Here is a 288,358-nt window from a genome sequence, read left to right on the forward strand (position 1 = left end):
ACAAAAAAAATTATGCTTCAAAAATGGGGCTGATCAGAGATGCGCAGATCCGAACATTAAAATTTGGTGTTCATACCGAACACAGACATTTAAAAAAAAAAAAAACAGTGTTCGAGTTTGGAGTTCGGGTGCTTTATGTATGATTGCAGACACTCAAGCAAGCATTGCTGGACTCAGGTACGCTCGGAGCTCTGCACAGTGCGAGCTGCTTGCAGTGTTTGAATGCCCCTCACTGTCGGTAAAAACAGCATTATCGGATATAGAGTGTACAAAAAAAAATGAAAAAAACTCCAAAAGTCCTCTCTCCCTCCCCCGAAAGAGTTCTGTTTATGGCTGTCTGTATGTGAGCGGAGAGCCGAGCTGTCCAATCAGTGTCTTCCAATGAAATTCGGATCAAGTCCGGGTCCAGAGTTGAACTTTATCTAAAGGTCAGCTGATCTCTAGTGCTGATGTAAAGTAGACATCTGGTAAATGTTATTTACTAACTATTTTGTGTGACATAACTCCTGGGTTTAAGGGTATAAAATTGACAGTTTGAAAACTGCAAAATGTTAAAAACTTACACCAAATTTCTGATATTTTCACAAATAAACACAAAAAATATCTTCCTAAATACCACCAAGATGAAGTACAATATGTTACGAATATACAGTCTCTGGGTTTCGTTAAAGCGTTCCAGAGTTATTAACTCATAAACTGACACTGGTCAGAAATGAACAATGTTGTCATCTTCATCTTAAGGCGACTTTATATGCAATGACATCGCTAACGAGATGTCGTTGGGGTCATGGAAGTCGTGACGCACATCCGGCCTCATTAGCGACGTTGTTGCATGTGAAATGTTGATCGTAGACACTTCGTTCAAATCCCAATTATCGTTGCTGGTGCAGGACGCAGATTGTTCGTCGTTCCTGAGGCAGCACACATCGCTACGTGTGACACCCCAAGATTGACGAACAACATCGTACCTGCGTCCTCCGGCAATGAGGTAGGCATGTCTTTCCTTCGGCTGCTCTCCGCCCCTCTGCTTCTATTGGCCGTTTGCCGTGTGACGTCGCTGTGACGCCGCACGAACCGCCCCCTTATAAAAGAGTCAGTTCGCCAGCCACAGTGACGTCACTGGGAAGGTAAGTATGTGTGACGGGTACTAACGATATTGTGCGCCATGGGCAGCGATTTGCCCGTGACGCACAAACGCCGGGGGTGGGTGCTTTCACGAGCGACATCGCTAGCGATATCGCTGCGTGTAAAGCAGCCTTTACATTTCCAGGAGATATAACAGAGGAATGATTCTCCTTTATGGTAATTTCATATAAAATACAAGAAATATGTAAAATTGAAATATCAGAAGACTCAAGGGTTGTCCTCAACCTCATGTAGTCACCTAGGACTCAGTTTTACTCTCATAGCTTTGATAATGGCTTTCCAACAACGTTTACTCAAAAAATATATAGCTAGTAGGGATGAGCGAACCAGAACTGCAAAGTTCGGGGTATGTACCAAACACCAAGTGTCCAGGTCCCAGACCCAATTATTGACTTTTACCGGTATGTCTGCTTCCTGTTCAGATTTGTCATCTGAATAAAGCTTGTTGAAGGGTTGGAGAGCAGCCAATTAGCAAGCTTTTACAGTGTGGGCACTTCCGTCCCCATCACAGCCATGTTTTATTTCTTTTCACTTACAGGATTAATAATGGGGGTGAACATAGACGGCTCACCTTACTAATCCAGGGCTTGATTGCAGCTGTAATTGTTTGACAAATCACAGCTGTCATTAACCCCTTAGATTACCCCAATTGCCACCACACCAGGGTAATGATGAGTCGGGAAAAGCACCAGGATTAGCACCTTCAATGTGATGTGCCAAGTCTGGGCAGCTGTGGGCTGGTATTTTCAGGCTGGAGGCCTATATCCATGGCTCTTGACATTCTGATAATACTCCTACCTGTCTGCTTTACTGTGTCTGGTTACAAAATAATGTTTAGGACCCGATGCCTTTTTTTATAATTATTTATTTAAATAATAATAATAATAATAATAATAATAATACGGCATAGGATCCCCTCTATTTTGATATCTATCCATGGTAAAGCTCACAGGTGGGGGCTGCAGCTGTAGCTGTTGTTTTACACACACTGGCTATCAAAATTTGGCAAAATATGGATGAAGCCCACGTCATTTCTTAAAATTATTTATTTCTTTTTACAGTACCATACAGCAAGCTGACTTCAACCAATCACAGAGGAGGACACAGGGTGGGAGGCGTGTATAGCAGTCTGCAACCAATCACAGACACTGGCACAGAGGGTGGAGGGGGAAGCAGTGAATATTGATGAATCTTAATAAGCATGCCTGTAAAAGAGTCTGACTGCGGCGTGATCTTCCGGGAAACACGGTATGTATTACAATCCTGCGCTTACTACCATGTAACTTCCATTTGTAGCCCCGTAGCACTTACTACGGCCATTTTACAGGGCAAAACTTCTTGTCCCTATTGACTTGTATGGAGTTCCTTGTTCAGGGTCAATTTTGGCTGCTGAACCTAATTTTTTTTTACCCTGTGATGAGTCGGTGAACACAAATTTCCACAGGTTTGCTCATCACTAATAGCCAGCTCACCTCATGCGGTTCACTTGATGTGGAGAATGGAAAACGGCTCTGATCAGTGTGAGTAGTCCAATTAATAAGTAAGAAAACCAGCTCCAAAACAATAAAATTGAACTTTATTGAAGAAGGATGAAGGATTGCGTCTGAAGCTTTTGCAGCATGCAGTTGTTACATATAATCATAGAAAACTTGGTCACTTATGCTATGATCTATATTTTTATAATCATGGAAATTGGATTGTAAATCTTCAATAAATTTCAAACAAGTTTTGGAGGCAGCTGGATTTCTATCTTACTCATTGAAATATCACCAATGTTTCTACTTAAAAATATAAAACATAGGGCTCAGGGGTGAATGGGTCATCTTAAGGATTGGTCTACATGATGAGTTTGGCTGCTTCAAACATCACACGACCAAAGATCACTGTGTCACTGTTATATAGCGGCACAATACAAGTGAATGGGGTCACATTACAAATCCCTCGGATACCACAGCAAGAAAGTAAAAAAAATCCAACTGGGTCCAAATATTTGTTTGTGACTTGTTTGTCATGGTCAAGGTATGCTAGTAGATGTAATGTGACCCAATTCACTTGTTTCTCTCTATAATGTAGCAGGGACACAACATCCAAAGTCTCCCTGTAGCCTCGGTCTTACAAATACTTAAAGCATAATTTCAGTGGATTTTTAAATGCACTGCTGCTTTAAATCTACGGTAAGTCCCCTGACCCTGTCTTATACTCACCCTTTGGTGGCTTCATCTTCTATCGCGGCTGCTTTGGTGTCACGCTGTACTTTAAGATGTACAATAGCAGTACAGTGCAGTAATGTGGGACAGAGAGGATTCCTGAAACTACCTGAGAAGAGAGTTAGCTGGTAAACCAATAGGGGGCGTTAGAGTGGAGAAAATGTATGAGCAGAGAATTCCCTAGCAGAGGTAATACCAGTCAAGCCCACCAGATGGCAGTAGAATCATCAGAAAGCCGTGTCACAACATGAGGTCTTGTAAATACACAGGGGAAAAGTCTAAAGCTGGTGTCACACATAACGACGACGACAACGACGTCGCTGCTACGTCACCATTTTCTGTGACGTTGCAGCGACGTCCCGTCGCTGTCGCTGTGTGTGACATCCAGCAACGACCTGGCCCCTGCTGTGAGGTCGCCGGTCGTTGCTGAATGTCCAGCTTCATTTTTTGGTCGTCACTCTCCCGCTGTGACACACACATCGCTGTGTGTGACAGCGAGAGAGCGACGAAATGAAGCGATCAGGAGCCGGCACTGGCAGCTGCGGTAAGCTGTAACCAGCGTAAACATCGGGTAACCAAGGGAAGACCTTTCCCTAGTTACCCGATGTTTACGCTGGTTACCGGCCTCCGCTCTTGCTGCCAGTGCCGGCTCCTGCACTGTGACATGTGGCTGCAGTATGCATCGGGTAATTAACCCGATGTATACTGTAGCAAGGAGAGCAAGGAGCCAGCGCTAAGCAGTGCGCGCGGCTCCTTGCTCTCTGCACTGTGACATGTAGCTGCAGCACACATCGGGTTAATTAACCCGATGTGTACTGTACCTAGGAGAGCAAGGAGCCAGCGCTAAGCGCTAAGCGCGGCTCCCTGCTCTCTGCACATGTAGCACAGCGACGTTATGATCGCTGCTTCTGCTGTGTTTGACAGCTAAGCAGCGATCATAAAAGCGACTTACAAGGTCGCTGTTACGTCACCGAAAATGGTGACGTAACAGCGACGTCGTTGTCGCTGTCGCTTAGTGTGACACCAGCTTAAATGTAGTCAGAGGGAAGCAAACAGTCAGTAGCCGGGAAATCAGAACTCAGAAGCGAAGGAGAATGGGAAGACAAGAACAGAATAAGTTAAACAGATAAGGAATGAACATGGAGACAGACGAGCAGGGAGCTGAAGGGAGAAAACGTGAGAGACGCTGACAAGATGGAAACAGAGAACAGAGGAAGTTAACAACAGGTCAGGTGAACACGGAGGTCAGGAGGGGGCAGGGCACACAACAGGTCCCTCATGAGCAAAACACAGCAGAGCCAGAAATATCACTGGCATAGTCCCAGAGAAACATTGCTGTTATGATCCGGAACCATGGAAGACCACCATAAATCATTGGTAAAAGGTGACAAGGTGACAAGAGCATTGGCAACTAATCTGGCTGTAATACTATTGTATGAACTGAGGATTTCGATTGCGTTAGGGCAATGACAACCAGAGATGGGTTCTTGGTGCAAAGACGTTTTATAATATGTAACCACAATATGTACACAGAACAGAACATATACACAGTAGAACATAAACACAGTAAATACCTGCCAGGTTCGGAGCGAAGGAGAATTCCCGGGGCCGCGCACCGGACTCCCCCAGGGAGACCACCAGGAGCGAACCCCTATACAGGGACTGTCTGGCGATCACCCCAGAAGGCCTAAATGCGCAGCAGCCGGGACACGAAAGGGCAACAGATTACAGTCCAAAAAATGTCCGTACTGGATGTGGAACACGGGTCCTATGGTAGAGATGTACCGGAAGTGACCGGGCACAAACGCCAACCAGAGACAGCAGATAGAGTCCGGGACCAGCGAGGGCACAGCTCGATGAGACCAGGTGAAGTCCAGGACCGGTATCAGGTGATTCACCAGGAACCAAAACAGCAACCAGGAAATGAGAGCAGCAGGGCAGGAGTACACAGGAAGCAGTATACTCAGGCAACTAGACTAAGCTTAGGGGCGGGCTTTTAAACAGATGAACAGGAAGTAGGGCAACAGAACAGAAAACTCCATGTTAACAAAGGGCAAGATCCTTCAGAAGAAAACTGGAAATCCCAGAACTCTGACACTGGCCGCCATCCCCTTACTAACCATCAACACTAGAAGTAGCCGAGGGGTGAACTAACATCCTGTGCACCATGAACCCAGCCGGAGAACTAGCTATCCTAAAGGAAAGAAAGATGAATAACTCTCTGCCTCAGAAAATAGATTAAGAATAGCAAGCCCCCCACATTCAAAGACTGCGGTGATATAGGAAAACACAATACAGAGATAGATGATAGGATTAGCAAAAGGTGAGGCCCTACTGACTAAATAGGACAGGATAGGAAAGGGGCTGATGGTGGCCAGAGAAAAACCCTGCAAAAGTCCAAATACCTGATAGTACAAAAAAGACCTCAGATCACTAGATCTGAACTCCGTCCTATACCAAGTGCTCTTGTCATACCAATGAACAGAAAGCAGGAATCATTACAATTTCAAGAAGCCACAAACACATGGACTTATAGGAGCAATACTCCAAACATAGCTGCAGGGAGCTACCCAGCTAAGCAACTGAGAGGGAAGATCCCTGCATGCAAATAAACTGAAAACAACCACAGCAAAAGACAAACTCAGATAAGAGCAAAAAGAATCAAGCAACAAATAAAGAGCAAAGCACTTATCTGAGGTAGATGTGGTCTGGAGCAGGATGAAGCAGGCTGGTGAACAAAGAACAACTAACATCCGGCAGATCAGGGTTTAAATAGGCAGAGAGTTAGCAATGGAAACGCCCATAGCTCAACACACCTGGTCTCTGACCAAACCATTCCTGGCCACAAGAGGGAGCCTCACAGCAGCCAAAGCATAACTGACATTCACAACAGTACCCCCCCTTGAGGAGGGGTCACCCAACCCTCACCAACGCCACCGGGTCGCTCAGGATGAGCATGATGGAAGGCGCGAACCAACCTGTCCGCATGAATGTCAGAAGCCACAACCCAAGAGTTATCCTCCTGCCCATAACCCTTCCATTTCACAAGGTATTGAAGCTTTCGCCTACTGCGACGAAATCCAGAATTTTTTCAACCTCATACTCCAGATCCCCCTGTACCAAAACAGGGTCAGGAGGCGCTGCTGCAGGAATTGTTGGCTCCACATGTCTCTTCAACAAGGACTTATGGAAGACATTGTGAATCTTAAATGACACAGGCAGAGTCAAACGGAAAGATACAGGGTTGATAATCTCCGAAATCTTATAAGGTACAATAAATCTGGGCTTAAATTTAGGAGATGGAACTCTCATAGGAATATTTTTAGAGGACAACCACACCATGTCCCCCACTTTAAACCGGTGACCAACAGTCCGACGCCGGTTGGCAAACTTCTGGGCAGATTCTTGGGATTGAAACAATTTATCCACTACCTGCCCCCAAATCTGCTGCATTCTGTTTACCACCGAATCCACCCCTGGACAATCAGACGCCTCAAGCTGCCCCGAGAGGAACCTGGAGTGATACCCAAAATTGCCGAAAAAGGGGGACACCAATGTGGTAAAGCTAGCTGTATTGTTAAGGGCAAATTCAGCCAAAGGCAAAAACGAAACCCAGTCATCCTGATTCGCAGAAACAAAACACCGTAAATAGGTCTCCAGGGTCTGGTTAGCTCTTTCAGTCTGACCCTTGGTCTGAGGATGAAACGCCGAGAAGAAAGACAGCTGAACACCCAATTTGAAATAAAATATCCTCCAAAATCTGGATATAAACTGCACCCCTCTGTCAGAAACAATGTTTTCGGGAATACCATGTAAATGAACAACATGTTGGAAAAACAAAGGCACCAACTCTGATGAAGACTGCAACTTAGATAGGGGAACCAAGTGGACCATTTTGGAAAATCTATCACAGATCACCCAAATCACAGTCATTTTCTGAGAGACGGGAAGCTCTGAAATAAAATCCATAGAGATGTGTGTCCAAGGTCTCTTAGGTATCGGCAAAGGCAATAATAGCCCACTAGAATGTGAACAACAGGGCTTGGACCTAGAACAAACTCCACACGACTGCAGAAAACTACGGACATCCCGGAACAGGGAAGGCCACCAAAAAGAGCAGCTCACAAGATCCCGAGTACCAAAAATGCCAGGATGACCCACCAAAACAGAACAATGAACCTCAGAGACAACTCGGTCTCTCCATTGGTCAGGGACAAACAGTTTCCCCGCAGGACATCTCTCAGGTTTATCCCCCTGAAATTCCGCCAGTGCCAACTGCAGATCAGGCGAAATGGCCGAGAGAACTACATCATCCTTCAGGATAGTAGATGGCTCGACAACCTCCAAAGAGTCAGCACAGAAACTCCTGGAAAGGCATCAGCCTTAACATTCTTGGTGCCTGGCAAAAAAGAGACCACAAAATTAAACCGGGTAAAAAACAAAGCCCACCTGGCCTGCCGAGGATTCAACTTCTTGGCAGATTCCAGATAGGTAAGATTCTTGTGGTCCGTAAGCACCACAACCTGATGTCTAGCCCCCTCCAACCAATGTCTCCACTCTTCAAATGCCCACTTCAAAGCCAATAATTCCCGATTCCCCACATCATAATTCCGTTCAGAAGGAGCAAACTTCCGAAAGAAAAAGGCACAGGGCATAAGTTTACCCGAAGTAGCGTCTCGTTGAGACAGAACAACTCCTGCTCCGGTCTCTGAGGCATCGATCTCAACCTGAAATGGCCGAGACACATCAGGTTGCTGCAGGACTGGGGCAGAATTGAATTGCCTCTTAAGCTCCTGGAAGGCCACAATCGCCTCTGGGGTCCAATGCTCAGCATCAGCTCCCTTCTTGGTCAAATCTGTCAGAGGTCTCACAATGGCAGAGAAATTGGCTATAAATTTACAGTAAAAATTAGCAAACCCCAAAAACCGCTGCAGGGATTTTAGAGAAGTTGGTTGCACCCAGTCATAAATAGCCTGAACCTTAACCGGGTCCATTTCGATAGCGGAGGGAGACAAGATGAAGCCCAAAAAGGAAATCCTTTGCTCCCCAAAGAGGCACTTTGACCCCTTAATGTACAGTGCATTATCCTTAAGTATCTGAAAAACAGCCCGTACCTGCCCAACATGAGAGTCCCAATCATCAGAAAAAATCAAGATGTTATCCAAATAGACAATCAAAAATTTACCAATAAGGTCCCGAAAAATATCATACATGAAGGCCTGGAAGACGGAGGGGGCATTAGGGAGCCCAAAAGACATCACTAGGTACTCAAAATGCCCCTCAGGAATATTAAAAGCCGTCTTCCATTCATCACCCTCCTTAATACGGATGAGATTATACGCACCCTTAAGATCCAGTTTGGTAAACCATTTGGCACTCTTCACTCTAGAGAAAAGATCAGGCAAAGGGTACTGATATTTGATCATAATTTTATTAAGAAGACGGTAATCAATACAAGGTCTCAACGACCCATCTTTCTTAGCAACAAAGAAAAAGCCAGCACCCAAAGGAGAAGAAGAGGGCCGAATGTGCCCCTTCTCAAATGAGTCCCTGATGTATGACCGCATGGCATCATGTTCGGGCACAGACAAGTTGAAGATCTGCCCCTTGGGAAATTTACAACCCGGCACCAGCTCAATGGCACAGTCACAGTCCCGGTGTGGGGGCAGAGAGTCAGATTCCTGGTCATTAAATACATCACGGAAATCAGACAAGAAGGCCGGAACATCAACTGCCTGAGCAGACGTGGACGACACGGAAAGGTCCTGATGCAAACCTTGACAACCCCAACTAGCTATCGACAAGGATCTCCAGTCAATAACCAGATTACGGGTCTGCAACCACGGAAATCCCAGTATCAAGGTATCCTGTAGATTATGCAATATTAAAAATCTACAAGTTTCCTGATGTGCTGGTGCAACTCGCATAGGCACCTGGGTCCAAAATTGGGGTTTATTTTCTGCCAAAGGGGTAGCATCAATGCCCCTTAAAGGAATAGGAGTTTGCAAAGGAACCATGAGGAAACCACAATCCCTAGCAAACCCAAAATCCATCAAATTGAGCGCTGCCCCTGAGTCCACAAAGGCCAATGCATAAAAGGAAGACAATTACCAAATCAATGTGACAGACAAAAGAAACTTTGGTTGCAAAGAACCCACAGTAACAGAAGTAGCCAATCTCCTTTGACGTTTAGGGCAGACCGAGATATTATGAGAAGCGTCTACACAATAGAAGCACAGTCTATTCTTCCGTCTGAACTCCTGCCGACTAGCATGAGAAAGGACCCTATCACACTCCATAGGTTCCAAAGGCTGTTCCACAGGCACAAAATCAGCAGGTATCTTCCGGCGCTCACGTAACCGCCTATCAATCTGAATGGCCAAAGTCATAAAGGCATCAAGACCAGAAGGGACGAGGAATCCCACCATTACATCCTTCACATTATCAGCAATACCCTTCCAAAAAATAGCTGCAAGTGCGTCATCATTCCATTTGGTAAGGACCGCCCACTTTTGAAATTTCTGACAAAAAGTTTCTGCAGAATCCAAACCCTGAGTTAAGGACAACAAGGCCTTTTCTGCTTGGTCCAAAATATTGGGTTCGTCTTATAATAATCCCAAGGCCTGAAAAAAGGAGTCCACATCACTGAGAATCGGATCATCAGACGCTAAAGAGAAGGCTCAGTCCTGAGGGTCACCACGCAGTAAGGAGATGACAATCTTGACCTGCTGTACGGGATCCCCTGAGGACTTAGGGCGCAGGTCAAAAAATAATTTACAATTATTTTTGAAGCTCAAAAACCTCGACCTATCTCCCGAAAAAAAATTCAGGAACGGGAAACTTAGGCTCTGCAAGGGGAGTATGTGCAAGATAAGACTCTATACGACGAACCTTAGCATCAAGATGAGCAACACGCTCACCCAATTCATCCATGATAGAAAAAAGAAAGCTTCCACAGAACCCAAAGAAGAAGAGGAAAAAAAATTCTCAGACTTTTTTTTTTTTCCTTCTTAAGAGTACCCTTTAAATTTGTTGGCCGGATGTACTGTTATGATACGGAACCATGGAAGACCACCATAAATCATTGGTAAAAGGTGACAAGGTGACAAGAGCATTGGCAACTAATCTGGCCGCCATCCCCTTACTAACCATCAACACTAGAAGTAGCCGAGGGGTGAACTAACATCCTGTGCACCGCGAACCCAGCCGGAGAACTAGCTATCCTAAAGGAAGGAAAGATGAATAACTCTCCGCCTCAGAAAATAGATAAAGAATAGCAAGCCCCCCACATTCAAAGACTGCGGGGATTTAGGAAAACACAATACACAGATAGATGATAGGATTAGCAAAAGGTGAGGCCCTACTGACTAAATAGGACAGGATAGGAAAGGGGCTGATGGTGGCCAGAGAAAAACCCTGCAAAAGTCCAAATATCTGATAGTAAAAAACAGCCCTCAGATCACTAGATCTGAACTCCGTCCTATACCAGGTGCTCTTGTCATACCAATGAACACAAAGCAGGAATCATTACAATTTTAAGAAGCAACAAACACATGGACCTATAGGAGCAATACTCCAAACATAGCTGCAGGGAGTTACCCAGCTAAGCAACTGAGAGGGAAGATCCCTGCATGCAAATAAACTGAAAACAGCAAAAGACAAACTCAGATAAGAGCAAAAAGAACCATGCCACAAATAAAGAGCAAAGCACTTATCTGAGGTAGATGTGGTCTGGAGCAGGATGAAGCAGGCTAGTGAACAAAGAACAACTGACATCCGGCATATCCTGCTATCAGATCAGGGCAGGGCCGGCATCAGCACCTGGCATACCCGAGCAAATGCCGGGGCCCTGGAGAGCTGGGGGGCCCAGTCGGCCTCGTCACTTCAGCTGCCCCCAGGCCCTGCCCACTCTCCTTCAGTTCTGCTGCCCCTGGGCCGAGTTCCGAGGACTGCAGTCCTCGGCAGCAAAATGTGGCTGCCGTCCCTTAGCTAGTTTCACACTTGCATTGCAAAAAGTGTAATAATAAAGGCCACGGATTCCAGTGAAATAACGCGTTGCGTTAAGTTTCCTTTAGCCGAGAGAGAGAGAGCCCTCATCACCACCGCACACATCCCGACATCACCGCACACATCCCGACATCACCGCACACATCCCGACATCACCGCACACATCCCGACATTATCGCACACATCCTGACATTACCGCACACATCTCAACATCACCGCACACATCCCGACATTACCGCACACATCCCGACATCACCGCACACATCCCGACTTAACCGCACACATCCCGACATCACCGTACACGTCCCGACATCACCGCACACATCCCAACATTACCGCACACATCCCGACATTACCACCCACATCTTCACCGCACACATCCCGACATTACCGCCCACATCTTCATGGCACACACACCGGCACTACCGCAACCATTATCACCGCACACACACATCGGCATTACCTCAGTGACGTCCCCGCTGACAGCGCGATTCACTTCAGTTGCTGCGTGGAGCTCACAGGAGCGGCAGTGTTCTACTGCCACTCCTGTCCGCTTCATGTAGCAGAGCTGGATGCAGGACCTCGTGTGGATTACGCTGGACCTGGAGGGGTATTTGGGGATTTTAATAAAGGGGTGAAAGAGGGTGTATTTTTTTGTCTTTTATTCCAAATAAAGGATTTTTTCGGGTGTATGTGTTTATTTACTTTCACTTACAGGTTAATCATGGAAGGTATCTCAAGGAGACGCCTGCCATGATTAACCTAGGACTTAGTGGCAGCTATGGGCTGCTGCCATTAACTGCTTATTACCTCGATTGCCACCGCACCAGGGTAATTCAGGATGAGCCGGGTTGAGTCCTGGGACTGTCGCATCTAATGGATGCGGCAATTCCGGGCGGCTGTTGGCTGATATTTTTTAGGCTGGGGGGCTCCCCATAACGTGGGGTTCCCCATCCTGAGAATACCAGCCTTCAGCCATGTGGCTTTACCTTGGCTGGTATCAAAATTGGGGGGGACTGCACGCCATTTTTTTTTAATTATTTATTTATTGCACTGCATGATATAGAACCGCCCACCAGCGGCTGTGATTGGTTGCAGTGAGACAGTTGTAACTCAGCATGGGGGCGGGTCTGACTACAACCAATCATAGGCGCCGGGGGGTGGGGGAAGCAGTGAATATGAGATTGAATAATGAGCGGCCGGCTTTTTCAAAAGAGGAAAAACTGCCGGAGCAGTGTGAGTGTGTCTGTATGTATGCAGCAGAGCAGTGTGTGTCCGTATGTATGCAGCAGAGCTGTGTGTGTGTCTGTATGTATGCAACAGAGCTGTGTGTGTCTACATATGCAGCAGAGCTGTGTCTGTATGTATGTATGCAGCAGAGCAGTATGTGTGTGTCTGTATGTATGTATGCAGCAGCAGTGTGTGTCTGTGTGTCTGTCCGTATGTATGCAGCAGAGCAGTGTGTGTGTCTCTGTATGTATGCAGCAGAGCAGTGTGTGTGTCTGTATGCAGCAGAGCTGTGTATGTCTGTCTGTAGGCATGTATGATGTGTATCTATGTATGTCAGTGTATATGACTGTATAGATTTGTCTGTTTATATGTATTTTGTGAGTTTGTCTTTAAATATGTATATGTACGTATCTGTGTATGTGTGTGTGTCTGCGTGTTTATGGGGCCCACTGGGACTCTTCCGCCCGGGGCCCACAAAAACCTGGAGCTGGCCCTGGATCAGGGTTTAAATAGGCAGAGAGTTAGCAATGGAAACGCCCATAGCTCAACACACCTGGTCTCTGACCAAACCATTCCTGGCCACAAGAGGGAGCCTCACAGCAGCCAAAGCATAACTGACATTCACAACACATTGCCCTAATAAAGTAGCCTGACCTCCAGAACAGGCAGGAAGGATTAAGCCCTAACGTGACCTGTATCAGAAGTGAAACTAAAAAAAGCCTCAGCTGTAGCTGAGCCAGGAGTAAATCATGACATTTCGTTGGTTTCGTTTGATCTGTGACCTATTGGCTGCAACAGTGTTTGCTGGCGCACCAGAGGTCACAACTCAATCCAACTCTATGTGGGCATCATTCTGGCCTCATTCTGGCTCTCATAGAGTTGTATTAAGCAAATGTGACATAATTTCTGACTTTCGAACAAGATGGCACAGCGGGACCAGAGCAGTGTCAGTAAATGATGAAGCCGCCAGAAGGTGAATATATGACAGGGGTCAGGGCACTTAGATTTAAAACACCATTACAAAAAAACTTTGGAGTGCTTCTTTAAAGGTACTAATAGACTATTAGTTATAATTAGCTATAACGATATAACTTCTGTATGTTCATTAGTGAAATTGGGGCTAAAAGGCATTGAGTACAATGAAACACAGTATGCTTCATATGTGACTTATGACTAAGAGCAATTTTTAAAAAATGCTACATTCTCTGGCATAAGAAATGTCAAATAATAATTCCCCACTTGTTTTCTTATACACGAGGGTCATAATGTTTCATTGGAAGTTGCAGTTTTGCATGTGAGTTGGCAGGGTCAGTTAACACATCACATATGCTTAAATAATGGGAGGATATGTGTGTGAGAGAAGAAAAGAGGAGTGTCTTTGGAGCCAGGCTGAAATGAATACCTCCTTTCAACACTGTATCCACATGCCTGGAGCAGCAGAGCGTTGATGTGCTCCCTCGCTTCTCAACTTTCTGAGGTTGCCTAAATAGTTGCATGCTTTAATCTCATTCCGCCTTTCATCCTCTCACCTGCGAAAGGAAAATTTCTTTATGATTTACAACCGGATCACTGACCTATTTTAAAAAGTAAGAAAATCAACCCTATATTTTCTTTATACACAAACTTTATATTTAATATTGCAGATTATACTGAAAATGCATGCGGCTTTCCAGATGAGCAATGAATCCTCACTGTTTGTTAGCTATTTGATAAGAGTATGTCGACTTTTTTTTGGCAGCGCCTTATCCTCAGCTGTTCATTATAACATTGCATACTTTCATGTTTTATTCATGGTATCAAAAGGCACTGAAATGGGAAAAACAGAGTTTTATGAGTCACTTCATTTCTTCATTGTCAGCATTGGATACATTCAAGGTTGGATAAGTAAAGTCATATACGGCTGACTCACAGTGACTATATCCAGGTGGGAGCTAACCCATTGAATGTGATAAGATACCTAGATATTATATAATTGTGCTTGGAATTGAGGGATAATTCACTTAATGTTTCCTACTCAATATATGATGAAGATGTAGTAAGCAAACTAATGAAAGTAATAAACTTCTATAAATATGCTTATAACTTGAGCAAACCTCCATATCCTTGAACCATTACTTATACTTTTCACATTGGGCAGTTAATAGCAAAAGATGTATTAAAAACTATGGAAAGTACAGTCTTGTGCAAACTGAATAATATTAGCCCTATGTACAATATTATTATTATGTATTATTAGGGAAGATCGAATACTTCGATTATCCGGCTTCGCAAATATTTTCCGAATACCTCACCGCTATTTGACAATTCGATGCGCAATGTAAGTCTATGGGAAACCCGAATAACAACTATTTGGAACTATTCGGGCTTTCCATAGACTTACATTGCGCATCAAATAGTCGAATAGCGGCGAGGTATTCGGAAAATATTCGCGAAGCCAGATAATCGAAGAATTCGATTATCCCTATTTATTATCTCAACATTAATTCCATGGTGCTTTAAATGTGAAAAGTGGCATACATGCTGAAAACTAGTACAATACAAGGCACTCTTCCATAATGGCCAAATTTGTGGAGTATACGAATAAATGTTGTCATGTGGACAGATTCTCCCACCTGAGCTGTGGATCTCTGCCGCTCAACCAAAGTGACCTTAGGCTTCTTGGTTACATCTCTAATTAGCGCTCTCCTTTCTTGATGTCAGTTTCGGTGATGGCCATGTCTTGATAGTTTTGCAGTTGTGCCATATTCCTTCCATTTTTAGATGATGGGCTGAACAGTGTTCTGTGAGATGGTCAGAGCTTGAGCTATTTTTTTTTATAACCCAACACTGCTTTACTCTTCCCCACAACTTTAATCATGACCTCTCTGGTGTCTCCATGTCATGATGCTGTTTAATTTTTAAGGTGCTCAAAAAAATCTCTGAGGTCCTCACAGTACAGCTGTAGTTATACTGAGAATACATTATATACAGGTCGACTCAATTTACTAATGAGGTGACTTTTAGAGGCAACTGGTCATTCAAGATTTTATTTAGGTGTATCAGACTATAGGATGCTGAATAACATCAAAAATTTCATATATACACTACCGTTAAAAAGTTTGGGGTCACCCAGACAATTTTGTCTTTTCCATGAAAAATCATACTTTTATTTATCAAATGAATTGCATAATGAATAGAAAATATAGTCCAGACATTGACGAGGTTACAAATAATGATTTTTACTTGAAATAATATTTTTTTCCTTCAAACTTTGCTTTCGTCACAGCAATTCCAGCTTTGCAGACCTTTGGCATTCTAGCTGTTAATCTGCTGAGGTAATCTAGAGATATTTCACCCCATGCTTCCAGAAGCCCCTCCCACAAGTTGGATTGGCTTGATGGGCACGTTTTGCGTACTATACGGTCAAGCTGCTCCTACAACAGCTCAATAGTGTCGAGATTTGGTGACTGGGCTGGCCACTCCATTTCAGATAGAATACCAGATGCCTGCTTCTTCCCTAAAAATTTATGCATATTTTGGAGGTGTGTTTTGGGTCATTGTGCTGTTGTAGGATGAAATTGGCTCCAATCAAGAGCTGTCCACAGGGTATAGCATGGCATTGCAAAATGGAGTGATAGCCTTCCTTATTCAAAATCCCTTTTACCTTGTACAAATCTCCCACTTTACCAGCACCAGAGCAACCCCAGACCATCACATTACCTCCACCATGCTTGACAGATGGCGTCAGGCACTCTTCCAGCATCTTTTCAGTTGTTCTGCATCTCACAAATGTTCTTCTGTTTAATCCAAACACCTCAAACTTTTATTCATCTGTCCATAACACTTTTTTCCAATCTTCCTCAGTCCAATGTCTGTGTTCTTTTGCCCATATTAATCTTTTCCTTTTATTAGCCAGTCTCAGATATGGCTTTTTCTTTGCCACTCTGCCCTGAAGGCCAGCATCCCAGAGTCGCCTCTTCACTGGTGACGTTGGCACTGGCATTTTGCGGGTACTATTTAATGAAGCTGCCAGTTGAGGACCTGTGAGGTGTTGATTTCTCAAACTAGAGACTCTAATGTACTTGTCTTGTTGCTCAGTTGTGCAGCGGGGCCTCCCACTTCTCTTTCTACTCTGCTTAGAGCCTGTGTGTGCTCTCCTCTGAAGGGAGTAGTACACACTGTTGTAGGAAATCTTTCTTGGATATTTCTCGCATGGAATATCCTTCATTTCTAAGAACAAGACTAGACTGTCGAGTTTCACATGAAAGTTCTCTTTTTCTGGCCATTTTGAGAGTTTAATGGAACCAACAAATGTAATGCTCCAGATTCTCAACTAGCTCAAAGGAAGGTCAGTTTTATAGCTTCTCTGATCAGCAAAACTGTTTTCAGCTGTGCTAACATACTTGCACAAGGGTTTTCAAGGGATTTCTAAACATCCATTAGCCTTCTAACACAGTTAGCAAACACAATGTACCATTAGAACACTGGAGTGGTGGTTGTTGGAAATGGACCTCTATACACCTATGTAGATATAGCATTAAAAAACAGATGTTTGCAGCTAGAATAGTCATTACCACATTAACAATGTAGAGTGTATTTCTGTTTAATTAATTTAATGTTAGCTTCATTGAAACAAAATTGGCTTTTCTTTCAAAAATAAGGAAATATCTAAGTGACCCCAAACTTTTGAATGGTAGTGTGTGTGTGTTTATATATATGTGTATGTATATATATATATATATATATATATATATATATATATTTTTTAATATTTATAAAAACATGTATCATTTACTTTCCACTTCACAAATACTTGCTATTTTGTGTTGGTATATCACTTAAAATTCCAATACAATACATTTCATTTTGTGGGTGTAATGTAAAAAAAGTGGAAGTGTTCAGGCAATGAATACTCTTTCAAAGCACTGTCTATATATAAATATATACATAAAGCGAGATGAGTATAATTGAGTGATTCGATTCATGTGACTCCAGTTCTTTAGCCAGATTAGTAGACTCAGGCCATTGGACTGAAGCCTACCGAATCTGCTACCTTCCGGGATTCCCAGCTGTTGGTTGGTGGAACATCATTATTGCAGCGTGATGCACAAATGACATCACTCAAGCCCCACTAATCAAGAACTGCATTGGGGATCCCAAAAAGTAAGAGATGTGTGACCCTTCTATCCAGTGCTCACAGACTACTGACTTGGCTGATGGACCGAAATCCTGCAAATCAATCCACCAAACTTCAAAGATGGATAAATCTTTTGACATTTAAATTCCTCAGTTTTAGCAAATTTTTTCAATATATTCAATTTTGCAGCACAATAAATAGCACTACAAAACATCTTTAAAGGGACCCTGTCAAGTGCAATATGCACCCAAAACCACTAGCAGTTCTGGGTGCATATTAGTAATCCCTGCCTAGCAGTCCCTATATACACTAGCATAGATAAAGAGAACTTTAGAAAATGTATTTCTAAAGATCATTTATAATATGCTAATGAGGCTAGGAACTAGTCGCAAGGGTGTGAGTTCTCTTGGCTAGTCAGACCCCTTAACATGTTAGCACGCCCCTGTGGGCGTATAAACAGGCTAATGAATGTGCAGCTTTGCTGCACATACCTCACTCTTCATGGCGGCCGGCAGAGGATGGATGCGCATTGCGCATGATCCAGAGACCCCGGGACTTCAGGTCATGCGCATTGTGCCTCACTGAAGCCAGGAAGCTTACACCTGGCATCAATTTTGTGCACATGATCGGAAGTCCCATGGAAACATACAATGTATTACGGGAAATCCAGAATGGTTGTGCTTGAGGTCATATGAGCCTTTTCTGGCTGATACAATCTTATGGACTATTTAAAATACTGGCGGCTATTTTAATCAATTTGAGTAAAGTAAATCACAATTTGTTCAAATTTTCAGGTTCTGAGAATTTCTAACAAATTGATACAAATTCAATTTGCATCAACTTCATTCACTCTAAGGCAGGTGTGGAAAAATAGAAGCGATAATAGTTTATTTTTATCAATTAAAAAAATGTTAAGTAAATGTACAAAGAGATATAAATCAAATTAGTTGTTGTGACTAACCGTATCCTTCAAAACTACATCAAAGCATCAAATAGTTTATGATGGAACTCAGCAAGGAGGTTGTTCCAAACATCTTGGAGAACTAAGCACAGATCTTCTGTGGGTGGTGGCTTGCTCAAATTATTTTGCCTCTTCATGTAATCCCACAAAGGATTGAGTACTTCTCTTTGAAACTGGAAGATGTCAGTAATTCCATGTCCAGCTACGCCTGTCTACTGTTCAGAGAAGTCTGGAGCAAACAGAGTTGTGAATTTCATCAAGATTAATGATTTTCTCAATGCTTTGAAATACAAGCAGTTACATATCCATGATTTAACATTCATGGAGGCAACTTATTTGCTCCAAATTTATTTTAATGCAGAACAAAGTCAATGGCAGAAAGAACTATCTTCAGTGCAAAGAAGAACAAGGAGTTCTGGACGTGATGTTATAGTCCCTCAGAGACCTGATCTCAACATCGTTGCGCCCGAGTGGGATTGCATGAAGAGACAGAAGGGTTTGTGCAAGTAACATCCACAGAAAGATCTGTGTTTACTTGATGTGTGGAACAAGATGTGTGGAACAACCTTCTTGGCAATTTTATTTCAAAATCTGTGCATGTACCTACATAAACTACTAATACATCAGTTTTTAAAGCATCCTTCCTTTGCAGCATTTTTTCCATACCTGCCTAAATTATTTGCGTAGTACGACATATATATATATATATATATGTATATATATATATATATATATACATATATATATATATATATGTACAGGTGCTTCTCAATAAATTAGAATATCATCAAAAAGTTAATTTATTTCAGTAATTCAATTAAAAAGGGAGAAAGGGTAACATATATTATATAGAGTCATTAGACACAGAGTGATCTATTTCAAGTGTTTATTTCTGTTAAAGTTGATGATTATGGCTTACAACCAATGAAAACCAAAAGTCATTATCTCAGAAAATTACAATATTATATAAGACCAACTGAAAAAATGATTTTAAATTCAGAAATGTTGGCGCCTACTGAAAAGCCTGTACAGTAAATGCACTCAATACTTGGTCAGAGCTCCTTTTGCATGAATTACTGCATCAATGCGGTGTGGCATGGAGGCGATCAGCCTGTGGCACTGCTGAGGTGTTATGGAAGCCCAGGCTGCTTTGATAGTGGCCTTCAGCTTGTCTGCATTGCTGGGTCTTCCTCTTGACAATAACCCATATATTCTCTATGGGGTTTAGGTCAGGTGAGTTTGCTGGCCAATTAAGTATAATGATACCGTGGTTATTAAACCAGGGATTGGTCCTTTTGGCAGTGTGGACAGGTGCCAAGTCCTGATGGATAATGAAACTTCCATCTCCAGAAAGCTTGTAGGCGGAGGAAAACTTTCCTGGTAGTCGGCTGCGCTGACTTTGGTCTTGATAAAACACAGTGGACCTACACCAACAGATGACATGGCTTCCCAAACCATCACTGATTGTGAAAACTTCCCACTAGACCTCAAGCAGCTTGGATTGTGGCCTCTCCACTCTTTCTCCAGACTCTGGGACCTTAATTTCCAAATGAAATGCAAACAGTCCAGTTCTTTTTCTCCTTGGCCCAGGTAAGAAACTTCTGGTGTTGTCTATTAGTGGTTTGACACAAGGAATGTGACAGTTGTAGCCCATGTTCTGGATACGTCTGTGTGTGGTGCCTCTTTAAGCACCTAATTCAGCAGCAGTCCTCTCCTTGTGAATATCCCCCAAATTTTTGAATGGCCTCTTCTTAACAATCCTAGCAAAGCTGCGATTATTCCGGTAGCTTGTTTTTTCTACCACACTTTTTCCTTCCACTCAACTTTCCATTAATATGCTTGGATACAGCACTCTGTTAACAGTCAGCTTCTTTAGCAATGACCTTTTGTAGCTTACTCTCCTTGTGGAGTGTGTCAATGACTGCTTTCTACACATCTGTGAAATCAGCAGTCTTCCCCATGATTGTGTAGCCTACTGAATCAGGGACCAATTTAAACATTTACGAAGCCTTTGCAGGTGTTTTGTAGTAATTATTCTAATTTTCTGAGATAATGACTTTTGGGTTTTCATTGGCTGCAAGCCATAATCATCAACATTAACAGAAATAATCACTTGAAATAGATCACTCTGTTTGTAATGACTCTATATAACATCTGTGTTTCCCTTTTTATATTGAATTACTGAAATAAATTAACTTTTTGATGATATTCTAAGTTATTGAGATGCACCTGTATACACAGTATATCACAAAAGTGAATACTTCCCTCACATTTTTGTAAATATTTTATTGTCTATTCATGGGACAATACTGAAGATATGACACTTTGATTAAATGTAAAGTAGTCAGTCTATAACTTTTATTACAGTGTAAATTTGGTGCCCGCTAAATATCTCAACAATCATTAATGTCTGAACCACTTGCAACAAAAGTGATTACACCCCTAAGTGAAGTGGCCAACTTGTACCCAAGTGTCAATATTTTGTGTGGTCAACATTATATTCAAGCATTGCCTTAACATTCTTGGGTATGGAGTTCACTAGAGCTTCACAGGAGCCACTGGAATCCTCTTCCATCCTCCATGATAAGATTACAAAGCTGGTGAATGTTAGACCTTACACTCCTCCACCTTCTATTTGATGATGCCCCACAGATGCCCAATAGGGTTTAGGTCTGGAGACATGCTTGGCCATTACAGAGCCTTTACCCTTAGATTACATAGCATGGCAGTGGTTGTCTTGGAGGCATGTTTGGGGTCATTATCATGTTGGAATATGAAGGGAGGGGATCATGCTCTGCTTTAGCATGTCACAATATATGTTGGCATTCATGGTTCTATCAATGAACTGTACCTCCACACACCTAGAAGTAAAAGATCTACTGCTGTTCAAGGTATATATATATATATATATATATATATATACAGGGTGGGCCATAAGTATGGATACACCCTGGGTTTGTGGCATATTAGTACATGGGAGGGGCAAAACATTTGAGGCCGGGTGACGCCCATGGTGGCCATTTGCATAGCCGCCATTTTGAATTCAACTTTACTCTTTTTTATCAGGGTATATGGTATATCCATACTTATGGCCCACCCTGTATATATATATATATATATATATATATGTATATATAATCTATATATAGTAGAAAACGGTAGTTTGCATATATTAAAAAGACACATATGCATGTTTTTCTCACTATCTGACATAAAATCAATTGGGAACCAAGATTATTTATACATACCAAATCGTAGAATAATGAGAGATGTTTTATATACAGTACATATATGCATATATATATATATATATATATATATATATATATATATATATATATGTATACACAGAGATAGAGAGAGAGAGAGAGAGGAAGATTTCATATACATATATACTAACACTCGAAAATATATGTTGAAAAGTGGTAGATCTACGTCCATTATCTTACCTATTGATCTATCTGTCTATTGTTTAGGGTGTGTGGTGTGTACATGCTAAATATTAGATGGATAGATAGATAGATAGATAGATAGATAGATAGATAGATGGACAGGTAGATAAGAAGTAAGATGTTTTTAGTATTAGTTCTTTTAGCCTACATATGAAGTCCACTAAAGACCTTGGTTCCTTATACATATGTCAAAAGTCTCATAACATAACAGATGGAAAACATTTTCTCTAACGTCAATGAAATCACTTACTTTTGGCTACTAACTCAATCTTTCCCTGATGGATAGTAAGCTTACAATATCAGCCAACAATCATTAGGTATAATGCCCTTGGTAGTAATACTTTGCTACGGGTAATCTGATTTATAACAGGTTGCTGCAATGCCACATAGAGAACAGATTATTTATGTAGTTTCTTTACTAAGAACTTGGCCAAGATTACGGTAGCCTCTCTTTAACCTTCTAAAAGCATTTTATCAATTTATAGAAAACATTCTAAAAATAATTTCTGCCTTTTTCTTGAGGGGGAGTTGTTTTTTTACACAACTCCTTAAACAACAATGTCCCCTACTGTTAGCAAAGAATGATGGAATACCATCAGCGTCCAAGTTATAGTGTACGCTATAGTTTTTTGTACTAAGCACTTGGCCAAGATTACAATGGCTTCTCCTTAATCTCCACTTACTATTTTCTCCTAAAAAAAGATGGCTAAAGAACTTGGGGCTTTTTTTAGGTGTTTATTATTTTACACACCTCTTTCTTAATTATCATTGTGGAACTGTTAGCTAATGGTGACTGATTACTATTAGCACACAAGTTTCAATGGTTGAATTAGGGCGTTACTTCTAACAACATAATTCTTTACAGAACATGGAGCTTCATTATTACGTCTATATATCCATCATATCCATGCAGATAAACGCTGTTAGGCTGAGTTCACATGTCCTGTACTCATTCATTAGAATGGATCCTGCAGAGATCTATTTGCAAAAAGTTCTGCAAACACAACTCTTTTGTCTGTTGTTGAACAACTGATGTCTGCCACATCTGGGGTTTTTCATAGGAGTCTATGGAGAATGGGTACGGGGTACGTTAACAGATTGCCATTTAGTCATTCATTTTTCTTGCATTTGTAACAGATCAATATTATTCTTACAGGATTCATTACAAATGGAAGAGTAATAGCAATCTTTTAACAGATCCTTCCTCCATAGACTCCCATATTAAAGAATGGATCCAACAGAAATCATTTTGCAAATGGATCTCTGCAGTACCTGTTCTAATAGATGAGTACAAGACATATGAACTTAGCCTAAATGACACATAGTGTAAAAGTTCATCAATATTGCTCCAATATTCCCACAATTGATAATGAAAAGAGAAGGTTCAGAATACTCGATTTTTTGTTCACACAGAAGATACTAGATTATTTCTCTCTCCTTACTAGTGATGGGTGGACTCACAGATAACAAGACTGGCGGACCTAACTGGATTAAAAAAAAACAAAAAACGGTTGCGGCCTGGGATTGATCCCGGTAATCTGGCTGGATGCTAGTCTGTTATGATTCAGGGACCAAGGAGGATCAAAAATGCGGAATCCCAAATAGTAACAGAGTGGCTGGAACCTTAACAGACTGCAGACCTAATCCTGACACACAACTAGAAGTAGCCTTGGGACGAGCCTACGATTACCTAGTCGTCTCGACACAGCCGGAGAACTAAATATTCTCACAGATAGAAATATAAGAAAAGCTAATCTGCAGCGGAGTAGTCCCCAAAGATAGATAGATAGCCCCCCACATGTAAAAACTATAGTGATATAGAAAAACACAATACAAAGCCAGAAAAGACAGATTCAGCAAAGGTGAGGCCCAAACTATCTATATAGAAAAGGATAGGAAGGAGCACTGTCTGCAACCGTAAAAAAAACCCTAATAAATGTCAGCACTTCTGATATGGAAAAATCCACACACACAACCTCTCCCCCACTGAATCAGCACTCAAATGTTACTGGGATCCAAAAACACTAATACAGATGAGGGACTGAATTAATACCAAGCATGACAAACACAATACCATGTAGAATCATGGAGCTAAGTATACAGACACTCCCAGCAGGAATGATCCTATTCCACCAAGAACTCCACACGGACAAAATAGGAATCAAGCATTACTATTAAAGCAGAAAAAAACAAGAAAGTGGAAAACAAACAGCAGAGGTACAAAGACCACTTATCTGAGAGGAGTTCTGGTTATGAGCAGGGCTGGTTACAGAATTTCCTTAACACACAGAAGACCATTGAGCACCGGCAAGAAACAAGAGAAAACTACTCAGTTACATAGTTCCAATCTGACCCTGATTGCCAGTGCTCTTCAGGTGTGAGACTTTCATGTCACAAATCAACTGTACCGCCAGCACTGACCACAAGAGGGAGCCCCAAACTGGAAAATGTATTCACAACACTAGTCCCCATATAAGTCTATGGGGACCCGAATCCAGCGATTAAAAATGGTGGTAGAAGGTATAGAGGGATAAGAGCAAGCGTGTTATACCTAAAAGTGTACTGCTATTAATAGGCTGGGGGGGCCCAATAAGCATGAGTCTCCCCAGTCTGAGAATACCAGACCTCAGCTGTCGGGCTTTATCATGGCTGGGTATCAAATTGGGGGAACACCGCACAGCATTTTTTAAAATATTTATTTAAATAATTTTTTTAAAAAGCCCCATGCAGTTCCTCTTACTTTGATACTCAGCCAAGATAAGCACATGGCTGGGGGCTGCAGCCTGTAGCCGTGGGCTTTATCTGTGCTGGGTATCATAATATGGGGGACCCTATGCCAATTTTTTTTATTTATTTATTTTTACTCTACGATATAGACCTGCAGACCAAGTCTGTGATTGGAAGCATCAGACATGCTGTCACTCAGCGTGGGAGCGCATCTGACTGCAACCAATCACAGACGCCAATGGGCGTGGAAAGTAGTGTATTTGCATGAAGGCTAATGCACTGCCTCGGAAGTGAATGAGCGGCCGCAGGAGTAGTTACAGCCGCACCAGAGCCTTGGTAAATATAGCACCATACTAGGGATGAATGAGCACCACCATGCTCAGGTCCTTGGTACTCTAAACGAGCAGGTCGGATACTGAAACAGGCTCGTATCAAGTGTAATGGAAATCAACGTGGAACTTGAGCATTTTTCCAGAAGATGCTCTGGAAAATTGCTTGAGTTCCCCCTTGACCTCCATTATACACAGGTACTTGAGGCGAGCCCATCTGAACATCCAAATTCTTGTTACAAGTACCAAGCACCCAAGCATGGTAGTTCCCACTCATCACTGCTATCTACCTATCCTGTAAAATAATCAATCTCTTCAATTGAAGTATGTAAACTTGTATGGTTCAAGCAAGAATAAAGATTCCAGATTTGACATAAAATATATAATAAATTCCTGACCTGACATCTTTTATCTAAAAAAAAAAATATGCATATTCTTGTTACTTTGAAATATATCTGCTGGAATTATACCATCCTACATTCCACACACTCTACTTCTCTTCAGTCATGTATTATAAACGTTTATAAACATGACATATTTCTAAAGACAAGAACATAAAAGTACCAATGTCTTCTACACAATAGGAATAAAAAGAATTAAAGACATTAGAAATTTCTGTTTGTTTTACTAATTCAACGCTTGTTCCTATCAATTATCCATATACTTAGAAATACAGTAGCGACCAAAAGTTTTGCATTTTTTTTTAAAAGTGTCATTACTTCTGTCTGGTTATTGTGATGCCATTTTCCTGGTGATGAATTGAAAGTGCATGAAGTTGTCATGCAAGAGCTTAATTTTAACCAAAATGCTTTTCAATCTAGGTATTGTCATTTAATTAAAGAAAACTGCCAAAAGTTTAGCATATAATATTTATTGATCACAACATAATGCCATAACTTATTATTTTGTAGCAATACTTCTTGCTTTAATTACTGCACCACACCTACGTGGCATTCAAGACATCTTGAGTAGTGATGGGTGGACTCGCAGATAACTGGGATCGATGGGTTTCACCGGATTTTAAAAAAAAGAAACAAAAAAAAAAACACGGTTCCAGCCCGGAATTGATCCCAGATATCTGGCCGTATGCCAGTCCCCATATGAGTCTACGGGGACCATAATCCAGCACTTAAAAGTGGTGGTAGAATTGATAGGAAGATTAAAGCAAGCACGCTATACTTAGTGAGTCTCTAGTGCAGTTGTAACTGCTTCCATGCCTCTCACTCTTCTTCTGGGGCCACTCATTATTGCTCATCCAGGTTCACTGCTTCCCTTGCCAATCGGCAGTCCTGGCATCTGTGATTGGTTGCATTCAGACACCCCTCCAGCCTCTGTGACAAAATGTCTGACTGCTTGCAATCACAGACCCTGTCTGCGGGTCCCTATAATGGTGTAAAACTAAGTAAAAAAAAAATGGAATAGGGTCCCTCCATATTATGATGCCCAGCACAGAAAAGGCATACAGCCACAGGCTATAGCCCCCAGCCGTGTGCTAATCTTGGCATCAAAATAAGAGGAACCATATGTGGCTTTTTGTCAAATTATTTAAATAAATAATTTTTTAAAAACACTGTGCTGTCCCCTCAATTTTAATACCCAGCCAAGATAAAGCCCAACGGTTGGAAGCTGGTATTTTCAGGCTTGGGGAGACCCATGGTTATTGGGCCACTCCATCCTAAAAATAGCACCCTGCTCATCCCAATTGCCCTGGTGCACTGCCAATCAGGGTAATAAGGGGTTAATAACAGCCCACAGCTGCCACCAAGCCCTAGATTAGTAATCTAGATTAGTAATGAGAGGTGTTTATGAGACCCCGATTACTAATCTGTAAGTGAAAAGAAATAAACACAAACAACCAAAAAATCCTTTATTTGAAATAAAATACAAAAAACACCCTCTTTCACCAATTTTGTAACCCCAAAAACACCCAGCTCTGATGCATTATATTTGATGTCCCATAACAATTCCAGCTCTGCTACATCTGAGCTAACAGTGAGCGGCCATAGAACATGACCACCTGCTGTAAGCTTCAGGCAGAGACTGAGCTGCGCAATGACCAGTGATGTCACAGCTGGAGGTTCCCATGGTCTTCCACCTGTGATCGTAGGTAACCTGACCTCAGGTGACCTCAGAAAACTCAGATACATCCCGTCGGAGTTCACAGACCTACATCTCCTGGCAGAAAACTCCACTCAATCTACACCTCCTGGCAAAAAATGCATCACTACCGCATCATGCTGCATGCAATATTGAAGTGTTTTTTTTTTCTAGGAGCTGTAAATTGGGTGCAGGAATATGCTGTTCAAATTTCAGCACCAAATATGCATTTCTCAGCAAAAAACTCTTGGTTTTCTGCCAGGAGATACAGGTCTGTGAACTCAGTGAGTTTACTGAAGTCACCTGAGGTCAGGTTAAGGACCATAGGAACCTCCAGCTGTAACCGCACACAGCTCACAGTAGGTGGTCACATTATATGGCCTCGCATTGTGTCTTCAGATTTAGCAGATCATCATGGGTCCTCAGGTGGATTACATTGGATCTGGGTGTTATGGGGGTAATAAATTGGTGAAAGAGGGGTTTTTGTATTTTATTTCAAATAAAGGATTTTTTTGGTGTTTGTGTTTATTTCTTTTCGCTTACAGGATTAGTAATGGGGGGTTTCATAGACACCTCCCACTACTAATCTAGTGGCAGCTGTGGGTTGCCATTAATCCCTTATTACACCAATTGCCACTGCACCAAAACAATCGGGAACAGTCGGGTAAAATTTTGGGACTGTTACATCTAATCCTGGGCAGCTGCAGGCTGCTATTTTTAGGCTGGGGGGGGGCAATAAGCATGGGCCTCCTCAGCCTGAGAAAAGCAGCCCCCAGGTGTCAGGCTTTATCATGGCTGGATATCAAAATTGGGGGGGGACTGCACACTAGTTTTTTAAATTATTTATTTAAATATTTTTTTTAAAAAGCTGCATGCGGTTCCTCTTATTTTGATACACACCTGAGATAAGCGCATGGCTGGGGGCTTCAGCCTGTAGCCGCATGCCTTATCTGTGCTGGGTATCATAATATGGGAGGACCCTATGACAATTTATTTATTTATTTTTATACCACGATAAAGACACGCAGACAGAGTCTGTGATTGCAAGCAGATAGACGCTGTCACATAGGCTGGGGGCATGTTTAACTGCAATCAGTCAAAAACGCCAGGACTGCCTGTGGGAGGGGGAATCAGTAAATATGGGTAAGCAATAATGAGCGGCCCGGAAGAAGAGTGAACGGCCTGGAAGCAGTTACAGCTGCATTGGAGACTCGGTACGTGTAACACGCTTCCTTGAATCTTATTTTCATTATTTTTCCTTTTTTTATCTTTTTTATTTCCCCAGTTTCCGGATAATTTTTGGGTCCGGCATTCATGTATGTTTGAAACTGCGCAGATTCAGACTCTTATTGTCTGGGTCCACCCATCACTAATCTTGAGGGATCTTGCTCCATTCCATTTGCAAATCTGCAAACAATTCATCTTTATTGTTATGGGTAAGGGCCTCAACTCATCACCCTAACTCATCTCAAAAGCGCTCTATAGTGTTTAAATCAGGTGATTTCTTGGCCATTGCAACAGGCGAAAATCTTTATTTGCAAGCAAATTTTTTACTAAATTGGATGTGTGCTTGAGCTCATTATTTTGCTAGATTTTCCAGCCTGTGCCTACTTTGGCTTTACCATGTGGCAGCATTACATTCTCCTGTTTATCCTTGCACATGGGAGCATTCATATTTCCATCATTCTATGCAGAGGTCCAATGGCAGATGCAGAAAAGCAGCCCTAGACCATGACATTGCCACTACCTTGGTGTCACTATTGTGGGGGGAGCTGGATGTCACATGAGGGAAGGCTCTCAATGTGGCTCGAGACATTCGCTCAGACCTGAATGTGACTTTCAAGATGGAGGAGGTTGGGAACCACTGCACTAGAGGATGTCAATTTTTATATATTTTATAGATAGATTTTTATAGATTTAAAATACATTTTATGGCCTGCACAATTATTTTCATGAATTGTGTCCTGTCTGAAATAAAAGGGATGTTATCTGACTGATAGATATGCTAAGGTTCCATTAAAGCAAAAGACAGAACTGTAACAGCTAGTGATGGGCAAACCCACAGATATTTGGGATCGGCGGGTCCAACCAGATTTTTAAAAAGAACTGTTTGGGACCAGAGTTAATTCTGAATATCTGCCCAGATGCTGATCGCCATATAAGTCTATGGGGACTTGAATATTGTGCTTTAAAATGATGGCAGAAAGGGCTAGGGAGATTAGAGCAGGAACGTTATACTTAACGACCCTCCCACGTCGCTGTAACACAACTTCTGTGGCCGCTCATTAACCCTCACATATACAGTTAGGTCCAGAAATATTTGGACAGTGACACAATTTTCGCGAGTTGGGCTCTGCATGCCACCACATTGGATTTGAAATGAAACCTCTACAACAGAATTCAAGTGCAGATTGTAACATTCAATTTGAAGGTTTGAACAAAAATATCTGATAGAAATTGTAGGAATTGTACACATTTCTTTACAAACACTCCACATTTTAGGAGGTCAAAAGTAATTGGACAAATAAACCAAACCCAAACAAAATATTTTTATTTTCAATATTTTGTTGCGAATCCTTTGGAGGCAATCACTGCCTTAAGTCTGGAACCCATGGACATCACCAAACGCTGGGTTTCCTCCTTCTTAATGCTTTGCCAGGCCTTTACAGCCGCAGCCTTCAGGTCTTGCTTGTTTGTGGGTCTTTCTGTCTTAAGTCTGTATTTGAGCAAGTGAAATGCATGCTCAATTGGGTTAAGATCTGGTGATTGACTTGGCCATTGCAGAATGTTCCACCTTTTTGCACTCATGAACTCCTGGGTACCTTTGGCTGTATGCTTGGGGTCATTGTCCATCTGTACTATGAAGCGCCGTCCAATCAACTTTGCGGCATTTGGCTGAATCTGGGCTGAAAGTATATCCCGGTACACTTCAGAATTCATCCGGCTACTCTTGTCTGCTGTTATGTCATCAATAAACACAAGTGACCCAGTGCCATTGAAAGCCATGCATGCCCATGCCATCACGTTGCCTCCACCATGTTTTACAGAGGATGTGGTGTGCCTTGGATCATGTGCCATTCCCTTTCTTCTCCAAACTTTTTTCTTCCCATCATTCTGGTACAGGTTGATCTTTGTCTCATCTGTCCATAGAATACTTTTCCAGAACTGAGCTGGCTTCATGAGGTGTTTTTCAGCAAATTTAACTCTGGCCTGTCTATTTTTGGAATTGATGAATGGTTTGCATCTAGATGTGAACCCTTTGTATTTACTTTCATGGAGTCTTCTCTTTACTGTTGACTTAGAGACAGATACACCTACTTCACTGAGAGTGTTCTGGACTTCAGTTGATGTTGTGAACGGGTTCTTCTTCACCAAAGAAAGTATGCGGCGATCATCCACCACTGTTGTCATCCGTGGACGCCCAGGCCTTTTTGAGTTCCCAAGCTCACCAGTCAATTCCTTTTTTCTCAGAATGTACCCGACTGTTGATTTTGCTACTCCAAGCATGTCTGCTATCTTTCTGATGGATTTTTTCTTTTTTTTCAGCCTCAGGATGTTCTGCTTCACCTCAATTGAGAGTTCCTTAGACCGCATGTTGTCTGGTCACAGCAACAGCTTCCAAATGCAAAACCACACACCTGTAATCAACCCCAGGCCTTTTAACTACTTCATTGATTACAGGTTAACGAGGGAGATGCCTTCAAAGTTAATTGCAGCCCTTAGAGTCTCTTGTCCAATTACTTTTGGTCCCTTGAAAAAGAGGAGGCTATGCATTACAGAGCTATGATTCCTAAACCCTTTCTCCGATTTGGATGTGAAAACTCTCATATTGCAGCTGGGAGTGTGCACTTTCAGCCCATATTATATATATAATTGTATTTCTGAACATGTTTTTGTAAACAGCTAAAATAACAAAACTTGTGTCACTGTCCAAATATTTCTGGCCCTGACTGTATTCACTGCTTCACCTGCCCACCAACAATACCAGCATCTCTGATAGGTTGCAGACAGACCACACCCTGACCCTTGGAATCATACATGCTGTCTTCACATCTATAGTGGTGTAAAAATAAAAAAGTGAAAAAATTTGTAATAGGGTCCCCCCATATCATGATACCCAGCACAGATAAAGCATTCAGCTACAGACTGCAGCCCCCAGCCATGTGCTTATCTTAGCTATGTATCAAAATAAGAGGAACCACATTTTAAAAAATAACTTCAAAAAATAATTTTAAAAAACAGCATGCGATCTCCCCCAATTTTAATACCCAGCCATGAAAAAGCCGACAGCTGGGGGCTGGTATTTTCAGGCTGGGGAAACCCATGGTTATTGGCCTCCCCCAGCCTAAAAATAGCAGCCTGCAGCCACCCAGAATTGTTGCATCCATTAGGTGGGCAAAATTTTCAACACTTTACTCATCCTTTCCCGATTGACCTGATGCGGTAGTTTGAAATAAAATACAAAAAAACACCCTATTTTTCCAATTTAGTAACCACCAACACCCCACTCTGACATAATCCACATAACACAGAACATGAGAAAAAAAGGAAAAAGGAAGCGATCAAGCAGTCCAAATTGTGTGAAAGAATTTTATTATCAAGTGAAGGGTTAAAACACCATAAAAAACCATAAAAAACTAATAGCCGGGTGACCAGGTGACAAATCTCTTGATAATGCCAAAATTGTTACAGGTAAATAATTGCGAACAAAATCAATCAGACTATTAAACAAAAGTGAGGTTTTGCAGCAATGTGTCTTAATATACTGCTGTCATCTGCTAGCTCTATCTAGATACTGACAGCCACATATTGTCCGAATATAGTAGCATGATCTAGATATCATTGAAATCAAAAAATTATTTAAATCCTCTTACCATGCACTTGATAGCCTGGCTGTGGCTGTCAGCTGTGATAGAGTTTTAGTATAGCGTTAATTGAATTTTCATGGATGCGGCTATAGTCCTTATAAAAAACTACTACCAAACTAATGTGTATATATGAGCGCACTAATTTAATGTGGGTGTGTATATAGAAAAGCCTGCACTCTTGTGGTAATTGTGTTCTTTAACGACATATCCGCATCACGGTATTCACTTTTCGCTGCTGCCAACATATGGATTGCAGCGATGTGTTTTAATATACTGCTATCATCTGCTAGCTCTATCTAGATACTGACAGCCATTTATTGTCTAAATATAGCAGCACGATCTAGATATTATTGAAATCAAAATCTATCCTCTTACCATGCATCTGATGGCCTGGTTGTGGCTGTCAGCCGTAACGGAGCTGCAGTGTAGCGTTAATTGAATTTTCATGGATGCGGCTATAGTCTTTTATAACAAATTGCCACCAAATTATAGGTCGCTTTATCAACCCCTAGCCACCCCATTATATATTACATCCTCTGCATAGCTATTTGTATATGGTAAAGCATAGATATTCTACATACATGTGCTAAATTATAGGTCGCTTTATCAACCTTTAGCCACCCCATTATATATTACATCCTCTGCATAGCTATTTGTATATGGTAAAGCATAGATATTCTACATACATGTGCTAAATTATAGGTCGCTTTATCAACCTTTAGCCACCCCATTATATATTACATCCTTTGCATAGCTATATATATATGGTAAAACATAGATATTCTACATACATGTGCTGGCCTACTTTAATCAAACTGGCTTGTAGTACGGTGTCTACAAAGAATATATATGGATTAATATATTCTTATATATCTCTACTATTTATGAATAGTTGCAGTTTTTGATAATATATGGATATATATTAGATATTCTAATCGGAGGCTGTTATGGTGCGGTTTCCAACATAAGATTTACTTTTGACTAATATATTAAAAATTGTGGGGTAATTTTGATATAATCAGCATATTATAGGAATACATCGTTTTTTTTCCTATGGTACAACCTCACTTTTGTTTAATAGTCTGATTGATTTTGTTCGCAATTATTTACCTGTAACAATTTTGGCATTATCAAGAGATTTGTCACCTGGTCACCCGGCTATTAGTTTTTTATGGTGTTTTAACCCTTCACTTGATAATAAAATACTTTCACACAATTTGGACTGCTTGATCGCTTCCTTTTTCCTTTTTTTCTCATTTATGTCTGCGATTGTCCTGATAATCCACATATTATGAATTTCTATGTAATAATAAGTTGATTGTGGGTATATATGATCAAATATGTGGATATTCAATATAGTCTTACTTTTTTCATAACACAGAACATGTCAGCATTCTGTGGCTTCAGGCAGAGACTGACTGAGTCGCAGCTGTGAGCGGTGATGTCACTCAGTTTATCTGCTGTCACAGCTGAAGGTTCCCACAGTACCCCACCTATGACCGCAGATAAAGTGATCTCAGGTAAGCTCATTAAACTCAGTGACCTCACTTCAGGTGAACTGAGTTCACAGACCTGCATCTACTGGTAAAAAAACACTTTTTTTTTGCAAAGAGGTGCAGATTTGGTGCTGAAATTTATGCACCATATACCTGCACCAAATTTGCATCTTCTGGCAAAAAAATGCATCAAAACACATTGCGGTTTTAATGCAGTATTGATGCAATTTTTTGCCAGGAGATGCAGATTGGTGCAGGAATATGGTGTATAAATTTCAGCACTAAATCTGCATCTGTTGGCAAAAAATACACAAAAATGGTTTTGATGCAGTTTTGGTGCAGATTTCTGCCAGGCGATGAAAATTTGGTGATGATTTATCTACACCAGATTTCTGCACCAAATTTGCATCTTGTGGCCGAAAACCATATTGAAACGGCATCAAAACTGTTTTTGTGCATTTTTTTTGCAAGAGATGTGCAGCTTTGGTGCTGAAATTTATATATCATATTCCTGCACCTAATCTGCATCTCCTGGCAAAAAAGTGCATCAATACCGCATTAAAACGCATTGTGTTTTGATGCATTTTTTTGCCAGAAGATGCAAATTTGGTGCAGGTATAGTACAGACCAAACGTTTGGACACACCTTCTCATTCAAAGAGTTTTCTTTATTTTCATGACTCTGAAAATTGTAGATTCACATTGAAGGCATCAAAACTATGAATTAACACATGTGGAATGAAATACTTAACAAAAAAGTGTGAAACAACTGAAAATGTGTCTTATATTCTAGGTTCTTCAAAGAAGCCACCTTTTGCTTTGATTACTGATTTGCACACTCTTGGCATTCTCTTGATGAGCTTCAAGAGGTAGTCACCGGAAGTAATCTTCCAACAGTCTTGAAGGAGTTCCCAGAAATGCTTAGCACTTGCTGGCCCTTTTGCCAGCACTTTGCGGTCCAGCTCACCCCAAACCATCTCGATTGGGTTCAGGTCTGGTGACTGTGGAGACCAGGTCATCTGGTGTAGCACCCCATCACTCTCTTTCTTAGTCAAGAAGCCCTTACACAGCCTGGAGGTGTGTTTGGGGTCATTGTCCTGTTGAAAAATAATTGATGGTCCAACTAAACGCAAACCAGATGGAATAGAATGCCGCTGCAAGATGCTGTGGTAGCCATGCTGGTTCAGTATGCCTTCAATTTTGAACAAATCCCCAACAGTGTCATCAGCAAAGCACCCCCACACCATCACACCTCCTCCTCCATGCTTCACGGTGGGAACCAGGCATGTAGAGTCCATCCGTTCACCTTTTCTGAGTCGCACAAAGACACGGTGGTTGGATCCAAAGATCTCAAATTTGGACTCATCAGACCAAAGCACAGATTTCCACTGGTCTAATGTCCATCCCTTGTGTTCTGTCGCCCAAAAAAGCCTCTTCAGCTTGTTGCCTGTCCTTAGCAGTAGTTTCCTAGCAGCTATTTTACCATGAAGGCCTGCTGCACAAAGTCTCCTTTTAACAGTTGTTCTAGAGATGTGTCTGCTGCTAGAACTCTGTGTGGCATTGACCTGGTCTCTAATCTGAGCTGCTGTTAAACTGCGATTTCTGAGGTTGTTGATTCGGATAAACTTATCTTCCATAGCAGAGGTGACTCTTGGTCTTCCTTTCCTGGAGCGGTCCTCATGTGAGCCAGTTTCTTTGTAGCGTTTGATGGTTTTTGCCACTGCACTTGAGGACACTTTCAAAGTTTTCCCAATTTTTCGGACTGACTAACCTTCATTTCTTAAAGTAATGATGGCCACTCGTTTTTTTTTACTTAGCTGCTTTTTTCTTGCCATAATACAAATTCTAACAGTCTATTCAGTAGGACTATCAGCTGTGTATCCACCAGACTTCTGAACAACAGAAATGATGGTCCCAACCCCATTTATAAGGCAAGAAATCCCACTTATTAAACCTGACAGGGCACACCTGTGAAGTGAAAACAGTTTCCGGTGACTACCTCTTGAAGCTCATCAAGAGAATGCCAAGTGTGTGCAAATCAGTAATCAAAGCAAAAGGTGGCTACTTTGAAGAGCCTAGAATATGACATATTTTCAGTTGTTTCAAACCTTTTTGTTAAGTATTTCATTCCACATGTGTTAATTCATAGTTTTGATGCCTTCAATGTGAATTTACAATTTTCAGAGTCATGAAAATAAAGAAAACTCTTTGAATGAGAAGGTGTGTCCAAACTTTTGGTCTGTACTGTATATGGTGTCTAAATTTCAGCACCAAATCTGTATTTCTTGGCAAAAAAAATGTGGTTTTCTGCAAGGAGAGGCAGGTTTGTGAACAGAGTTCACCTGAGGTGAGGTCCCTATGTTCAATGAGGTCACCTGAGGTTGGTTTACATTCAGTCACAGGTGGGGTACAATGGGAACCTCCAGCTGTGACTGCAGATAAACTGAGTGATGGCTCACAGCTACGGCTCAGTCTCTGCCTGAATCCACAGCATGCGGACATGTACTGTGCCTGCGCACTGTAACTTCAGTATGTAGCAGAGCCAGAATCGTCATGGGACCTCTTGTGGATTATGTCAGAACTGAGTGTTTGGGGTTAATAAATTGGAGAAAGAGGGTGGGGGTTTTTTTGTATTGTATTTCAAATAAAGGATTTTTCAGTCTTTGTGTTTATTTAGTTTCACTTACAGATTAGTAATGGGGGGTCTCATAGGCTCCTCCCATTACTAATCTAGGGCTTAGTGGCAGCTGTGAGCTGTCATTAACCTTTGATACTACCCCGATTGTCACTGCACCAGCACAATCGTAATGAGACGGGTAAAGTGCCAGGATTGTTGCAGCTAATGGATATGACAATTATCAGCAGCTGCAGGCTGCTATTTTTAGTCTGGAGGCCCAATAACCATGGGTCTCCCCCAGCCTGCGAATACCAGCCCCTAGCTGTCGGCTTTATCATGGCTGGGTATCAAAATTGGGGGACTGCACACTCTTTTTTTAAATTATTTATTTATTTAAATAATTAATAAAAAAGCTGCATGGGGTACCTTTTATTATGATATACAGCCAAGATAATCACACGGTTGGGGGCTTCAGCCTATAGACGTATACATTATCTGTGCTGGGTATCATAATATGGGAAGAGATTATGCTAATTATTTAATGTATTTATTTTTCCACCACCATAGATACGCAGACAGAGTGTATGATTCCAAGCAATCAGACATGCTGTCACACAGGGTGGGGGTGTGGTCTGACTGCAACCAATCAGAGATAACACGACTCCCGGTGGGCGAGGGAAGCAGTGAATATATATGAGGGGAATAAGCAGCCCCAGAAGTAGTGTTACAGCTGTGAGGGACACTCAGTATAATGCTCCTGATTTATTCCCTATTTTTATTTCCTTTATTTTTTTCTAAATTACCTTGGTAGCAGAATCCAGATAGGTACACACTGAGATCTCTGTGTCCATGGTTGGTGCATGGATACTAGATATCTAGCACGGATTCTGAATTTTACAGTCTTGGTATGCCCATCACTAGTGACAACCAGAGACCTGCATATTTGTCTTTATGGATACAATTTTCTAGGTATGTAATATTAATTACCTTATATAAAGATATTAAAAATCATAAAAGCAATGTTTCATTTACCATTGAATTGAGATCTACACTATGTTTATAACGACTCGAGCTGCAGTTAGCTGTCACTAGTCAGTGAAGTAAGAAAATGTTAATGTGTAAGGCTGAGTTATTGTCTTGTAAACTGTTCTGTTCTGTTAAAATGCATCCCACAAAGATCCATAGGCAAAAAAATTCTGCAAACAGAACTTTTTTGTCCATTATTAAATAAGTGATTTCTGTTGGATGCACTTTTTTAACAGTAGAGTCTATGGAGAACAGATCCATTAACGGATTGTTATGTAACCATCCGTTTTTCTTACAGGATCTATTTCAAATGTAAGATAAATAGCAATCAGTTCCCAGATACGTTCCCCGCAGAATCCAAGGTTTAAAAAAAACAAAACACGGATCTTGCAGAAATCAGTTATTTAACAAAGGGTTAATCATAATTAAAAGTGCGGTGCCATTTGAACCACGTCGCTGACGTCGGTCATGTTTTCATCTTGACTGCTATGTGCTGTTATAATTGTGCCAAAGGAATATAAAAGAAAGAAATGAACATATCTTTCTGTGAAGCTGGCTGGACTTCTTTCACTTGGCATATGTAATACTAGCTATTTCCAGCCAGCTAACGTTCGGCATGTCCATTATGATCAGCTCCTCAGTGTATGCAGGACTCTCCTGTGAGTATACAGCTCTCCCCCCAAGGGTATACAGCTCTTCTCCCCCAAAGGTTTACAGCTCACCTCCCTAATATATCGCTCCCCCCCAAAGGTATACAGCTGTCCCCCTCAAGGGTATACAGCTCTCCTCCCCCCAAGGGTATACAGCTCACCTCCCTGGTATGTAGCTCCTCCAAAGGAATACAGCTGTCCTCCTCCAAGGGTATACAACTCTCTTACCCCCAAGGGTATACAGCTCTCTTCCCCCAAGGGTATACAGCTCTCTTCCCCCCAAGGGTATACAGCTCCCCTCCCCCCAAGGGTATAAAGCTCCCCTCCCACCCAAGGGTATATATCTCCTCTCCCCCAAAGGGTATACAGCTCTTCTTTCTTTCCAAGGGTATACAGCTCTTTTCCCCAAGGGTATACAGCTCTTCTCCACAAAGGTATACAGCTCTCCTCCCCAAGGGTATACAGCTCTCATCTCCAAGGGTATACAGCTCCCCCTCCAAGGATATACAGCTCACCTCCCTGGTATATAGCTCCTCCTAAAGGTATATAGCTGTCCTCCCCCGCAAGGGTATACAGCTGCCCCTTCAAGGGTATACAGCTCCCCTTCCCCCAAGAGTATACAGCTGCCCCTTCAAGGGTATACAGCTACCCTTCCCCCAAGGGTATACAGCTCCCCTCCCTCCAAGAGTATACAGCTTTCCCCCCAAGGGTTTACAGGTCGCTCCCCTCCCACCCAAGGGTATACAGCTCTCTTCCCCAAGGGTATACAGCTCTCTTCCCTTCTAAGGGTATATAGCTCACCTCCCTGGAATACAGCTCTCCCCCAAGGGTATACAGCTCCCCTCCCCCCAAATGGTATACAGCTGTCCTTACCCCAAAGCGTATACAGCTCCCCCAAGGGTATACAGCCCCCTGATCTGTAAACAGCTAGCTGTATACAGCTGGGGGTGTAAGAGTTAATTACTATGGCACTACACTGCAGCGTTGAATATTGGCGCTTTCCCGGCGGGCTGGCGGTGTAAGGCTTAATCATTGTGACAGGTTAATCACTGTTACACTACACTGCACATGGAGGGGAGGAATCAGAGGGGTCACATGATCAGCTCCTCAGCGTATGCAGGACTCTGCTGTGTTGGTTGCATGGTGCTGGATAAGGTGAAGTTCATGTGTGGGGTCAGGAGGGGTTTAGAGTCTGGATGTAGCAGAGCTGTGTGTTTAATGTGTGGGTGGCGGAGCCGCGTGTGGTAATGGGCGGGGGGCAGAGCCGCATGTGGTAATGGAGCGGGGGGCGGAGCCGCACATGGTATTAATGGAATCAGCGGAGCCACGTGTGGTAATGGCCGTGGGGAGCAGAACCGTGTGTAATAATGTGCACGGGGGGCGGAATCGCGCGTGGTAATGTGTGGGAGGCGGGATTAGTAAGTAGTCACAGCGACTCTTTCATATATATATATATATATATATATATATAGATATAGATGTAGATATATATATAGATAGCATGACTTTAAACATTTGCCTCAGCTAAACTATAAGGACAAGAGCATAGATCTTATTATTAATGTGACAAATCTTCCATCGTAGATTGATACCAATAATTTTTGGGTTGCAGCACGTTTGAACTCAGGGAGCAGCATGAAAAGTTTTACTCCATGCTTCTTTGTGTCTAAACAGGAATTTTTCTTCATGTTATCTTTTTTCCTAAACAGTATACAGTTAGGTCCAGAAATATTTGGACAGTGACACAAGTTTTGTTATTTTAGCTGTTTACAAAAACATGTTCAGAAATACAATTATATATATAATATGGGCTGAAAGTGCACACTCCCAGCTGCAATATGAGAGTTTTCACATCCAAATTGGAGAAAGGGTTTAGGAATCATAGCTCTGTAATGCATAGCCTCCTCTTTTTCAAGGGACCAAAAGTAATTGGACAAGGGACTCTAAGGGCTGTAATTAACTCTGAAGGCGTCTCCCTCGTTAACCTGTAATCAATGAAGTAGTTAAAAGGTCTGGGGTTGATTACAGGTGTGTGGTTTTGCATTTGGAAGCTGTTGCTGTGACCAGACAACATGCGGTCTAAGGAACTCTCAATTGAGGTGAAGCAGAACATCCTGAGGCTGAAAAAAAAGAAAAAATCCATCAGAGAGATAGCAGACATGCTTGGAGTAGCAAAATCAACAGTCGGGTACATTCTGAGAAAAAGGAATTGACTGGTGAGCTTGTGAACTCAAAAAGGCCTGGGCGTCCACGGATGACAACAGTAGTGGATGATCGCCGCATACTTTCTTTGGTGAAGAAGAACCCGTTCACAACATCAACTGAAGTCCAGAACACTCTCAGTGAAGTAGGTGTATCTGTCTCTAAGTCAACAGTAAAGAGAAGACTCCATGAAAGTAAATACAAAGGGTTCACATCTAGATGCAAACCATTCTTCAATTCCAAATATAGACAGGCCAGAGTTAAATTTGCTGAAAAACACCTCATGAAGCCAGCTCAGTTCTGGAAAAGTATTCTATGGACAGATGAGACAAAGATCAACCTGTACCAGAATGATGGGAAGAAAAAAGTTTGCAGAAGAAAGGGAACGGCACATGATCCAAGGCACACCACATCCTCTGTAAAACATGGTGGAGGCAATGTGATGGCATGGGCATGCATGGCTTTCAATGGCACTGGTCACTTGTGTTTATTGATGACATAACAGCAGACAAGAGTAGCCGGATGAATTCTGAAGTGTACCGGGATATACTTTCAGCCCAGATTCAGCCAAATGCCACAAAGTTGATCGGACGGCGCTTCATAGTATAGATGGACAATGACCCCAAGCATACAGCCAAAGCTACCCAGGAGTTCATGAGTGCAAAAAAGTGGAACCTTCTGCAATGGCCAAGTCAATCACCAGATCTTAACCCAATTGAGCATGTATTTCACTTGCTCAAATCCAGACTTAAGACGGAAAGACCCACAAGCAAGCAAGACCTGAAGGCTGCGGCTGTAAAGGCCTGGCAAAGCATTAAGAAGGAGGAAACCCAGCGTTTGGTGATGTCCATGGGTTCCAGACTTAAGGCAGTGATTGCCTCCAAAGGATTCGCAACAAAATATTGAAAATAAAAATATTTTGCTTGGGTTTGGTTTATTTGTCCAATTACTTTTGACCTCCTAAAATGTGGAGTGTTTGTAAAGAAATGTGTACAATTCCTACAATTTCTATCAGATATTTTTGTTCAAACCTTCAAATTAAACGTTACAATCTGCACTTGAATTCTGTTGTAGAGATTTCATTTCAAATCCAATGTGGTGGCATGCAGAGCCCAACTCGCGAAAATTGTGTCACTGTCCAAATATTTCTGGACCTAACTGTAGGTACCTTATGTCACATTTAGGAGGAGGTCTTTTTAATTCTACTGAATAGTGAGAGGATGAGCAGTTACAGATCTAATCACCCTTTTCCCCTGCACCTAATCATTATATTTGTTATTTCAATGACTGAGATGTTTACTGGTATCTAGACTAGAGATGAGCGAACCTGAAGTTCGGTGTTCGATGTTCATACTAAACACAGACTTTACAAAAAAAAAAGTTTGGGATCGGAGTTCGGGTGCTTTACGTATGAACAGCACTCGTGCAAGCATCGCTGTGCTCGGCTACGCTTGGTGCTCAGCCCAGTGCGAGCTGGTTGCAGTGATTGAATGGCTCGCACTGGCAGTAACAACAGCGTGATCAGATATAGTGTGCACAAACAAAAAAAATGGAAAACACACCCCCCAGGACATGATCTATTTATGGCTCGTTGCCTATGGTCAGAGCCCCAAACTGCCCAATTAGTGACTTCCATTGGGGTTGAGGTCAAGTCTGGGTCCCAAACTGTACTTTATCTAAAGTCTGGCTGAACCCGCTGAACTGAACTTCCATGGGTCTGCTCATCTCTAATCTAGACATCATCAATTTTTTTTATACATTTAGTATGCAGATTTGCATGCATATATAGGCATAAGTAGCATGTATGAACTTTATATCTCTAAAACCTGTAGGTTTCCTATGAATCTAAGCTTGGTTCAGACTCTTAAGGCGGCGTCACACGCAACGACATATCTAACGATATATCGCCAGGGTCACGGATTCCGTGACGCACATACGGCATCGTTAGCGACGTCGTTGCATGTGACAGCAAGGAACAACCGTTAATTATGGAAAATACTCACCTTATCATCCATCGTTGACGCGTCATTCCTTTTTAAAATATCGTTGATTGTAGAGGACACAGGCTGTTCGTCGTTCCCGAGGCAACACACATCGCTACATGTGGCACCTCGGGAGCGACGAAGTACAACTTACCTGCGGCCTCCGCTTCTATTGGGCGGCCGCTTAGTGACGCCGCTGTGACGCCGCACAGACCGCCCCCTTAGAAAGGAGGCGGTTCGCCGGCAACAGCAACGTCGCTAGACAGGTAAGTCCCGTGTGACGGCTCCAAACAATTTTGTGCGCCACGGGCAGCGATTTGCCCATCACGCACAAACGACGGGGGCGGGTGCTTACACCTGCGATATCGCTAGTGATATCGCTGCGTGTAACACCCCCTTTTGTCATAAACATAATACCTTATATATATATTTTTTACAAAACAGCATATTTTGAATCAAAATTCACTAAAAGGAACATGTCAGAAGTTTTGGGGCCACCACCACCGGGCTCTTATATACAGCATTATAACATGTGTAGAATGTAAAAGTCACTTTATAATACTTACCTAAAACGGTCGCTGCGATGGAATTGGGTCATATGGGCGTCTCCGTTCTCCGGTGGCGGTGCCTCCTTTTTCGGCCATCTTTGTCCTCCTTCTGAATCCTGTGTGCATGATGCATCCTATGTCTTACACACTCGTTGGTCCCGTGCAGGAGCACTACAATACTTTGATCTGCCCTGCTCAGGGCAAATCAAACTGCACCTGCGCAGGACCTCAATGCTGGCAAATGTGGATGATGTAGGACGCGTCATGCACCCTGGCTTCAGAAGAAGGACAACAAAGATGGCCGAAAGAGGAGGCGCCGGCACCGAATAATGAAAACGCCCATCTGACCCAACTCCACCGCAGCGACCGTTTAGGTGAGTATTATATACAGAATGTTAGATTGCTGTATATAAGAGCCCACTGGTGGTGGCTGCAGCTTATAGGCCCCAAAACTGGTGACAGGTTCCCTTTAAGGTGCTCAGAATTATAGTATGCTGGGTGGTATTTACACAATAACATGTAATGGAAATCTATTGGCTAATGTCTCTAATATAAATCAGAATATGCTTTTCTAGCTTTGAAACCCAGACTACTTTAACTTGGTGCAGCAAAGCATCCCCAAGACTTGGGGACCTCAACCATTGCCACACCAAGACACCAATTTGTCTCCACCTCTCGGGTCGTCACAGGGTATTGTACAATCTGCCCTCCTGTGCAGTATTCCCCTCCTTGTTGGTTTTGGGTCCCTAACCATATGGTGTTGCCTACATCATCTAATCAAATCCTAGATACACCCTGCACCACACCCACCGAACACACCAGTGGATGGCTTGAGTGGAATAGAGTCACCCACCTGGGGGGTTGGAGAGGGGAGGTGAGGAGTTTCAAGAACAGAAGAGAGTATTCTGGAAGTGAAAGTGAGAGGAGGTCGGGAGCGGGGCTCCTGGGAAGCAATCTAGGTGGCAGACGGTGGTCTGGGCCTAGAGGAGTTGGACCTCCGGTCACAGTGGTTCGTGGCAAGGGGCACGGATCTGTCGAGGAGGACAGTCGGCGACCTTGCACCATCACCGGCCTGGGACCAAGGCACGACGGGATACGCGGACTCTAGGTCGGGGAGTAGCTTCAGGTAACCCAATAATTTACCCGCGGTGAACGGAGCCTTCAAGATTCGCTCTCCACCCACTCCAAAATCAGGGCACTAGCACAACGAGGGGGATAGGACTTTCCAATCCAAAATGGTCCAGAAAATCCCAAGCGTGAGCCCTGAGAGCAAGCTCCCACACTTAGCCATAGTGGGGAGCGGGACCCAACAAGTTTCACACTACCGGGACCACCAAAGAAGTAAACTTAGTGCCAGGAGGCAGGTCATCAGGCAGCACCATTGGGGACGGGACCCGAATTAAACTCCCCTCAGTGGCAGCGGTGTCCAGAGACTTGTTTTACCAGTTGTCGGTGTCTGCTTAATGGACTAAATGAGTACCAAAGTGACACCCTGCCTCCCACGGCACCCCTTATTGAGTCCTGGGGTATTCCCCTACCCGTGGAGAGTTCTAACACCTGACAGCCCCATTCCATCAGCCCCGGGTACTCCCAACTGCAGCGGTGGTACTCCTAATTACCACATACCACAGGTGGCGTCACGAACTCTAATAAATCCCTGGTAAATACCCCCTTCATTTGAGTGGCCGCACGACCCACGGGTCCGGGGACCCTCGAGCCACTGAGAACCCGGATCCGAGCAGCTCAGCTGCTGGCAAGGGGGCAGCACACCCTCAAATTCATGGCGTCACGAACAGGATATGAGCAGGACCCACTTACCTGGGTGACGTGCGCCTTAGAAGTCAAAACTGCGAGTCAAAAGTCCTGTTTCCCACCAATTCCGCGATCTACCGCCATCTTTTGGCGCCAAAACTCCATCTTCTCCACAAACGTGCGTGAAGTAAAAGCCCCACCCTTCATCCTGAGAGTGAGCCCAGAACCGGAAGTTCACAGAGGGCCACAGCACCAAAGTGAGTGGTGGGCGAAAACCGAGGGGGCGTGACGGCATGTAGCAGCGGAAGAGAAGCAGGGATGCCAGGACTCTGCCATAACGTTCCTGGACCTCGCAGAGGAAAGATGGCGGCTGAGCGGAGCTGGTCACCGGAGCGTGCTGTTCCCGGGACCGCGACCTGGATTGAGGAGGAGACGGAGCAGCCTTGCAGAAGGATGTGGACACAGTTCCTATTCATCCTAGACCACTGGAGGGAAGAGATGAGGAGCCTGGCAGTGGCGGTGCAAGCCTGTGAGATCGTAATCCCATGTGAAGAAAGAGTAATCGGTTACCCAGTCCCAGTTGATTACTCTAATCCGTCCAATGCGGCTGTGGGATCCGGACCACCCCAGCTCCCGGCAAGCACTCCGCCGCCACCAACCCCCGCCCTCGGCGGACGCCGAGCTGCCTATCCCCACCATGGCAGCAGAACCTTCAGCCCCCATTTGTGAAGAATTAGCTGCAGAACCCCAGGTTCCGTCACCCGACCAGGTCACGACAGCGTTCACCCCGACACCAGCCCGACCAGACCCGGCCGCATCACCGGGCCCATCCTTAGAGGCAGAGCACCTGGATTCTGCAACCCCAGCTGCGGAGCAGTCGGTTACCTTGCCTACAATGGCGGAGGTGGAGCCTGGAGAGCTGCCGGTTCAGCCAACGACAAGGCATACCTCTCTTTGTCGGGACCCTATCCTAATACGTCTCTATCCAGGTTAAAAAACCTACAAGTAATCAGCAAGCAGGATGCAGCTAAATTAAAACGCTCTGGGTGAAGGGCGGAGTGCTCAGTCAGAAAGGAATGGAATATTAATATAAAAAGACTGACCAGCACATCCACTAGGTGTGAACAGGTGCACACTGAAAATTCAACATATATCACCCATCCACGAGATTGGTAATAAATGTATGATCACAGGTGATTAATAGTGATGAGCGAGTACTAAAAAGCTCGGGTGCTCGAAGCTCGGGCCGAGCATCCCAAGATACTCGTGTACTCGGGCCGAGCAACGAGCCCAATGTTATCCTATGGGAGACCCGAGTATTTTTGTGAAATGACCCCCCGGCAGCATGGAGAAACCCTAAAATTGTCACAAAAGTCTCAGAAGAGTGCTCAAATGACATGGCAACAGCATGGGGAAGACCCCTTGAAGCATTTATCACTCAAAAGTCACAGCTGTGAACAATTTTGTCCGCGTTTCACGCCATTTTTACGGACTCACCAGAAAACCTTCCAAAATGACCCCAAAATGATTTTTCATGGCAGAAATGTTAAGGGCACATACCCAATAGTGAGATAGAGCTGGTGTATGTTACTTTTTGAGATTAATACATGAAAGATTTTACGTGAAAACATTGTGTGGCACTCCGATGTCCCTGAGAAGAGACGTACATGAAGGCCTCTTGCGTCTAATGTGCCCATTTTGAGGAAGTGAGTCTTTGTAGTATTTTCCTTTGCCAGGGCAGTCCAAAATTGTGAGGTTCACCAATGCCCCTGCATAGAGACGTGCATGAGGGCCTGTAAACCTGAAGTGCCCATTGTAAGGAAGTGGGTGTACTATAGTATAGCCCTTTAGCAGGGCAGCCAAAAATTGAGAGGCTCCACATTGTCCCTGGATAGAGACGTGCATGAGGGCCTGTAAACTTGAAGTGCCCATTGTAAGGAAGTGGGTCTATTGTAGTATAGCCCTTTGGCAGGGCAGGCAAAAATTGAGAGGCTCCACATTGTCCCTGGATAGAGACGTGCATGAGGGCCTGTAAACTTGAAGTGCCCATTGTAAGGAAGTGGGTCTATTGTAGTATAGCCCTTTGGCAGGGCAGCCAAAAATTGAGAGGCTCCACATTGTCCCTGGATAGAGACGTGCATGAGGGCCTGTAAACTTGAAGTGCCCATTGTAAGGAAGTGGGTGTATTATAGTATAGCCCTTTGGCAGGGCAGCCAAAAATTGGGAGGCTCCACGTTGTCCCTGGGTAGAGACGTGCATGAGGGCCTGTAAACTTGAAGTGCCCATTGTAAGGAAGTGGGTCTATTGTAGTATAGCCCTTTGGCAGGGCAGCCAAAAATTGAGAGGCTCCACATTGTCCCTGGATAGAGACGTGCATGAGGGCCTGTAAAATTGAAGTGCCCATTGTAAGGAAGTGGGTGTATTATAGTATAGCCCTTTGGCAGGGCAGCCAAAAATTGAGAGGCTCCACGTTGTCCCTGGGTAGAGACGTGCATGAGGGCCTCAAAACATTAAGTGTCCATTGTCAGGAAGTGGGTGTATTATAGTATAGCCCTTAGGCAGGGCAGCCAAAAATTGGGAGGCTCCACGTTGTCCCTGGGTAGAGACGTGCATGAGGGCCTCAAAACATTAAGTGTCCATTGTCAGGAAGTGGGTGTATTATAGTATAGCCCTTAGGCAGGGCAGCCAAAAATTGGGAGGCTCCACGTTGTCCCTGGGTAGAGACGTGCATGAGGGCCTCAAAACATTGTTCCCATTGCAAAGGAGCGGGTCTCCTGTCGTTGTAATGTCCATTCTGCAAAGAATGGGCGAAAAAATTTACCACTGGTGGTATACCTGAAACAAAGGCCTAAGTATTGCAATTTGTAACGGTCATCATGGTGGCGCATGAGGAGAAGGAGGAGCAGTCCAGCGATTATCCAAAGTCCAGAAGTGTGTACCCATGGGTGAGTGGAGGTACATGGCAAACTTTAAATTCCGCTCTCATTTGCTGGTGGTGTGGTGAAGTCTGGCCCAATCCAACCCTTGTTCATCTTGATCAGAGTCAGCCTGTCAGCATTTTCAGTTGACAGGCGGGTGCGTTTATCTGTAATGATTCCACCTGCGGCACTAAAAACACGCTCTGACAAAACGCTAGCGGCAGGGCAGGCCAGGACTTCCAAGGCGTAGAGAGCCAATTCATGCCACGTGTCCAGCTTGGATACCCAATGATTGTAAGGCACAGAGGAATGTCGGAGTACAGTTGTTCGATCTGCAAGGTACTCCTTCAGCATCTGGGCAAACGTAGGATTTCTTGTGGCACTACCCCGCACCTCAGGGGCTGTGGTACGTGAGGGGCTGAGAAAACTGTCCCACATCTTAAAGACTGTTCCCCTACCTCTGGCGGATTGGACTTGTGCCTCTCTCGGATGTACGCCTCGGTTGTCCACTGATTCCTGACCTATGCCGCTAGCGTTTTGTGAGGGGAATGCTTTGCCTACTTCCGTGACTATGGCCTTCCGGAACTGCTGCATTTTGGTTGACCTCTCCTCCACGGGAATAAGAGACAAAAAGTTCTCCTTGTAGCGTGGGTCTAACAGTGTTACCAACCAGTAATGATTGTCGGCCAAGATGTTCTTAACGCGAGGGTCACGAGACAGGCAGCTTACCATAAAGTCAGCCATGTGCGCCAGACTCTTAACAGCCAGGACTTCAGTAGCCTGACCAACAAGATGACTGAACATGCTGTCCTCCTCCTCCTCCTCCTCCTCCTCCTCATCTACCCTGTCCTCTGGCCAGCCACGCTGAACCGAGGATATGACTGGTGTGCATGTCATATCCTCAATTTGGCCGGAGAGTTGCTCCATGTCTTCATCCTCCTCCTCGTCATAGTCCTCCACTGCACGTTGTGATGAGACAAGGCTGGGCTGTGTGTTATCACCCACACCCACTACTGTTTCTTGCTGCAACTCATCGCGCTCCGCCTGCAATGCATCATGTTTGTTTTTCAGCAGAGACCGTTTTAGAAGGCAGAGTAGCGGTATGGTGACGCTAATAATGGCGTCATCACCACTCACCATCTTGGTGGAGTCCTCAAAGTTTTGGAGGATGGTACATAGGTCTGACATCCATCTCCACTCCTCAGGTGTTATGTGTGGAGTTTGACCCATTTCCCGACGGCTTAGGTGATGCAGGTACTCAACAACTGCCCTCTTCTGCTCACATATCCTGACCAACATGTGCAGAGTTGAATTCCAATGCGTGGGGACATCACACACCAGTCTGTAAGCCGGAAGATGCAAACGGCGCTGAAAGCCGGCAAGGCCGGCTGAAGCAGTAGGTGACTTTCGAAAATGTGCAGACAGGCGGCGAACTTTTACCAGCAGATCAGACAGCTCTGGGTATGACTTTAGAAACCGCTGAACCACGAGGTTGAGCACATGGGCCACGCATGGAACATGTGTCAGCTGGCCTCGCCTCAAAGCCGCCACCAGGTTCCGGCCATTGTCACACACGACCTTTCCTGGCTTTAGGTTCAGAGGTGTGAGCCAGTGATCTGCCTGCTGTTTCAGAGCTGTCCACACCTCTTCTGCATTGTGGGGTTTGTCACCGATGCAGATTAGCTTTAGCACAGCCTGTTGCCGCTTCGCCGAGGCAGTGCTGCAGTGCTTCCAGCTTGGGACTGGTGTGGAGGGTACAGTGGATGAGGATGCGCAGGAGGAGGAGGAGGCTGAAGAGCATGACATTCCTGAGCTGTAGAGTGTGGGTGAAACACTGACTGAGGTAGGGCCTGCAAACCTTGGTGTGGGAAGGACGTGTTCCGTCCCTCGCTCAGACTGGGTCCCAGCTTCCACAATATTAACCCAGTGTGCCGTCAACGAGATGTAGCGGCCTTGCCCACAAGCACTTGTCCACGTGTCTGTGGTTAGGTGGACTTTGGGTGAAACAGCGTTGTTCAGGGCACGTGTGATGTTTTGTGACACGTGGTTATGCAACGCGGGGACGGCACACCGGGAGAAATAGTGGCGGCTGGGGACCGAGTAACGTGGGACAGCTGCCGCCATCAGGTCGCGGAATGCTTCTGTCTCCACCAGCCTAAAAGGCAACATTTCCAGCGCAAGCAGTCGCGAAATGTTAGCATTTAGAACTGTGGCATGTGGGGTGTTGGCAGTGTATTTGCGCCTGCGTTCAAAGGTTTGCTGAATGGATAACTGAACGCTGCGCTGGGACAAGGACGTGCTTGATGATGGTGTTCTTTCTGCGTAGGCAACTGCAGGTGCAGGAGTGGAGGAGGCTTGTTCGCAGGCAGCATGGACAGGGGATTGGCTCGCATGCACAACCAGCGAAGACGTAGCAGTGACATCAGCAAGCACTGCTCCTCGACTCTGTTGTACTTCCCACAAAGTCGGGTGCTTGGCTGACATGTGCCTGATCATGCTGGTGGTGGTCAGGCTGCTAGTTTTGGTACCCCTGCTGATGCTGGCACGGCAGGTGTTGCAAATGGCCTTTTTAGAATCATCTGGAGCCAACTTAAAAAACTGCCAGACTCGGGAAGACCTAACATTTGTACAGGCACCTTGTGTCGTCGTGTTGTTCCGGGGAACGGTTGCCTGACTTCTGCCTGGGGCCACCACCCTGCTTCTTACTGCCTGTTGTGATGCTACGCCTCCCTCCCCCTGTGCACTGCTGTCCTCGCTCTGCATATCCTCCTGCCAGGTTGGGTCAGTTACTGGATCATCCACCACGTCGTCTTCCTCTTCCGCACCCTGCTCCTCCTCCTGACTTCCTGACAATTGTGTCTCATCATCGTCCACCACTTGTTGAGACACGTTGCCAATTTCGTGAGAACGTGGCTGCTCAAATATTTGGCCATCTGTACAGACGATCTCCTCATGACCCACTTCAATATGAGCTGGCGAGAGGCCAGAATGTGTGAATGGAAACGTGAACAGCTCTTCCGAGTGTCCAAGTGTGGGATCATTAATGTCCGAGGATGACGTGTACTCAGCCTGGTGGTAGGAAGGAGGATCAGGTTCAGAAATGTGCGGTGCAGTATCACGGCTACTGACACTTGACCGTGTGGAAGACAGAGTGTTTGTGGTGGTGCCAATCTGACTGGAAGCATTATCTGCTATCCAACTAACAACCTGTTGACACTGGTCTTGGTTCAAGAGCGGTGTACTGCTGCGGTCCCCAAGAATTTGGGACAGGACGTGCGAGCGACTAGATGTGGCCCTTTGTTGTGGCGAAATTAGAGCTTGCCCACGACCTCGGCCTCTGCCTGCACCACCATCACGTCCACTTCCTTGTTCCTTGCCAATGCCCTTGCGCATTTTGCAATGCTGTGCTGACGTGTATTCACTACTTGTGCGTTATATCAAAGTTTGTGGAAATTGCACACAAGTGCACCTGTACGCTGCCACCGACAGGCACACACGTGCGGTTTTAAAAACCAAGCACGGACGCACTAAGAACCTAACAGGTTTTTTTGGGGAGCGACAATTACAGACAAGTCAGACACTATCTGGACTGTTTTAGACTGTGTACACCAGCCCCAGATATGATGAAGGCTGGTATACGGTCACCACTAGGAATGGCTATATATACCCTGCCTGCCTGCCTGCCTGCCTGTATACTGGTACAATAGTCCTGACAAGGACTCTTCTGGTCACTAGCCTGTATTCAGACCTGGCTATACCCTGCCTGTATATAGCAACAATAGTCCTGAGAAGGACTCTGCTACTGTACTCCGACCTGGCTATACCCTGCCTGCCTGTATACAACTAGAATAGTCCTGAGAAGGACTTTTGGTCACACTGTTTGCAGCCCTGCAACTGAAAAAGCTATAAAGGGCCGCAAAGCTTTCCCTGAATCAGCGACACTCTCCCTGCACTGACTGTCTGGATAGCTGTGAGCAGAGCACAGCGCGCCGGCCGGTATAAAGGCTCGGTCACGCTGTGCAGGCCGGCCAATCACTGCAATTCCACAACTAACAGGGCTGTGGCATTGCAGTGGTCTGCCAGCCAATCCCTGCATGAGGGCTGGCTCTCAAAAGAGCGCCAACATGCAGGGATGAAGACCACGAGTACAGCACGAGTATCGCGAGATTACTCGGTCCCCGCCGAGCAGCCCGAGTACAGCGATACTCGTGCGAGTACCGAGTAGTTACAAGCATGCTCGCTCATCACTAGTGATTAACCAATGTACTGCCGCCAATCAGGAGGATGAAGGCCCCTGCGATATGATTTTTGGCAGGCTTTGGGACCTCTATTCTTCAGATTATTTGGAGCATCCATAGCAGCTCCTCCATTGATCAATTTCTCATCCAACTTGTGGATAGGTAATGAACGTTTATGGGACAGCTCATTTAATGAGACTATTATGCTCTAGGCATAGAGCATATCCCTGGATCATTTAAAGCCTAATATTCACAAAATGTGTCACTAGTTACCGGCTAGATTAAGTAGAAGTTTTAATCTGCGCTAGTTCTTCAAGCAAAACATGTTGAGATAATTATCAAATAGTAGTTTGGGTTTTCCGCTGTGGTTTCACCACAACAGCCAGATGTGCGGTTAGTGATTGGCAATATATCTTGTAGAATCCATAGTACAACTACTATTCCAACAATAAAAATATCTCTGAATTCTCAGCCAAAATTCCCAATGGGGCTTTTCATGAGAAATTCAATAGAGAATTCTACAGTTAAGAACACATCAGATAGAATTCTGAAGCTCTTTCCTAAGGCGGCTTTACATCTGCTGCTTTCTTTATTGAGTTGTAGCATTCCACAAGTGCTGAATGGGAAACACCTGCCTTTGATTTTCCTAGCTTTAGCAAAACCCTCAAATGTAAAAAATGAGCGCATTATATGAGAAGCTACAACCTTTAGTTAAGAAATGTGTTATGTGAGAGAAATAAAACTCTTATTCCTTCTTATCACACTTTAAAGTGTACTTTTCTTAGACCATCAAACAACAGAAAGTAAAGCCATGTGTTCCACGTGACTGGAAATATACGTCTGCTGGAGGGTTATGGAAGAGATTTTCTTTTTCTATTCCTATACACTGCTGAGTGGTCTGGTGCAATGTATCTTACAGGTAGATTTTCTGCAAATTTCTGTACATATTTAGACCAGTTACATGATAATTCAGGAAATAATCTGTGACGCCCTGGGCAAGCCAGGGGTCACAGGTCACAACACCACACACCCCCCCACCCCCAGCAGTTCACAGCAGACATCCCCAAAGTGACCTGCTTTCTGCCTCGGGCTCAGACTGACACACCAGGTGGGCGGAGTCAAGAGATGGAGACGCCCACCCTGGAGTGAGCTGGCCTGAGGCAGGAAACAAGTGAGGAGTGAAGTTCAGGAGTGAAGGAGAGAGGAAGTCTGCAGAGAGGCAGACGCAGACTGGGGCCTAGGTTGGAGCCTAGGGCCCCTGTGCAGAAAGTCAGGCAGACGGTAGTGGCCATCTGCAGGGAGCCGGGGAGCCAGTTGGTGGAACCGCAGGTAGCCGGTGCTGGGCGGTGGCCCCCGGTACTGAATCGGGGAGCCAGCTGGAAACCGGAGAGCAGGAAGAGTGTGCACGGAGGCAAAGGAAAGGACTTCCACCAACAACCTGGGGTCAGGGGAAAAACACCGCAGCCGCCTGTGGGACCCGTCCATCCAGCCGTTTGTTTCAGCAAAGACTCTGTGTGCTTCATTGGGCTGAGTGAGTACCACCGCAGCAGCCGCAGCGGCAGCCGGACCCGAGCAGTGGGAGAGCGCGGCGTCCCCTCCTCCGCCCGCGACAAATCCGCAACAGATAGGACAGGCTATTAGGGATGAGCGAACCCAAACTGTAAAGTTCGTGGTTCGTACTGGACACCTAGTGCCTGGTTCTCAAATCCGAACGTGGACTTTTCACAGAAGTCCATGTCCAAGTTCGTAGCTCGATGCTGAATAAAGCTTGTTGAAAGGCTGCAGCACAGCCAATCAACAAGCTTTTGGGCTGTAGGAGTTTCTGCAGCCATCACAGTCATGCTGAGTATTGGCGTGGCTGTGATTGACCAGCACATCACATTACTCATCTGTACCGCCCCGGAGGCTCGGCCGGCTGCCGAGCTGCTCGGATCCGTACTCGTACGGTGGGTGGCTCGAGCTTCTCACGGACCCGGGGTCACGTCGCTCTGAAAGGGGGTTGGCGCTACATGCAGGGACTTTGGTGGCGAGTTCCACGGCCGGGGCCATGGTGGTTTGTAAGGGATTTAAGTTCGTGACACCACCCACGGGTTGTGGTGAATAGATGGACACCACTGCTGCCGTTGACTAGGCCTCCCGGGGATGGTGTTGCGCAGCCTGGTGTTGACCCCCTCCGTGGGTAGGGGAGTGATGGTTCCGGGGGCCCGAGGGAGGTGCTGAGGTGGGGGAATAGATGGTGCTGGCGTGTCGGTGTGGTGCGGCACGGAGCGCGGCCCGAAGGCACTGGTGTACTCACTATGATACAACACACTGGAGTCTTTGGTAAACCAAATGGGATGATGAACGGTGCCCGCAGCTTCCCCTTAACAGGTTGGTGGTTTCCGCCTTTCTCCTGCACCTCTTTAATGTGAACATGATGACTCCTATGCCTAAGCAACGGTAGTTCGCTCCCCGGATTGCTGTGTGTCGGGAGAGCCCTGTTTGCCTGCAGACGCTGGCCCCTTGGGTCTCTATGCCTTGGCGGTGGCTTTACCCTAATGGTTGGGCTGTTGTCTTCAGTCGGGTCTTGTGTGGGAAAGGTCCTAAAGTCCAGTCCTCAATCAGTTGACTTAGCCTAGTGTTTTCTGGGCCTCGTACTGGGTCTGAGTACCCCTCCTGGTGCTCCGGTTTCCAATTGGTTCCCCGGTTCGGTACCGGCAGGCCACCACCCGACCCCCGGTCCCTATGGTTCCACCGGCTGTAATCCCAGCTCCTGCAGGCGGCCACTACCACCTGCCTCCTTGCCAGAGGTGACTGGGCTCCAACCCAGATACCTGGTAGACTATGGCAGGCCTGATCACAGGTCTGCCCTTGAACTTGACTTCTCTCCTCCACTGTCAAAGCTAATCTACTTTTACAACTCGTGTTTTTCCCGCCTCCAGGCCTGGGAACTCCTCGGTGGGCGGAGCCAACTGCCTGGATCTGCCCCCCTGGTGTGGACATCAAACCTGGAGGGTGGTGACAAGGGTTTGAAGTTTGGTTGCTGTCACCTTTTTAGGGGGGGGGTGTGCATGGAACTACCTGGGACGACCTGAATAGTCCAGGGCATCACACATCCTGTATAAACGCCGGATGACCGGTGGCACCGTCATTTTGCTCTGACTAGCATAGAGGCAGGACGCTGCTTGAAGAAGGGACCAGGTTAGGTTATAGTGGGATCCTCTTAAAAAATGCTCTGTATGTCCACTATTCACCAGGCTCTGTGGGGGTACCTATAAAAAAGGCTCTGTATGGCCACTCTGTAGTGGGCTCTGTGGGATTACTCTATTAAAATTCCCCCCACAGAGTCTTTTTTAAAAGTGTTTATGTGGCCACTCTGCACCAGACTCTGTTAAAGTACTCTTAAAAAAGTGTTTGTGAGGAGAATTTTAATTAAGGCTCCAATGGGGTATGTTAAAAAGGCTTTGAGGGGCTACTCACTCTTAACAAAGTGTCTGAGGGGGTAATTTTAATACAGGCTTTGTGGGGTACTCTTAAAAATTGGTTTGTGTGGTCATTCTGCATGTGGGGGTAATCTTAAAAAAGGGTTTGTGGGGGTACTTTTAAAATAGGGTCTGTGGGGGTACTCCTTAAAAAGGGTCTGTGTGGCCAAACAAGCAGTGTAATAATAGTAGTCCTCACTCATCACTAGTAGTTAGGTGTCAGAGGGTGTATTGCAGGCTATAAACATTCCTGGAAAAATGAGATTATAGGTTGAGTATGAGGGTTTCATATGTGAGAGACAATAGGACTTACTGAGGTATTGAATTCCAAAGGATGGGGTATGCTCGGGAAAAACCTTGGAAGCAGTTGGGTGAGGAACGTACAATAATGGAGGCAAGAAGGAGGTTGAATGAGGATCAGAGATAACACATAGGAAGGTATCCAGAGATCAGCTTGGAGTTGTATGGGGGAGAAAGATTGTGGACAGCCTTGTAAATCATTGTTAGTGATTTAACAGGATTTGCTCTGGAATTGAAAGTCAGTGAAGGGATTAGCAGAGGCAGAAGAGTAGCGAGGGGAGGGGTGTAGCAGAGCAAAGGATAGATCATAAAGGTGAAAGAGTGTTAGTTTGGAGGCCACAAAAGAATATACTGGAGCAGTTGAGATGATGAGGGGAAAAACTAACATTTTAGCTGACTCAGACTTGAGGAAAGGATGAATTCTGGAAATATTTTTAGTTGAAGGCATCAGAAGGTGGTAGGGGCTTAGACGTGACGTTTGAAGGACAGAGCAAAGTCAATGTCACACGGTGTTTGGCTCTAAACTTACCTACCAGGTGTCACGGTCTCTTCTGACACACTGCAGAATCTGATATGCCACCTGGTGCTCTTTGAGTTGCTCACTTAGAGCCAAACATTGACCAGTTGTGAATTTACTGGTGTTCAGTCTTGCAGGAGTTAATTTCTGCTGGCCTATGATTTGTGTTTGGTTTACGGGGTATCTGGAGGCCAATCACGGTTGCCTCCGCCTTTTAAAGGATGGTGTAACCTGCTCTTCCACGACAACAATAGCTTATGCGATTCTGGTTATTGTGCATGGTGATTCAGCCCCTGGTGAACTGCTGTACGCAAGTCTGATGTGTTGTGGACATACGTTGTCATTTATTATTTCCAAATTGTCTGTCATTACATGTCTCATACTGGTAACCTCTCCTTTCATTTAAAGTAAGCTCTGTAGGCAGATTCTCAGGGAGATCAATTTATTCAATTTCTATGGCCTACATACACATGTAGTCAATTTAGGAGGGTATATTCTACTGACAGATGCCCTTTAATAAAACAATTGACATAAAGGTATTATAAAACAGCACTAAGTGCCATAAAAATGCTGCAAAGGTTATTTTGATAGACCAAGAAATTATTCAGAAGCTAAACCCTTTGGTCTTTCAATAGTTGGAGAAACAACCTTTTTATATGTTTTTTTTTGTATGAAAGATGTCATCTAGATAAATTAGTACAGTAAATGAGTTTCTTTATCATGTGATCTAAAAAATGATAGAAACATGTAACATACTGTATACGCCAATGAGTTAAGTTTGTATGGTTTTGCTGCAGACCTTAGGCCATGTGCACACGATGAGCACTTGGTGAATTTTTTACCTCAGTATTTGTAAGCCAAAATTATGAATGGGATAATCAGAGGAAAAGTGTAATAGAAACATGGGCTCCACTTCTGCATTTTATACCCACTCCTGGTTTTGACTTACAAAACCTCACCAAATACTCAGAGTGTGCATGAGGTGTAAGTCCAAATGTGTAACAACAAAAAAAAAAAAAAATATCCCCAATTCAATATTGAAAGGTATAACTAGTGCAAAATCAGCCACAGGCACATTTACGGTTCTGTAGCTGGATAGTGAGACTTTCTTTGATCTTGCTAATATCTTGTTCTTAACTTTCAGCATGTTGGGCATTTTGTTTTTTGCAACATTGATTCCATCAATATCAACACAAGATACCGATGAGACCATAACATATACGGTAAGACATGGTAAAACTATACTTTTGATTTTTTATTTTTAGGTGCCTATAGCTACTATATTAAGATTTTATGATTAGATTAAGATTTTTTAGATTTCTAGAGACTTTAATATTGATGTTTCATCCTTCAGTCCGCTGATCGGTGGGGGTGCCTTAAGAGTGAACCCTACATATTCAATATTGATGGCTGGTGGAGGCCCCAAGGAGAAATATTTGATAGGAGCTTGAGAGGCTCTAGGCTTTACATAAACGCCCTTGGAATTCCAAATTGTCAGTTTCACACCTCTTGCTGTAATTACACATTTTTTGGGCTGGTAAAAGTTACCTGTCATTAGGAGGTTTGATGGTAAGGGCTCAGTAGATCTTTAAAAGGGTGGTCCACATTAAAGCATAGTGGCCACATCGGTGTAAAGCTGCGATAGAAAGCATTTTCTAAATACCTTTGGTTGTCCATTCTGCCTGTGAGCGGCGCTATCGATGTCCGCTCATCACCATCACATGACCTGGGCTGGATTGACCTCAAATGTCTCGTGATGTCACGTCAACTTCTGGAATTGGAAGTTGACCCAGCATCACCGAGGCAGGACCCAGTCTCTGTGAGTGATTGGGCTGTGGGTGGAGTTTCATCACACATCACAGTCCAGCATCGCTCGTGCTTGCAGCATTCTGTGGTGAAGAAGAAAGTACGCAAGATGATGGGCTATGATGTGCCATGAAACTCTGCCCACAGCCAAGTCACTCACGGAGACTGGGTCCTGCCTTGGTGATGCCGGGTCAATTTCCAATTCCAGAGGTTGATGTGACATCACCAGACATCAGAGGTCACTGCAGCCCCGGTTCACGTGATAGGGGATGAGCGGACAGCGATAGCGCCGCTCACAGGCAAACTGGACAACAGCAGGTATTTAGAAAAAGTCTTCTATCACAGCTTTACATCAATGTGGCCACTTTGCTTTGTAGTGGACCACCTCTTTAAGGTAGGGAAAAAGGCAGGACATATCCCCTTGTGCCCAGGCTATTGCCATATTGTATGCTTGGAAAGCTTTGGAAACACAATGTAGCCAATCTATTCCTAAGATGTAACCATTCTTAGCTATCACTAAAACATAAAATTGAAAGCAACTTCCAAAATATACAGTTTCTGCTAACACTGCTTTCATAAGTAATTTAAAGGTCATGGAAATGTATCAGAAGTAAACATGTAGGAGTTTTGGTATTCGTTAGTATTATTTCAATGACATTTTTCTGGGTTATGCAATAAGTAAGAAAAAGCAAAGGTATGCTACTTATAATAATAATAATAATAATAATAATAATAATAATAATAATACTATTGCTACTACTAAAAACAATAACAACTAAAAGCTGCCTCATTTTAGCAACATTTTGAAGCATTAATTAAATTTAATTCAGCAAGGCCATGTTAATATCCAATTACAGTTGCCAAAACCATCAACATTTGCCAGGGGGCTATTGCTATAAATTAGATGGGTGACTAGTATTCTGTTTATTTTATCCTACGTTATTGAAAAAAAATGTTTAAGCAAAGGTGAAATTGAAAAACGATCAAGATTCTACAATTTTCTGTAAAATTACACAAATATGGACATAGTCTCCCTGGGAGCATTCCACATACTCAAATCATGAACCCCCTGTATTTATTGATATAGGGGGACATTTATTGTAGTGCATCTTACTCCAGTGTAATTTGTACTAATACTAGGGTAATTTACACTAGTTTTAATAAAAAAAATATCTCTGATAGAAAAGCGCGAGCAGCAGATTTTGGGTTCGGAGGGTCTGGCTTCACCCAAACTTGACCCCAGATGCCAAACCCCATATAAGTCTAAGGGACCCGAACTTAAGTGTTATACAATGGTGTTAATTAGGGCTAGGGGGCTGCAAAAGGAAGCAAAATGGCTTCAGTATGGACCCTGAACTTTACAGTTGGGGTTCACCCATCACTATTCTCAGACAGTGCTCTCTGATATGCCTGATCCTTTATTTTCATAGTAGATTAGCTACCACCAATATCACAGCACACCTTAGGGTGTTAGAGTGGTTGTGAGGATTCTCTAGAGCCGGCAGCGAGACTGAGCAATCATGTGACCACAAAAATGCGCTATGCATACTCCCAGCCTAGTTCTGAATACATATGTAGTGACTGCAGACTTTTGTGAAAAACCTGGACAACCCCTTTAAATGAATGCTTGTTATTGTACTTTTCTTAAAACTTCTAAAAATCTGCCAAAAATTGGCAACATTTCCCAGCCATCAAATCTTAGCCCATTGCAAAAATTGATAAATAAATAGTTTTTCCTAATCAACTGATCGCTGCTTTTGTAACTGCTCTAACCCCAATAATTATCCGTTATCACCAGCAGAAGCTAAACATGACTTATCATGTATACTGCAGTGCTAGTAGATTGCAAGGCCCCTGCAATATTAGCTGATTGTCCATACCAGTTTCTTTCTGAGATTAAAACAGAACAGTACTTTCAACTAACTTTGCATATATCAATGCTACAGTTGAATATAGGTAACTTTGTATTATGTTTCATCTGAGAAATCTGCTTCTGTTTTAATTTGAGAGTGAGACATTACTTACACTTCACCCTGTCTTCTGAATTAATTAGACATACAAAAAAAACAGCTCAAAACCATCTTTTCAGACAAAATGGACTGTCATCTCACTTTGGTGTTGTGTTAAACAAGCCATTATACTCTAAAGAGAGGTTGGAAGAAAGGAGTAAGGAGCAGGGAGAGAAAACAAGCAGAAGGAATCACAGAAAGATCATGCCGAGCGTTCTAAAAAGTCTTTAACCTCCCCCTGAGCTTGATTTGCATCTGGATAGCTCAGGACTGCTGTATAATGTCCTCCTTGCTGCTGCAGCTTATCTCTGTGTGCTAAACAGGAAGGAATAACAGGGATATATCCCCATTTACTTTGCTGTATGTGGGAGAGATCAGAGGATGGTATATATGAAAGCCATAGCAAATAAAAGGGAACCTATCACCAGATTTGACCCCTATAAACTTTGGCCACCACCAGTTAGTCCTTATATACAGTATTCCAGAATGCTGTATATAAGTGCTAAGGCCAATCTGTATAACATAAAAAATATTTTTATAATACTCACCTGCAGCGCAGTCCAGACGAATAGATGTTTTAAGTCTCTGTCTAGCGCCTCCTATCTTCTTGCGATTGCTGCCCTCCTTCTTGCTTCATGTGGATGATGCATTGTATGTCATCTGCACAAAGTATGCCATTGCGATCCTGCACACGAGCACTTCTCTCTGCGCTGCTGCGGACAGAGCAGGTGCGGGGAAAGATCTAAGAGCGTCCACACATGTGCACTACAATACTTTGGGCTGTGCTCAGCAGGGCAGAGAAAAGTGTGCATGCACAGGAGTGCAATGGTGGACTCTGTGTGTTTACCGTCCCCGCGACAGCAGCTGAGCCGCTCGGATCCGGAGCCGTGATGGCTCAAGGGGTCTCCGGACCCGGGGGTCCACGCGAACACTCGAATGTCAAAAGAAAAAGGGGAGTATGTACAGGGGGATTGAAAGTTTGGGACGCCACCCACAGTGCGTGGTAATGTGAGAGACCACCGCTGCTGTTGGGTAGCCCGGTGATGATGTTGAAGCAGCTGGATGTTTAACCCCTCCGTGAGTAGGGGGTTTGGGTGTCCCGGGGCCCATTGGGTAGTTGACAAGTAGGGTGCCATTGGGGATAGGAGATGGGTTTCCAGTGTACTCACTCAGTCCAGAAATAATCACACCGACAGCTTGTAAACCAGAGTTCTGAACACCACTGCAGCTTCGAGGGAGCACTCTTGGGTCCGTGTCCTTGGTGTTGCGGTTAGTCTGTGGCCCTTTCCTTGGGACCTGTGTTTCTCTTTGGACCCTCGAGTCTGAAACTGTTCGGGTCCCGCTCACTTGTATGGCTAACGGAGTGAGCTTGCTCTCAAGGTTCGCAAAGGATTTCTGTGGACTGTATTTGGAAAGTCCTATCCCATCGGTGCGCTAGTACCCCAATTTTGTAGTGGGTTGGGGATGACACTTGAAGTCTTCACCCCATCGGGTAAATTACCAGGATGCGTGAAGCTACTTCCCGGCCTAGGGTCCATGTACCACGTCGTGCCCTGGCCCCCAATAGTGATAGCTCAAGGCCGCCAGCTGCCCTCCTCAGCAGTCTGTGCCCCTTGACACAATTCCCTGCGACCGGGGTTCCAGCTCCTACCAGGCCCAGACCAACGTCTGCCACCTAGTATCTACAGGAGCCCTGCTCCGTGACCTCTCCTCACGAGAGTCACCACTCCACAACCTCTCCTTTCACACTCCACTGCTCAACCATCACTTTTTTCACTTTCCCCCACCAACCCCCCATGTGGGCGGCCCTATTCCCTTCAGGCCCCCCAATGGTGTGTCTGGTGGGTAAAGTGTAAAGTGTTCCTAGGATTTTGATTGTCTCAGCTGTTAGCAACACCAAAGGACCATGACCCCTAACCAAGGAGGGTGGATACTGTGCAGAAAGGTGGATTGCACAATACCCTGTGACGACCTGATAGGCCAGGGCGTCACATGTGGATGACATAGGAGGCGTCATTCACATGGAGTAGAGAAGTAAGACGGCTATTGCAAGAAGATAGGAGGCACCAGACTGAGACCAACGACGCCCATCGCACCTGACCGCCCTGTCGGTGAGTATAATTAAAGCTTTTTTTTTGCATTATACAGAGTTACCTGGACACTTATATACAGTATTATAGAATGTTGTATATAAGAGCTCACTGGTGGTGGCCGCAGCTTATAGAGGACCAATCTGGTCACAGGTTCCCTTTAAAGATATCCAGTGCCCCTACTAGTGCATGTGGACATAGATCTATTTACTAATGTATGAAGTTTGGATTGTGAAATCTGCTGACAGATCCTTTTTTAGCTTGTGCAGAATTAGTGAATTAACACATTTCCCTTGATGCCATAACACATTAAAATTATACAGCAGAAACCAATGTAAAATGCTGAACTATAGCCAACGATTTGACATAACACATACAAGAAGATTAGAATTCTGACAGCAGATGAAGAAAATGAGTCTATCTAGTCTTTCCATTTAACTTGTTAGTGATTTCAATACACATCTGCATGGATTTTAGGCAACTTGTCAAATGTTTCCTGCTTTTTCCTACTAGTTCTTGATCTCAGAAAAAGCTAAAAGCAGCTGATTTAGTCTTCTAGCTATCAATTCTCTCAAATCTAGTGATGATCTCCATGCATTTTATTACTCATCTATCCTTCGGGATTGCAGGGTGAGGCCTGACAAGAGATTAAGCGAGATTTCTAAGGATACATGAGCTAGCAACTTTCTCAGAAAAGTGTGCAACGTAACTCAGCCATGCTGTCTGCTTTGAGGCTAATTACCATCGCCTTTGGCTTTATTGTGGTATTATATTTTATTGATATGTGAGAATCACTGAAATAATATTAGTAATCTGAGTCTAAATTTAATAATGTATGAATAAAATTGGATTGCAATACATGGCTTTCATACTTTCTTGTATTTACTTCATAAGTTTAATGTGAAAAGGAAAAAGGGGTTGATACTAATTCTGCATCAACTTAAAAAGAATCTGCCATCAGATTTCACAATGCAAACTGCAGATATTATTAAATAGATCTCTCAGAGCCGATGAGGCTGGTGTACTTACTTTAAATGAGACTCATAAAATGCTTACCATAGTGTCAGGAGGCTTAACTTACAAAAAACATTAAATAGCCATTTTGACATAGACTGGAGATCAAAATTAGAGAACAAAGTATGATTACTTGCTTTTTTCAGAAATAATGTATTCCACATTGATTAACATTTAATGGTTTTCTCGTAAGGGGTACACCATGCCACTAGAACAGTGTATTACAAAAGATCCAAAGTTTATCAACATAAAACCTTTAATTTGCCCAGAACATGATGATCATAATTAGAGAACAGCAATGACTGTAGCATAGAGAAAGATTGTAAGTAAATTTTCTGAAGGTAACAACAGTCACCAATCAGTAGGACGTGTACAGGCCTCTGCTTTGATGACGTCAGCACATCTGCGGCCACAGGACATCACTAGCCTCTCACACTGCTCTGGTGTGATTTTGGTCCACTCTTCTTCCAGTTTCTTCCACAGTTCTTTGACTGATGTGGGTTTCTTGGCCATAACTTTGTCCCCAATGATTTTCCAGAGGTTTTCTATTGGGTTTAGATCAGGACTCTGGGCTGGCCATTTCATTCTTTCAATGTTTTCTGTTTCAAGGAACTGCTTTACCCATTTTGCTGTATGACAGGGGGCAAGGAGGCATTGTCCTGCATGAAAATTGCTGGCTGATTGAGTGATGAACGCAAGTAAGGAACCACGTGTTGTTGAAGAAGGTTCTGATACACACTTGCATTCACTCTGCCATGTAGCTGTATGAGAGGTCCAACTCCTGGTGTAGAAAACATTCCCCAAACCATGACACTTCCTCCACCACCTTTCACTGACTTTTTAACACACTTTGAGTTCAGTATTCCCCCAGTTTGTCGATAAACATAATGTTTCCCATCAGACCCAAATAAATTAAACTTGCTTTCATCACTAAAATGAACTGTGGACCACTTCTCCTCTGTCTATGTGACGCCCTAGGGATGCTGAGCCTCTTCAGGGACGCCACAGGGTTTCTTCAATATGGCCACAGGTAATGTCAGTTTTTATTTATGTGTCGTGATGTCACTCACGGCTTGCGGTCAGGGATGTGAATGACTGCCGCTGCAGATTTTTATGAGCATCTGGGGCTGATGGGGTCTGCAGCCAGATGATGTAGCCTCCCATGAGTGAGGCAAGCCTCAGGGGCTTGGGTGAGCAGGGTAGCGAGTCCCGGAATAATTCAGGCTCAGTCCAAAAGTCTTTTAACTGATTTTTACTCACTTCAATTGTTATGGTGAGCTGACCCGGGCGATGCTGTAATAAACCAGGTAGAACCAGGGCTCCTTCGGGCCTTCCTAGCACGTCTTTATTCGGATAACCTCTGACTTGAAGTACCATGGGGATCTATCCAGGGAGTAGCAACTGCCTTTTCTCCCCTGTGTTTGGCCCGTTTGCCGGCAGCATGGACCAGGTGAGATGGCTCCAGGCTCTGTCTCCTTATGGGTCCTTGCATTGCTGGTGAGGCTTGGACTCTGAAAGGTTGGTGAGGTACCTGTAGTTCCCCTCACCGGCAGGTTTAGCAGATAGTTAAAACTGGAGTCTGCTCTAAGGACTTGTACCCCGTACGTGCCTAGTCACCCTGGACACTCCTCTTTGATTGACCAGGTGACCATTCTCCCCCGCTAATGGCCACTACCCTCGTGCAGGGTCTGACTAGTGGCTGCGCGCGTATCCCCTAGTGACCGCCACTCACCACTACCAGACTGGCTCGCTCGCCTCCTTTCCTGACAACCTCTGCACTTTAGCTCCCAGCCCATCCACTCCACCTCTTGAAAAGATTTGAAAGCTATCCCCCTGTGGAGACTACCCAAGGATCCCTTCTAAAGGTGTGGGAGACGTGGTTGCTATGTGTCTGTGCGTACACACCTCGTTCTGGCTCTTAGGATTACCTGGAAGTACTGTCCTAGCATGGGTGCAGTACTCAGTGGTGCCTGACCGGGTCAGGGGCGCCACATATACACAACATGTTCCTCACCAGAGGTGAGTCTAGCCTTTTGATTCTTTTCTGCTAATGAGAGGTTTGGTCACCGCAGATTGTGTTTTCAGTCCAAATGCACTTAATTGTCGTGATACTGTATGACAAGACAGTTCCTTACCCTGTTTAGTGCTGGACTGGCGAGTAATTCTAGCTGCAGTGTTGAAACAAATACTTATAGAGATTCTCTGCATTATCCTGTCCTCTCTTGCATTTGTCTTTCGAAGCCTTCTTGGGGGACATGAAAGAGTTTGTGATGTTGTAAAGATGCAATATTCTCAAAATCACAGACTTGGAATGACCAACTTCTCTTGCTGTGGCTGATATTGTCACCCCTTTGGTCTTTATATTGACAACCTGCTGCAGGATGGTTTCAGTCACTTTGGAATGGCACACCATGTTTGCAAACTCAGTGCCATATGGAAAGTTAGGCTGCCAGTTAAATAAGGTTTGGACGGAGATAAATAAAAAAACGTGTGTCACACCGCGCTTACCACCATTCAGACCGAATAAATTATTCCATGTCTTTATTGAAATTGCCAAGTACAGGTCAACGCGTTTCGGAGGTCTCTGCCCCCTTCCTCAGGACATATAGCAATAACAAGGTTTCCTTTATCTCCTTCTGAATACTTCGGAGCTGCAGCTGTTTCACCTTGATACTACGCGAATATAGGAGTTTACCTAATTTTATAATTTCGGTGTTTTATCTGATAAGACCCTATTGCTCTACTTTTCCACAGCTTTTATATTCCCGATCAGTTAAATAGGGTTTGTAAGTTAGTTAAGGAAATTAACACCAGGTGCCAGATTAACACCAATAACTTGCAAGTATCTGAAAGTGTTCTCTAATTTTGATCCATGTTCTTTTTCATTTATCTCATATACATTTTTATTATGTGCTTTTGAAAAAATTCAATTTATGAAATAAGCTTAAAATACTGCAAGTTTACTCATGTTAGGATGTAATCAAATAGGACTACACAATTACCTTAATATTTAGGAAATTGTGTGTTATTCTCTATTTTTGATCTCCAGTGTAGATTTTCAAATATTACACCAGGCTCAACAGGTCAAGGAAATCTAATTAATGTATTAATTTGCATTGTGAAATTTGTTGACAGATTTCTATTTATTTTTGAATGAACATGGCTTCCTTTAGTACCGAAATATTAAAATGATACAACAGAAACCCAATAAAAAATGCAGACTATAGGAAGCTAGTAAGAATGACACATATGCCTAATAACTACTATCTTACCTTTACAAAAAAAAACAAAAAAAAAAAACACAGACCAGCGCTGTCTTTACATAAAAAGAACTATTTTAGAATCTTTATATATACGATGTAACATGTAAGAATATCAGAGAATTACCTGATTAACCTGTAAAGCACACGTATTTTTCACCTTCACTTTTTTATCATATTTCAAAAACATTTATATTTTCTGGTCAATGTAGCAATATAAGTGCTTGTTTTTAGATCACAAGTAGTATCTTTGAAGACAGCTATTTTGGGTCCATTTAAACCTTTTTTATCAGCAAATGCAAAGATAGCCATATTTGCAGTCTATTTTTTAGATTTCGGTTCTATGGTATAAATGACATGTTAACTTTGTTCTGTATTTTAACTCAGTAAAGGTGATATAGGGTTTATTTTATTATATTAGTTTTGCCCAATAAAAAGTTTTTTTAAAAATCATTTGTTTTTGGGTTTCCATTTTCTGCGAGATAAAACTTTTTAATTGTTTTGCAGATTAACATTTTTATTGTTAGCATTTTTGGGTATATTCAACTTTTTGATTGCCTTTTATTTCATTTTTTGTTAAAGTGAGTGAACAACAATTATTTTGGCATTGTTTTTACAATATTTATTTTTACCGAGTTCAATGTACCAGTTAAATTTCATTACTAGGCTATAACTAAGATTGCTATTTACACAGCGATACCAATTATTTCTCCTTTTCTACTTTTTATTTTTATTAAATAAAAAACAATTTATATGGGTAAAATGTTTTTTTGAATTATTTTATTTCTTCTCTGGGACTTGAGCAAGAGCCTGACCTATTATGCCTCTGGCTGCCATAGCTGACTATTAGCAAGTTGCAATTGGGTGGCTCTTCTGTCTAGCTCCTATTGACAGTAGCATTTAATAGGTTTAACTGCCGGGATCAAAGCTTTCTTTGGTTTTGGCAGTTAGAGAAAAAGCAGGGATATACGTTACAACCACAATTTTGTCGTTGGTATCACAAGAGCACTGACAGCCACCATAAAGTCAACATTACAAAAATTTACATCATCGTGGAGGGACTAGCACTTAGCCCTGTGGTACAATTTTGTCATAGGTTGATAAGGGGTTAAATAACTTTTTCATATCTTGTATAAATGCTTTCACCAGGGGTCCTCAAACTGTGGCTCGTGAGCCACATGTGGCTCGCAGGCCCATGATGTGATGGTTACAGAGGTGTGCCTACTTGGTGCATTTGCACCAGGTCTGGTAGACAGTTATGAAGAGCAGGTATCCAGGTGGTGACTTTTGTGAGTAGAAGCACACAAAAAAACAGATCTGTATACGCATGTAATTGCTTTGGGAGTTTAGAGATATATTAAGTATGGTAAGCTGGAGATAGGATGGTATTACCTGTCAGAGGAGGGGCTTGAAGCTAAATACGACAGTGTCATGGTAGTGCATGATGCAACAATACTGAATGGGGTTAAAGTGGGAATCGTGGATATAAGTATACTGCATTGTTGTGATTTCTGTTGGTTTTGGCTGTCATTATACCAGTTCATGGGGCTCTGGGTACCACTATTGTTGGGGTGGGTCTAGATGTGGCTCGCGACCCTCTCCCAGTGCCAAACGTTTTTCTCAATGTCAAAAAAGAGGACCACTGACTTGAACATTCTGCCATCCTCATAATCTTGGGCTTCAGTCACATTAATATTAAGAATTCTGTTTGTCTGGTTCATTCTAGAAATAGAAAAACAAAATTCATGCCAGGAACGGTGGTAGTGTTGGATGACTGACACAAATGGCATGAGACAGACATGACTGACTTGGGGTTCACTACTTTTTCTCCACGGCGCCCATCATTTCACTGAAGAAAAAAATAACACAGCATGCTGTGCTTTGTTTTAAGAAAAGAAAAAAAATATTCAAGTCAGTATAAATTCAAATTTAAATAGATAGGTAGATAGATAGATAGATAGGAAGATGTCCCACTAATCCACCTCTCTCCTTGATACTCCTCCTCTGCTCCCCTCTGCAATTTTCCTTATTGGTTTCCAAGTCCCCAACGAATCCAGTGCAAACTACTAACATTGACTGTAATCTCCGATCCTCTCAAGACCTCCTTCTCTCTTACCCAGTTGTGTGTTAATCAGCCAGTCACCTCCAAGAGTTTTCATGAGTATCCTTCATCTTCTGAAATTCTGTGCCCCAATCACATTCAGAATTTTCAGATGTAACTTGAAAATTCATCCCTTCAAGAAATGTGCCACCTCCCCACCACTGGAGCTGAGCTATTGCAACCGGCCAACCTACTCTCTCCTTCCCCACTGCCCTGTAGTTAAGTAATACCCAACATTTCTTTCCTCAAGAGTTACATTTAGCTGTGAGAGAGGGTTGTGAGCCATGTCGAGAGCCCCCCCCAAATAGTGACCTCCAGCTCCTTCCTCCCCCAAAGTAGTTACACCCTGAACCCCATAATCAGTATAAAGACAGCCAAAACATTCCCACAGAATTCACACCATGGCAGTAAATTTTCATATTGGGTACTCACCTTACCTCGATTCGATATTCGATATTCTTGCATCAAGTGCTCCCACCTTACTGCATCAAGTACTCCCATCTATCGCATCCAGCTTCAAGAACCCCCCCCCCCCCCTATCTGGCAATACCATCCTATCTACACCTTAGCACTTACTGAATTTATCTCTCTAACCCCAAGGCCAGTAAAATGTACTTCTATCTGCTATTCTATGTAGGGCTACTCACAAAAGTCACCACCAGGAGACCTACTCCTCATAGCTATTTGCTTGATCTGGTGCTAATGTCGTGGGCGGGGAAGGACGCCGCTGCACTGCGCTCGCTAATGCTCGGGTCCGGCGCTGCTGCGATGGCTGCTCGGTGGCTTCAGCGGTGAGCCGGATTCGGGGACTCGAGCGGCGCTCCTCGCCCGTGAGTGAAAGGGGGGTAGTTTGGTTTGGAGATTTGGTCCGTGACGCCACCCACGGGTTGTGGTGAGGTTGGACACCACCGCTGCTGGTGACGGGGATCCCGGGAGCGATGGTAGGGAGCAGCTGGGATGTTGTTTCCCCCCTCCATGGGTAGGGGTTGGTGGTCCCGGGGCCCGGTGAGGGTTGGATGGGTGCAGGGTCGCCTGGACTGCGCAGCGCGGTGCCAGACGGCACGGTTGTACTCACTCAGCCACAAATGTACACAAAGTCTCTGGTAAACCAAACGGCTGGATGGATGGGTCCCGCAACCGGCTGCTGTGACTTCTACCGGACGGTTGGTGGTGGCTGCCTTGCCCTGCACCTTTGTGTATGTTCGGTCCCGATGGATTCCCACTGGTAACCCGCACCCCAGCGTGTATATGTGCCGGAGGAGCCCTTTTGCCCCCAGGCTCTGGCCCTTGGAACTCTAGCTGTGGCTAGCTTTATTGTGCGGTAGCTTTATTTCCTTTTGCTGGTCAGACGGTTGCCTTCAATCGGGTCTTGGCTGTTAGGAAACCCCTGGGGTTCCGGTCACTGACGGATTTGACCTCTAATGGTGACTCCAAGCCTGGTCGGGGTCCGCAGGCCCTGCCTGTGTGTGCTGGCTTCACTTCGCTCCCCGGTTCGGTACCGGCGGGCCACAGCCCATCCCCGGTCCTACGGTTCCGCGTTGATCTGCCTTTCCTGCAGACGGCCACCACCGTCTGCCAACCTTGCTCTTAGTGCCCGGGCCACACACCCGGACACGGTCAGTTTTCTCCTCACTTTTCACTTCACTCCTCTCTCTTCCACTTCCCTAACTGAACTCCCTTCCTTTTCCCGCATCCAGGACTGTGAACTCCTAAGTGGGTGGGGCCAACCACCTGGCTCCACCCCACCTGATGTGGACATCAGCCCCTGGAGGGAGACAACAAGGATTTTGTGTCTGGCTGATGTGCCTGTCTCAGAGTGGGTGTGTGTGTTGTAGTACCTGTGACGACCTGGCTAGTCCAGGGCGCCACACTAATGCACCAAGCTGGCAGACAGCCACAAGCTACATTTTATGGTCTTGCGAGCCACATGTGTCTCCCAAGCCACAGGTTGAAGATCCCTGCTGTACACTGTAAGCCCGCAAGGACCGGGTCCTTTCCCCTCTGTACCAGTCTGACATGGTTAGTCTGTTCATTGTGATTTACATTTGGAATTTTTTTTGTAGGCCCTTTTCAAATGTATGACATGGAATGAATGGTGCTCTAAAAATAAATTATAACAGTAGACAGACAGACAGACAGACAGACAGACAGACAGACAGACAGATAGATAGATAGATAGATAGATAGATAGATAGATAGATAGATAGGTAGATAAATAGCAGCACTCAAAATTGCAATGTGTTAAACAGTGAGATACTTTTTTCACCTGTTCCATATGAGACAATTCATTTCCCACACCTTACAGTTTGGAGTGTTGCCGATTTTTGTATCTACCACTTGGAAAAACAATGATTTAGGGTCCCAAAATTATAGAGAGATAATATCATTTTCATGTTAGCAAAAAATCTAACTCAAACCACAAAATCTGTAGAATTGGAGAACACACAAACAAACATGTAGTAATTTAGCAGCTGATCTACTGAACTCACTTTTACTCCCTTAAGTGCAATGAACCTTTAAACTGAGCAGTGACCAACATCTGTGTGCCAGATTCAGTGGATATTACTTTTCAACAAGAAAACACTGGAAAGCAACAGAAGTTTTAACTTGGACTCGAAAAATGTGCATCTAGTTTCAGAGAGCTTGGAAAATAGCTTTCTAAATTGAACTGTGTATAAATAAATCACTTCGCAGAGAAAAACATCATAATCTTGTAACCCGATGGTGCAGAATAATGAATTGTAGGATTGGTTTGATCCTAAAGATTTATACCGTAAGATCTTTCCTTGACAGTCAATTTTAACGCCTGAAATTGATGATTGTGATTCTGGAAAAATATTAACCATATTAATGTTCTGTTCTCATCCAGCAATGTACTGATGGTTATGAGTGGGACCCGATACGGCAGCAATGCAAAGGTAATAGATGATGGCTTTTTTATTCTTTATTAATACTGCAATATACATGGTACATAGAGGAATGCAGTCATATAGGAGTATAATCATAAATTAACCAAAGAGTACAGACAGGGTAGAATATATCTGCATAATTAATAAATGATTTATTATTAGGAAATCTGCATTTACTATACTTAAATGTTTGCTTGAAAATGCATGTATGAGATATCCTTTATATATAACCTAAATAATCAGATTTAAGTATGTGACAAACTAATCGCATGTCCTATGTTTGTCACATACTTGAGATAATAATGTCAGGGGATGCTACGCTGGCCCTGCGACTGTGGGCCCTGCGCTTGCCCTGACCCTGGAGGTACCCTTGAAAGTAAGGAGGTCCAGGTCACCACCTTAAGCCCTGTCTCCTGTCTGACTGTGTCCTTGTAACACCAACTCCAGGAAGGGCAGGAACCTAGGAAACAACCTTCCAAAGGTACAGACAAGTAGGTAATACTGAAACTCACTCACACTGCAAATTACCACAGATGAGAAACAAAACAACACCAGAGAGAATAAACCAAAAGTGGTAGGAGTAATTCACACTCTCAAACCGAGCAGAGAACGATTACGCTGGTTTCACATCAGCGTTTTCCTTCCGCACTCGCAGATCCGGCACAAGGACAGTACAGTACATTAAAGTTCAATGGCAAGCTCCAGGCACATGCGGTCATGTGACCGGAGCATGTGACAGCATCTGACCGGGGCTTGCCGCACTGTCTGTGAACTGTATTGTACTGTATTGCCCTTATACCGGATCCGGCAGTGCGGCAGAATACCGCTGATGTGTTTGTGCCCTTAGCTGGTCACCAAATAGAGGTATGCCATGGATGCCTGGATTTAAACACTGCAAACAGAGACTATCTTCGGCCGTCTCCTACTACACAGCTCAGTCTTTAATAGGAGGAAACCAGCTGTGGAAGGAAATTAGCAAAATCAGCAACCTCGCTCTCAGCACCCTGCTCCACAAGGATTAATTCCTGCATGAATGGGAGCAGTGAAACAACTGAGCCGACGCCCACCTGAGGTGAGCACTTAAAGGGGTGGTTCACCCATATTTTTTATTGTCTAGTTCGATATTATGTTGAGAAACAATGTTTCTCTCAAATACCTTGTGTTGGCAATAGTGCCTGTGAGAGGCGCTATTGCAGACCGCTGTTCCCCATCCAGTGACGTACCCGTCAAGTGCTGCACACGTCACATCTGTGCAGCCGGCTACATTCTTCCAGACTCTGAGCTGTGAGCGGTGTTTCACTGCTGTCACCGCCCATCTGCTCCCCCCTCCCTCCTCCCTCTTAGCACAGCGCGTCTGCTGCTCCCCCTCCCTCCTCCCTCCTCGCAGAACGCTGCAAGCAAGAGACGCGCTGTGCTGTGAGGGAAGAGGGAGGAGGAGCAGGGAGCAGATGGGCTCAGAATGTAGCCGGCTGCACGGATGTGACGTGGCAGCATTTGACGGGTACGTCACTGGACGGGGAACAGCGGTCTGTAATAGCGCCTCTCACAGGCACTATTGCCAACACAAGGTAATTGAGAGAAACATTGTTTCTCAATATAATGTCGATCTAGACAATAAAAAATATGGGTGAACCACCCCTTTAAGAAAGACCAGGTTGTCTGTTGGACTCTGCAATGTGAACAGAGTCCGATGCTGTAGTAGTAATCTGCGTGCGTCGAAATGGACAGCGCATGACAAGAATTCTATCAAACTGTAGAAACAAAATACAAAAAGTTGTTATATATTATTTTACCTAGAAGAATGGAAACAACCTTTTTTTAATTCTATGGACACTTTTGGGCACATTAAATCCTCTTTTATATCTTCTGTCTTCCATGCTATGGGGTGTCTGCTGCCCAGAAGATAAGCCTGCTCCAGCCTTCATTATAAAGGATTCCTCCTCCCCTTTTCTTCTATGGTGTCTCAGTGACGTCAGGTGTGTGGCAGGAAATCTCCCGCCTATGCATTATGCCTGCCATCCCTCCTTGCACTGTTCTGCCCTTCTGTGGGTGCAGACTTCAATTTTGCTGTGCGCAAGCACCGGGGAGGCACTGCTGCTTCACAGTGCAGGAGAGAGACAGCAGGCAGAATGTGCAAGTGTCAAATTTCCGGCCACGCACCTGACGTCACGAGCATACTAAAGAGAAGGGGAGGAGGAATCCCATATAATGAAGACTGGAGGCAGGCTTGTCTTCCGGGCAGCACACACCCCATAGACCGGAAAATTGAAGCTATAAAAGAAGATTTTTGCCAAACAACACATCATCCCGGAGGCAGACAGGTATGGCTAATTTCACCTTTAAGCCACCTGTATTCCCATGTTAATAACTAAAAAAATGCAAAAGGGTGACAGATTCCCTTTAACTTATTATTCAGTTTCCATTCTGCAGGGAGATAAAGAGCCTGTAAAAACCAAATATTTTAATTTGCAAAATTATTTTTATCTTAAAATACATGCATTTAATTAAAAAAAAAAAATGTGCCCCAAGGTATCCATATTTTAGTTATTAATATAAGAAAGACAAAATAGCAATATCTGAAACAAGGAAGCTGAGGCTCAGGAAGTGCTCTGTAATGTCCAGAGCAATTAACCCCTCATCAGCATATTAATTACAATGCTGAAGTCTCAGGAATGCAGCAACAGATAGAAGATATAAAGGTGTCAATTGATTTAGCTTTCAAAGACTTGCATGTCCATACATGTGGTTTGGGAGGGTTGATCTCCCTGACAGATTTCATTCAAACCCATTCTTCCCCTGTCTCTAAGGCCCCCTTCACACATACGTGTCTCCGGTACGTGTTTGGCAGTTTTCTCACGTACCGGAGACACGTACACACGTAAACCTAGGTATTCCTGTGGTCTTGGACACACGTAAGTATTTGCGCACGGAACGTGTGTCCGTTCCGTACTTATGTGTGTCCGTGTGTTTCTCACACCGACATGTCCGTTTTCTCTCCGGCATCACGTGCAAACATGTCACACGTAACACACACGGACCACATGGATGTGTTCCATGTGACACGCACAGGAGAGAAGACATGTGTCTGTGAGAGAAAAAAAACAAAATTTTACTCACCTTCTCCTGCCCTCCTGTCTCTGCCGCTGCTGTCACTTGCTGCCGACCATTATGCTCATTGAATATTCACTTCACTGCGGCCGGAAGCTGCAGCAGCGGGGAGTCGGCAGGACCGGAGACCGAAGATCAGCACCACGGACAGCGACGCCAGAGACAGGTGAGTTGAAAGTTTCCCTTCTTCGTGTGTTATCACGGATAACACACGGAGAACACACGTGAGCCATAGACAAGGCTCACGGAGGGCAAAATGCACCTTTGACACGTCCGTGAAAAACGTGCGTGGTTTTTAACGGACGTGTGAAAGAGGCCTTACAGTGTTTCCCCAAAAATATGACAGGGTCTTATTTTATTTTTTGCTATGAAAAAATGCTAGAGCTTATTTTTAGGGGATGTCTTACATCTTCCCTTAAACAACAATCCATATTTATTCTTGAACAAAAGAAAAAAAAAGTGAACATTTATTCAAATAAAATCCTGTCATCACATTCGGGAATATCAACATTTTGTGTTAATCCTATTACTGATTCAAATACAAATTTTCTTAACTGATCTTCTATTCTAGTGGTGGGTACTTACCATATTTACAAAGGTTTAAATTACCTGCTTAAATTTATTGTTCTCAATATAATACTATATTACTACTATACTACTACTATATTAGTTTACCCCCAAAAGAATGCAGGCACCCCCTAAAAAAAAATGGTACTTACCAAACCCCAAGCAATTAGAGTTGTGAAGTGAATGGGCTCTCACATACAAATCTGTGTCGCTGTCTACGTTCTACACGTTCTACAACGGTTGACTCCCGCTGGTGACTGGAAGTGGTATCATTTGCGCGGAGTGATACTAGTACCGATCTGTTTGTGAGAGCTGAAGTGCAATGCAGCTGGAAAGGTGAGGCACCTGACAGCGATGAAGATTTCTGGGTGAGAGCCCACCCAACAAGGATACTTGCAAACTGTAATTGTTTGGGGTCTGGAGTCTTTTTTCTTTGTTTTTGTATGGGGGTGTCTGCTTTCTTTTGGGGGTGTCTGCTTTTTTTGAAGAGTCGTGGTGTATTCCTTAACTTTTTCAGTGGCTTGGACACTTCCTTATGGAACCACGACTAGGGCTTATTTTTGGAGAAGGGCTTATATTTTATGCTTACTCCAAAAAGACCAGAAAATCTTACTAGGACTTATTTTCAGGGTAGGTCTTATTTTTTGAGGAAATAGGGTATTTGCTAATGTTGAACAAGGTGTATGGAGACCGGAGATTAAACATTTCATCTTTACAAAGTGATTAGTCGTCTAATAATGATTATAATGATGATAAATAAAAATAATATGAAACTGACATTTTCCCTATCAAAATTTGGCAGCAGGACACCTCCATTGTGATAAATGTTATCCTTACAAAGCACTTCTTTGTTTCCTTCTTACAGATATTGATGAGTGTGGAATAATGCAAGAACCTTGCAAGGGAGGAATGAAATGCGTTAACCATTATGGAGGATACCTTTGCCTACCAAGAACTGCACAGATTTTGTTAAATAATGGTCAGGAGGACACAGTCGTCTCACAAAATTCTGGATCTCAACAGACCAATACCCAGAATGCGTTTGTAGAAAGACCCAATAGCCCTCAAGATCCACAACGCAATCTGCCCAGCACAGTCCAGTTAATGCAGTGCTCCTCGGGATATGAACTAAATGCACAAAACATGTGCCAAGGTAAGAACAATTCTTTCTTAATCTGTCAATCATAGTTGTACAGCCACATAAACAATATACTTTTATACGGATCACTGAACAAGGCATCCGTCACAACCTTCTGTTATGCAATGCCTAGCAAAAGTATTCGGCCCCTTTGAATTTTTCAACCTTTTCCCACATTTCAGGCTTCAAACATAAAGATAAAAAATTTAAATTTTATGGTGACAAATCAACAACAAGTGGGATACAATTGTGAAGTTGAACGAAATTTATTGCTAATTTTAAACTTTTATAAAAAAATAATAAACTGAAAATTGGGGCGTGCAATATTATTTGGCCCCACAGATTCTTGATTGGATTCAGGTCTGGACTTTGACTTGGCCATTCTAACACCTGGATACAGTTATTTGTGAACCTTTCCACTGTAGATTTTGCTTTATGTTGAAGATCAGTGTCTTGTTGAAAGACAAATCTCCATCCTAGTCTCAGGTCTTTTGCAGATTCCAACAGGTTTTCTTCAAAAAATGGTCCTGTATTTGACTCCATCTATCTTTCATCAATTTTAACCATCTTCCCTGTCCCTGCTGAAGAAAAGCAGGCCAAAACCATGATGCTGCCACCACCATGTTTGACAGTGGGGATGGAGTGTTCAGGGGGGGAAGCTGTGTTGCTTTTACACCAAACATATAATTTGGCATTGTGCCCAAAAAGTTCGATTTTGGTTTCATCTGACCAGAGTACCTTCTTCCACATGTTTGGTGTGTCTCCCAGGTGGCTTGTGGCAAATTTTAAACATCACTTTTTATGGATATCTTTGAGAAATGGCTTTCTTCTTGCCACTCTTTCATGAAGTGTTTGAGGGACGACCGGGTCTTGGTAGATTTGAAGTGGTATGATACTCCTTACATTTCAATATGATTGCTTGCACGGTGCTTCTTGGGATGTTTAAAGTTGTGGAAATCTTTTTGTAATCAAATCCAACTTTAAACTTCTCTACAACAGTATCATGGACCTGCCTGTTGTGTTCCTTGGTCTTCATGATGCTATCTGCACTTTAAACAGAACATTGAGACTATCCACAGAGCTAATGTGACTACATGCAGTGTGGGGTTGGCCTTGCAGAGCCCCAGACAATCCTACACCCTTTCTTCTGTATGTTTGGAGCGGAGACACTTTGGCTAAAGTCTGAATCATCATATAAGGTAGTACTGGCATCTACCTTGAGTCCTGCAGCACAACTGTATGAAAACTCTCTGTGCCACTTTAACACTAGAGATGAGCGTACTTGTTCGAAAAAGTTCAGAAATCTCAAATTTAGCACGGGCTTTGCTCATTCAGATTCGGATTCCCAAACACTTCTCAGAATCGGCAAAATTCAGCATTTGTTCGGTACTGTTCATGTTGGCACTATTGATTTTCTTCTGCTTATGACCTTGGCTAGGATAAAGCACCACTATCCTAGCCAAAGTCATAAGTACAAGGTATGAAGAGCAAAGGGGGGTGTTTGATGGGTTTACTTACCAGTCTCCGTCCGCTCATTACATCTCATACATATTCACTGCTTCCCCTGCTCACCATCTGTGACAGCATCTGTGATTGGTTCCAGTCAGACTGTCGGCGTGCTGGTGTATCAGATTGGCTGCCCTCACAGAGGCTGTTTAGGTCTAATGCAGTGTAAATATAAATAAATAAATAAATAATGATGTAGGGTCCTTCGTATATTGATACCAAGTACAGATAAAGCATATGGCTACATCTTGGCTGTGTATCAAAATACAAGGCACTCCTTGCGACTTTTTTAAATTATTTTTTAAAAAAAATGTAAAATGGCATGCGGTCACTCCCGTCAATACTCAGCCAAGATAAAGCTGGCTGGGGGCTGATATTCTTAGGCTGGGAAGACCCATGATTATTGCCGCCCCCAGCCTAAAAATAGCAGACTGCAGCCACCCAGAATTCTCACATTCATTAGATGCAACAATTCCGGGGCTTTACTCTGGTGGTTTTCTGCCAGGAAATGCAGATTTGGCGCTGGAATTTATACACCAATTCATAAACCAAATCTGCATCTCCTGCAAAAAAAAAAAATCAAAACTGCATTGCGTTTTAATGCGATTTTTTTGTCAGAAGATGCAAATTTGATGCAGAAATTTGGTGTATAATTTTCAGCACCAAATCTGCATCTCCTGGCAAAAAATGCAGTTTAAGTGCATTTTTCTGCCAGGAGATGCACATTTGGTGCAGAAATGTCTGCACCAAATCCCTGCACTAAATCTGCATCTTCTGGCAAAAAACTGCATCAAAACTGCATTGCGTTTGGATGCATTGTTTTTTCTTGCCAGGAGATGCAGTATTGGTGCAGAAATTTGGTGTATAAATTCCAGCACCAATTCTGCATTTCTTGGCAAAAAAACACATGGTTTTCTGCCAGGAGATGCAGGACTCATTGAATTCAGAGTTTACCTTCACTCTTTATTAATGACCTTGTGGATGGGATTGATAGTAAAGTGTCAGTCTTTGCTGATAACACCAAACTATGTAGGATATTAAAAACTGACCTTGATAGTACAATATTACAAAAAAATCTGGATAAGGTGTCAGTATGGGAAACACTTCGCAAATGAGATTTAATATTGATAAATGTAAAGTAATACACCTAGGACTGAGTAATCTTATAGCAGCGTATACATTAAATAGCAGTAAACTCGGGACTGCAGAACAGGACAAAGATTTGGGTATTCTCATTACAAATAAGCTGAGCAGCAGTAATCAATGTCAGGCAGCAGCTGCTAAAGCAAACAAAATTTTAGGGTGTATAAAAGAGAGATTAGATCCCGTGATCCCAACGTATTGTTACTCCTCTATCAATCACTTGTAAGGCCACATCTGGAATATGGGATCCAGTTTTGGGCTCCACATTTTAAAAAGGACATTCAGAAGTTAGAGTCAGTTCAAAGACGGGTAACTAGATTATTGCAAGGAATGGAAGGCCTCCCATATGATGACAGGTTGGAAAAGTTAGATTTGTTTAGCTAAGAAAAAAAGTGTCTCAGAGGAGATCTCATTTATATGTATAAATACATGTGTGGTCAATATAAAGGAATGGCTTATAATTTGTTCCTTCCAAAGACAATACTAAAGACCAGGGGACACTGACTGCAAGTGGAAGAAAAGCAATTCTGGCAGCTAAATAGGAAAGGGTTCTTTACAGTTAGAGCAGTCAGACTGTGGAATGCCCTACCACAAGAGGTAGTAATGGCAGATACTATAACAGCTTTAAAAAAAGGGCTGGATGATTTCCTCAGTACACACAAAATTATCGGTTATAAATTACTTAATGATAAAATGTATAATTGATGGAGGAAGGTTGTACTAGATGGACTGGGGGCTTTTTTCAACCTAAGTAACTATGTAACTATGTAATCTGAGGTGAGTTTACTTGCAATCACAGGTGAGGTAACCATGGGGACTTCCTGCTGTGAAAGCAGATAAACTCAGTAACATCACTGCTCACAGCTGCAGATCAGTCAGTGTCTGCATGAAGCTGCAGTGGAGGGTTATGTTCTCTAATGTACCTGCGCGCTGCAACTTCACTATATAGCAGAGCTGTGATCGTCATGGAATGTCGAGGTGTGGAATGCATTGAACCTGGGTGTTTTGGGGGTTAATAAATTGGGAAAAAAGGGTGTGGGTTTTTTTGGTTTTAAATAAAGTAGTTTTCCGTGTATTGTGTTTATTTCTTTTTACTTACAGGATTAGTAATGGGGGATCACATATAACCATACACATTACTAATTAAGGGTTTAGTGGCAGCTGTGATTTTTGACAAATCACAGTTGTCATTAACCCCTTACGTTACCCCAATTGCCACTGCACCAGGGTAATCGGGATGTACTGGGTAAAGTGCCGTAATTGTTGCATCTAATCGATGCGACAATTCTGGGTGGCTGTGGGCTGCTATATTAAAGCTAAAAGGGCAATAACCATGGGCCTCCCCAGCCTGAGAATACCAGCCCCTAGCTGTCGGCTTTATCTTAGCTGAGTATTAAAATTGGGGGGACCAAATGTCATTTTTTATATTATTTATTTAAAGAGAAGGTGTCGTCCAAAAAAAAAAAAATCCAATAACTGAAAAAATATAAAGTATTAATGTTTTAATGTTTTGTTTAAATATTATTATTTGTTTTTAATTGAGCAAAAAATAAAACAAAAAATTAAAAGTTTGATATTTTCCACTCTTATACACTAGGGGGAGCAACTGCTGAAATCCTACTGTAGAACTAGACACATTACAACTGCAGTAAAAGTGGGTGGAATCTGCTCTCCTGTGTGTGATGTCACACTCCCCCTCTCAATCTAGGTGTTTCCAAAAGGATAAGGGAAGATGAAGTTTAGGATCACAGTGTGGAGCCATTTTTTTGGTGACCACAAAGTGATCCTAATGTCTAAAGTGTCACCGTGGACAGCTGCATAGTGCTCCCCACATAGCACTCTGCACGTCCCGTACGAGCAATGATCTGCCGCATATCCGCAATGCTCTGCCAAAATGCTCTGCCGCATACATGCCCGCAAGGCTCTGTTGCATGCATGCCCGCAATGCTCTGCTGCATGCCCGCAATGCTCTACCGCAATGCTTTGCTGCATGCACGCCCGCAATGCTCTGTCGCATGCACGCAATGCTCTGTCGCTCGCCTGCTCGCAATGCTCTGCGCACGCCCCCAATGCTCTGCCGCATGCACACCCTTCCAAATGCTGCGCCGCACACACGCCCCCCAAATGCTCTACTGCACGCACGCCCCCTAAATGCTCTTTCGCACGCACACCTCCAATGCCCTGCTGCATGCACGCCCCCAAATCTCTGCCGCACACGTGCCCCCCAATTCTCTGCCGCAAGCACGCCCATGTACACCACTCCTCAGTATACCATGCTCCGCTGAGCTGAGGAGCCGTGGCCAGAGGTGAGCACACAAGAGTGGGGGGAGCGGCGGCAGGGGGGAAGGGAGAGTGGCAGCAGAGGGGTGGCGGCGGCGAAGGGGGGACAGAGGGTAGCAGCGGCGGGGGAGGAAGAGGTTAGCGACTTACACATCCCAGCAGGTGACAGGGGGAAAGTGCAGCACACAGCATACACTGTGAGCTCCACATAGATGGCGGTGATCTTCTCCCTCTTCTGTGACCTGGACAGCCCAGGGGGCTTATCCAGGTCACAACAGGAAGTAGATACACTGCAAGATATAGGGTCAGAGAGCACCAACTGTCTTCTATGCGCAGGGGCTGCTGTATTTGAGGTGAGTAACTGTCGTTACACACAGCAAATCAAAGATGGCAACCCCCAGTGCTTCAGTACAACTAGAATTAAATAAACTTAATAAACAATAAATTTAATTTTGTATTAAAAATACTTAATTTCAGAATCACTATTATTAATTCAAAAATTAAAAAATGCGACACCTTACCTTTAAATAATTTAAAAAAAAAAAAGCCACATGGCAGTTCCTCGTATTTTGATACGCAGCCAAGATAATGCACATGGCTGGGGGCTGCAGCCTGTAGCCATCTGCTTTATTTGTACTGGGTATCACAATTAGAGTTGAGCGCGGTTCGTGGTTCGTGGTTCTCCAGTTCGCGGCTCGAGTGATTTTGGGGCATGTTCTAGATCGAACTAGAACTCGAGCTTTTTGCAAAAGCTCGATAGTTCTAGAAACGTTCGAGAACGGTTCTAGCAGCCAAAAAACAGCTAAATCCTAGCTTGGTTTCTGCTGTAATAGTGTAAGTCACTCTGTGAATCAAACTATTATCACATTTCAGTGTATAGTGTGCGTGAACAGCGCCTTCAGATCACTGCTGTTTCTATAATGGCGATCGCCATTTTTTTTTTTTTTTTCTTGTCTTCCTTCCCTAAGCGCGCGCGTCTTGTGGGGTGGGCCAGCATGTCAGCCAATCACAGACACACACACACCTAAGTGGACTTTGAGCCAGAGAAGCAACGGCATGTGTGATAGGATCTGCATGTCACATGTCCCTGCATTATAAAACCGGACATTTTCTTCACGAACGCCATTATCTGCCTTCTGCGTCTTTGGTGTCAGACATCAGTGTCGCAGCTCCGTCCTCCTGAGTCCTATAGCCGATACAGCTGTATGCGCTGCATACACAGCGTTAGACAGCTTAGGGAGAGCACATTCTAGCAGTCCTTTTAAGGGCTCAAAGCGGCAGGGTCAGAGAGCCATAAGTGACAGGTCCTGCAAACAGCAACAGCGTCTGTGTAGCCCAGGTCAGGGATTTCCTCCCTGCATTTCACCATTAGGAGGGAATAGAAAGGCAGGCTTCCATTCCTCTACCCAGAGCACCACAATCCTGCCACTGTACCCTCTTGTCCTCTGCACACTCCAACTCATTCTAAGTAAGCCATTATACTAGCAAACACTCAGTGTACCTAGTGGCATCCTAAACGTGGCTATTGGACTTTGCTATAGTCCCACTAGTGCCAAGACATTTGCAGAGCACGTCTGCCTGCATTGCACACTACAACTTTTTTAAACTAAGCAATTTTACTAGCAAACACTCAGTGTACCTAGTGGCATCCTATACGTGGCTATTGGACTTTGCTATAGTCCCACTAGTGCCAAGACATTTGCAGAGCGCATCTGCCTGCGTTGCACACTCCAACGAATTATAACTAAGCCATTATACTAGCACACACTCAGTGTACCTAGTGGCATCCTATACGTGGCTATTGGACTTTGCTATAGTCCCACTAGTGCAAAGACATTAGCAGAGCACATCTGCCTGCATTGCACACTCCAAGTTTTTTAAACTAAGCAATTTTACTAGCAAACACTCAGTGTACCTAGTGGCATCCTATACGTGGCTATTGGACTTTGCTATAGTCCCACTAGTGCCAAGACATTTGCAGAGCGCATCTGCCTGCGTTGCACACTCCAACTAATTATAACTAAGCCATTATACTTGCACACACTAAGTGTTTTTTAGTGGCATCCTATACGTGGCTATTGGACTTTGCTATAGTCCTACTAGTGCCAAGACATTTGCAGAGCGCATCTGCCTGCGTTGCACACTCCAACTAATTATAACTAAGCCATTATACTAGCACACACTCAGTGAACCTAGTGGCATCCTATACGTGGCTATTGGACTTTGCTATAGTCCCACTAGTGCCAAGACATTTGCAGCACGTCTGCCTGCGTTGCACACTCCAACTAATTATAACTAAGCCATTATACTAGCACACACTCAGTGTACCTAGTGGCATCCTATACGTGGCTATTGGACTTTGCTATAGTCCCACTAGTGCCAAGACATTTGCAGCACGTCTGCCTGCGTTGCACACTCCAACTAATTATAACTAAGCCATTATACTAGCACACACTCAGTGTACCTAGTGGCATCCTATACGTGGCTATTGGACTTTGCTATAGTCCCACTAGTGCCAAGACATTTGCAGCACGTCTGCCTGCGTTGCACACTCCAACTAATTATAACTAAGCCATTATACTAGCACACACTCAGTGTACCTAGTGGCATCCTATACGTGGCTATTGGACTTTGCTATAGTCCCACTAGTGCCAAGACATTTTCAGCACGTCTGCCTGCGTTGCACACTCCAACTAATTATAACTAAGCCATTATACTAGCACACACTCAGTGTACCTAGTGGCATCCTATACGTGGCTATTGGACTTTGCTATAGTCCCACTAGTGCCAAGACATTTGCAGCACGTCTGCCTGCGTTGCACACTCCAACTAATTATAACTAAGCCATTATACTAGCACACACTCAGTGTACCTAGTGGCATCCTATACGTGGCTATTGGACTTTGCTATAGTCCCACTAGTGCCAAGACATTTGCAGCACGTCTGCCTGCGTTGCACACTCCAACTAATTATAACTAAGCCATTATACTAGCACACACTCAGTGTACCTAGTGGCATCCTATACGTGGCTATTGGACTTTGCTATAGTCCCACTAGTGCCAAGACATTTGCAGCACGTCTGCCTGCGTTGCACACTCCAACTAATTATAACTAAGCCATTATACTAGCACACACTCAGTGTACCTAGTGGCATCCTATACGTGGCTATTGGACTTTGCTATAGTCCCACTAGTGCCAAGACATTTGCAGCACGTCTGCCTGCGTTGCACACTCCAACTAATTATAACTAAGCCATTATACTAGCACACACTCAGTGTACCTAGTGGCATCCTATACGTGGCTATTGGACTTTGCTATAGTCCCACTAGTGCCAAGACATTTGCAGCACGTCTGCCTGCGTTGCACACTCCAACTAATTATAACTAAGCCATTATACTAGCACACACTCAGTGTACCTAGTGGCATCCTATACGTGGCTATTGGACTTTGCTATAGTCCCACTAGTGCCAAGACATTTGCAGCACGTCTGCCTGCGTTGCACACTCCAACTAATTATAACTAAGCCATTATACTAGCACACACTCAGTGTACCTAGTGGCATCCTATACGTGGCTATTGGACTTTGCTATAGTCCCACTAGTGCCAAGACATTTGCAGCACGTCTGCCTGCGTTGCACACTCCAACTAATTATAACTAAGCCATTATACTAGCACACACTCAGTGTACCTAGTGGCATCCTATACGTGGCTATTGGACTTTGCTATAGTCCCACTAGTGCCAAGACATTTGCAGCACGTCTGCCTGCGTTGCACACTCCAACTAATTATAACTAAGCCATTATACTAGCACACACTCAGTGTACCTAGTGGCATCCTATACGTGGCTATTGGACTTTGCTATAGTCCCACTAGTGCCAAGACATTTGCAGCACGTCTGCCTGCGTTGCACACTCCAACTAATTATAACTAAGCCATTATACTAGCACACACTCAGTGTACCTAGTGGCATCCTATACGTGGCTATTGGACTTTGCTATAGTCCCACTAGTGCCAAGACATTTGCAGCACGTCTGCCTGCGTTGCACACTCCAACTAATTATAACTAAGCCATTATACTAGCACACACTCAGTGTACCTAGTGGCATCCTATACGTGGCTATTGGACTTTGCTATAGTCCCACTAGTGCCAAGACATTTGCAGCACGTCTGCCTGCGTTGCACACTCCAACTAATTATAACTAAGCCATTATACTAGCACACACTCAGTGTACCTAGTGGCATCCTATACGTGGCTATTGGACTTTGCTATAGTCCCACTAGTGCCAAGACATTTGCAGCACGTCTGCCTGCGTTGCACACTCCAACTAATTATAACTAAGCCATTATACTAGCACACACTCAGTGTACCTAGTGGCATCCTATACGTGGCTATTGGACTTTGCTATAGTCCCACTAGTGCCAAGACATTTGCAGCACGTCTGCCTGCGTTGCACACTCCAACTAATTATAACTAAGCCATTATACTAGCACACACTCAGTGTACCTAGTGGCATCCTATACGTGGCTATTGGACTTTGCTATAGTCCCACTAGTGCCAAGACATTTGCAGCACGTCTCCCTACGTTGCACACTCCAACTAATTATAACTAAGCCATTATACTAGCACACACTCAGCGTACCTAGTGGCATCCTATACGTGGCTATTGGACTTTGCTATAGTCCCACTAGTGCCAAGACATTTGCAGCACGTCTGCCTGCGTTGCACACTCCAACTAATTATAACTAAGCCATTATACTAGCACACACTCAGTGTACCTAGTGGCATCCTATACGTGGCTATTGGACTTTGCTATAGTCCCACTAGTGCCAAGACATTTGCAGCACGTCTGCCTGCGTTGCACACTCCAACTAATTATAACTAAGCCATTATACTAGCACACACTCAGTGTACCTAGTGGCATCCTATACGTGGCTATTGGACTTTGCTATAGTCCCACTAGTGCCAAGACATTTGCAGCACGTCTGCCTGCGTTGCACACTCCAACTAATTATAACTAAGCCATTATACTAGCACACACTCAGTGTACCTAGTGGCATCCTATACGTGGCTATTGGACTTTGCTATAGTCCCACTAGTGCCAAGACATTTGCAGCACGTCTGCCTGCGTTGCACACTCCAACTAATTATAACTAAGCCATTATACTAGCACACACTCAGTGTACCTAGTGGCATCCTATACGTGGCTATTGGACTTTGCTATAGTCCTACTAGTGCCAAGACATTTGCAGAGCGCATCTGCCTGCGTTGCACACTCCAACTAATTATAACTAAGCCATTATACTAGCACACACTCAGTGAACCTAGTGGCATCCTATACGTGGCTATTGGACTTTGCTATAGTCCCACTAGTGCCAAGACATTTGCAGCACGTCTGCCTGCGTTGCACACTCCAACTAATTATAACTAAGCCATTATACTAGCACACACTCAGTGTACCTAGTGGCATCCTATACGTGGCTATTGGACTTTGCTATAGTCCCACTAGTGCCAAGACATTTGCAGCACGTCTGCCTGCGTTGCACACTCCAACTAATTATAACTAAGCCATTATACTAGCACACACTCAGTGTACCTAGTGGCATCCTATACGTGGCTATTGGACTTTGCTATAGTCCCACTAGTGCCAAGACATTTGCAGCACGTCTGCCTGCGTTGCACACTCCAACTAATTATAACTAAGCCATTATACTAGCACACACTCAGTGTACCTAGTGGCATCCTATACGTGGCTATTGGACTTTGCTATAGTCCTACTAGTGCCAAGACATTTGCAGAGCGCATCTGCCTGCGTTGCACACTCCAACTAATTATAACTAAGCCATTATACTAGCACACACTCAGTGAACCTAGTGGCATCCTATACGTGGCTATTGGACTTTGCTATAGTCCCACTAGTGCCAAGACATTTGCAGCACGTCTGCCTGCGTTGCACACTCCAACGAATTATAACTAAGTTACATTGTCAGGGATATTTATTCTTTATTATTCTGCTGTTAATAAAGCTAGACCACCACTGCAATCTTCACCACCTCTCAATTTTTACTACCACATTTTCAGTCCACAATCTTGTCGCAATCAACATGAGTGGCAAAATGACAGATGCTGGTGGAAAGGGGAAGAGGCGTGGTGGAAAAGGCAAAAAAGGTTTTGTCAGTGGGGAAGGTGCCAAAGCTCCATTATCATCTGCTGAAGATAGACCATCTACTAGCAAAAGTAAGATGTCTACTACTTATTGTGGACAATCCGATGTGCTCCCTTTTTTACGGACACGAACAAGAGGAACAAAGGTAGATGATGGGCAAAAAAGGAAAATGCTTGAATGGATCTCAAGTGGTCCAACAAGTGCCCTCTCAGCCACTTCAAGTACCGCATCCAAAAAACACCATTCCTCTGAGTTGTCATCCCAATCACACTTGATTTCTCCCAGCTCTGAAGTCTCCATCAGCCCTGCACAGTATGGTGGAACTGAGATGGCTGAGTCTGCAGAGCTGTTCAGTCACACTATAGCCTGGGAATCAGAGGTCTGCTCCCAAGCTACAGTGAGTACAGAACAGGAAATGGTCTGCAGTGATGCCCAGAACCTTTGTGACTCAGATTCAGGCCGTGAGGACCAAGTTTCTGAGCATAATGTTGACCCTTTGTCACAAACTGTAACACCTGTGGTTATAGACAATGAGGAACATACTGATGAAGATGAGACGCAGATACCCGATTGGGATGACAACTTAAATATTCGGTCAGGGCAAGAAGAGGCTCGGTCTGAAGGGGAGGGGAGTGCGAACACAACAATTGATGATGACGTTCTAGATCCCACCTACTGTCAACCCCCAGTCAGGCACTCGAGGAGGTCAACAGAGGCGGTGGAGGAGGATGCAACCGACGACGAAGTTACCTTGCGCCTTCCTGGACAGAGTCGGAGCACTGGTAGCACGTCTACAACTGCATCCTCAGCCACCACTCTGCCTATGAGCATTATTCGGGGTGGATCAACAGGTCGCATGGCCTCTAAGCCTTGCCTAGCCTGGGCCTTTTTTCACATCGAAAAAGATCGCCCAACTCATGTGATATGTAACATTTGTCATGATTCTGTTAGTAAAGGTCAAAACCTCAGCAGTTTGACAACTTCTTCCATGAATCGTCACATGAATAAATATCATAAGTCCCGGTGGGAAGCTCACCGTGCTGCAATGCCGGCTAGCGGAGCGAACCATCCACCGCCCGCCCCTTCCAGTGCATCCGCGCGCTCTTCATCTTCTAGGACTGTGGGGACAGCTGTCACACCTGTTTTTCCACGCAAAACTTCCACCACTGTAACCGCAACAGGCAGTTTGCTTGTAAGGTCGTCAGTTGGTTTGGAAGGGGAAACAAGTGTGTGTGTACAGCTCTCTCAGACATCGATAGCACCAACGTTGGATGAAGGCAACATCATGTCTCCGCCTGCACTTTCCTCACAAACCTGCATTTTTCCAGGGACACCCTACTCAACACCGTCTACACACAGCAGCCAGATCTCTGTCCCTCAGATGTGGTCAAATAAAAGGCCACTTCCTCCGACCCATGACAAAGCTAAGAGGTTGACTCTATCCCTCTGTAAGCTGTTGGCTACCGAAATGCTGCCTTTCCGCCTAGTGGACACACAGGATTTTAGAGACCTTATGTCTGTCGCTGTGCCCCAGTACCAGATGCCTAGTCGCCACTACTTCTCTAAGAAAGGTGTGCCCGCGCTACACCAGCATGTCGCACACAACATCACCGCTTCCTTGAGAAACTCTGTGTGTGAACGGGTGCATTTCACCACCGATACTTGGACCAGTAAGCATGGACAGGGACGTTACATGTCGCTGACTGGGCACTGGGTAACTATGGTGATAGATGGTGAAGGGTCTGCTGCACAAGTCTTGCCGTCCCCACGACTTGTGTGTCAATCCTCTGTCTGTCCAAGTTCCGCCACAGCTTCTGCATCCTCCACCTCATCTGGGTCCTCCACCTCCGCCCCAAGCCTGCCTGGTCAGGCCACCAGCGTTCTCACTGCGCAGAAGGAATCACGCACGCCTCATTACTATGCTGGCAGCCGAGCGCAACGGCATCAGGCGGTCTTTAGCTTGACATGTCTTGGTAATAAGAGTCACACAGCTGAGGAGTTGTGGTCAGCTCTGCGGTCCGAGTTTAATAAATGGTTGTCTCCACTCAACCTGCAGCCTGGTAAGGCCGTGTGCGACAATGCTGCAAACCTGGGTGCGGCCCTTCGCCTGGGCAAGGTGACACACGTACCTTGTATGGCTCACGTGTTGAACCTTGTCGTGCAGCAATTTTTAACACACTATCCCGGCCTAGATGGCCTTCTGAACAGGGCACGAAAACTGTCTGCTCACTTCCGGCGTTCAAGCGCCGCAGCTGAGCGACTTGCTTCGCTACAGAAGTCCTGCCGGTTCATCGCCTGAAATGCGATGTGGCGACACGCTGGAATTCAACTCTCCACATGTTACAGCGACTGTGGCAGCACCGCAGAGCCCTGGTGCAATACGTCATGACGTATAGCCTGGGCCAACGAGATGCAGAGGTGGGGCAGATCACCCTGATGGAGTGGTCTCAGATCAAGGACCTATGCACCCTTCTGCACAGTTTCGACATGGCGACGAATATGTTTAGCTCTGACAATGCCATTATCAGCATGACGATTCCAGTCATTTACATGCTGGAGCACACGCTAAACACTATTCGGAGTCAGGGGGTGGGACAACATGAAGGGGAGGAACTACAGGAGGATTCATATGTGCAAGGGACAACAACATCACCAAGGTCCAGACGTTCATCATCACCAACGCAGCAGGCATGGGACCATGGGGAACAGGTATCGACAAGGGCGCATAGTAGCAGGCGAAATGTTGAGCAAGGTGCAGGAGAACATGAAGAAATGGAGGACGAACTGTCCATGGACATGGAAGACTCAGCGGATGAGGGAGACCTTGGTCAAATTTCAGTTGAAAGAGGTTGGGGGGAGATGTCAGAGGAAGAAAGAACGGGTAGCACCTCTATGCCACAAACACAGCGTGGACTTGGTCCGCATGGCTGCGCAAGACACATGAGTGCCTTTTTGTTGCACTACCTCCAACATGACAGTCGTATTGTCAAAATTAGAAGTGATGATGACTACTGGATTGCCACACTATTAGATCCCCGGTACAAGTCCAAATTTTGTGACATAATTCCAGCCATAGAAAGGGACGCACGTATGCAGGAGTATCAGCAGAAGCTGTTACTCGATCTTAGCTCGGCTTTTCCACCAAACAACCGTGCAGGTGAAGGGAGGGAATCTCCCAGTTGTAACTTGACAAACATGGGACGGTCTCGTCATCTTCACCAGTCTACCCGTACCAGTAGGACCGTATCTGGTGCCGGTAACAGCAATTTTATGGAATCTTTTCATAATTTTTTTAGACCCTCTTTTGCAAGGCCACCAGAGACAACAAGTCTGACACATACTCAACGGCTGGAGAGGATGATACAGGAGTATCTCCAAATGAACATCGATGCCATGACTGTGCAACTGGAGCCTTGCTCCTTTTGGGCTTCAAACATAGAAAAATGGCCAGAGCTCTCCAGTTACGCCTTGGAGATTTTGTCGTGTCCAGCTGCCAGCGTTGTCTCTGAACGTGTATTCAGTGCTGCTGGGTGTGTGCTGACAGATAAGCGCACGCGTCTGTCCAGTGACAATGTGGACAGACTGACGTTCATCAAAATGAACAAGTCATGGATCCAGAAGGAATTTACTACCCCTGTGTCATCCTGGGGAGAGTAAATGCTTGTGGATTTGGAATGTGCTTGATGCAAATCAAAACATCCTGTTTGCAACTAGGGCCCAAGTGCTGCCACTGATGGGGTGGGTGTCTGTGTGGCCCAATTTTTGGAAAAAAGGGAGACTCCGCTTGGAGTAACCCTTGCTTACATTGTTTTTAAAAGAAGCCAAGATGAACAAGTCATGGGTCAGCAAAGACTTTGCTACCTACCCCGGTGTCATCCTGGGGACGGTTAATTATGGGGTATTTTTGAATGTGATTGATGCAAATGTAGCTGTGAAGTGTACAACTAGGGCCCAAGTGCTGCCACTGATGGGGTGGGTGTCTGTGTGGCCCAATTTTTGGAAAAAAAAGGGAGACTCCGCTTGGAGTAACCCTTGCTTACATTGTTTTTAAAAGAAGCCAAGATGAACAAGTCATGGGTCAGCAAAGACTTTGCTACCTACCCCGGTGTCATCCTGGGGACGGTTAATTATGGGGTATTTTTGAATGTGATTGATGCAAATGTAGCTGTGAAGTGTACAACTAGGGCCCAAGTGCTGCCACTGATGGGGTGGGTGTCTGTGTGGCCCAATTTTTGGAAAAAAAGGGAGACTCCGCTTGGAGTAACCCTTGCTTGATGTGTTTTTAAAAGAAGCCAAGATGAACAGAGCTGGGATCAGCAAAGACTTTGCTACCTACCCCGGTGTCATCCTGGGGACGGATAAGAATGGCGTATTTTTGAATGTGCTTGATGCAAATCAAAACATCCTGTTTGCAACTAGGGCCCAAGTGCTGCCACTGATGGGGTGGGTGTCTGTGTGGCCCAATTTTTGGAAAAAAAGGGAGACTCCGCTTGGAGTAACCCTTGCTTGATGTGTTTTTAAAAGAAGCCAAGATGAACAGAGCTGGGATCAGGAAAGACTTTGCTACCTACCCCGGTGTCATCCTGGGGACGGATAAGAATGGCGTATTTTTGAATGTGCTTGATGCAAATCAAAACATCCTGTTTGCAACTAGGGCCCAAGTGCTGCCACTGATGGGGTGGGTGTCTGTGTGGCCCAATTTTTGGAAAAAAGGGAGACTCCGCTTGGAGTAACCCTTGCTTACATTGTTTTTAAAAGAAGCCAAGATGAACAAGTCATGGGTCAGCAAAGACTTTGCTACCTACCCCGGTGTCATCCTGGGGATGGATAAGAATGGCGTATTTTTGAATGTGCTTGATGCAAATGTAGCTGTGAAGTGTACAACTGGGGCACAACTGCTGCCACTGAAGGGGTGGGTGTGTGTGTGGCCCAATTTTTGGAAAAAATGGAGACTCCGCTTGGAGTCACCTTGCGGTGTTTTACATGATTTTAGAAGGGCGTGCCATGCCTATATCTGTGTGTCCTCCTCTTTTTCCTTGTCCAGCTGTTTTGTTTTCGCATGAGTATATGTCCTTGTCACTTTCCAATGTGTTTGAGTTGTTTGTCACCTTTAGGACACCTTTGAGGGTGTTTTCTAGGTGTTTTTCTGTGTTTGTGATTGCCTGCCATTGTTTCCTATGCAGTTCGAGTTCGGTTCGTCGAACGTTCGACGAACCGAACTCGAACGGGAGGTCCGTTCGGCGAACCAACCTCGAGCCGAACCGCGACCGGTTCGCTCATCTCTAATCACAATGTGGGGGACCGTAGAACATTTTTTCAATTTATTTATTTATTTTTACACCACTATATAGATGCAGACAGCATGTGTGATTCCCACCAATCACAGATTCTCTCACAGAGGGTGGAGGCACGGTCTGACTGCAACCAATCACAAATGCTGGGAAGGGTGGTGGGCAGGTGAAGCAATGAATACAGTCATATGATAAAGTTTGGGCACCCCTATTAATGTTAACCTTTTTTCTTTATAACAATTTGGGTTTTTGCAACAGCTTTTCAGTTTCATATATCTAATAACTGATGGACTGAGTAATATTTCTGGATTGAAATGAGGTTTATTGTACTAACAGAAAATGTGCAATCCGCATTTAAACAAAATTTGACCGGTGCAAAAGTATGGGCACCCTTGTCAATTTCTTGATTTGAACACTCCTAACTACTTTTTACTGACTTACTAAAGCACTAAATTGGTTTTGTAACCTCATTGAGCTTTGAACTTCATAGGCAAGTGTATCCAATCATGAGAAAATGTATTTAAGGTGGCCACTTGCAAGTTGTTTTCCTATTTGAATCTCCTATGAAGAGTGGCATCATGGGCTCCTCAAAACAACTCTCAAATGATCTGAAAACAAAGATTATTCAACATAGTTGTTCAGGGGAAGGATACAAAAAATTGTCTCAGAGATTTGAACTGTCAGTTTCCACTGTGAGGAACATAGTAAGGGAATGGAAGAACACAGGTACAGTACTTGTTAAGCCCAGAAGTGGCAGGCCATGAAAAATATCAAAAAGGCAGAGAAGAAGAATGGTGAGAACAGTCAAGGACAATCCACAGAATACCTCCAAAGACCTGCAGCATCATCTTGCTGCAGATGGTGTCAATGTGCATCGGTCAACAATACAGCGCACATTGCACAAGGAGAAGCTGTATGGGAGAGTGATGCGAAAGAAGCCATTTCTGCAAGCATGCCACACACAGAGTCGCCTGAGGTATTCAAAAGCACATTTGGACAAGACAGTTACATTTTGGAAGAAGGTCCTGTGGACTGATGAAACAAAGATTGAGTTGTTTGGTCATACAAAAAGGTGTTATGCATGGAGGCAAAAAAACATGGCATTCCAAGAAAAGCACTTGCTATCCACAGTAAAATTTGGTGGAGCATCATGCTCTGGGGCTGTGTGGCCAATGCCGGCATCGGGAATCTTGTTAAAGTTGAGGGTCGTATGGATTCAACTCAGTATCATCAGATTCTTGATAATAATGTGCAAGAATCAGTGACGAAGCTGAAGTTTTGCAGGGGATGGATATTTCAGCAAGACAATGATCCAAAACACCGTTCCAAATCTACTCAGGCATTCATGCAGAGGAACAATTACAATGTTCTGGAATAGCCATCCCAGTCCCCAGACCTGAATATCATTGAAAATCTGTGGGATGATTTGAAGCGTGCTGTCCATGCTCGGCGACCATCAAGCTTAACTGAACTGGAATTGTTTTGTAAACAGGAATGGTCAAATATACCTTCATCCAGGATCCAGGAACTCATTAAAAGCTACAGGAAGCGACTAGAGGCTGTTATTTTTTGCAAAAGGAGGATCTATAAATTATTAATGTCACTTTTATGTTGAGGTGGCCATACTTTTGCACCGGTCAAATTTTGTTTAAATGTGGATTGCACATTTTCTGTTAGTACATATAAACCTCATTTCAATCCAGAAATATTACTGAGTCCATCAGTTATTAGATATATGAAACTGAAATAGCTGTTGCAAAAACCCAAATTGTTATAAAGAAAAAGGTTAACATTAATAGGGGTGCCCAAACTTTTTCATATGACTGTATGTATGGGAGCTAATGATTAGACCTAGAAGCAATGTTACAGCTGCAGGGAGGGTCAGTTAAGTATAACTGTCTTGCTTTATTCCTTTTTATCTTTCTTTTGCAGCCACCCTAGCCCTTACTAACACCCTTTCATAACACATAAGTTTTGGTCCCTTAGACTTGTGTGGGGTTCGGCGTCCAAGGGGGCTGTTTGGGTCCAAGTTCAGCTGTCGAACCCAAACTTTTTTTAGTTTGTGCTGGTTCTTCAATCTCGAACATCTACTAGTTCGCTCATCACTACTTAATATAATACTTCATTCCTTCTTCTTCTTTGCTTTAAAGACAAATTGTTCCAGAAAATGAAGTATATCTTCCAGAAAATTACTGCAGTTACACATGTTTTGTTATACACACGTATTCTTCCTTTGTGTGTATTGGAACAACAGAAAAAAAAACAGAGAGAAAAGGCAAATTGGACATTATTTCAGACAAAATACCAAAAATGGACCAGACAAAATTGTTGGCACGTTTCCAAAATTGTTGGTAAATAACTTCTTTTCAAGTATGTGATGCACATTCAAATTCAACTGTGGCAAGTAACAGGTGTGGGCAAAATGAAAATCACACCTGAAACCAGGTAAAAAGTGGAGAAGTTGACTCAATCTTTGCATTGTGTTTGTGTGTACACTTATAAAGAAAAACAAAGAAGAGAAGAAAACTGTGTGAAGAGTTGAGAACCAAAATTGATTAAATATATCAACAATCTTAAGGTTACAAGTCCATCTCCAGAGATCTTGATGTTCCTTTGTCCACGATGCGCAACATAATCAAGAAGTTTACAACACATGACACTTTAGCGAATCTCCCTGAATGTGGATGGCAGAGAAAATTGATAAAAGGTTGCAACGCAGGATAGTCCGGATAGTGGATAAGCGGCCCAGTGACGTTGCAAAGAAATTCAAGCTATCCTGCAGGCAGAGGATGCTACAGTATCAGCACAAACTATCTGTCCACATTTGAGTTAAATGAAACACTTAGCAGGAGAACCAAGGGGACTCCACTGCTGATAAAGAGACATAAAAAGCTAGACTGCAGTTTTCCAAAATGTAAGTGAGTAAGCCAAGCTCTTTCTGGGAAAGCATCTTGTGGACAGATGAAACTATGATAGAGCTTTTTGGTAAAGTACATCATTCTGCTGTTTACCGAAAATGGTATGAGTAAAGAACACAGTACCTACAGTCAAATACAGTGGAAATTCAAAGATGTTTTGGGGTTGGTTTGCTTTCTCTGGCACTGGGTGTTTTGATTGTATGCAAGTCATAATAAAATCTGAAGATTACCAAAGAATTTGGGTTGCAACGTAATACCCAGTGTCAGAAAGCTAGGTTTGCTTTCCAGGTTATAGATCTTCCAGCAGGATAATTAACCCAAAGATACTTCAAAAATGGAAGGAAAAAAAGTGTTGGAGATTCTGAAATGACCAGCAATGAGTCCAGATCTAAATCCCATTCAACACCTGTGTAGAGATTTTAAAATTGTTGTTGGGAAAAGACGCCTTCACATATGAGAGACCTGGAGCAGTTTACAAAAGAAGAGAAGAGCGTTCCAAAATTCTAGGTGTGAGGTGTAAGAAGCTTGTGTATGGTTATAGGCAGCGATTGATTGCAGTTATTTGTTCCAAAGGGTGTGTAGCAAAATATCAAGTTGAGGGTGCCAACAATTTTGTCAGGCTAATTTTTTGAGTTTTGTGTGAAGTTATGTCCATTTTGCCTTTTTTTCCTGTTATTTTTTGTGTTGTTACAATACACACAAAGGAAAAAAACCTTGTGTAATTGCAATAATTTTCTGGAATAAATACTTCATTTTCTGGAACAATTTCAAGGCTGTCAACACTTTCAACCATGACTGTAGATCTCTCAGATCAGAAAAGGCTGGTGTGCTTACTTTAAAAAGTTGTCAGAATGGCTGTATATTCCTAATATGAAAATGAACTATGGAGCACAAACATATAACAAAGTACAAATATGTACACTCCTCAACATTGAAATTGCAACACCAAGAAGGACAAGGTGTGGAATTATACAAATCACAGGATCAATAGACTAAATAAATGAGTAAATAAAAATTACAAAAATAAGTTATTAATCTTACATAATTTGCATATAATTAACATGTATATCGATTTTATGATTTTTATGAAATATGATTTTTCCTTCTTGGTGCTGCAATTTCAATGAGTAGATAAAAATTATATATATTCACATGTAGACATGATTATATACACATAAAAACAATGGCATACATTTACACAGATACAGAACCATTCATATGCAGACAAATAAACACATAAATACAGAGACATAAAAAAAAACATTACCTTCCTCCTTCCCTACTCAGTGTTAGGTCCAAAACAAAAGATTACTCTCCCCTCTCTAGAACAGTACCCATTGTATAATACTGGACCATATATCACCCTGACAATTTTGGGTCACATATTAATATTACCCTTTACTTTTAGTCAGTTTGTCAGAATATAGATGCTCCTAACAGAACATAGGTACAGACTTTGATATGTAAAATTTATAGGGGCTCATACTATATATAGAGCTCTATGTGAAGGCTCATCCTGTATATAGGGAGCCATTTAGGGGCTCATGCTTCATTTAGGGTGCTATGTGGAGGGCTTAGGCTTATATAGGGGCTATGTGAGGGCTCATACTAGATATAGCTGGGGTTGTGGGTAGGCTCAGACTGTATATAGAGGGTGCTGTGTATGGGCTCATACTGTATATAGGTAAGGCTGTGTGTGGGCTCATACAGTATATATGGGGCTAAGGGAGGGTCAATACTGGATATAGGGGGCTATGTGAGGGCTCATACTATATATTTGGAGCTATGTAGGGGCTCATGCTGTATATACAGTAGGAAGCTATGTGAGGGCTCACACTACATATAGGCAGCTTTGTTAGTGCTCATACTATATATAGGGAGCTATGTGGGGGTTCATACTTTATATAGTGATCTATGTGACTGCTCATACTGTATATAGGGGTTATGTGAAGTTTCATATTGTTTATAGAGGGTCTGAGGGCTCATACTGTATTTAGAAAACTATCTGGGGGCTGATAATGTATATACTTGGTTATTAGAGGGCTTATACTGTGTAAAGAGTGTGATGTGAGGTAGATTCTGTATATAGAGGGCTATATGAGGGACCATACTGACTATTAGGGCTATGTGGGGGCTGACACTGTATATAGGTGACTATATGGCGGCTAATACTGTATATAGGGGATTATTTGAGGGCTCATACATTATGCTGGGGTTTCGTGTTGTATATAGAGGGGTTGTGTGTGGGCTCATATAGTATATAGGAAAGGTGTCAGCATACTTTGATCAATATTAATTGATAGAATGAATATTTATATAAAATAATATCTATAATAAATATGTTAATGTAAATATTGAGCAGAATTAATTTCAGCCTATTGGTTCGATCCTCCACAACAGTCATGGTCTCTCAAATGGCCCCTCGAGAAAGTTAATTGCTACCACTGCTTTATTATGTATAACACTGTATATAATGGAAAACTATACATGCCACCATCCCTGTGGTTTTGCATCTGCTGATTTGCACCATAGTGCTTGTGTATTCATCACTTGATGTGTCACATATTATCTATCTTGGGAATCATGTGACATGTCATGTCATACATCAGGTGTCGGGGGCCCACACCTTCGGGGACCTGGCTACTCTTAGGGGCACTTTGCACACTACAACATCGCAAGCCGATGCTTGCGATGCCGAGCGCGATAGTCCCCGCCCTCGTTGCAGCTGCGATATCATGGTGATAGCTGCCGTAGCGAACATTATCGCTATACACCGATGATACGATTACGACAATTTTGCGCTCGTTAATCGTATCAAAAAGGCTTTACACACTACTATATTGCCTGCGATGCCGGATGTGCGTCACTTTCAATTTGACCCCACCGACATCGCACCTACAATGTCTTAGTGTGCAAAGTGCCCCTTAATCTGCCCCAGAATGGGAGAGAGCAGAGAGAACAAAGAACAGGAGCTCTGAAGAATGAGACACATTCTTGCAGCGCACTTGCTAGATACAGAACTTACATACACCCTGCAACATTTTTAATAAATATTATTTAGAAAGTTGCCTAACCTTGTATTTAGGAAGCAATTTATCAATTAAAAAAAGCAATGGGAAGCTGCACACAACTTTAATGTCAATGGAACATGGAATGTTTTTTTTCCCAGAATCACATAGAATTTAACACTGAAAAACCCTGTATGAAGTTGGAGGCATGGAGAGCTCCACTTCTATATATGCCACATTACGGCTCCGTATATTTCAGCACAATACGGCTGTGTACACTGACAATATACAGATTATCCTTGGCTCTCATGTCTTTATTTTACTTGCTAGAAGTGTAATTCTTGGGGGGATGCACAGCACACATACATGCATCCAAAGTCACACTTTAGGTTGATTTTATTGTAAAGTTAATCAAAACATGATGTGCACCCTCGTGTAATTACCCACAGATGTATGACCTTTTTCTTCCACTCCAGCGGCACTAAATTATATTTTACGAGCAACGTGATGTTGTGGGACCCATTTTAAAAATAATAGTTGACTCGAGGGAGCTGTAATACTCTTACTGACATCATGCTGAACACTAAAGGACCTTCTGTTTAGATATAGTCGTCCACTCCCTTCTGAGCATTGCACGGCTTAAATCTGATCATGTAAGCAGAACGTTTTTCCTCTGATTTTTGGCTTAAAATAAATGGATACTTACTCATGACTCATGCGAAAAATGACTTTTAACTTTCTATTTACGTTTTTATTGGGAATAGAATATGCTAGTATTTTTATTGGAGTATGAGTATGAAAAAAAGGGTTGGCTCCATTAATGGTGTCCATAGAGAATCAGATGTTAAACTTGTCAAATAGGCGTCAAATCTAAAAAATGTAATTCTTTATGTGGTAAGTAGCTAGAATTGATGTCATTTTCACACATCCTTGTATCTTGATCTCAATACAAATCGTAATATACGGACTGGGGGGGTTTCCTAAGCCAGACTCAACAGCAACAGAGGCAAACATGAGGCTACTCAGTATGGGTATGAGTGGTGGGTCCATACACCATGATCCGTACTCAGATTGTGATGCAAGGATGTATGAAACCGGCCTTAAAAAGTAGTAGTGTGCATTTCTGTATATGTGAGTATGTGGATCTGTGTGGCTGTGTATGTCTGTAAGTGGGTGAAAGGCTTATACAGCTCAATGCATGATGGAGCCTAAGTAAACAAACACTGCCATCTAGTGATCAGAAGGTGTAAGAGTGGGAAGAAAAAGAAAGCAAGCAGGAGCTAAAAAGGAGGATGTGTGTTGCCTAATAGAAAGAAGTAAGAGATACCAGGTCATGTGATAAGCTGTGTCCCAGTGTGGAATTTTAAAAACCTCTGGAAGCCAGGACAAAGGAGGAGTTGACCACTGAACCTGTATCAGGACAGACGTATGGAAGCATCTGAGCTGGCTTATAGCTGCAATCATCAGCATGAGACAAATCAAGTGGGGGTCTAAGTCTTGAGTTTAGTAGGAGTGATTGGAAGAGGAGAGGCCTGCAGAGAGAGAGAGTGAGATGACTGGTTAACCAGAGGAATCGAGAGGACTGGATAAGCAGAGGAATTGAAAGGAGCAACTGACCAGAAGAATTTAGATGACTGACAGAAACACCATAGTAAATGGTAGTGCTTTATTCACTTGCATAATAGAAGTGTATTGTTGGAATTGTTATAATAACCTTGATATCCAGAATCAATACATGCATAGTGTAAAATATACTGTACCGCATTACTATAATTTGTTACCTTCCCAAAAACCGTTCCCTACCTACCTAAATTGTTTGTGTTAAGCAAATAAATAATATTTGGTTCAAGTTATCACTGAGTTGTCATCTTCTGTGCTGTTGCATCCAGGCTCCTGTTCATATGTCCATTAATCTGTGTATTTCATTGGGTGTATGTATATGAATGAGTGTAAATGTGTATGTATGTCTGTGCATATCTAGGTATGTCTATAAGTTTTACTTTGTAAAAAAAGATCTTTCATATTTAATCAGTCTCTATATTGTATTACTACACATAAATTAGTTACTGATCTTCTTTTGAATCAATACCTTGTTTGAAGTGGAAATTGCAGTTTATTCATGGTGCGGTATTGAAAGGGATCCTGTCATGGGAAAAAACCTATTAACCTGCAGATATGGGGTTAATCTGCAGGTTAACAGTGTTTTGAACCTGCTTTTGATGTTAAAAAAAAAATCAACTATGTCTCTATTATCAGGCTCCCTTCTGTTGTTTACGTAAGTTAAAGGCTTTATCACTTGGTGATTATCATTGCTAAGTCTAGCTAGTTCCTGCCATATTGTCCAGCAGGTCCCCTGCTGTGATTGACACCATGCTATCAATATACAATCTCTATAGCTAGCCTGGTGTGGGCAGGTGCAGGTCAGCTCCCAGGGCTCAGCTACATAACAAAATCTAAAAATTCAGATTATGTCAGAATGGCTGCAGCCAGTAATCTAAGTAATACATCATTGGAATCAGGATCTCTTTACCTACATTATGCTGCTCTCAGATGAGGTAGCAAAAAACTGCTGCCACATTCCCTTTAATAAATATAAATTGAAATAAATATTAACTGTATAACTGTGGAAGTTTAGTTAAAAAGATAAATTCACATATAGAAACTTTGTTGTGAAAATGTCCCATCAACTGCTTATGGCTTACAGATATCTATGTGTTTGCTGCCCAAACATGGAGCAGATAATGGTTACCAACTGCCCATAAATTTCTAGATAGTCTGTAAAAATAGTGCACTTTTTCCACTCTTTGTAGAAAAAAATATGATCTTCATTATTTTTTAAACTAGAGAAATAAGTGCAGCTAAATTTTTATTGCGATTATCAGCATTTTACAGTATATAGTAATCGCTGCTAATGTGTTCATGTCAGTATTCTAAGCTTTAGACGTGTATGACTGATAGTCTTAATGGATCATTATGGTTTGCCAATGTGTCCGTAAATTATATTGACTGTCTGTGATATTTGTTAAGCTGTACAGAAAAAAAATAAAAATTAAAGTTTGTAACAGATTTTCCATCACAGACATTTCTTTAACAAATCTTCAGCATGTGAATTCCTCCCAAGGGTCCATTCTAATCTAAGATGATTTCATTTTCCATTTTGTAAGTTAAAGCCAAAGAGGAGAATGAACTGCAGGTAGGATAGACGCATAGCAAATGAAGCAGTGGCCCCGGACCCCCTTACATGGTGGTGACCCGTCACTGTGATAGTCCAAGATTACAAGGGGTCATCTGAGTAGACCTGTGGATGTCCTGCTAATAGATTAAATGCTAAGTGCACAACCGCTCCCCCCCTACCGTACTTTCCCTTTTTGCTGTGCTGTTCATCCCGCTCCCTAGATCCACGTCTTACGTCATGATCTGGAGACTTGGTTATGGCCTGACGTGCGGCTACGGAGTCAGAAATGTCAGGTAGCAGGGCTCCACAGCTTAGGGCATGTAACCATGTTATATCCTTTTGTAATTATTCTGTGCTGGGTGGTAATTATACGGCAACTTACCTGCTCCTGTTCTCCACCATCATGTGCTCTAAACTGGGACTCTCTGTATGAAGTGTTACAATATATACAGATTGGTCCATTTGGCAAAAGATATCCCTATTTACCAGTAAACTACATCTTTATTTTAATAGGCAACTTTTATTACATTCATTAAAACTAAAGTACAGTGGTGTGAAAAAGTGTTTGCCGCTTTCCTGATTTCTTATTCCTATTCGTTTGTCACACTTAAATGTTTCAGATCACCAACAAAATTAAATATTAGACAAAGATAATACAAGTAAACACAAAATGCAGTTTATAAATAAAGGTCTTTATTATTAATTAGTCCAAATGTAGAGGGCCCTGTGTGAAAAAGTGATTGCCCCCTAAACCTTGGTTGGGCCACCCTAGTTAGCAGCAAAAAGTGCAATCAAGCGTTTGCAATAACTGGCAATGAGTCTTTGACAATGCTCTTGAAGAAATTCAGGATTCAGAATTTAAAAAAAAATATTACCAAATGTCACATCGAAGAAGCGTTTCCTAAAACTTTGTTGTTTTGATCACCCCAAAAGTACTTTGTGTGCACATACCCTTAGGGGTACTTTACACGCTGCGACATTGCTAGCATTTTCTAGCAATGTCGAGCGCGATTGCACCCGCCCCGTCGCACGGCCGATATGTGTTGATCGCTGCCGTAGCGAACATTATCGCTACGGCAGTGTCACACGCACAAACCTGCTCTGCGACGTCGCTGTGACCGGCGAACCGCCTCCTTTCTAAGGGGGAGGTGCGTTCGGCGTCATAGCGACGTCACAGCAGCGTCACTGAACTGACGCCCAATAGAAAAGGAGGGGAGGAGATGAGCGTCCGGAACATGCCGCCCACCTCTTTCCTTCCTCCTTTTCCGGTGGACGCAGGTAAGGAGATGTTTGTCGTTCCAGCGGCGTCACACATAGCTATGTGTGCTGCCGCAGGAATGACAAACAACACCGTACCTGCAGCAGCATTGATATTATGGAAATGAACGACGTGTCAATGAGCAACGATTTTGCACGTTTTTGTGCTCGTTGATCGTTGCTCATTTGTGTTACACGCTGCGATGTCGCTACCGGCGCCGGATGTGCGTCACTAACGACGTGACACCGACGATTTATCGGCAGCAATGTCGCAGCGTGTAAAGTACCTCTTAGGCTCCCTGCACATGTCCATGATTTGTCGGTATTACATATTACGTCCCTTTTCATAGGTATCGGAGACACGGACATACGCAGATCCATTAAAATCAATGGGTCTGCTCACATATCCATGTTTTGTTATGGACATGTGTCCGTATGGAGCACACGCTTGTCCGTGTGTTCTGCGGCAGCACTGATATCATACGGCCTGCACACTGATGTGATCCGTGTGACACGTACTAGAGAAAACTTGTGTCTTTAAAATAAAATGATTTTTTATTCTCAACTTTCTCCAGCGCTGCTGTCTTCGGCGCTGCTGTCACTTGCTTTCAGGCCCGCTCATTATGCTCAAGAATATTACCACGGACCCAGAAGCAGCAGTGCCAAAGGCAGCAGCATCAGGGACAGGTGAGTAAAAGGTTCCTGATGTTCATGTGCCATCACAGATAGCTCACAAAGAACACACGTGTACCAAAATCACGGCACACGGATGGGCATACGCACCTTCAACATAGATCATGAAAACCTTGCTTTTTTATCACAGACATGTGAAGGGGGCCTTAGAGAGAAATAATTAGGTGCTTTAAGATGAGGAAATAAGCACAGACATGCAATACAAAACAAGATCAACACGATAATGCCAAAAGAATTTTCACTGCTGGAAGTGGCTCAAGAATCCAGCTATTTGCTTAGAACCTTGTTACAGCAAGTGGACAGGGTAATCCTTGCTAACTTAGCAATGCTAAGTCAAAAATTATCTTTCCAAAGAAACCACATACCACTGATTAACATTTTATTCTAAATTAAATTTGCTCCAAAGCTTTCTCGTCAAAATCACATTACTCTACAAATTGTTTTGAATGCGTGAAAATCCGAAATGCATGTTGTATTAATTTTCTGAAGGCAACTTTGCCTGGACTGTTGACCCATGAATGTTAGAACTATTTGCTCCCTTTTATGTAAAGCAATAATCCACCAAGGTGTTTCTTCACCAGTTAAGTGACTTGCAGGCTTGACAGTTACCCCAACACCACAGACATAACTGAACGAGCAATTGGGGATGATGCTGAAGGCACCAAACATGTCAATTAAGTCTTGGTTAGAAAAGTTGCTTGCCGGGTACTTTAAGAGTAAAATGCACAGGACACAAGAAATATTATAACTTTTTTTTTATAATAAACACTACTCGCAAGAAATTGGGGATATTTGGTTTCAAATGAAATTTCTGTAAAACGTTCACGCAACAGTGATATTTTATTATGAAATGGAGATTTCCTCATCACAAACAATTTATAGAAACAAAAGACAACAACTGTGGTGTGTATACCACCCAAAAATGTCAATGTCTCAATTACTTGTCATATGGCCTTGAGCATCAATTACAGCTGACAACAATGTCTCCTGCTGTTCACAAGTGGAGTTATTGTCTGCTGAGGCATGGCATCCCATTGTTCTTAAAGGGCTGTCCCCAGGTCATTGAGGTTCTAAGGCACAGAGTTAGGAGCCTCTACACAGCGACTCAGCTGATCCCATACATTTTCTATGGGATTTAGGTTTGGAGAATGTGCAGCTTACTCCATTTGTACTACCCCAGTCTCCAGCAGCCATTCCCTAATGATGGGACCTCACTGAACTTGACTATTGTCATCCATGAAGATGAAATTAGCCTTCTGTTGTTCCTGCAGAGGCACAATGACTGGATTAATGATTTTATATAAGTAGTAGGGGCTTGTTACTTTAACATTTACAAACTGTAGGGCAATTCTGTATTGATTAGACACACCTGCCCACACTGTAACACCACCGCCACCAAAGGCTTGTCTGGTGGTGACAGTGGATGATGCATAGCGCTTTGCTTGATGCCTCCAACATCATTGGCGGCCGTCATTACTGAGATAGGAAATGGCAGTTGTTACTGATGAGATGCTATGAGGAGGGAGGAGCTAAGGCAGTGGGAGAAGCTAGAGGCAGATGAAGGACATAGAGAGAGCTTCGCACCTTTCCTCCTCTTCTATCTACATAGAATCTCCTCAGCAGCAGCTCTCCTCTCCTATCTCAGTAATGGGAAAGTCTTCACTGAATACAGATTTTACCTCAGAATTGAGAATTTTGATAATGACTGATCAATTCTGGCAGAGAAAGAAGAAAATTTGTCTGATAATATATTACAAAGTTGAGTATTATTGATTTATGAAATAAAAATGTAAACAACTGTTACGCTTTAAGCCTTGCAAAATGCTCTAGTTTAATTGGAAAAAATGCTATCCCATTAGCGCCAGCTATAAGTGGCTACCCTATAACTCAATACCTAACCGTTTAAACAGATTTGAAATATGACTCTGATTATCAACAAAACCAGGAATATTGATAGGCAGCTCTTTATCAGTAGAGAGTATTGGCCAAAACAGAGCTGTCTAGTGATAGTTGTGTCAGGTCCAAGCTCTTTAAAGGGGTTTGATATTGTCACACAAAGTAGTAGCTTTTAGATGGTTTACTTCTGGAAGAAAATTATTTTGTATAGCTCTTTCTAAGGATCATAATCATATATACCTTTGACAGTTATATATTTATTCTAAAATAGTTTTCAAACATGTGACGTTTCAGTCACTTAGGTGGTCTTCATCTGACAACTGAAATAAATAACAATTTACAAAAATTACTCAAATGAGTTAAATAAATAAAATATAAAGCACTCTTCTTGAATGTAAGAAAACAAGGAAAAACACAATTAAAAAGAAGAAAAAAAAGAAGAAAAAGGTATAGTGTATGAATGATATGAACAGCATAAACTGATTATGTTAATCGCACATGAGAGGGGTATGAACCAATATATGGAAACAGGAGGTGAAAGGAAGGTCAGTATAAGCAGTTTAAGCAGTAAGTATAAGTATAGAATAATGGATGAAAACGTTCAATGAAAGTTGATAAAACTCACCTAGTATCATTAGATAGCCAGAGTAGGATGTTAAGGCAGCGGTATCCACCACTATGCTGTGTGCAGTAAGTGTCAGGGCGCCATGTTTAAATACCTCCTCTAGCCAATAAGAGCGATAAGGGGGCAGAACCAACCTTTCATGTATTGCGCACTCGCGAGGTTAGCAACGTTACAGACAAAGAGGGAGTCCAATGGGAGGTGAGAGGTGTGATTTTTAGAAAGCACGGCGTCACCGCTGTGGGAGCCAATCCAAAAAGGGGTGTGTATTGTACAGCGTCACTAGCGTCGCTAGTAACCAAGGGGAAACTGGAGCATGCACACTACTGAGAGAAAGGAACTTAGAGCTGATGCAGAAATACCGCCATGTGAGCTATATAGATAAGAAAAGTTGATTAACGCTATGTGTGCAGCATCAGGTGAAACATGAGGCATGAATTTGGACGGATGAATGTATTAAAGAGTAGCATATAAGTATGAATATGTATAAAAAGAAAAAAGGGCAAAAGAAGGAGGTACCTTAAATTTTAAAGTTTGGTAATATAAAATATAATAAAGGATGTTTAATGAAGAGCACAATAGCAGGATCCGCAGAAGCAATTGAAGAGGTGCACATTGTAAATCAAGTGAAATCAAGAGCGATTCTGCTGGAAAAGAACATCTCTATTAGTGAAAAAATGTGCAAATATACAAGGATCAAAATCAATAAATTACATTAATTTCACATAAATGCCTGTAAATCATAATCTCTGTTGAGCCCTTTTGGCGATAGAGTTTTGAGCTCGTGGATCCAAAATGCCTCACGTTTTTGGAGTATTAATTTAATATTCCCGCCCCTGTGTGGGGTGGAAACCTGTTCAATTATCAGGAATTTTAATAGAGAGATATTATGTCCTATGGTATTAAAATGATATGGAAGTGGCAAAATGTTTTCCTCACACCTAATAGTCGACTTGTGCTTAGAGATTCTGTCCTTGATGCGTTGTGTAGTCTCATCTATATAGAATAGGCCACAGGGAGATATGATAACATCATGTATTACATTAGTACTGTCACGTAAAAAATCCATTGGCACTGTATCTTTTGCCTGAATGTGGATGAAAAAAGGACTCGCCCCTCTGGATATTACTACACTGTGGACAATGCAAACACGGGTATGTGCCGACTTTAGGAGTCCCTAGGAATCTCTGCATCGGCATGGATTTGGCTGAGCCAACATCAGCTCTAACCAAGCGATCCTTTAGATTATTTGCTCCATAAAACAGGGAAGATATTTATTCTGAAATTCAGAAATATTAGCATATCCATTGCTTAAGAGATGCCAGTGTTTACGTATTGCCCCGTGAGTTTGCACATAAATCGGTGATACGTATGCATGAATGGAATGCAGCCAGAATTATTACGAATGTTACGTAATGCCTGTCAGGCGCTTTCTAATACACTCTGAGGATATCCACGTTCAGCAAATTTATTATGCATCTCATCAAGTCTTTTCTCTAATGTATCTGGATCAGATTGGTACGTATTTTTTGTGGCTGTGGGATGGTGACTGGCGTAATGTAATAGAGTGTTGCGATCTGTGGATTTGATACACAGATCTGATGTTAAAAGATCGGATGACTCTTTCAGAATATAGGTATCCGAAAATTGATTTTCTCCTTATCAAATTGCATGGTGAAATGAAGTGAAGGCCAGGCATTGTTGATGTCAATAGTAAATTCCTGCAAGGACTCGAATGGCCCCGTCCATTTGCAAAAAATATAGTTGATAAAACGACACCATAGAGGGCAATGCAAAATGAATAACAGATGTCGGTATAGTACTGTTTCTTCGAAATCTGACATAAAACAATTTTTATATGGCGGGGCTACATTCGAGCCCATCGCAGTCCCTTGCATCTTCAAAAATAATGTGTCTTGAAACAAGAAGAAATTTTCCCTTAAAATTAGTTTTAACAAGTCCAGAAAGAGATCCACTACTGGAAATGGAATAGAAGCCATGTTAGTCAGAAGTTTATGAATAGCCAAAATGCCTTTATTGTGGGGGATGTTAGTGTAAAAGCTCTCTACATCATATGTAACTAAGTAAACAGATGGTGATGACTAGTCCGTTTGATGGTGTTCAGGAAATCAGAAGTGTCCAAGATGAATGCTCTGGTGTCTTTAATGAGTGGTGTGATAATTTTCTCCAAAAATCTGGATAATGGGGCTAATAGTGAGTTGCTATCATTCATTCACTATACCTTTTTCTTCTTTTTAAATGTGTTTTTTTACATTCAAGCTGAGTGCTTTATATTTTGTTTATTTAGCTCATTTTAGTAATTGTTGTAAATTGTTATTTATTTCAGTTGTCTGATGAAGGCCACCTAAGTGGCTGAAACATTACATGTTTGAAAAAGATTTTGGAATAAATATATAAAATTTAACCTTGAGAGTGCCTTGTACCTATTTGAAAACTATTATTAAGCTCTCACATGTGTACATATGGTAATAATTGCGTATGGACATGTGCAGTTTCAGTTTGGTGCTACTCCCTATACAAATATTATTATTTCAGCATTCAATGGGGTGAGTCGTTCTCCCTAATTATTATGTACACATGTGAGAGCTTAATAATGGTTTACACTGAAACACTAATGTAACAATGATGCACTTTACAGTATAAAAGAATGTATATGTACATGAAACTGTGAACACTATGGTATTGTAATAATAATAATTTATATATGAAATAACACAAAAGAATCTTTATATTTTTATATGAATTTGTTAATGAGAAACAATTGTGAAGTCAATGGACAATGATATATATATATATATATATATATATATATATATATATATATATATATATATATATACAGTTAGGTCCAGAAATATTTAGACAGTGACACAATTTTCGCGAGTTGGGCTCTGCATGCCACCACATTGGATTTGAAATGAAACCTCTACAACAGAATTCAAGTGCAGATTGTAACGTTTAATTTGAAGGTTTGAACAAAAATATCTGATAGAAATTGTAGGAATTGTACACATTTCTTTACAAACACTCCACATTTTAGGAGGTCAAAAGTAATTGGACAAATAAACCAAACCCAAACAAAATATTTTTATTTTCAATATTTTGTTGCGAATCCTTTGGAGGCAATCACTGCCTTAAGTCTGGAACCCATGGACATCACCAAACGCTGGGTTTCCTCCTTCTTAATGCTTTGCCAGGCCTTTACAGCCGCAGCCTTCAGGTCTTGCTTGCTTGTGGGTCTTTCCGTCTTAAGTCTGGATTTGAGCAAGTGAAATGCATGCTCAATTGGGTTAAGATCTGGTGATTGACTTGGCCATTGCAGAATGTTCCACTTTTTTGCACTCATGAACTCCTGGGTAGCTTTGGCTGTATGCTTGGGGTCATTGTCCATCTGTACTATGAAGCGCCGTCCGATCAACTTTGCGGCATTTGGCTGAATCTGGGCTGAAAGTATATCCCGGTACACTTCAGAATTCATCCGGCTACTCTTGTCTGCTGTTATGTCATCAATAAACACAAGTGACCCAGTGCCATTGAAAGCCATGCATGCCCATGCCATCACGTTGCCTCCACCATGTTTTACAGAGGATGTGGTGTGCCTTGAATCATGTGCCGTTCCCTTTCTTCTCCAAACTTTTTTCTTCCCATCATTCTGGTACAGGTTGATCTTTGTCTCATCTGTCCATAGAATACTTTTCCAGAACTGAGCTGGCTTCATGAGGTGTTTTTCAGCAAATTTAACTCTGGCCTGTCTATTTTTGGAATTGATGAATGGTTTGCATCTAGATGTGAACCCTTTGTATTTACTTTCATGGAGTCTTCTCTTTACTGTTGACTTAGAGACAGATACACCTACTTCACTGAGAGTGTTCTGGACTTCAGTTGATGTTGTGAACGGGTTCTTCTTCACCAAAGAAAGTATGCGGCGATCATCCACCACTGTTGTCATCCGTGGACGCCCAGGCTTTTTTGAGTTCCCAAGCTCACCAGTCAATTCCTTTTTTCTCGGAATGTACCCGACTGTTGATTTTGCTACTCCAAGCATGTCTGCTATCTCTCTGATGGATTTTTTCTTTTTTTTCAGCCTCAGGATGTTCTGCTTCACCTCAATTGAGAGTTCCTTAGACCGCATGTTGTCTGGTCACAGCAACAGCTTCCAAATGCAAAACCACACACCTGTAATCAACCCCAGACCTTTTAACTACTTTATTGATTACAGGTTAACGAGGGAGACGCCTTCAGAGTTAATTGCAGCCCTTAGAGTCCCTTGTCCAATTACTTTTGGTCCCTTGAAAAAGAGGAGGCTATGCATTACAGAGCTATGATTCCTAAACCCTTTCTCCGATTTGGATGTGAAAACTCTCATATTGCAGCTGGGAGTGTGCACTTTCAGCCCATATTATATATATAATTGTATTTCTGAACATGTTTTTGTAAACAGCTAAAATAACAAAACTTGTGTCACTGTCCAAATATTTCTGGCCCTGACTGTATATATATATATATATATATATATATATATATATATATATATATATTTTTATATATATCCTGTGGATACACGTGTAATTGCTTGCTAAACGTTCTCAGAAGCTGAGACGTTGCCACTGGGCTCAATAAAGTCCATATTTTCCACTTAAAAACTGGAATGCTACCAATGCTCTTTTTTCTTTTTTTCTGGATAGATAGATAGATAGATAGATAGATAGATAGATAGATAGATAGATAGATAGATAGATACACAGAGTTTGGAGAGTTATGTTTATGTTTAAGAATGCAATATTTGAATACATGTTGATTTTTTTGTTCAAGGAAAAATGTGGATTGTTGCTCAAAAATAAATATAAGACCATGTCTTATTTTCAGGGAAACACAGTATCATCAAGTATATAGAAAGGAGGAAATCTTAATCTATTTAAAAAATTAAGTCTGTGTAATTAAGAACAGTATAAAAGCCACTTTTGAGCTTTAAGCAACATTTTTACTTCTTGTGGTTCTATTTTCAGAGGCTTGGTTTGCAGAATTGCACAACCCAATGATTTTACATTCCACATTCACAAGACTGTGCATGAGATTGTTTCTTTTTTTTCTTATTTAAAAAAGCAGAATGCAGTTATTATGAATGGAGAATCTGCAGGGAAAATATAAACTTCCTTCTTATAAATGGATGAGAATAAACACTGTATAAATAAACAGGTCGTGTCTACTGAGTTTCCATATATACAGTAAAGAAATAAGAAAACAGCAAACATCCAAACTGAACAGTATGGTATAGAAAATGGAAATGGTTATCATAACAATCTACTCTATATGCAATAACTGAAAGAAGTAAATTATTATCAACATATTTACTATCAGAAAAGATGTCATACATAACTATTGGATATAAACTTCCTGATATATAGATAGATCACGCTCTGTATCTGTGGGTATCCATTCTCTTAACCACAATCAAGTCAACATAAACTTGTAAAGTATTACACAGCACATACGCTCACTAAGGGGTACTTTGCACACTATGACATCGCAGGTGCGATGTCGGTGGGGTCAAATCGAAAGTGACGCACATCCGGCATCGCTGTCGATATCGGAGTGTATAAATCGTTTTTGATACAATTAACGAGCACAAAAGCGTCGAAATCGTATCATCGGTGTAGCGTCGGTCACTTCCATAATTTCGGAAGGACCAATGTTACGATGTTGTTCCTCGTTCCTGCGGCAGCACACATCGCTGTGTATGAAGCCGCAGGAGCAAGGAACATCTCCTACCTGCGTCCTGCGGCTCACGCCAGCTATGCGGAAGGAAGGAGGTGGGCGGGATGTTTACGTCCCGCTCATCTCCGCCCCTCCGCTTCTATTGGCCGCCTGCCGTGTGACGTCGCTGTGACACCTCACGATCCGCCCCTTTAGGAAGGAGGCGGGTCGCCAGCCAGAGCGACGTCACAGGGCAGGTAAGTCCATGTGAAGCTGCCATAGAGATAATGTTCGCTACGGCAGCTATCACAAGAGATCGCAGCTGCGATGGGGGTGGGGACTATCGCGCTTGGCATCGCAGCGATCGGCTTGCGATGTTGTAGTGTGCAAAGTACCCCTAAGAGTAATAATAATGTCCAATATTTAACTGCAGTTCCTTTAAAAATAATATTTACATATGACAGACTAGGTGACGCGTTTACAATGCATAAAAAATCCTTAGTTGTAGAATGAACCATCACCAAATTTAGGATAAGCAATGCGGGAGAAGTCAGAAAAATGGCTCCCACAGTGTCATGCTTGGACTGGAGAATGTGTGAACACACAGCATGACAGATGAGCACAAACCAATGAGTGTTCGGCGCAGGACTAAATACACAGGTATTGACAGCGATGGTAAGAGAGAGAAAGGCCCTGACGATAAGGAGTGGGGATTGGGACACCTTCTGACACTAAGCTGTGTTTGTCCCCTAAGCTGACTTAACGTTCCTAAATGAGTCCTTCCCCTTTTAGCCGTCACGGGCCTAGTCACTTACTATCCCTCCACTGAACCCTGTATAGTGCTAATGCCGGTGAGTACACTAGATTTCACCACTATGGTAATATTACACAGGGGAAGGAGGACAGACAGGGGGATGTAGTCAACAAAGGATATACACCAACTTCACGGCAGTAGCCAGACACCAGGACTCCAGCCAATACCACTACCATCAGAAAGACTATAAGAACAGCAAGGCTCCAGTGATTACCAGATCTTCCTTTCTCCTCTGTGATAGAATTTCAATCATTTTTATTGTATTTTAAGTTTGAACAAATAAAACAGAATTAATTTAATTAATACATTTGTTTGACTACGTTATGAATAAGTATACTTACATTAACCATATAGTTGTCACGCTCCCCGGGTCCTCGGCTCCCCTTCCCGGGTCTCCTGTCCCGCTCCCCGGCTCACCTGCCACGCTCCCCGCGTCCCAGTCTCTTGTGCCCGTCCTTCCTAGGCTCCCTGGCCGCCGATCCCGGCGCCCGACGGCCTCCCAGGCCCTGGCCGGCTCCCCTGCGTCCTCCTCTCAGCCTCCTTCCCTGGCTTCTGGCACCCGGGCCGCGCGCATGCGCATTAGGGCGCGCGCGCGGTCACTGACCCTTTCTTAAAGGGCCAGCGCCCATTAACAGGAAATGAGGTTAGACAGGTACGGGGTATAAAGGGGGTTCTTGTCCAAGGGGGCGGGGCCTGATCTTCGTGTTTTCTGAGCTAGGAGTCAGGTCTCCTTGTGTTTTCCTGCCATACTTACATATCTCTCTTCTAGAGCTGATCCCGCCTCGCCATCCAGTCCTGCTGAATCCCGAGCCCCGCACGCTGTCCGTCTGCCATCTGACAGTCCGTACCATCTCGGATCCCTGCGGTGACCCGTCATCTCGCTCCAAAGGTTCCGGACCCCGCCTGACATCATCTTGGCTTCCGAACCTGAGCTACGTCACCCGGACTGCCATCTGTGACTCCGTGGTCCCAGGGACTCCTCCGCTACCTTCACTTGCACGGACTGTTCTGCTGCCCATCAGTGCTTCAGCTACCGGACTCCCTACCACCATCTTAGAAGTTCGGCCCAGTGGATCCACCTCCTGGGTCTGCCCGACCGCCCGGCCCTGACAGTAAGATCAGGCCATGGATCCCGCTGCAGCACTATTGGCCCTGCAAGAGGAACTCCAACGCCAGCGTGAAGTCCAGACCCGCATGCTGCAATTTATGACCTCCGTGGACACCCGCCTGTACACGTTACAAGCATCAATGACGCCTGCGGCAACCAGGTCCCCCACTAGGCAATCCACGGCTCCCGCACCAGTGGCAGCCGCGTCGGATGCCTCCCGACTCCGTTTGGCGTCACCACCTCGTTATGCTGGAGATCCCAAGACCTGCAGGGGCTTCATAAACCAATGTTCCCTTCATTTCACGCAGCTGCCACATCTGTTCGCCTCCGACCAAGCCAAGGTCGCCTTTATAATGTCTCACCTGGAGGGCGAGGCACTGGCGTGGATGAACCCCTTGTGGGAGAAGGAGGACCCCATGACCAAGGATCTTCAAGAGTTCCTGCAGGCCTTTCGTAGTACTTTTGACGAGCCGGGACGCGCCTCTGCGTCTGCTTCATCACTTCTCCGCCTACGTCAAGGAACACTGACGGTGGGCCAATACGCCATCCGTTTCCGCACTTTGGCTTCTGAACTCGGGTGGAATAATGAGGCCCTGACAGCCGCCTTCTGGGAAGGACTTTCGAGTCGCATCAAAGATGAGTTGGCGGGTCGTGACGTGCCCTCCACCCTAGATGCCCTGATTGCCCTAGCCACTCGAGTGGACATTCGTTTTCAGGAGCGCTCCAAAGAGCTGGTTCGTGAGCGACGTGCGGTACGGCACTCCTCCCCGCCACAGAAATCCTCTGTGCCACAGTCATCAACAGCTGGGATTCCTGTCCACGAACCCATGCAGGTTGACCGAGTACGACAGTCTGACCAACGTCGAGCAGAGCGGCTCGCCAAGGGCCTCTGCTTTTACTGCGGAGAGGGCACACATCTCCTACGCTCCTGTCCGGAAAGGCCGGGAAACTCCAAAGCCTAGGGTTGGTAGGAGAGGCCACCCTAGGTGCTGGGACTCTCTCAGACCCAGTTATGTGGACGGTACAAGTATCAACAGGAGAGACGCGCTTCACGGCTGAGGCATACCTCGACTCCGGAGCAGCCGGCAATTTTATCCAGCAGGCCACGGTGGACAAATACCAGCTGCCTGTTACTCTACTCGAGAAGCCCCTACTGATTGCCTCGGTGGATGGGAGACCCCTCTCTGATACCATCTCCTGGATCACCAAGCCGGTGGAACTGCGTATCGGTGCTCTGCACACCGAGAACATCGCTCTCTACGTCCTTCCACACATGTCCCATCAAATCCTGCTGGGACTTCCTTGGTTGCGAACACACGAACCATCAGTCAGCTGGGGTACTGGCGAAATCACCCGTTGGGGCTCTGCCTGTCATGAAAGATGTTTAAAGTCTATACAACCAGTCCGACGACCTCCGGTTCCTGAGTACCTACCGGGTCTGCCCTCGGCCTATTGGTCCTTCGCGGACGTTTTTGACAAGAAGGAGTCTGAGGTACTTCCGCCACACCGTCCCTACGATTGCGCCATCGACCTGCTCCCAGGAACAACACCACCTCGAGGACGGATATATCCGTTGTCTCCAGCCGAAACCAGGGCCATGTCCACCTACATCACGGAAAGCCTGGCAAAGGGATTCATCCGGAGATCCTCCTCTCCTGCGGGAGCAGGCTTCTTCTTCGTTAAGAAGAAAGAGGGTGACCTACGCCCATGCATTGACTACCGGGGCTTGAATCAGATTACCATAAAAAACAAGTACCCCCTACCGCTCATCCCCGAATTATTCGATCGGCTCAGAGGAGCCCGTGTGTTCACCAAACTGGATCTTCGGGGTGCCTACAACCTAGTTCGTATCCGCTCTGGAGACGAATGGAAGACCGCGTTTAATACTCGCGATGGGCACTATGAATACTGCGTGATGCCCTTCGGTCTGTGTAACGCTCCTGCCGTATTCCAAGAACTGGTGAACGACATTTTCCGGGACCTCCTCTACGTATGTGTAGTAGTTTATCTGGATGACATCCTTGTCTTCTCTCCTGACCTCCAGACCCACAGAGAGAACGTAAAGCTGGTTCTACAAAGACTGAGAGAGAATCGTCTCTACGCCAAATATGAGAAGTGCGTCTTTGAGCAGTCTTCTCTTCCTTTCCTGGGATACATCATCTCGGGTACTGGGCTGCAGATGGATCCAAAGAAGGTCTCCTCCATCCTCCACTGGCCTCCCCCTTCTGGACTGAAGGCAATCCAACGGTTCCTGGGATTTGCCAACTACTACCGCCAGTTTATCCCTCACTTCTCCGCCCTGACTGCTCCTCTCTCCGCTCTGACCAAAAAGGAGGCTAATCCAAAGGACTGGTCACCTGCGGCCGACGCCGCGTTTTGCTCCCTGAAGCGAGCATTCGCCTCCTCTCCTGTACTCCACCGACCGGAGTTAAACCGCCAGTTCACCTTAGAGGTGGATGCCTCCTCCTCAGGAGCCGGAGCAGTGCTCATGCAAAAATCCTCCTCCGGGAAGATGGTGACTTGCGGTTTCTTCTCTAAAAGCTTCTCAGCACCTGAACGTAATTACATCATCGGTGACCGAGAACTATTGGCGGTCAAACTGGCCCTGGAGGAGTGGCGCTACCTCCTGGAAGGAGCAGTGTACCCTGTGATTATCTACACGGACCACAAGAACCTGGAATACCTGCGGTCCGCTCAGCGACTGAACCCACGGCAAGCCAGGTGGTCCTTATTCTTTGCCAGGTTTGACTTCCAGCTTCACTTCCGACCCGCAGACAAGAATATACGCGCTGATGCCTTGTCTAGGTCTCTCATGCCCCTGGAGCAGGAGGAAGAGACTACCCAACCTATCATCTCTCCTAGCAAGATTGTTCCGGTGGCTCCTGTCACTCTGGCCCAGATACCACCCGGGAAGACCTATGTCTCTGAGACCGACAGGCAAAAAGTGTTACACTGGGGTCATGCCTCGAAAACAGCCGGCCATGCAGGCCAGAAGAGAACATGGGGTGCGATTGTACGCCATTACTGGTGGCCATCCCTTCGCACGGACGTTGCCGCCTTTGTCTCTGCCTGCCCCTCTTGTGCCAGGAACAAGACGCCCAAACACCTGCCCTATGGCCGTCTTCTGCCTCTGCCGATACCCTCAGTTCCATGGCAACACATAGCGATGGACTTTATTACGGACTTGCCAGTATCCTCCGGACACACAGTCATATGGGTCGTGGTGGATCGGTTCTCCAAAATGGCTCACTTCGTCCCTATGCCCGGACTGCCCTCTGCTCAGGAACTCGCGGAAGCCTATATACAACATATCTTCCGCTTGCATGGTTTTCCTTCCCACATCGTGTCCGACAGAGGAACTCAGTTCACCTCCCGCTTCTGGAGGGCTCTCTGCAAACATCTGGGAGTGACTCTGGACTTTTCTTCCGCTTACCATCCTCAGTCTAATGGCCAAGTGGAAAGGGTCAATCAAATCTTGACCTCCTTCTTACGTCACTATGTCAACGCCCATCACGACGACTGGTCCACGCTTCTGCCTTGGGCTGAATTCTCCCATAACCACCACGTCAGTGAGTCGTCCTCCAAATCTCCCTTCCATGTCGTTTACGGACTGCAGCCTTCCGTCCCGTTGCCTATATCCCCTTCTTCGGATGTCCCTGCTGCTGATACTGTAGCCCGTGACTTCGCTACCATTTGGGACTCTGTCAAGGCGTCCCTTGGGCGCGCTTCCCAGCGGATGAAGAAACACGCTGACAAAAGGCGTCTAGACCCTCCGTGTTTCTCTCCTGGTGACCTGGTCTGGCTTGCTTCCCAGTACATCCGACTGAAGATACCTTCCTACAAGCTGGGTCCTCGCTACATCGGGCCGTTTAAGGTCCTCAGCAAGATCAATGAGGTCTCCTACAAACTGAGGCTTCCGACCACGATGAAAATACCCAACTCCTTCCACGTCTCTCTACTCAAGCCGGTGTTCCTTGGTCCCTTCTCCGCTGCTGCCAGTCCGGCTCCTCCTCCTATTGCTGAGGACGACATCTATGCGGTAAGGGATATCGTGGCCATGAAGACTGTTCGTGGCCGGCAGTTCTTCCTGGTGGACTGGGAGGGGTATGGTCCTGAGGATAGATCCTGGGAACCCAGGGAGAACGTGGGCTCTCCTCTGATCCGTGCCTTCATGTCCCGGTTGCGGGGAGGGGGGCGTGGGGAGGGGGGTACTGTCACGCTCCCCGGGTCCTCGGCTCCCCTTCCCGCAACCGGGACATGAAGGCACGGATCAGAGGAGAGCCCACGTTCTCCCTGGGTTCCCAGGATCTATCCTCAGGACCATACCCCTCCCAGTCCACCAGGAAGAACTGCCGGCCACGAACAGTCTTCATGGCCACGATATCCCTTACCGCATAGATGTCGTCCTCAGCAATAGGAGGAGGAGCCGGACTGGCAGCAGCGGAGAAGGGACCAAGGAACACCGGCTTGAGTAGAGAGACGTGGAAGGAGTTGGGTATTGTCCTGAGGATAGATCCTGGGAACCCAGGGAGAACGTGGGCTCTCCTCTGATCCGTGCCTTCATGTCCCGGTTGCGGGGAGGGGGGCGTGGGGAGGGGGGTACTGTCACGCTCCCCGGGTCCTCGGCTCCCCTTCCCGGGTCTCCTGTCCCGCTCCCCGGCTCACCTGCCACGCTCCCCGCGTCCCAGTCTCTTGTGCCCGTCTTTCCTAGGCTCCCTGGCCGCCGATCCCGGCGCCCGACGGCCTCCCAGGCCCTGGCCGGCTCCCCTGCGTCCTCCTCTCAGCCTCCTTCCCTGGCTTCTGGCACCCGGGCCGCGCGCATGCGCATTAGGGCGCGCGCGCGGTCACTGACCCTTTCTTAAAGGGCCAGCGCCCATTAACAGGAAATGAGGTTAGACAGGTACGGGGTATAAAGGGGGTTCTTGTCCAAGGGGGCGGGGCCTGATCTTCGTGTTTTCTGAGCTAGGAGTCAGGTCTCCTTGTGTTTTCCTGCCATATTTACGTATCTCTCTTCTAGAGCTGATCCCGCCTCGCCATCCAGTCCTGCTGAATCCCGAGCCCCGCACGCTGTCCGTCTGCCATCTGACAGTCCGTACCATCTCGGATCCCTGCGGTGACCCGTCATCTCGCTCCAAAGGTTCCGGACCCCGCCTGACATCATCTTGGCTTCCGAACCTGAGCTACGTCACCCGGACTGCCATCTGTGACTCCGTGGTCCCAGGGACTCCTCCGCTACCTTCACTTGCACGGACTGTTCTGCTGCCCATCAGTGCTTCAGCTACCGGACTCCCTACCACCATCTTAGAAGTTCGGCCCAGTGGATCCACCTCCTGGGTCTGCCCGACCGCCCGGCCCTGACAATAGTATATATAGGGGGTAAGGAAGGAGGGGTTAGGGAGGATAAATTAGGGAAGAACAACTGTATTGGGGCAAACCTGGGAAAGATCAAGGAAAAAAGGTGGGAAGGGTAAGTAGTAAAAGGGAGAATTAACCTTACGTAAGGAAGAAGGGAAAAAAAATAAAAAATTATAAGAGGGAAGTAAAGAAGGAAAGGAGAAAGAGGGTTGGGTAGGGAGGAACAGAGGTTTTTGTATCTTTGAAGTACAGTGTCTTTGATAAAATCTATATATTTATAAGGTTGTCAGAGAGTAGTAGAAGTCAACCTATATATTTGGGATTCAATAATCATCTAGTATCTATTAAATTGTCTAACCATACTCCCCATCTTTTATGGTAAGAGCCGAATTAATTATTAAATATAGCATGTTTCCTTTCAAATTTGTGATGTAATATCAGCTTGTTGTTAATTTCCATTATATTTGGTATATTGTCACTATTCCAATTAGCTGCAATGGAATTTTTTATTATGAGGAGAATATGTATAATAATTGGAGCATGACATGGGTTAATGGATTCTAGGTCCATTGAGAGTAGAGCCATTTGTGGTGTAATTTTAATTTTAATTTTTTAATTTCCTCTGTGGTTAGTTCAGAATGACGATTCTATTACCGGCATCTTGTGAAGTAATATGTGACTATTTAAAGGAGGTGAGAGTGGTCACAAACCATCTGCACCTGAGAAAAACTAAAGCTGCCAGCAAAGATTACATTAACCCTTGCTGTACCAAAAATAAGCAAACATGTTTAAAATCTGAGAGTCTCCCAGGGCAATTTGAGACTCAGATCCCAGAGCTGTCACAAGTCTCCTAACGGCAGGAGACACTCATGAAATGCAATTACTTCATTGAAGAACACACAATTAGGGTAGATTTAACAAACATGTCTTGACCACAACTCACTGCATGTTGTAAAAGCTACAGGCTATAAGGGCAAATTTGGATTTCTATTTTTGTCTATAGGAATTGGTTTAGACAGGTAAAAATTAGTGATGAGCGAGTATGCTTGTTACTACTCGGTACTTGCACGAGTATCACTGTACTCGGGCTACTCAGCGGGGACCGAGTAATCTCGCGATACTCGTGCTGTACTCGTGGTCTTCATCCCTGCATGTTGGCGCTCTTTTGAGAGCCAGCCCTCATGCAGGGATTGGCTGGCAGACCACTGCAATGCCACAGCCCTGTTAGTTGTGGAATTGCAGTGATTGGCCGGCCTGCACATCGTGACCGAGCCTTTATACCGGCGGGCGCGCTGTGCTCTGCACACAGCCATCCAGACAGTGAGTGCAGGGAGAGTGTTGCTGCTTCAGGGAAAGGTTTGCGGCCCTTTATAGCTATTTCCGTAGCAGGGCTGCAAAGAGTGTGACCAGAAGTCCTTCTCAGGACTATTATAGTTGTATACAGGCAGGCAGGGTATAGCCAGGTCGGAGTACAGTAGCAGAGTCCTTCTCAGGACTATTGTTGCTGTATACAGGCAGGGTATAGCCAGGTCGAAATACAGGCTAGTGACCAGAAGAGTCCTTGTCATGACTGTTGTGGCAGTATACAGGCAGGCAGGCAGGCAGGGTATATAGCCATTCCTAGTGGTGACCGTATACCAGCCTTCATCATCATATCTGGGGCTGGTGTACACAGTCTAAAACAGTCCAGATAGTGTCAGACTTCTCAGTAATTGTCGCTCCTAAAAACCTGTTAGGTTCTTAGTGCGTCCGTGCTTGCATTTAAAAACCGCACATGTGTGCCTGTCGGTGGCAGCGTACAGGTGCACGATTTGCACAAACTATTATATAACGCACAAGTCTAGTGTATAATACACGTCAGTCAGCAGTGTCTGATAGTGTCAGACTTCTCAGTAATTGTCGCTCCTAAAAACCTGTTAGGTTCTTAGTGCGTCCGTGCTTGCATTTAAAAACCGCACGTGTGTGCCTGTCGGTGGCAGCGTACAGGTGCACGATTTGCACAAACTTGGATATAACGCACAAGTCTAGTGAATACACGTCAGCACAGCATTGCAAAATGCGCAAGGGCGTTGGCAAGGAACAAGGAAGTGGACGTGATGGTGGTGCAGGCAGAGGCCGAGGTCGTGGGCAAGCTCTAATTTCGCCACAACAAAGGGCCACATCTAGTCGCTCGCACGTCCTGTCCCAAATTCTTGGGGACCGCAGCAGTACACCGCTCTTGAACCAAGACCAGTGTCAACAGGTTGTTAGTTGGATAGCGGATAATGCTTCCAGTCAGGGGGAGGGAGGCGTAGCATCCCAACAGGCAGTAAGAAGCAGGGTGGTGGCTCCAGGCAGAAGTCAGGCAACCGTTCCCCGGAACAAGAACACGACACAAGGTGCCTGTACAAATGTTAGGTCTTCCCGAGTCTGGCAGTTTTTTAAGTTGGCTCCAGATGATTCTAAAAAGGCCATTTGCAACACCTGCCGTGCCAGCATCAGCAGGGGTACCAAAACTAGCAGCCTGACCACCACCAGCATGATCAGGCACATGTCAGCCAAGCACCCGACTTTGTGGGAAGTACAACAGAGTCGAGGAGCAGTGCTTGCTGATGTCACTGCTACGTCTTCGATTGTTGTGCATGCGAGCCAATCCCCTGTCCATGCTGCCTGCGAACAAGCCTCCTCCGGTCCTGCACCTGCAGTTGCCTACGCAGAAATAACACCATCATCAAGCACGTCCTTGTCCCAGCGCAGCGTTCAGTTATCCATTCAGCAAACCTTTGAACGCAGGTGCAAATACACTGCCAACGCCCCACATGCCACAGTTCTAAATGCTAACATTTCGCGACTGCTTGCGCTGGAAATGTTGCCTTTTAGGCTGGTGGAGACAGAAGCATTCCGCGACCTGATGGCGGCAGCTGTCCCACGTTACTCGGTCCCCAGCCGCCACTATTTCTCCCGGTGTGCCGTCCCCGCGTTGCATAACCACGTTTCACAAAACATCACACGTGCCCTGAACAACGCTGTTTCACCCAAAGTCCACCTAACCACAGACACGTGGACAAGTGCTTGTGGGCAAGGCCGCTACATCTCGTTGACGGCACACTGGGTTAATATTGTGGAAGCTGGGACCCAGTCTGAGCGATGGACGGAACACGTCCTTCCCACACCAAGGTTTGCAGGCCCTACCTCAGTCAAGGTTTCACCCACACTCTACAGCTCCGGAATGTCATGCTCTTCAGCCTCCTCCTGCGCATCCTCATCCACTTTACCCTCCACACCAGTCCCAAGCTGGAAGCACTGCAGCACTGCCTCGGCGAAGCGGCAACAGGCTGTGCTGAAGCTAATCTGCATAGGTGACAAACCCCACAATGCAGAAGAGGTGTGGACAGCTCTGAAACAGCAGGCAGATCACTGGCTCACACCTCTGAACCTAAAGCCAGGAAAGGTCGTGTGTGACAATGGCCGGAACCTGGTGGCGGCTTTGAGGCGAGGCCAGCTGACACATGTTCCATGCGTGGCCCATGTGCTCAACCTCGTGGTTCAGCGGTTTCTAAAGTCATACCCAGAGCTGTCTGATCTGCTGGTAAAAGTTCGCCGCCTGTCTGCACATTTTCGAAAGTCACCTACTGCTTCAGCCGGCCTTGCCGGCTTTCAGCGCTGTTTGCATCTTCCGGCTCACAGACTGGTGTGTGATGTCCCCACGCGTTGGAATTCAACTCTGCACATGTTGGTCAGGATATGTGAGCAGAAGAGGGCAGTTGTTGAGTACCTGCATCACCTAAGCCGTCGGGAAATGGGTCAAACTCCACACATAACACCTGAGGAGTGGAGATGGATGTCTGACCTATGTACCATCCTCCAAAACTTTGAGGACTCCACCAAGATGGTGAGTGGTGATGACGCCATTATTAGCGTCACCATACCACTTCTCTGCCTTCTAAAATGGTCTCTGCTCAAAAACAAACATGATGCATTGCAGGCGGAGCGCGATGAGTTGCAGCAAGAAACAGTAGTGGGTGTGGGTGATAACACACAGCCCAGCCTCGTCTCATCACAACGTGCAGTGAAGGACTATGACGAGGAGGAGGATGAAGACATGGAGCAACTCTCCGGCCAAATTGAGGATATGACATGCACACCAGTCATATCCTCGGTTCAGCGTGGCTGGCCAGAGGACAGGGTAGATGAGGAGGAGGAGGAGGAGGAGGACAGCATGTTCAGTCATCGTGTTGGTCAGGATACTGAAGTACTGGCTGTTAAGAGTCTGGCGCACATGGCTGACTTTATGGTAAGCTGCCTGTCTCGTGACCCTCGCGTTAAGAACATCTTGGCCGACAATCATTACTGGTTGGTAACACTGTTAGACCCACGCTACAAGGAGAACTTTATGTCTCTTATTCCCGAGGCGGAGAGGTCAACCAAAACGCAGCAGTTCCGGAAGGCCATAGTCACGGAAGTAGGCAAAGCATTCCCCTCACAAAACGCTAGCGGCATAGGTCAGGAATCAGTGGACAACCAAGGCGTACAGCCGAGAGAGGCACAAGTCCAATCCGCCAGAGGTAGGGGACCAGTCTTTAAGATGTGGGACAGTTTTCTCAGCCCCTCACGTACCACAGCCCCTGAGGTGCGGGGTAGTGCCACAAGAAATCCTAAGTTTGCCCAGATGCTCAAGGAGTACCTTGCAGATCGAACAACTGTACTCCGACATTCCTCTGTGCCTTACAATTATTGGGTATCCAAGGTGGACACGTGGCATGAATTGGCTCTCTACGCCTTGGAAGTCCTGGCCTGCCCTACCGCTAGCGTTTTGTCAGAGCGTGTTTTTAGTGCCGCAGGTGGAATCATTACAGATAAACGCACCCGCATGTCAACTGAAAATGCTGACAGGCTGACTCTGATCAAGATGAACAAGGGTTGGATTGGGCCAGACTTCACCACACCACCAGCAAATGAGAGCGGAATTTAAAGTTTGAAACGGGAATTTGCCATGTACCTCCACTCACCCATGGGTACACACTTCTGGACTTTGGATAATCGCTGGACTGCTCCTCCTTCTCCTCATGCGCCACCATGATGACCGTTACAATAGTTAGGCCTTTGTTTCAGGTATACCCCCAGTGGTAAATTTTTTCGCCCATTCTTTCAGAATGGACATTACAACGACAGGAGACCCGCTCCTTTGCAATGGGAACAATGTTTTGAGGCCCTCATGCACGTCTCTATCCAGGGACAATGTGGAGCCTCCCAATTTTTGGCTGCCCTGCCTAAGGGCTATACTACAATACACCCACTTCCTGACAATGGACACTTCAGGTTTACAGGCCCTCATGCACGTCTCTATCCAGGGACAACGTGGAGCCTCCCAATTTTTGGCTGCCCTGCCAAAGGGCTATACTACAATAGACCCACTTCCTTACAATGGGCACTTCAGGTTTACAGGCCCTCATGCACGTCTCTATCCAGGGACAACGTGGAGCCTCCAAATTTTTGGCTGCCCTGCCAAAGGGCTATACTACAATAGACCCACTTCCTTACAATGGGCACTTCAGGTTTACAGGCCCTCATGCACGTCTCTATCCAGGGACAACGTGGAGCCTCCCAATTTTTGGCTGCCCTGCCAAAGGGCTATACTACAATAGACCCACTTCCTTACAATGGGCACTTCAGGTTTACAGGCCCTCATGCACGTCTCTATCCAGGGACAACGTGGAGCCTCCCAATTTTTGGCTGCCCTGCCAAAGGGCTATACTACAATAGACCCACTTCCTTACAATGGGCACTTCAGGTTTACAGGCCCTCATGCACGTCTCTATCCAGGGACAACGTGGAGCCTCCCAATTTTTGGCTGCCCTGCCAAAGGGCTATACTACAATACACCCACTTCCTGACAATGGACACTTCAGGTTTACAGGCCCTCATGCACGTCTCTATCCAGGGACAACGTGGAGCCTCCCAATTTTTGGCTGCCCTGCCAAAGGGCTATACTACAATAGACCCACTTCCTGACAATGGGCACTTCAGGTTTACAGGCCCTCATGCACGTCTCTATCCAGGGACAACGTGGAGCCTCCCATTTTTTGGCTGCCCTGCCAAAGGGCTATACTATAATAGACCCACTTCCTTACAATGGGCACTTCAGGGTTACAGGCCCTCATGCACGTCTTTATCCAGGGACAATGTGGAGCCTCCCAATTTTTGGCTGCCCTGCCAAAGGGCTATACTACAATTGACCCACTTCCTCAAAATGGGCCCATTAGACTCAAGAGGCCTTCATGTACGTCTCTTCTCAGGGACATCGGAGTGCCACACAATGTTTTCACGTAAAATCTTTCATGTAATCTCCAAAAGTAACATACACCAGCTCTATCTCACTATTGGGTATGTGCCCTTAACATTTCCGCCATGAAAATTCATTTTGGTGTCATTTTGGAAGGTTTTCTGGTGAGTCCGTAAAAATGGCGTAAAACGCGGACAAAATTGTTCACAGCTGTGACTTTTGAGTGATAAATGCTTCAAGGGGTCTTCCCCATGCTGTTGCCATGTCATTTGAGCACTCTGAGACTTTTGTGACATTTTTAGGGTTTCTACATGCTGCCGGGGGTCATTTCATAAAAATACTCGGGTCTCCCATAGGATAACATTGGGCTCGGTGCTCGGGCAGAGTACACGAGTATCTTGGGATGCTCGGCCCGAGCCTCGAGCACCCGAGCTTTTTAGTACTCGCTCATCACTAGTAAAAATCCATCTTGCAAAATTCTTGTTTCCCTTGACCACAGATTAGGGGTTGACTGATTATGTGTGAAATGACAAACATTTCCATTAGTAAATTTATTATTATCACTTCTGCCAAAGGTTGACAATGGCACTTAATTGTTCCATGGATGCCCAAATAAGTTTTGTTGCCAGTTCCGGCCATCTTAACCAAAATAAGTAAGATCTGCATAAAGCTATCAAATCCACTGTTAATCATCCAAATCCTAGAACTAAAATCTTCTGGAGGTCTCTAAGAGGGAAGGCAGAAATGGTGCCATGCTTTCTGATCATAGTAAGTGGGCTGCAACAATGGTGAGATGGAGTTGAAAAAAAGACCAGAAAAATGGATAGTAAATGGGACCATAATTTCTATACTGGGTTAAACCCAATAATAATGCTAGCAAAAAACAGCCAAAAAAGTGCAGTCAGAAAATCATTATATAAATATATAAACTTTTATTAATATATCACAAGACAAATATTTTAAATTGATGAATAAGCATATCAGAAAGGAAAGTATGTATAGCAGGTACAAAGGACAGTAGCAGAAGATACAGACTATATGTGTCATAGGAATAATGTCCAGGTAAGATGGCCCCCACGCCCGGACACATCCACCATTCCTGCTCTGACATGTCGCAAGGTAACAGTGACTAATTATTCATGCCTTTTTGCCCTTTGGGACTTCTTAGGGGGTTTTACAGATCTCCTTCATATAATTCATTTCCTACACCGTCCCTTGTGACTTTGTATGGGCTATTTTTCACCTTGTATTGTCCCCTTTACATTGCTGCCTGTCAGCAGGCTGCCATCTGGTGGTGTGTCCTGGTATTGCTGTGGGTTGTTTCCTGGCAGGCTGTTTCCATCTAGCCTGCCTCCACTGTGTGTCCTGTATCACCTTTGTACAAATTATTAAATTTTGTATTTCACTTTGACTATTTGTGGTCCTCTCTTCTGTTGTATCCCCATCTCAATTCATTGAAAAATTGGGGCTACACAATTTTAGGTTTTATATTCTTGTGGACCTTTTCCGGTCATAGGAAAGGTTGTTTAGGTTATAAGATGGTAAGAAATGTATGTAGAATGGTCAATGGGGAAATATATATACATGAAATGACCACAAGATGTTTCAAAAACATCAAAATTTGACAAGACTCGTATGTAAGAAAATACCCCAAAAGATGTTATTTTTATACCTGAAGTAAAGCCCAAAGAACAAATAACAGGTGAAAATTACTCATGAAGGTGCTGTGTCTCTGCATACATCTGTGCGCCCCGTCGAAACGTTTCACAAATGCTTCTTAAGGGGGGAGGCGACCAATGGTGAGATAGATGTATAATATTGTATTTACGTATAGTATGATATATAGTATGATATGTTCAAACATTTAAAAAAGCCTTTCCAGGGCTTATCCTGTGACGGAGTTCTGCTCATCCGGTATACTGTCGGAGTGTTCTCCAGAGTTACTCCAGTCATGTGATATGGAATATAAAAGCCGGATAGTTTTCCCAGGAATGAGGAATGTGAAGGATGTTATCTTCCATTTAAAAATTCATATTTAAAAAAAAAAAAAAAGTTTTAAAATACAACACGTATCGGTTTATGCTAAGCCTTCCTCAGGTATACACAGATGTTTTTGACCTCTACATTCATCTTTTATATCATCCATTAGGCTACTTTCACACTTGCGTTCAGCGCAGTCCGTCACTATGGAGAATAGCGCAGTCCGTTAACGCACTGCGCTATTCTCCATAGACGTGTATGGACGACGCACTGTAACGCAAGTGTCAGTGTTGCATCCGCTGGACGACGCAGCGTAGTTATTTTGACGCTGCGCCGGGCGGATGTAACGCTGCATGTAACATTTTTTTGAGCAGCGGAAACCTTTATTTTTCACTGCGCATGCTCTCTTTTTTTTTTTTAAATCACAAACTTTATTTTATTTCTCGGTGGCCGAACGTTCAGCTGAGCGCTCGACCGCCGGCATGTCAGGGCACTCAGCTGAGCGCTCGGCAGCCGGCATGTCAGGGCACTCAGCTGAGCGCTCGGCCGCCGGCATGTCAGGGCACTCAGCTGAGCGCTCGGCCGCCGGCATGTCAGGGCACTCAGCTGAGCGCTCGGCCGCCGGCATGTCAGGGCACTCAGCTGAGCGCTCGGCCGCCGGCATGTCAGGGCACTCAGCTGAGCGCTCGGCCGCCGGCATGTCAGGGCACTCAGCTGAGCGCTCGGCCGCCGGCATGTCAGGGCACTCAGCTGAGCGCCCGGCCGCCGGCATGTTATAGCGCTCAGCTGAGCGCTCGGCCGCCGGCATGTGAGAGCGCTCGGCCGCCGGCTATTAAGAGCGATCAGCTGATCGTTCAGAATAGTCGGCTGCCAGTACTGTAAAGAAGAAAATAAATAAATAAATAAATACCACTTTCCGTTATTTTGTACGATCTGTAGCATTGCGTTGTGCCACTATATGCAACGCATCCGTTGCATCCGTCACACAACGCAATGCTACGGAAGCCGTCCAACGCAAGTGTGAAACTAGCCTTACTGAACAGAGGAGGACCAGAAGCAAGAGTGGAGCTCTAACCACCAGTAGATTCAGCTGTTCATTACTCATTTAAAATTAAAAAATCCTAAAAGGTTAAGAAAGATAATCCATATAGAATAAAACATCATTTCAAATACACTTTTTCACATTTAAATGTTCATACTTTATTTTGTATATCAGCCTTTTACAAGAAATCTGTTTTTTCCAAAGGGATTTTCACAAATCTAATATATAAAGCTGTATGTGTGTGTGTGTGTGTGTGTGTATGTCCGCTAAAGGAATATGCACAATCATAAAATTTTGCACAGACGCCTCATGTGGCTCAGGGAGCATCGTAGACTATGTTTTGAGGGGAAATTTTAACCCTACTCTTTTTACAGATATTGGTCAAAAAACTTGCTTCCATTAAAGTCAATGGAGCTGGGAGCTACAGGTCATTAATAGGAGCTGTGATTGGTTGCTATACGAACGAAGGCCATTCTTAGGCTATGTGCCCGCGTGTGTGCGCTCTGCACATCAGCGTAACGTCGCTGCATGTGCGCTTCAGAGCGCAGCTGAAAAGCTCCGTTCTGAAGCCTCAGTGACTGCAGAATTCGTGTGCTCTGGATGCTGCCTCTCCCTATAGACAGAATGGAGACAGCATGCAGAGCGCTCGAAAGAAGTGACATGTTGCTTTTTAGAACGCAGAGATTTGGCAGCATGCAAATCGCTGCGTTCTAAAATGCAACGTCAGCATGGATTATGCACAATCTTCATAGATTGTGCAGGGGACGCAGGACGCATGCAGTTACACTGCAGTGCAGATCGCAGCGTAACTGCATGCAATACTCACACATGGGCACAGAGCCTTAGTATAAGACAGCTTATGTGTGAGGTAATATGATATCGGGGAGAGACAGATAGAAAGAGAGAGACAGACATAGACAGACAGGCACAGACAGACAGAGAAAGAGGCAGAGAGGGAAAGAGACAGACAAACAGACAGAGGCAGACAGGGAAAGAAACAGAGACAGACAGTGAAAGAGACAGACAGAGGCAGAGAGACAGACAGTGAAAGAGACAGACTGAGGCAGAGAGACAGACAGTGAAAGAGACAGACAGAGGCAGAGAGACAGGGAAAGAGACAGACAGAGGCAGAGAGACAGACAGGGAAAGAGGCAGAGAGACTGACAGGGAAACAGACAGACAGGGAAAGAGACAGATAGTGAGAGACAGACAGAAATAGAGAGAGACAGACAGAGCGTGGGAGAGTGGGAGAGAGACACTTAGTTACTATCCCGGGCAATGCCAGGCACTACAGCTATTATACTACATATATATGAACAAGATCTTTTTCAAATTTTCTATCATTTTTAACATTTTAACATTTTAATTTTCATTGTTAGATGTCTAGTTACGATTTATTTTAAAAAGCCATTTTTTGTGTTGTGCTCTGATTGCAGAGTTTGCGTTGTACGACCAACATATTGCAAGCTGCAAATGCAATTGATAGCAAAAGTGACAGTCAGAATTACAGGGCAAATTTTGAAGTTTCATCTCTGATATTTGATTTTAGAAATTTAGTTCTATGATTGATAATTTTACAACAGCAGCATTTTTTGATACATTTTCTAACTCTGCATTTATTTCCATTTGTGTCACTGCTTTTGTTTTTCTTTTCCATTTTGTGTTTTTATTACTGTGATATTTTTCTTTAGTTAACTATTACTGCAATAATATTTTTTTATTCTAGTATCCCTACAAAAAGTGATCTTCGGTTCAGAAGGGGGAATTCCCTTCAATATCAGATCCTTTCTCAATAAATACCAATATGTCCTCAGAATTTTTCTGACGGCTTGGTTACCTCTGTTATAGGCTGTAATAAACTTGAAATTGCAGTTTTCACTCTTATTTTTAACATTATAATTCTTCGTTTTACTTTTCAAACAATCATTCTGTGTTAATTCTAGATTTTTTTTCAAAAGTTACCTCAATCGGCTTTCATAGAGCATTACAGGGAATCTGTCAGCAGGTTTTTGCTACCTCATCTGAGAGCAGCATGATGTAGGCAAAGAGATCCTGAATCCAATGATGTATCACTTAGATTACTGGGTGCAGCTGTTCTGACACAATCAGAATTTTTAGCTTTAGTCATGTAGCAGAGCTGAGAAAGCTGTCCTGCCCACCCTAGGCCCTCTATAGAGATTGTACATTGACTGTGAGGTGCCAGTCAGAGGAGGGGATGTGCCTGACTGCTTGTTTTTTGCAAGACGAGTTGGACTTTTGAATGAAACCGTTAATTTTATCTTATAGTGTACTGGAAAATGGGAAAAAAAAGTTCCAAGTACAGAGAAATTGCAAAAATGTGCAATTCCACAATGTTTTGGGGAAGGGGTTTACTTACCATATTCACTATATGGTTAAATTCATCAGACAATATCGTTCCCCAGGTCAGTACAAGTTCGTTGATCTCAAACATGTATAGTTTGAGGGGTTTTTTATTTAATTGGTGGAAAAAATTCAGAAATGTATCCCCCAAAAATGGTGCATTTTTTGAGAACTGTAAAGTTCTCATTTTTCGGGTTGGCTTATTTTTTTTGCCCTAAGCTGACATGTTTACAAATACCATTTTTGGGTAGAGGTGATGTTTTGATCGCCTCTTATTGCATTTTATTGCAAGATTGTGGAGGCCAAAAAAATTTAATTCTGTCTTTTTTAATTTTTTTTGTTAGGCTGTTTACCACTCAGATTAATTTATTTTATATTTTGATAGGTTGGACATTTTTGAACGCAGTGATACAAATGTGTATTTTTTTATTGTTTTATTTTCAATGGGGCAAAAGGGGTGTGATTTGAGCTTTTGAATTTTTGGGGGGTTTCCATATTTAAAAACAAATTTTTTAAAAAATTCCACTTTTTATTGTTTTTACTAGTTCCTTTAGGGGATTTGAAGCTGCGATCATCCGATTGCTTATGCTGTACAAAGCAGGACATCAGCATTGCTCTGTACAGCAGAAATGTTGACTTCCATCTCTAATTCTAATACTTTTCCAGTGTTTTTATTATCTTTTACTTTACCTAAAAAAATTCTGATAGCAAATGTATTTTGTTTTTCACAGATGTAGATGAATGTCTAACTGGAACACACAATTGCAGACCTGATCAAGTGTGCAATAATGTCAGAGGATCATTCACTTGTCTGTGTCCCAGAGGATACCAGAAACGAGGAGAGCAGTGTATTGGTGAGTAAATTTCCTTAACCAATTACTGTTGTTCTTGATATCACTTTAGAATACAGCATTTAAAGTTTATACATGTGAACAGGCACATAGAAAACTTCTGAGAACGTCTACAGCATTTGACTCTGAGGCACAATCAATGATAAAGCTCCATCTTGTGCGCGGTGTTACTACAGCACCCTTACTTATGGTGGCACATTAGGTTTTTGCAGACTGTCATGATGGCATCAGAATCTGGGGAAACTTTTGATTCCTGCACTCTGCTTGCTTTCATCTGTGATATCTGTGATCAGGCAGGGTGACTCGGCAGTTGACTCACAGACTTGTGGTTTAAGGGCAGGCTAGCAAGAGTTAATCACTGCTGGACTGCTTGTTAGTCTCCGTGTTCAAATGCTATTAGAGAGCCAGTCACATTCGCTGTCTTCCTATATATGCTGGCTGGACGTTTCCTTTAATGCCATCTATAGCTTATTTATACTGGTCTGGTGAGGTGTTGTGATCCATATTTACTGATGGTTGTAGTGCTTCTTGTTGTGTGAAGTTGTGGTGTTACCACTTGTTGTCCTTTTGTTGACGCATTACTTCACTGCTTTTTCCTTTAGTGTCTTACTGTTTATTCCTGTGAGTGTGCAGTGTGACTGAGTTTCTGCTATCCCTGTCTGTTTCATCTGTGTTTCCACCAGACTCCTGCCCTTTCCTTCCCTGGGGGGAGGGGTGGTAACAGATCAGCGTTGTTCAGAAGTATAGTAAGGCACAGGACTCTGGTGTCCCCACCATCAGGGGTAATCTGGAAGTGAGGGATAGCATGGGATTCCCTTGTGTGAGGGACAGTTTAGGAACCCCTGTCCCTTGCTATCCATAAGGCCCCTTTCACACATCAGTTTTTTGCCATCAGTCACAATCTGTTGATGCGTCGCAGATTGTGGAAAAACTGATGTGACAGATCTGTTGAAAAAAAACTGACCTGTCGCATCAGTTTTTTCAGCCCAACAGTGTTTTTACACCCCATCTGAGCATGCTCAGTTAAAAAAAATGGAATCTGTTGCCGTATTCCGTCATTTGATGGATTATGACAGATCCTATACCCATAGGCTTCCATTCTACCAAACGACAGACGGCGACGGATCCGTCGCTATCCGTTTCTTCGACGTAGACAAAAAACGTCATTTTGTCAGTTTTCTCCGTCCAAACAATTTCCGACGGATGAAACATGAGGCCATCCGTCACAATCTGTCGCTAATACAAGTCTATGAGAAAAAAACGGATCCAGCGGCATCAGTCTCTGAATCCGTTTTTTTTCAAAATTCAACGGATTGTGACTGATGGCAAAAAATTGATGTGTGAAAAGGGCCTAAGTCACATTGTTACATAGGGTCTATTATTGTATCCTTACCTGATGCATTTGATTTCACATGATGGCCTTGCTTCTAGTGGGGAATATTGAATTAATACAATTACATTAAAGCACTACATAGCTCCTCACAAAGTTTTCAGAGGCTCCATTCACACTTCCTTGTTATGTGTATGAGGTTTAAGCTGAAAGGCAAGGGAGCTGTGCATACTGAAAAATTACATTGATAAAAGCCGTTAACTTTGCATTTTATGGGTATCTATCATTTACTTTTTATTTAATATCCATTCTCAGTAAGTGGAAAAAAGTTCTTGCATGAGCAGAGTATGAGCTCAATACAAAGTTCATGAGCCCATGATAACGTGTACATACACTTTAATCATTTATGTTACGAAATATGACATATTACAAAAGTGCACCCGTTAGCATTTTTAACATGCCAGACATACCTGTATACCCCACAAAATACCAATCCTGATGTACCTTTATTTTACAACTCTGCATATTTTTTGCCGTTCCTATGTTATTCTTTTTATAAATTAATGAATAAATTGATAACTAAGTGTTATGATTTATCTTGCCGTACACAGCTGCATACTGTCATCACTGACTGGACAGTGACAGACAGTGCAGGGACATGACCCCTCCCGGTAACACCCCATTAAATTATAATTCCCATCTGCAAGATAATATCCAATATGTAATAGGTGTAATAATACTAATATTAGCAATTAGAAATGTTCTTCTGATATAGCCATGTCTCGTACCTCATGTGCAGGGCATTGCATCTTAGGTATCCATAGTTGCGACCACACGTGACTATCTAACTGTTATTATATGAGTGGTCGGAACCATCGATACTTAAGCTGCAATGCCCTGCACATGAGGTAAGCGACATAGCTAATCAGCAGAACTATACTACATTTAAAATTGGTGGTATTTGCTAATATCATTGTTATAACTACATATTGGGATAGGAACTTGGAGATGGTAATATCCCTTTAAATAGTTGAAACATCCTTTTTAAAGCCGGATTTCCATAGATCCAGCCCATGAGCATCATTTTTTTTGTACCTAAACTGTTGACAATTGATGTAAGAACGGCCTCTGTTATCTCCAGATTTTTTTCACCATTTATACTGCAAAATTGAAAAAAAAAAAAACTGATGCACTGGTGAATGTGAATGACCCCACATTGTAAACTGCCGGATATGTTTTCATATCAGTTTCCTCCCGGTATTTCACTGCCGTGTCGTAGGAGGTAAAAAATGGATCACTGGATATGTGGAAATGAAACCTTACTCTAACAATCACAATACTTACAGGAGCAGCTCAATAAATTAGAATATCATCAAAAAGTTGATTTATGTCAGTAATTCAATACAAAAAGGGAAACGCATATATTGGATAGAGTCATTACACACAGAGTGATCTATTTCAAGTGTTTATTTCTGTTAATATTGATGATTATGGCTTACAGCCAATGAAAACCCAAAAGTCATTATCTCAGAAAATTAGAATAATTACCACAAAACACCTGCAAAGTCTTCCTAAGCGTTTAAAATGGTCCCTTAGTCTGGTTCAGTAGGCTACATAATCATGGGGAAGATTGCTGACTTGACAGATGTCCAGAAGGCAGTTATTAACACACTCCACAAGGAGGGAAAGCCACAAAAGTTGAATGCTAAAGAAGCTGGCTGTTCACAGAGTGCTGTATCCAAGCATATTAATGGACAGTTGAGTGGAAGGAAAAAGAGTGGTAGAGAAAGGTGCACAAGCTACCTGGATAACCGCAGCCTTGAAAGGATTGTTAAGAAAAGGCCATTCAAAAATTTGGGGGCGATTCACAAGGAGTGGACTGCTGCTGGAGTCAGTGCTTCAAGAGCCACCACACAGGACATGGGCTACAACTGTCACATTCCTTGTGTCAAGTCACTCATGAACAATAGACAACAACAGAAGGGTCTTACTTGGGCCAAGGAGAAAAATAACTGGACTGTTGCTCAGTGGTCCAAGGTGTTGTTTTCAAGTGATAGTAAATTTTGAATTTTATTTGGAAATCAAGGTCGCAGAGTCTGGAGGAAGAGTGGAGAGGCCACAATCCAAGCTGCTTTAGGTATTGTGTGATGTCTCCACAATCAGTGATGGCTTAGGGAGCGATGTCATCTGCTGGTGTAGGCCACTGTGTTTTATCAACACCAAAGTCAGTGCAGCCGTCTAACAGGACATTTTAGAGCACTTCATGCTTCCTTCTGCCAACAAGCTTTTTGGAGATGGAAATTTCATTTTCCAGCAGGACTTGGCACCTGTCCAAAGTGACAAAATACCAATACCTGGTTTAATAACCACAGTATAACTGTGCTTGAATGGCCATTAAACTAGCCTGACCTAAACCCCACAGAGAATCTATATGGTATTGCCAAGAGGAAGATGAAATACACCAGACCCAACAATTCAGATGAGCTGAAGGCTGTTATCAAAGCAACCTGGGCTACCATAACACCTCAACAGTGACACAGGCTGATTGCCTTCATGCTACGCAGCATTGATGCAGTAATTTATGCAAAAAGAACCCAAAGTATTGAGTACATTAACTGTACAGACTTTTCAGTAGGCCAACATTTCTAAGTGTAAAATCATTTTTTCAGTTGGTCTTATATAATACTTGAAATAGGCCCGATGCTATCGCATCGGGAGTGCGGCGAAATGAACATGTCTATGGTTAGTGGTGCTGACAGGAGCAGTGGACATGTGTCACACTGTTTGCGCTTTCCAATATATCTGTTGTATGTCATCCCTCCGCATTTGTGTATTGTATGTGTTGTGTCATTTGACCTCTTTCACCACTGTGCACTGTCTCTTCCTTGTAGTGTGCTGTATATTGGTATTTGGTGTTCTGTTTCTTGAGCTGTGTTTACTATGTGGTGTCTCCTATGTGCTGTGTGTGTGTGTTTACACTTTAATGGTCTCTTGTAAGCTGTTGTAACTATAATTGAAGGTGGTACATTGTTTTGTGCAGTTTGATGTGTGTGTGATTGTCCGTTCCCAAAGTGGACCAAAAAACACAAATATACAATTTATTAACATGTCAAAAATAATGGCAAAGCTTCTTTCTTTTACATAACAGTAATAGAAAGACAATAAATTGAAATGTTATTATATTCTACTTCTATGTATTAGGTATATTATTGTAAATATATTATTTATGTATGTACTAGCTGTTGAACCCGGGCGTTGCCCGGGATAGTAACTGTCTCTCTGTCTCTCTCCCAGTCTCTGTATGTGTGTCACTGTCTGTCTGTCTCTCTGTCTGTCTCTTTCCTTGTCTGTCTGTTTCTATCTCTGTCTGTATTTGTATCAGTCTATCTGTCTCCATCTGTGTCTGTCTGTCTCTATCTCTGTGTCTGTCTCTATGTGTGTGTTTGTCTGTCTCTCTCTTTCCCCGTCTGTCTCTTTCCAGGGCTGTCTCTTTCCAGGGCTGTCTCTTTGCCCGTCTGTCTTTTTGCCCTGCTATCTTTTTTCCCGGCTGTCCTTTTGCCCGGCTGGCCCTTTCCAGGGCTGTTTCTTTCCAGGTCTGTCTCTTTCCCCGTCTGTCTCTTTCCAGGTCTGTCTCTTTCCAGGGCTTTCTCTTTCCAGGTCTGTCAATTTCCCCATCTTTCTCTTTCCCCATCTATCTCTTTCCCCATCTGTCTCTTTCCCCGTCTGTCTCTTTCCTGGTCTGTCTCTTTCCAGGTCTGTCTCTTTCCAGGTCTGTCTCTTTCCAGGTCTGTCTCTTTGCCCGTCTGTATCTTTCCCCGTCTGTCTCTTTCCTTGTCTGTCTCTTTCCAGGACTGTCTCTTTCTAGGTCTGTCTCTTTGCCCGTCTGTCTCTTTGCCCATCTGTCTCTTCTCCCGTCTGTCTCTTTCCAGGTCTGTCTCTTTCCCCGTCTGTCTCTTTCCAGGTCTGTCTCTTTCCAGGTCTGACTCTTTGCCCGTCTGTCTCTTTGCCCGGCTGTCTCTTTGACCGGCTGTCTCTTTCCAGGACTGTCTCTTTCCAGGGCTGTGTCTTTCCAGGTCTGTCTCTTTCCAGGTCTGTCTCTTTGCCCATCTGTCTTTTTCACCATCTGTCTCTGTCTGTCTCTATCTCTCTGTCTCTTTCCCCATCTGTCTCTGTCTGTATCTTTCCACATCTGTCTCTGTCTGTCTCTATGTCTCTATCTCTCTGTCTCTTTCCCCATCTGTCTCTGTCTGTGTCTGTCTGTCTGTCTTTTTTCTGTCTCTCTTTATCCATCTCCCCACCAATATCTTATTACCTCCCACATAAGCTTCTTATACTAACAGTTTATTTTGTTCCTATAGCAACCACTGACAGTTGCTATTGATAACCTATAGCTCCCACCTCCATTCAGTTTAATGGACGCAGGATTTTTGGAGAGTAACTGTAAAGTGCGGGGTTAAATTTTCCCACCCAAACATAGTCTATGATGTTCCCTGAGTCACAAGGAGTGTCTGTGCAAAATTTCGTGAATTTTGTAAATGCGACGGTGTGGATTCCATTAGCGGACATACATACATACATACACGTATACACACATACACTCAGCTTTATATATTAGATGGGTATTGGTTACCATGGCTATGATGTGGGAGCAAACTGCGGCTGCGCAACTGACAGTGCCGCAGTGTATTGTGGGATACAGTTACATCCGCAACTGGCAATTATGTATGTAGATTATAATTTTCTGAGATAATGGCTTTTGGGTTTTCATTGGCTGTAAGCCATAATCATCAACATTAACAGAAATAAACACTTGAAATAGATCCCTCTGTGTGTAATGACTCTATATAATATACCGTATGTGTTTCGCCTTTTGTATTGAATTACTGAAATAAATTAACATTTTGAGGATATTCTAATTTATTGAAATGTACCTGTATATTCATGTTTTGAGATTTTAGTCCTGTAAATCGGCCAAATTAAACTGTATACCTGTGTCTGCAACAAACTTACAAGAGATTCTAAAGAACAGAGATCGTAACATCATAGAACCCAATGGTGATTTAGGCCATGTGTCCAAGTAGCATGAAGGCTGCATTTTTTTCGGCAGTATTTCTTCTGTGTTCACTAATACCTAACATTTATAGTTACACTGTTCAGTTTTTAGTATGTCTTTTCTTTCTATATGCACCTATGGAGAACCTGAAAAAATACATAACAAACATGCAATTGCACCAAAAAAGACAACCTAATAGGAGACAAATCAGCAAAAATGCAATAATCAGTAAAAATCGCTATTGTATATTCTGATGAAAACAAATGCAACAGGAAAAAAAATCAGCATCTTCACACGTAGCGTTCATTCAATAGAGCTACTGACGGGAATGGATGCTGCATCATATAGTCACTAAAATTCAACCTTATTAAGGACGTATGAAATGTACTTATAAAAATAATATATGAGCTTTTTTTTCTTCCCACCATGTAGACATCGACGAATGTTCCATATCTTCATTTTGTCACCATCATTGTGTGAACACACTTGGTTCCTATTATTGCCAGTGTAACGCCGGCTTTCAGCTCGCTGCTAATAATTACAGCTGCGTAGGTAAGTTCTGTCGTCTAATTTCTTGCAAGTCTTTGTTCAAAAAATATATATAGAAACAATAATTCCAGCTCTACTGAAGTCTTAATATTCTGTATGCGCTGTTCAGTGTTTTTAATCAGTCGGGGTTCTTTGACTCCCACTGATCAATCAAGACACCGCTTTAAAGTCCAGCATGAGTTGGGCATATAGAGCAGTGTATACGGGCTGAATACAAAGTCAACGTGTTCATATATGCACTCTGAAGTAGCAGAAAAGAAGGGGCTGACGTAGTAAGTCCAAAAGCAGTGTAGGAACGTGACATTTATTCAGCCAACACATTTCAGAGATCAGGTGTCCTTCATCAGGACAGGAAATCATTCTGATTTCATTGTGATAACATGTTATGACTAAGGGCGTTTTTTGCTCAAAACGCGTCAAGTTTTGTAATCTTTTTCCATGGATTTGTATGTCTGATTTTTAATGATGGTCTAATAAAGAAGAATTTTTTTAAAACATCCATTACCTGGTCGGATGTGCGGAAACTCCACTTCTGTATGAGTAAAGATAGTTTATTAAGCCATTATACTTTTGCTACCTTACTTTAGAATTTTTGTATATCTATTAAAGCTGATCAATTTGTCATTAGATTTCACTCTTGAAGCTACATACAGTATTAAATCTCTTAACCTAATGAGGCTGGTGTACTTGTCTATACCAGAATGACTCTAGGCAGCATTCACACATTTCAGTCGTCAGGCATTTTTATTACCATAAATTATGAATGTATATGTATTAATTACACTCAGTAAGTTATTCCAAACTGGCTTTGTTGGTAAAATCAACATGGTTATTACCGTACATAGATTTGATTACGATGGCTGAGCAGCTAACCAAGCCTAAGATTATTATGTGCCATAGTTACAGTACCCCAAAGTTTACTACAAATGACTCAAGAAAAGTGGATCTGTGTTCTCTCTCAATTACACTCCACCATCTAGATACAGGTAAAATATATCTTTGTACCGTGTTAGCCAGTAGAGATAAAAAATTGTTTAAAAGAACTGAAGTCCTCAGTGGTTGATAGCTTTTAATGGCTAACTGAAAAGATGGTAATAATTGCAAGCTTTCGAGACTACTCAGGTCTCTTCATCAGGCTCAGTATAACACAAAATCTGAAGAGTCACATATTTATACACAACAGGACATAGAATAGTGCAGTAAGAAAAAAAACAAAAAAAAAACCAAGTTATATGAAACAGAACTATCTCTATGGCAGGGGGCAAACTGTTGTGGCCATAAATTTTTCTGCAGTTCAGTGTGAAAGTTTTATTGTCCTTTGATAAGGGTCTGGTCCGGGCTGTGACACGCTCGGATGGTCAGAGGAGCACATCTTTTAACTGATGTAACAAGACATGAATCCATGAGACACATTCATTCCTGCTCTGAATGTGTTAAAGGTCATCATAGGTTTGTACTCCCATAGTCTCCTATCTCTCTGGGACCTGAAATTCCCTTTCAATACCAGCAATTTCATGTCCATGATGCTGTGGTCGGGGTTACAAAAATGTTTGGCCACAGGTAGATCTATTCCTTTTTCCTTAATTGTGTGGCGGTGAGAATTCATCCTTGTCCTGAGCTGTTGTCCGGTCTCCCCTACATACAGACCCCCAGTTGGACATTTGGTACATATAATTAAGTACACCACATTGGTTGTGGTGCAGCTGAAGGTACCTGGGATCTTGTAGTCCTGATGTGATCTGGTCCATTGTCAATATAAATGGACAGGTCTTACATTTTTTCTGGTCGCAGGGAAATGTTCCTGTTGTTGTTGGAGAGGACAGGGAGCTTCTTACAATGATGCTTCTTAGATTTGGGGGCTGTCTAAAACACAGAAGTGGGGGGTCTGGAAAAATAGATTTTAACCGGGCATCTTTTTGCAGTAATGGTTGTAGTTTCCGTGCAGCTCCTCTAAACACCTCCAGATGTGGATTGTAGGTGACTACAAGAGGGACCCGGTTGTTTTCTTCTTTAGTTTTATAATGTAGGAGATGGTTTCTTGATATTCTGGTGGCTCTTATAATTTGGTTTTCAATTGTTCTTGGGTGGTAACCTTGATTCAAAAAGGTTTTTCTGAGGCCCTCAAGGTGATTGTCTCTATCTGTACTGTTGGAACATATCCGATTGTACCTGATAGCCTGGCTGTATACAGTAGAGTTTATTATGTGTTTTGGATGAAAACTGTCCAATTTCAGGTATGTTGGACGGTCTATTGGCTTCTTGTACAGAGATGTTTCTATTTCATTGTTCCGTAGTTTAATGATGGTGTCCAAGAAGTTGATTTCCGTGCAGGAGTAGTTGAGTGTTAGGTTGATGGTGGGATGAAACTGATTACAGTGTTCATGGCAGGTCTTCAGCTGCTCCTCAGACTCTGTCCAGATGATTAAAATATCATCAATGTAACGGTAGTAGGCCAGAGGCCTGATAGGACAAGAGGATAAAAAGTCACTTTCAAGCTTGGCCATGAAAAGATATGCATATTGTGGTGCCATTTTGCTTCCCATTGCAGTCCCAGTCTCCTGTAGATATATGTTATTGTCAAATGCAAAGTAATTATGGGTGAGGATGAATTTTGTAAGCTTCACTACAGAATCGACTATGGGAGTACAAACTTATGATGACCTTTAACACATTCAGAGCAGGAATGAATGTGTCTCATGGATTCATGTCTTTTTACATCAGTTAAGAGATGTGCTCCTCTCACCATTCGAGCGCATCACAGCCCTGGACCAGACCCTAATCAGAGGACAATAAAACTTTCACACTGAACTGCAGCAATATTTATGGCCACAACAGTTTGCCCCCCTGCCATAGTGAGAGTTCTGTTTCATATAACTTGTTGTTGTTTTTTTTTGTTTTTTTCTTACTGCACTATTCTATGTCCTGTTGTGTATAAATATGTGACTCTTCAGATTTTGTGTTATACCATGCCTGATGAAGAGACCAGAGTAGTCTCGAAAGCTTGCTATTATTATCATCTTTTCAGTTAGCCATTAAAAGGTATCAATCACTGAGGACTTCAGTTCTTTTAAACAATTTTTTAACTCCACCATCTAATAACCTGATGGATGAATCTGGTTTCTGGTGTTGACAAACGTAAGACTGTTCCTGGTAAATGAGGAGTAAAAATGTAAAATTTTGCCGAGGACGAAGACATTTTGAATTTTTTTGGGTTGCACTCCATATTTACATTGAAGCAAGATCTTCTACAGCTACAAGACAATGTCATTGTAGAAAACGGTAGTCCCAACTATTGTCATTGCAGGTCAAGGAAGGCTTTTTGAGTATTTCCATATAACAAAGATGGTAACAAGAAATATGTGTTTGTGGAGCTTCATGTGGAAGCTATGATGTATCCTTCAACATGAAATCAACCTTATTTCAAGGGTTTCAAGTATCTCCACATATCAGTTCCTCCAGTCTAAAGATGGCCAAACACAAAATAACTGTTGGTGAAAACACATCTGAAAGAGATAAGACTGGGGACCAAACAATCGGTCATCTAACATAATTCTCGTAATTTCGCCCAGCAGTTTCCAGCAGTGTGAACATTTGTTTCCCCGAAAATAAGCCCCAGCATAATTTTATAGGATTTTTGGAGTATACTTGAAGTATAAGCCTTACTCCAAAAATAAGCCCTAGTTACAGTAAGGGCCGACATTAGGGGGAGTAAAACTGTGCAATTTCTCAGGGACCCAACTCTCTTATGGACCCCAGAGGTTATATTCCAAGGTTAAGATTGTTTAAGGACCTTTGATGATTTCACAGTCATGTGACATGATTTAATCAAAGGTCTCTTAATTGCAGAAGTCTAAAAGTACTGAACAGGTAACACAGCTAGTATGCAGGACTGGCATTAAGGAGAACGTAGAGCAAACTGGGCAATTTCACAGGGCCTCCATTCTCATATCCTGATGATATTGTGATGCCCTGGCCTATCAGGTCGTCACAGGGTATTGTGCAATCTGCCCTTCTGCACAGTATCCATCTCCTCCTTAGTTATGGGTCCCTGACCTTTGGTGTTGCTAAGAATAGGCTAATCAAAATCCTAGGAACATTCTGCACCACACCCACCAGACGCACCAGTGGCTGACCTGAAGGGAATAGAGTCGCCCACTTGGGGGGTTGGTGAGGGGAGGTCAGGAGTGTCAGGAGTAGTTCAGTTGAGAAGTGACTCTCGAGAGGAGAGGTCAGGAGCTGGGCTCCTTAGTTTACTAGGTGGCAGACGTTGGTCTGGGCCTGGTAGGAGCTGGACCCTGGTCGCAGGGAAATCGTGACAAGGGGCACGGACTGTCAAGGAGGACAGCCGGCAGCCTTGTGCCATCACCGGGCAGGGGCCAGGGCACGACGGAGTACATGGACCCTAGATCGAGAAGGAGCTTCAAGCGTCTTGACAATTTACCCGACGAGGATGGAGTCTTCAAGATCCGTTCTCCACCCACTCCAAAATCGGGGTGCTAGCGTAATGAGGGGGATAGGACTTTCCCACTACATAGTCCAGAAAATCCCAAGCATGAACCCTGAGAGCAAGCTTACCCAGTTAGCCATACTGGTGAGCGGGACCCAATACTTCTATGCTAGAGGGACCATTTAGAAGTGAGGTGCCACGGAAAAGGCCACAGGCTAAAACGCAACACCAACTGGCACAGGATCCAAGCGTGCTCCCTCCTTGCTGCAGCGGTACTATGAACTTTGTTTTACCACGGTTGTCGGTGTCAGCGTTATTGGACTGAGTGAGTACTAAATTGATCCCAAACCGTTCCAATGGCACTCCCTGTCACCTACACCGAGTCCCGGGGCATTCCCCCTACCCGTGGAGGGGTTAAACATCTGGCTACCCACACCATCGCCCCCGGTACTCCCCATTGCAGCAGTGGTACTCCATCTTATCACGCACCACGGGTGGCGTCACAAACTGTCCATTCAATCCCCTGTAAATAACTCCCTTTATTTCCGAGTGGCCGCGCGACCCCGACCCCCTGGTCTGGAGACCCCTTGAACCACCGCGGATCCAGATCCGAGCAGCGGCGGTAGGCTGCTGACGCGGGGGCGGCACAATATGACTGCTTAAAGACCTTTGTGACATCACGTCATTTGACCAAAGGTCTCTTAATTGCAGGAGTCTAAAGTGGAAGAGGAGACAGGCTGGTATGTGTGTAGAAAGATAGATAGAGGATAAATTCATACACACGTTACTTACAGGGTTTGTAGAGTTATGTTGATGTTCCAGAATGCAATATGATTATACTTGAATAAATGTTGATTTTTTTGTTCAAGAATAAATGTGGATTGCTGTTAATGGAAAAAATATATAAGACATGCCCTAGAAATAAGCCCTAGTCCATATTTTGAAGCAAGAAATATTAGAAAACCCTGTTTTATTTTCGGGGAATCACAGGTATGTAATGAATGGCACCTAATGGACATGAAGTCCAAAGTTCTAAAACTTAAAGGAAACCTTTCTACAAATCATTGGACTATAGCATATAGGTGAAGATCAAGTACATCTGTGAAGGGTTCCTAAACTGTGTTCCACAAGAGCATATAAATGTTTGTGATCTGTAAATCACAAAATAATTCCTTGAGTTATGTTTCCTTCATCAGTTCGTACCCAATAGGCTCAATACATTATAGATTTCACAGTGAGAGGAACATCATAGACTGGTTCTATAGATATCTACGAAATGCTTCAAAATCATACAATGGTCACCTAGAGACAGGCTTTAATGTTTTAAAGGGAACCTGTCACTTGCTCAAAAAGTGTAGTTAAATATCCTGTTAAGTTCCCTGAGCTCTTTTGTTTTTGCTGCTTTTCTCCATTTTGCATTATTTTGCTTTACTGCAGAGATATTCACATTTCAGTTTGTAGTCCAACGGGGCGATTCTTCAGAGTCCTCTCTAGGGAGGGCACTTTTAACCCGCCCCCCCGATGCTGCCAATCACAATTCGACAGTGACCCAGTTTGCTAGTTCAGCCACTGAGCTGTGATTGGCAGAGTATCAGAGGGCGGGGTCAAAGGGCACATCCCCAGAGAAGACTCTGAAGAAATGCCCAGTTGAACAGCAAGCGGAAATGTCCCATACTGCTCTCCAGAAGAAACAAACAACTGCAATGGAGTGAAGAAGTGCAAAAAGGAAATGTGAAAGTATCAGGGAAGCTGGAGGATTTTTACAAATTATTTAACTCCATTTTTTTTGAGCAAGTGACAGGTTGTCTTTAAGAAAGTAACCCTATGATAATAAGACTGCCACCTAGAGACTAGGTATGGAACTAATGCTGAGCAGGGAATGTACTCAAGTACCTTTCCATCCCAAAATTAGTAAGGAAGAAATTTCAGAACTAAAAGGAATAAGATATATTGGGAAAGGTAATACTGTGAGTGCTAGATTTGGGAACAGATGAAAATTAGCTGTCAAAATAATTTATAATAAAAGTTGTGCTTGTACAGTAGGTATTATATATTGTCAATGATGGAATAAGTATGGCTTCTCTTTCCCTCTCTCTCTTTCATTCATCGATTTCTTGCACTGTATGTATTATATAAAATATCATGACTAATATTCATAGAAGTGTGCACTTAAATCTTCAGACGTTGATGAATGTAGCACGAGCAGCCCCTGCGCACAAGAATGCTATAATATGATTGGCTCGTACATGTGTCAATGTAATCCAGGATATGAGCTGAGCAGAGACAGAGTCAATTGTGAAGGTAAATATCTTCCATATCTACTTTCCATGTATTTCATAGCATCATTTTGTCTCTGTATGTGTATCTGAACAAGAAGTATATATATATATACTTACATATATTATATATATCTGTGTGTGTATGTACCATATTCTTCAGACTATAAGATGCTCCTTACCATAGGAAGCAGCCTAGGATTAGACAGCATAGCATAGGTAAAACATTTTTCAGATTAATTCATTTAATTGATATTTCCCTGGTGGTGTAAAGTAGAGGGGTAATTTATTAACACTAATTTTAATGTACAAGGGTAGAATAGGGAGGTAATAAATCTATTGTTTGTGTCTCCTTGCAGTGTGGATTATACGCACTCAACTATGCAACATGCACATATAGACACTTGCACCCCTGCTACATGCCATCTACATACACATATAGACACACAGCACTGCTACACTCACATATAGACAAACATACAGCTCTTTTACATGCAAACTACATTATTTATATTTGCCAAATGCCAGAATAATGAGAGAGAGAAAGTTTTAAGGCATTTTTATTACTTTCTGCAAAGTCAAAAGTTTACATACATTTCATTAGTATTTGGTACCATTGCCCTTAAACTGTATGACTTGGGTGAAACATTTTGGATTTCCTTTTACAAGCTTATCACAATAGTTGGTAGAAATTTGAGCCCATTCCTACTGACAAAACTGGTGTAACTGAGCCATGTTTGTAGGTTGCTTTGCTCGCACCTACCTTTCCAGTTTTGCCCATGAATGTTTAATAGGATTGAGATCAGGGCCTTGTGATGGCCACTCCAAAACATTGACTTTGTTATCCTTAAGCCACTTTGTAACCAGTTTGGCAGTATGCTTTGGACCATTGTCCATTTGGAAGATCCATTTCCACCCAAGCTCTAAGTTCCTGGCTGATGCCTTGAGATGTTGCTTCACTATTGACACATAATCTTCTTTCCTCATGATGACAACTATTTTGTGAAGTGCACCAGTCCCTCCTGCAGCAAAACAACCCCACAACATGATGGTGCCACCGCCGTGTTTCACAGTTGCAATGGTGTTCTTAGGCTTCCAAGTTTCTCCATTTTTCCTCCAAACGTAACGATGGTCAATATGGCCAAACAGTTTAATTTTAGTTTTGTCAGACCACAAGACATGTCTCCAAAAATTAAGGTCTTTTTTCCTGTGTGCATTTGCAAACATTAATCTGGCTTTTTTATATTTTTTTGAAGTAATGGCTTCTTCCTGGCAGAGTGGCCTTTCAGCTCATGTTGATACAGTGCTCGTTTCACTGTGGATAAAGACACAATCTTACCAGCTTCTGCCAGCATCTTCAAAAAGTCTTTTGCTTTTGTTCTTGGGTTGATATACACATGTCTGACCAAAGCACATTCATCTCTGGTTTACAGAACCGATTTCCTTCCTGAGCGGTATGATGACTGGACATTCTCATCTTGTTTGTACTTGTATGTAATTGTTTGAACAGATAAATGAGGCACCTTCAGGTATCTAGAATTTGCACCCAAGAATGAACCAGACTTGTGCAAGTCAACTATTCTCTTCCTGAGATCTTGCCTGATTTCTTTTGACTTTCCCATGATGCTGCACAAAGAAGCAGTGTGTTTCAGGTGTGCATTAAATACATCAACAGATGTGTCTCTAATTAACTCAAATATTGCCAATAAACTTAAAGAAAAAGACTGGCACTCCTTGTATTCTTTTTAATTTAAATCCTTTATTTGTTCAATTCCATGCACGGCAAGTGTCACAGTTACGCGTTTCCGCTTAAGCGCATTCCTTTCTCACACAGAACAACCTATCAGAAGCTTCCAAAGACATGACATCATCATATGGGCTGTCCCATATTGTTTAAAGGCATAGTACTCTTAGGGGTACTTTGCACACTACGACATCGCAGGTGCGATGTCGGTGGGGTCAAATAGAAAGTGACGCACATCCGGCTTCGCTGTCGACATTGCAGTATGTGAATCCTTTTACATACGATTAATGAGTGCAAAAGCGTCGTTATCATATGATCGGTGTAGGGTCCGACATTTCCATAATTTCACAGCAGCGACGGTACGATGTTGTTCCTCATTCCAGCAAGCAGCACACATCGCTGTGTGTGAAGCCGTAGGAGCGAGAAACAACTCCTACCTGCGTTCACCGGCTATGCGGAAGGAAGGAGGTGGGCGGGATGTTTACGTCCCGCTCATCTCCACCCCTCCGCTTCTATTGGACGCCTGCCGTGTGACGTCGCTGTGATGCCGCACGACCCGCCCCTTTAGGAAGGAGGCGGTTTGCCGGCCAGAGCGACGTCACAGGGCAGGTGAGTGCATGTGAAGCTGCCGTAGCGATAATGTTAGCTACAGCAGCAATCACAAGATATCGCTGCTGCGACGGGGGCGGGGACTATCGCGCACGGCATCGCAGCATCGGCTTGCGATGTCGTAGTGTGCAAAGTACCCCTTAGTGCATTTAAACTTTTGACTTTGCAAAAAGTAATAAAATGCCTTAATATATACTCTGTCTCATTATTCTAGCATTTGGTAAATCTAAATAATTTTGAATCCTAATTGACCTAAAAGGGAAAGGTTTATTTTGATTTAATGTCAGATAGTGAGAAAAACATGTATATGTGTCTTTTTAGATAATGTATGTAAACATCTGGTTTCAACTATATGTAGAACTGTACAGACCTCAAGATGACAGCTGCTACACCTTTCTGCAGTAGCTGAGGCACAGTACATTAGTGTGTCGCCCAGTTGTTGCTACTGAATCCGGAACTTCAAGATCAGTGAGGTCCTTGATGGTCCCCTCACTGTGCAGATTTTATCAGGTCTGCTTAGTGCGTTTGCCTGACCTAGGATTCTGTACCCCGTCGGTGCTACTCCACCGTACTCCACCGGCAACCAACCGCCTGGGCCCTCAAGTCCCTGTTTCACTCCTGTCAGTGTGTCTGCTCACTTCCTCTCTCTGTCACCGTCTCCTGCAGACTACAGTCTGACTGTCTACTGTCTGCCTCTCCCACCTGGTCGTCTAGTGGACTGGATCGGCTCCACCTCTAAGTGGCTATCCATTGGTCCAACCCTAGCTTGGTACCAGTCTATGGGGAATTTGGGGAAAAATAGGGATTACCGGGAATGTTTTTGTTGTTACCAGCACTGGTCTTCCAGGTTCCTGGGGGCAGGCCCTACATCCTCGTGGGGATGCAGTACCTTGTAGCTCCCTGATGGCCTCAGGGGTGCTACATTAGCAGTAGCTATCTATTTAATCATCATCACATCTGATGTCAGAACTTTATGATTAAATATTGATATTTTCCTACGTTAATAGATAATTTACACTGATATTACACCAAGAGGTGATCAGATCCCTGGAATATTTTACATGTAGGCTTAAGCCCGCTTTACACGCTGCAACGTATCTTACAATGTGTCGACGGGGTCACGTCGTAAGTGACGCACATCCGGCATTGTAAGGTACATTGCAGTGTGTGACAGGTACGTGCGATTGCGATTGAACGTTAAAACGTTCATCGCATACACATCGTACCTTTCTCTAGAATTGCACGTCAGGTTGTTCATCGTACCCGGGGTAGCACACATCGCAGTGTGTGACACCCCAGGAACGATGAACAGATCTTACCTACGTCCTGCGTCTCCCGGCCCACAATGCGGAAGGAAGGAGGTGGGCGGGATGTTTTGCGTCTCGCTCAGCTCCGCCCCTCCGCTTCTATTGGCCAGCTGCCGCGTGACGTCGATGTGACGCCGAACGTCCCTCCCACTCCAGGAAGTGGCCGTTCGCCGCCAACACCGAGGTCGTATGGACGGGTAAGTACGTGTGACGGGGGTTAATCGTTTGTGCGGCATGTTCAACAAATTGAACGTGCCGCACATACGATGGGGGCGGTTACGATCGCATACGATATCGTATCCGAAATTGCAACGTGTAAAGCAGGCTTTAGAATGCACATACACTTTATGGCTGTTTACATGGGCATATAAAAAAATTGTCTGATTTTGAACCAAAACAAATATACAATATTTCATCTGTATGCCATTTGTTTGGTTTTTTTTAATCAACTTTATTTTTATTGAAAGGTTGCAACTAATACAATTACAATTAAACAACAGGTTTCAAATAGTAGAGCCATGGAAAGAAGATACACAATTCAGCATTCAAAAACATTCCATAAGCATGAGCACAATATAATGAAGCCCAGGAGAAACAAAAGGGCGAAGGCTGGGGACAGACTAGTGCATAAAATATTGTCTGATTTTCCTATGGAAAACTCGGGCAATTTTTATCCATATTTATCTATACAAGCTGGCTGCAATATGGATGTTCCATATTGATTTTTGGGAAACTCGGAACAGAATAGTTCATGCTGCGAATCTTTTAGCATGAACCCTTAGTCCGTCTGAAAAACTGACCAAGCCCTTAAGTCAAAGAGATCTTAATCTTATTGCCCTTAGTCCAAATTCCTGCAAGGGAAAGTGCCAAAAGTAACTAATCATGCATTCAAATTGTAGTAGATAAATAATATGTATGAAATCCGCTGGTTGAACATGGATTAGTGAACATAGCGGAAAGGAAGGAATAGAAGCACCAATTACATTTGATTTCATACTTCAGCAATAAATAAATTTTACAAGACCAAAAACAATTTCCTATGTTAATAATGGCAATGTATCCATAAAAAACGGATTCTAAATGGTTGATCCGGATGGTATATGATTTTTTTTTTTTGCCCACTCATAAACTAGAATAGGTCAGTCTGATGCGAACCCAGCCATGAAAGAAACAAGGACCAAAAATACAGAACGTAGCCTAATGAAGCGATTATCAGCTGCTGAGGGAACGCCGCCTACTATGTGGCTGCAAACAAAATGTTATTATCAGCGGAAAGCACAGCAAAAATTGGCAGGGTGAAAATTATTTTCCTAATGTGTAAATATTTCCACATTTTAAACAAATTGTGTTGAATCATAATGAACTGCCGAGGCGTTTCACTTAATGTTGCATCTGTTTAGGAAATAAACAAAAATGATTAAGAGATAAACACATTTATGTTCCCAGTTTATTTCATTCAACAGATAACACATGTGATATTTTAAAGGCATGTGGATTAAAGGGGCAAAAGAAAACAAAAATGTCTGGCACAAAAGTCAGTCTTTCTAAAAATAATTGTATTTATTTGATATTTTATTAATCTTTATAGAGTTCTTATTAGCATTTTATGGTGCAATGAATTAGACCACAACAACACTTTATAAAAGAAAAAAGCTTTCATGATGATCTACTGTTGGAACCCCATCAATCAGCTAATTGAGATCTTCATTGAGTCATAAGGGGGCTTTTCAAGCAACGACATCGCTAACGAGATGTCGTTGGGGTCCCGGAATTCGTGATGCACATCCGGCCTCGTTAGCAACGTCGTTGCATGTGAAACGCAGGAACAACCGTTAATGATCAAAAATACTCACCATATCGTTGATCGTTGACACATCGTTCTAATCTCAAATATCGTTGTCGTTGCAGGACGCAGGTTATTTGTCGTTGCTATGTGTGACACCGCAGGAACGAGGAACAACATCGGACCTGCGGCCGCCTCCAATGAGGAAGGAAGGAGGTGGGCGGGATGTTACGGCCGCTCATCCCCGCCCCTCCGCTTCTATTGGGTGGGCAGCCGCTTAGCGACGCCGCTGTGACGCTGCACAAACCGCCCCCTTAGAAAGGAGGCGGTTCGCCGGCCACAGCGACGTTGCTAGGCAGGTAAGTCCGAGTGACGGGTCTGAGTGATGTTGTGCGCCACGGGCAGCGATTTGCCCGTGACGCACAACCGACGGGGGCTGGTGCTTTCACCAGCGACATCGCTAGCGATGTCGCTGCATGTAAAGCAGCCTGTAGAGTTGAGCAAAAAGGTGGCTATGCCGGTAGTGTATTAACAAAGCCCTGCTGACTAGAGATGAACGAACCCAAGGTTCGGTGTTCGGTATTTGTGCAGAACACAGGCTTTGCAAAAAAAAAACAGAGTTTGGATTCAGATTTTGGGTGCTTTACATATGCAAACCACTCATGCGAGCATCACTGTGCTTGGGTACACTCAGTGCTCAGCTCAGTGTGAGTCGCTTGTAGTGTTTGATCGGCTCGCACTGGGGGTAACAACAGCATTATCGGAAGTAGTGTGCACAAACCCAAAAAAATGGAAAAACTCTGCTCACCCTCCCACGGAAGTGATCTACTTATGGGTGACTCCATGTGGGCGGAGACCTTAACTGAGCAATCAGTGACTTCCATTGGGGTTCAGATTACGTCTGGGTCCCTAACCGAGCTTTAATTAAAGTCCGGCTGAACCCGCCAAACTGAATTTCCACAGATCCACTCATCTCTACTGCTAACCTCTTTCTGCTTATCTCTTCTAATTGGTTGTCCAGCTCAACATCATGTGTGATTGAAGTAGAGCTGCTAATCAGAAGAGACCTGGGATGGTGCACTGAGAGAAGGCTCTGGAATGGTGGCCAAGGACTACTAATGTAGCTACTTGACCAAAGTCCTTTAAATCTTTTTGCTCAACTTTAATCATTTAGTCAATTCCCTTTTTTAGTTTTGCATGGTGCTCATTTAAGGGCAAAGCTCATCATGATGTTCACAGCTTCCTACACTTCACTGCTCTTTACTGTCATCCTCTGCCCTCAACAGCGGACATCCTGCACGCCTTCATTAACGGATAATCTGCTGCGTTCTGTAGTGCCACCAGTGGAAGAGCAGTAAATACATTCTGTGGGAACGTAGCCCAACAGACTTGCATTTAATAAAGCTAAAATGAAATTCATGAGACTTTAGCGTTTATGGAACCAGTTTGCTGTATGGCTTTTTTCTTGTAATGAAGTTTATCGACACATGAGCACATTTATTGCCAGTGTTCCCACTGTAACTGTCTTATTTAATAGATATCGATGAATGCAGAACATCCAGTTACTTGTGCCAGTATCAATGTGTTAATGAACCTGGAAGATTCTCCTGTGTATGCCCAGAAGGATACCAACTTGTTGGAACACGGTCATGTCAAGGTTTGTGTGGGGGGTTTTTATCATTTTTGGCGTTTTTTTTATTTGACTATCCAATTTATAAAATATGATTTCTTCTACTTTTCCCACTTGGTCACTTCTGTTTTTCGCACTATACTTGTCAGCTTTGCTGTGTAAACAAGCAGAATGCGCAGAGTAGAGCTGAACCGATCGATCCGCGGAGGATGGACTTGAATTTACTGAAAATTTCAGGTCCCTGAGAATTGAGTCTGCAACATTATTCACGAGGGTCGTCAAAAAAAAACCAACCTTAGTGTTGTTTAACTGATAACCAAAGAGTATCAAAACACTGACAATGAGCAGCTATTGCATTAAATTTTCTAGTGCAGACAATTAGTGAGGCTTTCAAAGGGACCTCTAAAAAATGTCATCAAGCAGCATCATTTTAGGCTTTTACAGTGTAAAAAAAATCCCAAACAAATAATTATTATTTTTTTTCTCCCATTTTGCGAAATAAAAAAACTAGAACTTTTAAAATATATACTGTATATTTTTAAAAAATATCATATTGATGTACAAACACCATAATCTTACTAACCTGCAGAATAAAATAAACATTATTGAGCAAAATCTAAAAAAATAGCATTAAAAATTGTGAAATTGCTGTTTTTTTTCCATTCATGCTAAAAAAGAACTTTTCAGTACTATGTATGTACCCCAAGACGATGGCATTAGAAAAAATACAACTCATCTTACAAGAAAGCTTAAAAAATCTGCATCTTTAGAAGGTTAATAAAATACTTTGAAGCAAAATTTTTGTCCCAGTTATCAAAAAACTGCATTATATTATTTACTATATCTACAGACATAAATGAATGTGAAAGTAACACTCATGACTGTGGGGAAGATGCCACATGTTGGAATTATTATGGAGGTTTTCGATGCTACCCAGCGAACCCCTGCCAAGACCCTTATGTCCGTATGTCAGATAAGTAAGTACATGTAGGTCAAAAATTTTTATGTCAGCATATCCTAAGTTTAAAATATTTCTGTGTAGGTAACTGCATGGTGTGAACTAGCCAAATAATGTCGTGTATTATTTGCAAAAGGTATTAAAAACTAATTAATAAATGATAGCTTAGCATGGGGAGGATTGGTTGTAGTAGTCAGCACATTGCTGAGTTATGTATAAACAAGTTAAATTAAAAAGAAATAAAAATAGTTATTTTCAGACGTTTTTTTGTAGAAACTTACTTCCTTCTCTGGATGAAAGAAATCTTTCTTTAACTTCAAATGTTGCTTAGGGTCAGAAACATGTTATGGTATATACCAATGGGAAAGGCGTTCTCACAAAAGTCAGAAGCCTTCTGGTAGACATGTTTGTGTTTTTTCTAGAAATTGATAGTATAAGTCAAAAAAGTGACCAAATCAGGAGCTAAATCATGGTTTGGCTTAGCCTTCTGCCTCTGCAGGATCTGAAGAGCTTCTATGTCTTATCATATTAAAGGGAACCTGTCAGGTGCAATGTGCAGCCAGCACCACGAGCAGTTCTGGGTGTATATTGCTAATCCCTGCCTAACCGTCCCTGTATACACTAGCATAGATAAAGAGATCTTTAGAAAAAGTATTTCTAAAGATCTTTTATTGTATGCTAATGAGCGCAGAGACTAGTCCCAAGGGCGTTGCTTCCCTTGCTAGTCGGCCCCATTATCATGTTAGTACCCCCTGTGGGCGTACTATCATGCTAATGAATACGCAGTGTCACAGGATGATCTCACTCACCTCTCTGCTGCCATCGCCACCTGACGCTGGATTTCGGCTCAGTGCGCATGACCCTGGAGTTTGGGTCATGTGCACTATGAAGCCGTGTGTACGCGTCCTGGCTTCAAACTGAAGTAGTGTGCATGACCCAAACTCCAGGGTCATGCGCACTGAGCCGAAATCCAGCGTCAGGCGGCGATGGAAGTGGAGAGGTGAGTGAGATCATCCTCTGACGCTGTGCATTCATTAGCATGATAGCACACCCACAGGGGCGTACTAACATGCTAATGTGGCCGACTAGCAAGGGAAGCAACACCCTTGGGACTAGTCCACACGCTCATTAGCATACGATAAAAGATCCTTAGAAATACTTTTTCTAAAGATCTCTTTATCTATGCTACTAGATACAGGGACAGTTAGGCAGGGATTAGCAATATGCACCCAGAACTGCTCGTGGGTCTGGCTGCATATTGGATCTGACAGGTTCCCTTTAAGTCAAGGATGGGGTCACTGAAAGTCTATAAATTAAAAATGCTAGGTTCTCTACAGATTTGTTTCTGTGGGAACGAATAACTTTAATAACATTTTCAATATCACGATTTCAGCCATATCAGACAGAGCTACTGGATTTATTTTATTTATTTATTTATTTGTTTTGTCGAACTTGTATGCCGCCCCTCTCCAAAGACTCAGAGCGGCTCACAACATATATTGGAAATACTGTCCCTATTGGGGCTCACAATCTATTTAAGCAGAAACCCATCCATATTTTTTTTTAAAGAAATCCATATTTAAAGTGACCCAGCCAGATATAATAGCTAAGATCTTCTAAACAGACAATTATGATCACAAGTAGTAGTGGGCGGACCCCAGGATACCTGGGGTCGGTGGGTCCAACCGGGTTTAAAAAAAAAACTGGTTCCAGCCCAATCTATGGGAACCCGAAGCATGTGCATAGTGGTTGAAAGGCGCAAGGGGATTGGAGTAAGTGTGTTATACTTACCAGTCTCCGCGCAGCTGTAACACTGCTTTTGGGCCACTCATACTCCTTCTGCGGCTGCTCATTATCCTTCATATATATTCACTACTTCCCAAGCCCACCGGCAGTCCTGGTGTCTGTGATTGGTTGCAGTCAAACTGCGACCCCACCCTGTGTTATAGCGTCTGACTGCTTTCAATCACAGGTGCTGTGTATGTCCCTATATTGGTGTAAAAATAAATAAATAAAAAAAGTTGGCATATGGTCCCCCCATATTATAATACCCAGCACAGATAAAGCCTATGACTACAGGCTGGAGCCCCTAGTGAATGCGCCTATCTTGGCTGTGTATCAAAATAAGAGGAATAGCATGCGGCTTTATTTTTTTTTTTACTAGTCACAAGCTGACTGCTCCACACTAAAGAGGTTTAAGGGGTTATGCTGCACCTGGTAAATAATTTAAGTGGGTACAATGATCACTTCAAACAGCTGATGACAGGCATGCTTAGAGTCAAATTTCCAGTAATGGGGATGGTCTATTCAAAGGGTAGGCCATAAATTTTAAAGAAATGATGAACTCCTTTAAGATCGATATTAAGGCTTTTACCCCTGATGTATAAAAATCAGAGTTCAAAAATCTAAACTTGTAGCTAGAAACTCAAAGGACCCGATTTGTCAGAGCTTTTCCACCAGAATTCTGTCTTAAAATGCTTTGAAAATTCACCAAGTTTTCACGCAACTTGAAGCTGTATCAAAATTTAGTGACCTTTGGCGTTCTTACATCATTTTTTTCCAGCTTAGTCAAAGTGGGCAGAGCAGGGGTAGGTTGGGTCAGTGGCAACCACCAGTCATCAAATTCATGACCAGCAGCAGCATTCACTCTCCAACTGGAGTAAGATTTATGCCGAGGCACTCATGGACACGAATGACACTCCTCAGATGATCCTGGTTTATTAAGAAGCACGTTCCTCTTAATGAATCAGGAGCCTCACACTCCACCCTGACCCCTCATCAAGACCGGCATAGAGATCTCTGGTCTTGATCAATTGGGGCCAATGTGTGTAAATGTAGACTGTTGCATATTTAACCATTTCAATATGTTTTGTATGAAGACTTTTAGTTGTTCATATGGCGCCAATATATTACCATTTGCAAATAATGTTTTAAAAACTCTATATTTTTCTATTTACAGCCGCTGTGTATGCACTGTTACAAATCCCCTTTGTCGAGAACAACCATACAGCATTGTCCACAAATACATGAGTATCAGATCCAACAGAGCCGTACCTTCTGACATCTTCCAAGTTCAGGCTACACTGATCTACACTAATACAATTAACACTTTCAGGATTAAATCTGGAAATGAAAATGGAGACTTCTACTTACGGGTAAGTTCAGTTTTAGGGATGATCGAATACTTCGATTATCCGGCTTCACGAATATTTTCCGCATACCTCACCGCTATTCGACTATTTGATGAACAATAAGTAAGCCTATGGGAAGCCCGAATAGTTGTTATTCGGGTTTCCCATAGACTTACATTGCGCATCGAATATTTGCGAATAGTCGATTAGTGGCGAGGTATTCGGAAAATATTCACGAAGCCGGATAATCGAAGTATTCGACCATCCCTATTTAGTTTATCAAAATGTTTAGTTGTTTTTATTTAATTGAACATGTCACAATTTCCGTTCTAGATAATACCAAGAGCTGCTATTATTTAGTAGGGAGTCCTTCACATTTACTAAAGAAATAACTCTGCAAATGCTTTTCTAATGCAGATGCCAACAGAGTAGACCAGCATGGTCACTTTGTATACAACACATGGGAGCAGAGCCTTGTCAAGGTCACCTCTGATTGCTCTAATCTCCACCCAAACTTCGCCCTATGTCAGGATGAGCCATTTTATAAAATAGCTGTCAATCAGCTGATCCTTGTATGTCCTATCACACCTGGACAGATGATATTGGTAGAGGAACTTGTAACTGGTCATAGACTATCTGTGCAGTAGCTGCTGCAGGGCAGATTTAATATTACATGCTGGGAAATTTAAAATGTAAAAGATTAATGATGTAATACATTGCCAAGCCAGGTCTGGCAGAGCTCTTTTTTAGATTGTGTTCACATTTGCATTATGATACCTTAACCCCTTCAGCCCCAGGGCACTTTCCGTTTTTGCGTTTTTGTTTTCTACTCCCCTTCTTCCGAGAGCCGTAACTTTTTTATTTTTCCGTCAATCTTGCCATATGAGGGCTTGTTTTTTGTGGGACAAGTTGTACTTTTAAATTAAACCATAAGTTTTACCATATAGTGTACTGGAAAACAGCAAAAAAATTCCAAGTGTGGAAAAACTGCAAAAAAAAAGTGTGATGGCACAATAGTTTTTGGGATGTTTTATTCACGGTGTTCACTATATGATAAAACTGATGTATGGGTATGATGCCTGAGGTCGGTGCAAGTTTGTAGACACCAAACATGTATAGGTTTACTTGTATCTAAGGGGTTAAAAAAAATTCACAAGTTTTTCAAATAAAAGTGGCGCATGTTTTGAGCCATTTTCCGAAACACGTAGCGTTCTCATTTTTTGGGATCTATGGCTCTGTGATGGCTTATTTTTTGCGTCTCGAGCTGTCATTTCTAATGGTACCATTTTTGCGCAGATGCTACGTTTTGATCGCCTGTTATTGCATTTTGCGTAAAACTTGCGGCGACCAAAAAACGTAATTTTGGTGTTTGGAATTTTTTTGCCAATACGCCGTTTATCAATCAGATTAATTGATTTTATATTTTGATAGATCGGGCATTTCTGAACTCGGCGATACCAAATATGTGTATATTTATTTATTTTTTAACCCTTTAATTTTCAATGGGGGGAAAGGGGTGTGATTTGAACTTTTAGGTTTTTTTGTTTTTTTTTTATTTTTTAAAACTTTTTTTTTTTATTTTACTAGTCCCCCTAGGGGGCTATAGCAATCAGCAATCCGATCGCTCTTATCTATCTGCTGATCACAGCTATACAGCTGTAAACAGCAGATTCAGTCACTTTCTGTTTCTCTCTACTCGCGGCCGAGGGAAAATGAAAGTGAAACTTCATAGCTGCAGGTGTCATCACATGACCCTGTGCTACGATGGCAACCACCGAAAGTCACGTGATCACGCACGTGACTTCCGGTGGGGGCGGCGGAAAGTAAAAAACATGGCCGCGCGCACATAGATCTTGCTGCCAGACTTTGGCAGCGAGATTTAAGGGGTTAATGGCCGCAGGTGGAAGCGATTCCACCCGCGGCTAGCAGGCACACGTCAGCTGTTGAAAACAGCTGATATGTGTGCCAACCGCCGTCGCCTGCCTGCGGCAGGGGGCGGGGCTTAACGGGACACGCTCCATGACGGATATATCCGTCCATGGTCGTGAAGGGGTTAATATCTGTGATGCAATGTCTTATTCCAGAGAAGTCCACTTTTTTTCTTATATGTAAATGAGCTGTTAAAGACTATGGACCAGACACTAGTCTGCATGAGAATCTGCCTCCAATCTGCCTCCAGAGCTTAATTTAAAGGGAATCTTTCAGCAGGTTTTTGCTACCTCATCTAAGAGCAGCATGATGTAGGCAAAGAGATCCTGAATTAATTGATGTATCACTTAGATTACTGGGTGCAGCCGTTCTGACACAATCAGATTTTTTAGATTTAGCCATCCAGCAGAACTGAGTGAACTGCCCTACCTACATCAGGCTCTCAATGGAGGAGTCAATCAGAGGAGGGGGTGCCGGACTACAGCATGCATGTCATTGTAGTTCGAGCAATGATATGGGTCCTGCTGCTTAAACAAACATACCAAGTAAACAACAGGTTGGACCTTGACAACACAGGCATTCCTGAATTTTCTGTGTTAACCCTTGCAGCATGCTGGAATCAGATTACATATAGCAAAAATCTACTGACAGATTCCCTTTAAAGAAGCTCTATCAATATTTTTTTAATTAAATGTGTATATGTGCATGTAATGTAGTGTGAGTGTATTATTATATTCACCTACTGATGCTCCTTCCAGTGTCCAGCACCAATCTTCTCCTCTTCAAAATGACATCACCGCTTTGCAGTGTCTCCGGGTCATACTGCGCTCTGCGTGACCGGAAGTGACTTTTACAATGTGAGTCTATAGAGAACGAGTAACCATAGGTTTTCATAGTAAAAGAGACTGGAGTAAAGAATGAGCTGGCTAGTTGGAATTGAGCTTATGCCTGGAGTAAAGAATGAGCTGGCTAGTTGGAATTGCGTTGATGTCACTAAGAAGCAGAGAAGAATGGTGCTGGACACTGGAGAGAGCAGCAGTAGGCGAATATATTAATACGCTCACACTACGTTACCTGCATATATACAGATTTGTGATAAAAAATATACAGATAGGAATATGTCTTTAAATAAAAAGGGATGTTACCGTTGTGGGATGCAATGGTCGCTCTCTGCTCTCCTGATTTTGTTGCAGAGCTATCTATGTTTATAAACGGTAACAACGAAGGAGAAGGGGGATCCAGCACAAATTCCTTTAGTCAAAAATAATTTCATCCTTTATTTAATGTATTAAAAACATTCTGAGACCGAAGATTAAGACATATTATAACACATAGGTACTCTTTACGCGTTTCGGACTTAAAAATTAAAAACATCAAAGTCCTTAGTCATTGTTGTTTTTAATTTTTAAGTCCGAAACGCGTAAAGAGTACCTATGCGTTATAATATGTCTTCATCTTCGGTCTCAGAATGTTTTTAATACATTTAATAAAGGATGAAATTATTTTTAACTAAAGGAGTTTGTGCTGGATCCCCCTTCTCCTTCATTGTTACCGTTTACCTCAGGCTGGCCTGGACCTACCAGCGGATCCGTGCACCCTGAAGATCTGAGCAGTCTGGCTGGCAGGTGAGCTGAACATTTTTTCTTTTTCATTCACTATCTATGATTATAACTGACACATCTGCAGGTTCCTCTCAGGCTCCATCTCACAGGCAGCCAGTGTTACCATATTGTTGCAATACAGCAGAGCTGTGAGAGCTGCAGCAAATGTGTTTGTAATAAGACAAACCTACTTTTCTGTTTTAGTTACATGTCTCACACTAGTAACGGCCCATTTTACTAAAAATAAGCTCTGGAGTCAAATTCTCAGATCTGTGTCCCGCTCATAGCCTGGAACAGATCATTTACATGCAAGAAACTTGGATTTCTCTGAAGTAAGACAAAGGATCACAGTTATCAAGGTATAATTTTACTAAGCTTCCTATGATCTACAGGCCCAGATACAGGTGTGCTCAAAGGTTTACATACACCAGCAGATTTTTGGCTTTCTTGGTCTTTTTTCAAAGAATATGAATGATAATACACAATCTTTTTTCCACTCACGGTTAGTGGTTGGGTGAAGTCATTTATTGTCAAATTACTGTGTTTTCTCTTTTTAAATCATAATGATAACCCAAACCATCCAAATGACCCTGATCAAAAGTTCACATACCCTGGTGATTTTGGCCTGATAACAGGCACATAAGTTGACACAATTGGTGTGAATGGCTAATGAAGGTAACATCCTCACCTGTGACCTGTTTGCTTGTAATCAGTGTGTGTGCATAAAAGCTGAGTGAGTTTCTGGGATCCAGACAGACTCTTGCATCTTTCATCCAGCCACTTATGTTTCTGGATTGTGAGTCTGGGGAAAGTAAAAGACTTGTCTATGGATCTACGGGAAATGATAGTTGAACTGTATAAAACAGGAAAGGGATACAAAAAGATATCTGAGGAATTGTTAATGCCAGTCAGCAGTGTTCAAACTGTGATTTAAAAATGGAAAATCAGGGGCTCTGTAAAAACCTAACCACGATCAGGTACACCAACAAAAACTTCGGCCACAACTACCAGGAAAACTGTTCAGAATGCAAAGGAAAAAAACACTGTGACACCTGCCTGGAACCATAGTCTCAGAATGGCTGTTACGGAAAGGTTAGAGGAAAGCCGCTCACTAAGCAGAATCTCGAGAACCTAATAACCCTTTAATCCCTATACAGGGGTCTGGATTTACTACAGGGCCACGGAGATCATACATGTGGAAGGCTGAGTCCAAGAAGAGTAGTTGACAGGCAGGGTCAAACTAGGAGATACAGAAAAGAGACAAAATTGGCAGACAAGGGCGTAGTCAGGAAATCAGGCCAGAGGTCAAAACCAGAGAGGGCAGTGAGGTACAAAAACAGCATGCAGGTGAGTAGCCAGTAAGCAGGCAGGGGTCAAAACACAGGGATCAATAGTCAGACCAGAGTGGAAATCAGACACAAGCAGGAATACAAAACTATATCTGGCAGTGACCAGCAGACAAGAGGGTGAATTAGAAGGATGTGGTGTCTTCCCATTGGCTGTAACTGAATGGTAGTAACTTCAGCTGGAAGAAACATGCCACCTACAGTCAGCCAGTGGTACTGCAGGTCCCAGTGAAACCCAGCTTAGTGGATGAGAAGAGCCTGCACCCACCAGAGCCACTGGCACTGACTCCTCTCCTATTATCAGCGCAGTCCATGGCGGGAATATGGCGGCGCCTGGTTACTGAAGTCGCTGGAGCGGACTCCAGTGAAGACGCAACACCCACAAATAACATCAGCTGAAATACAAAACTCACTAAAAACTAGCGGTGTGGCTGTTTCAAGATACACAATAAGGAGGCACTTTAAGAAAAATGGGCTACATGGTCGAGTCGCCAGAAGAAAGCCCTTAGTGCTTTAAATGCCACAAAGTATCTTGCCTACAATATGCCAAACAGCACAGAGACAAGCCTCCAAACATCTGGAACAAGGTTATTTGGAGTGATGAGACCAAAATCGAACTTTAAACGTTATATTTGGATAGGTGTCAACAAGGACTATGATGAAAGGAACACCATTTCTACTGTAAAGCATGGAGGTGGATCGTTGATGATGTGGGGATGTGTGAGCTACGAAGGCACAGGAAACTTGGTCAGAGTTGAAGGAAAGATGAATGCATCACGCTTATCAGCAAATACTGAAGGTAAATTTGCCCTCATCAGCCTAGAAGCTGCGCATGGGACATACTTGGACGTTTAAACATGACAATGATTCAAAACACAAGGCCAAGTCAACCTGTCACTGGCTACAGCAAAACAAAGTGAAAGTTCTGGAGTAGTCATCTCAGTCTCCTGACCTCAATGTTATTCAGCCACTCTGGGGAGAATTCAAGCACGCAGTTCATGCAAAAAAATGCCAAGGAATTTACAGAAACTGGAGGCTTTTTGCCAAGAAAAATGGTATTGCTCTGATCAGGAGAAATGCAGCGTTCCTGTGAGAGTCGGCACTCTATCGGCTCTCACAGGAAGTGAATCATGGTAACGTCAGTGGTAATCAGATGACTCCCCGCTACCATGGCAACACCAAGGCACCCAGTGATCACATCACGGGGCCGCGGCAGGGAACAGTGCGATCCCCACCACGGCAATTTAAATTGTGTTGTCAGTTTTTGACAGCGCGATCTAAAGGATTAACAGGTGCAGGTGAGTCTCAGATCATATCAGCAGACGTGTGCAGAGATTACCGCGGGCTCGCCCCGGGAGCCCACAGTAGCCGCAGTGAGGCGACCAAGGACGTACAGTTACGTCCTTGGTCGTAAACGGGTTTCAATGGAAGTTTCCTTCAATGGAAGTCTTTACAAAGAGGTTGGATGGACATCTGTCTGGGATGATTTAGTGAATCCTGCTTTGAGCAGGGGGTTGGACTACATGACCCAGGAGGTCCATAGCAACTCTACCAGTCTATGATTCTATGATTCTAAGGCCTTTTTCACATGTTTCCAGTATGTGTGGACTTTTTCACAGATACCACATGTACCCATTATAACCTATGGTTATCTTCACATGACTGTGTCTTCACACCAACCTTGTGTCTGTGAACCACTTGGAGACCTGTCCATTTATTTGCAGCAGCAGAGATAATAAACGCCATTACAAGTCTACGGGTCCATGAAAAATATGTACAGAACACGGATGGTATCTGTTTGCCATCCATGTGCTGTGCATGTGCTGTACGTGTTCAACATTACAAAGTATTGTAGATGTTTCGTCATATCATTCTTTCATTATCCATACCGAAATAACATGGATGGCACACTGATGGGACACTAATGGCACAGTGATGGCACAGTGATGGCACATGGATGGCACACAGATAACACATTGATGGCACACGATGGCACACTGATGGCACATGGATGGCACATGGATAGCACACTGATGGCACATGGATAGCACACTGATGGCACATGGATAGCACACTAATGGCACACGGATAGCACACTGATAGCACACAATGGCACACTGATGGTACACGAATGGCACACTGATGGCACATGGATCGCACACAATGGCACACGGATGGCACACTGATGGAAAACACTGATGACATTGATACAGTTTTTCACATACGTGTTTTGTACACACGTGTGAAGGAGACCTAAGTTGAAACAAAATAAAAATGAATGATAAAATAAGGGAGTCACGAGTAAAGTCTTGATGACAAACCCTATTTAAACTAATATTTTAAGTACATTAGAAAAATACATTAAAATCATTAAAAATTAATAAAATAGTATAAAAATTACATTATTCTGACTTCATCAATAATTCTCATTTACTTTCCAGCATACAAGTGGAGTGAGTGCAATGCTTGTCCTGATCAGACCACTAACTGGACCAAGAGAATACATTGTGGACCTGGAAATGGTGACTGTGAATAGCCTCATGAACTACCGATCAAGCTCCATTTTACGGCTCACTATAATAGTTGGCCCATACCCATTCTAGTAACTTCACCATAACACTGGAAGCAGTTACATATTCCACTCTGCATACATTACCTTTTATTTATAGATAATTCTACTTTTAATCACATTGTATACATAGACCGCTCACATCTTTTTGTAATTACTTTCTGAATTCATTTTTTTCGGTCAAATTTAATCCATAGCTTACAGTTAGTGGAGTAAGACTTTCTGGTCAAAAGCAAGAATTAATAGGCTCATAGCTCCGAACATGTCTGTTTTAGTGAATATTAGGATTTCCTACCTCATCACAGGTCTAGAAACTTTTAGAAATCTACATTGTGCTTTTCCACTGTTATTCCTCTTGGAAATGTATAACATTTCAACACATTACAACAGATTGAAATATAGTTTTGTGGGAAAGGATTCAGAATAATTTTTTTTTCATTTATTGGAAATCCCTTCTCAATCTGGGACTATGAGTCCAGTAGGCGGTCCCAATCAGAGAGTGAAACCTTGCCTGTACATCTGCATATAGAGAGGGCTGTCAATCACTGATGAGGACCACCCCCTGAGTTATTTCACATTGAAATCTGCATGATAGCGAAAAGTCTGTTCCCTGTTCAAATTAATTTACATTTTTTAGAGGTCAATTTTTGTTGCCATAATGAAAAAAACGCCACTATAGAATTAAGTTATAATTATATGACTTGCATTTTGCATTTTTGTGTGTGTGTTCTGCCTTTTTCTCCCACAAGCTTCTCCACTCTCTACTCTCCATAAGCTTTTATGTAGGTATAATTTGATCTTTCACTGAAGACAGCTTTGTAGACTGATTTAAGCATATAAGGAGATTTTGAGGATGAATGAATGAGATGTAACTTGATTCTTCACTGAAGACAAATTTTAGACAGATTAAAGCATTTAAAGGGATCTGTCAGCAGGTTTTTGCTACTTCACCTGAGAGCAGCATGATGTAGGCAAAGAGATCCTAAATCCAACGATGTATCACTTAGATTACTGGTTACAGCCTTTTTAAAACAATCAGAATTTTTAGATTTTACAAGACAGCAAAGTTGAGTGAGCTTCCACACCCACACCCGGCTCTATTGATTGTACATTGACAGTAAGGGGTACTTCTCACATAGCGAGATCGCTAGCGAGATCACTGGTGAGTCACAGTTTTTGTGACGCAGCAGTGACCTCATTAGCGATCTCGCTCTGTGTGACACTGAGCAGCGACCTGGCCCCTGCTGTGAGATCGCTGCTCGTTACACACAGTGCTGGTTCATTTTTTTGACGTTGCTCTCCCGCTGTTAAGCACACATCGCTGTGTGTGACAGCGAGAGAGCAACGATCTGAACGTGCAGGGAGCCAGCTTCTGACAGCCTGCGGTAAGCTGTAACTAAGGTAAATATCGGGTAACCAAGGGAAGCCCTTTCTTGATTACCCGATATTTACATTAGTTACTAGCGTCCGCCGCTCTCACGCTGCCAGTGCCGGCTCCCTGCTCTCTGCACATGTAGCTGCAGTACAGATCAGGTAAATAAGCAAAGCGGTTTGCTTATTAACCCGATGTGTACTGTGGCTAGGAGTGCAGGGAGCCGCCGCAAGCGGTGTGCGCTGGTAACAAAGGTAAATATCGGGTAACAAGCGCTTGGTTACCCGATGTTTACCGTGGTTACCAGTGTCCGCAGCTTCCAGACGCCGGCTCCCTGCAAGCGCAGCATCGCTTCCACATCGCTGCTGGCTGGGGGCTGGTCACTGGTCGCTGGTGAGATCTGCCTGTTTGACAGCTCACCACCAACCATGTAGCGATGCAGCAGCGATCCTGACCAGGTCAGATCGCTGGTGGGATCGCTGCTGCATCGCTAAAGTGTGACGGTACCTTAAGATGGCAGAGGAGGGGCGTGCTGGACTGCCATGTGTGTGTTACATTGTAGTCAGAGCAATGATAATGGTCCTACTGCTTATACAAACATAGCAAATAAACAACAGATTGGACTTTGACAAGACAGGCATCCCTGAATTCTGTTTTAAGCCTTGCAGCATGCTGTTTTCAGATTACATAGCAAAAGCCTGCTGACAGATTCCCTTTAAACAGATTTTCAGAATGAATGAATTAATTAATGAATGAATGCATGATAAATGCTGGGAAATAAAAAGTGACTTCTAGAGGGTGAAAGAAGAATTTTTCTCTTTAAAAAAAGAAAGAGATAAAGATATATACTTGATACCAGAGTTTACATACATGACCTAAAAAGACAAACATACCAGTTTTTCTCACTATCTGACATCAAATCAGAATGAACCTTTCCTGTTTTAGGTCAATTAGGATCCAAAATTATTTATGTTTGCCAAATGCCAAAATAATAAGAGGGAGAGAATTTTTTAAGGAATTTTTATTACTTTCTGCAAAGTCAAAAGTTTACATACATTTCATTAGTATTTGGTACCATTGCCCTTAAACTATATGACTTGGCTCAAATGTTTTGGATATCCTTTGAAAAGATTCTTCAATAGGTGGTAGGAAGTTGGGCCAATTCCTCCTGACAGAACTGGTGTAACTGAGCCATGTTTGTAGGTCACCTTGCTCGCACCTGCCTTTTTAGCTTTTCCCATAAATTTTCAATAGGATTGAGATCAGGGTTTTGTGATAGCCACTCCAAAACATTGACTTTGGTATGTTTAAGCTACTTTGTAACCAGTTTGGCAGTATGCTTTGGGTCATTGTCCATTTGAAAAACCCATTTCTGCCCAAACTTTAGGTTCCTGGCTGATGTCTTGAGATGTTGCTTCAGTGTTGTAATATAATATTGTTTCATCATGATGTCATTTATTTTGTGATGTGCACCAGTCCATCCTGCAGCAAAACAACCCCACAACATGATGCTGCCACCCCCGTGTTTCACAGTTGGGATGGTGTTCTTAGGCCTCAAAGCTTCTCCCGTTTTCCTCCACACATAACGATGGCCATTATGGCAAAACAGTTCAATTTTAGTTTTGTCAGCCCACAGGACAGGACAATTAACTCAGATGTTGCCAATAAGCCTATCAGGAGCTTCCAAAGACATGACATCATATGGGCTGTCCCATATTGTTTAAAGGCATAGTACTCTAAAGGGGGCTTTACACCCTACGATATCGTTGTCGTCGGGGTCAAGTTGTTAGTGACGCACATCCGGTGTCATTAACGATATCGCAGCGTGTGACACTGACCAGCGACCTTAAGCAACCTCAAAAATGGTGAAAATCGTTCACCATGGAGAGGTCGCCCCAAACTCAAAAATCGGTAAGGGTTGTTTATCCAGGTGGTTCATCGCTCATGCGGCAGCACACATCGCTATGTGTGACACCGCAGGAGCGAGGAACGTCTCCTTACCTGCCGCTGGCCACAATGCGGGGGGGAAGGAGGTGGGCGGGATGTTACGTCCCGCTCATCTCTGCCCCTCCGCTTTGATTGGCTGGCCGCTTAGTAACGTTGCGGTGACGTCGCTGTGATGCCGAACGTCCCTCCCCCTTGAAGGAGGGATTGTTCGGCAGTCACAGCGACGCCGCCGACCAGGTAAGTATGTGTGACGCTGCCGTAGCGATAATGTTCGCTACGGCAGCGATCACAAACAATCGCATGCGCGACGGGGGCGGGTACTTACACGCTCGCTATCGCTACAAATTGCTAGCGATATCGCTACCGTGTAAAGCCCCCTTTAGTGTATGTAAACTTTTGACTTTGCAGAAAGTAATAAAAATGCCTTAAACATTCTCTCTCCCTCATTAGTTTGGAATTTGACAAATAGAAGTAACTTTGGTTCCTAATTGACCTAAAATGGGAAAAGGTTATTCTGATTTCACGTGAGATAGTGAGAAAAACATGCAGATGTGTCCTTTTAGGTAGTATATGTAAACTCTATTACACAGTTTCTTACCTTTTCTTGCACTGTTCAAAACTACCGAATCTTTACAAACTCCATGGCAGATTTGCCTATGGAAAATGTATGTGGTGTCAGCATGGCCTTATGGCACTACCTAGCTGTCAAAATAATTATACTTTTCCAGAAGGAATAAAACAAGAACAGTATAATGCAGAACTCTGATAAAGGATGCTCTAGAAATGCAATGTTATGGGTAATGCAAATATTTACCACAACAGACATAAAAGGAGAACTAAGAGCCTTTAATAAATTCTTTACTTCTACGTTCATATGGAGCATTCTTACAATGGAAAAATGTGACTGGTATGTTCCATGGCAGAAATCTGAGTATAACCTTTGGGCTTCTGCTCCTTTTTTTGTTTTAGCTTAACTGCTGTATGTTAATTTTTTGGGCAGAAACCGTATGGCTACCGTGTGATATGAAATCCATGGCTGAAAAATCTTTGGCCATTTGAATTTAACACAATATAATTGTGGGAGGATTTCACAGGGAGTTTAGCAGAATACACACAAAACTCCATGTGACCGCACCCGTAGAGTTCAATGTGCACCAAATAAATGGCTCCACTGTAAGTGATGATACAATAAACATTTCCTTCTATTATCCACATATACAAGAACTAAGCACTATAGCAATTATATTTTGTTCATACCATGTAAATATATTTCTAGTAGACACATGTTAAATTTATTTTTTCGGAATTGTGCTCCTTTCTTTGTCTTCTTTACCATATTATAAAAAATGTTTTCAATGACTTTCTATTGTAAAATGCCCTTTGTTATTGTAGATTTACATTCACTGTACTGTTACAATGTATCTCATCATAAATAAGCCTTGGTTTTCATTATGTATTATCTGTTTTCAATGAAATTCGACTTCAGTTCGAAATTAAGTTATACAAAGATGCAATGTCATTCTCATATGCAAGAAATAGAGCACAGGTGAGGAGAAGGAGAGATTAATTTCTCTACATTCTCCCTTGTCTGTCTTGGGTATATTGGACTGTACTCAGATGTCATACGAGTGCAGTCAAATGTTTCACATGCACCCATAAACTTGTATGGGTGCAACTGATCTGAAATACGTGGCATGCAAAGATTTTTTTTTGTACATACTGAATTGGCATGAGAAAAAAATTGTAGATCTGCTCTGTCTCATTGAATAACATTGGTCTGAGTGCAATGTGAGATTTTCTTGCATTATATTCATCCAATTCAAACACTAATGTCAGCGAGCCCTATTAGGTTGGTATCATCTATAGTACCAGTCACAGCTGTTTGTACAATGTAGTATGTCTCTTCTGCAGATAGGAGTCTCAGGGATCAGATCCCCACTAGCCACACATATAAATGCATCTCAAAAACTTAGAATATCATCAAAAAGTTAATTTATTTCAGTAATTTAATACAAAAAGGGTAACGCATATATTATATATAGAGTCATTACAAGCAGAGTGATCTATTTCAAGTGTTTATTTCTGTAGTGTTGATGATTATGGCTTACAGCCAATGAAAAAATGGATCACTGGATATGTGGAAATGAAACCTTACTCTAACAATCACAATACTTACAGGAGCAGCTCAATAAATTAGAATATCATCAAAAAGTTGATTTATGTCAGTAATTCAATACAAAAAGGGAAACGCATATATTGTATAGAGTCATTACACACAGAGTGATCTATTTCAAGTGTTTATTTCTGTTGATGTTGATGATTATGGCTTACAGCCAATGAAAACCCAAAAGTCATTATCTCAGAAAATTAGAATAATTACCACAAAACACCTGCAAAAGCTTCCTAAGCATTTAAAATGGTCCCTTAGTCTGGTTCAGTAGGCTACACAATCATGGGGAAGACTGCTGACTTGACAGATGTCCAAAAGGCAGTCATTGACACACTCCACAAGGAGGGTAAGACACAAAAGGTCATTGCTAAAGAAGCTGGCTGTTCACAGAGTGCTGTATCCAAGCATATTAATGGGAAGTTAAGTGGAAAGAAAAAGTGTGGTAGAAAAACATGCGCAAGCAACCAGGATAACCACAGCCTTGATAGGATTGTTAAGAAAAGGCCATTCAAAAATTTGGGGGAGATTCACAAGGAGCGGAGTCAGTGATTCAAGAGCCACCATACACAGACATATCCAGAACATGGGCGACAACGGTCACATTCCTTGTGTCAAGCCACTCATGACCAATAGACAATGCCAGAAGCGTCTTACCTGGGTCAATGAGAAAAAGAACTGGACTGTTGCTCAGTGGTCCAAGGTGTTGTTTTCAGATGAAAGTAAATTTTGCATTTCATTTGGAAATCAAGGTCCCAGAGTCTGGAGGAAGAGTGGAGAGGCCACAATCCAAGCTGCGGAGGTCTAGTGTGAAGTGTCCACAATCAGTGATGGTTTGGGGAGCCATGTCATCTGCTGGTGTAGGTCCACTGTGTTTTATCGAGACTAAAGTCATCACAGCCGTCTACCAGAAAATTATAAAGCACTTCATACATAATAACTCTATATAATATATGTTTTTCCCTTTTTGTATTGAGTTACTGGAATAAATTAACTTTTTTGATGATATTCTAATTTTTAGGATGCACTTGTATATGGCCATCTCTATAGGATATAAAGATAAATTCACTACAAAAAAAAATAGACAAATCTTCAAAATTAAATATTTCTAATCTGGAGGATCCTGCGTTAAGGGGGTTGATCAACCACATCAACTTATCATCTATCCACAGAATAGGTGATTAATAGCTAATAGCTGAGGGATCCACTGCTGAGATCCCCATGGATCATGGACATGTTGTCTAGAATTCGCATTTTAATAGCGGGATAGTCATGTCTGCACTCCACCACTCTATTCATCTATGGGACTGCCTGATATAGCAGAGCACAGAGCTTGGCTGTCTGTCAATCCCATAGCGGTGGAGGGCCTGTACTATTCAATCGGCTGGAATCCAGAGCATTTTTGCAGTAATATGGCCTATCAGTTGTCCATAAGACATAGTACATGGCGATCTGATCCGCAGATTTCTAACAAATATTTCTCACACAATGGCTAAATCCTATATGATTATATGTTTAGGAATGTACGAGTATAACAGTATATACTGAGCTAAGACATATTCTGAATATTAATAGAATTTACATTATAATAATGGGTAGTATTAGTAAAAATGATATGCACAGGTTCACCTGCAAAAACACTAGATACAATCAATAAATGTGGTAAAATATAATGTATTATGGCGGTACTGCATTGTAAAATTAAACAGAATTCTAATCTCACTTTCCTATATCAAATGTTATAAAGTATTTTTTGTGACCAATACGCGCAGACAGAAATATTTGTATTATATCGTTTGTGATTTTTATGATTCCATATTATTTCATTATTTTTTAGGTCATGTATTATTAGGCATTTTACATGTTTTAGTTATTTTCTTTAATGTACAAAGTTTTTATTAAAATAAATGAAACTAAAAACATTCATTATGTTATTGGTTGCCTTCATTTTGAAAAAAATGATATATATGGATCAAAATAATATAATAAAATGTGACCTAACATATATACATACAGTAAATAGTTTCAAAAACATTGTAGACCAGCTCACCTGTCAGAGCTCATGCCGAATAATACGCCTGGTTTTTCTTTGTTGCACGGATTCGGACTGGGACAGCATCCAGGGAATAGTGAAACAGATTAATGGATCCAGAAAATACGAGGAAACTCCAGGTGGCAGTAATAAATAGTGTCCAATTTTTTTAAGCATGACAGAGCTTATGACAGTAAGTAAGTGCAAGATACACGCAGTAGCAGACTACACGTTTCGGTGGTAGCAACCGCCTTCTTCACGGTCCCAACCCAAAACTCAGTACAGTAAATAGTATATAATTTTCTGTTCATTGCTAAATGCTGTGCTAAAAAAATTAAGTAATGGGAAAATAATTAGCAACTATAGAATTGTGACTACAGCCCTAAACTACCTATTCACTTCAGGTGTTCAGCAGACAGCCATTTCTTCTTTCGCTTCGTTTTTGTTTTTGTTTTTTTTAATGGCATTCAGCTCAATCTTGAGCCATGGTGACTTAATGGATGAACACTATAGGAAAATCGATCTTGTGCTGCCTAGATAGGTCCACCAAGGTCTTCTCCACCATTATCTTCATAGTATCAAGCCATCAGCCTCTTCGCCTTGTTTTTTCTATTCTTCCCACCATGATGTCTTACCTCATATACTGTATATGCATTCCTTGCCAACTGTCCATGTATTTTTAACTAGATGAGAGGAGATCTCAAGAACACTACAAGTACAAAGAATAGGGATAGGGCATATTTCAATACAACATGCCTGATCAGTCTTTTCCCTAATATGATATCGCCCTTGCAAACAAATCCAATGTAAACTGTTGCTATTCTTGTCCTCAGGTCCCCTCCTGGACATTGTGTCTTGAATAGTCAAGATCTTACCCTGCCATCTCTGTTTTATTTGATATCTTTTTACTTATGTTTGTGCATACTGTATATATATATATATATATATATATATATATATATATATATATATATATATATATATATATATATACATATATATATATATATACATACATACAGTGCCTACAAGTAGTATTCAACCCCCTGCAGATTTAGCAGGTTTGATAAGATGCAAATAAGTTAGAGCCTGCAAACGTCAAACAAGAGCAGGATTTATTAACAGATGCATAAATCTTACAAACCAACAAGTTATATTGCTCAGTTAAATTTTAATACATTTTCAACATAAAAGTGTGGGTCAATTATTATTCAACCCCTAGCTTTAATATTTTGTGGAATAACCCTTGTTTGCAATTACAGCTAATAATCGTCTTTTATAAGACCTGATCAGGCCGGCACAGGTCTCTGGAGTTATCTTGGCCCACTCATCCATGCAGATCTTCTCCAAGTTATCTAGGTTCTTTGGGTGTCTCATGTGGACTTTAATCTTGAGCTCCTTCCACAAGTTTTCAATTGGGTTAAGGTCAGGAGACTGACTAGGCCACTGCAACACCTTGATTTTTTCCCTCTTGAACCAGGCCTTGGTTTTCTTTGCTGTGTGCTTTGGGTTGTTGTCTTGTTGGAAGATGAAATGACGACCCATCTTAAGATCCTTGATGGAGGAGCGGAAGTTCTTGGCCAAAATCGCCAGGTAGGCCGTGCTATCCATCTTCCCATGGATGCGGACCAGATGGCCAGGCCCCTTGGCTGAGAAACAGCCCCACAGCATGATGCTGCCACCACCATGTTTGACTGTAGGGATGGTATTCTTGGGGTCGTATGCAGTGCCATCCAGTCTCCAAACGTCATGTGTGTGGTTGGCACCAAAGATCTCGATCTTGGTCTCATCAGACCAGAGAACCTTGAACCAGTCTGTCTCAGAGTCCTCCAAGTGATCATGAGCAAACTGTAGACAAGCCTTGACATGACGCTATGAAAGTAAAGGTACCTTACGGGCTCATCTGGAACGGAGACCATTGCGGTGGAGTACGTTACTTATGGTATTGACTGAAACCAATGTCCCCACTGCCATGAGATCTTCCCGGAGCTCCTTCCTTGTTGTCCTTGGGTTAGCCTTGACTCTTCGGACAAGCCTGGCCTCGGCACGGGTGGAAACTTTCAAAGGCTGTCCAGGCCGTGGAAGGCTAACAGTAGTTCCATAAGCCTTCCACTTCCGGATGATGCTCCCAACAGTGGAGACAGGTAGGCCCAACTCCTTGGAAAGGGTTTTGTACCCCTTGCCAGCCTTGTGACCCTCCACGATCTTGTCTCTGATGGCCTTGGAATGCTCCTTTGTCTTTCCCATGTTGACCAAGTATGAGTGCTGTTCACAAGTTTGGGGAGGGTCTTAATTAGTCAGAAAAGGCTGGAAAAAGAGATAATTAATCCAAACATGTGAAGCTCATTGTTCTTTGTGCCTGAAATACTTCTTAATACTTTAGGGGAACCAAACAGAATTCTTGTGGTTTGAGGGGTTGAATAATAAATGACCCTCTGAATAAACTTTTCACAATTTAAAAAAAAAAAATAAAAAAAGAAATAACATTCTTTTTTGCTGCAGTGCATTTCACACTTCCAGGCTGATCTACAGTCCAAATGTCACAATGCCAAGTTAATTCCGAATGTGTAAACCTGCTAAATCTGCAGGGGGTTGAATACTACTTGTAGGCACTGTATATATATATATATATATATATATATATACACACTGTGTGTATATATATATATATATATATATATATATATATATATATATCTATCTATAAATATATGTATATAAAACCAGAGTTGGCAACTCAATACTTTATTTTATTTCCTCTGGACAGGTTTTAAACAATTTTTGGACCCACAACATTTTTTGACAAACACTTTGGAGAAATATAATGCATCATTAAAGGGAAGCGATCATCAACAAAATATCTATTGTTTAAACCATGTTTTTGTGTTACATATAATGAAAAAAGCTTTTTTTTTTATGATGATGATGATTTTTACTAAACAAAAAAAATTGTAATCTTGCACTTTTCCAACTATTCATTGGAGCTCCTACTTCCTGTCCTTGGAGGAATAGTTTTCAGCAGGCTCTTTATCAGCAGAGGCAGGATTACAATTACAGGTTACATAGGTTGACAAAAAGACCTAGGTCCATTAAGTTAATCCTTAATAAACACCTTTATAGACAGCTGATAATGCAGGATCCACCAATTGCAATAGGTGATGGGATCCTGCTCCCTTTCCTTCACATTGACCTTTGCACAGGCTCACTAGACACTTTAATACAAACAATAGGGTGAGAAACCAAGTACTGGTGCTAATGTACATGTGTTGCTTCCTGATTTAAAGTCTTAAAAAGGCCCAGTGGCCAATGTGACAATTAACACCTAAACCCTATTTAATTAAAGGTCCTTTTCTGATGAAAGTCATATCTTTGCACAGCCAGTAATTTTGAATTAAAGACATAAGCTGCATGCATTGTGAACTGTAAAATGAGAATAATTACAGTTCGAAAAATCTGCACGAAAATCTCGCAACACGAGAGGGGAAAAAAGTGCCCTGATTTTTTGGGAATTCTCTAGGTATTTCAGATTGGTTGAGAACTCTGAATTTGACATCTAAGAGGTCATAAAAGACTTAAGGGTGCTTTACACGCTGCGACATCGCTTACGATATATCGTCGTGGTCACGTCATTAGTGACGCACATCCGGTGCCGTTAGCGACATCGCAGCGTGTGACACCAAGGAGCAACAATCAATGAGCACAAAAACGTGAAAAATCGTTGCTCGTTGACACGTTGCTCCTTTCCATAATATTGTTGCTGCTGCAGGTACGATGTTGTTCGACGTTCCTGTGGCAGCACACATCGCTATGTGTTACACCGCAGGAATGAGGAACATCTCCTTACCTGCGTCCACCGGCAATGAGGAAGGAAGGAGGTAGGTGACATGTTCCGGCCGCTCATCTCCGCCCCTCCTCTGCTATTGGACGGCTGCCGTGTGACGTCAATGTGACGCCGCACAAACCGCCCCCTTAGAAAGGAGGCAGATCGCCGGCCAGAGCAACGTCACAGGGAAGGTAAGTCTGTGTGACGGGTGTTAGCGATTTGCTCGTGACGCACAACCGACGGGGGCAGGTACGCTCGCTAGCGATCTCGGTACCGATATCGCAGCGTGTAAAGTACCCTATAGTGACATTCATACTTTATCATTGCCATGTCATTTTTTTTTCATTTTGTACTTTTTAAGTATAACTAGGGAATCTGTAGGTGCCCTAGTTATAGTGGAAACATGTCCCTTTTGGAACAATAGCCCAGAACTAATCTTGATTGCACTTATACAAAGGGAGTTATCATATGATCGCCAAGTTAAATAGTGGTAGCTGCAGTGTTATTGCTCTCTACCCACCATGTAGAGATCAATATGTGCTATGCAGAAGCCCAAAGGGTCTTCTCCTTAGGGTCTGTGGCTGGACATCCAAGGTCTTACTGTCACAATTCGTTTGTGCAGAACATTCTGTATTGTTCTGCCATGTTCTCCTGCAGAGCTGGTATATGTTGCCAGTGATGCAGAGCGTTTTGCAGGATGAATGCTCTGCTGGTTGTTTCACAGCACTGGGTTTCACGCTGGTCCTGGGAGATGCTCTCACAGATGCTTCTCCTTCCTGGTGATTGCTCTGCCTCATTAGGGAGTGTATTAGCTCAGGACGCCGCCAGTCGTACGTCCTGTTTACAGTTGTGCTGTTGGCTCCCATGTTCTCAGTGTTCAGATCGTGTTCTTTCAGCTCCGGACTTCTGCCTGTCCTCCCCAGTTTCTGTTGTGACTTCCCGGCTTCTGACCTCGGACTTCCCCCTCACCACGTCCTCCCCTGCTACCTGTATCTAGTATGTACTCCGCTGGAACCCTGACCTTCGGCTTGTATGCTGACCTCGTCACTGGTTTATGATCTCGGCCTGCCAGACTACCTCTCCATTTCCTGCATACAAGTAGTGTCTAGCGCCACCTTCTGGCAGTCATCACACTTAACCATTTAAAGCATGAATATAAGCTATATTCATTGTAAACACAATTATTTGGGTTACATCTTTAGTCCTTGGTCCCCGTAAAAAAAACACATTTTTTGCCTTGTGCTTTCTGTCTTAAGAGTGTACAAAAAACAGATGTTCTTTGTAGGAAAGTCCTTGTCAATAGCCACGTACACGGGGTCACACTTACAAGGCAAACAATGTCAACATGCATCAAACACTGTTTGCTACAATACAGCTGATACATAATAGAAACCGCCAAGCAACTCTACATTTCATGCCAAGACCTCCCAGGTTGGAGATTTTAATGCAATTTAGATAGTTCAGATATGGAACTAAATTATAGTAGTAAATTAAGGCTTTTTAATAATTGAATTTATTAGCAGAAAATCTCGATATAGCTGGGTACATGGCATTATATGTTATGAAAGCTTTCTTTTAAGAAAAAAGCTGGAGTAGAATTCTGGACTTATTTGTGTTATAAAGAATGGGAATTACACTAGTAATGTGTTGAAATTAGCCAAAAATGAGCAAATGAGGAAAGAAAGATTGCTCTCAGATGCACAGGCTTTTCGAATCTACTATCTTGGATGTGTGCCATCAATATGTCTATGCGTCCTCTGGCTATTTTCATTTAGAACTAAACTTTCATTTTATTCCTCAGTTTTCTCTCCAATATTGGATGAAGTTGACTCAGCATGTAGAGAGATCTGAGGGGAATCGATTTCTATAAATATCTCATGTTTGCCCATAATGATATAATCAAATGGAGTAAAAGTTCATGGGAACAACCATTTGTTCTAGTGCTATTGTATTTTCAATTGCTAAAGCAGCTATAGATAATCTCCACCAAAAAATGAATATTAGAATTTAGCATTTCCTTAGATTCAAAATCCTGTGTCATTTTAATAATGTATCTTTATAGTAGTGCCAGCTGTAGTACCCAGGATTGCCTGGGATAGTATCTAAGTGTCTCTCTCCCACTCTCCCCCTCTCACTCTCCCCCTCTCACTCTCCCCCTCTCACTCTCCCTGTATCTCTCTCTGTTTTTCTCTCTCTCTCTCTGTCTCTCTCTCTCTCTGTCTCTCTGCCTTCTCTCTCTGCATACTCTCTCTCTGTCTGTCTCTCTGTCTGTCTCTCTAAGTCTGTCTCCCTCTGCCTGTCTCCCTCTGCCTGTCTCTCTCTCTCTGTCTGCCTCGCTGTCTGTTTCTCTGTCTCCTGTCTGTCTCTCTCTCTTTGTCTTTTTCTCTATCTGTCTCTGTCTATGTCTGTCTGTCTCTGTGTCTTCTCGGTCTGTCTCTCCGTCTGTCTCTCTCTGTCTCTGTCTGGCTCTCTGTCTCTGTCTGTCTGTCTCTGTCTGTCTCTCTGTTTCTGTCTGGCTGTCTGTGTCTCTGTCTGTCTCTGTGTGTCTCTGTGTCTCTGTCTGTCTCTGTATCTGTCTCTCTGTTTCTGTCTGTCTGTGTCTCTGTCTGTCTCTGTGTCTGTCTCTGTCTCTCTGTTTCTGTCTGTCTGTCTGTGTCTGTCTCTGTGTGTCTCTGTGTCTCTGTCTGTCTTTGTGTCTGTGTCTGTTTGTCTGTCTCCACCAAAATCATATTACCTCACAAATGAGCTTCTTATACTAAGAATGTCCTTTGTTGCTTATAGCAACCAACCTGAGCCCCTATGAATGACCTGTAGCTCCCAGCTCCATTAGCTTTAATGTAAGCAGGTTTTTTGGCAAATACCTGTAAAGCGCGGGGTTAAATTTTCCCCTCAAAACATAGTCTGACATTCACTGAATCAAATAAGGTATCTGTGCAAAATTTTGTGATTGTAAATGCAACGGTGCAAATTCCTTTAGCGGACATACACACACACACACACACATACATACATGCATGTACACACACACACACATACATACACACACACACACACATTCATACATTACCTACATACACAAACACATACATATATGCATGTACACACACACACATACATATGTGGCGCCCCTGAGGCTCTGGTCAACACAGGGTACTGCAACTGAGTTAAGGAGTAATATCTATCTGGGATAAGTGACAGGTGGTTTGCCGATGCTCATACCATACACGTTTCACATGCACTTAGGTGCCTTCCCCATAGGGGGGTGGACTGGGGTGGGAAGGGAGAGTTAGCCATCCAGTAGTGTGGAACTTGCCGGTCACCAGGACAACCAATAAGGGGCGGGTGCCGCATGGGGTATAAGAGGAGGTAGCCATGACACAGAGAGCTTTCTGGAGGGATGTCCCATGAGACCAGACTGGGTGCAGGAGAGCACCAGTGCTGGTGGGATGACACACAGCTTATCTTTCCATTGTGGAGCCTGGAGCTTGTGAGCTGGAGCTCAGCCCAGGTACCTTCTGCTGAGCACTGGACAGCGAGGACAAAGAGGACATTTACACTGACACCGGAAACCACCTGGATCTTGCACCGGATAACCAGACTTACCAGCAGTGAACCAGTACGCTCTTGGGCAATCTCCTCCTAACCAGTGAGTAAAACACCTAAACCGGAGCTCTTGCCTCGTTTCCATTATTTACCGGCAACGCCGTCCCGCGCTTCGGTGACTACAACCACCATCATCTATCCCCTGGAGCCTGGCCCTACTTGCGGAGGGCCGCAACATCCAGTCTGCCATTAACATCAGCCCGAGTAGTGAGAGACTATGCAGCGGCGGCTCCATCTATATAGCCGCAACCCTCAAGTGGCATCACGACAAAAACTTTATTATCATTCCCATGTACATAACCACTTTTAAGCGATCCTCAGGGTCACGGAACCTGGCAACGGCCACCCAGTGAACTGTCCCAGTAAATATATTGCCCGGGACCGAGTACCCCAAAGCGCTGGGGTGCGTCACATACACACATACATACACACATACACACACATACATACACATACATACACACACACACACACACACACACATACATACACTCAGTTTCATATATTAGATTTCTATGGCGGAATTCCAATCCCCATGTTCTCGTTATGAACTTAAAGCATCACTCCAGCTGGAAGGTCACCTTCCAGTGGCTTCATCGCTTACTGATGCAGCTCCGGTGTCATGGCGCCATCTTGTGAGAGTAACTTTTGATTGGTGGGAAGTCAGAAGTTACATCACAAACTCTAAAGGCCGCTTTACATGCAACGACATTGCTAACGAGATATCTTTGGGGTCACGGAATTTGTGACGCACATCCGGCCTCGTTAGCGACATTGTTGCGTGTGACACCTACGAGTGACCACTAACGATCACAAATACTCATCAAATCGTTGATCGTTGACACGTCGTTCATTTCCCAAATATCGTTCCTCATTTTGGACGCAGATTGTTCGTCGTTCCTGAGGCAGCACACATCGCTACGTGTGACACCCCGGGAATGATGAACAACAGCGTTCCATCGTCCTCCGGCAACAAGGTGGGAGTGACGTGAATGCGGCTGCTCTCCGCCCCTCCGCTTCTATTGGTGGCCTGCTGATTGACGTCGCTGTGACACCGCAGGAACCGCCCCCTTAAAAAAGAGGTCGTTCGCCGCCCACAGCGACGTCGTTAGGAAGGTAAGTACGTGTGACGCGTCCAAGTGATATTGTTCGCCACGTGCAGCGATTTGCCCATGACGCACAAACGACGGGGGCGGGTGCGATCCTTAGCATGTAAAGCAGCCTTTAATGTATTTCTATGAGGGGGCGAGAATGAGGCTCTCATACAGATGTATTGAGTTGTCATCTCAAGCGCGCTCCATGAAACACTAGACCTGCCGTCAGGTGACAAATCACCTGAATCCGACAGAGCAGTGGCTGAAGCCGCCAGAAGGTGAGTATAAGACAGGGAACAGGGGGCTTGCATTTAAAGCACTACTCCAGAGGTGCAATGAAAAAAAAAACCGCTGGAGTGGTGCTTTAAGGAGGACTTGTCACTAGAGTTGAGCGCGGTTCGTGGTTCGTGGTTCTCCAGTTCTAGGCTCGAGTGATTTTGGGGCATGTTCTAGATCGAACTAGAACTCGAGCTTTTTGCAAAAGCTCGATAGTTCTAGAAACGTTCGAGAACGGTTCTAGCAGCCAAAAAACAGCTAAATCTTAGCTTGGTTTCTGCTGTAATAGTGTAAGTCACTCTGTGAATCAAACTATTATCACATTTCAGTGTATAGTGTGCGTGAACAGCGCCTTCAGATCACTGCTGTTTCTATAATGGCGATCGCCATTTTTTTTTTTTTTTTTTCTTGTCTTCCTTCCCTAAGCGCGCGCGTCTTGTGGGGCTGGCCAGCATGTCAGCCAATCACAGACACACACACACCTAAGTGGATTTTGAGGCAGAGAAGCAACGGCATGTGTGATAGGATCTGCATGTCACATGTCCCTGCATTATAAAACCGGACATTTTCTTCACGATCGCCATTATCTGCCTTCTGCGTCTTTGGTGTCAGACATCACTGTCGCAGTTCCGTCCTTTGTCCTATCGCCGATACAGCTGTATGCGCTGCATACACAGCGTTAGACAGCTTAGGGAGAGCACATTCTAGCAGTCCTTTTAAGGGCTCGTACCGGCAGGGTCAGAGAGCCATAGGTGACAGGTCCTGCAAACAGCAACAGCGTCTGTGTAGCCCAGGTCAGGGATTTCCTCCCTGCATTTCACCATTAGGAGGGAATAGAAAGGCAGGCTTCCATTCCTCTACCCAGAGCCCCACAATCCTGCCACTGTACCCTCTTGTCCTCTGCACACTCCAACTCATTCTAAGTAAGCCATTATACTAGCAAACACTCAGTGTACCTAGTGGCATCCTATCTGTGGCTATTGGACTTTGCTATAGTCCCACTAGTGCAAAGACATTTGCAGAGCACATCTGCCTGCATTGCACACTCCAAGTTTTTTAAACTAAGCAATTTTACTAGCAAACACTCAGTGTACCTAGTGGCATCCTATACGTGGCTATTGGACTTTGCTATAGTCCCACTAGTGCAAAGACATTAGCAGAGCACATCTGCCTGCATTGCACACTCCAAGTTTTTTAAACTCAGCCATTATACTAGCAAACACTCAGTGTACCTAGTGGCATCCTATACGTGGCTATTGGACTTTGCTATAGTCCCACTAGTGCCAAGACATTTGCAGAGCGCATCTGCCTGCGTTGCACACTCCAACTAATTATAACGAAGCCATTATACTAGCAAACACTCAGTGTACCTAGTGGCATCCTATACGTGGCTATTGGACTTTGCTATAGTCCCACTAGTGCCAAGACATTTGCAGAGCGCATCTGCCTGCGTTGCACACTCCAACAAATTATAACGAAGCCATTATACTAGCACACACTCAGTGTACCTAGTGGCATCCTATACGTGGCTATTGGACTTTGCTATAGTCCCACTAGTGCCAAGACATTTGCAGAGCACATCTGCCTGCATTGCACACTCCAAGTTTTTTAAACTCAGCCATTATACTAGCAAACAGTCAGTGTACCTAGTGGCATCCTAAACGTGGCTATTGTACTTTTGTCAATTCACAGTATTGGAACGTTATTTGCAGCACGTCTGCCTGCATTGCACACTCTAACTTTTTTAAACTCAGCCATTATACTAGCAAACAGTCAGTGTACCTAGTGGCATCCTAAACGTGGCTATTGTACTTTTGTCAATTCACAGTATTGGAACGTTATTTGCAGCACGTCTGCCTGCATTGCACACTCTAACTTTTTTAAACTCAGCCATTATACTAGCAAACACTCACTGTACCTAGTGGCATCCTAAACGTGGCTATTGTACTTTTGTCAATTCACAGTATTGGAACGTTATTTGCAGCACGTCTGCCTGCATTGCACACTCTAACTTTTTTAAACTCAGCCATTATACTAGCAAACACTCACTGTACCTAGTTGTATCCTAAACGTGGCTATTGTACTTTTGTCAATTCACAGTATTGGAACGTTATTTGCAGCACGTCTGCCTGCATTGCACACTCTAACTTTTTTAAACTCAGCCATTATACTAGCAAACACTCACTGTACCTAGTTGTATCCTAAACGTGGCTATTGTACTTTTGTCAATTCACAGTATTGGAACGTTATTTGCAGCACGTCTGCCTGCATTGCACACTCTAACTTTTTTAAACTCAGCCATTATACTACCAAACAGTCAGTGTACCTAGTGGCATCCTAAACGTGGCTATTGTACTTTTGTCAATTCACAGTATTGGAACGTTATTTGCAGCACGTCTGCCTGCATTGCACACTCTAACTTTTTTAAACTCAGCCATTATACTACCAAACAGTCAGTGTACCTAGTGGCATCCTAAACGTGGCTATTGTACTTTTGTCAATTCACAGTATTGGAACGTTATTTGCAGCACGTCTGCCTGCATTGCACACTCTAACTTTTTTAAACTCAGCCATTATACTAGCAAACAGTCAGTGTACCTAGTGGCATCCTAAACGTGGCTATTGTACTTTTGTCAATTCACAGTATTGGAACGTTATTTGCAGCACGTCTGCCTGCATTGCACACTCTAACTTTTTTAAACTCAGCCATTATACTAGCAAACAGTCAGTGTACCTAGTGGCATCCTATACGTGGCTATTGTACTTTTGTCAATTCACAGTATTGGAACGTTATTTGCAGCACGTCTGCCTGCATTGCACACTCTAACTTTTTTAAACTCAGCCATTATACTACCAAACAGTCAGTGTACCTAGTGGCATCCTATACGTGGCTATTGGACTTTGCTATAGTCCCACTAGTGCCAAGACATTTGCAGAGCGCATCTGCCTGCGTTGCACACTCCAACTAATTATAACGAAGCCATTATACTAGCAAACACTCACTGTACCTAGTTGTATCCTAAACGTGGCTATTGTACTTTTGTCAATTCACAGTATTGGAACGTTATTTGCAGCACGTCTGCCTGCATTGCACACTCTATCTTTTTTAAACTCATCCATTATACTAGCAAACACACAGTGTACCTAGTGGCATCCTATACGTGGCTATTGGACTTTGCTATAGTCCCACTAGTGCCAAGACATTTGCAGAGCGCATCTGCCTGCGTTGCACACTCCAACAAATTATAACGAAGCCATTATACTAGCACACACTCAGTGTACCTAGTGGCATCCTATACGTGGCTATTGGACTTTGCTATAGTCCCACTAGTGCAAAGACATTTGCATAGCACGTCTGCCTGCATTGCACACTACAACTTTTTTAAACTAAGCAATTTTACTAGCAAACACTCACTGTACCTAGTTGTATCCTAAACGTGGCTATTGTACTTTTGTCAATTCACACTACTGCAAATCTATGTGCAGCACCTCTGCATGACAACCTCGTGCTCTGTTTTTAATAAGCTATAATGATAGCACAAAATACTGCCATTTTGTGGCATCATAGAACTGGCTGTTGTATTCCATTAGTGCCCCACTGGTGACAAGCTATTTCTAGCACCTCTACATCACACCCTCATGCACATTTTGCTACGCTAATGTTATAGCAAACTCATGGAATTCATTGCTGCATTTCATAATTCGGAGGGATAGAAAGTCAGGCTTCCTTTAGCTTTTCCTTCTGTTCATAGACAGCATCTCCAAGACAAATTTCCCCTCCACGTCTAAGTGTGGAGAGGCAGCTAGTGCGCATGCGTGTGCCGATGTACCCCAGCTGCAGCATAATTACAGTGTTTCGCCTAGTGAGTATGCTCAGCCTGACTGTGCCATTCCTGACGCTAAGTTTTCATTTCGGGATACAGCGCATGCTCCCACACTAAGTGTGAAAAGCCTCTTTGCACAGGTGCTTGCATTCCGTGCCGGGTCTAAGTCCTGTTTTGGGCATAGACACCATGCTAAAGCTGATAGTCTTTTTTCAGAGACTGTATTTCATGCTACTGAGCATGCTCAGGCACTTCCTGCATCAGAGACTAGGTCCGGTAATGAACTCTTTGGCCCTGGCCCTGATGTGGGGGTCCCATATAGACCACAGGGCATCAGGTGTCCTCCCAAATGGCTTGCAGAGGCCCACACCTATGACTTGTCACCGCATTATTGATGCTCAGACGATGACTGGTGAGGTGTTTGGGTCATGGCAGCCATGAGGTCATCATTGAAGTTGCGTTTCCAAATAGGACGCTAGTTATGCCACTCATGACGTGTCACTCTACTTTTGTCTCCAGGAGGTGCATTGTGGTTCACCCTGGTTTGGGGCGGACCCAGGTTATAAAAGGGGCTGGAGCCAACAAGGAGGTGCGCAGTCTTCTATTATGCTCCGAAAGAGCACACCTCCATGTGTTGAACCCATTGCGGCTTTAGGCCAGAGGTAGGCAGGGATCGGGTGGTGGATGCAGGCCACCACCACAGTTGGTAACGCAGAACGGTTAAGACCAGCTCCTGTCCTAACAGTCCTGCTTGTGCAGCCCAGTGGCATTAACAGGCCTGCTGCTGCTGATGCGCCTGCTGTCCACAGGTGTGGCCCCTACGCACACGGTCAGCGTACTCAATGGCCCCTGTGTTGTTAACAGGGAGTTCCTGGGCTGGGTGGGCATGTGGACCCTGTGACGCTAACAGGGCTCACAGTCTCCAGATCCGAATGGCGTCTAACTCGGTTCAGGCTACTATTAGTTTCATAGCCACACAGCTCTGTATCCTCCACCAAACCTTCAAGTTGCCAACCTCTCCTTTTCCAACTGGGAGCACGGTGGACACTGACTGCTGATGGGGATATATACCTTTCTCTTTCTTTTCTTATTAATTTTCGTTATATAGCGGTCACAGATTATATACCACTTTATCCAAATCTGCCAGTCCCACTGTAACAGATGTTGTTTCTTCAGCAAATGTTACAGTTGCTTAACCACCAAATCCACGGACCAAAACTTTTTTCCCCTTTCCAACACACCTGTTCCCCTTTCCAACAGCATCTGTCCTTTTTCAACTCATTTTGGGATATGACCAAAAGTGCAACTGTGCAGGGACACCGTACTCAACGCCATCTCAGCACAGCAGCCATCCCTCGGTCCCTCCGATGTGGACAAGTAAAAGACCATTTCCTCCTATCCATGACAAAGCGTTGAGATTCACTCTGTGCAGCACTGGTGTTTAGTGGACAAGTAGATCTAAGATTGCGTACCACATTCTGCAGATACTCCTGTATACGTGCGTCTATTTCTATGGCAGGAATTAGTTCGCCAAATTTTGTCTTGTACCGGGGATCTAACAGTGTGGCAACCCAGTATTCAGGATTAGTTCAAATTCATACAATCCGAGGGTCATGTAGGTAGTGCAGCAAGAAGGCGCTCATGTGTCTTGTGCATCCAGGAGGACCAAGTCCTTGGTGTGTTGGTGGCAGAGAGGTGAGAATCGTGCATCCTTCCTCTGCCCTCTACCCACAACCTCGCACAACCGAAATGTGAGCAAGCTCTCACTCATCTGCTGAGTCTTCCATGCCCATCGCCAGTTCGTCCTCCATTTCTTCATGGGCTCCTGCACTTTCATCAACACTTTTTGCTGATACTATGCGCCCTTGTTAATCCCTCTCCCTCACCATGAATGCCGCATAGGTGCCGCTGACCATCTGGACCTCGTAGATCTTGTTATCCCTTCCGCATATGACTCCTCCTGTACTTCCTCCCCTTCCTCTTGTCCCAACACCTGACTCAGAATAATAATTACAGTGTGCTCCATCATGTAGATGACCAGAATTGTCACGCTGAGAATGACATTGCCAGTGCTAAACATCTTCGTCGACATTTCAAAACTGTGTAGCAGGGTGCATAGGTCCTTGATCTGACACCACTCCAGCAGCGTGATCTGCACCACCTCTGGATCAAGTTATCCCAGGCTATATGTCTTACCGTATTTCAGCAGGGCTCTGCGGTGCTGCCACACACGCTGCAACATGTGCAGATTCCAATTCCTGCGTGTCGAAACATCGCATTTACGGCGTTTAACTGCCAGACCCTAAGACTTCCGGAGTGATGAAAGTTGTTGAGCTGCTGTGTGCGCACGATGGAAGTGAGCACATAGCGAGCGTGCCCACTGCACAAGGCCATGTAGGCCGTGATGGTGTTTTAAAAATTGCTGGCGAATTCGGTTCAACACGTGAGCCCTAAAAGGCACGTGTGTCACATTGCCCTGAGGATGGCCCGCAGCCAGGTTTGCATCATTGCCGCACACGGCTGTTAAGTCACCAACGTAGTCCGCTCCGTCAATTTGTACTCCGGTTGCCAGGTGACAACGTGTTCCTTTCATGAATAGTGCTGATGATGTGAGAGTAGTCGATGCCAGCGGCGCAGGTGGACGCAGGTTATGCTCACCCACTGGGCTGCATTACCTTGACAGATGCAGAATCTCTGGCTGAATGTAGCTGGTGGGTATCTCACAGATGAAATACCATCATTCAGCTACAACCAATGGGAAGACACCACACCCTTTTTTATGCCCATCCTGTCTGCAGACCACTGCCAGACATAGCTATGAACCTCTGGTTAATTTTACCCCCAGTTCAGTTTTATGATTTTGTGTGCTTGTTACCTGACTACTTTTCCTGCTTGCTGTTTATGTACCTTGTTGGCCGATACGCATTTCAACTCTGCTTGTTTTCTGATTCTTTCCTGGCCGTCCCATTCTGTTCCTGTTCCTCAATTAATGTTTTGACCCTGCCTGACTACTATTCTCTGTAATAGCGGTGTGACTCACATTTCCCATACATTTCAAAGTAAAGCTTTGACCGCCTGATGGCATTGAGCTCTGCTGCCAGCATAGTAAGGAGGTGTGTGGTAGTCCTTGTGCGCAGTTGCAAGGAAGGGTGGCCTGACCACACAGGGTTTGCGCCAAGGTAGAGGACCCACACGAGGTTGAAGAGGCAGAAGCAGTGTATTAACTTCTACATACAGAACAAGGATTGAAACAACTCGTGGGGACGGCAAGACTTGTACAGCAGACCCTTCTCCATCTCTCACCATAGTTTGCCAGTGCCCAGTCAGTGACATGTAATGACCCTGTCTATGCTTACTGGTCCAAGTATCTGTGTTGAAATGCACCCTGTCGCACACAGATTTTCTCAAGGAAGTGGTGATGTTGTGTGCGACATGCTGGTGTAGCGCGGGCATGCTTTTCTTGGAGAAGCAGTGGTGATTGGGCATGTGGTACTGGGGCACAGCGACAGACATAAGGTCTGTAAAATCCTGTGTGTCCACTACGCGTAAAGGCAGCATTTCGGTAGCCAACAGCTTACAGAGGGATAGAGTCAACCACTTAGCTTTGTCATGGGTCGCAGTAAGTGGCCTTTTATTTGACCACATCTGAGGGAAAGAGATCTGGCTGCTGTCTGTAGACGGTGTTGAGTAGGGTGTCCCTGGAAAAATGCAGGTTTGTGAGAAAAGTGCAGGCGGAGACATGATGTTGCCTTCATCTTGCCTTCAGATCTGTTCATCTTGTATCATTTTTAAAAAACACATCAAGCAAGGGTTACTCCAAGCGGAGTCTACCTTTTTTCCCAACATTGGGCACACAGACACCCCATCAGTGGCAGCACTTGTGCCCTAGTTGCAAACAGGATGTTTTGATTTGCATCAAGCACATTCCAAATCCACAAGCATTTACTCTCCCCAGGATGACACAGGGGTAGTAAATTCCTTCTGGATCCATGACTTGTTCATTTTGATGAACGTCAGTGTGTCCACATTGTCACTGGACAGACGCGTGCGCTTATCTGTCAGCACACACCCAGCAGCACTGAAGAAGACACGTTCAGAGACAACGCTGGCAGCTGCACACGACAAAATCTCCAAGGCGTAACTGGAGAGCTCTGTCAATTTTTCTAGATTTGAAGCCCAAAAGGAGCAAGGCTCCATTTGCAAAGTCATTGCATCGATGTTCATTTGGAGATACTCCTGTATCATCCTCTCCATCCGTTGACTATGTGTCAGACTTGTTGTCTCTGGTGGCCTTGCAAAGGAGGGTCTAAAAAAATTATGAAAATATTCCATAAAATTGCTGTTACCAGCACCAGATACGGTCCTACTGGTACGGGTAGACTGTTGAAGATGACGATGCCGTCCCATGTTTGTCAAGTTACAACTGGGAGAATCACTCCCTTCACCTGCACGGTTGTTTGGTGTAAAAGCCGAGCTAAGATCGAGTAACAGCTTATGCTGATACTCCAGCATACGTGCGTCCCTTTCTATGGGTGGAATTATGTCACAAAATTTGGACTTGTCCCGGGGATCTAATAGTGTGGCAAGCCAGTAGTCATCATCACTTCTAATTTTGACAATCCGAGGGTCATGTTGGAGGTAGTGCAACAAGAAGGCACTCATGTGTCTTGCGCAGCCATGCGGACCAAGTCCACGCTGTGTTTGTGGCATAGAGGTGCTAACCGTTCTTTCTTCCTCTGACATCTCCCCCCAACCTCTTTCAACTGAATTTTGACCAAGGTCTCCCTCATCCGCTGAGTCTTCCATGTCCATGGACAGTTCGTCCTCCATATCTTCATGTCCTCCTGCACCTTCCTCAACATCTCGCCTGCTACCATGCGCCCTTGTTGATCCCTGTCCCCCATGGTCCCATGCCTGCCGCGTTGGTGATGATGAACGTCTGGACCTTGGTGATGTTGTTGTGTCTTGCGCATATGAATCCTCCTGTAGTTCCTCCCCTTCCTGTTGTCCCACCCCCTGACTCCGAATAGTGTTTAGCGTGTGCTCCAGCATGTAAATGACTGTAATCGTCATGCTGATAATGGCATTGTCAGCGCTAAACATATTCGTCGCCATGTCGAAACTGTGCAGAACGGTGCATAGGTCCTTGATCTGAGATCACTCCATCAGGGTGATCTGCCCCACTTCTGCATCTCGTTGGCCCAGGCTATACATCATGACGTATTGCACCAGGGCTCGCCGGTGCTGCCACAGTCGCTGTAACATGTGGAGAGTTGAATTCCAGCGTGTCGCCACATCGCATTTCAGGCGATGAACCGGCAGGCCGAAAGACTTCTGGAGCGATGCAAGTCGCTCAGCTGCGGCGGTTGAACGGCGGAAGTGAGCACTGCAGACAGTTTACGTGCCCTGGTCAGAAGGCCATCTAGGCCGGGATAGTGTGTTAAAAATTGCTGGACAACAAGGTTCAACACGTGAGCCATACAAGGCACGTGTGTCACCTTGCCCAGGCGAAGGGCCGCACCCAGGTTTGCAGCGTTGTCGCACACGGCCTTACCAGGCTGCAGGTTGAGTGGAGACAACCATTTATTAAACTCGGACCGCAGAGCTGACCACAACTCCTCAGCTTTGTGACTCTTATTCCCAAGACATGTCAAGCTAAAGACCGCCTGATGCCTTTGCGCTCTGCTGCCAGCATAGTAATGAGGGGTGCGTGATTCCTTCTGCGCAGTGAGAACGCTGGTGGCCTGACCAGGCAGGCTTGGGGCGGAGGTGGAGGACCCAGATGAGGTGGAGGATGCAGAAGCAGTGGCGGAACTTGGACAGACAGAGGATTGACACACAAGTCGTGGGGACGGCAAGACTTGTGCAGCAGACCCTTCACCATCTATCAACATAGTTACCCAGTGCCCAGTCAGCGACATGTAACGTCCCTGTCCATGCTTACTGGTCCAAGTATCGGTGGTGAAATGCACCCGTTCACACACAGAGTTTCTCAAGGAAGCGGTGATGTTGTGTGCGACATGCTGGTGTAGCGCGGGCACACCTTTCTTAGAGAAGTAGTGGCGACTAGGCATCTGGTACTGGGGCACAGCGACAGACATAAGGTCTCTAAAATCCTGTGTGTCCACTAGGCGGAAAGGCAGCATTTCGGTAGCCAACAGCTTACAGAGGGATAGAGTCAACCTCTTAGCTTTGTCATGGGTCGGAGGAAGTGGCCTTTTATTTGACCACATCTGAGGGACAGAGATCTGGCTGCTGTGTGTAGACGGTGTTGAGTAGGGTGTCCCTGGAAAAATGCAGGTTTGTGAGGAAAGTGCAGGCGGAGACATGATGTTGCCTTCATCCAACGTAGGTGCTATCGATGTCTGAGAGAGCTGTACACACTCACTTGTTTCCCCTTCCAAACCAACTGACGACCTACCAAGCAAACTGCCTGTTGCGGTTACAGTGGTGGAAGTTTTGCGTGGAAAAACAGGTGTGACAGCTGTCCCCACAGTCCTAGAAGATGAAGAGCGCGCGGATGCACTGGAAGGGGCGGGCGGTGGATGGTTCGCTCCGCTAGGCCGCATTGCAGCACAGTGAGCTTCCCACCGGGACCTATGATATTTATTCATGTGACGATTCATGGAAGAAGTTGTCAAACTGCTGAGGTTTTGACCTCTACTAAGAGAATCATGACAAATTTTACATATCACATGATTTGGGCGATCTTTTTCTATGTCAAAAAAGGAACAGGCTAGGCAAGGCTTAGAGGCCATGCGACCTATTGATGAACCCCGAATAATGCTCATAGGCAGAGTGGTGGCTGAGGATGCAGTTGTAGACGTGCTACCAGTGCTCCGACTCTGTCCAGGAAGGCGCAAGGTAATTTCGTCGTCGGTTGCATCCTCCTCCACCGCCTCTGTTGACCTCCTCGAGTGCCTGACTGGGGGTTGACAGTAGGTGGGATCTAGAACTTCATCATCAATTGTTGTGTTTGCACTCCCCTCCCCCTCAGACCGAGCCTCTTCTTGCCCTGACCGAATATTTAAGTTGTCATCCCAATCGGGTATCTGCGTCTCATCTTCATCAGTATGTTCCTCATTGCCTATAACCACAGTTGTTGGAAAGGCAGCATTTTGGTAGCCAACAGTTTGCATTTTATGAAAGTCAACCTCCAAGCCATGTCATGCCCTTCTAAAAGCATGTATAACACAGCGAGGGGACTCCAACCACAGTCTCCCTCGTTTCCACTCACTGGGCCACACACACCCCACTTGACTGGCATCGGTTGAGCTCCCTTTTGAAAAAGAAAAAGATGCTTTGCATGAAGCACTCTCAAAAATACGCGTGCCTTTCCCGTCCCCTGGCTGACCCAGGGGAAGAAAAGTCCTCTGAGAGCCATGACTTGTTCATCTTGGTTCTTTTAGAGACACAGCGAGGGGACTCCAACCACAGTCTCCCTCGTTTCCACTCACTGGGCCACACACACCCCACTTGACTGGCATCGGTTGAGCTCCCTTTTGAAAAAGAAAAAGATGCTTTGCATGAAGCACTCTCAAAAATACGCGTGCCTTTCCCGTCCCCTGGCTGACCCAGGGGAAGAAAAGTCCTCTGAGAGCCATGATTTGTTCATTTTGGGTCTTTTAGAAACACAGCGAGGGGACTCCAACCACAGTCTCCTTCGTTGCCACTCACTGGGCCACACACACCCCACTTGACTGGCATCGGTTGAGCTCCCTTTTGAAAAAGAAAAAGATGCTTTGCATGAAGCACTCTCAAAAATACGCGTGCCTTTCCCGTCCCCTGGCTGACCCAGGGGAAGAAAAGTCCTCTGAGAGCCATGACTTGTTCATCTTGGTTCTTTTAGAGACACAGCGAGGGGACTCCAACCACAGTCTCCCTCGTTGCCACTCACTGGGCCACACACACCCCACTTGACTGGCATCGGTTGAGCTCCCTTTTGAAAAAGAAAAAGATGCTTTGCATGAAGCACTCTCAAAAATACGCGTGCCTTTCCCGTCCCCTGGCTGACCCAGGGGAAGAAAAGTCCTCTGAGAGCCATGACTTGTTCATCTTGGTTCTTTTAGAGACACAGCGAGGGGACTCCAACCACAGTCTCCCTCGTTGCCACTCACTGGGCCACACACACCCCACTTGACTGGCATCGGTTGAGCTCCCTTTTGAAAAAGAAAAAGATGCTTTGCATGAAGCACTCTCAAAAATACGCGTGCCTTTCCCGTCCCCTGGCTGACCCAGGGGAAGAAAAGTCCTCTGAGAGCCATGACTTGTTCATCTTGGTTCTTTTAGAGACACAGCGAGGGGACTCCAACCACAGTCTCCCTCGTTGCCACTCACTGGGCCACACACACCCCACTTGACTGGCATCGGTTGAGCTCCCTTTTGAAAAAGAAAAAGATGCTTTGCATGAAGCACTCTCAAAAATACGCGTGCCTTTCCCGTCCCCTGGCTGACCCAGGGGAAGAAAAGTCCTCTGAGAGCCATGACTTGTTCATCTTGGTTCTTTTAGAGACACAGCGAGGGGACTCCAACCACAGTCTCCCTCGTTGCCACTCACTGGGCCACACACACCCCACTTGACTGGCATCGGTTGAGCTCCCTTTTGAAAAAGAAAAAGATGCTTTGCATGAAGCACTCTCAAAAATACGCGTGCCTTTCCCGTCCCCTGGCTGACCCAGGGGAAGAAAAGTCCTCTGAGAGCCATGACTTGTTCATCTTGGTTCTTTTAGAGACACAGCGAGGGGACTCCAACCACAGTCTCCCTCGTTTCCACTCACTGGGCCACACACACCCCACTTGACTGGCATCGGTTGAGCTCCCTTTTGAAAAAGAAAAAGATGCTTTGCATGAAGCACTCTCAAAAATACGCGTGCCTTTCCCGTCCCCTGGCTGACCCAGGGGAAGAAAAGTCCTCTGAGAGCCATGACTTGTTCATCTTGGTTCTTTTAGAGACACAGCGAGGGGACTCCAACCACAGTCTCCCTCGTTTCCACTCACTGGGCCACACACACCCCACTTGACTGGCATCGGTTGAGCTCCCTTTTGAAAAAGAAAAAGATGCTTTGCATGAAGCACTCTCAAAAATACGCGTGCCTTTCCCGTCCCCTGGCTGACCCAGGGGTAGAAAAGTCCTCTGAGAGCCATGATTTGTTCATTTTGGGTCTTTTAGAAACACAGCGAGGGGACTCCAACCACAGTCTCCTTCGTTGCCACTCACTGGGCCACACACACCCCACTTGACTGGCATCGGTTGAGCTCCCTTTTGAAAAAGAAAAAGATGCTTTGCATGAAGCACTCTCAAAAATACGCGTGCCTTTCCCGTCCCCTGGCTGACCCAGGGGAAGAAAAGTCCTCTGAGAGCCATGACTTGTTCATCTTGGTTCTTTTAGAGACACAGCGAGGGGACTCCAACCACAGTCTCCCTCGTTGCCACTCACTGGGCCACACACACCCCACTTGACTGGCATCGGTTGAGCTCCCTTTTGAAAAAGAAAAAGATGCTTTGCATGAAGCACTCTCAAAAATACGCGTGCCTTTCCCGTCCCCTGGCTGACCCAGGGGAAGAAAAGTCCTCTGAGAGCCATGATTTGTTCATTTTGGGTCTTTTAGAAACACAGCGAGGGGACTCCAACCACAGTCTCCTTCGTTGCCACTAACTGGGCCACACACACCCCACTTGACTGGCATCGGTTGAGCCCCCTTTTGAAAAAGAAAAAGATGCTTTGCATGAAGCACTCTCAAAAATACGCGTGCCTTTCCCGTCCCCTGGCTGACCCAGGGGAAGAAAAGTCCTCTGAGAGCCATGACTTGTTCATCTTGGTTCTTTTAGAGACACAGCGAGGGGACTCCAACCACAGTCTCCCTCGTTTCCACTCACTGGGCCACACACACCCCACTTGACTGGCATCGGTTGAGCTCCCTTTTGAAAAAGAAAAAGATGCTTTGCATGAAGCACTCTCAAAAATACGCGTGCCTTTCCCGTCCCCTGGCTGACCCAGGGGAAGAAAAGTCCTCTGAGAGCCATGTCCACATTGTCAGTGGACAGACACGTGTGCTTATCTGCCAGCAGACCCACAGCAGCACTGAAGACAGGTTCCGAGAGAACGCTGGCTGCAGGACACGACAAGATCCCCAAGACGTACGTGGCGAGCTCAGGCAATTTATCAAGATTGGAAGCCAAGAATGAGCAGGGCTCAAGTTGCACATTAATGGAATCGATGTTTCCTTGCATATACTCATATATCTGTGTGTCCTCCTCTTTTTCCTTGTCCAGCTCTTTTGTTTTCGCATGAGTATATGTCCTTGTCACTTTCCCATGTGTTGTGAGTTGTTTGTGACCTTTTGGACACCTTTGAGGGTGTTTTCTAGGTGTTTTTCTGTGTTTGTGATTGCCTGCCATTGTTTCCTATGCAGTTCGAGTTCGGTTCGTCGAACGTTCGACGAACCGAACTCGAACGGGAGGTCCGTTCGGCGAACCAACCTCGAGCCGAACCGCGACCGGTTCGCTCATCTCTACTTGTCACCACATCAAAAATGTCCAGTTTTTGCACACCGTATTTTTCAGACTATAAAACGCACTTTTCCTCCCAAAAATTTGGGAGGAAAATGAGGGGTGCATCTTAAAATCCCAGTGTAGTTTACTGGGGGGGTGATGAAGAGGGGTCAGAGGAAGCAGGGTTAATGTTATGCAGCGTGCTGCCCACGCTGGTCTGTGCAGCGTTGTTCTGTACACTGGGCAGCGTGCCTCTGCTCTGTGCGGGGCTGGTGACGTGGCTCTGCTCTGTGCAGGGCTGCTCTGCTTTGTTCTGCTCTGCGTGGAGCTGCTCTGTGTGGCGAGCAGTCATTCTGAAGATGTCGGCAGTCAGGGCTTCAAATAATGGTGCCTAGAGTCAGCGCGTGCGCAGATGTAGCTCTCAGCTCAAGCTCCCATCTGTGCACGTGCTAACTCTGGCCACCATTATTTGATGCCCTCACCGCCGACTGACGATATCTTCAGAATGGCCGGTTACTCACCGCCTCCTGTGCAGAGCAGAGTAGAGCCGCGTCACTAGCCCCGCATAGAGCAGCGTCGCATCACCAACCCTACATAGAGCAGTACCACGTCAACAGCCTTGCACAGAACAGTGCCGCGTCCCCAGCACCGCACAGAGCAGCGCTGCGTCACCAGCCCTGCACAGAGCAGCACCTCTTCACCAGCCCCGCCTAGAGCAGCACCGCGTCACAAGCCCTGCACAGAGCAGTGCCCGCAGTGAGTATCTGGGCCCCCCTCTGTACCACTGACAGCATTGCAATACTCCAGTACCACCCCTGCCTCCTATGACCCCCGCTCTGCTGCTGCCCACTCTACCTAATAAAACACCACTGAATTATAAAACGGATCCCATATTTTTTTTTTCCTCCAAATTTGGGGTGCGTTTTATAATCCGGTGCGTCTTATAAAATGAAAAAATACGGTAATTTATTCCCACTGCTCTCGAGTATACTGATTTTGTTTTGTTTTAAAATCATATATATGCATTTATAGATTTTGGGCTCATTTTATGGCCTTAAGGCCCGCTTCACACTTGCATATCAAAAATGTACGTGTAAAACTGAAATCGATGTCATCAGTGTTTTCCATCTGTGTGTCATCAATGTGTAATCTGTGTATTATCCATGTGTCATCTGTGTATAATCCATGTGTCATCTGTGTGTCATCCTTTTTTTTCTATTATGGCTAAAGAAAAAGATATTACAAAGCTTCTCCTATAGTTTCAATGTTTAATACGTCCATCACCAAGATGGCACATGGATGTGATCTGTGTGCTATACGTGTTTTTCACAAATCCATAGCCTTGTATTGGCAATTGTCATTTGTGCTGCTGGGAAAAAAAAGGACATGTTTCCGTTTGGTTCAAACGGACACATGGTCCATGTGAAACATGGCCATGTCAAGATCACCATAGGTTAAAATAGGTATGTGTGGTATCCGTAAAAAAAAACATGCCACACTTAACAGACACACGGACATGTAAAGGTGGCCTGTCTCATAGGTTGATAATACAGAGCAGCCTAAAGATATGACTAAATCCTGTGAGTATCGCCCCCTTAGTAAAGACCATAAAATTCAGCACTAAGGCAGGCTTTGCACGTTGCGACATCGCAAGCCGATGCTGCGATGTCGCACGCGATAGTCCCCGCCCCCGTCGCAGGTACGATATCTTGTGATAGCTGGCGTAGCGAAAATTATCGCTACGGCAGCTTCACATGCACTCACCTGCCCTGCGAACGTCGCTCTGGCCGGCAACCCGCCTCCTTCCTAAGGGGGCGGGTCGTGCGGCGTCATAGCGACGTCACACGGCAGGCGGACAATAGCGGCGGAGGGGCGGAGATGAGCAGGATGTAAACATCCCGCCCACCTCCTTCCTTCTCATTGCAGCCGGGAGGCAGGTAGGAGATGTTCCTCGCTCCTGCGGCTTTACACACAGCGATGTGTGCTGCAGCAGGAACGAGGAACTACATCGTACCTGTCTCTGCACCAGCATTATGGAAATGTTGGAGAATACACCAATGATACAATAACAACGCTTTTGCGCTCGTTAATCGTATCATCTAGGATTTACACACTACGATGTCGAAAGTGACGCCGGATGTGCGTCACTTTCGATTTGACCCCACCGACATCGCACGTGTGATGTTGCAACGTGCAAAGCCGCCCTAAGGCCCATACAGCTCGTGCCATGTAATGGATTTCAAAAAATGAACACCAGGGCTCTCCAGGACCAAGCACATAGAACAGGACACCAGCTTCCCTGGCAACAGTTCGCTCTGTCATCATCATCATCGCGGGCAGAGCAGAAAACATAGCTGCCCTCGCTCGCGTCGGTGACCTAAATGCGCAGGCGTGAGATTATGGGTGGCGCTGTGCATGACCTCACCAGCGCCATCCTCGTACCTGCCCATAATCTCGTGCCTGCGCATTTAGCTCACCGGCGCAAGCAAGGGCAGCTATGTTTTCCACGATATGGCAGAGCGAACTCTGCCTGCGCAAGCCGACAGGCGCGAGATTTGAAAATGCGACAAGAATGATGACGGAAGCATCATCACGTCAATCAAGAAAGGAGGATGGCGATCAGCGGCAGGAGGGGGGACAGGAGCAGAAAATGAGCCCGCCCATCTGGCCAACACAGGTAATTAGCAAACCTAATGGCCAGGTTTTATAAAGGTATTTTTGGGGTCTGGAAGGGGAGTCAGGGCCAAGGTGCACCTTCATAGAATGCAGCCCAGGAGCTGCAGAAGGTGATTCTTTTAGTTTAATAGGGAAAAATCTGGTGACAGCTTCCCTTTAAGATTTTAGTTAAAAATTACTAATGTTTAACCAATCCCAGTCTTTCTGTCAGGGAAGCATCAGTGTCACACTGCTTCTGGTTACAGTATTCCCTTACACACACAAACTCAAGATTTATATATCTTAGCTTGTATGTCGGACATACTATGAATAAGGACTGGGAGTCCGAAATGCGTAAAATGCCGGTCACCACAGATGTTTGTATGAAATTTTTATGAACTAAATAAATTTCTGATTTTATTCAATATTTTTCAAACGATGATGCTGGATATCAATTTATTTATTTGCTTCTGGTTAAAGTATTCCCTTATACAGACAAACTTAAGATTTATATATGTGTCGCCCAGGGAATGGGGTACTCGGTACCGGGCGGTTTGCACTTGGGGAAATTTCACTTTGGTGGTGGCTGTTGCCCGGTCCCGTGTCCTGGTTGCTTTTTAATGGGGAGTATTTACAGGGGAGATTATAGTCATTTGTGTGACGCCACCTGCGGGTTGCGGTTAAGCTGGTGGAACCGCCGCTGCTGAAGTGGTTACTCCTGGAGCTGGTGGTAATGGCAGCTGTGGTGGTAGGTCCTCTAGAGGTAGGGCTGAGCCTGGGAGATGTATGACGGAGAAATAAGGCAGACCACACCGGGGTGTAATTAACAGTCTCTACTCACTCGTGGACCCTTGGATGGCTGGTTCAGGTGTCTGTATTTCCAGTGCCAGTTGATGACTCGGTTGCTCTGTCCCCGGCACTCTCAGTGTGCTTGGGTCCCCGTAGCGTGGAGCGTTTGGGGCCCGACTGTCCCTTTGCGGTGGCAGTCTCCTTCTCAGTATGGTGGGCAGTGTACACCCTGTAGGGAGGTATGTCTCCAAACCCTGATCCTTGCTTTACTGCTGATGCCTCCGGATTTGAGGCCCGTGAAGGTCTTCTCACTGTGCAGGTATTTGCCAGGCCGTCCGAAACTGTCACCTAACCTAAGGCCCTGTGCCCCATGTGTGCTCTGTTCCCAGCGGTACTCGGGTGTACCTGCCCTGGCGACGACTTTCCTGTGCCCCCAGGTCACCTTTACACGACCCAGCTCTCAGGCACTTCCTCACTCTTCACTCTCTACTTCTTGTCTGCCTGCTGTCTCCTCCCACCAGGTTGTCTAGTCCCTCTGGTCTGGCTCCGCCCTCTAAGTGGCCATCCCCTTGTGTCTGACTAGCCAGTGATGCCTGATGTGGAGTGTTAACTAGGATTTTGGTGTGTGTGTGGGTGTTTCTGGCACTGGTGTTCCAGGTCCCAGAGGGTAGGACCTGCATCCCCGTGAGGATGCAGTTCCCTGTAGTGCCCTGAGTGTCTCAGGAGTGCTACATATATGAGCCACCCCCATGGGAGCAGTCGAGCTGCTCGGATCCAGGTTTGCTGTGGCTCGAGGGTCTCTGGACCTGGGGTCGAGCGGCAACTCAAATGAAGGGGGTATTTACAGGGGAGTTGATATATATAGTTGGTGACACCACCCGTGGTGTACGATAATTTGGGGAGTGTCGCTGCTGCCGTTGGGAGTACCCGGGGTGATGAAGTAGGGCAGCAAGGTGTCGTAGCCCTCCACGGGTAGGGGGAATACGCCGGGAATCAATGTGGGAAGATGCCGTGGGATGCAGTGGTCACTCTTGTGTGGCGCCCCTGAGGCTTCCGTCGCCACAGAGACATTGCACCCCAGTCAGAGGTGTGATGTCCCAGGATGAGGTAAGAAAAGGGGTACATGCCAGTTCACAGGTAAAACTGCACTACACCCATTGCTAGGCACACACTGGGACCAGGGACAGTGGCAGAAACCCTCCCATGCTGCATGCTGGGAGGAGACGTAAGACCCATCCCTGCTCCCATAGGGTGGTAGCTTAGCAACCGGGGGGTGGGAAGAGCCAGCCGAGGTTAGAGCAGAGAGGAAGGTCAGAGTTTTGAGTTTACCTCAGGGAGTGAGAGAGTGAGGAGCCAGCATGTAGCTGTGAAAGAGAAAGGAGCTCTGTGAGTTCAGAGTGTCCGCAACCGAGAAAGAAAGCAACAGAGAAGGAGAGAAACAGAGAGTAGAAGAAGAGCTCTAGTCAGGCAGGAGCTAAAGAAAGAAGAAAGAGACGCTTCCTGGTGAAGACCCTGGGACTCGGAGGGTCCAGGTGACACCAAGCAGGGAACGAAGGGATTCCAGGGCCACAGATAGCTTCAGAGCTGGTGGCCAGTGAAGTCAGCTGAGAAAGGACACAATTAGAGGGGTGCACTGGCATCAACCCCCAGATCTACCCGGGATCGGCGGAGGTCCCTGACGGTGGTCCCAGCAGTCCAAAGGCTCCTGCAGGCCTTGACAAGAACTGTGAGTAAAGACCTTGAAACTGCACCCCTGGTGTTGCCTCAGTTATTTCTCTGCATAGACACTAATAAGCACCAACTGTGCCCCGGGGTATTGCTCCACCTGTGGGGAGCAGTACCATCATTGCTGCCATTTCATCACCCCGGAGGCCTCATGCAGCAGCGGCGGCTTAATAGCTGCATACCACAGGTGGCGTCACGAACACAAACTTTATTCAAACCCTAAGTCACCAGCCATATTTTATTGACACCCACCAGGGCCACGGAGTCGGGCCCCGCCACCACTGACGATCCCCGATCCACTAGTCCGGCCCGGCACCGGGTGTCCCATAGCCCTGGGGTGGGCGAGTCAACTTTGGCGTCACGAACAGGATTTCGTGCCCGGACCCACCGGGTACTGTGCGCCTGAAAAGACTGTGAAAGAACTGTTTTACTGAAAAAACTGCCGCCATTAGCCTGGCTGAGCGCAGGAAGAAGAGGGGCGTGCCTGTAGAAAGAGCGCAAAAGTAATCCCCGCCCCCTTGGTCTTGCAAGGCAGAGTGCGAAGCTAAGCCTGCGATGCAGAGCAGGGATTGAAAAATGGCGCCCTGAAAAGAGAATTGGCTGTTCGGCTTGCTGCCTAAAGAAAGGAGAAGTCAACTTACCGGCCAGAGAAAGAGAATCCCGGAAACACCAAGGGGGAGCGGACGGAAGATGTCTGCGTTCAGCCGTGTCGGCAGCATGGCGAGACTCCGAAGAGAAAGACGCGGAGTGGCCTTTGATGTGGAGGATCGCTGCCCGAGTGAGCTCCCCGCGGGAACCGCTGCCTGGTTGGAGCGGGAGCTGGGTCGATTCTGCGTCCGGGTGAGAGCACAGACACTGCAGCAGGTGCTCGACTGGAAGGCGGAAGTCCGGAGGATGGTAGCCGCGGTGTGGGCCCAGGAACAGAGGGCCACCACAGCAGCTGTGTCGCGTGAAGATAAAGCCATGCAGACCCCCACGGCATCCCTCCTCAGCTGGGAGCCAGGACCCGACAGCACAGTGACGAGTGAGCCCTGTGAAGCACCACTCCGGGATCAAGAGGTACCGTGTACGCTGCCCCCGCTACCGTTCCCGTTGGAGGTTCAGAGCCCGGGGATGTATTGTGCCTGGAGAAGAAGTCCGGTGTCCCGTACGACATTGGCACAGTATGGTCCCCTGCAATGGTAACCGCATCCGTAAGTTAACCCTTGAAGTTAAACGTTCGAGTTGAAAGTTTTAAAGGACCTGCTCCAGAAATAATGCCTCCTGCCTTTGTTGAACGTCCCTAAGTTCTCCAGGAGACGCCACCCAGCACAAGAGGTGGAAGGAGGAGGACCTTGTCTGACTTGTTGACCGCCGCTGGGTCGGAGTCCCAGTGGGGCGCCATCAAGGGTCGGAGCCCCTGGTGGAGGACGACAAGGAGTTAATGGAGTCAGGACAGTACATAGCCCCTGAATGTCTGCCCATTGTTCTTTTCGAAGATGACACACTATTCCTGAATCCTTGTCCCCTGTTCTTTTTGAAGATAACCCCCCCCCCTGTTTATGTGTTACCGGACCACTGGACTGGAATGTGGTCCCCGGTGAATGTGTTATTTATGTGCCTCCCATAAAGGGATGTAATGTCCTAAAGTTTTAATGTTTTATGCATAACAAAATTTTCCAGTTTCTTCCATTGTTTTTGTTGCTTCAGCCCGAGGACGTGCTGGGATTCGCTGTGGGGGAGTGTGGCGCCCCTGAGGCTTCCGTCGCCACAGAGACATTGCACCCCAGTCAGAGGTGTGATGTCCCATCCTGGGTAAGAAAAGGGGTACATGCCAGTTCACAGGTAAAACTGCACTACACCCATTGCTAGGCACACACTGGGACCAGGGACAGTGGCAGAAACCCTCCCATGCTGCATGCTGGGAGGAGACGTAAGACCCATCCCTGCTCCCATAGGGTGGTAGCTTAGCAACCGGGGGGTGGGAAGAGCCAGCCGAGGTTAGAACAGAGAGGAAGGTCAGAGTTTGAGTTTACCTCAGAGAGTGAGAGAGTGAGGAGCCAGCATGTAGCTGTGAAAGAGAAAGGAGCTCTGTGAGTTCAGAGTGTCCGCAACCGAGAAAGAAAGCAACAGAGAAGGAGAGAAACAGAGAGTAGAAGAAGAGCTCTAGTCAGGCAGGAGCTAAAGAAAGAAGAAAGAGACGCTTCCTGGTGAAGACCCTGGGACTCGGAGGGTCCAGGTGACACCAAGCAGGGAACGAAGGGATTCCAGGGCCACAGATAGCTTCAGAGCTGGTGGCCAGTGAAGTCAGCTGAGAAAGGACACAATTAGAGGGGTGCACTGGCATCAACCCCCAGATCTACCCGGGATCGGCGGAGGTCCCTGACGGTGGTCCCAGCAGTCCAAAGGCTCCTGCAGGCCTTGACAAGAACTGTGAGTAAAGACCTTGAAACTGCACCCCTGGTGTTGCCTCAGTTATTTCTCTGCATAGACACTAATAAGCACCAACTGTGCCCCGGGGTATTGCTCCACCTCTGGGGAGCAGTACCATCATTGCTGCCATTTCATCACCCCGGAGGCCTCATGCAGCAGCGGCGGCTTAATAGCTGCATACCACAGGTGGCGTCACGAACACAAACTTTATTCAAACCCTAAGTCACCAGCCATATTTTATTGACACCCACCAGGGCCACGGAGTCGGGCCCCGCCACCACTGACGACCCCCGGACTAGTCCGGCCCGGCACCGGGTGTCCCATAGCCCTGAGGTGGGCGAGTCACTTGTACTCACAAAGTCAATAAGCAGACGCTGACAACCTGGTAAACCAACTCTCTGGGTGCCGCTGCCGCTGAGGGGAGCTTGTCCGGCTCCCGTCCCCCATAGTGTTGCCTGGTGATCCGTGACCTGCCTCCTGGCACTAAGTTTAACTTCAACGTGGTGACCCAGTAGTATGGAACATGCCGGGCCCCGCTCCCCACTGTGGCTAAGTGTGGGAGCTTACTCTCAGGGCTCACGCTTGGGATTTTCTGGACTGTTTTGGATTGGAAAGTCCTATCCTCCTCGTTGCGCTAATGCCCCAATTCTGGAGTGGGTGGGAACAGATCAAAAAGGCTCTGTTCTCCTCAGGTGAATTGTTGTGTTGCCTGAAGCTACTCCCTGACCTAGGGTCCAAGTACCCTGTCGTGCCTTTGGTCCCAGACCGGTGATAGTGCTAGGCTGCTGGTTGTCCTCCTCGACAGGTCCAGGCACCTTGCCACCATCCCCTGCGACCGGGGTCCAACTCCTCTAGGCCCAGACCACCGTCTGAAACCTAGACAGCTTCTCTAGGAGCCACCGCTCCCGACCTCCTCTCACTCTCCACACTGACTCCGACTGACAACTCTCCTCACCTCCCCTCCCTTACCCCCCCAGGTGGGTGACTCTATTCCCCTCAAGCCGTCCACTGGTGTGGCTGGTGGGTGTGGTGGCAGGGTGTATCTAGGATTTGATTTACTGTTGGAGGCAACACTATTTAGATAGGGACCCAGAACCATGAGGGACTTGGAATACTGCAAAGAAGTGCAGTTTGCGCAGTATCCTGTGACGACCTGATAGTGCAGGGACGTCACATATATCTTAGCTGTACACTGGAAGTCATGTAGCTGCAGCACCATTTACTACATCACTAGTCAAACTTCAGTATTTAGCTTTACTTTTTAAGTACCGTATATTAAGCCGAAAAGTAATGACTAGAGATGAGCCACCCCCCTAGAGTTCGAGTTTGGTTCAGTTCGCCGAACGGTGCCCCGTTCGACGAACCGTTCGTCGAACCGTTCATCGAACTCTCAAACCCCATAGGAAACAATAGGAGGCAATCACAAACACATAAAAACACATTATAAATGTACACATACAGTTAATAAACATTGCCATTACACTTACAGGCCCCCGCGATCTGTCCTGCACTCTGTCTCCCGAAGCTTTTCCATCGGATAATCGCTGCGTCCTCTTGGTAACCAGCAGTGATGACAAGACCTATCGTGACGTCAAAATAGCATGTGACCAGTCACGTGTCTATTATCTCATTGGCTACAGACTGGTCACATGGCTTGGACGTCATGCTAGGCCCTGTCATTGCATCTCTCCGGTACACGGTGCACGTTTGTGTATCGCCGTGTACTGGTGACATGCTCTGGCACACGGTCGACTCCCCGTTCTGCTTCCCCATTCCGTTATTGACTGGCTGACACAGCCGGTAAATAACGGAGCTCACTGTTGCCATAGCAACGCGCCTGTTAGCGGTGATGTCACCGCTAACAGCCGCAGCGGCATCGGGAATCACGTGATCGGAGCACCGTTGCTATGGCAACACGTCTGTCAGCGGTGACGTTACCACTAACAGCCAGCAGCACTGATCACTCATGGAGTGAAAAGCCTGCACAGGGAGCAGCGTCTTTCTCCCACGCAGTGCTGCTGATGGAGCAGAGCTGCATGTGTTGAAGGAGAAAGAAGACAGAATACCATGGATCGTGGAGGGATAAGAGCGAGTAATATACATGGAGTCTCTAAGTGTGTCTGTGTATTTATTTCTATTAAAGTATTTTTTCTCTGTGTGGTGTCTTTTTTTTAACCCTTTATTGGAGATTCTTAATGGCCAGGTCAAACTTGCCTGACATTAAGAATCTCTGGCTTAAAACTAGCTAGTAAAACAAAGCTAGTATTAAAGGGGGCTTTACACGCTACGATATCGTTAATGTTTGGTCGTCGGGGTCAAGTTGTTAGTGATGCACATCCGGCGTCATTAACGATATCGCAGCGTGTAATACTTACCAGCGACCTTAGGCGACCTCAAAAATGGTGAAAATCGTTCACCATGGAGAGGTCGTCCCAAAGTCAAAAATCGGTAAGGGTTGTTTAGCGTTGTGGTTCATCGCTCATGCGGCAGCACACATCGCTGTGTGTGACATCGCATGAGCGAGGAACGTCTCCTTACCTGCCGCCGGCCCCATTGCGGAAGGAAGAGGTGGGCGGGATGTTTACATCACGCTCAGCTCCGCCCCTCCACTTTGATTGGCCGGCCGCTTAGTGACGTTCCGGTGACGTCGCTATGATGCCGAACGTCCCTCCCCCTTGAAAGAGGGATTGTTCGGCAGTCACAGCGACGACGACGACCAGGTAAGTATGTGTGACGCTGCGTAGCGATAATGTTCGCTATGGCAGCGTTCACAAACAATCGTATGCGCGACGGGGGCGGGTACTTACACGGTCGTTATCGCTAGAAATTGCTAGCTGTATCGCTACCGTGTAAAGCCCCCTTAACTCATTATTACCCAGCAAGCCATCCGGCTTCAGGGCTGCTGGAAGAGTTGGATACAGTTCCAGATGATGGCGCTTCTATGAGAGCGCCATTTTCTGGGGCGGCTGCGGACTGCAATTCGCAGCAGAGGGGCCCAGAAATCTCGGGCTAACCTGCGCTGTGGATTCCAATCACCAGCTGCCTAGTTGTACCCGGCTGGACACAAAAATGGGGCGAAGCCCACCTGGTTTTTTTTTTTTAATCATTTCATGAAATTCATGAAATAATTAAAAAAAGGGCTTCCCTATATTTTTAGTTCCCAGCCGGGTACAAATAGGCAGCTGGGGGTTGGGGGCAGCCGTACCTGCCTGCTGTACCTGGCTAGCATACAAAAATATGGCGAAGCACACGTCATTTTTTTTGTAGTTTTTTGGCAAAAAAAATAAAAAATGCTTCCCTGGATTTTCCATTGCCAGTGAAGGTAACACCAAGCAGTGGGGGTTAGCATCCAGTAGCTGCTTGGATTACCCTTAGCTAGCAATGCAAAAAAATGCATCGAGAGCCCATTATTTATTTAAATAACTAAAAAACAAAAAAAAGGGCTTCCCTGTATTTTGATTGCCTGACATCACAGTGCTGTAAAAATAAATCTTTAAAAAAAAGACGCAGCGCTCCGCGGTATTTTTGATTCTCAGCGCAGATAAAGCAGACAGCTACGGGTTGCCACCCCCATCTGCCTGGCGTTACCTTGGCTGGCAATCAAAATACAGGGAACCCCATTAATTTTTTTTATTTAAAAAAATAGTTTAAAAAAAAAATGACGTTGGGTCCCCCCATTTTTGATAGCCAGCTAGGGTAAAGCAGACGACTGTAGCCTGAAAACACACTGGCAGCTTTACCGTGGTTGGGGATCCAATGTAGAGGTCACCCCAGGCTCTTTTTTATAATTATTTTATAATTATTAATAATTACAAAAAAAAGTAGGGTCCCCCCCAAATTGGATCACCAGCCAAGATAAAGCGGACAGCTGTGGTCTGGTATTCTCAGGGTGGGAAGGTCCATAGTTACTGGCCCTTCACAGCCTAAAAATAGCAGGCTGCAGGTGCCCCAGAAGTGGCGCATCCACTAGATGCGCCAATCCTGGCGCTTCACCCCAGCTCATCCCGTGCCCTGGTGCAGTGGCAAACGGGGTAATAAATGGGGTTGATACTAGCTGTAAGGTCACCTGACATCAAGGCCAGCAGTTTGTGATGTCATGGCATGTATCACATAACCGACATCACAAACTGTCAGTACTAACAAAACAAATAGACAAAAAAAAATGTATTTGAAATAACAATCCCCAAAACATTCCCTCTGTCACCAATTTATTGTAAGGAAAAAAAATAAGAGGGTCCCACGATGACTCTGGACCATCTAGAATATGGGGGGACACGCTCAGGGAACGTATCCCCTATTTTCTAGGAGTGCAGACCCTCCATGTGAGGAGTGTGGGTGCAATGAATCTGCACCCACTCTCCCCGGGTCCACAGCAGCAGAGTCCATGTCGTAACTGTTGCTATCAAAGCTGCAATGCCCTGCTCATGAGGTAAGGGCATGCCTAATCAGGAGAACTATTCTACATTTCCAAACATTGGTATTTGCTGATATTATTGCTATTCCACCTACTATATATTGGGGATAGGATCTTGGAGATGGAATACCCCTTTAAGTCCAGTTATCCAGATGAATGAATACTAAACAACAGAGCTCGCTATTTAGACATGTTTTCTTGTGGCATATAACGGACTCTCATGTTTGGTAGTCGTTCAGCAGGGCAACTATAAAATCAAATACCTCCATTTGGAAATGTAGTATAGCTCTCCTGATCAACTATGTTCCTTACCTCATGAGCAGTGCATTGCAGTAGCTTACAGATGCATGGCTACCACCACTCACTGTGTCTGAACACAGGAAGCTGAGCTGACAGCCGCTCTGTGCATGTGGCAGCGTCTATTGTGAAGGAGGGGGCCGCGGGGTATCAACACTGTACAGGTACCGTGGGACACCGGGGAACACCGGTGGGTTTATAGGGGGTGACCTGGCAGGGCCTGGGGAGGAGTTTTCTGTTGCATGTGTCATGGCACATGCGACAGAAATCAGAGGAGTAGGGTGAGTGCGGCCGGCACACTGCTGTGCGCGTGGCCATCTTGGATTTCCGGGAGGGGGTCGGGGGGGGGCACTTTGGCGACATCGGGGGATCGGGGAGGAGATTTATCTCCCATCTGAAATGTTTGTTCATGCCAGATGGGAGATAAATAATTTTTTACCGGCACTGTCATTTACTGTAATGTGATCATCGGTATACGGTGTATACCGGTGATCATGTTATCGGGGACCGGAAAAAACAGCCTGAATTATGATCTCCAGGGTCTCAGCTACCCCCTGAAACCTCAGAGATTTTCTGACGCTGGGGGGCGCTATTCACTTATTTCTGCCTGCTGTTTATAAACGGCAGATCAGAATAAGACTTCATTCACACGACCGATCCGTTTTTGTGGTCTGCAAAAAACGGTCCATTTTTTTCACGGGTGCATCCATGTGACATCCGTTTCCGTTCCGTATATGGTCCGTATGTCATCCGTTTGTCATTCGTGTGCCTTCCATTTTTTTTGCGTACTGCAAAAAAACTGAAGGAGGGAAAATACATAAATTTACCCAGGATCCATAGCTTCAACCTACATGAGGCGGTCACATGTTCACTCCAGTGCCATTTTCTACTGCTTTTCACAGCGTAGAGCGCTCTGGTGATTTTCTTGTGCTTGTACACTTCATATCAGTCTTTTCTGTCATTATAATGGCAGAAAGACACATAATGTCCCACTCTCCTGCATTTTGTAATTTTGCACCTTTTGGTGCCTTTCATGTGGCACTAAGGGGTGCTTAGCCTTGTATTTACCAAAAAAATAAATAAATTTAAAAAAAAAATGACGTAGGGTTCCCCCTATTTTTGTAGCTAGCTAGGGTAAAGCAGACAGCTGCAGCCTGCAGACCACAGCTGGTAGCTTCACCTTGGCTGGTAATCCAAAACTGAGGGCACCCCACGCTGTTATTTTAAATTAAAAAAATAATTTAAAAAAAAAAAACACGTGGGGGTCCCCCAAAATTGGATCACCAGCCAAAGTAAAACGGACAGCTGGGGTCTGATATTCTCAGACTAGGGAGGTCCATGGTTATTGGACTCTCCCCAGCCTAAAAATAGCAGGCCGCAGCTGCCCCAGAGGTGGCGCATCCATTAGATGCGCCACTCCTGGTGCTTTTCCCCAGCTCATCCCGTTGCCCTGGTGCGGTGGCAAACAGGGTAATATATGGGGTTAATACCAGATGTGTAATGTCACCTAGCATCAAGCCCTGGGGTTGGTGAGGTCAGGCGTCTATCAGATACCCGTCATCACCAACCCAGTCAGTAATAAAAAAAAATAGATGACAAACACATTTTTATTTGAAAAAACACTCCCCAACACATTCCCTCTTTCACCAATTTATTAGAAAGAAAAACAAATCCAGGTCTGCTGTAATCCAAGGGGTTCCCATGATGCTCCAAACCATAGTCACTGTCCCAGTCAATGAAGAACAGAATGTTCCCAATTAGCTGGGAGAGCCGCGCAGTGACCTGAGCTAACATCAATAGGTTAGCCCAGGTAACTGCAGGGCATGACGAGTGCTGCTGTCAGGAGCGAGGTACATTACCTGCGGTGACGATCTCCTGCACTGCTGATAGCAGAGCTGTCACTGACTTCAATGACCGCCACCTTCACAGCCAAGTATCGCGGGAGCCTGTGATGTCACCGCTAGTCACAGTCTCGGGTCGGCAGTGAGAGGAGGAGATGTGACAAGCGGCGGCCATGGAGGACAGTGACAGTGCTGAGGTCGGGATGGTGGGACTTCATCATCACAGGTAAGCCGAGCGGGGCCATGTGTGCGGAGTGCGAGGTGGGTGGAGCTAAGCGGGGTAATGTGTGCGAGGTGGGTGAAGCTAAGCGGGGTAATGTGTGCGGAGTGCGAGGTGAGTGGAGCTAAGCGGGGTAATGTGTGCGAAGTGCGAGGTGGGTGGAGCTAAGTGGGGTAATATGTGCGGAGTGCGAGGTGGGTGGAGCTAAGCGGGGTAATGTGTGCGAGGTGGGTGAAGCTAAGCGGGGTAATGTGTGCGGAGTGCGAGGTGAGTGGAGCTAAGCGGGGTAATGTGTGCGAAGTGCGAGGTGGGTGGAGCTAAGTGGGGTAATATGTGCGGAGTGCGAGGTGGGTGGAGCCAAGCGGGGTCATGTGTGCATAGTGCGAGGTGGGTGGAGCCTAGCGGGGCCATGTGTGCGGGCGGCGGAGTGCGAAGTGGGTGTAGCCTAGCAGGGCCATATGTACAGGCGGTTGAGTGCGAAGTGGGTGGAGCCTAGCGGGGCCATGTGGCGCTGAGGACGTCAGTGCCGGGGACTGCATGGCTGGGGACAGGTGAGTGTGAGTGTGAGTGTGTGTGTGTGTACATGCCGCGTGCAGGAGGGGGCGGAGCCCAGCGGGGAAGTGTCGGCTCCCTACACACATAACAAGGGTAAATATCGGGTTACCAAGCAAAGCGCTTTGCTTGGATACCCGATATTTCCATTGGTTACCAGCTTACCGCAGGCTGCCAGCGATGGCTCCCTGCATACTGTAGCTGTAAAAGCCCTGCTTTTCGTGATCGAGCCGTTTTTGAATGTAACTCGAACTGTCGAGCTTTTAGCAAAAAGCTCGACTTCGATCTCGAGCACCCCCCAAAATCACTCGAACATGAAATTGGCGAACCTCGAACATCGCTCATCTCTAGTAATGACTCAGCTCACTTGAAGGCTACACTAGAGTAAATGTTCTGTTCCCAATCTCCGATCTTCGGTATTCAGCCTTTGGTGTTTAACCACAAAGTCTGGTCTTCCTCTAAAATCGGTGGTTAGCGTTCAGTCTTTGGTGTTTGACCACAAAGTCTGGTCTTCCTCTGGTTATGGTATTCAGTCTTCTGCTTCCTCTGGGAATGGTATTGTTATTTTTTTTAGGTTCCCTTGGTGCAGTCAACAAGGGCCTGCTACTCTGTGTACAAACCGCGTGAGTGATTGTGATCAGTGCCAATGTTCTTGCACCCAGGTGTTCGGACTGGATCTGTGTAATCTTCTTCAGGATTGAGTTCCAGCTCGGTGAGCTCTTCACCACTCTGACCAAACAGCATAAAGGGTGTGTACCTCGTGGTAGTATTGGATCAGTTATCGTACACCAACACCAGTTTTGAGACAAATTCAGGCAACCTTATTTTCTGTTCCTTCTCCAATGTCCTTATCGTTTGAAACAATGTCTGATTAAAGCACTCACAGGTTCCCTTCCCTTGAAGATGGTAAGGCATTATCTGAGACTTTTTAATGCCATAGAGTTGATGCAAATCTTCCATGACTCTCCCCTGGAAATAGGCTCCTGATCAGAGGGGATTCTTTTTGGGCACCAGTACCCACTGATAAAGTCCCAGCAGATAGCCCTAGCTGATTAGTCAGCCATTTGGTCCCTGGCTGGGGTCACAACTGCAAACTTAGTGAAGTGATTGGTCATCACCATGCAGTAATCACCATTATGGGACATCCTAACCATGAATAGTTGACCATTAACACTTCTAGTGGCTCAGGCGTCTTAGTCACTTGGGTACAGGCCCTCTGTTCTGGAGGCTTAGTCAGCTCACTCTGTCGGCACCTTCAGCAGTCTTCTACCACCTGACACAGTTAGGGTTAATACACGAGACCGGCTGCAGCCACTGGTACATTTTCTCTGTTCCAAAGTGTGCGTCTCTTTCATGAGCCTCTTTTGCAAGATCAACACCATCACTATCATCATTTGCCATGTGGTCCCAAATTCTCTGGGCAGTGGCCAGTTGTATCCATCAAAAAAGTAACCGTTTCTCATGTGGAGCCACTACCACTAACCGAGAATCTGCAGAGCACTGTTCAATAAGGTTCCTCTCTGTTCTTTGTTAGGCTTATGACCAAGCTTCATCCATATTCATTGCTTGCCAGCTTGGGTTCAGACTAGTATAACTGCACCCATTTGTCTCTTGGGTGTCCCAGTACCTGAGTTGATTGGTGCTCTTTCTCTGATTCTTGAGTGGTCACCAAGGCTGTGGCAAAGTGCCTGAATTCTGGGGTCTCGTCTCCTCTCCCTCAAGCTCTTCATCCACATTACAAGATTGGTTGCTCTTGGGTTATCCTAGACAACGCATCAATATGCATATTTTTGGCCATCAGCCTGTACGGTATCTTGTACCGATATTTGAACATTCTTGAAACCCATCGTTGTTCCAATACTCCCAGCATCGCATACTCTAGATGACCCTGACAGGTACTCTACAAACTTCTCAGTCATGGACCACATCAGTGCTAGCATCATCAATTTAAAGGAGCTGTAGTTATCAGGATTTGTCTCTGAATCTCTTAGGGACTGGCTGGTGTGGACCAGTGTTTGACAACTCTAGTCCTGAATGCCCACCAACGAATAATGTTTTCAGGATTTCATTAGTATTGCACAGGTGATGGAATTATCGCCTGTGTAATACTAAGGAAATTCAGAAAACATGATCTGTTGGTGGGTCTTGATGAATGGAGTTGGGGAACACCGGTGTAGATGATAATTTGTTCTCGTCTGTCATGGACCTTTGCTAATACTGCTCCCAGACTGTAGAGGCTTCCAAAAAAGGGTTGAGATAAGTCTGCATACACCAGGATGGGGGCATCAATGAGTGCGATCTCAAGGGCCCAAAAGGCTTCTTCCTGCCTTGGGCCCCACTGAATTGACCGGCGCTTGGCATCGCCTGCTGTCAACCTCAATAGATCATGAAAGGTGTCTCAGTCCTGGCAAAGTCCTTAATGACCCATCAGTAGTATCCAGACAGATCCAAGAAGGTTTTCAACTCTCTCAGTGTGTTAGGTGTAGGCAATTTCTGCACAGCTGCCACCTTTTCTTTTGTGGGGTATACCCCTTTGCTAAAGATTGTATACCCCATGTCCTCAATCTCCTTCTGGAACAGATTATATTTCTGAGGTTTAATTTTCAACCCATGCTTTTGAAGCCATTCCAGCACCTGTCCAAGACTCTGAAAAGTTAAAAATGTCATCAAGGTATATTAACGTTGCCCAGACATTCAAATTCCCTAGACATCTTTTCATCAGGCGTTGCAATGTCCCTGGAGCACTGGTTAGCCCGAACAGCATCTGGTTAAATTTTAATAACCCCATGGGAAGGATGAAAGCTGTCTTCGGCTGATCTTGTTCAGCCATGGATACCTGCCAGTAGCCACAGGTCAGATCAAGAGAAGGGAAATATTTAGCTTTTCCCTAAGCAAACAATGATTCTTCCATTCTTGGCAAGGAATATGAGTCCTGAAAGGTGCAGGAGTTTAACCATTGGTAGTCTATGTAGAGTCTCAGTGTTCTTCCCTTCTTTTGGACGAGTACAATAGATGTGACCCAAGAATTCTGACTCCTGGTATATACTCTCCCCCTCCTGGTATCTACTAGCCCCCTCCTGGGGCCCTACTGGTATATACTGTCCCCCTCCTGGTATCTACTGACCCCCTGCTGGGGATCTCCCAATGTATACTGTTCTCCTGCTGGACCCCTCCTGGCATATACTGTCCCCTTCCTGGTACCTACTGTCCCCTTCCTGGTATATATGTCTCCCATCCTGGTAAATATGTCTCCATTCTGTCTAATGCAAAAAACAACAACATTGTACTCTGTCCTCCTGTGTAGCCAATGCACAGTGGCCAGCAGCTTTAATCAGTGTTGGTGCTATTGCAGCGCATGACATCATTTATATCATGACACAGATGAAAGCTGACGGCTTCTGTTTGGCCAGCAGCGTGTATTACAGTACAGGGACCCGACGGGTGTCTGCACCGCAGTGCATTTCAGCTGGATGTACGGACCTGGACACGGTTGCAATCCCTGCTACACCAATCCTTCCACCCCTGCATATACTATCACAATGACAGTTGCACTCAAGCAAGAGGGTAAAAAGGATGAAGAATGCAAACAATGGACACAGGAGTGTGAACATGCATTACTGCTTAGAAAAACAATAAAAACATGAAAAAAAAATGACATACCATAATTTTTGGATTATAAACACACTTTTCTCTCCAAAATTTGGGAGAAAAATGGGGGTGCATTTTATAAGCTGAATGTAGCTTACCAGGAGATGGTGGAGAGGGGTCAGAGGAGGCAGGAGCGATGCTGCGGCCTCTGCACTGGTCTGTGGGAGGTGCTGATGCTACAGGTGGTGCTGATGCTGATGTCATGATGTGCTCACTGCGGGGGGTGAGGCAGAGGCCATCCTCAAAATTACGGCTGTGCGGCCTTCAAATAATGGCGGCAGTGCTTGTGCAGATTGAGCTCTCAGCTCAACATCACATCTGCACACACGCCACCTCCAGTTCATTGATCTTCCAGCAATAGAATTAAAGAAAATGGCACACGGAAGTGGCACGTGAGCAGATGAGATCTCGGCTTGTCAGGGAGCCGATAGCTCAATCTCCGCATGCACCGACCCGGAGCGACTTCTTTGAAGCCTGCACCACCGACAGTTTCTGGATGCTCTTGCTTCACAGCGCCCGAAGCGAACATCTGGGACGCCCGAGGCTTTGCCCTACTTCAGCACCGCTCCTGCCTCCTGTGACCCCGCACTACCACCACTGCCGCCCCCACCCAGGTAAGACACCACCGTATTATAAGACGGACCCCATATATTTTTTTTTACCTTTTTTTCCCTCTAAATTTGGAGTGTGTCTTATAATCCGGTGCATCTTTTAAAACGAAAAGAATGGTACTTAGAAGACAAAAATGGCCAATTTTATTTGGGCCCAGTTACCATGTCATGGTGTACCTCTCAACTGGGTCCTAACATGTTATGCTCAGTTATGCACCAGTTCAGAACTTTTAAGGCACTGTATATGCAGCAATATGGTTACTATTATGATTATGTGCATTATCTTACATTTATCAATATTATACAGTATCTTAACTTATCTAGATCATATTGTATTGTTATACAGCCAAGTTCAGTTTTAACGATCCTACAAAGTTTTGTGTCATCAGCAAGGGATGACACAAGGTCATTAATAAAGTTCTACCATGTAGAAATATTTGTAGTTTTATAACATCCCTGCCCTCCAATTACAAAGCAAGTGGACAATTACGGATTTCCTAAGCCTGTGCTATAGAATATGTTGGAAAGATTTATGAAAGTGATTATGTAACAGCAAACACTTGAATTAAAATGACATATTTGTGATGATTTAAACATGTTCAATCTGATCTTTTGGGAGAGTCCTCCTACAGATCACAACCAGATGAAACCACTTACTGATGTTGTAAATTCCATTTTTAATGACAAAAGAATGGTGTGAATCTGCCATGGAGGTCATTTTCACGGGAGACTGCGAGTCTCTTTAGACTATTTATGTATGCTGTTTACTCCGAAACGGGCTTTACCAGAAGTAAACAAAATTGCAGTTTGGAACCTCGGATAAGTTTGATAAGCTGCAAGGATATTGTGTGTCACTAAGGAATAATTTAAGAATTGAGGCTTCATGAATAAGAGGATGTTATTGAATTCTGTTCTGTATAATTAGAAAGAATGTTCACTTTTCACTAATGGTGAATGTTTACCCCTCTAAAACAATCCTACAAATATAGAACAGATGTGGGCTTGATAACACAAATCTCTTACTCGGACCACAAGGAATAGGATCTGTTAGCAGCTCTAAAAGTTATTTTTACTTACAGATTTTAAGTAGTGCCCTTAAGTGAGGGTTCATTAGCCATAAATAGAAAAAATTAAGCTTTACTTTGGAGCTCTGTGACTTTGTCACGCAAGACTCGTGGCAAGTGCGTTCAGACAAACTGAGGTCTGACGCACAACGAAAAACATAAAAAAAGCACCACAGACAAGGGGGGAACACCGGGGACTCAATAACAACAGTGGGCACTGGGACTAGTGAGAGAGTAGGTGGGCACCTCCTAACCTCACCTGTAGCGGACCCTACTCTTCTAGCCAGTCCCTATACAGTGTCCGCAACTGTGGCCAAGCAGCACCTTGAGTCCCTAAGAAAGGCCTATAGATGCCCTGACTAGTGAGAGGCGGGTGATGTACACTAGACCCACCGCTGCACTAAAGAGACAAGAGGGAAACAAACAGGGGATAAATAATCAAAATAAAGAGGATATGATTTCAGGAGAAACCACAGCAACACCTTCCACCAAGGCAGCTTTCATACAAATGGCTTTGTATAGTCAGCAAAGCATGCTGAGAGACTTAGCCATTTAAACCCAAGGGGGTGTGGCTAATGAGCAGGTGCAGCTGACCTTAACTGCAGGAGAGCTGCTGGCAGAAAAACTGACATTTAATTACTTCAGTACCTAAAGCGGTCTTTATACGCTACAACAAATCTAACGATGTGTCGGCGGGGTCACGTCGTAAGTGACGCACATCCGGCATCGTTAGTGTTGTTGTAGCATGTGACAGCTACGTGCGATTGCGATTGAATGTAAAACCGTTCATCGCATACACATCGTTCATTTCCTTAAAATTGCACATCGGGTTGTTCAATGTTCCCGAGGTACCACACATCGCAGTGTGTGAAACCCCGGGAACGATGAACAGATTTACCTGCGTCCCGCGGCTCCCGCCGGCAATGCGGAAGGAAGGAGGTGGGCGGGATGTTTACGTCCCGCTCATCTCCGCCCCTCCGCTTCAATTGGCTGGCTGCCGCGTGACGTCGCTGTGACACCGAACGTCCCTCACACTCCAGGAAGTGGATGTTCGCCGCCCACATCGAGGTCGTATGGAAGGGTACGTGTGACGGAAAATAATCGTTTGTGCGACACGGTCAACAAACTGAATGTGCCGCACATACGATGGGGGCGGATATGATCGCATACGATATGGTATGTGATATCGTAAGGTGTAAAGCAGCCTTAAGGAAATTAAACAACATTTAAATGCAGAGTCCCAGATAGAGATAAGGGGCTCCAGTCTTCAAGCTACCACTAGTCTCCAAAAACAGGGAGACGACCTTGACAGACTTTTTGTTTTCAAAGCTATAACATTTGAGGGATTGTCCACTACCAGAAAACCTCAGCTTAATCATTTCAGGATCTGAATTAAACAAAAAAACAGTCCACACTCACCTGCTGCAGCAACACACTGTCACATCGGGTTTGGCTTATAACTCGCCAGATTTCAGGGTGGCATCAGACACTGTTCACATGACAGACTCTAAAGGGTGCTTTACACGCTACGACATCGCTAGCTATAGCTAGTGATGTCGAGCGCGATAGCACCCGCCCCGTCCTATGTGCGACATTTGGTGATTGCTGCCGTAGCGAACATTATCGCTACAGCAGCGTCACACACACATACCTGGTCAGCGACGTTGCTGTGACCGCCGAACAATCCTTGCCTGAAGAGAGAGGTGAATTCGGCGTCATATCGACGTCACTGCGGCATCACTAAGCGGCCGGCCAATAGAAGCAGAGGGCGGAGATGAGCGGGACGTAACATCCCGTCCACCTCCTTCCTTTCGGATTGCCGGTGGACGTAAGTAAGGAGATGTTCGTCGCTCCCGCGGTGTCACACATAGCGATGTGTGGTGCTGCAGGAATAACGAAGAACATCATACCAGTGGAAGCAGCGATATTAAGGAAATGAACGACGAGTCAACGATCACCGTTTTGGAACGATTTTGCGATCGTTGATCGTCGCTCATTAGTGTTACACGCTGCGATGTCGCTACCGGCGCCGGATGTGCGTCACTAATGACGTGATCCCGACGATATATCGGTAGCGATGTTGCAGCGTGTAAAGTACCCCTAACTCTCCACATTATGGTTTCTGTGGTACTTCTGAGTTACACAGTAGGCTTCGGCATTGACCTGCAGTGTGTGCATTTGTGATCAGGCTGGCAGGAGATAATTCCTTCTGGCCTGCTGCTTACCTCACATGTTGTGGGCAGACCTATCACATCTACTCCCTGACATTTTAAGATGGAGGAATCTGTCTTCCCATGCCAATGATAGCTTTTGCTACCCCGGTCCATGTGCTGTTGTATTCCAGTCCTGCTGGTGATTGTAGTGCTTAGTGCATGGAGTTGTTTTGGAGTTCTCTCATCATCTTGTTGTTTCTAGCCTGTTTTTATTGTCTTCCTTATCACTTGTTGTCTAATATTTCTGTGTGAGAGTACTGAGTGAACGAATTTTGGTTCCCCTGTTTGGATTCTACCACTCCTGTCACGGCCGTCCCCTGGGGTAAGGGAGAGGGGGTGTTAGATCAGGGCTGTACAAGAACAGGCCTAAGAAGGAGGAGCTCAGATAAGCGTTCGAAAAGAGAGAATCCTGCTGCCGGAAATATAAGGGAGGATCTACCTGCTCCCGCTGCTGAGGCTGTAGCACCAGTAGTGGCTCCGGTGATACCGTTTTCCATACTGTACCTCCCAGGAGCAGCTTGGCTACCCCAGTATTTGGGCGAGGCATATACTCTGACTAATTTCAAGTAGAAACTTTACAGCTTATTTCGGGTGTATCCAATGATGGAGGACCAAAAGACCAGCATCCCTATTGGCCAACTAACCGGGGCAGCTCAGCGTGAAGTTAAGTCCTGGTGAGAGACCGATAAGAGGGTGTTGAAAGATATTCTGACCAAACTCAAAGAAACCTTTGACACTCATACAGCAGCTGAGATTAAAATGAGATTTTATGGATGCAAGCAAAAGGTACGGGACAGTATCGGGGACTATGCTCTCGACCTTCAAGAGACAATGAAAGCGGTGCAACAGGTGCAACCGAGGGAGTTCGTGGATGAGAACCGACTGTTAATCGACCAATTTATTGAAGGACTGTTGTCTGATAACCATCGCACCCAGCTACGCATCTTGGCCCTGCAACATTCTGACCTCAGCTTTGCAGAGTTTAAAGATCGGGCCATCCGGGTGCTGCGTGAACCGGCTCATGACAACGTTGTACTTCAACAACCGGGGATGATATCAGCAACCCCGGTGTTGGTGGTGGTGGAGGCCAAAGAGCAGGTCTTGGGCAAAGATTCCATCAATGAGTTGTGGCTCCAGATCCTGGAACTGAGCAAAGGCATGGCTACTCTGACTAAGGTAATGCAGAACAAGACAGGAACCCAGCAAACGGTGACCATTTAACTGGCTTCCAGTGCTGATGATCTCCCCTGGCAGTGATGTGGGAAGAACCCACCACCCCCGGTGACTGACCGTTATGATGCTGACGGGCAGCCCATCTGCCGCCGTTGCAATCCTCTGGCAAGTCAGGACATTATGCCAGAGGATGTCCAGTGATTGTGCCAAACCAGGGGGTCAGGACCGGCCCTCTGGAAACACCAACAGCCAAGAAAGAATAATTGTTAATGTTTTTCATATGCAGAATGTTTTCTAATTGCTGATATTTGCTTGCTTTGAAATGTTTTGATGACCTGTGACTGGTATTGTTGAAAACGTTTGAAACGTTTTGAAATTATTGCTGCCTGCCATAAAACAAAGGATGTTTTCTTGTTAACCTGTTACATGCATATAAAAATTGCGGTATTAACTGTTTTTTTGCAGTCCAGGAGTGCTGCCATTTGCCATGGGGGAATGTGGTGCCCCTGAGGCTCTGGTCACCATAGGGTACTGCACCTCAATTAAGGTGCGGTATCCATCTCAGGTAAGGAGGGTTAATCACTGGTGTTCCAAATTTGCACACTACATACTGCTTAGGAGCCTTCTCACAGGGTGGGATGTCTCGGGATAGGCAGGGGGGTGGCCATCACAATTCATGGGACTTCCCCGGTTACTGAAGCCAGCCACCTGGGGCACGGGGTCCACTTGGGGGTAGAGGTGGGCGCAACACACTCATACACTCAGATCCGTCTGGACCATAGTTCTGACAAGACACCTCTGGAACTCTTGGACTTTACTGGGCCCGGGGCTTGGAGCGGGAGATCAGCCCGGTTACCTAACTGCTGAAGGGGAAATCCTAGGAAAAAGTACAATTTCTCTCTCTCTTTCTTCAAACACCGGTGGTGGCCCCCTTACTTGCTTCGCATTGACCAGAGCCCACAACGGCAGAGATCAGCACCTGGGTGCAGCTTTAAATCAGTGAGTAAAAAAACCTGGAGCCGCAGTTGCCGACTCAGACTCTGATTAGTGACGCCATCGCCCCGCGCTCCGGAGCTCCCAGGGGACTGCCAAACCCCTGTCATCCACCCGGGGCCCGCTCCGCCTGTGGGGAGTGACACCATTTCGGCTGCTATAACACCTGCCCCAGTGAGGAATTCTGCAGCAGCGACTACTCCCTGGCCACACACCATAGGTGGCATCACGACAAACTCTCCCAATATCCCCTTTTTCCCTTCATTTGCTGTACGCCTCGAGGCAATGGAGCCGGGCAAGGCCACCCATGACATTGCTTGACCCGACCCGAAGCTGCCCGGCAACGAGTAGGTTAACCACCTGCCCCGTGGGGCGCTACACTCCCTCTATTGTTTCTGCTGTCAGTATTCATTCTAATAGGTAGGTTTCCTGCTGGATTTTCATCTCACCCCCTTTTGGACTAAGCAGGAGCTCAACTTCCACCCAACCACTGATCATCAGTATTCTCTTGGTGCTTAAATACTCCCATCTTCCCTGGACTTGTGCTTGGGATATTATTCAGTTCATACAACCTCTGGTTGGAAGCAGGTGGCTTGTACTCATGTGTGGTATCGCTGAGGAAGCTTTGCTGAACTCCAGCCTGAGTGATCTAAGTAGTTCATGCTTTCCCCCATGTGTCCTCCTTGTGTCTTCCTTTACTGTTGGCAAATAGTTCATCTCATCTATTCCCTATTTAGGGTCCAATACTAGGGATTTCTAGGATCAGGTATCGGGCTCAGCGCATAGGTATGGAACATATCTAGGGTGGTGAGAGACCCCAGGGGCCAGCCTTAGGTTTGGAAAGGGGTCACCATCTTTTCCTTACCTAGACACAGTGGACCCCTTCCCTTACCTTTCAACACTCGCTTGGTACTTCCCTGTACCTGCTGTGACAAGGCCTTGAGGTGTAATCAGTGAGATCTGCCCCCTGGGATCTCCAGGAGCATCAGAGAGCCCTTACTGTGGTATCCGATACAGTACAGCTTTCGTTACTGTGTTGCATCTTTCACATGAATTGATTTAACCTGCAGTACCAGATTAACGGATGGTGCTATGTCAGGATAAGGCCGCATATCAAAAGGGACCCCAATATAGAGATATACCTTGACGAGGTTTTGGGGCTCGGTTACATCGATCAATACGATTGCTAAATATCTAATTTTTCCTAATATTCATGGCAGGTATGCATTTCATTATTCACACTTTCAAGTTAGCAAGTGGTATTTTTCACTGCATGCTTCAATATTTTTCGGTATGCTTATGGCATTATACTATTCTGCCGCCCCCACACCAGCAGCCAGGCTGCTCAGATCGGGATCAGCGGTGTGGCTCGAGGGATATCCGGACACTTCAAATAAAAAGGGGAATTGGTTGTATGTAGGATTTTCTATATACTGTAGTCCGTGATGCCACCCACGGTGTGTGGTAAGATGGGGTACCACCGATGCTATTAGGGAGCACCCGGGGGCGTTGGGATGGCAGCTAGTTGTTTTAACCCTCCGTGGGTAGGGGTGGATGCCCCAGGCCCAGTGTCACTGTGCTGAGGATGGCGGCTGCAGAGGCCGGCGCGCCCGGTTGGACTGGGGGATATTAGTGTATTCACAGTCAAAGAAATTACACAAGTCCAGCGGTAAACCAAGGTGCCAGTGGCCGGCCGCCGCGGCCGGGTGTATTCTGGTCCCTCACCCGGGGTGATGGTCTGTGTCACTTTCCTCTGCATGGTTTAGTTCTCTTTGGACTTCCCGGTGTGGAACACAGGAGTCCACTCCCAGAACTACAAGTGGGACCCTTGCCCGCAGGCGCTGACCCGTGGGATCTAAAGGGGCCATGGCGGATGCCCTATCCCCTGCGGTGGGCTGCTAGTCTGCTCTTTTGGGACTTTGGGTGGGACAGGACCTATAATCCTGTCCTCGACTGGTGAATTAACAAAGCCGGTGGTTCTGGTCCTTGCTTCAGGGTCCAAGTACCCCCTCTGTGCACGATTCCCAGGTCGGTTCTCCGGTGTCGGTACCGGCAGGCTCCTACCCTGTCCCGGTCCACCTTGGATCTCCGGCAGCCGTCTTCCCGTCTCCTGACAGACACGGAACACTGTCTACCACCTAGCCAGCACACCGGGGCTCCAACCCCGACGCCTTTCCTCTCTGGCTTCCACTTGAATTTTACTTCACTTTCTCCTCTCCTCTCCTCTCTCACTCCTACTCCGAATTCAGCACTCTGCACTCAGAACTCTCTTTTTCCCGCCCCGGATTCTCTAGACCCCTAGGTGGGCGTTTTCCTTCCGCCTGGTCCCGCCCACTGGTTTGCCTTTCCTACCCTGGGGGGGTGACTAGGGTTTTGTCGGCTCTGTGTAACCCTATGGGGGATGGTGTTGTGTGGGGGTCTACTTTGTGTGTGACCACCTGGCAGCGCCAGGGCGTCACACTATTATCTAAGTTTGATGTGCAGCCTTATCCTTATGTATTATGTATTTTTTTGGCTTGCACTCATAATATATATTAGTGCTCACTTCAGTTATCCTATTTAGTAATATGGTGCTATGTCAGAGCCATCTGTGAAGCAGACCTTTCATTCCTCTGATGGTTGAACACCTGTAGTTATTTAGGCATATGCAAGCTGAGAAACATGGCTATTCTCCTCACCTCTCAATCCTATGTTCCCACTGGTCACTTAAAAAAAACAATGTCTGATGACTGCTGCAGTCAATCAGAGGGCAATGACCAGCGGCAGCCTTCATTATTTGTCATGAGTAAGGCTGTTACCCAGGGACAGGGGACCACTCTTACCCTGTACGCTAAAGTTTCCTGACTTGCCCTCAAGCCACGGGTACGCTTGAAGGTAGCGAGGCGTTACCCTCCAACCTGTCCTTGGCTCCTACTCAAATCTTGGTCTAGAGACCCCCTACCTGTTCAGCAGGATGCCTCCAGGGGACAACACCAAAAATAAAATAGAAATAACAAAACTACAATCGCTTTTGCAAACTACTCCTTGTTTGCAGAAGACTACTGGAACTGGGATATGGTACGACCATACACACAGGTTGTCTCTGTAAACTGAGGTGAGAAAATAACCAGCACTGTGTGAAGGATGCTGGGACCTTTTAAAGGCCCAGCCTAATTAGTAACTTAGAGCACCTGAGGGAATGCCTCCAAGCAAACTTGCAAAAGAAGCATTAACCCCTCAGATGCTAAAAGTAAAAATCATCCGTTTAAATGAGGACGAGTCTCGATGGAAAGACCAGCGTGACAGTACCCCCCTATTAACGAGCGGTTACCGGATTCTCAAGATCAAGCACAACCACCCGACCAAGAAAGGAAGGATCAACGCGGACCGGAAAAAAAACGGAAACCCCGAAGAGGCAACATAAGGGAAATAGGAGTGCAGCAAAGCCCAGACAGATGTTAGTGGTAGGGGACTCTATAATTAAGCGGACAGACAAGGTCATATGTCGCCGAGACCGTGAATGCCGAACAGTGTGTTGTCTGCCGGGTGCTCGGGTTCGGCATATTGAGGATCGGATAGACAGATTGCTGGGTGGGGCTGGGGAAAACCCAGCGGTCATGGTGCACATTGGTACTAATGACAAAGTTAGAGGCAGGTGGAAGGTCCTTAAAAATGATTACAGGGAACTAGGAGAGAAGCTGAAGTCCAGGACCTCCAAGGTGGTGTTTTCAGAAATAGTACCGGTGCCACGAGGGTCACTAGAAAGACAGCGGGAGCTTAGGGAAATAAATACGTGGCTTAGAAATTGGTGCAGGAAGGAAGGGTTCGGGTTCATAGAGAACTGGGCTGACTTCTCAGTCGGCTATAGGCTCTACGGTTGGGACGGGCTGCACCTCAATGGGGAAGGTGCAGCTGTGCTGGGGGAGAAAATGGTCAGACGGATGGAGGAGCTTTTAAACTAGGATCTGGGGGGAGGGAGGGTAGTGGAGCAAAAAAGGGGATAGATAGAGCAGATAGAGACAGTGAGATGGTAGGGGTCAATGAAGGATTAGGGGGTGGATGGGACATGCAAGGAACGTAGGGAGGCTAGGAGTAATAAAGGTGTTAATAGGATTAAATGTCTACTGGCAAATGCAAGAAGTCTTGCAAACAAAATGAATGAATTGGAGACTCTTATGTCAACCATGGATTATGATGTGGTGGGCATTACGGAAACCTGGCTGGATGAAAGCCATGACTGGGTGACAAACATACAGGGTTATAGTACATTTAGGAGAGACAGGAAAGACAAAAAAGGTGGTCGGGTGTGTATATTTATCAAATCTAACCTAAAACCTGTGTTGAATGATGACATTGGGGGGAACTGCAACAATGTAGCGTCAGTATGGGTAAATGTACATGGGGAGGGGAATAATGGAAAAATGCTGATTGGGGTTTGCTATAAGCCTCCTAACATACCTGAACAAATAGAGGGTGAAACGCTGGAACAAATTGAAAAGGCAGTTAATAATAATAATCAGGTTCTTATTATGGGGGATTTCAACTATCCAAACATACAGTGGGACATAGAATCTTCTGGTTGTGCTAAAAGCTGTAAATTCTTATCTACCATTCAAGACCATTTCCTCTCTCAGATGGTAGATGAACCGACGAGGGGAGATAATTTGCTAGATCTGGTCCTGTCAAATAGACCGGATACAATTTCAGATCTACAGGTCCGGGAGCACTTGGGCACCAGCGATCATAATATGGTAAGCTTCAACGTAATATTTAATAGAACATTTCAAAGGGGAAATGCTAAAACCTGGAATTTTAGGAAAGCTGATTTCAACAAATTAAGGGAAGAGCTTAAATGTTTAGATTAGGACAAAGTCATGGTAACTGGGGATACTGAACATAAATGGGGAAAGTTTAAGGATATACTGCTAGAGTCCTGTAAAAAACTTATACCCTCTGGTAATAAAATGTCCCGGAATAAAAAGAAACCACTATGGATAAATAAGACTGTACAAAGTATAATAAAACAAAAACAAAGGGCGTTTAAAATCTTGAAGGCTGAGAATACAGAAATAGCATTTCAGGAGTATAAAGATATCAATAGGCAATGCAAAAAAGAAATCAAACAAGCAAAACTAGCTACTGAAACAAACATCGCCAATGACATTAAAATAAATCCCAAAATCTTTTATAAATACATTAATGCCAAAAGGAAAACAAAGGATAGTATTGGCCCCTTAAAATATAATAACAAGTTAGTTATAGAGGACAAACAAAAGACTGAGATATTAAATAGGCATTTCTCATCTGTGTTCACCAAGGAACTGACTGTACCAGGCATCATTCAACAAGTGAAAAATCAAAGTTCACCACCCGATATAATTAATGTAACACAAGAAGAAGTACGCCTACGTCTGAGTAAATTAAACATTGACAAATCCCCAGGGCCAGATGGCATTCATCCACGAATATTGAGGGAATTGAGCTCCGTAATTGACAGACCGCTGTATCTCATCTTTTTAGACTCGCTTGTAACAGGGTTGGTGCCTCAGGATTGGAGGATTGCTGATGTGGTACCAATATTTAAGAAAGGTAAGAGGGTAGATCCAGGCAAATACCATCCAGTAAGCCTGACATCAGTAGTATGCAAAGTTTTTGAGGGCATTTTAAGGGATGACATGCAAAAATATGTTGCAGAAAATAATATAATAACTGACAGACAGCATGGATTCATGAAAGATAAATCGTGTCTAACCAACCTGTTGGGGTTCTATGAGGGGGTAAGTGCAAACCTGGATATTGGTAATGCAGCTGATGTGATTTATTTGGACTTTGCAAAGGTATTTGATACTGTACCACATAATAGTCTTATACTAAAGCTCCAGAAGCAAGGACTAGGGGAAACTATATGCAACTGGGTAAGGAATTGGCTAAAAGATAGGAAACAAAGAGTAGTCATAAATGGAACATTCTCTAAATGGGCCATAGTCAGCAGTGGGGTGCCGCCGGGATCTGTGCTAGGGCCAATTCTTTTTAATCTCTTTATTAATGACCTTGTGTATGGGATTCATAGTAAAGTGTCAGTCTTTGCTGATGACACCAAACTATGTAGGATATTAAAAACTGACCTTGATAGTACAATATTACAAAAAGATCTGGATAAGATGTCAGAATGGGCAGATACTTGGCAAATGAGATTTAATGTTGATAAATGTAAATTAATCCACCTAGAACGGAGTAATCCTATAACTGCGTATACATTAAATGGAAGTAAACTCGGGACTACAGAACAGGAGAAGGACTTGGGTATTCTCATTACAAATAAGCTGAGCAGCAGCACTCAATGTCAAGCAGCAGCTGCAAAAGCAAACAAGATTCTAGTGTGTATAAAAAGAGAGATTAGATCCCGTGATCCCAACGTATTGTTACCCCTCTATAAATCACTTGTAAGGCCACATCTGGAATATGGGATTCAGTTTTGGGCTCCACATTTTAAAAAGGACATTCAGAAGTTAGAGTCAGTTCAAAGGAAGGCAATTAGACTACTACAAGGAATGGAAGGCCTCCCATATGATGACAGGTTGAAAAAGTTAGATATGTTTAGCTTAGAAAAAAGATGTCTCAGAGGAGATCTCATTTATATGTATAAATACATGTGTGGTCAATATAAAGGACTGGCACATGACTTATTTCTTCCGAAGACAATACTAAGGACCAGGGGGAATTCACTGCGAGTGGAAGAAAAGCGATTCCGACAGCTAAATAGGAAATGGTTCTTTACAGTTAGAGCAGTCAGACTGTGGAATGCCCTACCACAAGAGGTAGTAATGGCAGATACTATAACAGCTTTCAAAAAAGGGCTGCATGATTTCCTCAGTACACAAAACATTGTTGGTTATAAATGACTTTGTGACCAAATGTAGAACTGGTGGAGGAAGGTTGAACTAGATGGACCTAGGTCTTTTTTCAACCTTAGTAACTATGTAACTATGTAACTATGTAACAAACCTCCAGAGTCGGGAGACCAGAAAAAACGCATGAGCACCAAGCATGGGGGGAAACTCCAACTGGACTGTTGAGGGGCACAACACCTCAGCCACACAATATGGACCCAAAATCCCCAAGCCAACCACCCCAGCCTGACCCCACCACTGGATGGCACTTGCGGGCAGCCAAACGCAGTTACCCAAAACCAGGTCTGGACCTGTCCGTTAGTTCGGCCCCGCTGTCTGCGACGGCACATGCGACCCACAGACACGGCACTCACAGGGATCCCCACAAACCCACTACCCGGAAGTGCAGGAGCACCAGAGGAGACAGGTGCACTAAGGCCACCCTCCTCCCTGGGACCTGAGGGGAAGCAGCCGGGAGAGAGGGAAAGACTGAGGACAAACACACTTCTTGGAAGCAATCCTCCACATGACCAGGAGGGGGTGGTCTGCCAGCCAGGGGAACGCTGGGCAAAACCGGCCTGCGAACCACACTTTCAGGGAGGCTGATTTTACCCCGAGAAGTGGGACCACTAATCCTATTCCGCCCCAGTGGGGAATGAAGCAGGAGAGAGGGGAGCACGGAGCACAAATGGATGCTTTGGTCACTACCTCCCACACGACCAGGGGACACGGCTCTCTAGATGATAACAGGGTAGTGATGGCAGGACAGGACCCGATGTAATGCCCACTGCTCCCACAGAAGAAACAAACTCCCGACCCATGCTGGACTGCAGGTGGAGTACGATGAGAGGACATCCCCCCCTCAACTGCATGGGTTCGTCCTCCTCCACCTGCAGGGCCTCCTCCATAGGGAGTACGGGAAACAGGGAACAGGTCCGACACTCCCTAAAGCGCCTGTCGATCCGAATGACAAGCGACATGGCGGCATCCAATGACTCTAGGACAGAGTACTGCACCAAGGAGTCTTGAAGCCTACCAGACAACTCACAGCAGAAATGACTCCTAAACGCTGGGTCATTCCAGTGGATGTCTGTGGCCCATCTCCGGAACTCCGAGCAGTACTCCTCCGCTGGTCTTGTTCCCTGGTGGAGTTGTCGAAGCTTGGACTCCGCCAAAGACACGCCATCCGGATCGCCATACACAAACCTCAGAGCTGTGAAAATCTCCTCTACCGACAGCAAAGCCGGGGAATCGGCCTGCACAGAGAAAGTCCAGGCTTAGGGATCCCCTTGCAACAGGGAGATTATCACCCCAATCTGCTGTGCTTCACTCCCTGACGATTGGGTACGGAGTCTAAAATACAATTTGCAAGACTCTCGGAACATGAAAAATTTGTCCCGACCCCCCCGAAAACCTATCAGGGAGTGCCATCTTGGGCTCGACTACTAAGAGCCCCGAGATGTGCTGCATTTGCTGCACAAATTCTGTGCGCAGGGAGCTCACCACCCGTACAAGGTCAGCAAAGGCAGGTGCAGCAGGATCCATAATGGAACAGAGGAAAAAAAATGGTGGGCTGGTTATTATGTCACGAGTAAGGCTGCTACCCAGGGACAGGGGACTACTCTTACCCTATATGCTAGAGTTCCCTGACTTGCCTTCAAGCCTCGGTTATGCTTGAAGGTAACGAGGCGTGACCCTCCGACCTGTCCTTGGCTACTACTCGGACCCTGTCCTAGAGAAGCCCCTACCTGTTCAGCGGGACGCCTCCAGGGGACAACACCAAAAATAAAATTGAAATAACAAAACTACAATCGCTTCTGCAAACTACTCCTTGTTTGCAGAAGACTACGGGAACTGGGATATGGTTAAAGGTCCAGCCTAATTAGTAACTTAGAGCACCTGAGGTAATGCCTCCAAGCAAACTTGCAAAAGAAGCATTAACCCCTCAGATGCTAAAAGGAAAAAATGTCCATTTAAATGAGGACGAGTCTTGCTGGAAAGACCAGCGTGACATTATTCCTGTAGAGTAAAACATACATTGTTTTTTCTGCTCAGATGGAATAGTGAAGGCTGCAGATGATCAGAAGCCTCTGATTGTTTGCAGCACTCATCAGACATTGTTTATACTACTTAGTGAATTTGGCACATCATATCAGTGGTGTGCACCAAAATTAGTATAATTTCATGAGTTTGATGATGGACATAACCAAGCCCCGTTCCTCTTTGGTTCCTCCTCAGCTCTGCCCATTTTGACAGAGACACCTAAAACTACCATGAAAAGGCAAAAAGCATTTTGCATTGCCCAAAAAAGTTTCTACTTTTCAAAGTATTTTACACTAGTTTTCTGCCATAGGCTTTTTTATTTTAATGCGCCCCCACATTGGGAAAGAGAAAGGGTTGACCACTACTTGGACAACCCCTTTAATTAAATTGCCAAAAAGCTCTACGCTACTACCTCGCTACTTGGAAGAACATTACACGTAGATAATTGTGGCTACTCTAGGAATAATATATGAAGTGTAATTCTAGACTTTATTTGCAGCATCTGCATCTTCTCTAATTGTTTGATGGTAAAGAATATAAACATTGTGTTATGTGATACAGAATATTTCTCTTTTTGTAGCAAGTTAAAGAGAGACCAGGGAGCTGCTGGATGCTTGCAATAGTAATCAAGCTCAAATTTAACATTTTTGCACCCTAGGCTAGTTTTAATGACCTTCTCTCATCCATAATTATCACATAGCTCCATGTTTATAATCCCCAATTAAACCATCTGCATGTATGAAAAATATGTTCTATTTGTAGCTTCCGAGTTCTCACACTGAGGGCCTCTCATGGCTTCAATGATAATGATGGCGAAGAGGATACAGCCTGGTAAGAATAATATATTGAAGTCGTTTCATGCTAAATAAATACAATACTTTGTTATGTGACTATATTAAATTCTAGTCCTGAACAGGTGAAGGGTGCAGGTGTAGCACATATTTCTACTAAATTCAGAATATGGGAATTATCCAAAAACTGGTAAGTGCATTGTCCAAAAAAAGAGACCATTGAAATCATTTTTTCATCTCTTTAATGTTTGGTCTGGATTTCCTCCCAGAAACAGCGTGATTACAATGGGATATCACAGGATTAGATTTTCATAGCATGGCATGCGGTGCCTTAAGATGAAGTTACATGAATAAATACATTTTAAGATAAAAGTAATTAAGCCATTCAATCACAAAGTACAAGCAAAGTGAATGTACTAAAGTGAACGGACACATGTAAGTAATGTTGGAAAAGTTCATTTGGTTGGGAATTTTCTGCATTAGTAACAACCTAAAGTATAAAATTGCTCTGTTGAGCTAGAAGAAAGCTAAAACCTGATGGTAACTACGGTACTATTAGTATGATGAACCACAACTAGGGCTTATCTTTAGGGTAGGTCTTATTGTCAGTGTAATATAGTATTTCTTGTTTTAAGAAAATACTTCTTCATGATTGCAAATAACAGAGTAATCCTTGGATTCACTTTGTGACGCCCTGGCCTATCAGGTCGTTACAGGGTATTGTGCAATCTGCCCTCCTGTACAATATCCACCTCTTTCTTGGTTACGGGTCCCTGACCTTTGGTGTTGCCAAGAACAGGCTAATCAAAATCCTAGGAACACTCTGCACCACACCCACCAGACACACCAGTGGCCGACCTGAGTGGAATAGGGTCGCCCACTTGGGGGGTTGGTTAAGGGAGGGTCAGGAGTATCAGGAGTCAGTGAGTTGAGGAGTGACTCTCGAGAGGAGAGGTCAGGAGCTGGGCTCCTTGAGACTACTAGGTGGCAGACGTTGGTCTGGGCCTGGTAGAGCTGGACCCCGGTCGCAGGGGATGGTGACAAGGGGCACGGACTGTCGAGGAGGACAGCCGGCGGCCTTGTGCCATCACTGGGCAGGGGCCAGGGCATGATGGGGTACGTGGACTCTAGGTCAGGAAGAAGCTTCAGGTTTAAGGCTGAAGCTATTATCGGCAGCAAACAGACTCCTCAGCCTTAAGTAGGGAGGAGACAGGTGAATAGGTATTAGCAACCTGAGACTCCAACAGCCGCAAACCACTCCACAGGAATTAACTCCTGCAAAACTGGAAAGCAGTGGAGGAAAAGACTCAACCGACGCCCGGCTGAGGCCGAGCAACTAGGAGACCTCAAGTTGCCTGCCGGACTCTGCAATGTGAATAGAGTTAGATGCCGCTGCAGCACCCCATGAGTGTGGAACTGAACACCGCATGACAGATCCATCACTCAAGGCTTGGTTCCTCTTGCGCATAGCTTCCGATGTGATAGCATCGGAAGCAATATGCTAATGACCCTCTGCTGCGAGTGTGAGCCGAGGGTCATGCGACTGTGATCCGATCTTGCAATTGGATCACAGCTGCCGAGCAAAGGGAGCATTTTCTCCCTCTCATTCGTGGCTTGTCTTTGCATACATCGCACTGCAGTCGAATGACAGAGTGCAGTGCGATGTTTCACACGCACCCATAGACTTCTGAGCAGAGACTCGCTGCCAAATGCAGCATGCTGCGATTCATTTTTCATGCAGATATGGCATGAGAAATCAATCGCAGATGGACGCTGCCCTGTAGTTTTGCACTGGAGCGAGTGCAATCTGATATTTTATCGGACTACACTTGTCTGCGCAAAACGCAAGTAAACCGAGGCCTCAAAAAGATATTCTGAAAGAGTTTTTTAGAACAATAAATTTGGTTAATATATGAGCTATCTGTTGGACAGCTATCTCTTCTGATTCCCCCCAAAACATGTGCTCTTATATTAGCTTGATGTGCATGTTTCTTTTAAGGTGAGACACCTCTAACAGCATTTAGCTAATACCATTTTTATTATAAACATGTTACATTTTAATTTTGGTGCATTTTCTATTTTATTTTTCTATGATTAACCATAATATAATAGTACCCCTGACTTACAGAGGACTGAAAGATGTGAGAATAAATAGGTTAACTCCAAATGTCTAAATAAAATATTTTGATAAAACATATCAAACGATATAAAGGATAGTCGTTTGACAGTGCATACTGCTGTACGATATGTGTGTACATTGTACATTTGGAAGCCCAGGTACTGGAACTAAATGAACAGCTGACAACTGAGATCATTGACAATATGGAAAGGAGTTTGCTGCTCATTGAGCAGATGCTTGTTGGGTACATGTAGTGGAGGATTATAGCATTGAGCTGCAGTAAGCAGCTAGTTGCGTGACAGAAGGTGGGGTAGAGGGTAGAGGGGCAGGGAGGCAAGTCCTGATCCGGCACACACCAACAAGCTTGCTAAGTTGGCAGATGCGGGGGATGCCAGAACAGGAGTAGCACTGATGCAGCAATACATGTTTGTAAGCTAGAGGAGTATCTGCTTCAGTAAGGGGGGAATTAGGAGTGCAGGGCAGGCCAGACAGGTGTTGGTAATGGTGGACTACATTATTAGAGGAACAGACAGGACAATTTGTCACAAAGGCAGTGATCACGAAACAGTGTGTTGTCCTCCTGGTGCTCGAGTTAGGCACATCGCTGATCTTGTTGACTTATTACTGGTGAGGACCCATAAGTCATGGTGCACATCAGCACAAATGCCAAAGTTAGAGGAAGGTGGAAGCTTAAAGCAAGGTGGTATTTTCTGAAATACTGCCAGTACCACATGCCACACCAGAGAGGCAGCAAGAGATAAGGGAAGTAAATAAGTGGCTCAGGAATTCGTGTAGGAAGAAGGGTTTGAAGTTTCTGAAGAACCTGGGATGACTTCTCTGTTGCCTACAAGCTCTACACTAGGGATGGGCTGCACCTTATTGGGGAGAGTGTGGCTGTGCTGGGGGGAAAGATGGCTAGAAGGTTGGAGGAGTGTTTTAAACTAGGGACAAGGGGGAGGTATTTACTGTACAGGAGGGGAAGATAGTGCAGGTAGTGACCTGGGTATCTGGAATTAAAATGGGGGTGGTATGGAGGGAGGGATTATGACAGTCTATGAACTAAGCAAGAATAGATGTACAGAGAAATAGGTAACGTGCATGTATATGTACCGCCCCGGGGCTCGGCCGGCTGCCGAGCTGCTCGGATCCGTGCTCGTCGGTGGGTGGCTCGAGCCAGGGGGTCACGTCGCTCTGGTTTGTAGGGTATTTAAGTTCGTGACGCCACCCACGGGTTGTGGTGAATGGATGGACACCACCGCTGCAGTTGACTAAGCTCCTGGGGACGGTGCTGCACAGCTTGGTGTTGACCCCCTCCATGGTAGGGGGATGATGGTCCCGGGGGGCCCGAGGGAGGTGCTGAGGCGAGGGGATGAATGCTTGATGGGGTGTCGGTGCGGTGCGGTGCGCGGCCCAAAGGCACTGGTGTACTCACTATGATAAACACGCTGGAGTCTCTGGTAAACCAAACAAGATGGTGAACGGTGCCCACAGCCGGCTGTAGTTTCCCCTTAACAGGTTGGTGGTTTCTGCCTTTCTCCTGCACTTCACTTGTGTAGAAATCACGACTCCTATGCCTGAGCAACGGTAGTCTGCTCCCCAGCTTGTTATGTGTCGGGAGAGCCCTCTTTGCCCGCAGACGCTGGCCCTTCGGGTCTCTATGCCTGGGCGGTGGCTTTACCCCTATGGTTGGGCTGTTGTCTTCAGTCGGGTCTTATGTGGGAAAGGTCCTAAAGTCCAGTCCTCAATCAGTTGATTTGACTCAGTCCGGTTGTTTCTGGGCCTTGTACTGGGTCTGAGTATCCCTCCTGGTGCTCCGGTTTCGAATTGGTTGCCCAGATCGGTACCGGCGGTCCACCACCTGTCCCCGGTCCCTACGGTTCCACCGGCTGTAATCCCAGCTCCTGCAGATGGCCACCACCGTCTGCCTCTCTGCCAGAGGTGACTGGGCTCCAACCCAGACACCTGGTGTAGACTTTTGGCAGGCCTCTGCACAGGTCTAACCTTGAACTTGACTTCTTTCACTCCTCTGTCAAGACTCAACACTAACTACCTGTTTTCCCACCCCCGGGCCTGTGAACTCCTCGGTGGGTGGAGCCACCAACCTGGCTCTGCCCCCCTGGTGTGAACATCAAACCCAGAGGGTGGTGACAAGGGTTTTGTAGTGGCTTTTGTGTGGCTGCTGTCACCTTACTAAGGGGAGGGGGTGTGTGTGCATGGGACTACCTGGGACGACCTGGCTAGTCCAGGGTGTCACATATACTAAAGCCAGAAGCCTCACCAACAAGATGGAGGAACTAGAATTAATTAAAAAAAGATGATATAGTGTGGATAACGGAGACCTGGCTGAACAAGAGCTATGACTGGACTGTTCATTTATAGGACTATAGTTGTTCGGGAATGATGGTACAAATAAGCAAGGAGAAGGTGTTTCTTTATATGTAAAATTGTCGCTAAAACCCCTCCTGCATGATAATATCAGAGGCTAATGACAATGTAGAGTCATTATGGGTGGAGATAACGGGAGGGAAAAAGAATAATAAAATACTGATAGGGGTTTGTTATAAGTCTCCAAATATAATGAAAGTGACAGTGTGAAGCCCCACAGGTGCGGTGTAGCAGTGCATTACCTTCAGGGACTCCACGTGGCGGGACGGTCTGGTCACAGGTAGGGAATCTTCTCTTAGGATTGTCGTGATGCCACTCTCGGTATTGCGGTCAGTGGGGACCGTCACTGCAGATTAAGGGGTGCCTGGGGCTGATGGTGGGTGCAGTCAGTTGTAGTGGCCTCCCGAGAGTGAGGCAAGCTCCAGGGCCCGGTGTGAGTGTGTGGAATCACAAGTCACAGAATGACTCACACGCACAAGCAGAATGTCTTTCAGGGGTTTTACTCACATTAGGTGGCAGGGTGAGTAACCTGGGCATAGCTGGGATGAACCAGGCTGGAATCGGGTATCCTTCTGGCTGGCTGATGAGGGTGACTACCAACTCGCCTTCCTTAGCCCTTTTGTGTTTGTGGTGATCCCGACTTGAAGTCCCTACGGGGGTCACCCAGAGAAGTTGCTGCTGCCTGTTCTCCCCTCGTTTCGGCCCGTTTGCTTGTAGCCTGGACCAGGTCACTACGGCTGCTTGCCTCCTGTGAACTATGGGCCCTCTCTTCGCTACGTGGCTGCGGACTCTGTGGTGGTATGGTGTGGGCTTTAAGGGCCCCACACCGGCAGGTTTGGCAGAAGAAAGGTGAATCTATCTCTGCATTGGGACCTGTTACCCCTGCGGGCCTGGTACCTCCCTGGCAGTCCCCTTACTCCGCCACCCCTTGGCTCTCTCTAACCTTGGGTGGATTTTGGGTGGCACTACCAGGTGACCGATCTCCCCTGTCGGTAGTCACTGCGCGTATGCTGTCAGCTTGTAACAGCCTGCAGGGTCTGCTTCTCACGTCTGCTCTCCCTGAGCTGCACTTACTAACTGGCTCACTACTCCTCCTCTCCTGTTCTTGCCTACGCAACCTAGCAACCAGGCTCTCTACCACACCCCTTGAGTGGACATGGAGGCACACCCCCCCTCCTGGAATCTCTCAGGAGTCCTCCCAAAGGTAGATGTGTGAGACCTGATTACTATGCGCCTGTGTAGTCACACCTCGGTCAGCCTTCTGGATTACCTGTATTGCACTGCCCCCAGCATGGGTGCAGTACTCAGTGGTGCCTGACCAGGTCAGGGGCACCACAACAGAAAATATCTTCAAGCAGCGAATATATGAGGCAGCGAATCAGGGAAGACATTATTATGGGGGACTTCAACTACACTGATATAAATTGGGAAGCAAAAACCTGCAGGTCCAGCAAAGGAAAAGTTTTTGACAACAATGAAAGACAATTAATTTTGCAACAGGTTCAGGACCCAACAAGAAGGGGAGCACTGCTAGAATCAGAAGATACCGTATATATAGAATAAACATGAATTAAATATAGATCATATATATTATACTTTGCTTCCATAATTTTATCTGGGGAGCACCTTGTTGTATTACTTACAACACACTGTTTTCATCCAGTTGGGGTAGGCTTAACTTTACATATTTGGCCTTCCTCAGATGAAGTACCAGATCATGGGCAAAATATGGTGATAAAACCAGAAAATGAAACAGAATCCAGACCAGAAAACATCATATGAGACCATATGGTTCATAAATCAAAAGCTAGTGTGACAGGTAATATAGAATATCATAGAACAATGAAAGATTAGGCTAGACATAATTAACCCATTATTCAATTGCATTATTTGGTTGACAACTAATCAATTACAATTATAATCTTGGAAATAAAAAAACTGTGGATTTTTGCCACTATTGGTAAATAAATTAAAAAGCATCTGTCACAGCCCTGACTTGCGGTGTGGCTCTGCGTCAGGATCTTCTGTTAAGTTCTCCTGCGTTTGGTCACATGTTATTCTCTGCCATGTGACGGTCCCTTCCATGCACCGGGTTTTTTGCAGGCTGTGAGAGGGGCTTACTCACACGCACCGCTTCCAGGCTGTTGCTCTCCTTTATTTGGGGGAGTTCATACCCAGAGAAGTGCCAGTCGTATATTCTCTAAGTTGAGGCAAGCACCTGTCTCCTGGTTATAGTGACTGATCTTGGTACTTGACCCGGGACTAACCTCCTGACTTGCCTCTGTTTACTCGCCTCTGACATCACCCTTCCCCTCTGGCTCCTGACCTCAGCCTTCTCCCCTGACTTCCCTCGGTCTCTAGGTTTCCCCAGTGCCACCTAGTGTACTGCCTCATTACTGCATCTCTCTGTGAGAGGAACGTTATAGCATCCATTCTTTTTTATTGACCTGGAGAAACATGTACATATTATTGTTGGTGTAATTATTATCATTTTACAGTTCAGAGTACCTTTATCTTAATAACTTTATATCAGTATTCTACCCAATAGATGTTTGACTCTTATTACCTTTAGGATTCCTTATGGTTTTCTAACGTATCTATAGCAAATATCCACTGTCTGTGAATGATGGATACATTACTCATTAAAAAAGCTAAGGTTGGCAACCCTACTTGGTTTGCAATGACATTGCAGTATAACAGAGACAGGCCTGGCACTAAATCGAGCAGTTGAGTAACCTCTTGCCACGACTGGCACATGAATAAGACAAGATAGCACAGATATTACAGCCAAAGGTCTTCTATCACTTTTTGTACTGGCAGGCAGAAAGCCATATTGCAGTAATGATTATATATATTTCTTTAAAAACAAAGCATACGGGATGTTATATCCAGCTGCCTGTCAATGGAGTCTGTTTTACGTCAAGGATGAAAGCAGTTAAATAAAAAATATGCAATTCCCAATACTTGCTGGTAAAAATAGAAATTTGCAGATGTTGACTTTGGGTCATTTGTGTGATTTCAACACAAAGTACAAGAGACACTTTATTAACTGCTGTGATTGCCGTAGGAAAACATAGCCGGTATTGGACGTGACATTTAAGAAGAGAAATAGTTGTGCAATTATTCAGGTCGCAAACAAAAGCTAAGCATCTGATTAATAATTTCCACTAGCGCTGCCAATTAATCATTTGTTGGAAAGCTTTTTTTTACAGCTGGGAATTAGAAGGCTTTCTCAAAACACAGAGAGAATAAATGTTTATACAAATCTTACGAGATACATAGAGAAAGAGTTGATCGGTTGTATCACCATGTAAGCGATGAAGACAAGGTGAAGGTTGTAAGATGGTACAGATCCGGGATTCTACCATGTCTGGGCTCTAATCTTGCACCTTTTCATTCCTGGGGATGAGACTACACCATAGTACTATAAACTCAATATCTCACATACTAAGTCATGTACAGTGGAACCTTGGTTTAAATGTAAAGGCTACTTTACACGCTGCGATATCGGTATCGATATCGCTAGTGAGCGTACCCGCCCCCGTCGGTTGTGTGTCACGGGCAAATCGCTGCCCGTGGCACACAACATCGCTTACACCCGTCACATGGACTTACCTTCCCTGCGACGTCGCTCTGGCCTGCAAACCGCCTAAGGGGGCAGTTCGTGCGGCGTCACAGCGACGTCACACGGCAGCCGTCCAATAGAAGCGGAGGGGCAGAGATGAGCGTGCAGAAGATCCCGCCCACCTCCTTCCTTCCTTCTTTTCCGGTGGACGCAGGTAAGGAGATGTTCGTTGTTCCTGTGGTGTCACACGTAGCGATGTGTGGTGCCGCAGGAACGACGAACAACATCGTACCTGCAGCAGCAACGATTTTCGGTAAATAAACGAGCTCTCCAAAACCAACGATTTTGACCTCTTTTGCAATCGTTGAAGGTCGCTCGTACGTGTCACACGCTGCGATATCGTTAACGACGATAAAACACCGTGACCCCAACGATAAATAGTTAGCGATGTCAGAGCATGTAAAGCACACTTAACTTGGTTTGAGAGATTTTGCAAGACAAGCAAAGCTTTTTACAAATTTGTAATTTGGTTTAAGAGCAATGCTTTGCAATAAGAGCAAATCCTCACCGTGCACCCTTCCGGTTCTGTCCTTTCACCGCGTTCTGACCCACTCTGGAGGTAACTTTCTGTACATTTATACTGTACACTGTATGCAGTATACCATTGTACAGCACGGTATATACTATATAGCATGTCTATCAATTTGCATTTGTGGATATAGTATTGTACTTTCCTTCGGCTAACCAGTGCAGCACATTACTTATATGGTACCTCCTGCACAATAACAATTTTATTGTAAGCTAATGTGCAGTTTAATTTGGTTTATATGTTTTTCCTGTACTGTACAGCATTTTGTATTAGTGTACTGTAATTATATATGAATATAGGACATTATTTTGTATTACTGTAATAAGTTTTTATAAATACAGTAAATATTTTTGGGTTGTGGAATGAATTGTCTGCGTTTCAATTATTTCCTATGGGAAAATTTGCTTTAATATAAGAGTAACTTGGTTTAAGAGCTCACTCCCGGAACCAATTATGCTCGTAATCCAAGGTTCCACTGTATTCTTACCACACCTGCCAAGTGGCCAAATCACATTTCTTTCAAAGCAAGTTGAAAAAAAATGTCACAACTAGTTAAAACATTAATTGCATAAAATTGGAATTTTGACTCAGCCCGGAAGGTTAACACAGTAGTGTCTCCAGCTGGCCTCTGCGGGGGGATTATCTGTTAATAACGCTGCATCTGCAATGCATGTCTATTACTGTGGCCACATGCGAGATCTCCAAAATCCCCCCAAAAAGCTAGCGTTTTAATCATAGATTTTGCAGCAGTTTCGTGCCAAATGAGAAATTAGTGACAAAGTGGAAGAAACATATTATGGACTCCGGGGATTGATGAGTATAAGATGAACTAATGTTATTACGGGTTTACTGAAGATAGGAAGCATTGGCCGTATGTGACCTTGTATGACTCACAAAATTCACAGTATCGAGGCGCAAATTATTGTCAGATATACTGTATTTGTAGCATTCGTGTCGTGTAAAATCTGATAATTTCCACTTTCATATGTCGGGGAACTAGATAGGCTCAATTTATATAAAGAATATTGGTAGGATTTCATGTTAAATGTAAAGGGAATCTGTCACCTGGTTTTGCTCCCCCATCTGAGAGCAGCATAATGTAGAGACAGAGACCCTGATTCCAGCGGTGTCACTGACTGAGCTGTTTGCTGTCATTTTGATAAAATCAATGTTCTCTCTGCTGCAGATCTATCAGTTATACAGAGCTCATGAATATGCAGGACTATCTGGCAGCATGCCAAGTAGTCCTCTAATGATTATCTACTGCTGATTAAACAGGGATTTTATCAAAACTACACTAGTAAGGGACACATCGCTGGAATCAGGGCCTTCTGCCCCTATGTTATGCTGCTCTCAGATTAGGTGACACAAACTTGGTGACAGGTTCCCCTTAATAACGAATGGAAGTAGGCAATAGATTAGGAACAAGATTATAAAAAACAATGCTCTGCCTTCATGTGTATTTGGATGGTCAAAAACAATGTGTGAGAGGTGCGCAATTTATCCAAAAAGTGCTTCCTTATAAAAAAGAAAGACTTTGATGAGTCTGTTCATATGTGTATATCTAATATATAAAGCTGAATGTGTGTGTGTGTGTGTGTGTGTGTGTGTGTCCAGGATTGGCATCTGCACAGTCGCAGCTACAGGCACAAAATTTTGCACACTCACATGTCTGGACCCCGAGAGCGTCATAGGCTATGTTGTGAGGCGAAATTTTAACCCCGCGCGTTCCAATTTACCAATCAATTTTTCCCCTGTCTACATAATGGGGAAAAAGTGAAACGAAAAGTGTATCCGCACCATCGCATTTACAATCACGAAATTTTGCACAGACACCTCATGTGACCAGGGAACGTCGTAGACTATGTTTTGACAGGAAAATGTAACCCCGCGCTTTACAGTTACTCTCCAAAAAACATGCCTCCATTAAAGTAAATGGAGCCTTGAACTACAGGTTATTAGTAGGAGCTGTGATTGGTTGCTATAGGAACAAAAGACATTCATAGTATAAGAAGCTTATATGTGAGGTAATAAGATGTCAGTGGGGAGACGGATAGAGAGAGACAGACAGAGAGACAGACAGGGAAAGAGACAGAGAGATAGAGACAGACAGGGAAAGAGACAGACAGAGGTAGACGGTGAAAGAGACAGACAGACGGGGATAGAGACAGACAGAGACAGACCTGGAAAGAGACAGACCTAGAAAGAGACAGACCTGGAAAGAGACAGACCTGGAAAGAGACAGATGGGGAAAGAGACAGATGGGGAAAGAGACAGACAGACATGCAGACAGGGACAGAGACAGGCAGACAGAGAAGAAGGAGACAGCCAGAGAGACAGACAAAGATAGATGGGGAAAGACACAGACCTTGACAGAGACAGACGGGGAAAGAGACAGAGAAATAGAGACAGACAAGGAAAGAGACAGACAGAGACAGGCAGACAGGGAATGAGACAGACAGGAAAAGACACAGACAAAGAGACGGGGAGACAGGCGGGGAAAGAGACAGACCTGGGAAAGAGACAGACCTAGAAAGAGACAGATGGGGAAAGAAACAGAGAGATAGAGACAGACAAAAAAAGAGACAGACAGAGACAGGCAGACGGGGAAAGAGACAGACGGGGAAAGAGATAGACGGGGAAAGAGACAGACCTGGAAAGAGACAGACCTGGAAAGAGACAGACGGGGAAAGAGACAGACCTGGAAAGAGACAGACCTGGAAAGAGACAGACGGAGCACATTACTTGGCCAATTTAGTTAAATCTGTGTGGAATATCTGTGGAATATATATGCTTCTATTAGCTTAGTTTTTCCCTTTTAATAATTACATTTCTATCTATTTGTTTTGTGGTGTTTGTGTGCAGAATACATTTATGTTAATACATTCTATTTTGTTAACAACAGTTATTACCGAAGCCGGGTAGTACAGCTAGTGCCAGGGCCGTATTTACCATTAGGCACGCGTGGTCCCATGCCTAGGGCGGCAGGATGCAGGGGGTGGCACCTTCTAGCAGTAAAAAAAAATAAATTTTTTTTTACACATTCATTAAATCCGCTGTATTTTCGGAGGGGGGAGGGGGGAGAGGCGCACCTTTATTTATTTGTATCCGCGTCAATTAAGACGCGAATGCAGACAAACTGCGGCGGCCGGGCACAGAGAGCTGATTGACCCCGGAACTGCCGGCGCCTGCACTTCCGGGGTCACAGGCGCGCCAATCAGCTCCTTCCTCTGTGCTGCGTCCAATGCTGTGTGGATTTCACATGCAGAGCTCACAGCAGGACGCCGCGATCGAAGCCGGTGTCAGAAGAGGATACTCACGTGAGCCAGGAAGATGACGGCGGGCCCTGGAGCAGGTAAGTGCTCGCAGAGCTGAAGATTCATAAGGAGCGTGGGGGTGTCTCTAATGCAGACTGGAGATCTGCATATGAGGTGGGAGGAGAGAGGCTGATACTGGGGGAGACTTGGGGGAAGAGAAGCTGATACTGGGGAAGGCTGGGAGGAGAGAGTCTGATGCTGGGGGAGGCTGATGTTGCGGAAGGCTGGGATGGGGGGAGGCTGATGCTGGGGGAGGCTGGGAGGAGGGAGGCTGATGCTGAGGGAGGCTGATGCTGGGGGAGGCTGGGAGGAGAGAGGCTGATGCTGGGGGAGGCTGGGAGGAGAGAGGCTGATGCTGGGGGAGGCTGGGAGGAGAGAAGCTGATGCTGGGGGAGGCTGATGCTGGGGAGGCTGGGAGGAGGGAGGCTGATGCTGGGGGAGGCTGGGAGGAGAGAGGCTGATGCTGAGGGAGGCTGATGCTGGGGGAGGCTGGGAGGAGAGAGGGGGAGGCTGGGGGAGGCTGATGCTGGGAGAGTTTGGGAGGAGAGAGGCTGATGCTGGGGGAGGCTGGGAGGAGAGAGGCTGGTGCTGGGGGAGGCTGATGCTGGGGGAGGCTGGGAGGAGGGAGGCTGATGCTGAGGGAGGCTGATGCTGGGGGAGGCTGGGAGGAGAGAGGCTGATGCTGGGGGAGGCTGGGAGGAGAAAGGGGGAGGCTGGGAGGAGAGAGGCTGATACTGGGGGAGGCTGATGCTGGGAGAGTTTGGGAGGAGAGAGGCTGATGCTGGGGGAGGCTGGGAGGAGAGAGGCTGGTGCTGGGGGAGGCTGGGAGGAGGGAGGCTGATGCTGGGGGAGGCTGGGAGGAGGGAGGCTGATGCTGAGGGGGGCTAGGAGGGGGGAGGCTGGGAGGAGAGAGGCTGATGCTGGGGGAGGCTGGGAGGAGGGAGGCTGATGCTGAGGGAGGCTGATGCGGGGGGAGGCTGAGAGGAAAGAGGCTGATGCTGAGGGAGGCTGATGCTGGGAGAGGCTGATGCTGCGGGAGGCTCGGAGGAGAGAGGCTGATGCTGAGGGAGGCTGATGCTGGGGGAGGCTGGGAGGAGAGAGGCTGATGCTGGGGGAGGCTGATGCTGGGGGAGGCTGGGAGGGGGGAGGCTGATGCTGAGGGAGGCTGGGAGGGGGGAGGCTGGGAGGAGAGAGGCTAATGCTGGGGGAGGCTGGGAGGAGGGAGGCTGATGCTGAGGGAGGCTGATGCTGGGGGAGGCTGGGAGGAGAGAGGCTGATGCTGGGGGAGGCTGGGAGGAAAGAGGCTGATGTTGAGGGAGGTTGATGCTGGGAGAGGTTGATGCTGCGGGAAGCTCGGAGGAGAGAGGCTGATGCTGAGGGAGGCTGATGCTGGGGGAGTCTAGGAGGGGGGAGGCTTTTGCTGGGGGAGGCTGGGAGGGGGGAGGCTTATGCTGGGGGAGACTGGGAGGAGGGAGGCTGATGCTGAGGGAGGCTGATGCTGTCGGAGGCTGGGAGGAGAGAGGCTGATGCTGGGGGAGGCTGATGCTGGGGGAGGCTGGGAGGGGGAGGCTGATGCTGGGGGAGGCTGGGAGGAGAGAGGCTGATGCTGGGGGAGGCTGGGAGAAGAGAGGCTGATGCTGGGGGAGTCTGATGCTGGGGCATGCTGGGAGGAGAGAGGCTGATGCTGGGGGAGGCTGATACTGGGAGAGGCTGTGAGGGGGGAGGCTGGGAGGGGGGAGGGTGATGCTGGGGGAGGCTGATGCTGGGGGGGCTGATGCTGGGGGAGGCTGGGAGGAGTGAGGCTGATGCTGGGGGAGGCTGGGAGAAGAGAGGCTGATGCTGGGGGCAGAGAGGCTGATGCTGGGGGCAGAGAGGCTGATGCTGGGGGAAGCTGGGGGAGAGAGGCTGATGCTGTGATGCTGAGGGACGCTGGGGGAGAGAGGCTGATGCTGGGGGAAGCTGGGGGAGAGAGGCTGATGCTGGGGGAAGCTGGGGGAGAGAGGCTGATGCTGGGGGAAGCTGGGGGAGAGAGGCTGAAGCTGAGGGAGGCTGGGGGGAGAGAGGCTGAAGCTGGGGGACGCTGGGGGGAGAGAGGTTGATGCTGGGGGGGCTGGGGGGAGAGAGGCTGATGCTGGGGGAGAGGCTGCTGGTGAAGGTGGGGGAGAGCGGCTGCTTCTGGGGGAATGGGAAAGAGGGGCAAATCCTAGAGAGAGAGGACAAGGGTTGAGGGACAGTGCAATGACAAAATCGATGGGGGGGAGTGTAAGGACTCAGAATGAGAGGGGGGCAGCATTGGGAGCTCATTATGGAGAAGGGGCAGCATGTGTGGGCTCAGTATGGAGTGGAGCAATGTAGGGGAGTCAATATCAAGAGTGGGGTAGTGTGTGTGTGGGGGGGTGTCTCAGCATAAGCGTTAGTGTGGTGGTCTTAGTATGATAAATGGGGCAGCATGGAGGTGTCATTATGGAAAAGAGGAAGGCAGCATTAGGAGCTCATGGAGAGGAACAGCATGCATGGGACATTGTGAGGAGGGAACAGCATGCATGGGAAACTGTGAGGAGGGAGCAGCATACATGGGACATTGTGAGGAGGGGGCAGCATGCATGGGACATTGTGAGGACGGGGAAGCATGCATGGGACATTGTGAGGAGGGGGAAGCATGCATGGGACATTGTGAGGAGGGGGCAGCATGCATGGGACATTGTGAGGAGGGGGCAGCACGCATGGGAAACTGTGAGGAGGGAGCAGCATGCATGGGACATTGGGAGGAGGGGCAACATGCATGGGACATTGTGAGGGGGGACAGCATGCATGGGACATTGTGAGGAGGGGGCAGCATGCATGGGAAACTGTGAGGAGGGAGCAGCATGCATGGGACATTGGGAGGAGGGGCAACATGCATGGGACATTGTGAGGGGGGACAGCATGCATGGGACATTGTGAGGAGGGAGCAGCATGCATGGGACACTGTGAGGAGGGGGCAGCATGCATGGGACATTGTGAGGAGGGAGCAGCATGCATGGGACACTGTGAGGAGGGGGCAGCATGCATGGGACATTGGGAGGAGGGGGCAGAATGCATGGGACATTGTGAGGAGGGGGCAGCATGCATGGGACATTGTGAGGAGGGGGCAGAATGCATGGGACATTGTGAGGAGGGGGCAGCATGCATGGGACATTGTGAGGAGGGGGCAGCATGCATGGGACATTGTGAGGAGGGGGCAGCATGCATGGGACATTGTGAGGAGGGGGCAGCATGCATGGGACACTGTGAGGAGGGGGCAGCATGCATGGGACATTGGGAGGAGGGGGCAGCATGCATGGGACATTGTGAGGAGGGGGCAGCATGCATGGGACATTGTGAGGAGGGGGCAGCATGCATGGGACATTGTGAGGAGGGGGCAGCATGCATGGGACATTGTGAGGAGGGGGCAGCATGCATGGGACATTGTGAGGAGGGGGCAGCATGCATGGGACATTGTGAGGAGGGGGCAGCATGCATGGGACATTGTGAGGAGGGGGCAGCATGCATGGGACATTGTGAGGAGGGGGCAGCATGCATGGGACATTGTGAGGAGGGGGCAGCATGCATGGGACACTGTGAGGAAGGGGCAGCATGCATGGGACATTGGGAGGAGGGGGCAGCATGCATGGGACATTGTGAGGAGGGGGCAGCATGCATGGGACATTGTGAGGAGGGGGCAGCATGCATGGGACATTGTGAGGAGGGGGCAGCATGCATGGGACATTGTGAGGAGGGGGCAGCATGCATGGGACATTGTGAGGAGGGGGCAGCATGCATGGGACATTGTGAGGAGGGGGCAGCATGCATGGGACATTGTGAGGAGGGGGCAGCATGCATGGGACACTGTGAGGAGGGGGCAGCATGATGTGAGGTCAATGTGCAGATCATATTTCATAATTGAGGAAGGTGTGGTGGGTATAATTTATAAGGAAGGGCAGTGTGTAGTTTATTAGGGGCAGTGTGACAGTCACAGTATATAAGTGGGGACGGTGTGGTGGGAATATTTTATACTCATGCTATGTTTTGATGTGCCTGTGGTGATCCCCATTAAGGGGGGGTTAGTGCCCTTCGTTTCTCATTGATACTTTTTCAAGTGTTTTACAGAGTAGATCTGCCTTAAACAGATGTCGTGTGCGAAAACTCAGTGTTACGTTGTCACTAAGGGGCGCGACCACTTAAAGTGCCTAGGGCAGCACGAAGGCAAAATACAGCCCTGGCTAGTGCTATATATGAGGCAAAGGCTAGAGCTAGTATAAGAGCTGCAGGAGCTGGTGAACTATTTTATCGATACATAGTAGGGTGGACAAGTAGCTCTGCCATGAGTGTTTGGAGGGCAGGGGTGAGAAAGAATATGGAAAATACAGTAGAAACAGAAATGCTATAGTAGCATAGTAGTGCACCATTTGAAATAAGTGCCACTCACTCTCACTTGCTAGCTAGCTAAGACGCAGATAATCTAGAAACTTATTTGACCCAGGAGTGGTCATCACTTCAATCATTTTCTCCCCACTTATCTTGCACAATTTATTGTATAATTTTCATGGTTCTGAGTCAGCACACACCCACATAATTGGCAGGCATGACATAAATACAATTCATAGCTAAGTATAGGAGCTTAATGCCACTTAGCAATAATGCACATTACTTGCTGTACATAACAGAGAAAATACAACATAATGTATCACATAACACTTCACAATTTTTTCCTTGCAAAGTAATAAAGCAACTTAGGTAACAATATTGTGTCCACAGCAACAAAATCAACACTAATACATAGGAATTATTGAACTATGCCAGTCCTTGACAGTCTAGTTTTATGTGAAAAAAATTCTTTAATTTTTGAAAAGTGGCTGACCTATCTAAAAACAGGTAGGCTTTCATGGTATATGTGTTAGTTTTCATTTAGCTTTCTATGGTTTTACGCAACATGTATAGTTTTTTAGGTTTCAGAGCCATTGGGAAAAAGTTCCTGTAATGCTCATGGCCAATGTAGAGGCAACGAGTGGGATTAGTGGACCCACTGGACCACAGGGGGAACACGGGCTTACCCCTTAGTGAGAGGGGTTTAATTAAGTGCCCTCCGTGAGACACTTGCCAGGTACCACTCCCAGGGCAGTGACTGGGACTTTGGCAGCTTACCCGCAGGACAGGTGACGGACTAAGGAATAGCCGGGTACAGGTGGGAAGACTGAGGCAGGCTGCAAAAGCGAGTACAGACAGGTATGGTGGGCACGGCAGGGACAGACAGGTATTGAGAAGGCAGACTTAGATATAGGTGAAGGACACAGGGGTAACGGGACCTGACAACTAGCTAGCAGACTGGTGTACTGACTAACTAAATGTGTTGTGCAGGCACCTCCCCTAATGGGAGGGTGCCTTAATTACATAGTGCTTCTCAGCCATAAACTGAGATGCATTTCCTGGAAATGGCTCTTTTAAGAGGAGGGCAGGTGTGTGTGTGCCTGCGTCTTAGGTGCACTCCCGGGAACCCTGTGTGGCATGTACAGGGCCTGGGAGGGGAATAAGGCAGCAACAGACGTGGATGGCCGGGCAAGTGCGGGGAAGGACGCAACCTGGCCGGGGTGGTGAGTAAGTCGGCATCTCTACAGTTTCCCTGAAGTGAGAAGCAGTAAGTGATCACTGTGTATGTTGGTTGTAGAGAATGAAAGAAGGTGAATAAAACCCACTACTGAAAGACCAGGGAAAGGATTAAATACATGGACCAAAATTATCAGAGTCCTAGTCTATACCTTGTTAAGAAGCCCAATAGCTACTTGTTACACCGCTGCATAGATTGTTGTTCTCACACTCAGACAATAATAGTAAAATAAAAAACTGCAATGCAAACCAAGACATGATACAGATAATTACATGTTTTTCATATTTGTACTGGATTAGTGTGCATAATGTCTCTGGTCGTCTCGTGAGGCAGTGACAGAGTTACTATGTATACTGTGGAGCCATACTTAATTTATATTTTAGGTACAAAGCTGTAGGAGGTAAATGAAGGAATCATACATAAAACATGTAATTCTCAAAGCACTAGTTTGGGATATTTGGATTTCTGACATAGATGCAATGTGCACATAGAATTACTCTAAGTGAAATAGCATATAACTAAAACATTCCAGTATCATTGATGGATAGCAGAAGAAAAATTGTTCCATAATTTAATGCGCAAATAATACTTGGCTATTTCTGTGATGGATACCTTTTGAAATGTAAAACTGGATTTTTTTTCCTTTTGGACGATATTTTCCTTAAAGGGAACCTGTCAGGTGTAATATGTACCCAGAAACACGAGCAGTTCTGAGTGCATATTGCTAATCCCTGCCTAACTGTCCCTGTATCTGGTAACAAAGATAAAGGGATCTTTAGAAAAAGTATTTCTAAAGTTCTTTTACGGTATGCTAATGAGCCTAGGGCTCTAGCTCCTGGCCGTTAGTTTCCCAGCCAGTCGCCCCTCATTAGCATATTAGTACGCCCCTGTGGGCATGCTATCATGCTAATGAAGACGCAGCATCACACGATGATCTCACCTCTCCGCTGCCATCGCCGCCAGACCCTAGATCTTGGGTCAGTGCGCATGACCATGGAGTTTGGGTCATGCACACTATGAAGCTGGGTGTACGTGTCCCAGCATCAAACTGAAGTAGTGCGCATGACTTAAACTCCGAGGTCATGCGCACTGAACCAAAATCCAGCAATGGATTCCGGAGAGGTGAGTGAGCTCATCCTGTGACACTGTGCATTCATTAAATAAATAAGGAATAACGTTTGGAACTCCATTCTATGTCTGAACTGGGTGCAAAAACCTAAAAAAAAAACATCATTATATGGAGATAAGGTATGCACACCAGTGACTATGCAAGGGGAATACATGTAATAGCAGAAACTGCTGTGTGAATACTGACATGAAAAATTCAATAGCTATATGTGAGAATGAAATGTGAAAAATGGAATCTGCATTACTGCCTTGAATATATGAATAAAGAGAAATTTAGCTACTGAATTGATCAATGCAATAGAGCCCCAACACTACGCCAAAGTATTTCTCTACGTTGGGGTCCCTAGCTTGTGTGTGTCCTCTCATGCAGTTAAAAAACTTACCGTGTATGGGAAGCTGAGACCCAGGCTATTTATGCGTATCATGTGGATTGGCAATAGGTGTGGTTGGGGAGGGTTCACAAACAAAAAACTACTAACAAATAAGGAATAGCGTTTGGAACTCCATTCTATGTCTGAACTAGGTGCAAAAACCTAAAAAAACATCACTATGGGGAGATAAGGTATGCACACCAGTGACTATGTAAGGGGAATACATGTAATAGCAGAAACTGCTGTGTGAATACTGACATGAAAAATTCAATAGCTATATGTAAGAATGAAAATATGAAAAATGGAATCTGCATTACTGTTCCAGGTGCTCTTTTGTTGGTTACACGCTAGCACTTCTTGGTGCGGTCTCCAGCCATTGCTGGACCTGGATCTACTGGCAGTAATGATTTCTCTGCTGACAAATAATGCAGAAGTCTCCTTCTCCAGGGGGTCCGGTAATCTTTTCTCTCACCTGAGATGCTCAGCGGCCCACCTCTTTCCTCCGCACATGTATCTGTATGGAAACAACTCTCAACAACCATGTAAAGTCTATAAAAAACTATTGCTTTCTCCTGGGGTTCTAAGGCGAAAAAATAGAAATATTTGACAAATGAAGTATAATGTTGGCGCTACTGTGGGCGACATAGCACAATTGTCACTGCGGCTCCACTGGTCTTTACAACTAATGCAAGAAAGTTCAATGGTATCCAGCTCACCTGTTCCTCCAAGGTATCCAGCTCACCTGTTCCTCCAAGTGTACGGCGTCTGTCTAAAAACAATCCAAGGTAAAAAAAAGTTTGTTCCAGCACGTAGGGAGTATAAACTTCTTTTTATTGAAAAAATATAGTAAAAAACACACACAGTTGGGAGGTGAAAAAACAGCAAACTGGCCCCAGAAACACCGGTTTATGCGTTTCGAGGCTGACGCCTCTTAATCAAAACCAGGTGGTTTTGAATCTTATGGCTCATTGTACGTATAGGTGAAGAATAGGGATGATCGAATACCACAAATATTCGGCTTTGTGAATATTTGCCGAATAGGTCTCCGCTATTCGACTATTAACGAATATTCGATGCACAATGTAAGTCTATGGGAAACCCAAATAACACCCGAATAACAACTATTCGGGCTTCCCATAGACTTACATTGAGCATTGAATAGTCGCATAGTGGTGACCTATTCGTCAGATATTCGCGAAGGCGAATATTCTGGTATTCGATCATCCCTAGTAAAGAAATATGCTAAATGAAAGAAAAAAAAAGTTTTGGAATATAGATATCTGGTGACATAAAGAGGCACTCTCTACAGAAATCTTCTTATACAATCTTGAAGATATGAGATTACTGTTGGAGCACATTCTAAATTTAACATGAGATGTATATATGGAGAATGTATTTCTGTACAGATACATCCAAAAGGTATGCTTAGGTTATTTGGGGTTAAATAAGATGGATGAATTTCATGTTATGTCGTAAAAAGGCAGAAATTAGATTCCATTAGTGTGTAAATTAGGCTGGAATAAAGATACTTCTAGCTCTATTAAGGCTATGTGCGCATGTTACGTTTTTTCATGCATTTACGCAGCGTTTTAAACTGCAGCGTAAACGCATTCGTTCTGCGTCCCTAGCAAAGTCTATGAGAATTTAACAAATTCCATGTGCACGTTGCGTTTTAAAATGCCTTACAAACACATTAGCAGCTGCAGCTCTCACAGCTCTGGTGTACTGCAACAATATTGCAACACTGCCTGAGAGATGGAAGCAGAAGCCCTGAGAGGAGCCTGCAGATGTGTCAGGTATTATCATACACAGCTCTGCAGTGAGATCAGGAGAGCAGAGAGCAGCCATCACACATCACACTGGTAACACCCTTTTTCTTAAAAAAAAAAGCCCTGGAGACAGATTCTCATACAGATGAGTGTCCGGTCCATAGCCTGGAACAGCTCATTTACATATAAGAAAAATGTGGATTTCTCTGGAAGATTGCATTAGATTGCAGATATCAAGGTGTCATTTTATTCAGCTTCATATGACCTACATGCTAATATATACGGCTTAGGGGGTTGATCCTACTGACAGATTCCCTTTAAGCATAAGGCTATGATCACACATGGCATATTTTTGCCAGCGCATCTTGAGTGCATCTTGGGTGCATCAAAAATGAACCAAAAGCGAGATATAAATGCCCCGCTGCAAAAATGCACTGCGGTTTTACCGCATTTTTACCGCGTTTTTCCCAATGCATTTTTAAGTCAAATCGAATGACGGGAAGGGCTCCAAAATGCTGCAAAAACGCAGAAATAATTGCATTCTAACATGCTGTATATAAGAACCCAGGCCGCTGTGTAGAACGTAAAAATCACTTTATAATACTTACCTAAACGGTCGGTGCAGTGCAGACTGGTCAGATGGGTGTTTCCGTTTTCCGGTACCGGCGCCTCCTCTTTCAGCCATCTTTGTCCTCCTTCTTCTGAAGCCGGGGTGCATGACGCATCTTACGTCATACACATTCGCCGGCATTGAGGTCCTGCGCAGGCGCACTTTGATGTGCCCTGAGCAGGGCAGATCAAAGTATTGTAGTGCACATGAGCAGGACCTCAATGCCGGCCTGTGTGCATGACGTAGGACGCGTCATGCACCCAGGCTTCAGAAGAAGGAGGACAAAGATGGCCGATAGAGGGGGCGCTGAACCCGGAGAATGGATACACCCTTCCGACCAGTCTGCACCGCACTGACCGTTTAGGTGAGTATTATAAAGTGATTTTTACGTTCTACACAGTGGCCTGGGCTCTTATATACAGTATGTTAGAATGTGCTGTATATAAGAGCCCACTGGTGGTGGCCGCAGCTTATAGTCACCAAACCTGGTGACAAGTTTCCTTTAAACACACTTGAACATGCCTTTTGGTTAGTAATGGAGTCTTGTGTAATTAGTGTGCATACAGGCAATGGAGGTTGAGTGCATTACGTATTGTTTTCTTTGAAACATTTGTACCTGCTTATTCCAGGTCTTTGTGCAGCTCTGCACTGGTGGTTCTTGGCTCTTGGACAACTCTTCTGATAATTCTTTTCACTCATCTGTCTGAAATCTAGGGATGGGCAACCTGGTTGTGGAGGTATATGGTGAAATTATATTCTTTCCACTTACGAATTAGGGTCCCCAACACTGCTCAATGGCATCAGTATGTTTGGCAACAATAAGGTTGGATATGTCTTGAGACAGCTCACTGGGTTTACCCATCATGAGATGTTTCTTGTGTGTCATCTTGGTTATTAGATCCCTTTTTATATTCCATCAATTTAAACAGTTGATATTATTTTTCACTAAGTGGCAGGATTGCTTTCTAATTACTGATAGATTTCAGCTAGTTTCATGACTTTCTATGGCTTTTTGCACCTCTCAATACATTTCCCTGAGTCATTTCTCTTTATTACACATAACCTAATTTATGGACATCTGTGGCTTGATTTCTTTGGATGTGTTATTACTGACATCTGGTGAGAAATTCATGTCAATTGCACCTTTAAAAAATATATTTACAGAGAAAATGATGTGATGTGTTCAATACTTATTTCTCCTGCTATATACAGTTAGGTCCAGAAATATTTGGACAGTGACACAAGTTTTGTTATTTTAGCTGTTTACTAAAACATGTTCAGAAATACAATTATATATATAATATGGGCTGAAAGTGCACACTCCCAGCTGCAATATGAGAGTTTTCACATCCAAATCGGAGAAAGGGTTTAGGAATCATAGCTCTGTAATGCATAGCCTCCTCTTTTTCAAGGGACCAAAAGTAATTGGACAAGGGACTCGAAGGGCTGCAATTAACTCTGAAGGCGTCTCCCTCGTTAACCTGTAATCAATGAAGTAGTTAAAAGGTTTGGGGTTGATTACAGGTGTGTGGTTTTGCATTTGGAAGCTGTTGCTGTGACCAGACAACATGCGGGCTAAGGAACTCTCAATTGAGGTGAAGCAGAACATCCTGAAGCTGAAAAAAAAGAAAAAATCCATCAGAGAGATAGCAGACTTGCTTGGAGTAGCAAAATCAACAGTCGGGTACATTCTGAGAAAAAAGGAATTGACTGGTGAGCTTGGGAACTCAAAAAGGCCTGGGCGTCCACGGATGATAACAGTGGTGGATGATCGCCGCATACTTTCTTTGGTGAAGAAGAACCCGTTCACAACATCAACTGAAGTCCAGAACACTCTCAGTGAAGTAGGTGTATCTGTCTCTAAGTCAACAGTAAAGAGAAGACTCCATGAAAGTAAATACAAAGGGTTCACATCTAGATGCAAACCATTCATCAATTCCAAAAATAGACAGGCCAGAGTTAAATTTGCTGAAAAACACCTCATGAAGCCAGCTCAGTTCTGGAAAAGTATTCTATGGACAGATGAGACAAAGATCAACCTGTACCAGAATGATGGGAAGAAAAAAGTTTGGAGAAGAAAGGGAACGGCACATGATCCAAGGCACACCACATTCTCTGTAAAACATGGTGGAGGCAACGTGATGGCATGGGCATGCATGGCTTTCAATGGCACTGGGTCACTTGTGTTTATTGATGACATAACAGCAGACAAGAGTAGCCGGATGAATTCTGAAGTGTACCGGGATATACTTTCAGCCCAGATTCAGCCAAATGCCGCAAAGTTGATCAGACGGCGCTTCATAGTACAGATGGACAATGACCCCAAGCATACAGCCAAAGCTACCCAGGAGTTCATGAGTGCAAAAACGTGGAACATTCTGCAATGGCCAAGTCAATTACCAGATCTTAACCCAATTGAGCATGCATTTCACTTGCTCAAATCCAGACTTAAGACGGAAAGACCCACAAACAAGGAAGACCTGAAGGCTGCGGCTGTAAAGGCCTGGCAAAGCATTAAGAAGGAGGAAACCCAGCGTTTGGTGATGTCCATGGGTTCCAGACTTAAGGCAGTGATTGCCTCCAAAGGATTCGCAACAAAATATTGAAAATAAAAATATTTTGTTTGGGTTTGTTTTATTGTCCAATTACTTTTGACCTCCTAAAATGTGGAGTGTTTGTAAAGAAATGTGTACAATTCCTACAATTTCTATCAGATATTTTTGTTCAAACCTTCAAATTAAACGTTACAATCTGCACTTGAATTCTGTTGTAGAGGTTTCATTTCAAATCCAATGTGGTGGCATGCAGAGCCCAACTCGCCAAAATTGTGTCACTGTCCAAATATTTCTGGACCTAACTGTATACTGCTTGTTTATAGCTGAGAAGCCTCATATACAACCATAGGCTGTTGGGTAAACTTGGTCTGTCATTCAAATATTAGAAATGTCATAACTAGCGTATATACTGAACAAGGGCCAGGATAAATAGTGAATTGTTTCCAATCTATAGCCCATTCTGTAAAAACTCAGTACACCTGTAACTGGATTCAGGCTGACAAAATCACGGGTATCATGAATCAGAACCTGGCTACACCGCACTCCGGAGAAGTGAGTTGTCTCTCCCATGGGTGTACATCAGGAGAAACCTGTCAATCACCTGGAGGGGGGCCCAAAGAAGCTGCGTAGGGCAGCAATGGACTAGTCACATCTATTCCTATGGTCCAAAACCAGATTTTCAAATTATGCTTTCTCTGCAAAACCAGAGCCTTACATAGGAAAACAAGAGGTGGCAAGTTACCTATAAAAACTGACATTACAGATGTGTGAATGTAGCCTAACAAGTTAGTGCTACCTGGCCATGCTAATCAGCTAAAGGAACTAGGTTTGTAGCTGTGTCCTTCTTAATCAGCTAACTACTGCCATCTAATGGGCATATGTGTGGCGTGCTTGAATGTAAAATTTATCCATTTATTAACATTATTTTTGAACAGTCAACAGCTCAGATAAAAAAATTCACAACTGAAGAAAAGGGTTCTGCAATACATCGTAGTGGCACGGCCAGTCTCTGACATTCCCCAGTATATTGTATAAGTATATTATAAAGCTCTTTTAACATTTTTTTTTTTTGCTCATTTAAACTTTTGCTGCAGCATCAAAATCATCTTTAAATGGAATCGGTCAGCCGGTTTTGGCTATGTAATCTGAGAGCAGCATAATGTAAGGGCAGAGACCCTGATTCCAGCCATATATCACTTACTTTACCGCTTAATGCAGTTTTGATAGAATCCCTGTTATCTCTGCTGTAGATGCAGCAGTGCTCAGAATGCTGAGCTGTGTATAACCCGCCCACACCACTAACTAGCAGCTTTCTGTGTACACTGTAACTTGTCAGCAAACTGACAATCAGCATTGGGGGTCGGGGTTACACAGATTAGCCTTATTGCTCTTCCTGAGACGTAGTTAAGTAATGATGATTTTCTGCTTATAAAACACTGATTGTATTGAAACTACAGGACACAGAAAAACAAATTACAACTCCCTTACATTTTTTATGCTGTTTACCCTTACTTGATGTGTATTTGATGCAGACTTGAAGAAGTGTTTTTAATACTTTTTTAGTAGTACAGCAAAGCTAAGATTCTGCACTAAAAATGCAAAAGCGTTTTTTTGAATGCATTTTTTTCAGGCTCCCTATAGAATCTTATAGAGGAAAAAATGCACCACAACAGAACAGTTTGACAGAGTCTTTAGGGACACAGTGGTCAGGAATTTTCAAGAAATCACATCTACTTTGCTTGAACATTTAGGTCGTGTTCACATGTAGTGTACTTGCTGCCTTTTTTCTTCTGATTTTTTTGCACAGAAATTCTGCTGTGTTTAAAGGGAACCTGTCACCACTTTTTTGGCCTATAAGCTGCGGCCACCACCACCGGGCTCTTATATACAGCATTCTAACATGCTATCTATATATATAATTGCCTTATTCTGTCTGTCTGTCTGTCTGTCTGTCTTGCTCCAAAATTGTGTCCTTACGGTGACACAAAGCTGATTGGCCGCTGGGCTCGCCATGGCCCCACCCCCCCACACGGATTGACCGCTCGCCTCGCCTCGGCTCCGCCCCCCACGGATTGGTCGCTCGCCTCGGCCTGGCCCCGCCCTCCGCATGGATTGGCCGCTCGCCCCGGCCCTCCGCACTCATCGCCAGACATAACCTTGCCCTGCTGGGATCATGACGGAGCCGGTGAACGCTGGTAAACATTATACACATCGGGACGGGTAACTAAGGTCCCTTAATTACCCGATGTGTATCATAGTTACCAGTGTACACCGGCTCCGTCAGGATCCCAGCAGCGCCAGACATAACCTTGCGATGCTGGGATCGTGACGGAGCCGGTGAACGCTGGTAACCATGATACACATCGGGTAACTAAGGTCCCTTAGTTACCCGATGTGTATCATAGTTACCAGCTTACACTGGCTCCCGGTACACATGTGCAGGGAGCCGGCATTATACTCCTCTCCCAACCAGGACTACTCCTCCTATTATAGTCCTCCTATTATATTCCTCTCTGAGTATAATAGGAGAACTATTATAGCATGGGGGATGGAGCACGATGGGGGGTGCGCAGCATGGGGGATGTAGCACGATGGGGGGTGCGCAGCATGGGGGATGTAGCACGATGGGGAGTGCGCAGCATGGGGGATGGAGCACGATGGGGAGTGCGCAGCATGGGGGATGGAGCACGATGGGGAGTGCGCAGCATGGGGGATGGAGCACGATGGGGGGTGCGCAGCATGGGGGATGGGGCACGATGGGGGGTGCGCAGCATGGGGGATGGAGCACGATGGGAGGTGCACACCTCCCCCCAACACACACACACAACACACCACACACACACTGGGAACCACAAACACCGCCATACACAGACACCCACACACACAGACAACGCCGCACACACACAACACCCAACACACAAACACCGCGGCATACATAAATATACGCACATACCGCACAACACACACATTGCACAAAACATAACTCCCCCCAAAACACACCACAACCACACAAACCGCGCAACACACACACACAATGCTACAGACACACAGCGCTCCACAAACAACGCAACACACGCAACACACATACAACACTGCTCTCACCCCCCGCTACACCCAGACAACACCCAGAACATGTACAGCGCCCTACACAAACACTTGGTAACTACAGACAACAACATATATATATACATAACAAAAATCATACATGAACTAAACAATACATAAATTCTAGAATACCCGATGCGTAGAATCGGGCCACCTTCTAGTATGTATATAAGAGCCCAGGCCGCTGTGACAACATAAAAAACGCTTTATAATATTCACCTAACGGTCGCGCGGTTGACCATATGGGTGTCTCCGTTCTCCGGTGCCACCTCTTTCGGCCATCTTCGTCCTCTTTCTGAAGCCTGTGTGCATGACGCGTCTACGTCATACACGCTCGCCGGTCCTGCCTGAATGCACCGCGGCTAGAGAAGAAGGAGGACGAAGATGGCTGAAAGAGGTGGCACCGGCACTGGAGAACGGAGACGCCCATATGGCCAACCGTGCGACCGTTAGGTAAGTATTATAAAGTGTTTATGTTCTCACAGTGGTCTAGGCTCTTATATACAGAATGTTAGAATGCTGTATATAAGAGCCCGGTGGTGGTGGCCGCAGCTTATAGGCCAAAATTTGGTGACAGGTTCCGTTTAACTGTCCAAACCACATGGATGTGATTTCATGAAATGTTCACCCTCAGTGCGTCTAAAGACGCTGCTGATCTGTGCAGTTTTGGTGATTTTTTATCTAGAGGCTTCAATATGGAGCCTGGAAAAACTGCAGTTACTTTTTTAGGTGCAGAATCAAAATTTTTCTGCAGTGTATAAAACATATTAAAGACGCTGCTTCACATCTGCACCAAAATCAAATAAGTAATTGAGCTGAGATCTAAATCTGCGCATGCACCGCAACCGTCACCATGCCCTGAAGACTGCTAGGAGATCAATGTCTGCAAGCATCACCCGCTGCTAGAACGGTGTAGGTGCGAAGACGATAACATACAACTGGCAGTGGAGAGGATGTGGCAGGAGCCAAAGACCCTACCAACAGCTTTGCCCCTACAGTCTCACGCTCACAGTCCCATACCCCACAGTCACACCCCACAGTCCCGCCCGCACAGTCCTACACCACAGTCCCATCCCACCCCCCACAGTTAGGTGCTTCAGAGGAACTAAAAAAATGAAAATTTTACTTTTTCCCACAAAAATGTTGCTTTAACCCCTTCACGACTTTGGACATATATATATATACGTCCTAGGTTGTGTACCCCCAGTAACCGTGGTCTCCAGCACATGATCTAATCAAGAGACAGAGATCAATCCGTGCCTACTTACCACTTTGATTGCGCTGTCAAATACTGACAGCACAGTTTAGATGGCCGTAGCGGGGGTCATGCCATTCCCTGCAGCCAGTGATTACAGGGCACCAATGGGTTGTCATGGTAGTGCTGGGTCAGCTGATGACATCTGACGCTCGCAAGACGTATTTCCTATGAGAGCCGACAGATCACCCGCACTCACAGTAACGCTGCATTTCAGTTGATCAGAGTGATGCTGCTCTAATCAGCAGAAATGAACAGGCGACCAGACTGTGCAGTGATAAAGTCCCCTACGCAAAATAGTAAAATGAATAAAAAATCTAAAAAAAAAGTTTTAAAAAATTTGAAAAAAATAAAAAAAACGAACAGTTCAAATTACCCCCCATTGGCCCCATTGAAAATAAAACAATACCAAAATAGAAAATATACACATATTTGGTATCAACGTGTTCAGAAATGCCCTATCTATCAAAATATAAAATCAATTAATCTGATTGATACATGGCGTGGTGATAAAAAATTCCAAACGCCAAAATTACGTTTATTGGTTGCCGCAATGCAATAACAGGCGATCAAAATGTAGCATTGCACAAAAATATCATTAAAAACATCAGCTCAAGGCGCAAAAAATAAGTTGTTAATGATCCCCAGATCTTGAAAAATGAGAACGACGCGGGTCTCTGAAAATGGCGTCAATAGCGTGATTCTTTTTTTGGACAAGCTTCTGAATTTTTTTTTTAACACCTTAGATAAAAGAAAGTATAAATGTTTGAAATCTACGAACTGATACCGACCTGAGGTATCATATGGACACCTTAGTTTTACCATATAGTTAATAGGGTGAATAAAAGACACCAAAAACGATCGTGCAATTGCACTTTTTTTGCAATTTCACCGCACTTTCCCATTTTTCAGTACACTAACTGGTAAAACCAAATGGTTTTATTCAAAATTAAAACTTGTCCTGCAAAAATCAAGCCCTCATATGGCAATATGGACGGAAAAATAAAAAAAGTTGCGGTATGTCTCTTTGAAGAAGGGGAGGAAAAATCAAAAATGAAAAACGAAAAACTATACGACCCTTGTGCCATAGGGAAACTAATTCATGACTATATATCCCTTGTGCCATGGGAAAAATAAACTATTAGTGCTGAACGAGTACCTAACTATTCGTACTCGCTATTCTCATAACGAGTACTGTCTAATACTCGTGTATTCATTCCGGATAGTGTGTGCAATGCAAGTAAATGGGGGAAAACTCACAATGTAACGAGTAACCTGAATGCTGTACTATTCGTGCGAGTAGCGAATAGTGCGGAATTCAGATTACTCTTTACATTGCGGGTTTTTCCCCATTGACTTGCATTGCACATGTGACTCGCCCACCCCAGGGCTATGGGACACCCGGTGCCGGGCCGCACTAGTCCGGTGGTAGTCAGTGGTGGCTGGGCCCGGCTCCGTGGCCCTGGTGGGTGTCAGTAAAATATGTGGCTTGAATTAAAGTTTGTGTTCGTGACGCCACCTGTGGTATGCGGCTAATACGCCGCCGCTGCTGTATGAGGCCTCCGGGGGGTGATATGGCAGCAATGGTGGTACTACTCCCCACAGGTGGAGCAATGCCCCGGGGCACAGTTGGTGCTCGTGAGTGTCTATGCAGCTGAAATAACAGAGACTACTCCGAGGGTGCAGTTCAAGTTCTTTACTCACAATTCTTGTCTGGGCCCAGGGGCCCTTGGACTGCTGGGACCACTGTCAGGGACCTCTGCCGTTTCTCGGTGATTCTGAGAGTAAAAGCCGGTGCCCTTCTCTTTAGTGTCTCTATCTTCTGCTGTCTTCCTTAGCCTTGCCTTTGATAGGATAAACCTGGCTTGGCCTCCACTACAGCCTCCAGGCTGGGGAGTCACCTGTCGGCTGATTACCCCTTTTCTGGAAGGTCTGCTATGGGTTCTGGCCCGGGGAGTTTACAACATTCCCTGGGCCTCGGTTTTTACTGTTTGGAGATGATCTTTGCACTCCTCCAGTCTCTAGGGACCGTCCCCTGTTGCAGCTTGATCCCTCCACCGATGTTCTTGTGGAACAAGCCACCGCAGCTCTAAACTGCCCTGGACAGCTCTACAGACTACCCGTGGCCCTGCGACTTCTTCTGTTCTCTGCGTGGTGTCACCTGGACCCTCCGAGTCCCAGGATCTTCACCAGGAAGCGTCTCTTTCTGTTTCTCAGCTCCTGACTGACTTGGAGCTTTCTTTCCTTTCTCTTCTCCTCCTTGCCTGCCTCCGGCAGGCCTCCTCCTCCTCCTTCACCACTCTCTCTCTAACTTCGACTGACTAAACTTGACCTTCCTCTCTGTGTCTGCTCTCAGATGGCTCCTCCCACCTCCCCAATTGCCCTGTTCTACCCTATAGGAGCAGGGATGGGTCTTACGACCCCTCCCAGCATGCAGCATGGGAGGGTTGTCTGCCACTTTCCATGGTCCCAGTGTGTTCCTAGCAATGGGTGTAGTGTGGATTTACCAGGGGACCGGCGTTTACTCCCTTCCTCACCCAGAATGGGCATCACACCGCTGGATGGGGTGCAATGACCTGTGGCGACGGAAGCCTCAGGGGCGCCACACATGCGATTCGGAACAAATACAAGAGTATTAGACAGTTATGAGTATAGCAACTACGAATAGTCAGGTACTCGCTCAACTCTAGTGACTATATGACCCTTGTGTCCTGAGGAAAGTAATCTAGGACTATACAACCCTTGTGTTACGGGGAAATTAATTGATGACTATACAACCCTTGTGTTATGGGGAAATTAATTGATGACTATACAACCCTTGTGTCCTGAGGAAAGTAATCTAGGACTATACAAGCCTTGTGTTATGGGGAAATTAATTGATGACTATACAATCCTTGTGTTATCGGGAAATTAATTGATGACTATACCACCCTTGTGTTATGGGAAAATTAATCCAGGACTATACAACCTTGTGTTATGGGGAAATTAATCCATGACTATACAACCCTTGTGTTATGGGGAAATTAATCCATACCTATATGGCCCTTGTGCCATGGGAGAACTATCCAAGACTATATGGCCTCTGTGTCCTCGGGAACCTAATCCATGATTATATGGCCACTATGTCCTATTGAAACTAATCTATGACTATACGACCCTTGTGTCCTGGGGAAACTAATCCATGACTAAATGACTGTCACATCATCGGCACTCCTAACCCAGGAGCGCTCTTACCTGCTCACCTCCACTGCCCCAGCAGCCTCTGTCCGCTCCTCTATCGTCACCAATGTGCCTCCTGCTCCACACTTCCTGGTCCGTTCCCTGGCTACTGAGGCCTGGGAATGTGCAGTTGGGGTCTCGAAAGCGTGCTTAGGGTGAGACCGCACTGTTCTCCCTTTTCTTAAAGGGCCAGCGCGACCTAACCCGGAAGTGCCTCTCAACCCCTGCCATTTAGGCACAGCGTATATAAGAAGAAAAAAGGAATGGGAATCCAGCATCATCTCCATGTTAAAAACGTAACTCACAGAACTCACTGTGAGTTACGTTTTTAACATGGAGATGGTGTAATTTCCTTCCCCCCTTTTTTGGTTTTAATCATGAAGAAATAAAGAAAAAAATTTGAATTTCATATGGTGCTGGATTCCCATTCCTTTTTTCTCCTGTTTTCATGTTGATACTGGCCACAGGTTTTCATGCACCGGATCAATGGAACTCGCATGGCTTTTTTTCCAAGGACTACTGAAGTGGTGAGCTGATACAACATATACTAATTTCTCTTGACACTGTATATAAGGCATCCTCCCCCATTGGCAGGTGACTGTTCAACATGTCCCTGTAGCTAGTTTGCCCATGCTAGTTGTCAGGTGCTCGTACCCGATCTCCATTTTGTCCCATTACCTTGTCTTCGTTCCTGCCTAGTATAATTCGTTTATTCACCTGTGTCCTCCAGACTCAGCCTCCACCTTCCGTCCTCCAGTGTCCTCCGGAACCGATCTGCACCAGTCCACACCAGCTTCTGCCTCATCCACTCCAGCTCCTGGTCTTTGTCCTGTGGCACCAGGTTTCGGAATCGCCCGGGGCTGCCACGTGCCAGTTACTTACCAGCGTTCTGTCTGCTTCCACCTCCTGTGGTTGTTGTGAAGTCTCGGTAGCCGCTCAGGTCTACTCCTCTGGGTCAGTAAACGGTATTTTGGATTAGTGGACACACTTTCTCCTCTCCCAGTTATCTGGGTGTGCAATGACCTTTGAGACATATGAGAACAAATCCATTTGACTATTGTGAGGCAGTGACAGGTGTCATATATGAAGGTCAGAATGTGCTTGGAGACCTTGTAAGATGGATCCCCCTACTCCAGTCCAGGTCTTGCCACAGGCTCATGTCCGGGGAATTGCATTTAATCTGGCAGTGCACAGCAAGGTGTCTCAGTTGAAATTGAGGCTGCTGGAGCAGCAGGTGCTGTGTGAAGCTGGCTGTGTGGCGTAACACAGGCCAGTTCTGAGAGACCTGGACACTGTAAGCAGACCCTGCAGCTAAGATTCCTAAAGAGGTGCAGGTGTCAAACAGACCCTGGAAGCTAGACCCTGCATCCAAGATTCCTACAGCGGTGCAGGTGTCAACCAAGACATTTGTAGGACAACATACAAGTTACCCGGCTGCGTTCCGGGTTCCCAGGTCTGTAACGTTTGTGTTGTGTGACTAAAAGACTGATGTGAACAAGATCCTGGGTCACTGCCTCACTTTTCTGGCTATAGAAAGCCGCATCCTCATATATGGTGGAGAATGCAGGCATAAAATAAGGCATACTCTTTAACCACATATGCTTGATTAGGTCAGCAAAACTGCAGTTTTAGCCAGTGACAATATTGAGGAACTTGTAAAGCAGTTGGTCCAAGCTAATGCCCAGCAACAGCAAGCTAATGCCCAGCAGCAGGTCAATGCACACCTGCAGCGGACTAATGAACAGCAACAGCAAACCAACAACTTGTTTATCCAACAAATTGCAGGCCTGCGAAAGACGGTGCCAGAAGTGGCTCCAACCCATTGTGTCCATCCTGAGGCCCAGAACAAAGTCAGTGTGGCACTGAGGAAAATGGGTACGGAAGATGACCCAGAGGCATTCCTCACTATGTTCAAGAGAACAGCAGAGCAAGAGAGTCTGCCTCCTGTACAGTGGGCTGAAGTGGTCATTCCATTTTTGACGAGAGATGCCCAGAAAGTGTTTTTTTACCTCAGCTCTGAGGATGCCTGGGACTATGGAAAGCTAATAGGTGAGATTGTTGCCTGCATGAGGGTCAACACGTATGTGCGGGCCCAGCGGGTACACCATTGGAATTTTGTGAAGAGCAAATCTGAGCGGTCCCAGGCCTACCGTATGTCTTGCTGTATCTTGTAAAAAATGGCTCCAGTCTGAGACCTTGAGTCCAGCCCAGATGATAGAGCAGTGGTGGTTGATCAGTTTGTGTGAACATTACCAGTCACCATTCAACATTGGGTGGACAAGGAGATCCAGGTACCATGGACCAGTTGGTGAAATTGGAATGATATGCGGCTACACAGGACTTGGTCCAGGACACTGTGTCACTCTGTGCTGCCTGTCAGCCCCCAGCTACTCCTGAGACCACAAAAGACACCTGACCCTCTGCTGGGCTTGTTCTGTCCCATGCCCCTGCCGAGAGTGTACCCAGGTCTAAGGGAGGTTGGAACTCCGTTTCCCTTAAACCGGACGCACAGAGCAGGGTTGCCTCTGTTATTAGGTGCTTGCTTTGCTAAAAGCTAGGGCATATGACTGCTCAGTGGCCACGAACGTCTGAACCTATGGACTGCGGGTATGCTTGCCGGGTGTCAATGTATGCCCAGACTGTATGCACCGCAGACACTGTTGCTACTGTTGGGGAGACCCCACTGTGTCAAGAAAGTGTAAATGAGCACCCGTTGCAGGCTCTCTTGGGCTCGGAAAGCCTAGAGACTCATGCTCATGCGTCCTTAATCTCAGGCCTGAACCCCACTGGATAAAAAGTACCCTACAAAGATAGTCACTCTTACTACCCTGTGCAGAGAGGTGCAACACTAGGTGGGAATGACTAAAAAAATTTCTCCTTGTGAGTATATTGGGGAGAGACTCACCCCTGTTCTGGACTCTGTGGGAAAGCACCGTAAGCCTCCCAAGGTAATGTTTTACCCGAGGCTTGAACCTGAAGACCCTGAGTCAGGGATACCTGCCGTAGAAATCGCCAACATAGGGACAGAGTGTAATCCCGACAGGTCTCCCCTAGAGGTAATGGCAGGAGAGGTTGAAGTTGCCTACGGATAATGTTGGGACAGACCAGCTCGAGGATCCTAACCAGTGTTGGACTGGCCCAGCGGAGCACAAGAGGATCCTCCGGTGGGCCCCTGGGGCCCTCGTCCACAGTGGGACCCCATGCTTTATATACTGCGGGGTACTGCGGGCTTGTTATCGCGGGCTGGGCAGGGGTGTTTAGCGGACAGACTGAGCCCCCTCCATGCTCTGACAGGCCCCCAGCCTTTCCATCATAAACTGCAGTGATCGCGCAGAATAATCTGTGCGATCTCTGCAGTTTCCGTGGTGGTAGTGTCGCGGGCGGGGAGGAGGGTGTCAGCACACTACGCTCACCCCTTCTGCTCGGGTCCGGCGGTTGCTGCTCAGTGGTGGCTCGAGCTGTGGGCCGGATCCCGGGGGTTCTCTAGCGGCACTCCTCGCCCGTGAGTGAAAGGGGAGTTGTTGGGTGTGGGGATAGTTTATTGTCCGTGACGCCACCCACGGTTGTGGTGATTTCACCACCGCTGCTCAATATGGGGATCCCGGGGATGGTGATGCGGAGCAGCCAGGTGTTGTGTTGCCCCTCCGTGGGTAGGGGTTGGTAACCCCGGGGCCCGGTGATGAGATGGGAGGTGCAGGGCTTGGTGGGCGCAGAGACACGGGGGCAGCGCTGTGCCTTGCGGCACTGTGGTACTCACTCAGCCTGAGACGTTGACACAGTTTTACGGTAAACCACACGGCAGGAAAGACGGTTCCCACGGACGGCTGCACTTGCTCTCCCAGTAGGTGACGGTGATGTCCCTTTTCCTTGCACCTTTGTTTCTGTGTTGGTAGCGATGGGTTCCCACCGGTAACCCGCTCCCCGGCTTCAAGCTGGACCGGAGGAGCTCTACTCTTTGCCCGCAGGCGCTGGCCCTGAGAAACTGGTGCCTTGGCGGTGGCGGTGTTTCTGCTACAATGGTTGGGCTGTTGCCTTCAATCGGGACTTGGTTGTTGGGGGATCTACGTCCCCTTCACTGACGGATTTGGCAAATTATGGCGACTCCTAGCCTTGCCGGAGTCCGAGAGGCCCCTGCCCTGGTGCTGACTGTCCTTTGGTACACTGCTCCAGACCGCCGGGCCACTACCCGTCCGCGGTCCTTCCAGGAACTTCCAAACGGTCCCCCTCCAGACAGTCACCGCCGTTGCTGACCTTGCTGACTCTGTCCTGCACACAGCTGGACCACTTCAGGCTTTTCTTTTTGTCACCTTTCACCTTCCTTCAGTTTCTCTTACTCCTCCTTTACCACTTTCACTTCACTTCCTTTCACTTTCACCTCCTAAACTTCACTCCTCACACAAGCCCTGCCTGGGCTACTCTGCCTGGTTCTTCCCGCCTCCAGAGCTGTGAACTCCTCGGTGGGCGGAGCCAACCGCCTGGCCCACCCCCTGGTGTGAACATCAGTCTCAGGAGGAAGGCAACAAGGATTTTTGGTTAGCCTTGATGTACCTAACTGGGGTGTAGGGTAAGGTGGTGCAATGACCTGTGACCCCTGGCTTGCCCAGGGCGTCACAGTAGCAGGACTTGTGGTAACGTCACAGTCATGTGACTCACCATAGGTCCTTGCACTGGACTGCAGGAGTCCTCAGGCTTGCCTCTCACATTCAAATCTATCAGGCGTGCATACATTTGAACGGTGCAGTGCCAGGACTGAGGCAGAGGAGATCCTCAGCACCGCACCAACATCCATCAACCCTGGGGCTGCAAGGAAGAAGAGGACGCACAGGCACCAGGTAAGTGCTTATGCCTCCCCCTCCTGTGAGCCTCTCCCTTGCTGTGAGTCTCCCAATTGCTGTGAGCCTCCCACTTCAGTGAGCCTCCTGCCCCCCCATGATGTGAGCTTCCCCCTGCTTTGAGCCTCCCCCTGCAGTGAGCCTCCCCTTGCTGTGAGCCTCCCCCTGCAGTGAGTCTTCCCCTTGCAGTGAGCCTCCCCTTGCAGTGAACCTCCCCCTGCAGTGAGCCTCCCCCTTGCTGTGAGTCTCCTGCCTCCCCCTGCTTTGAGCCCCCCCCTGCTGTGAGCCTCCCCCTTTTTGTGAGCCTCCCCCTTTCTGTGAGCCTCCGCCTTTCTGTGAGCCTCCCCCTTTCTGTGAGCCTCCCCTTTCTGTGAGCCTCCCCCTTGCTGTGAGCCTCCCCTTTGCTGTGAGCCTCCCCTTTGCTGTGAGCCACACCTTGCTGTGGGCCTCCCCCTTGCTGTGAGCCTCCCTCTTGCAGTGGGCCTCCCCCTTGCAGTGGGCCTCTTCCTGCAGTGAGCCTTCCCCCTGCAGTGAGCCTCCTTCCTGCAGTGAGCCTCCCCCTTGCTGTGAGCCTCCCCCTGAAGTAAGCATCCTGCCTCCCCCTGTTTTGAGTCTCCCCCTGTTTTGAGCCTCCCCCTGCTTTGAGCCTCCACCTTGCTGTGAGCCTCCACCTTGCTGTGAGCCTCCCCTTGCTGTGAGTCTCCCCCTGCAGTGAGTCTCCTCCTTGCTGTGAGGCTCCCTTTGCTGTGAGCTTCCTGGCTCCCCTTGCAGTGAGCCTCCCCCTTGCTGTGAGCCTCCCCCTGCAATGAGCCTCCCCATGCTGTAAGCTTCCCTTTGCTGTGAGCCTCCTGCCTCCCCCTGCTGTGAGCCTCCTTGCTCCCCCTGCAGTGAGCCTCCCCCTTGCTGTGAGTGTCCCCCTGCAGTGAGCCTCCCCTTGCTGTGATCCTCCCCCTTGCTGTGAGCCTCCCCCTTGCTGTGAACCCCCCCTGCAGTGAGCCTCCCCCTGTAGTGAGCCTCCCCCTGTAGTGAGCCTCCCCCTGTAGTGAGCCTCCCCTTGCAGTGAGCCTCCCCTTCAGTGAGCCTCCCCCTTGCTGTGAGCCTCTCTCTGCAGTGAGTCTCTCCCTGCAGTGAGCCTCCTGCCTCCCCATGCTGTGAGCTTCCCCCTGCTGTGAGCCTACTGCTTCCCCCTGCTGTGAGCCTCCTGCTGTGAGCCTCCTGCCTCCCACTGCTGTGAGCCTCCTGCTTCCCGCTGCTGTGAGCCTCCTGCCGCTGAGTACGCTCTTAGTACAGTCATGGCCAAAGGTTTTGCGAATGCTACAAATATTAATTATTACAAAGTCTACTGCTTAGGTTTTTCTAATGACAATTTGCATATACTCCAGAATGTCATAAAGAGTGATCAGCTTAACAGCAATTACTTGCAAAGTCAATATTGGCTAAGAAAATGAACTTCAACCCCCAAAACACATTTCAACATCATTGCATTCTTGCCTTAAAAGGAGCAGCTAACATTGTTTTAGTGATTGTTCAATTAACACAGGTGTGGGTGTTGATGAGGACAGGGCTGGCGATCAATCAGTCATGATTAAGTAAGAATGACACCACTGGACACTTTAAAAGGAGGCTGGTGCTTAGTATCATGGTTTCTCTTCAGTTAACCATGGTTATCTCTAAAGAAACACGTGCAGCCATCATTGCTCTGCACAAAAATGGCCTAACAGGGAAGAGTATCGCACCTACAAAGATTGCACCTCAGTCAACAATCTATCGCATCATCAAGAACTTCAAGGAGAGAGCTTCCATTGTTGCCAAAAAGGCTCCAGGGCGTCCAAGAAGGACCAGCAAACGCCAGGACCGTATCTTATTACTGTTTTAGCTGCGGGATCGGACTACCAGCAGTGCCGAGCTAGCTCAGCAATGGCAGCAGGCTGGTGTGAGTGCTTCTGCACGCACTGTGAGGCGGAGACTGCTTGAGCAAGGCCTGGTTTCAAGGAGGGCAGCAAAGAAGCCACTTCTCTCCAGAAAAAACATCAGGGACCGACTGATATTCTGCAAAAGGTACAGGGAGTGGACTGCTGAGGACTGGGTTAAAGTCATTTTCTCAGATGAATCCCCTTTTCGATTGTTTGGGACATCTGGAAAACAGCTTATTAGGAGAAGAAGAGGTGAGCACTACCACCAGTCTTGTCTCATGCCAACTGTTAAGCATCCTGAAACGATTCATGTGTGGGGTTGCTTCTCAGCCAAGGGAAATCGGCTCACTCACAGTCTTGCCTAAAAACATAGCCATGAATAAAGAATGGTACCAGAATGTCCTCCAAGAGCAACTTCTCCCAACTGTCCAAAAGCAGTTTGGCGCCCAACAATGCCTTTTCCAGCATGATGGAGCACCTTGCCATAAAGCAAAGGTGATCACTAAATGGCTCATGGAACAACACATAGAGATTTTGGGTCCATGGCCTGGAAACTCCCCAGATCTCAATCCCATTGAGAACTTGTGGGCAATCATCAAGAGACGGGTGGACAAACAAAAACCAACAAATTCTGGCAAAATGCAAGCATTGCTTATGCAAGAATGGACAGCTCTCAGTCAGGATTTAGTCCAGAAGTTGATTGAGAGCATGCCAGGGAGAAATGCAGAGGTCCTGAAGAAGAAGGGTCAACACTGCAAATATTGACTTGCTGCATTAACTCATTCTAACTGTCAATATAACCTTTTGGTACTCATAATATGATTGCAATTATGTTTCTGTATGTGATGTAAACATCAGACAAACACAATTAAAAACCAGAGGGCAACAGATCATGTGAAAATATAATTTTGGTGTCATTCTCAAAACTTTTGGCCATGACTGTACTGTGTTCCACCAACCCAGTGCTGTGCCACCCATGGTGTAGAAATAGGGGGAAAAGTGAGGAATGTGCTCTAGGAGTGATTGTATTACGTCACCGCCGGAGTCTGCTCCAGCGACTTCTGCTCCAATCGCCAGGCGACGCCGTGTTCCTGCCGTGGATGGTGCTGGTGATGGGAGAGGAGTCGATGCCAGCGGTGGGCGCAGGCTCCGATCATCCACTGGGCTGAGTTAGCTTGGGATCTGCAGTACCGCTGGCTGACTGTGGGTGGCATGTGTCTTCCAGCTGAAGTTGCCAGCATTCACCTACAGCCAATGGGAAGACACCACAAAGTTCTTATTCCCCCTCCTGTCACATGACCACTACCAGAGATAGTTCTGATTTTCCTGGCTCCTGTTACGTCCTATTCTGTTGGTGATTCCTGTGTGTTGACTTCTGCATGTTTTCTGACTACCCTCCTGCCTACTGTTTTTGTACCTCGCTGCCCGATCCGGATTTGACCTCTGCTACGTTTGCTGACTACGTCATTGTCTGCTGATTCTGTCCCTGTTCCGCAATTCCTGGTTTGACCCTGCCTGACTACTACTCTCATCGGACTGCAGCCTTCCACAGGTAGTGATCTCCAGTTCCCTGTGTAATTCCAAATTCCTGTAGAGGGGTTAAAGGGTTTCAGGGTTCTGGGGGTCCTGCTTGGTGAGTGGCTTCCCTCTAGCCTCCCCTTTACAGCCCATCTGAGTCTGTGGATCCAGGCAGGAGTTACTGATTGGCTATAGGTGAGTGTGTTATTTTCTGCAGAGTTGCGTCATGGCAGGAAGAAGTGATGGCGGTGAGTGACGGATAAAGAGGAAAAGCGAAGATGAATAACGTCAGCTAGAGACGTCACTTGTAAGTTAGTGTATTACATGTACACACACATTATACACTATATACAGAGCTCCTGTGTATAATGGCACTGATTGTAATATTAGTGTTATTAGTATTGTGGTTTGTATTCATGATCCTTATTGTAGTATTTTTCGGGCACTGTGTGGTGGTAATATGTGGTCTGGCCACAGTGTGTTGGTATTTCTCTGTTGTATGTGGTATTTTTTGATCATTGATGTGGTCTGGTCATAGTGTTGAGGTATTTCTCCCTTGTATGTAGTAATATTCGGTTACTATGTGCTCTGATTATGGTGTGGCGGTATTTCTCTCTTGTATGTGGTTGTATTTGGTTACTATGTGGTCGTAATATGTTGTCTGGTCATGGTGTGGCAGTATTTCTCTCTTGTATGTGGTATTATTGGTCTTGGTATAGTGGATTTTGTTGTGTCTGGAGGAGTACATTTTTTCTCTCTATCAATAAGGGGAAGATTATTTCCAGTGGAGATTAAATACTTGAATGTTTAACCCCTCCCTGTCCTGTAACTATTACACTGCACAAATATGCTAAGTAATTGCTTATTCTAAGGCCATGTGCACATGTTGAGTATTTGGTCAGTATTTTACCTCAGTATTTGTAGCCAAAAACAGAAGTGGTAAAATCAGAGGAAAAGTCTAATAGAAACACCTCTGCATTCTTCACCCACTCCTAGTTTTGGCTTAGAAATACTCACCAAATACTGAACGTGTGAACGTGGCCTAAGGATAAGTGATAACTTATTCATCTGTGGGGACCGATTGCTGGGGCCTGCACCGATCGTGCAAATTTTTATCCCCTTGAAAGTGGAGCCGATGTCCGACTCGTCCCCTGATCCATTCATGCAATAAGTGATCACCTACCTAACCTGTGGATCGGTGATCACTTGTCACCAAAGATCCCCCTGACTGCAAACTACTGTTTGTTCTGTGCGCACTAGGCATTTTTTTTTTCGCGCCGCGTTTTTACCGCGTTTTGGTGCGTTTTTTGCTGCGTTTGGCTCACTGCGTTTTTAATCAGTGAACAATGCCATTAAAGATTGTTGGAAAAAAAAAAAAAAGAAAAGGTCTGAGGTCATTCCCTTCTTCAATATGTTCTTCATTCTCCACTAGTGTATACAGGAGAGCAGACAGCTGCAGAACTAGTGTATACAGGAAAGCAGCTGCAGCACTACAAGGCTCAGCATGCTCCATCCAGGACTGTATGCTGGAGGGAGAGGCAGGGGGAGCAGGACTAGAAGGCTCAGCATACTTCATCCACTAATGTATGCAGGAGAGCAGACAGCAGCTGCAGAACTACAAGGCTCAGCATGCTCCATCCAGGACTGTATGCTGGAGGGAGAGACAGGGGGAGCAGAACTAGAAGGCTCAGCATACTTCATCCACTAGTGTATGCAGGAGAGCAGACAGCAGCTGAAGAACTACAAGGCTCAGCATCCTCCATCCAGGACTATATGCAGGAGTTTTTTGCCCAAAAAAAAATTTTTGTATGCTAGCCAGGTACAGCAGGCAGCTACGGGCTGCACCCAACCCCCAGCTGCCTATTTGTACCCGGCTGGGAACCAAAAATATAGGGAAGCCCTTTTTTTTTATTTCATGAATTTCATGAAATAATTTTTAAAAAAAAATGATGTGGGACCAATTTTTGAGTCCAGCCAGGTAAAATTAGGCAGCAAGGGATTGGAATCCGCAGTGCAGAGTGCCCAAGCTTTCTGGGTACCCCTGCTGCGAATTGCAGTCCACAGCCACCCCAGAAAATGGCGCTTTAATAGAAGCGCCATCTTCTGGAGCTGTATCCAACTCTTCCAGCTGCCCTGATGCCTGGTGGCTCGCTGGGTAATAATGGGGTTAGGGATAGCTATATATTATCAACTGGCCCTAAGCACGAAATTCATGGTGTCATGATGCGCCAGGTCCTGCAGCTATTGGACATACCCGGGAGCACACAGCCGGAGCGGGGCTGGCGGTACCGGGAGAGGAGCTGGGAGCGGACATGACACCGGGAGTCTGCAGACAGGTGAGTATTATGACTTTTTCTCCAATACTGTTCACTTTTGATTTCACAGCTGCCTCCACCTCTCGCCCGAACATGGCGCAGGACGGAAGGTGGAAGCAGCGGTGGTGGTACCGGGAGGATTCAGGCTTCTGTGTTTACCAACAGAAGGAATACTCTTCCTGTACACGTCACTGTACTACCCACCCCTTGCATTTATAGCTGCGTTTTTAGTCATAGAAACGCAGCTATATTTGCAATTTGCGTATTTCATTGCGTTTTTGAACATCTCATTGAACTCAATGAGTGAAAAACGCAGAAATAATTGACATGCTGCGTTTTTGTGGTCACCACAAAAACGCAGCTACAAAAAAACGCTGTGTGTGGACAGCACTTCTGAAAACCCATAGACATTGCCGGGGAAGCAATGTCATAGCGTTTTCTGTACAAAAACTAGGTAAAAAACGCCGCAAAAACGTCTAGTGCGCACAGGGCCTAACAGTACATCGGTTATTGTGTGTGTGCACAGATGTGCAGGAGCCGCCTGTGCTTCACAGTCAGTGCTCCACTATAACGGGGATAATGGCTAACGTTTATTTGCATATCGCTGTAGGGTGGGCCCCTGGGGTCAATTCCTCTGGTGAGCCCCAGACACCCCAGTCCGATGCTGATCCTACCCTTGTTTTAGCATGGGGAAGAGTGGTAGTGATTAGCAGCCAGACGCAGAGGCAAGTTTCCTACACATTGCACTCAAGTGGGAATTGCTCTATGGGGTTGATAAAATCTGGGACAAAGTAGTGGAGCAGCTGTGACGGTGGTACCTCAGCTTTACCGGCGGGAGGCATTGGAGTTGGCTCATAAACATATAATGAGTAGCCACATAGTAGGGAAAAAGACACTAGAGCGTATTCTGCAGCGTTTTTATTTTATTGGCCGGGGTTGTAGCTGAGGTTAAGATGTATCCAGAGTGTCAGCTGACTGCACCCACAGCAAATTTCCGTAGTCCATTGGTACCATTGCCTATTATAGAGGGTTTTTTTGAGAGGATTGCCATGGATCTGGTAGGACCAATTATGAAATCAGCCTGGGCCACCAGCATATATTGGTGGTGATGGACTACGCTATTCGTTACCTGGAGGCGGTCCCACTCCCACACACCTCGGCAAAGCTTATTGCTCGACAGTTGTTTACCATGTTCTGTCGTGTTGGGTTGCCCAAGGAGCTTATGTCTAAGGTCATCAGGGAACTGTGCAAACTTCTCCAGATTAAGCAGCTTTGCATGTCGGTGTAACATCCTCAAACTGATGGGCTAGTAGAACAGTTTAATAAAACGCTGAAAACTATGTTAAAAAGGGTGGTTTCTAAGGACGGGAAGGATTGAGACATGTTATAACCATATTTAATGTTCACCATCCGAGAAGTGCCAGTGTCTTCTACAGGATTTTTGCCGTTTGAATTATTATATGGCAAGCATCCTCGGGGTCTGATGGACAGTGTTAAAGAAGGATGGGAGCAGGAACCTACCCCCGCATAAAAGTGTAGTTGAGCACATCATGATATGGAGGACCGGATTACAACGGTAAGGGTGTGCTCACATGAACATATGACTCGCATGATTATCGGATCGCATCACCGGGTGTGGCTGGCTTGTCTCCTGACAGGAGTGGGTCTGCTGCATGTATTTCTATGCAGCTGAAATGCTCCTGTCCAGAGAGTGTGCGGCCATACCAGGTGATGACGATGCAAGACTCACCGAGTCACTTGCAAGTGTGACTCCAGCTTAATGCCGATTGTTAAAGGAGTTGTCCGACATAAACTCCAAAAAACAAAATTAAGTTAATCTGTGCTGTATTGTCATATAAAACACCCCCTACATTATGTTTTTGTTTTCTAACTTTTGTTTCTCTTGATTTTTCACTTTATTCTCTGCAGCTCTGTTTACATTCAACACAACCTAACATGACATGTTTGACTGCCAAACCCACAGTCACAGCTGGCACCGTCCCAGGCCTCAGTGTGCAGCCACACCCTCTGCACACACATTCCCGGTCAGTATTCTCTGCCCCAGCACCTGATAGATAAATGAGTACTATGTAATGAAAATTATATATAGCCCCTAATGTGTCTATAGGATATACACACACACACACACACACACACACACACACACACACACACACACACACACACAGTTATATAATATACATAATCCCCCCTCATGCACTCTCTTCTCTCCCACTGCACTGTCTCCTCTGCTCCCCAGCACTCCCCCGTCTCTCACCCCCATGAACTCTTGTCTCTGCCCCCCTGCTGTGTCACCCATGAACTCTTTTCTCTGCCCCCCACTCTGTCAGCCGTGCACACTCTTCTCTGCCCCCTCCCCCCCCCCGCTCGCCCTCCCTTCTCACCCATGCAGCATGCTGTCTCTTCTCCGTGCTGTGATGATTGCAGTGTCCTATACAGAGCTCAGTGCTGTTGTTCGCTGGTGTCAGGTGACATTCCTGCTTCTGACTGTATTCAGAAGCGAGGAGCACGGGACGCTGCATTTATCACAGAGACAGCGCACGGGGGGGGGAGGGGGGGTCACAGTTGCCCGGGCACCATACAACATAATGAGCTGAGGACACTGTTGGGCAAGCAACGCTCACGGTGTCCTGGACAGAGAGGGCAACCCTGTGTTTGTCCAGCACATACAGGGCACAGATAGCAGCGCACAGGGAGGGGGGCGGGGTCTCCATGCACTGTACAGCCCAGCAGGGCGGCAACATGCAGTAGCAGATTTGCATGTCAACATGGTCCTGCCCATGTTGACATGAAATGACCGGAAGCAGCAAAATCACAGCAGGAGCAGTCACATGACCCCTCTGAGCCGGGGGAGAGGGGCTGACAGCAGGGCAGGTAAGTGCTCACTATCTACTTACCTGCCCCAATGTAGCCCAATAGGGTAATAATAAAAAAAGCAAAATAAGCCGGATAACCCCTTTAAGGAACATGAGTTGGATGCCTAGGCGGCACATCAGCCCACACTGAGAGAAATTGGAGAATTTGATCATCTTGACCTGTAGTGCAGGCAGAGAACCCAACAGCAGATGATACAGGTACATAGAGATACATCTGTACACAGCAGGGTATTTCTTTGTATCTGTATTCTAGAGGTGAAGAAAAAGTCAGATTTTTTAGTTCCTATAAAACTGCAAAAAAATAATGAAAAGCAATTACAAAAATTGATTTTTTTATTGTTTGTGCCCGCACCACACAACACAATACCAGTCTTCTCGGATTATTACGTTTGCTGAGTTTCTTTTATGCTTTTTCTCCATATTTCATGCATTTTTGAGGCAGATGTGACTTGTCCCAGCACAGTGGATGTGATTTCATGACCTCTCCATCCTCAGCGAGCCTAATAATGCGGATGAACCCTGCAGTTTGGGTGAATCAAAGCTTTTCTGTACTATAAAAACCACATTAAAAATGCGGCTTCACATGTGCACCAAAAACGCATGAAATAATGGGGGAAAAGGCATAAAACATGCAGAAAAATGCAATAATCAGAAAGGATTAATATTGTGAAGCTTGGTGCAGATATCTGCAGAAAATAAAAAAAAACACTGGATTTATGCAACGTGTGAACATGGCCTTATAAAAAAAAAAACAATGTCATATACTCGTGGGTCTCCCGTCCAGGCAGTGATCTGGAGCGGAGCCCTGTGAATGGCTCTCTAGTCTCAGCCGTCCTGGATACAGCGGACAGTCCTGGATTTGGGTCCCTATGGATTGCACAGGTCCTCTCCCCCTCCCGTCCAGCCTCCACTCCGGGGCACTGTTGTATAATACATGGACAATCATTCTATTGTATGCATTGCGCCCTCTGGCGTCCTGACACGGCAATAAGAAATGACGTCACCAGTCGCAGCAGCGTGACCGCTCTAACTCCTCCCAAGACCCTTCGAATCGAAACCAGATTGTTTTACAGAGGTCGAAGTGACGTAGAGGCAGCGACAACCAATCAGCGCACGTGTCTTTGGGAGGTGACGGAGAACTACTGTCATGGCGGCCTCCTTGAGATGCCGGCTGGAAGCGATAAGCGGGACGCTGTACAGGAGCGGGAGCTCTGCTCGGTGCCGGATCGGGCGCTGTGCTCTGCCCTGGTCCCGGCCGCATGTGCACGGAGGAGTGAGGACATCCAGCCGCCCTGTGTGTATGGAGCTAGGGGGCAGGTAACGGCTGCAGCGGGGACACGTGACAGCCTGCTATGTGCGGGGAGCCGGCAGAGGGGACAGGTGACAGCCAGCAGGGAGCCGGCAGAGGGGGCAGGTGACAGCCTGCTATGTGCGGGGAGCCGGCAGAGGGGACAGGTGACAGCCAGCAGGGAGCCGGCAGAGGGGGCAGGTGACAGCCTGCTATGTGCGGGGAGCCGGCAGAGGGGACAGGTGACAGCCTGCTATGTGCGGGGAGCCGGCAGAGGGGACAGGTGACAGCCAGCGGCGAGCCAGCAGAGGGGACAGGTGACAGCCTGCTATGTGCGGGGAGCCGGCAGAGGGGACAGGTGACAGCCAGCAGGGAGCCGGCAGAGGGGACAGGTGACAGCCTGCTATGTGCGGGGAGCCGGCAGAGGGGACAGGTGACAGCCTGCTATGTGCGGGGAGCCGGCAGAGGGGACAGGTGACAGCCAGCGGGGAGCCGGCAGAGGGGACAGGTGACAGCCTGCTATGTGCGGGGAGCCGGCAGAGGGGACAGGTGACAGCCAGCGGGGAGCCGGCAGAGGGGACAGGTGACAGCCAGCGGCGAGCCAGCAGAGGGGACAGGTGACAGCCAGCGGGGAGCCGGCAGAGGGGACAGGTGACAGCCAGCGGGGAGCCGGCAGAGGGGACAGGTGACAGCCAGCAGGGAGCCGGCAGAGGGGGCAGGTGACAGCCTGCGGGGAGCCGACAGAGGGGGCAGGTGACAGCCTGCTATGTGCGGGGAGCCGGCAGAGGGGACAGGTGACAGCCAGCGGGGAGCCGGCAGAGGGGACAGGTGACAGCCAGCGGGGAGCCGGCAGAGGGGACAGGTGACAGCCAGCGGGGAGCCGGCAGAGGGGACAGGTGACAGCCTGCTATGTGCGGGGAGCCGGCAGAGGGGACAGGTGACAGCCAGCAGGGAGCCGGCAGAGGGGGACAGGTGACAGCCAGCGGGGAGCCGGCAGAGGGGACAGGTGACAGCCAGCGGGGAGCCAGCAGAGGGGACAGGTGACAGCCTGCTATTTGCGGGGAGTCGGCAGAGGGGACAGGTGACAGCCAGCGGGGAGCCGACAGAGGGGGCAGGTGACAGCCTGCTATGTGCGGGGAGCCGGCAGAGGGGACAGGTGACAGCCAGCGGGGAGCCGGCAGAGGGGACAGGTGACAGCCAGCGGGGAGCCGGCAGAGGGGACAGGTGACAGCCAGCGGGGAGCCGGCAGAGGGGACAGGTGACAGCCTGCTATGTGCGGGGAGCCGGCAGAGGGGACAGGTGACAGCCAGCAGGGAGCCGGCAGAGGGGGACAGGTGACAGCCAGCGGGGAGCCGGCAGAGGGGACAGGTGACAGCCAGCGGGGAGCCGGCAGAGGGGACAGGTGACAGCCTGCTATGTGCGGGGAGTCGGCAGAGGGGACAGGTGACAGCCAGCGGGGAGCCGGCAGAGGGGACAGGTGACAGCCAGCGGGGAGCCGGCAGAGGGGACAGGTGACAGCCTGCTATGTGCGGGGAGTCGGCAGAGGGGACAGGTGACAGCCAGCGGGGAGCCGGCAGAGGGGGCAGGTGACAGCCTGCTATGTGCGGGGAGCCGGCAGAGGGGACAGGTGACAGCCAGCGGGAAGCCGGCAGAGGGGACAGGTGACAGCCAGCGGGGAGCCGGCAGAGGGGGCAGGTGACAGCCTGCTATGTGCGGGGAGCCGGCAGAGGGGACAGGTGACAGCCAGCGGGGAGCCGGCAGAGGGGACAGGTGACAGCCAGCGGGGAGCCGGCAGAGGGGACAGGTGACAGCCAGCGGGGAGCCGGCAGAGGGGACAGGTGACAGCCAGCGGGGAGCCGGCAGAGGGGATACATGTCAGCCCGCGGGGAGCCGGCAGAGGGGATACATGTCAGCCCGCGGGGAGCCGGCAGAGGGGACAGGTGACAGCCAGCGGGGAGCCGGCAGAGGGGACAGGTGACAGCCAGCGGGGAGCCGGCAGAGGGGGCAGGTGACAGCCTGCTATGTGCGGGGAGCCGGCAGAGGGGACAGGTGACAGCCAGCGGGGAGCCGGCAGAGGGGACAGGTGACAGCCAGCGGGGAGCCGGCAGAGGGGACAGGTGACAGCCAGCGGGGAGCCGGCAGAGGGGACAGGTGACAGCCAGCGGGGAGCCGGCAGAGGGGATACATGTCAGCCCGCGGGGAGCCGGCAGAGGGGATACATGTCAGCCCGCGGGGAGCCGGCAGAGGGGACGTGTGACAGCCTGCGGGGAGCTAGTAGAGGGGATACATGTCAGCCTGCGGGGAGCCGGCAGAGGGGATACATGTCAGCCCGCGGGGAGGCGGCAGAGGGGGACAGGTGTCAGCCCGCGGGGAGGCGGCAGAGGGGGACAGGTGTCAGCCCGCGGGGAGCCGGCAGAGGGGGACGGGTGATGTATATACTGTAAAGCTGAGTAATCTGTACCTCTAATGTAGAGATCTGTTTTGCAGTTTTCCGTAGTTGTAAAGGAATGGGGTGAAGTTGGGTTGGACACTGCATTCCCCGCTCTCCCTATTTCCCACCTCCTGTGATTGACTGGCAGGTCACTGAAGCAGGAGCCAATCAGAGATGAGGTGGGACGGAGCTGTCGGTGCAGGATCCGCCCACTGCACTTACTGCTCATTCGTATACAGTTTTGTCTGGATTTCTCTAAAATAGAACAGATTTCTGCAGACAAGCTCCGGGCCTCCTCCACAGCCCTTACACCCCGGTCACTGGATAGTGATATATATTCACTCTTTACCTGGAAATATTGCTGTCACTTCTGAAAGAGCCGGTGCACTGTACTGAGATTAGGACTGTACATACTTAGGTTCATGCGAGTGCAGTGAGCCTCAGCGATGAGAAACCTCCTCGCTCCGTGTGATCCTGACTCCTCACCCCGCCGGTCATCTCCACTATGAGATACACGTGCTGCGCACCTTGCTGCGGGTGCGGGTCTGTAGTTTGTGTGGTGCGTGCGTTTCTCCTTCTTCATTTATTAACATACATGGAAATCTTTCAAGCCTTGTAAATCATCTGTGCGATGAGGATCTTATCATGGGCTACTTCCAACAGGATGCTGCAACGTGTCACACGCCTGAACGAATAAAGCCGTCTTTGGTGACTGTGATTTCCAAGGGACTGTGGTCACCAAGATCGCCTAATTTACCAGCACTGGATTTTATTCCTTTGGGGCCACGTGCATGGTCGGGTGTACAGTCACCAGACACGCACATTACAGGCTCTCCGAGAAATTCAGGCTGTGACCCCAGACGTCCTGCACAATGCATTCATCAATATGGACGAGCTTATGCTTGGATGCGAACGGTAGATATTTTCAACACTTGCTTTAATACATCAGTTTCTCATGAACCGCAGTACAGTCCAAATCTCAGTAGGGTCTACCTCCTCTTTTAGAGGTTACGGTAATTTTTCCAGGTAAAGTAGTGAGTGATTTCCCCTTGTAGGACCCAGATTTTAATAAGCCTTACTATAAAAATACATTTAAGCCAGAAATACATTGAAGGGAACCTGTCAGGTGCAATATGCACCCAGAGCCACGAGCAGTTCTGGGTGCATATTAGTAATCCCTGCCTAATCGTCCCTGTATACACTAGCATAGATAAACAGAATTTTAGAAAAAGTATTTCTAAAGATCGTATATTATATGCTAATGAGGCCAGGGACTAACCACAAGGGCGTGAATTCCCTTGGCTAGTCGGCCCCCTTAACATGTTAGCACTCCCCTGTGGGCGTACTAACATGCTAATGAATGCGCAGCTTCACCGCACTATACCTCACTGTTCATGGCGGCTGACAGAGGATGGCTGCGCATGATCCGGAGTACTCGGGACTTCAGATCATGCGCACTAAATTGATGCTGGGTGTAAGCTTCCCGGCTTCAGTGAGGAATAGTGTGCATGACCGAAAGTCCTGGGGACTCTGGATCATGCACAGTTCCCATCCATCCTCCGCCAGCCGCCATCAAGACTGAGGTATGTGCGGTGTTTCTGCACGTTCATTAGCCTATTGGTACGCCCACAGGGGAGTGCTAACATGCTAGAGGGGCCGACTAGCCAAGGGAACTCACACCCTTGTGACTAGTCCCTGCGCTCATTAGCATATAAGAAACTATCTTTAGAAATACTTTTTCTAAAGATCTCTTTATCTATGCTACTAGATACAAGGACAGTTAGGCAGGGATTACTAATATGGACCCAGAACTGCTTGTGGTTCTGAGTGTATATTGCACCTGACAGGATCCCTTTTAAGAAAAAAATGTCCGAATGCACATTCAATCCACGAGTGTTCCTGCAAAACCCCCCATATACGTGCATGCTCGCTTGGATTAGTGAAGAATACATGTGTTCTCCTAAGATTATGTCCCCCCCCCCCCCTCCCCCCCTGGAGCCCACAACAGATCAAGTTTTTATGATTCCCCTAATATTGAACAGGTGATGCGATTTATGTCAATACTAAGGAAATCCTGAAACATGATCTGTTGGGGGCTCCTGAGGCCTGGAGTTGGGGATCACCGTCCTAAGACAATCCTGTACTATAAAAAATAGGTGATCAGCTGGTCTTGTCAAATCGGTCTCTTACGCTGCCATTCATGTATCATCTAAGGCCACTTTTCCGCCACATTCATGCATCAAGTATTTAGTGGGGTTTTTACCTCGGTAGTTTGTTTGCTATTGATTGTTTTGGGGTTTTTTTTGAGTTGTGGTATCACATTTTAAGCTTTTGTTTCTCCTTTGTGCCTGCAGAAACTTAGAGATCACGTCAGGGAAGTTGGCCCGTTTTGCCGATGGATGCGCTGTAGTGAAGGTAACCACCATGTATGGAATCTAGAGCTACAGATTATATAACATTTGCATAGGACTGCTGTGAGGTCAGGTGGGCTAAGCACCCTCAGACTGTGTAGCTCACAAGCAAAAAATACCATTTTGTTTCTATTTATGGACAACTTGTATCTAATGATAAGAATAAAAATATGTTTTATTTTTTTTCCAGCTAGGTGATACGTCTGTAATGGTAACGGCCGTGAGTAAAACAAAGCCTTCCCCATCCCAGTTCATGCCATTAGTGGTAAGTGATGTCCCTGCTCAAATCAAGCAGCTTCTAAAAGTGTCTGTATGAAGTGTGTTGTGTCCGCCGTTGACCACTCCTTTTCATGAGACTGGTTATATTCATTTCTTTGTTTGCTATATGCTTTTTTTGCTTATTTTTTCTATTTAGTGTTCTGCAGTTAAAAGGGTATTCCCCTATTTGCTGGCTTGAGCACTGGGATCTCCAGCAGTCCCAAGATTGGGACTCTCAAACCCTGAGAACAGAGATTTTAAATGCAGTGCACCGGAAAAAATGGCCAACTACGGCTTTCTCCGGCAGTCCTATAGACAAAGAATGTAAATCAAAAAGGTCCATGGAGCCTCTGTTAGGAGTCTCGACACGGAAAATAGCCAGATATCCCTCCGGGAAGGACCTAGCCAGGGAGTGGCTCTTTTTAGGAGACCACCACAACCACCATATTTAAGTTGCCCTTTTAGTCAATATCCAACTCTTGACGAGTTTTTAAAGATATGACAAGGGAAATACCAAGGCCAGGTATCCATCCACAGAGAGTATTTTTGGGGTATTGCCCCTCATCAGTGTGGAGTAGGATTCTGGCCATGTGGGAGCAATGCCTAGTAGACCAACAAGACAAAACAATCACTGATCTCGGGGAGACCAGCCAGAGAAAACACTGCCAGCAGCCAACAAAGGATTTCACTGTGTTGAGCGCCCTCGTTGGCTGCCGGCAGTGTTTTCTCCGGCTGGTCTCCCCGAGATCAGTGATTGTTTTGTCTTGTTGGTCTACTAGGCATTGCTCACACATGTAGCAGAGGTTGAGCATGTTATCTCCCTCTCTATTAAAGACAGGGCTGCAGAGCCGCAATCTTGGGGCAGTGGTGGTTGCACCCCCGTGATCAGCAGATAATTCCCTATCCTATGGATAAGATTTAACTTGTGTTTTTGGAAATAAGGCAGAGGCCACACGGGGACTAATGCGAGCCTTGCATGACACTCTGCTCACGCTGGCAGCACAGCAGGAGCCGAGTGTCATGCGAGTGTCACTGCGACTGAGGTCCGATCATGCGATCGGACCTCAGCTGCGGGGGACGGACCAGCGCTGCAGAGGGGAGGGAGGGATTTATCTCCCCCTCTCCTCCGTTGCCAGCTATTGCTATTCTCGCCTTGCACTTGCGGTACATCGGTGTACTGCGAGTGCAGTGCGATCTTTCTCTCGCCCCATACACTTGAATGGGTGCGAGAGAATCTAGGATCACATTACAGTCGTAGCATGCTGAGATTGTTTTCTCAGTGTGATTGGGGCTGAGAAAATAATTGCTCATGGGTGCTGGGACATGGACCAATCTTAGCCTGAGTGGAATGCGATGTTTTATCGCATTCCACTTGGTCCAATTTTCATGCCGTGTGGCTTAGACCTAACCCTTTAATGAGGACATTGTTATCTTCCCTTTCTAGGTTGACTATAGACAGAAAGCTGCGGCTGCAGGAAGGATACCTACAAATCATCTTCGAAGAGAACTTGGCTCCACTCCCCATGAAATTCTTACAAGCAGAGTTATAGGTACCTTACAATGAAGGAAACGATTAGCAGTATTTATAATGGAGGTCCTGTCTTTTCTCCTGACGTGTTTAAATATTTGCAATCCTCAATATTGAAATTCTTAAGTAGTTTTTCGTATAACTTTGCATATTGCTGTTCCTCTTAGTCCTGTAAATGTACAATAAATTGACACCAGCTTTTGGGGAGTGCTGGGGAGGTCTGAGAATGTCTAGCCAGTGCTGTGTGTAGGGACACACGGCTGAAAAATGATGAGTGGTGACACCCAGTTGTCACTTTGTTCATAAATTCCTAGGAAGAATAGCAGCACAACAGAGAGCTGGAAGAAGATGCTCCCAAAGTGCCAGTCAATGGAGAAGACAATTGTTAAAGGGAATTCGTCACCAGGTTTTTGCCACCTAATCTGGGAGCAGCATAACGTAGCGAAAGAGATTCCAGCCATGTGTCACTTGCTGAGCTGCTTAGTGTATTTTTGATGATCTACTTCTGATTATTCAGTGATTTTATCATTAGAGGACTACTTGCCATGCTGCAGGTAGTCCAGCATACTCATGAGCTCTTTCCAACTGCTAGATCTGCAGCAGAGAAAACAGTGATTTTTATCAAAATAAAAGCAAACCGTTCAGAAAGGGACACATTGCTGGAATCAGGGTCTCTATATTATGCTGCTTTCAAATGGGGTAACAAAAACCTGATGACGTATTCCCTTTATCGTTTACATGTCAGGAGAGGCGAGCTGTCCTCTCTAACAATATTGTCACCTGTAGGGAAAATTATAGAGGTTTTCCCACCAACGAAGTTGATTTTAGTCAATAGATCTTGGAATAATTAAGTTACAGAATTGGATGTGTTTAAGAAAAAAAAAAAAGTTTTCTTTGGCGCTCCATTGGGAGACCCAGACAATTGGGTGTATAGCTATGCCTCCGGAGGCCACACAAAGTATTTACACTAAAAGTGTAAAGCCCCTCCCCTTCAGCCTATACACCCCCCGTGCTGCCACGGGCTCCTCAGTTTTTATGCTTTGTGCGAAGGAGGCAGACATCCACGCATAGCTCCACAGCTTAGTCAGCAGCAGCTGCTGACTATGTCGGATGGAAGAAAAGAGGGCCCATAACAGGGCTCCCAGCATGCTCCCTTCTCACCCCACTCTTGTCGGCGGTGTTGTTAAGGTTGAGGTATCCATTGCGGGTACGGAGGCTGGAGCCCACATGCTGTTTTCCTTCCCCATCCCCCTTAGGGCTCTGGGTGAAGTGGGATCCTATCGGTCTCCAGGCACATGAGACCGTGCTCCATCCACAGCTCCTGAGGACTCAGCTGGATAGGAGCCGAGTATCGTTCAGGGACATGGCCCTGCTACTTTGAGGTACTCTGTGTCCCCGTGGGGACCGCGCACAGCAACACTCCAGCATTGCTGGGTGTGCTAGTGCACCGGGGACCGCGGCGCTGACTGCGTTTGTGCCTTTACACACTGCAGCGTCGCTGAGTGTGTTAGTGTATGGGGACTGCCGCGCTGACCGCCGCTGCCATTGTTATCACTGCGGCGCGGCTGGGACTGTTAGTGCGCCGGGGACTTCCGCGCCGACCGCGCTTATACGGCGGCCGCGCTTATAACTTTAGTCCCCGGCTTTTGCGGCCTAGTCTCATTATTTTCCCGCCCCCAGGCCTGCCAGTCAGGGGAAGGGCGGGACGCTGTAAAGGACGTCAGCAACTGAGGCTGGAGCATGCTTTGCATACTCCACCCCCCTCACTGTGCACAGTGGGGCACCAGATTCCCGCACTTTCTAGGGCACGCCCACGGCCCCCTCCTCTCCTCAGGACGCCGGCAGCCATTCCTGTCAGCTCTGCTAACGCTGGAGAGGTGAGACAAGCTCAGGGAGACCCAGGCAGGAATTCTGGTGACCACACAACCGCTTTGCGCGGGCGGTAAGCAGCACCTGTGGTGCTGGCCCCACTAGTGCAGAAGTGTACTTATAGATTATATGATTATAGGCTATACTTTACACTGTATGGTGCACGGTTGTTTATTTGGCTATATACCCTCCTGTATTGCTCAGAGGAGACAACAGCATGTCGTCCACAAATAGCAAGGGTGCCAAAGCACAGTCTTACTATGCTGCCTGTGCAGCATGTACGGCTATACTGCCGGCAGGTTCCACTGACCCTCATTGTGTGCAATGCTCGGCCCCTGTGGCACTTACTCACCCGGAGCCTCTGCTAAGGGTGGCCCAGGGAGAACCACCTGTTAACACTGTCCAGGTGACAGGGACGGAGTTTGCAGTTTTTACTGAAAGACTTTCTGAGACTATGGTTAAGATATTAGAAGCCTTGCAGTCCAGGCCGGCATCTCAAGCCATGGGCACTGTGGAATCATTGCCCCCTGGCCCCCCTCAGTTGGAACAACAATGTTCTCCCGGGGTGTCTCATAGATCCCAGAGTGAGGTCTCTGACATGGAACGCAGCCCCAGACCGACTAAGCGAGCTCGCTATGAAATCCCCTCGACATCATCACATTGTTCAGGGTCTCAGCGAGAGGACTCTCTGTATGATGAAGCGGAGGTAGCTGATCAGGATTCTGATCCTGAAGCCGCTCTCAACCTTGATACTCCTGATGGGGACGCTATAGTGAATGATCTTATTGCGTCCATCAATCAAATGTTGGATATTTCTCCCTCAGCTCCTCCAGTGGAGGAGTCAGCTTCTCAGCAGGAGAAATTCCGTTTCAGGTTTCCTAAGCGTACAACGAGTATGTTTCTGGACCACTCTGACTTCAGAGAGGCAGTCCAGAAACACCGAGCTTGTCCAGATAAGCGTTTTTCCAAGCGCCTTAAGGATACACGTTACCCCTTCCCCCCTGACGTGGTCAAGGGCTGGACTCAGTGTCCCAAGGTGGATCCTCCAATCTCCAGACTGGCGGCTAGATCCATAGTTGCAGTGGAAGATGGAGCTTCACTCAAGGATGCCACTGACAGACAGATGGATCTCTGGTTGAAATCCATCTATGAAGCTATCGGCGCGTCTTTTGCTCCAGCATTCGCAGCCGTATGGGCACTCCAAGCTATCTCAGCTGGTCAGGCGCAAATTGACGCACTCACACGTACGTCTGCGCCGCAGGTGGCGTCTATAACCTCTCAAACGTCGGCATTTGCGTCCTACGCTATTAATGCTGTCCTGGACTCTGCGAGCCGTACGGCGGTTGCAGCCGCCAATTCGGTGGCAATACGCAGGGCCTTGTGGCTACGGGAATGGAAGGCAGATTCGGCTTCCAAAAAGTGCTTAACTGGTTTGCCATTTTTCTGGCGACCGTTTGTTTGGTGAGAGATTGGATGAAATCATCAAACAATCCAAGGGAAAGGAAACATCCTTACCCCAGGCCAAACCAAAAGCATCCTTGGTCGGTGGCAGGCTCTCCCGCTTTTGCGACACCTGGCTGCCACAAGTAAAAGACCGTTGGGTGAGAGACATTTTGTCTCACGGTTACAGGATAGAGTTCAGCTCTCGTCCTCCGACTCGATTCTTCAGAACATCTCCGCCTCCCAAGCGAGCCGAGGCTCTTCTGCAGGCGGTGGGCATTCTGAAGGCAGAAGGAGTGGTGGTCCCGGTTCCTTTTCAGCAACAGGGTCACGGTTTCTACTCCAACCTGTTTGTGGTTCCAAAGAAGGACGGGTCCTTCCGTCCTGTTTTGGACCTAAAACTGCTCAACAAACACGTAATGACCAGGCGGTTCCGGATGGAATCCCTCCGCTCCGTCATCGCCTCAATGTCCCAAGGAGATTTCCTCGCATCGATCGATATCAAAGATGCTTATCTCCACGTACCGATTGCTCCAGAGCATCAGCGCTTCCGGCGCTTCGCCATAGGAGACGAACACCTTCAGTTCGCGGCACTGCCGTTCGGCCTGGCGACAGCCCCAAGGGTTTTCACCAAGGTCATGGCTACAGTAGTTGCGGTCCTCCACTCTCAGGGTCACTCGGTGATACCTTACTTAGACAATCTGCTGGTCAAGGCACCCTCTCAAGAGGCATGCCAACACAGCCTCAACGTTACTCTGGAGACTCTCCAGAGTTTGTGGTGGATCATCAATTTTCCAAAGTCAAATCTGACACCGGTCCAATCGCTGACATATCTTGGCATGGAGTTTCATACTCTTCCAGCGATAGTGAAGCTTCCGCTGGACAAACAGCGTTCACTACAGACAGGGGTGCAATCTCTCCTTCAAGGTCGGTCACACCCCTTGAGGCGCCTCATGCACTTCCTGGGGAAGATGGTGGCAGCAATGGAGGCAGTCCCTTTCGCGCAGTTTCACCTGCGTCCTCTTCAATGGGACATCCTACGCAAATGGGACAGGATGCCGACGTCCCTAGACAGGAACGTCTCCCTCTCTCAGGCAACCAAAGCTTCCCTTCGGTGGTGGCTTCTTCCCACCTCATTATCGAAGGGGAAATCCTTCCTACCCCCATCCTGGGCGGTGGTCACGACGGACGCGAGTCTGTCAGGGTGGGGAGCAGTCTTTCTCCACCACAGGGCTCAGGGTACGTGGACTCAGCAAGAGTCCTCACTTCAGATCAATGTTCTGGAGATCAGGGCAGTGTATCTTGCCCTAAAAGCGTTCCAGCAGTGGCTGGAAGGCAAGCAGATCCGAATTCAGTCGGACAACTCCACAGCGGTGGCTTACATCAACCACCAAGGTGGAACACGCAGTCGGCAAGCCTTCCAGGAAGTCCGGTGGATTTTGATGTGGGTGGAAGCCACGGCCTCCACCATCTCCGCAGTTCACATCCCGGGCGTGGAAAACTGGGAAGCAGACTTTCTCAGTCGCCAGGGCATGGACGCAGGGGAATGGTCCCTTCACCCGGACGTGTTTCAGGAGATATGTTGCCGCTGGGGGATGCCGGACGTCGACCTAATGGCGTCACGGCACAACAACAAGGTCCCAACATTCATGGCTCGATCTCAAGATCACAGAGCTCTGGCGGCAGACGCCTTAGTTCAGGATTGGTCGCAGTTTCAGCTTCCTTATGTGTTTCCTCCTCTGGCACTGTTGCCCAGAGTGTTACGCAAGATCAGGGCCGACTGCCGCCGCGCCATCCTCGTCGCTCCAGACTGGCCGAGGAGGTCGTGGTACCCGGATCTGTGGCATCTCACGGTCGGCCAACCGTGGGCACTGCCAGACCGACCAGACTTGCTGTCTCAAGGGCCGTTTTTCCATCTGAATTCTGCGGCCCTCAACCTGACTGTGTGGCCATTGAGTCCTGGATCTTAGCGTCTTCAGGATTATCTCAAGAGGTCATTGCCACTATGAGACAGGCTAGGAAACCAACGTCCGCCAAGATCTACCACAGGACATGGAAAATATTCCTGTCGTGGTGCTCTGCTCAGGGTTTCTCTCCCTGGCCATTTGCCTTGCCCACTTTTCTGTCCTTTCTTCAATCCGGATTGGAAAAGGGTTTGTCGCTAGGCTCCCTTAAGGGACAAGTCTCTGCGCTCTCTGTGTTTTTTCAGAAGCGCCTGGCCAGACTCCCACAGGTACGCACGTTCCTGCAAGGGGTTTGTCACATCGTCCCTCCTTACAAGCGTCCGTTAGAACCCTGGGATCTGAACAGGGTGCTGATGGTTCTTCAGAAACCACCGTTCGAGCCAATGAGGGATATTTCGCTCGCACGCCTTTCACAGAAAGTGGTTTTTCTAGTAGCAGTCACATCACTTCGCAGAGTGTCTGAGCTTGCTGCACTGTCATGCAAAGCTCCTTTCCTGGTGTTTCACCAGGACAAGGTGGTTCTGCGTCCAGTTCCGGAATTCCTCCCTAAGGTGGTATCCCCTTTTCATCTCAATCAGGACATCTCCTTACCCTCGTTTTGTCCTCATCCAGTTCACCAATGTGAAAAGGATTTGCACTTGTTAGATCTGGTGAGAGCACTCAGTCTACATTTCTCGTACGGCGCCCCTGCGCCGCTCGGATGCACTCTTTGTCCTTGTCGCTGGCCAGCGTAAAGGGACACAAGCTTCCAAATCAACCCTGGCTCGGTGGATCAAGGAACCAATTCTCGAAGCTTATCGTTCCTCGGGGCTTCCGGTTCCCTCAGGACTGAAGGCCCATTCTACCAGGGCCGTGGGAGCGTCCTGGGCCTTGCGACACCAGGCTACGGCTCAGCAGGTGTGTCAGGCGGCTACCTGGTCGAGCCTGCACACTTTCACGAAACACTATCAGGTGCATACCTATGCTTCGGCAGATGCCAGCCTAGGTAGGCTAGTCCTTCAGGCGGCGGTTGCCCACCTGTAGGACGGAGCCGTTACGGCTCTATTATGAGGTATTATTTACCCACCCAGGGACTGCTTTTGGACGTCCCAATTGTCTGGGTCTCCCAATGGAGCGCCAAAGAAAAAGGGAATTTTGTTTACTTACCGTAAATTCCTTTTCTTCTAGCTCCAATTGGGAGACCCAGCACCCGCCCCTGTTTTTGTGTACACATGTTGTTCATGTTGAATGGTTTCAGTTCTCCGATATTCCTTCGGATTGAATTTACTTTAAACCAGTTTATAATTTTTTCCTCCTTCTTGCTTTTGCACCAAAACTGAGGAGCCCGTGGCAGCACGGGGGGTGTATAGGCTGAAGGGGAGGGGCTTTACACTTTTAGTGTAAATACTTTGTGTGGCCTCCGGAGGCATAGCTATACACCCAATTGTCTGGGTCTCCCAATTGGAGCTAGAAGAAAAGGAATTTACGGTAAGTAAACAAAATTCCCTTCTTTGTGCTGAGATCTTATATGTGCCCCTGCTGCGTACTGTGTAATGGCTGTGTCTGACCGTACAGGGACATGTAATAAATTTTCCTGCCTATTTTTTAAAAAAA

The 288,358-nt window shown here is 45.5% G+C and overlaps 2 protein-coding genes across 2 annotated transcripts in view; both read left to right on the top strand.

Moving 5' to 3' along the window:
* The first annotated feature begins 14,011 nt into the window (after positions 1 to 14,011).
* Positions 14,012 to 170,946, top strand: EFEMP1 (EGF containing fibulin extracellular matrix protein 1). Its single transcript, XM_075339375.1, has 11 exons — positions 14,012 to 14,176; positions 56,991 to 57,069; positions 70,996 to 71,044; positions 75,576 to 75,863; positions 131,170 to 131,292; positions 138,105 to 138,224; positions 144,850 to 144,969; positions 151,925 to 152,044; positions 152,868 to 152,994; positions 155,935 to 156,130; positions 163,424 to 170,946. The coding sequence occupies exons 2-11, from the start codon at positions 56,992 to 56,994 to the stop codon at positions 163,583 to 163,585; spliced, it is 1,383 nt and encodes a 460-aa protein (XP_075195490.1). The 5' UTR covers positions 14,012 to 14,176; position 56,991; the 3' UTR covers positions 163,586 to 170,946.
* Positions 170,947 to 274,675: 103,729 nt separating this feature from the next.
* Positions 274,676 to 288,358, top strand: part of PNPT1 (polyribonucleotide nucleotidyltransferase 1) — a 233,576-nt gene continuing 219,893 nt past the window's right edge. Inside the window, exons 1-4 of the mRNA XM_075338095.1 lie at positions 274,676 to 274,893; positions 279,650 to 279,710; positions 279,897 to 279,971; positions 281,409 to 281,514. Coding sequence (XP_075194210.1) covers positions 274,724 to 274,893; positions 279,650 to 279,710; positions 279,897 to 279,971; positions 281,409 to 281,514 — 412 coding nt within the window. The 5' untranslated portion in view covers positions 274,676 to 274,723. The remainder of the gene's footprint in view (positions 274,894 to 279,649; positions 279,711 to 279,896; positions 279,972 to 281,408; positions 281,515 to 288,358) is intronic.

The sequence above is a fragment of the Anomaloglossus baeobatrachus genome, chromosome 3 (genome assembly GCF_048569485.1).
Source record: "Anomaloglossus baeobatrachus isolate aAnoBae1 chromosome 3, aAnoBae1.hap1, whole genome shotgun sequence".
NCBI classification, from domain to species: Eukaryota; Metazoa; Chordata; class Amphibia; order Anura; family Aromobatidae; genus Anomaloglossus; species Anomaloglossus baeobatrachus.

What these genes read in the sequence shown, in the direction of transcription:
- EFEMP1 (XM_075339375.1), top strand. Translation starts at nt 56,992, where the DNA reads ATGTTGGGCATTTTGTTTTTTGCAACATTGATTCCATCAATATCAACA. An exon ending in GATACGGCAGCAATGCAAAG is followed by an intron (nt 71,045 to 75,575) that starts GTAATAGATGAT and finishes TCCTTCTTACAG; the next exon opens with ATATTGATGAGTGTGGAATA. An exon ending in TATGTCCGTATGTCAGATAA is followed by an intron (nt 152,995 to 155,934) that starts GTAAGTACATGT and finishes TTCTATTTACAG; the next exon opens with CCGCTGTGTATGCACTGTTA.